We start from the raw sequence: 253738 nt of genomic DNA on the forward strand, positions 1-253738 counted from the left end.
CACATGGCTGTGTCTGCTTTAACAAATATATTTTTAAGGAATCTCTTTTTTCTCAGGATAGATCTGTTTCTACAACAGGTAGCTTGTTACTTTAGGGAAGATTTTTACTAGGGGGAAAAAAAACAAGAAAAAAAAAGTATTACCAAGGAAGTAAAATGAGATAGGGTGTGAGGATTTGGAAAGTCATTTAAGTCTAAATTTTCCTTACCTACTCTATAGCACTAATATCTTACAGAACTTTTACATTAAATCTAAGTCAAAGTTTTGGATATTTTATTGTGTACCTGTGAAAATGGAGTCTGGTGTGTGTTTCTTAACTCCCAGTTCAGGGCAGCATTTGTTAACCAACTGATTCTTGTGCATATACTGAAGTACCAGTATAGCCATTAAAGTCAATGGATGTCGATCAGGTCTAAGTGCATCGCTGATTTATCTATATAAAGGCCTATAACTGGAATAGATATTTGTAGAGGATTTAAAGAAAGATTGAAGAGTCAAGATCAAAGGCCTAATCCAACCTAGATATTCACTATGGTAGAACAGTTTTCTGCTTTTTATTTTCTCTAGCCAGCAATGTGACAGTGAGGTGGCCATGGTTTGAATCCTCAGCCCAAGCAACTAGATACTGATTTACAACTGATGAATTCCAGCACAAGTCCAGATAAAGATTGAATTTATACTCAAGACTGATAAAGAAAAGCTTGGCTTTCTGACCTCAGTAAAAGCTGGTACATCTGAAAACTTCTCGTGTTTTTCCAACTGCACCAACTGGTCTATACAAAATATTACTTTACAGCCCTGTCTCATCTATGTCAGTGTCATCATTTGTCCATTCTGTTGCTATACCCATGAAAGCTGAAAGCCAGCTCCCAACTCAAAGACCGTTCATGGTCCTTAAATAAAGTTCCTGCATAATGATTCATAAAATACAAAATTATCTGCTGTATTGTCAGGATAGTTACTTTGTCTTTCATTCCGACACTAAACTAACAGGGAAACTTTGTTTCAGCATGCAGAGTAACATTCCAATACATTCTAAAAACTGCAAAAATAGCCACCAAGAGGAAAAACAAGCCAAATCAAGATAAGTTTTTCATCTAAAGAACACTTAACAAATGACAGATATTTTACCATGTTTCATTCAGAGAAAACTGCATTAATAAACATGGAACAACAAAACTCTGACATTTGTCTGATACGCCTTGAATATGCCTGCTACTCTTAGTTTTCTGGTCAATTCTGATGAGATCACCACATTTTGCTTCTGTGAAATGGAACAATTACACTATCTCTTAGGCAAAGAGTTTTGTGATGTGCTGATGAGAAGTACTATACACTAATTAGGTATTTATAAATTTTCCACTGCTCATGCTCTCCGGAAGAGCTTTCTCTTTTTCTACCTTTTTTTATTAAAAAATGTTCTACCTTCAAGCAATGTTTAAAGGCCTTCTGGCCATTACAAGCGCAGCTATGACAAATATCACCTTACTTTCTATCCATGCTATTTTCGTCTGTGCAGATCTCTATCCTTTTTCTTTAATTTCAGTTTTGCTGCTGGTTTTCTCAGAAAACATCCTCTTCAAATTCTGGGGGAAATAAAACTCACATGACAGAAGCAGCTTCACAGCCACCAAGTAAGAATTGGCAAAAGCAGGTTGAAAAAAGCTTCTAAACTTTAAAAAGGATTCTTTTATAATTACACATACAGGATCATTTTCAGAATGAAACAGGATTTTCAGACTGACAACATGCCTTTTTCCTTACCTCAGCTTCCTGTTTGTAATGTGGTGGTTGTAAGAGTCAACTGTTTCCAAGGGATCTTGTGTGGTGTTGTTCCTGAAACATAAGAATCAACTGAAGACCTGTTTAATTCAGTTTCTGTTCCTTTCTAACAGCTACTCCTAGACATTTCAGAGAAGGGTACCTCAGTTGCAGTAAACCGTTAAATAGATTGTTCACAGATAAATTTCCTTCTTAATCTAATCCATTTACAGCTGGTGACTGGCTGTAATGTAACTCTCAATGTAATTTAATTAATAAGTCAGTGTAACTATAATGTACTGTCAATGTAACTGCAAATAACTAATGTAACTGCAAATATCCTTATTATTCGTATAACTGTCTCAACTTCTTGAATACAGCTAAGCTTTAGACTTTGGGTTATATTTCATGGACAACTATTCTCTGGCCTGGGCCAAAACAAATATCAAAAAGTATATCCTTTCAGCAAAATGAAATTTTTTCTTTTAGTTCTATTACTACCCCTTTGCTTTACTACCCTCATCAGGTGAAAAGTAGAATTATAACATTTTAAATCCATAATAGAAACCAGTACTATGTATCCTAATACTTATCTGCTTCCTAAACTAAAGAGTCCCCATCTTTGTAGTCTCCTCTCATGTGGAAGTCTAAACAGGTTTGCTCCTTTTTCCATAAGTTCCTTTTAAACCGGAGAAAGCTAGTGTCCAAGGCAGAACATACCTTCTATTCACACATTCCTATACTTGCTCATAGCATTTTTTCTATCCCAGTCTTATTGGATATTTTAGTGCTCTTTGAAATTAATTTCACATTTCCAGTGAAAACTCAACATTACACTTCTCTTAATTTGAGAAAAGATATCTGAAACCCAATAATTATTCATTCTAATCTGTATTAGCTTTATTGCTGAACACATCTCTTATCAATCATTGGGCAATTATCAATCATTTCTCCTAGATTTACTGGGAGCCTCTAACTTCTCAAAATTTTCTCCATATATAACTAAGCTAAATAACATTATATAATTTTTAAGTATTGCTACTTGATTTTTTGTCTCCTATATTGGATTTTAAAACCCTTAGGCATTTCCTTACAAGTCTTCTGGAAATTAAAAACGGCCTAATTTTTCTTACTCTTTTATTCTCATTCACTGTTGTACAGAAATACATTTGAACTGATAGCTAACATCATTGAAGTTTCTCCAAAAGGTTATTCTAAAAAACCTTCAAAAACCTTGGAAGCTTGACTTCAGTTAATATCTATGGAGTACTTTGGAACCATAATCTTTCTTGAGAATAGACAGACCTATCTTTTAATTCAATGCCACCACAGAATCATTGAGGTTGGAAGGGACCTCTTGAGATCACCTAGACCAACCCCCTTGCTAGCTAGGTTAGGTTGTCCAGGATCGTCTCGAGTTGCTCGTTGAATATCTCCACATATGGAGACCACAAACTCTCTGGGCAGCCTGTTCTAGTATTTGACCGCCTTTACAGTAGAAGAGTGTTTTCTTGACTTTCCACCAACATTTAAACAGCCTCTTCATTAAAGGCAAGTTGTGTATTGAAAATAATTTTCTAATAAAAATGCCCCCACAAAAAAGAAAAATGGAGATGTACAAGCTAAGATCAATCCCAGCATTTATCTTCATACAGAATTCAACAGTTTTTGGATTGAAAGTATTTTGGAACCTACTGGACCTAATTTTTCTGTTTTCTAAGCATCTCATCCAGTTATTCTACAAGCCTGAGCTGTCTCCTCTGGGAGACTTATTGTTGCAATGTTTCTATACAGAGCTCATTCTTTCAAGTGCTCTGCAAGTCAGACTAATTAAAGTATTCATTTTGTTTATTTCACTGCTGCTGAATCAAGGCAGACCCACATCTTGTAAGAATATAAGTACTTTACACTTATACTCTTAAAGCACATTCCACACAAAGTAGTTGATTTTCCTCGTAGGGACCAATTATAAAATATGAAGGAAAATGACACTTATTCACTGATACTGCACCTTTAAAAAGGCCAGAAGAAACAGTAGCACAGGAAAGATACTTATTACTTATTTTTGGCTCCTTGCAGAAGTTGATAATGATATACATATTAATAACGTTTTTGTTAGAACACTGATACACTTTTGAGAACTTCAGTGAGTTTTCTTTTAAGTTCATTTAAATCTGTTTGTTTTCTCTCTGCAAACTATCTGCAAACTGTGACCAGAGAGTCTTAGATCTTCTCCAGCTTGGTTTTCACTTTCATGGCTGACAACAGGAACCATAGCCTTGCTGTGCTGAACTGTTCCTGTTCCTGGCAGGCTTAGGAATAGGTGTTCCACATGCAAAGAGGTAGCAGAGATATTTGCAGGGGCTTACAAACAGGATTGCAGGAACTGCCCTTAATCACAGAATTGGAGTCACCAATGGCTATGCAAACAGTATCAAGACTCGAGAAGAAAAGCAAGCAGTTTTACTACTGACAATGGATTTTATTCTGGTTTTAGGTAATATTGTGTTATCCAGAACAGGAATAACTTGGTGTTTTCATCAATGTTTTGGGGGTGTTCCTTTTTACATTGTTGCATTAATGGTAGGAGTCTGAGGAGTGGCTGGGGAGAGACTCTACATTGAGTCATGAGGTTCAGACAGGACCCCCTTGCTTTCTAAACTCCTCCTCCGAGAGGACCCTAGGTGCGGCTAAGCCCTGTCTTAGTCTCAAACTTGCTCAACGGTTTATTTTCTAAGGGTTGTAGAAGTAACTACTCATTAGGGTATTTGTTGTTAGTAACTAATTTGGCAGATGCCCAGGCCGGTCGCGTTCAAGGAGAACGAGCACAGCTAGATTAATCTATGGTATGATTTATTAAAGCAACAGATGCACAGGTTCTTTGGATTACTGGTGGTAAGATTGCTGGTTACATAAATGCCAAAGATATGAGTACGCTGCTAGGCTACAAGTATGCTAAACAAATATGAAGCAACTCTAATATGAAGCAAAGCAACTCCAACACGTTAGGGATTTAAAGTGACTCTACAGAGGTTTCCAGTCTTACCCAAAGGCGTCCCAGTGCGGGGGAAGAGGGGCTCAGCCTGTTGACTGGTCCCAGAAGTCAGAGTGGTATCTTCCCTAACACCCTCTTTCTGTTCACACATTTTATACTACTTTTTATCTTTCAGGTGGAGCTTCAGTGACTCTAGTCATACATACCTTTATTATGATTGGTGTAGAATTTCCTCACTTTGCTTTTAAAAGCAGAGACTAGAAGAAATTCACAGCGCATGCCCAGTGAGGGGTGGTCGCACCTCAGAGGCAGGTAGCTTTTGGGATGGAGGCGTGTTTTGGTATTATAATGATATTATAATGAGCAAAGTTCACCAAAAGGACAGCATTTTGTCAGAAGTATGATGGGCTGTTGGCCCAGGGTAGCAAATATGCAGCGCACCAGCTCCATCGTACCTCAAGTTCCCCATTTATCGCAGAGCCTGGCCGCGATGCCTCCACGCTGCTGCACCCTCCCGACAACTCCTCTTAGAGTCAGAGCGCCAAGTTCTCCTGGCATTGCCGACATCTCTGGTTACTAGGGAACTTCCGTGGAAAGGATTCCTCACATAGCAGCTGCACTTCGCCCTGACAGCTTCTTCAATGCTGTACCTTTTCTAAAAACATAAGTTTAATTTCTGAGTCACCTCCAGTGATTAATCCACATACATAGAGTACTTAAATCCAGTGGTCAACTTAGTTTGGCATAGTATTACAGAGTTTATTACTGATTTTAATTAAAGCAGATTTTCATTTCAGTGTTAGCAACTCAGCACATTAAGTTACACCCAATAACATCAAAGAATAATATAACTGGTTTGCTTAAATAAATACCATCTTCACACTTAAATCTGTGATATCATAACAGTCCTGAGACTTTCTTGTACATTGGTACTCTGGAAAACCAATATGGCTGTTCACTATGAGCCAGCTAAGAGGAAAACAGACAATGAGGCAAAGGCAAACATTGGATTGAAGAAACCACTGGAACAGCCACCAGAAGCTACTGAGTAAATAAATTCCATATGAAACCTGGAACTAAGCTTTTAAAGGGCCTAGTTAACAATGTGATCTTCTTGCAAATTTAGACTTCAATATTCTTCTATTACATACCTTCAAAGATAGATACTAACCCTCCTATGTTTTGCTGTCACAAAGAAGCTTCTATCACCTAGCTGTTTTTTAAAGAATGTTACAATTTCAAGAACCACAGCCTATGACTCTGGAAGTCTTAATACTTACTGGTGGTGCAGTACCAGAGGATACAGTAATACAAAAACGGCTTTACAGTTTGATTAACCACACCTGAATTAAGTTTGCAGAATTTGAATGGTATGGATTAAATTAGGCACAAGGCCACGCACTCAGCAATAACACTGACCAGATGTTCATTAATTGAACAATTTCACTTGGTGATTCTGAATGAAATGGGAATTCTTTCTTTAAAAAAGAAAAGAAAGCAATATGTAGTCACATAGCTGAAGACTTTTACAAAATGCATAATCTCCAAGTGGCTCAGATAAAACCATGCAGCAAATTCCTTTCTGATTGCTTGGTTCTGCAACTTTAATATTCTTTTAAAACAGACTTTGTAAACATAGTTTTTCCAGGTTTTCAAAAAAATCAAGTACAGGTATAATAGCATTCAAATAGCTATGATTAGAGTTGGAATCTATCCTACAATCAATTGAGCTAACAGAATATACATATATATGTGTATATATATTTATATATATTAACAACTTCTATCCTTGTATGTGGAATTGGAGCAGAGTAATGATGTCACAAATTCCTGCTGAGTGGGGGAATACAGAATCTCAAGAGTTTTGAGATTCTGAGTTATCCCATATTTTCTGGTGCAAATTTCCAGATGCCTCCTGTAGAGTCCTCCCTACTAATTTTAGATTTGAGCCCCGTGTTACGACATGGCTTTATTCAAGTTATCATTCAAATTGTTATAGCCATAACAAATATAAAAAACTACATCTGAACAACATGACTAGAACTTCATTTAGATTGATCTCTATTGTTAAGTAGCCTGTTTGTCAATAATTCTTACTGGCTATGTACATCATAAGTTTCATGTAATAACAGGCATACATTACAATAGTATTTTGCAGCCCACCATTGTAGCATGATCACTGTACGAATAGTCAAACTTAGTAAAAGCATTTATGATTTTGATATTAATGCGCTCAGTGTGACTGGTGAGAAATGCCATTTTGCGGTGAGGAAACTGAGGCACAAACAGTACAGCAATTTGCAGAAGAGTATGCAATAACCTTTGGCAGGTATATAAACCACAGACCCTCTCACTCCTCTTACAAGACAGTAATTCTAAACACATTCATTGATCTCGGTATGTTAGACACCCTTAGGATACCTTTCTAATTCAATGGAGCAGAGGGAAAAAAAGCCTAATATTTTTGATAGATTTTTTATTTAAAAATTCATCATAAATTCCAAACCATACCTGACGACAGCTAAGTAAAAAACTGTACTATAAGAAATTTTATTTAAGCTTTAGAAAATGAAGCTTTAAAAGAAACCAGACTCTTTGAGAAGTGATTCAGAGGCAGAAACTGTGGTCAAATTAGTTTCTTGCTAACAGAGAATGATATTATTCCAAATGCTCATTTTCTAAGTAATGGAAATAATTAAAAGTCTGTGTTAATTCTAGGCTGCAAAATAAACTTTTATTATATTTTAAATTTATTTTTTTGTGGGGGTTTTGTACATTTTCCTTTGTAGTCAATTCACATTTTTAAATTTATGTTTCTTTAGGGTAAGCTATACTATGTTAAAGCATTATTACAGAGGAATTTGCTGCCTATTTTTCTCTAGTTAATGTTACAGGGAAAAAATCAGTCTATAAAGAATTTAAAAAGTTTTTATACTTCTCTTAACATTCTTTAAATCTGTTTTTTTTCTCCACCTATGCTTCTCTCATCTTTTTTGTATTCCTGGTTATTTAACCGTAACATGCCATGCACATGCCTCTTTCCTTTAATTACTTTTGGTACTTACTTGTTCACCCACACTTTTACTGCCTGTTGCTAGGCAACATGCATAATATTAGGACATATGTTCATTTATCTTTGAACACGTTCTACTTCCTATTTGTGTAATTCTTTTCCAATACTTTATTCCACTAAATGTTTCTGTTGATTTCCACATTTTTCCACACTTTGTTCAGAGTAACTTGCCTAAAAATATCTATACAATTTTAAAAATAATTCCTAAACAGCTGATATAGTTTAAATACTCAATGTTGATGTTCTTTTTTCATTTTTATCTCGGTTCAATTAAAAAAAAAATATACAGAGAATATTCTGTGTGAAGAAATGTATCTGTTAACTTGGGCAGAGGTATGAAGTCAAGAATAGAAAAGAGAGGAAGGCTACCAAAACTGGACCTGCAGGAAGGGCAAAAGACAACATGAGTTAGCATCTAAGATGGACCTTGTTTCATAAATATGGTGTGGTCCTGGAGGTAGAGAAAAGTCTACGTTTGATGTCGTTATGACACAGGAGCAAATGTAGGACTTAAAATGCAGAATCCTTTGGCTAAACCAATTACTTCAGCAATTAGGAAATGGAAGGCTTTGGTCCTATGTTTCTTGAAAGCTACACAGAATAGCAAACAGGTTAATTTTAGTAAGGTTTCTCTGAATGATTTTTAAGACTTACTATATAGACATCACAGGTGTCTACTTTTATGGGTTCAAATTAACATTAAAAATTGAAAAAGCCTGGTTTTATACTATTATAGAATATGAAAGAAAATTAACCACCTGACATCCTCCCCTAAATCTATTCATTTTTATTCTCTTACATTCTTTCACAGTTATGGAATATTTTAATAAATTCTGTTCAAAAAGCCAGACAGGGTTATGGCAGGGTAGAAAGGGGTTAATAATGTCCTAAGGAATTAGCCTTGCCAAATAACAGATGTTGTCAGCATCAATCCAATTTTCTCTTCTAGAAAAAAAAATACTTAGAGGAACAGAAACAAGATGTTTAATGAGTAGAAAAATAATGAATCTAGCCTTCTATAGATTTGCTTCACCTACCTGCCACAATAACCTGATTCCTCAGTGACTTCTCACTTACAATACCTTCAATTCTCTTCATGCTTCTCACCCTTTTCCTTTTCCTTGTTGTTTGGCTGAGTAAGAGGCAGTATATGCCACAACTGACTGAAGTTTTATGTATGTTTTAAAACTACATATATGTAAGAAATGAGTAAATACAGGCTTAACCGATAACCTGTGCCTATTTCTCAGAATGAATAAATCGGATGTTTTCTGCCTCAGCTGGAAAACATGTTGCTAAAATTTTAAGCTCTAGAAACTTAGGGTGGTTTAGAATTCTGTTTGTCTCCAGCTTGGTTCAAATTGGCCAATGTATTAAAAACAACTAAGGCAGGATAGACAGAAAGTGTGAATGTGTAAGACTTAATTCCCCAGAAAACCAGAATGGTATATAATGAAATAAAAGCAGAGGTAGTATTGATCAAAAGTCACCGCACAGAACGAAAAATCAAGGTGTCTCCTTACTCCAGAGTAGGCAGTGCGTTGTAATTCACTTCAGCTACCTGTTCTTAAGTCTTCCTTCTACGTATCAGCACATACATGAAGGGATTTCAAAAGTCCTCTAACTTTGCACTGAACTATATAATAAAGACTGACCTCTTAAATCAAAACTATTACAGCACTGACAAAAGTATTCTGTACCCTTCTGTGAATATCAAATGGCACCATCAGCAAGCAATGCACAAGATGTGTATTCCCTAATCAGCAGTTATATGATATGTCAGTCTTGAATCACGCTTTTGACACAAAGGAGAGAGCTTTATTCTTTGGCATGGAACTTTGTCGTCATCTAGTTGTCCCATTTACTCCAGAAATCTTGTTCCATTTTATACCTGTCTTGATAGCACTAAGAAACATTAAAAGGGGTGAGGAGGAAGGGAGGAGAAATCAACAGTTCCATCAATATAACAAGTTCTCCTAAGATTTTCTTTAATATGATACCATTCATATTAAATTATTTAGTCCATGTCTATGTCCATGTTCTACTGATTGTCCTCCTTTCCCCAAGCTTTCAATGAATCTATGTCAACAAACTTTAAATAAAGAATTCTATTGTCCACATCTTACGTGTTAAGCCTCTGGCACTTACTAAAAAAGCACAGATGTAGGAGGGGTTGTTTACTTATTTCTCTGCAATCTGTTTAAACAGGAATCTCTTTGTTCACACTATTTTTCATTGTTTCACTTTGGCTTTTGCCAGCTTCTCTCTTCTGCTGTATTTGAGGATGACATCTCAAACAAAAATAAATGTGTACTTTTCTTCATTGTTATTCCCTGCATATAGTGGCCAACAAACTCTTCCTAGACCATCAGAAACCATTGGCAGCACCAGCCTCAGCAAACAAGCCAACCAGATCAGAGAACCTATATCTCTCTGGTCACCAAAGGTAAATCACAGCTGTTCCTGGTTGTGCCTGGACATCTGTAACAAGCTGGATTTTCCTGAAGTTTCAGAAGGTTAAACCAATTTAAACCAAATGACCTTAAACACTATCAAGAATGCTTCATGATTCCCCATTAAACCCCCAGTAGTAGATAATAGTTCCTTTAACATCTAAAATGCCTCCTACTCTTGATGCAAGTTCCCACAAGACTAGGAGGCTGTATATGGTATCTTATTACATTGCAAGGCCATGCAGATTTTAAAATAGAATAACATTTTATACACTAAATAAGCCACAAATGTATATATGTGCCTCTGTGGGCTTCATTATACATTCAGTTCAGCAAGATAATATAATTTCAATTCATGCCAGTGAAAAAATCCTAATCATGTTTCATAAACAGATTAAAAACTTTTTATAAATTCTTACAGGATTGTCACCAGATTTCTTGATGTTTTTAACTGAGTTCTGGACTTAAATTAGCATTTGTTGCTACAAAAACTATATTAACTGAAGAACAGAAAGAAGTTATTTCCAACTTCTGTGTAGGTACTTAGGTTTTCCACCCCTAAAAGTAAAAGTACAAAACAATATAAAAGACAAAAATGTCTGAAGTATTACAAGCCATTACTATGGAGAACAGTTACATGTGAAAACAGTATTTTCCAAATGCATTAAATTCTAAATACTGACACTGCTTGGGGGAAATCAATGATATCTGAACATCAATAATATTAGTCACTGGACTTCACAAGCTATAGTCACTAAAATTCATACCCTCCTCAGTTACATTTAGGCATATATGTGAGGTATGACCATTGTTTACTTTCTTCTAAATGAAGGACATCAGAAATGCAAAAGGAAATTCACTACCAGAAGGGGGCAACTATGAAAAGCTTCCGGTCCCAGTCAAGATTTAAGAACTAGAAAAAACAGAGGAATGAGTCTGTAAAACAGAATGGCTGTGCTATATACACGTATGAAAGTAAGTATAACACACATTTACTAAAATCAATCTTGAGAAAAAAGAACAACATTAAGGTGAGGGCCAGAGAACAAATTAGTTAATTACAGTCTTGTTAATTAAATGCATCAGTGGCTCCTTACTGACCTTTTTTACTAGATGACTCCAGATGAGCCTGCATTTGAAGTGTTTATGAAGCACAGTTTGTCAGCATGAAAAAGTTAGGCTGAAGAATTTATTAACCTTCCAACATAAGAAGTCAGGAGGAAAAGAGTAAATAGTTGGCATAATTCTTTCAAATAAAACTTGACATGCCCCTTAAAATCACACAAAAATGTTTATTTTTTCCAGAATTATTATTTTTCACTGTAGAATTAATATAAGGAAAAATTTATTAGGTCCTCAAATTGGAATAACCCTCATGTTCAAAAATTCTAGTCACAGCATATTACACATATTTATGCATAAGCAGAAGACAATGCTACTATGTATTTATATTCACTAACTTAGGTAAAGAATTAACATTGCATTTGGCATTGTAGTGCATTAACCATATTAATGTTACTCCTGGGAGGAAAACCCAGCAGATAAAGACCGATAGAAGGAAGAAGAGATTTTGCTGCCAAGTTTGCAGTTTAGATGTGTACGACAAACAGCTTAGTAATTATTAGATGAAGCAAGAGACACTATCAGGTACAGTAGGCAAGATGAATCAAAACTATCTGTCGAGAAAACAAGGGTTGTTCATTTACTCATTTCCTACAATTATTTGATTCCAAACAGATTAACATTACTAGAAGTTTATAATCAGGGGACAAAGAAACACTGATAAAACACAGTGGACAGACTGACTAGGACTATACTAAAAAAAATAAATTCTTAACACAAGATAGATATAAAAGGATCGTTATTTTTGCTTTCCTAAATGCACTTACCAGTTAAATTACAGAGATCATTGATCAATTTCTCAAGAGTAAAACTGCATTCTAAGTGTAGAATTTGGCTTACTTTCAGCAAAGACTCATAACTATCTTGGAGAATGAGACTTCAAATCATGAAGGACCTGAAATAATGTTTCTACCTGTTTCTGCAGGCTATCTGGCAATATGGACTGATGGGTTACCTTGATAGGAAGATCCAAATTTTTTTCCCTATACTTTTTTAAATGTAAGAAATATGTCCTCTGCATATGTCTGAGCAACCCCAGGAATTTACTCTACTGCTTGTAAAGTGAACACATATTATGATGCCTTCTAGTTATATAGTTCTGACAACAGGCTTTCAATAGGCAGTTAGTCAAGTAATTGATTGAAACATCATAACCCAGCAAAACTTTGGTTTTGCTGAAATTGGTTTTTCAGTCTCCAAACCAATTCTTTCATAATTCCTGAAAGATTCAAATGTTTAATCAAACTCTGTAAAGAAAGCACTTCAACTCGTATAAGAGATTCCACAGTGGATAAAAACACAATCCTATCGAGCTAGGAAGTCTTGGTGAATTCTAGATTGTTAGCAGAAATTTGGAATTGGGGAAGGAAAAAAGGAGGGGAATCTCTGTTTCTGAGCTAACCAATAGCCTGGACATCAGCACTGTGCTTTAAAGCTCTAAAGCTTATCGGTACTTGATTATTAACCTGGAAGAAAACATCTTGAAAGAGAAACAGCCATGATCTGAATTGTTGAATGAATTTCTCAAACATTTAGTGCCTGTTAAACACATGTAAGGCTTGGGAGTAGATTGAGTATACCTGCGATACTCATACAGCATATGCATGGCATTTCCCATATCAAGATAGAAAAATTATGTCGTGCCAAGTAGTCTTAAATCAGAACACAGAGCATTGGTGGTACAACAGATTTTGTCAAAAGACTCTTCTGCTCACTTTCTCTTGTTAATATCTGTCTGGATCCCAATACAAAATAATAGTGAGAAGAGGTCACACCAGGTTACTGGGATGCCATATCGCGTCATGATAGAATTGGAAACTTAAACCTTCAACAGCCCTGGCTAGGCTGTGAAAATGAATAAATAAATAGAACTGATTTAGAAGATTCTATGCTCAATGCAGGGAATGCAATTACAGCAGCTGTACAGATACAGAACCTGGGCAGGGACAGCTCCTGGTTGAAATGGAACTGTGAGTTTCATATGGGAAATTAATAGTTTGAATTACTAAAAAGTTTCTAAAAAGTATGACATGATTCTTAGGAAAAAGAATGTTGTTCTACAGATATATGGGAATAACAACTGCATATCTAACAAATAGTTTCCTCCCCTTTACCTGCCACAGTGGGCATCATCAGGTCTTCCAGATAAAGAATAATTATGGAGCACTTCACCTACTAATACGTTTTTTTCCTATTCCTAGTTAATAACCGACATAGACTAAGAAAGAAAACCGGGAAAAAATAGCTCTGAGTTCATAGGGATGTGGTGGGAAGGAATGAATTAGAAATTATAGGATTTTAAGAGTCTAGAAACCAAAGAGTAATGGGGTGAGAAATTGCCATGAAAGATCTTTTTTGCAAAGGAAAAGAGAATTTAGTGTGAATCAATTACCTTTCCTACAACTGCTACAGTATTCAAACCAGATTGAAGAAATCTGAAGCCACAATTTCTGGTCACATCTGAGAGAATGAAGTCTAGAGTGGGGCATTTAAGATGTTTTCACAGAAAGCTCTTTTCAAGCAAAATAATAACACAAGAGGGTATGTTTCTCCAGAATACGTGGCAGGTAAGTATTGCAAGTGCTCAAGGATGATATTAACAAAGGATCCTAAATGGCCAGCATTTTATTTGGAATATCTAAAAATTGTTCACAATGACAGGAAATGGAATCCTCTTGACTCCACTGAATCAATTTCCATTGATTGAATAGAGCTTTCTCTGTACAAGCTCCCTGGGAATGACACTGAAGTTGTGTGTTAAAGCCACATATGCTCTTTCTTATGTTTAGAAGCACTGGATTTGTAAGAGAAAAAGCAAAGAAATGCATACAGACCACAAATCCACAGAAAGAGTTTGTTAAAACAACTGGTTATGAAGTTATAAAAATCTGTTGATTCGAATTACCAACAATTCAACACTTGGAAATTCTATCCAGAGCACATCAGTGAAGCACTCTCAATCCCTCTTTTAGCTATTCTGTTCCATCACCAAACAGTCACATTAGACAATCTTTGTTGGGAGAAAAAAAACACCATTTACTGCTGTTTTAGGCATAGGACATGTGTTGCCTAACAGCCTCAGGCTTGATTTGGACTACTAACACACATCACTATAGTAATCCAACTCTATCTAATGCAGAAAAATTTTTAGCTTTGGCATACTGACTTCTTTTTTACCATTCCAGAATGTGTTCTATGACAGGTGCATATGTTTCTGAGTCTTAAGATCATATGCCAAAAACGTCGAGGATAATCAATACCAGAAAGACAGGGGAAACCGTGGGCCCACTGCTGAATGAGGTGGGAGCCCTGGCGATGCACGATGCAGAGGAGGCAGAGTTACTGAATGCCGCCTTTGCTTCAGCCTTTACTGCTAAGGCCGGCCCTCAGGCATCTCAGCCCCCAGAGGTGAGAGAGAAAACTTGGAGAAAGGGAGACTTCCTCTTGCTTGAGGAGGTTTGAGTTAGAGATCATTTAGGCAAACTGGATCCTCACAGATCCATGGGCCCCAAAGGGATGCACCCACGAGTGCTGAGGGAGGTGGCGGATGCTGTCACTAAGTCACCCTCCATCATCTTTGGAAGGTCGTGGCGGACAGGAGAGGTGCGCAAGGACTGGAGCGTAGCCGTTGTCACTCCAGTCTTCAAAAAGGGCAAGAAGGAGGACCCGGGAAACTATAGGCCAGTCAGCCTCACCTCCATCCCTAGAAAGGTGATGGAGCAGTTCATCCTGGACGTCATGGTCATCTCCAGGCATGTAGAGGAAAAGAAGGCTATCAGAAGTAGTCACCATGGATTCACCAAAAGGAGGTCATGCTTGACCAACCTGACAGCCTTCTATGACGGCGTGACTGGCTGGGTCGATGAAGGGAGAGCAGCGGATGTTGTTTACCTCAACTGCAGCAAGGCTTTTGACACTGTCTCCCGTAAGATCCTCACAGGTAAGCTAAGGAAGTGTGGGTTAGGTGAGTGGACAGTGAGGTGGATAGAGAACTGGCTGAACAGCAGAGCTCAGAGGGTCGTGACCAACGGCTCAGAGTCTGGTTGGAGGCCTCTAAGTAGTGGTGTTCCCCAGGGGTCTGTGCTGGGTCCAGTCCTGTTCAACACATTCATCAATGACCTCGTCGAAGGGACAGAGTGTACCCTCAGCAAGTTCGCTGATGATACCAAGCTGGGAGAGGTAGCTGATACACCAGAAGGCTGGGCTGCCGTTCAGCAAGACCTGGACAGGATGGAGAGCTGGGTCGAGGGGAACCTGATGAAATTCAACAAAAGCAAGAGCAAGGTCCTGCACCTGGGGAGGAACAACCCCATGCACTTGTACAGGTTGGGGGTTGACCTGGTGGAAAGCAGCTGTGCTGAGAAGGACCTGGGAGTGCTGGTGGACAGCAAGCTGACCCAGAGCCAGCAAAGTGCCCTTGTGGCCAAGAAGGCCAATGGTATCCTGGAGTGCCTTAAAAGGAGTGTGGCCAGCAGGTCAAGAGAGGTTATCCTCCCCCTCCACTCTGCCCTAATGAGGCCACATCTGGAGTACTGTGTCTAGTTGTGGGCTCCCCAGTTCAAGAAAGACAGACAACTACTGGAGAGAGTCCAGTGGAGAGCTATGAAGATGATGAGGGGACTGGAACACCTCTTTTATGAGTAAAGGCTGAGAGACCTGGGTTTGTTTAGCCTGAAGAAGAGAAGTCTGAGGGGGGATCTTATCAATGCTTATAAATATCTAAAGTGTGGGTGGGTGTCAAGAGGATGGGGCCAGACTCTCTTCAGTGGTGGCCAACGACTGGACGAAGGCCAATGGGCACAAATTGGAGCACAGGAAGTTCCACCTGAATATGAGGAGAAGCTTCTTTCCTGTGAGGGTGCCAGAGCAGTGGAACAGGCTGCCCAGAGAGGTTGTGGAGTCTCCTTCCCTGGAGACATTCAAAACCCACCTGGACATGGTCCTGTGCACCCTGATATAGGGGTACCTGCTCAAGCAGAGGGATTGGACAAGATGACCTCCAGAGTTCCCTTCCAACCCCTACCATTATGTGATTCTGTGATATCTCTCTAAGTGAGATGTATGCCACAGGTCTTAAAACTGTGGAGGTGTTGCATTCTCAAAATGTCCTCAGCACCCACAGAAACATGGCTCATTTCTCTAAAATGAAGACAAGAACTTAGGTTCTGGAACCTACTGTCTCTCATATGTAACACTATTTGCTCATTGGCAACTCATAAGATGTTTGGGAAAGAAACCTTTTTTTGCTGAGTATTTGTATATCACCTAGCGATATACACCCTAGTCCTTAGTTAAGTCTCTCAAGTGCTACTGAATATGCTGTGATTTCTGAGGTTCTTGTGCTGTAACAAAAATCATAGAAGCATAGAGTCATACAAAATGCTGGGTTGGAGGGACCTCTGGAGATCGCCCGGTTATGTTGAAAGTAGGGCCTTAGATTAGTTTACCCGGGGCCCTGTCCAGTTGAGCATTGAATATTTCCAGGAAGGGAGATTCCACAACTTCTCTGGGTAAGCTATTCCAATGTTAATTGTCCTCAACAATTAAGATTTTTTTCCCATATTCAGACAGAATTTCCCCTGACACAACTTGTACACATTGCCTCTTGTCATGGTACATCGCTGTGGTACACTGGGCCTTTTTAATGATCATATGAATTTGCATACTGGAGACTCCTCTTCTGTAGTATCATCAAGGTACCAAAACACAAGATGCAGCACATGCTCAAGGGTATCTGTAAGCTTATTTTTTCTAGGATTCCATGATCAAAAGGGAATCTTTTCTCATCATTGAACTTATTTCAAGAGAATCTGCACAATGTACAAAAGATTTGGAGGAAAAATTCAATAGATATATTTTAAAAATTCAGAAAACAGATTATTAAATCTTTCAGGATTTATGGCATTATGCTTTTCAAACTCCTGAGGAAATATTACAACAAAAGAATACAACAGTTATAAATAGTATTAAACAATAATTCTGTGAAAAGTTAAGATAACGATGCCTGATTTCCTGTAGGTTTGCATCTTATGATTGACTGACTTTTGAGTCTATGATGAAATCTTTGAAGCTTCTCCACAGCTGGGACTTTATAAGGTCTTGCTTCAATGTAGACTCTCTGATGCCTGTTAAGATTCATTAACTCACATAACAGCTGTTTCCTCTGTTGGGGGCACTTACAGCATCTCTTTTCTCTTTGTTTATTTATTTTTATGATATTTGCAGAAATCCAATTTTTTATTTGATCTCAGCTCTTTGTGATACATCGCTGAAACCAGTCTGGAAGTTCCAACGGTATCAGTGAGAGGACACCCATTATCCTACAAGCTCTATAAAAGGTCAGTTAAAAAAACTCACAGAAATTCTTGTAAAGCTGAAACATTAACACTTTTATAAACTTTGTCTAATTCAGGGATATAAGGATTGCTAGGGCCATATACATCATTTAAATGCTATTAATAATATTTTATGCTTAATTTAAACAAAATACTAAAGATGAAGTTGAAGAACACTGTGCAGCTATGTCATAAACAGTACATGCTGTCAATTAACTTGAAAACATTTACTAAATCAAGTAATAACTTTGTCATGTTAAAAACAAGTGCTGTCATCAGGCATTTCTTTAAACTAGCTATTGATTTAAGTTTTGTTAGGATGTAACACTACACTATCTGATGCTGATTAGTTTTCTCAAAATGCAACAGAGATTGTAAGAAAAAAGAACAAAACCTAAAACCAAAGAAAACTGGCTAACAATTTGACAGAAGGCTGTTCTTTTATTATGCTGTAGACTGGCTCATTTTTATTTTTGTCAGTTTTTGTCTACTATAAATGGACCCTAGACTTTGCAAACACTTCTTTGCTACTGCAAAGAGTTATTGCTATTTATATTGTCTATTTTTCATACTTTTCATACTAAATTATTCTGCTATATTCAATGTGGGTTTTGCTTCAGTTTTTATTAGTACTGATAGACCTGCCCAGTCCCCTGTGTCAGAGGATGACGACTGTGGGAACAGTGACTTTCCATTTGTGGACACTGAAATTGTTAGGGACCAGCTGTTTCAGCTGAATGTTCACAAGTCCATGGGGCCTGATGGGATTCATCCCAGAGTACTGAAGGAGCTACCAGATGTTATGGCAGGACCCCTCTCGATTGCCTACCAATGGTCTTGGGAGTCTGGGAAGGTTCCTGCTGACTGGAATCCAGCCAATGTTATTTACAAAAAGGGTGTGAGGGAAGACCCAGGGAACTACAGACCTGTCAGTCTAACCTCAGTTCCTGGAAAAATTATGGAGAAGATCATACTGGGTACTACTGAAAAGCATTTAAAGAATAATGCAACCGTCAGGCACAGTCAACACAGATTCACAAAGGGAAAGTCCTGCTCAACTAATCTGATAACCTTCTATGATAAGCCCACCTGCCTAGCGGATAAAGGGAAGGAGGTGGATGTAGTTTATCTGGATTTTACTAAGGCTTTTGATACTGTCCCTCACAGCACCCCTCTGGACAAGTTGTCCAGCTGTGGGATGAGTGGGTTCACAGTGTGCTGGGCAAAGAACTGGCTGAAGGGCAGAGCTCAGAGGGTTGTAGTGAATGGGGCGACATCCAGCTGGCGACCGGTCACCAGCGGTGTTGCTCAGGGTTCAGCTGTAGGGCCAGTTCTGTTCAGTATATTTATCAATGATCTGGACGCAGGAGCTGAATGCACCATTAGCAAGTTTGCTGATAAAACCAAGCTGGGAGGTGCTGTTGACTACCTGAGGGACAGGAGGCCTTGCAGGGATCTAGATAGATCGGAGCATTGCGCTATGATTAATGGGATGAAATTTAACAAGTCAAAATGCCGCATTCTGCACCTGGGATGGAGTAATGCCAAGCACAAGTATAAACTGGGAGAGAAGTGGCTGGAGAGCAGCCCTGCAGAAAGGGATCTGAGGGTGCTGGCTGACAGCAGGCTCAGTATGAATCAACAGGGTGCCCAGGCAGCCAAGAGGGCAAACCGCATCCTGGGGTGCATCAAACACAGCACAACGCGCCGGTCAGAAGAGGTGATTATCCCACCGTACTCAGTGTTGGTGCGGCCTCGCCTGGAATACTGTGTGCAGTTCTGGGCCCCACAGTTTAAGAAGGATGCGAAGGTCCTTGGACGCATCCAGAGGAGGGCTTCAAAGCTGGTGAAAGAGCTAGAAGAAATGTCCCATGGGGAGCAGCTAAGGCCTTTGGCTTGTCTAGTTTTGAAAAAAGGAGGCTGGGGGGTGACCTCATTGCTCCCTACAGCTTCTGAGGAGGTGATGTGGAGAGAGAGGTGCTGAGCTCTTCTCCCAGTATCCAGTGATAGGACACGTGGGAATTGTTCAAAGCTGCACCAGGGGAGGCTTAGGAAGCATTTCTTTACTGAGAGGGTGGTCAAACACTGGCAGGGGCTTCCTAGAGAGGTGTTGGTGCCCCAAGCCTGTTACTGTTTAAGAGACATTTGGACAATGTCCTTAACAACATGCTTTAACTTTTGGTGAGCCCTGAACTGGTCAGACAGTTGGACTAGATGATCATCGTAAGGCCGTTCCAACTGTTCTATTGAAGTAAAAAAAATCCAAACCGATCTGCTTTTCAGTCTATCAGCATACATCACAGATAACACTTCAAATAAAAAATGTGGTTTATTTTGAAAAAAATCTTTTATTCTTAACACTGGAGAAAAATCTACTTTTAATAAAAAGTATGCTCTGAAAGAGCTTAAGGAACATTTTCCCCTGCAGGGTAGAGGTTCAGCTTTGGAAGAAAATGAAGAAGAATTGTTGTCATCTAATGGCTGTTTAATAGTTTATTGGAAATGAGTTTGGAGGGGTCAGTCCTTTTCCCAGTTGCTATCATCCAATGCAATTAAAAAATAATCAGCATCTGTGTAGGTAGCCTCTGTAAAAAGATCACCAAACTGAATAAATATAAGCTATTGCTAAAAGAACTGATTCACATTTGAGGGATGTTGGCAGGTGAGGAATATAAGATATCTGCACTACTATAATCCCAGATGTTATTCCTAATAATAAAAAAAATAATCTTTGATATTGTGAATTTAGTGTATTTTGTAGCTGCCACATTCTAATATTTTGAATTATATGTCACAGTTTTATCCCATCTGAAAGAAACTCTCTTTAAAAGAGAGCCCCAAGGATATGACCAGCTAAGCACCTATTGTGGCATTAGCACATTTTAGTAAGATGTATTACCATGGCGGTATTATGGTAACTGACCACATGCTCCTTGGCATGACCCTACTCCTTGGCAATGTAAAATAAAATGGATTCAGGTGAACTAAGAATGGTTTGTGTTAAAAAAATTTACTGTGCACTTCAAGGACCAATGGAAGAATGCCAGTGTGAATGGCAGGAGTGACAAATAAGAGGCATGAACGAGTGACTTAAATTTGTTAACATAATTGCAAACACATTTTTGGACATATGCTCAAAAATAGAAAAACCACAAATTTTTAATTTAAGTATGAACTTAATTTAAATTACTAACTTAAAAAAATATTTTAAGATTTATTTCATGTTGTATTTTTTCCCAAACTAGAAAACAGTATGTTGAACTATTTAAAAGAAATGAGTGTGTAAATGTGTGGCATATTGTATAACACCCACATGCTAGGATTTATTCTCAAACCTGCAAAAGTTCGTATGTGTGCTTATGTCAATTGTTTTAGCAGTCCTTTTCAGATAAAGTGATACACAAAAAAGTTCAAAAATTTAAATAAATTTTCTGTAGGATGGAAAATATATAGACCTGGGTCATATCTGCTAGAAATTTTATTTAAAATTTTTGTTAGGATAATTTGGTGTCAGATTTCTTTAAAGTGCTTTCACTAGATATGAAAGCATGCTTTCCATGCTTTCACAAGATGTGAAATAGATGTATTCTATTTCCATAGGAACAGTATGCCCGGTTCCTGCAGGATTTAGCTAGTATTTTTTTTTTTATTAGACAAGTGTTGAAATGAATGAATAAACTGAATTTACAGTAGCGTACTAGGTCTGGCTGGGATGGGGTTAATTTTCTTCACAGTAGCATGGATGGTGGTCTGTTTTGGATCTGTGACTAGAACAGCATTGATAACACACCAGTGTTTTGGTGAGCACTGCTGAGCAGTACTTGGACAGCCTCGAGGCTTTATTTTTCCCCACTCTGTTCCCCTAGTGAGCAGGCTGGAGGTGGGCAAGAACTTAGAGACACAGCTGAGACAGTTTACCCAAATTGACCAAAGGGATGTTCCATACCATATGAAATTTGTTGCTTACGCTGTAGAGAGACTTATGATATCACCTATTGCTGCAATAAAAGAAAGCTTGAGAGTTGAGGCCATTCAGCCTGGAGAAGAGAAGGCTCCAGGGAGACCTTGTTGCAGCCGTGCAATATATAAAGGGGGCTTACAAGAAAGACTGAGAGGGACTTTTCACCAAGGCCTGTAGTGACAGGGCAGGGACAATAGTTTTAAAATGAATGAGAATAGATTTAGACCAGCTATAAGGAAGACATTTTTTACAGTGAGGGTGGTGACACATTGGAACATGTTGCCCAGAGAAATTGTGGATGCCCCACCATTGGAAGTGTTCAAGGTCAGGTTGGATGGGGCTTTAAGCAGCCTGATCTAGTGAGAGATGTTAGACTAGGTGATCTTTAAAGGTCCCTTCCAACCCAAACCATCCTGTGATCCTACAGCAACATGCTCAGCAACAAAAGCTTGGGAAAAGGACAAGGAAGGAGAGGATGTTTGTGGTTAGGGTGTTTATCTTCCTAAGTAACCATTAGGCATGCTGCTTTCCAGGAAGCACCTAAACATCTGCCTGACGATAAGCAGTAGTGAATAAATTCCGTATTCTGCTTTGCTTGCATGCACAGCTTTGCTTCACTCATTAAAATGTCCTTATCTCAACCCACGAGTTTTCTTGCTCTTGCTCTTCTGATTCTCTCCCCCATCCCACTGTGGGGTCACCCAGTGAGTGACTGGGTGGGTGCTTAATTGCTGGCTGGGGTCAACCCACCAGAACTAGCAAAGTATGTTGTTAAGTAATTGGATTACAAAATTGGTAACAACATCATAGATAGGAAAAACAAACCAAAAGTCATTATTAATATTACCCAATAGATACACCTATCTTTAGGTCTTAACTTGGGATTCTTTACAAAAAGTTTTCAACCATACATGTTTTCTCGCAAAGTATCACCCCACTTAGGCAGAACCTGGGACACATAGAGCCTTAATTCTGTATTGATTCCTTGTGTAATGTATCATCAAAGAGGTACTGCCTTGAAAAAGAAGAACTTGTGTTAGGGTACAGCTTCTCAATGTAAAAATCATTCCATTTGACTCTTGTCAACACTCTGAACCCCCTTAGTACCTTTTTAGATTATTTATGAAGATGTCCTTTTTTTTTTTCTCCAGTTCCTCTCACTCCTTAACTCCCACGGGTGAAACAGAGTATTATAAGACAGCTGTTGGGATTTTGTCCACCTCACAAATGTCCGCTAAGGACAGGAATTTGTTGGATTATTTTTACTTTCTGTCTTCCTGGAGTGAGATACTGGTTACAGAAAAACATTCTTAACTCCAGTCCCTGACAGGAGATTGTAAATAAAGATGCTGAGCCAGGACCTTTAAACTTTGGTGTTTAGACTGGTTTACCATCTTCTTTTACCAGTTTTAGGGCAATGGTATATTATTTGTGGGCCCGGGACAAGCTTTTAACCCATGATTTGAAAAAAAATGTACATACACTGAATAAGCATGGGTAGACAAAAAATGGACCTTTTCTATTAGAGATGGTTCTCAAGAGATAAGGAAAAAGACTTGTATAGGTGATGAAGTGTGATAATATGGAAGGCCGCAAGACAGTTGCTTAAGAAACAAGAACAACAAAGGAAAAAACTACTGCAGGCATCACCAGAGCTGGAATGACATTGTACTGTGTACTATGTTTCCATGGCAACTAGCCATAGGAAGATGAATGTCTCATATTCACTGTGCTCTGCAGTACATGTCTATAAATCAAACTTGCATAAAAGAGCATAAGATTTCTTCCATGGGGTGGCTCTGAAAAACATGTTATTTTCTCATTACTAGATAATTACATGAAAGAAATACAAGACAATTAGGTCATTTTTTGTATGGAAAGTACCAATACATACAAAAGTACTAATATACCTCTAGTGTTTGATCCTATCAGTCTAAAGGCACAGCAGCACAAAATGCAGATCATGAACGCCTTCTTTTCTTCCTTAAGATCTGATTTATGCTTGCTAGCTTTAAAAACTGTATGAGACTTTTCTGTCCGCTTTTGGATTGTAAGACATTTTTCATTATTTATAGGTTCACTCACGTTCACACAGTGGTTTTCAGCTTACTTCTGTCACTATTTCCATTATCATGGTCTAAGGATTTAGCATAAATATAACCTGTTTTTTCTAAAGAAATGGTACAGCTAAGACAAATATTTTCTCAGCAGCAGTAATTAATAATACTGTATAATTCAGATACGACATTCACATTCACACAAAAAAGGAAAGCAGTACTTGCAATATTTTTTTAGGAATTTGAATCCCACTTCAAAAGACAACATGTTCACTTACAGACAGCCATTTATCACAAACTATTATCGCAAAGGACTTGCCACAGTTCATATCCATGTAGCTACATGCAGAACAGCAGCATTATTATATAGAAATTCTTGTGTGTGCTACCCATTACAGAGAGCCCCATCATGAAAGAACATATCATCACACCATTTACCCTAGCAGGTACTTCTGCAACTCTTGTGTCAATAATGTTGAGGTTTTATGGTACAATAGCATTTTAATCAGGTGCACATCAGGTCCACGACCAGCACTTGAGCATTTTGTTCAATATAACCGCAATATTAGCTTTGAAACAATAATTGTTATGCTACTGTTCAGGTAAGATTCTGGTCAGTTAATATAACCAAATATAAACTGAAAATTCGCCCACATTTTGCAGACTTCAGCAACAGCTAAGTGCAGCATATTATTGACATTTGTAAGAAAACAATCCCTCAGGGGAAAGAATGTCTGCGTTAAATATTATTTTATCAGTATGAGATGAAAACATATTTATGTTTGGTCCTATTCCCATGGAATTTAAAAAAAAAACAACACAAAACCAAAAACCCACCCGCTTACTATACTCAGAAGCACTGACGAATGAAGTATCTTTTTTCCTTCATAAAACAGAGGATTTCACAACAGAACTCCATGCTGGAGCTCTACCACCAATTCAAATTAATTGACTACATCTTTACATATTTATAAAAGAATATACAATGTTAAAGCAGAGATATTAACTGTACGTTTCATAGCCCTGTCTTTCATTAAATACAGTATAGCCATTGCTAGTAACAGGCCACAAACTCCATACTGAGTTTGCCAGGTCTGAGAACTGAGGCTTGTCAGACTTCGTCTGAACTTGCTTGACCTGCCTGGAGATTTTACTTGTTATCTGTAACAGCAGTTCTTCTAAGGACTAGGTGGCTATGTCTACATAGCTTTATACAGATAGTAGTAACAATAATTTCTTTCATGTAAAATGAAATATTTATGAGTTTAAGATAATGATGTAGAGAAATACAGACCTGGCATGAGAGCAGAGGTCTTCAGATATAAATACACGGCATATAGAATCACAGAATGTCCTGAGTTGGAATGGACCCACAAGGATCATTGAGTCCAACTACTGGGTAGAGGAGCACAGGGGGTGTTAAGATACAGGGCACAGGCTAACACCGGAGTACCAAGACTAAAAACAACTCACCAATGGTCAGTTAAAGAAATGCAGACACAGGAGCTGGACAAAAGTGGTTTTACAGATGACAAAGAGAGCAAAGAACAAGTATGTAACATATGTAGTATGTGCCATACGTGGTGAACTTGGCAGTGTTAGGTTAACCATTGGACTTGATCTTAAAGGTCCTTTCCAACCTAAATGATTCTATGTTAGTACATTTGGATGTAATATGGGCTTGTGGGCTAACGAAGAAAGAGGAAGGTGTAAACTATGATGGAAAACATACAAAAATGACCCAAAGTGGACACTAGAGTGAGAGGGGAGAAAACATCAATATGAATATCATGCTCTTTCTGGTGAAGAAGTCAGGATAATGGCAATTCACCCTACCATGCCTGCCTTGAACCTGTCAACTTCAGGACTACGAGGGACAGTGGAAGACTGAGAGTAACAACAGAAAAAGGAGTAGATGTTTGGAGGTGCGTAACATATTTGACTGCATTGAGACTTTTTGTAGCATAGTATTCTTGATTTTTCTCTCCTTTTTTTGCAATTATTAAATCTGAACTACTAATAATTCTTTTACTAGACTGCTAAGATTTCTGTATATAGTAAAGATAAGTATTGGCTTTATGTATCTGGTGTGTCTCCTTTTTAGCCATAAAAAAAAGTTTTGAGCATAACAGTTTACAGGTAGGTTAGAAAAATAATCTGTTACTTTTTAGCTTCTTACTACATTATATTAAATATTTTAAGACTATTTTAGTATTTGTAAAATATATGAATGATAAATACAAGAATTCCATTTTCAAGTCTCAAGCTTGTAAAAATCAGTTCAACATGTATGGATGCCTCATTACGAGCATTTTGCACACCTACGAATCAAGTTGTCTTGATCTGAAAGCTAAATTACTTCAATGGGGCCCTTCATTCTTAATGTAAATCAGTTACTGATATTCTTCCTTCCTCGTGTTCTGCATAGCTTAGATACACTGGTTTTCATTTTTATGTCTAAGACTATGTTGAGAATTACACTCTATAGCAGTAAATAATTGCCTGCTCTGTAATGTAAGCAGAGAAACTAAATGTGATGTATGTGCCTTTAACTTTTTTCCTACTTCCCTTTCTTTCCCTTTCCTTTTAGCCTTTGTGACACTAACCACAGACTTAGCTCAAATCTGTAATGTTTTACTTCATTTAAAGTATAAGAAAATAATACATGTAACCCTCCAAATTAAAGGAACCCACCAGTACCTGACATGGTTTGGAGACAGCATTTACTTAAGATTTGGAATGCTCTTTTGAGTTGAATCTCCTGGTCTTCCCCACTGCTTGTACTGTGATTAACATCACAATGATCACAGTATACAGACTACATTCCTCCAGATGAAATTAAACCAAAAGATGTGCTCCTGGCACGGATCTGAAGCATTCCAACTTCAAGTGATCATTCAGTCTGTTGACCAGACTAGAATTAGCCCAAGTAATTCCCTCTATGAACATTGTACAGATACAGGGTCCCCAGCATAAACTTCTAGCTCTACAGACCTGATCACTATGTGCTGTATTAATTGTTAATATAGACATAGTTTTAGAACTCACACTGGATCGGAGTCATCACACCTCAAGATGCTAAACTTCATACATGTATATGTATTTTACTTAACACAAAATATTTTAAAACTATGCTCAGTCTCAAAACCTAATTTTGATCTCTGTACTAAAAAGAGGGAAGAACAACAAACATATCTACAGATATGAAATTATATATGCTCTGTTTGTTTTAGCAATCCATTGTAATACAAATTTGTGGCACAAATACATTGAAGCTTCTGACAAATATCTATGTCCAAAATATTTCTTCTGGTTTTCTTTTCATACAGTTTTAATCCAATTATACAGCTCAGTTTAGGACAAAAGTCTTAGCTCTGTTTCTCTACATGAAGTTCAACATACACTCCAAGAGTTAAAAGAAATACCCAAAAAGGATGTGTACCTAAAGGATTTAGGACTCTGATTTCAAATTACAATTCTGAAGAGTTCCATGCAGATTTGGCCTGCTCAGTCCCAAAGAATTCTGTATTCTGTATTCTATTATAAAATTTCTTTCAAAAGCAGCCAAAGAAACATGCAAACAACTTCTTGCAAAATAATTTTTCTGTGTTTCTCTTCAGCTTCCATACCTTGATCATAAATATGCAATCACAAGTTTCATTTGCTGCACTGTGATATTTACAGACTAAACTAATAAGCTAGCATTAGAGCTACTGTTGATCATGACATGTCCTCTTTACTAGACATGTAGTATACCATAACATTCGGTTGAACTTTCCTTCATTTATTAAATTCATCTTGATTATAATTTAAATTTGAAATTGGGGAGTTTCATTGACAGAAAGATGGGCCAAAAGTTTTCAGAACTATTTTACAATATGAAGCTAACTCTGAATTTATTTAACAATTTTTCAGATGAGAAAGATACTGAAAAAATATATGTAAAAATGCAAAATAAAACAATATGAACAGCAACTGCATATGCTTTTCTGACCTAAAAAGGATTAATAGTCAAGAAAAACATTTTAATCACTGGACAGAAAAATTGGACATTAGGCCCTTTGTGGTATTCCTTAAAATATTTTAAAATGATAACACCTCAAGCTATTCTACTTACATTTTCTTATTCATTTTTTGACAATATACAAAAAGCAATTGTAAAATCTTAGAATCATAGAATAATTAAGGTTGGAAAAGACCTCTAGGATCATCAAGTCCAACCATCAACCCAACACCACCATGCCTCCTAAACCATGCCCTGAAGTGCCACGTCTACATGTCTTTTAAATACCTCCATGAATGGTGACTCCAGGGATGGGCAGCCTGTTCCAATGCCTTACCACTCTTTCAGTAAAGACATTTTTCTTAATACCAAATCTAAACCCCCCCGACGCAGCTTGAGGCCATTTCCTCTCATTCTATCGCTAGTAACTTGGGAGAAGAGACCAACACCCACGTCACTACAACCTCCTTTCAGGTAGTTGCAGAGAGCGATAAGGTCTCCCCTCAGACTTCTCTTCTCCAGACTAAGCAACCCCAGTTCCCTCAGCCGCTCCTCATAAGACCTGCTCTCTAGACCCTTCACCAGCTTCGTTGCCCTTCTCTGGACACGCTTCAGCACCTCGGTGTCCTTCTTGTAGTGAGGGGCCCAAAACTGAACACAGTATTCAAGGTGCGGCCTCACCAGTGCCGAGTACAGGGGCACAATCACTTCCCTACTCCTGCTGGCCACGCTATTCCCAATACAAGCCAGGGTGCTGTTGGCCGCCTTCGCCACCAGGGCACACTGCTGGCTCATATTCAGCTGCTGTTGACCAACACACCCAAGCCCTTCCCTGCCACGCAGCTTCCCAGCCACTCCTCCCCAAGCCTGCAGCGTTTCATGGGGTTGTTGTGACCCAAGTGCAGGACCCGGCACTTGGCCTTATTAAACCTCATACAATTGACCACGGCCCATCGATCCAGCCTGTCCAGATCCCTCTCCAGAGCCTTTCTACCCTGGAGTAGATCAGGACTCCCACCCAACTTGGTGTCTTCTGCAAACTTACTGAGGGTGCACTCGATCGCCTCATCCAGATCATTTGTAAAGATCTTAAACAAGACTGGCCCCAACATACCACATAACTTTTCAAACCTTTTTAAAATAATTACTCCCCCCAAAATATATTACATCTTTAGTGCAAAAACACAAAAGTATCATCTAAGACACAGTCTCTCTACACCTCTGATTTTGTTATTGCATGCCAGGGGCTTGGAAGATGTACAGACCAATTCCTGTTCTGCTCCAATGCTTTGTACCATGAGTCCAGACAACGGGGGGGGGAAAAAAAGCCAAAATCCAACCCTACCTTTTAAATATGGTGCTCAGCAAGCTATCTGATGCCAAATCTTCAAAAGTGAAGGACTTCTCCCAATGACTGAGTTACTTCCAAACAAATCATTCACATGACAAAAAGAAACTCTTACAGTTTGCAATGCAATGTTTTCCAAAATATTTTTAAAATAATGTTTACTGGCAACTGCAGAGGTAAAATCAATTTTATATGATCTACAAATTACTCTCAAATTTTTATCCTTTCACTTCTGAGCCAATCTCAGCTTGCAAGAAATCTCACCACTACTGCCTTACAATACGCACTACAGTTTAATGGAATTTTTTGAGAGCGTGCTCTTGAATGCAGATTTCCGGATTACAGGAGGAAAATATAAGAGTAAATAATTTTAGGTTTCTTAAAAAACAGTACAGGCAATAAATTACTTTATCTGATAATATTTATTATTTTAATTATACTTATTTTTATTATTTCTATTTATACAATTTATATTAATCATTATCTTATTTAAACATAATATTTATAACATTTATTATTAAAGTAACTGAAACAGTAATGTGCTGAAGCTTGTATCTTCAGTGGCGTGATAGAATCTAATTATTTCAATTAACTGAAACATATACAACAAAAAGCCTGCTATCCAGGAATAAGAATCTCTCTGTTAATCTTACCTGAAGGTTTCAACTATGATTCTTTTTGATAACTTAGGAGAAACCAAATTGAAGGCTTTCTTGAAGTCTGAAAAGGTGAAAAATCCTCTTTTAATCAAGTTTAGGCAAGAGAAAAGTAACATAAATTAGGGGTTTTTTTAAACTATTACAATCATGTTTGTTTGCATGTGAGCTAATCCACATTTCTGAAATGATTATACACTTTAAGTTACTGTATTCACAAAATATTTTAGGATGGTGCATTATATAGACAAACAGTCTGGGAAAGATTTTATACCGACAATTCCTTTTTGACACTGTGAACCCTGTTCAAAAGTACTGTGCCTAAAACATCTACAACTCTCTTATTTAACTTTTAACTTTAAAAGTAGATATTTTTAATTGAAAATTTCAGATTTGTAAAACTTTGAAAATATAGACTCTAAAGTATGCAAAATTACAGATTTAAATCTATCATTTTCATTGACAGTTACTCTGAGCATTATGTTTCAAAAATTTTCTTTCATAAAAAATTTCTCCTTCAGTTTAACCCTACTGCAGACTTAAGATCCTGAACATATTATATCTGAGTAATATCAACTGGTCAATTACTTAGGTTATGAATTCACCTCCAGATACAACTGGAAAATAAAGCATCCGAAACAGGGCTGTCGCAGAATGTGTGCAGCGGATAGCAAGATAAACAAAAGCACAATGTTTGAAACAGTTAAGTCCTTTGAAATAACTCACTAAAAATAACACTTCAAAAGCTACTTTTAGTTTATGGCAAAAGGCTGAGTCGATGCTTATCTGATCATCCAAACATCTGATCTGCCATATGTTTCACTTTCCCTCTTTTCTAGGACCATAGTCCTATTTCAGGTCTGGAAGAAAAAGGCACAGGACCATCTGAATGCCCATCAGCCCCTGATTAAGTTTTGCTTTTCTCAATTTGGTAACAGGAGATCCTCTGCTGTCTAGCAGAAGTGAAAAATCACACCTACTTCCCAACAAGACCAAGAAAAAAATCTTTGTTGATTTGGTTTCCCTCCCTTGGTCTGTCATGAGAAGGAAAAAAGATCTATAGCCATCACCAGGCACAGAAATCCATAAAATACGTGTCATAAAGTGAGTGGAGACATATGAATAACAGAGAAATAATGAGAGGTAGTAACAGCAAGTAGGTAGGGTGAATGGCCAGAGATTTCTTTTAACAGCTGGAGGAGCTCATAGCACAACAGAAAATCCAGAGGTACCATCTAGAACACCGCAGCCTACTGACCCTGACTTCATTTATAATACTATCATCATGATCTTTGTTACTCTGGTACTGTTTTACTTACCTTTGCAGTATGTTGTCTTAACTTCTTTTTACTTCCTTCAGGTGCTCTGTTTTGCTTAGTTGCTTTAGGATTAAATTAATACTCTATATATTTAGGAGAAAAAAACTTACCTTACACATCAAAAGCTGTAAATATTTGCCTTGTTTCATTACTGTATAACTGTGCAGCCTTCTTTGCACCCATGAGATTTAAAAGCTTTTCAAATAATAGACCTAGAAAAATATAAAACATAAATAAATCTCCCTGCGAAAAAGTCAGTTTTATTTTTCTCCTTAAGATATGTATTACTGTGGTCTAAAACTTACAAATAATTTTAATTGTATAAATAAACACAAAAATAAAACTGAAATAATAGTCTTCAAATTTAGATCATGATCATGCAAACTTTTCAATACTGTTTAAATTTTCCTACATGTTTCGATACTTGAGTATTATGCTTCTGTTTACTTCTACTTTTTTCTTCTTGTTACCTGCCATCTCATGTTGCTTTGCACTGGAGAGAAACATGGACTTTTCTAAGTCAATAGCACTTGCATGACATGGATAAAGATCCATGCTGCATAAACAATCTATCTGGCATCATTCCCAGCAGTGAGAGAACTGTAATAATCTATAACCTCAGATATAGATTCTTATTAAATTCATAATAAAATTGAATGCAAAACTGGATTAGTTATTCCTTGTGTATACTATAGGAAAGTCTTTACTTCTACAGTTATCTTATCCTTTTATGACTTGAAAATGAAATAAATTGAAATGCAAACCTACTTTATAAGTACTTAATTGACTGTTTCTTCTAAAATGAAAGTAAAACATAAAAATTAAGAAACAAAAATCTGCCCCTCAGAACTTCAGGCCTCCCCATGAAACATGTAAAAATCTTGATATAAAAATTCTGCAGGTACATTTCTCTCTTTTTTCAGAAAAAATCCCACTTCAGCTCAATATTTAAAGAGACAAATATTCCTTTCTCATAACATTCTAATATATGCTTTATGCTCATCTTAAACAATTTCATTTTCTTTAGAAGGCAACATGACTGTATCCTGCAGGAATTTTTCTTTATCAAATAGCATAACAAAAGCTCTGTGTTTCTCTTGCTTTTGGTTGATTCATATCCTATTCTTTCTGTAGTGGTCCAAAAGCACAACTCCTTCAGCTCCACCTGCTGTCTCAATTCAAATCTTCAACTCCAAGCTTACATATTTCCAGTGTTTCTTTCCTTATTTCTTCTTGAAAACTCATATATTAAGAACTGCTACAGTCTCAGTTTCCAGGATTACAAAGTCTTGCTGCTTTCAACTGCTAGGTTCTGTACATGCACAATTTCTTTAATAACAGAGGTTGCCTAAACATACTGAACTTGCCTGCATGAACGACTTTCCATTCAATTGGATAACTATGGAAGGGAAACCATGAAAAGCAATATAAGTTTTCCATCCACTTATTTTTTCTCTTTCAGAGTAACATACGAGCCCAAAAAATTATAGTATACACTTTTATAGAATTACTCCTATAGTAGAGTGCTGCCTATTCATTGATCCTGAGACCTGGCAATTTATGTGCTACTAGAGCAGGCTGTAAAGCTATCTCAACACACAAAAAGGCCATCTTAAAAAATTATTCAAGCCAATTAGCTATTAACAAATCCATAATCTGTCTTTATATATTAGTTCACTATTTTCCGTTCGGGCATTCATACGTGGTTGCTCTCTTGAAAAAAAATCTGAGTAAAAACTTTATTCTGTATTTGCTGCCCAAACTAAAGATTTACAAGTAAGTATGTGGTTTAATGAACACGGGTTTTGGCATCAGTGCTAGAAAAAACAGAAACAGCCTCCGCAATGCCCTTCAAATGTATTAATACAAATATTTGTGGGGCCATGTGGCTAAAGGGATGAGGGAAAATTAATAAAAGCAACCACATTTTTTTGCCACATCATATTTTATATGAATCATTTCTCCAATAAGACTAGCCACATGATGCCACAAACAGATGTATGGGCATAACTGATAAGGTCAAAGACAAGAAAAAAACACAAGCATAACTATATAAATGCGAGGGTTGTTACTGAAACAGATATTTATTGAACTGTCATGTAAGACTCCAGTATTTGCCCAAGTAAACGGGAACAGAAAACCTGACAGAACCTTTTTCATCACTTACCAACTTGAACAATAAAAGTACTAATTAATTTTCTCTATCACTAATCTATATAATGTTGCTATTAAGAAATACCACTTTGAGAAGCAAGAATAAGTTTGAGCTAAATGTAACGTACAAGCACTAAAAATATTAGGAAACTAAATGAAATCCTCTTTAATAGTCATGGTCAGCTCATTTATAAAGTCATAAAGAATCACAGAATCATTTAGGTTGAAAAAGACTTCTAGGATCATCAAGTCCAACCAATAACCTAACACTGCCAAATCCACCACTAAACCATGTCCCTATGCACCACACCTACACCTCTTTCAAATACCTCCAGAAATGGTGACTCCACCACTTCCCTGGGCAGCCTGTTCCAATAATTGACAACCTTTCCATGAAGAAATTTTTCCTAATATCCAATCTGAACGTCCCCTAGAGCAACTTGAGGCCATTTCCTCTTGTTCTATCACTTGTTACTTGGAAGAAGAGACCAACACCCATGTCACTACAACCTCCTTTCAGGTAGTTGTAGAGAGCGATAAGGTCTCCCCTCAGCCTCCTTTTCTCCAGACTCAACAACCCCAATTGCCTCAGCCCTCCTCAAAAGACTTGTACTCTAGACCCTTCACCACTTTCGTTGCTCTTCTTTGCAGCTCAACGTCCTTCTTGTAGTGAGGGGCCCAAAACTGAACACAGTATTCAAGGTGCAGCCTCACCAGTGCCGAGTACAGGGGCACAATCACTTCCCTACTCCTGCTGGCCGCGCTATTCCTGATACAAGCCAGGATGCTGTTGGCCTTCTTGGCCACCTGGGCACGCTGCTGGATCATGCTCAGCCGGCTGTAAACCAACACCCCCAGGTCCTTCTCCACCTGTAGTGTTGCATGGGGTTGTTGTGACCAAAGTGCAGGACCTAGCACTTGGTCTTGTTAAACCTCATAAAATTACAAACATTATCATTAGACTACATTGGGTTCTTCAAAACTCGAGAGTTTTGACAGATAGGTGTTTGCATATTACCTGAATTATGTGGTCTCACAGAAGGTATTACTGAACCCACCTCCACCTGGAACACAGAAGATATGCCACAGTGGTTTTCTACAGAAGTGATAAATCTGAACTCCTGTATGATTTCCATTTTATATCAATAGTATGTGATTTCACTAAATACTGATCACTTAACAATACACAACAGTATCATCTATGGCATTTAAGTAAGAATATATTTAATTCTAAGATAAAACCACCTCTTTTTCATCCAGTAAACTAAGCATATATGCAGTCCTGATAGAATCCTAATCGCTATCTAAACCTTAAACGAAGTATGCTTAAACAAACATGCTTAACTTTATACAGATTGGAGTTCAACTACACAAAAAGGAACTATAATATTCAAAATTAACTTTTGGAGCATCAGCCTCCAAACTTGTTATTTCCTTATAAAAAATGAAAAAATTTTCTGTTTCAATATTCGTATTAGACATCAACTCTTTCCTGAAACCTAGTTTTATTAAAATTCATTTGGTAAATCTGTCTAAAATAAAAAATTTAATAAAAAGGTAGCAAATAAAAAAAGATAAGGAAATTTTAAAAACCTGTTTGCATCATCTAGCTTCTACAGCTATCCTGAAACCAATCCACTGCTTTTCATTTTATGTACTATACACCTCCTTTACTGTCTCTCAATAGGATCTTCCCTCACAATTTTATGTGATAGGAACACAAGACTGACACTTATATGTTGATCACTATGTTACCAAGATTCACCAATACTCCCTTATATTATTGTGTTACCAAGATTCAATATAGCACAAAAGCAAAAAGCTAAATTACATGATGAAAAGAAAAAAAAATTTTTTTCAGAACTGAATTAGGAGCTGACCAAGAGATCACCGGAAAACATCTTTGAACAATGAAAGGAACAGAATGCAAGTGTATATCCAAGAAAGCACAGAGGTCTACTTTGGACTACATTTATACTGCCTGACTGAGCGCTCATGAGTCCAAACTCTTGCATCTATGTTATTAGATTACAAGACTGCACATAGTTGCAGTACTGAGACAACTCACATTGGAGGAGATGACACATTAGCAGCTTCTAGTGCAATTTAAGCACACTCCGTTCTGGAGAACGGACAAGCCAAACATGCTGTGGCCAGTTTACCTAAGACTATATATTCCATTTGGCCTGCAACACTTTTCACACGGACTATGTCAGGCATAAATATAGACTAGGGAGTCCTTTTTAGAAAGCTTTTATAAGATGTGCCAGAAGAGCAGCTGGAAGTTGTAAGCAACCCTGAGCTGAGATTGCGCTTCTGTACTGAGGATGTCATACTGCCCTGCTGTTGGTGACTTGTCCAGCAGCATATGCTGACTTACTGGTATCCTGATGTGAAAGTATGGAGCTGGGTCAGGAGAAACACTAGACATTTTTGGGGGCCTGGCCTCCTAGGCACAGTGTAGAGTGCTTTTAGTTAGATCTAAATGTAACAGTACCAGGAATGAAACTTCAGCTGGGGAAACAACATATTTTCATGACTACTATTCCTGCAGTACCCTTTTAATTTGAAACACTTAACACCTGAATGTGCAGTAAGCCAGCTGAATGGTTGTTGAAATATGAGAGCATTTTAGGTCAGTTCAAATAACTTTGGGGAGAAGATGATCACTGAACCAAACTTTCAGAGAAAAAAAAGAAGTCCCTCAAACATGATTCCCACAATGCTGCTAGTTCCCACAAATGCTGATTTTTATATGTGAATATATGAAATATACATACAGTATCAGTTTAACGATCAGGTTAATCTCTTTTTCATGGTTTCCTAGTTACTTGTCTCAGAAGGCTTAATTTTAAACAGTAGGAAGTTCAGAATCTGTATTAATAACCACACAAAAATAATACTTTACAAAAAATATGGAATTGTTACAACAAATTATTTTGAAAAAGCAAGTGGAGTAGGAATACGATTCAAATTCTTAGGTCCCATCTCCTTCAGTAAAGAGTTTGTTAATGACATCTAGTGGGTAAAGTTAGCATTACTTTTAATTTATAGAATAAATGAAAACATGACTAAAAAAAAGATGCAGCAACAATTTACTAAAAATGCATTTGCTTGACTGCAGTTGATGATGCTAGGTAATTGCCATTTCTACTGAAAAACTTATTGTAGTATGTAGCATAGTTGAGAAAACAATTTCACCTTAACTTAAGTAGCAGCATATGCACACCATTCCCCATTTCTTTGAAAAGCTCTTGAAGGTACTCTCCTTGCCAGGGCTGTTCTTAGTGACTTCCGAAGACAAAGGCTGTTATGATAGTCTCTGATTTGAATACATTTGACAACAAAGTAAAATGCTCAAGAACTGGATCCTGACAATCAGCTTTTAGGATTGTAACTTCTGTGCTTGTTTCCTATCTGGTCCACAGAGAAAGTTGTGTTTCTCACCACTAGATTAAGAACTAACAAAATGTTGAAAGGAACACTTACAAGGCCTAGCTAACAGCAACAGCAAAAGGTGTGACTGTACCATAAACCATAATTAATCCACATTAGCAAAAGCCACAAAGAAAAGCATCTGTCTACCCAGGGATCTTTCAGTACTTCATAATGAGCAGTCGTTGGCTAAAGAGTAGCAGTTGCTGGAATTGGGCCCACTTAAGGAGCTAGCAAAACCACTAGATGACAGAATCACTCCTGGAACAAACATTTTTAATTAAGTTTTGTGCAGCTGCACAGACAGACAAAATGGTCTACAGCCAGGTGGCCGTGGCACTGCCTAGAGACACAACAGGTGTGACTTGGCACCTTTTCAGGAAGAAATAGCTAAACCTATACCTCCTTTCTTCCCAGGAGTCCTTCACTTCTATTCTCTTTCCAAGACAGAGCCATCAGTGACTTATGCACAGAACCTGCTTTTGTTTGAATGCCTTAAGTATGTTTTGAGTACTCCTACTAGAAGAAACATTCAGGGAATTTAACAGAACAGCTATTTTTTACCAGAAGGTAAAAACAGATAGGAGAAGGTTGATAAGTGACAGCTGAGCATTTTCAGATTCATAATTCAGAAGTTAAGACTCACTTTGGAAGTCTAAATTATTTGCAGATGTGGTCGTAGCTCATTGAGAAAACATTTACCCACAGCTGAAATGTATCAAAGATGATTACTTTCACAGTTTAATAAAACATTTCTGTAGTTTTTACTTTAAATTATCATAGACAAAATTTTGTTTATGACCTTGTTAAGACTATTTTCCTAAAATACGTATTCAAGTTAAAAAAACCCAACTTGGTCACGAGTTGGGGGAAAAGATTGCTCAAAATGGAAAAGAAAGATGAATCAATTTCTATGCTAAATCTACTTTATAGTGTATCGGTCAAGCTTCTATCAACATGCCAAAAGAAAGACAAACTCAGACACCCATGTATTTATTTTGAAATCTTGCATGTGTGTTGTTCTTTTGAAATCACTTGCAGTACTACAGTAGAAACATAACTTCAAGAATGATATTAAGCCATACAATTTATGCGGTATCTTCCTGTGTGTATTCAACACATGATTTCTCTCAGTAAGCCTTTCTTTGTTAAGATTTTTGTACAGCTATAGATTTGTTAGAGAATTCAAGACTAAAAATGCCCAACTGTTACTTGAAACCAAAAATAGCTATATTTTTGAGAATACATGTTTATTATTAGGACACATGGTAGTTTCACATCTACTGAAACCACTGACTAAAGAAATGGAGTGTACCACTAATAAAAACCAATAATTGATCAATAACAAGCTAAGTCACTTATTTCATACATCTTGCAAATACAATGCATCCTTCTGTTCATCACAGTCTTCAGCAGCAAAGGTAGGGTTTTGATTATTTCCTTTTGAAGTAAACATTGCCAGAGAAAAAAATTACTTGAAGAATCTGTAGGTATTTCCGTTTACCAAACCTACAGTAATCCACTCCAGTCACTGCTGACCAGTCAGTACACAGAGTTCGCAATAATGAGACACCTATATAATCTGGATCTTCAGAACATAAGTGAATAAATGTGTACCTTTGAGGGTTTAAAACCCAACAACATTACTACTGCAACTTTAAATTCCCCTCTGCTTAAACAGCCTGTTATCTTCATCACACACTTCAAAAACCTAGAGAAAGTGTTACATGTTAAAAAAACAATAAACCTGACCTAATATTTTTTACTTTGAATAACTGTTATGGGAAAAATAAAATAAGCTTTGCTGAATAAACGACGCTATTTCAAAAAACTATTAAAGAATAGTCACACCTCTGTCAGAACTCTGTTCAGCTACTGCTACAGTATCTGAAAATGGATTAAGCCCATTTAATTTAAAATTTTTGTTAAGTTAAAATAAATTTTTTCTACTTCTACATTTTACATTTTATTCTAAAAAGGCTTTTTGCCAACTTAGAATATATGGTACAGACTTATAAAAACCAAATGATGTTAAATTTGTTTATGCAAGATCTTAAAATTTTTCTTGAAAAATGCCAGGCATCTTTAATTCTCTTGCTTACATCACTAAATAGACAGGAACTATGAGAAGAGACTGTAATGTAAGCATAGTCAGAAGCCATCAAATTTTCTGAAGTACTTTTAGAAAACAAATGCTGTTTCCAGGTAACATACATAACCATATAACTTTCCTACAAGTTTTTACCACAGAAGACCTTCAGCAAGAGTTGATAACAAACCATTTAATCTCATCGTACTGAAGAGCACATCCACAGATTGTTTCAGGAAGAAGCATTACCCACGACTCTGCAAAAAAGCACTCATAAAATTACACAAACAAGTTGAAATTTCATTAATGCTTTTCTAGGGTTAGCTCACCAATTATATTGCATGCTAATATAATACACATTATTTGTTAACTGCAGTCACAAGCTTGTAATAAATTAGAGTAATGAGAACAAATGCTAAGACAGTTCATTTTGGTAGATAGAGCAAGCTTTGATGTAGTCCATACCCTTACTTTTATTAATTTTACACCTATTTTCCTCCCACTCACTTCTTGAAGCCTTGGCACAGTTATTTCATTAGCGGGGCACTTCAGACACAGTAATTAACACTGAGCTGAATGAACGAATGCAAATACCACACCTGCCCTGAACTAATAAAAACGACAAATAAATGACTTATTAGACTACTTCAGGTCACCAAGACATGACTGTTTTCCTGGTTCAGTAGCTCTAAGAGAGACGCCGTAGCTACAAGAGGGTCCCTCAACACCCCAGAGCCCCGCCACGGAACGGGCCGCCCCCGCACCGCTGAGGAAGGAGACCGGGAAGCCCCGGGGCCCGCCAACCCCCGAAGGCGAGCGCTGCGCTGGTGCTGATTGGCTCAAAGCAGGCGCGCGCCATGGGCTCGGGAGGAGGGGCGGGGCGCGGCGCGGCCTTCTCCTCCCGATCTGAGGCTGGTGGCGCGCTGGCCCGGCGGCAGGGCCTGCAGGTCAGTCGCAGCGCTCTGGGGGCGGGCGGTGAGGCGAGTGAGAGCCCGGTGCGGGTGGCGGCCGCCCAGCTGTGGGGCAGGAGCGGCCACCGGGGTCCTAGGCGCCGTGGCCCGCCCGCGGGCTCGCGCCGCTTCCCCCGGCCGCAGGCTCCGGCGAGGGTAGGGGGGCGGCGCCCGGACTCCCGGCCGCCCTCCGCCCGGGGGGAAACGCGGCTGAGGGCCCCGTCGGGACGGGGACGGGGCGGCCGCGCTTCCGCAGAGGCAGCCGGGAAGAGCGGCCCTGGCTCGGCTCGGCTCCGCTCTGCTCCTGCGTCTCGTCCCGGACCCCTGAGTGTTAGGGTCGGCATCAGAAATACCTGTATGATGTGAATTGCTCTCTTAAAATGTTTTCCCGTGCGTGTCCCTATCCTAGCGGATTTTCCATGTGGAGATTTCCACATCAGATGCTTCTCACTTGACGGTTGCTCCCATTGTAACTGTTTCTTTGTTTCCTGGGCACAGGAACAATAAGCCTTGTGTGCTATGTAATTTTCCCGCGTCAGAAGTTGGATGGAGATTCTGCCAAATACAAAAAGAGAGGTTCCATAGTAATAACCAAATGGAAGCTAGGAAGGAAACCAGACTTGAGCATAGAAGAAATGCACAATTCTTTTTTTCGTGTTTTGTTTTTTAATCCCTAGGAACATGCTTCAGGAAAGTGCACACGGAAAATGGACAGTATCTAGCAGTGACGAAAGTACTGAGGAAAACTCTGACAGTGAAAAACCATCTACATCTTCACTATTGGATGCTGCACGTGGCAGAACAAGTGGGCCCCTATATCCGTGCTCTGAAGCTAGGAAAGCTGCTCACAAGAGAAAAGCTTCTCCCCTGAAGCTCAGTGATAAAAAAATTTCTACAGAAATGCCTCCAGCAGAAAAACAGAGAGCTAGCCAAGAAGGCTTAGGCTGGTGTCTTTCTAGTAGTGATGAAGAGCCTGAAGATCAGGAAAAGCACACATACAAAGAAACACTGAAAGAAGAAAAACGTGATGCTCCCAAAGAACACCCTCTGAATATTCGTGAAGATGATGAACTCTCAGAGAATCAGAAAGCAGAGGAGTATAATGAAACACCCAGTGAAGACCAAGATACCTGGGATCTGCTGAATGGAGGAAACCCTTTCAGGTTTTTTCTCACTAAAGTCAGAGGAATTGAACAGAGCTATAATTCTGGAGCCCTGCACATAAAAGGTGAACAAGTGGCTTTTACAGAAGTGGGCTTCTGGGAGACTTGTTTGCAAGAGAATACTTATTTTTAGTTTGAGAGTATATTTAAATGCAAATATTCCTTGGTATAGCTGAGCCTTCATATTCTAAATATGCAAGTTGTAGGAGCTGGTTCTGTTATCTTTGCCTTTCTCTTTTAGAAGTACAGTGTATAAAACAATTTGCTGATACTGATCCTGATGTACCTTGAATTATACCATGCACATCTAATGTGCATGTAGCCAAGGCAAATTACATGGTGCTTCTTATTTCTGCTTTCTGTGTGAGTTAATCTGGGGAAAACCGCTTGCCTTCATGGCTGTTAAAGGGTCCTTTTCTGTGGTGCCTCGCCACGCTCCCTGAGTAGCTGTTTGTGCTTGTCTCCATGCTGCCGAGTGGTTTGGGCCTAGCAATTCACTACTGCTTCATGCAGTACGAGGTAGTACTTCTGAAGTCCCATGGCTGGGGTTCATGGGCCCATTTCAACTCAATTAGAAGTCAAGATGGAAGTCAGTCATTGGTGTACAATATTGATGCTTCAGGAATGCTGTGTAGTTGCAGTTTAATGTAAGGGGGAACAGCTCTGTGCAGCTGTAAACATCCCCCCATTCAGAAGTGAGATCTCGTACAGCACAAGACTGAATCAGAAACAAGCATTAATAAGAGATTTATGCACAGAAATACAGTAAAATGAGGCAGAAACATTTTGTAGTTCTTTGCGGGACAACAAATGACTGAAGACCTATACAGTTAGATTGTAACTTTTACTCAACCTCATGTGCTCCCTCTGAGCGTTGATTATTGATGTCAGCCTGGTGTTAGGCTTTACTGCTTTATGTCTTTAAGGTTCACTTGCTTTACTGCTCTGTGTTCTTGTCTGCTTTGTGAATTCGTTGTGGCTTTTGGCCTGCCCTCTCTTAGGACTAGTTGCCCTGCTAGGTGATTAGTTGAGCTGGTGGAGGGACTGAGGGTTTTTATTTGTTTAACCTGCAAAACCAGATTTCTGTAGAGATAGAGCATGAAATATTTTGCTTATCCTAGAAGGTATTTGTAGGATATGTTTTCAAGTTGCTGCTGTGCTTCAGTGATTGAGGTTATAAACACTCAGTTGGATTAGTCTTCTGCGTTGCCATGAATGGACTCAAAGGATACACATATCCTACAGTCAGTCTGCAATGGATAAGTCTTTAAATGTTACCTCTGCCCAATAAGGCAGAGGTAATGCTTCTACTTTGCCACAGTTCTTCAAGCCCACTCTCTATAGAGGAGAGAGTAGTTTGATGTCCCTTTCTCCATATGATCTTGGTGTTTCCCCTAATGAGTTTTTAAAATTTGTTTTCTACTTTGAAAGGATTAATGGTTTTTATCAACATAAGACCATAAGGGTTCCACAGGGGAATCAGTGACTTGAATATTCAAAACAGTAAACTTGATTGTGAAGGTTGCTGTTACATCAAGTCTGTGAACAATCTGGTGCTTGTGGTAGTTATCAAACTATTCAAGATGTGAAATGTTTACTTGAACCTTTTTTTTACTCAGTTATGCTTTAATATTTTTAATAGATATTTTGTCTCCTCTTTTTGGGACTCTCATATCTTCTGCCCAGGTGAGTGTTCAGTTTGCCAAATTTATTGCTTATTTCACTTTATTAACCTTAAACTTGATAATCCCTGTTTGTGCCATGTAGCTGATATTAGCAGGGAACTCTTTTAAAATACAGAGGAAGCTCTAAATGCTTTCAACTGTACAACTATTTATTGAAATACAAAAGTCATCCATTGTTCTGCTTACAATTCACGCAATTATAAGACTGCTTCCTCTCCCCTGTTTTCGGGGAGTGTGCAACTGAAAAATGTGTATTTATGTGCATGTAAATGATTTCTTTGAAAGAAAAAAGCCTTGCAGTCTAGGAATGATATTTTATTGTTCTTGCATAGAAGCTTTTGCTATCATTCATATTATAAGCACATGACAAAGAGATGGTTCTTGAACCAAAGCTCTTAGATGATGTGTATGTGATTCTTTTCTTCTGCTTGTTAAATTTTATGAACATTAATACATGCTTTTGAATAACTTAAATTCATTCCCAAATTGTGAAGAGACATGAAAGAAGGCATGTAAAATTCAAAAATACGCTTGTTCTTAAAACATGCTGTGTGTGATGGAAGTGGTGTTGAGCGGTGACTTTACATAGGAGGCTTTTCTGCTGTAACTCATTGTTCTGACAAACTCTGCTTTTTCTTTTTAATGAATCTGTTTTGTTTTTCTTATGTACAAGTTTAACTACTGTATAGATGTGGGATGGCTTGTAAGACAGTATCCAGAGGAATTCAGGTATGTGTATTTTATGAAGATGAAATGTTACGGTCTCCAAGCATTCCGTTCATGCAAGTTGCTGTTATAACTGAATGATAAATGCTTGTTTGCAGTTGCAAATTACTGTTACCGATTGCATATGCAAAGACTTGTTTTTCCTTGTATGCCTATTCCACAGTTGTAGTCCTCTGTTGATTTCTTGCCTCTTTTCAAGACTGCTAAATGGTCAGAGTTCAGTATGGCTGGTTTCTGATTTTTATTAAATAACACCTATGAGATCCCATTGTGGGCCACGATGACAATGCAGTAGATGACCTATAAAGGTGGAACAAGACGCTTTTTGCAATACAGTTTACTGAGCCAAGAGCAAGGCCATGCAAGAGAAGGGAGGGACAGTAGGAGGGGCACAAGAAAACTATGCAAAACTGTTCAGGATGATACAATAGAAGAGAGTATTAACAAATGAACTGTCAGAGTAGACCTAGCCCTCTCCTTTTCCCTCTCATTCTTCCCATCTTCTCCATAAGGTAACAATGATTAAATTGTCTTAGATACACACTGTGTATATCAATACTTTTGAGCACTTTTATCTGTCTTAGCTATACAGACAAGAGTTCCATATAAGATCTTGTATTATTAGTTTCTATTTTGGTGTATGGTTTATTCCACACTTCCCGTCTTCTTTCCTTTTTTTTAATTAAAGTTTCCTAGTGTCTGTCTTTTAGAGGTTCTACTATAGTTACTGCTTTTTTGAGTTAGTTAATAAGGCGTATAGATTTTAGTGCCATGTTCCTGCTGGGCTATCAGTTTTGGGGGCCAGAAGTCATAGCTACATGAAGGAGTGGTTTAGACTGATTATTAATTCACTTGCTGTTTTAATAGTAATCTCCTTTTATTTAAGGAAGAAGCCATTGTTGATAGTTCATGGTGAAAAGAGAGAATCCAAAGCTGAACTGCTTGCCCAAGCACGCCCTTATGACAACATTAGCTTTTGTCAGGTAACTAACATTTATATTATACTTTGTTTGAAATTAAACTATCTGCACTCAAAAATCATGTTATGGTTGAGGAGAGATGCATCTTATATGGGAAGTCAAGAATTTATTGTTATGCTTTAAGGAATATACTTACCGGGACCATAGGAACATGGTAACTGTGTTCCTGGTTGTCTGTCATTATGGTAGACTGTCACCTGCAAAAGGTTTGCACAGAACAGCTGCCCACAAAAATGTCATAGGTCTCACACCTTCTCCACTAACATGCTGCGCTCGAATTCTTGTAATGGCTGAAATGGAAGCACTTTTTCTGTAAAGTGCAAAACTTAGTCCTAGTGTCACTGTCACCTTAAGTCTGTTCAAAGAATTACTATTTGTCTGACTATGTTTTACACAAGAAAATTCTGTTACAAGCAGTCTCCGTAATACTGTTTAAATTGCTGTAAGCACACTTCTGGCACATGCCATTGTCTCTCTGATGTTATGCTGACTCTTGCTGCTCCTGAGTTATAAATTTATTGGCTTCAGCCTGGGGGAAGGATGCAGTTATGACAATTGTGCCAGTGTTTCAGGATTTTCCAAGGTGGAGTGTGTTAATGATCAAGGGGATATCTTATTCTTTGTTAGGAAGAGGCTGATCTTGGAATTTTCTCAGGCAGTCTGGTAACCCTGAGCTTCCTAAAGACTGTTGTATTGATATCAAACATAGTGAGTTCTCAAGGCCAGGATTTCTGGACTGCTGTGTGCTGTACTAATCAGGTGTTTGCACTAAGTTGTGGAATAGCAACAATTTTAGATGAGGATTTCAAATATGCTAACAATAAATTCATTATTTCTGCATATAATGTTTCCTTTTCACACACAACAGGAATTGGAAGGTAATATGTCTGATACGATAAACTTGTCAGTGTAGTTAATTATAAGTAGCAGGGGAAGGAAGATGGCATTTGTGATCATTTTCTTATTTGGGTATACTGCCTCAGATTCTTCTGGTAGTGTACATGCATTCTATTATGTTGGTACCCCAAAATGGAATGTGAATATTTTAATTTTCTCCTCAACGTCCATATTAACTAGGTACAATGCTGGAGCTATCATTGGCTAAAAGTGTTTTCTTAACAACTGTAACTCATGTTTCATTCTCTCCTAGAAATTGTACTGTAAATATTCTTTAATAAGAGCAGAGCACTGATTTAAAAAAAAAAAAAACAAAACACCAAAATAATTTCTCCCTGGCTTCTGTCCTTTTCTTTGCAATGTTAGCCGTTAAGCTGCTTGTAACAGTCATTATATGCTTCAGAATCACAGAATGGTTGAGGTTGGAAGGGACCTCTGGAAGTCATCTGGTCCAGCTCTCCTGCTCTAACGGGGTTACTTAGAGCCAGTTGTCCAGGACAGTGTCCAGATAAGTTTTTAATATCATAGAATCATAGAATTGTTAAGGTTGGAAAAGACCCTTAAGATCATTGAGTCCAACTGCTAACCTATCACTGCCAAGTCCACCACTAAACCATATCCTCAAGCACCACATCTGCCCTTCTTTTAAATACCTCCAGGGATGGAGACTCTACCACCTCCCTGGGCAGCCTGTTCCAATACTTGACAACCCTTTCGGTGAAGAAGTTTTTCCTAATATCCAACCTAAGCTTCCCCTGGCACAGCTTGAGGCCATTTCCTCTTGTCCTATCACTTCTTACTAGGAGAAGAGGCCAACACCCACATCACTACAACCTCCTTTCAGGTAGTTGTAGAGAGCGATAAGGTCTCCCCATAGCCTTCTCTTCTCCAGACTAAACAACCCCAGCGCCCTCAGCTGCTCCTCATAAGACTTGTGCTCTAGACCCTTCTGCAACTTTGTTGCCCTCCTCTGGACACGCTCCAGCACCTCAGTGTCCTTCTTGTAGTGAGGGACCCAAAACTGAACACAATACTCGAGGTGCGGCCTCACCAGTGCCGAGTACAGGGGCACGATCACCTCCCTGCTCCTGCTGGCCGCGCTATTCCTGAAACAAGCCAGGATGCCATTGGCCTTCTTGGCCACCTGAGCACACTGCTGGCTCATGTTCAGCCACCTGTCAACCAACACCCCCAGGTCCTTTTCCTCCAGGCAGCTCTCCAGCCACTCCTCCCCAAGCCTGTAGCGTTTCATGGGGTTGTTGTGACCCAAGTGCAGGACCCAGCACTTGGCCTTGTTGAATCTCATACTGTTGGCTCCGACCCAATGATCCAGGCTGTCCAGGTCCCTCTGTAGGGCCTTCCTGCTCTCCAGCAGATCAACACTTCCACCCAGCTTGGTGTCATCTGCAAACTTACTGAGGGTGCACTCAACCCCCTCATCCAGATCATCAGTGAAGAGATTGAACAGGACCGGCCCCAACACTGAACCCTGGGGAACACCACTCGTGACCGGCCGCCAACTGGATTTGACTCCACTCACCACCACTCTCTGGGCTTGGCCGTCCAGCCAGTTTTTAACCCAGCGCAGAGTGCACTTGTCCAAGCTGTGAGCCGCCAGCTTCTCCAGGAGAATGCTGTGGGAGACAGCGTCAAAGGCCTTACTAAAGTCTAAGTAGACAATGTCTACAGCCTTCCCCTCACCCACTAAGCAGGTCACCTTATAGAAGGAGACCAGGTTAGTGAGGTAGGACCTCCCTTTCATAAACCCATGCTGGCCGAGCCCAATCCCCTGGTTGTCCCACACGTGCTGTGTAATGGCATTCAAGATGATCTGCTCCATGACCTTTCCCGGCACTGAGGTCAGGCTGACAGGCCTGTAGTTCCCTGGATCCTGCATCCGACCCTTCTTGTAGAGGGGTGTCACATTCGCTAGTTTCCAGAGGTCTGGGACCTCTTTAGTTAACCAGGACTTCTGATAAATGATGGACAGTGGCTTGATGAGCTCCTCTGCCAGTTCCCTCAGTACCCTCAGGTGGATCCCATCTGGCCCCATGGACTTGTGAACATCCAGGTGAAGGAGCAGGTTGGTGACTGCCTCCTCTTCAACCACTGGGACTTCATTCTGCATACTAGCTCCATCTCCCAGCCTGACAACCCCGAGGGTGACCAGTCTGACTATTAAAGACTGATGCAAAGAAAGCATTAAGTACCTCAGCCTTCTCCTCATCTTTCCTGGCAAGGTTACCTTCCACATCAACAAAGGAGGGAGATTCTCCCTGACCCTCCTTTTGTCACTGATGTATTTATAAAAACATTTTTTATCTTTAATGGTGGTGGCCAGTTTAAGTTCCAGCTGGGCCTTCGCCTTCCTAATCTTTTCCCTGCATACCCTTACAACATCCTTGTAGTCCTCCTGAGTCACCTGCCCCTTCTTCCAAAGGTGGTAAGCTCTCTTTTTTTTTTTCTCCAAGGAGGGAGACTTCACAGCTTCTCTGTGCAACCCATGCCAGTGCTCAGTCACCTTCACAGTAAAAAAGCATTTCCTGATGTTCAGAGGGAACCTGCTGTGTTTCAGCTTGTGCCCATTGCCTCTGGTCCTGTCACTGGGCACTGCTGAAAAGAGCTGGCTCCCGTTCCTTTGCACCCTCCCTTCAGGTATTTGTGCACAGTCGTCAGATCCCCTCTGAGCCTTCTCTTTTCCAGGCTGAACAGTGCCAGCTCTCTCAGCCTTTTTTAATAGGAGAGATGCTCCAGTTCCTTGATCATTTTAGTGGCCTTTCATTGGACTTTCTCCAATATGTCTGAATCTCTCCTGTATGGGCAAGCCCAGAAATGGACCCAGTACTCCAGGTGTAGCCTCACCAGTGCTGAATAGAGGGGAGGGATTGCCTCCCTCGACCTGCTGGCAACAGTGCTCCTAATACAGCCCAGAACACTGTTGGGCATCTTTGCTGCAAGGGCAGGTTGTGGCCTCTGATTCTAATTTGTGTCCAGCAGGACCCTCATGTCCTTTTCTGTAAGGCTGACTGTTTCTGAAAATATTGCTGGTAAGAGAGCAGAAATTCTGCTGTGGCAGTTCCAACATAGAGTTGCATTGATATTGAAAGTCTGACTTCTAGAAATTAGAGTACTTTTAAAGATCTTGAGAGGAAAAGTAATATGTTTTGTGATCTGTCCACTAGAGAGCAGTGAAATGAAACAAAATGAAGAAGCCTCTCCTTATTTAACATTCTTGTATATAGCAATGCACAATAGGAATTTTTAATTATCAACTCTTTGATTTTATAGGCTAAACTGGATATTGCGTTTGGAACTCACCATACGTAAGTAAAAGCTATGAAGCAGAAACCTCCATTTCTAAAGGTGACCACAGAGTTGGTACATGCAGTTACCATAATTGGACTAGTAACTAGTGTCTAGTGTCTTAAAGTATTTGTGGGATAGAAAGATTACTAGTGCTTGTGAAAACATAATTCTGAAGGCCTAATGTATATTGATGAACTTTAAAAGTAATATCCTTCATGTTCTACGTGTATCTGTCTCATTTATCTGCAAATTACTTTAAAGCCATAAAACTGGGTTTCATAGAAATTGCTGAGTCTTAAAGAAAAATTTCCTTAATTATTTTGTACTTCTAGATGATAGGATTGTTCTAGTTTAAGGAAACAAATAGACTATTGGGTAGATATGAGGCATGCAAGTCAGACAGTTGAAGTCAGTGAACTGCAGGTCCTGGCTCTTAACTTGTGCCTTAATACCAAAACTGCAATGGAGACTTGATCAGTCATTGGCAGGTCAGACAAAATGCTGATTAACTGCTCAGTTTTTGCAGTTGACATGGATGATCTGGAAATAATTACTGAAATTTGGGGTCTTTAAAAACAAACAAAACAAATCCAACTTCATGTTATAGAAGTGTCACAAAGGGGATTTTGCAGATTGCAAGCTACAAATAGAAAAAGATTTAATCTTATATCTCATAGTGAAGATCTTTAATTAAAAAAATACTGTAGTGCCTTGAAACCAATTAATCCTTTTGTATAAGTTGCTTTAAAAAAACATGACTTTATGTTAAAGCATTGATCTGAAATGCCCACTTAAGGTACATCTGTGTTTCTGGTGGAAAGCACCTCCTTGCCTGTTTGGAAAAGAATATGCAAATAAAGGAAAGAAATCAGCATTTTAAAAATGAGTCTTGGCTTCTTTCTCAGGTTTAGTGAGGGACATAGAAGGAATTGAGGTTTTTTTTTTCAAATTGATCATGTTTAAAGCTTTAGCTTATTTTCACTTAAGCAGTTGAAGCAACAGCTCTCATTCTCTGTATGCTCAACTTCAAATTTCTTTCTTCCACCACGCTGTGGGATAAATAAGTGATAGTGATGTTAAACGCTACAGTTCTTTAACCCTGTATTTCAAAGGGTTGTTCTGAGTAGTGAATCTCTGAATGTATGTTCCACTGCAGATGGAACACAACAGGTGGGTAGCAGACTAGTAAATGGGATCTTGGTGGGTAGTGAAACAATTTTATTCCAAGAGAAACTTAACAGATTTCACCCCATCAAATTTAAAGACTTAAATTCACATCATTTCTGTTGTATGATGTAAAACTTAAAATTTATATCAATGATTTTTTTTTTGAGGTAGTGGTCTTTTGGTCATTATCACTTTTATATATGTTAATCTTGCACTTCATTTTGCTGTAAAATACTTAGGTTACTGTGAACTTAATGTGAGCTTAGATCAAGGCGTAACACAGATAAAGGGAACTATTTTACAGTTGGGGGTCTTGCATATTGCATAAACCATGCAGTAAGCACAGGAAAACATGTGCAGGTACCTGAATGTTAGTTTGCTGAACTCTAACATTAAAAGCAGAAATTACTGAATAAATAATTGTCTAAATTTGAGCCTGATATGATTTGCATAGCATTGCCTCACCATGTGACAACAATGAAAACAAACATGTTTTTCCTTTGTTGTGGTGTAACCCCAGCCAGCAGCTAAGCCCCACACAGCCGCTCGCTCCCATCCCTGGTGGGATGGGGAGAGAATCAGAAGAGTAAAAGTGAGAAAACTTGTGGGTTGAGATAAAGACAGTTTAGTAGGGAAAGCAAAAGCCCACGTACAAGCAAAGTAAAACAATGCATTCATTCACTACTTCCCATGGGCAGGCAGGTGTTCAGCCGTCTCCAGGAAGGCAGGGCTCCATCATGCAAAATGGTTACTTGGAAAGACAAAGCACCATCACTCTGAACATGCCCCCTTTCCTTCTTCTTCCCCCAGCTTTATATGCCAAGCACGACATCATATGGCATGGAATATCCCTCTGGTCAGTTGGGGTCAGCTGTCCCCTCCCAGCTCCTTGTGCACCCCAAGCCCACTCGCTGGTGGGGTGAGAAGCAGAAAAGGCCTTGACTCTGTGTCAGCACTGCTCAGCAGTAACTAAAACATCCCTGCATTATCAACACTGTTTCCAACACAAGTCCAAACCACAGCCCCATACTAGCTACTGTGATGAAAATTAACTCTACCCCAGCCAAAACCAGTGCACCTTAGAGCTTTTGTTCTTGAGCATTGGTTTCTACGGAAGCCATCTCATCCTTCAGGGTCACATGGATATGATGTCTTTACACAACTGTTTAAAAGTTGTATATGAAAACTTGAGCACTTATGTTACAAAAAATACAGAAAATTTTTTAACTCAGTTGCTACTTTTAAAACTCTTTGAGCTGTAACTTGAGATTAGATTTATGGTAGATAAATAGCTTTTTTGCCATCCCAATGGTTAGTTACCTACATATCATCTTTTATTTAAAAGTTGTCACTTTAAGAGAAAAGAACTAGGTTTTAATAAATTCAACTATAAGTAAAAGGCCTTTTAGTGTTCCTTAATTTTTTTTAATTATCTGCAAAGGAATAGGTTAATCTGAAGAACATAAATATAGGAAGCATTGTGCAAATATTAATTTTTGCTTTGGGAAATCATTTGCATGAGATGTTAAGCTGTACTCTGGAATATATCATATGATGCTGCTGACAAAATATATGAGGATAGTCTAATGCCTGCCATGTGAGTTTGGCATGCACGTGGATTGAAGTCTAAGCGTTTGCACTATGCAGAACAAATCTTTTGAAAATAATGATCTTGGAGCATTTTATTGAATTGTTAATTTATCTCCTACTCTCCATGTATGTGAAACAGACGAAGTGTTATGTATCTTTTTTCTTTTAAAGGAAAATGATGTTGCTGTTATATGAAGAAGGCCTTAGAGTTGTGATACATACATCCAATCTTATTGCTGAAGATTGGCACCAGAAAACTCAGGGGTAAGCAACAAACTCTAGGAAGTGTATGTTTACTTTAATACTTTCTGTAGGTCTCTGCTACTACTGGAGACCGGATACTAGGCCAGGTGATCCAATGCTACAAGCCTTACACTGCTAAAAGTAAAGCTATCCTGCAAAAAAAAAAAATCAAACCTAGAATGGTGGTAGCTGTCTGAGCCTCAACCCTAATTGCCTTCTGCTGTAAACAAAATTGTGTTCTGAGGTGTCTGTTACCTTAAATTCAGTCTGACCGACTTACGATCATTTGTTATGTCAGGCTGTCTTTATGAAAAAACTACCTAGCTATGAAGTACTCTATAGTACTGAAGCATATATTTAAGAATTATCTTAATGCTGCAAGAATAATGTGGTTGTGCAGATGTTCTGCTTCTGCTGTGACTGTAGAACGTAACCTGATAAATGCTGGGCACTATTGGTTGCTTAATACAGTAGATAATCTGGTATCCACCCAGTATCGTATTCTTGGAAGGAATTTTCTTCCTTTTTTTTTTTTTTGGTAGAAGTTTTAAAATTTAAGGGCCGGCTTGGGACATAGTCCTATTTTTTGTGCTCTAAACAAAACTAAGTGACCTGTTAATATAAGGACTCCCCAACTTCTTGTTTTCTTGGCTATTTTTATGGGATGATTTTTTAGTTAGATCTCCACAGTAACTCAGGATATAAGACTTCTTCATCAAACTAATGGAAAACAGCTTTTCAGAAGCTACTGTGACCTTGACATCTATTTTGCTGCCATTAAATATGGTAAGATTTTGAGGCTTTTCAGTTGTCTGAGGCAAGCTTTCAGAAGGTTTTTTGAGTGGCAAAAACATAACCACTGATTTTTTGTCTTTAAATATTTTACTTAGGGATGGCTTTAGTATCTTACAGCAGTTAGCTTTTCAGAAAGCCATGAAAATGTCCATTTGGGATGCTTAACAAGTTGCCCTCCTTGTCAAACATTAAAAGTGTTTTTCTTTTAGCTTTTGCACACTACAGTAATATGTGATATCACCAATATGATGGTTCACTGGCTTCTCTGTTTTATAGGCTTCTGAATTACAAAGGATAGTATCAACACATTGTAAAGTTGATCATGCAGAGCCTTTGGTTTCCATAGCTACATAATGTGTGACTGGAAAGAAATGCTAGATATTTTCCCTGTGTAGTGTCCACTCTATTTTATTCTGATGGAAGTTCTGGAGAGGCAAGTTATCACTGTAGGCTACTATTCAAACCATGCAGAACTTTCAGGTACCCTATTTGGTGTTTTTCTATACCATTGCACAAACCAGTAGCTTAGCAGAATGTGCTGCAGTGTTCTTTTCATACAGAAAATCTTGATGAAAGGACTACTCATTGGTAAGTCTGAGCCTGGCCTGTTCAACACGGTTGAAAGCTGAAATGTGTGCATGGATAAACGTGTTGAGATTGTTGTTTTCATTTGAAAGTGTTAGTTTTATGGTATTGAGTATAAGACTTGACGATTCTGTAATTGTAAGTAAAGGAAGATGCTTTGTGGTTAGTATAACAATAAATCTGTCTAGTATTCATTTAGGATCTTCAGAAGTGCTTTAATCGCTTGCTAAAACCATGTGTTAATATGTGGTGTCCTTGTTTTTGTGGCTTTGTTTTTAGAATATGGCTAAGCCCTCTATATCCAAGGCTACCTCAGGGAACAACTGGTTCTGCTGGTGAATCTGAAACTAATTTTAAATCTGACTTAATAAGTTACTTGATGGCTTACAATTCTCCTACGCTCAAGGAATGGATAGATCTGATTCAAGAACATGATTTATCAGAGACAAGGTATATGTTATCTTGTGCTTATAGTAACTTGCATGCTTTTTTTCCAAAAAATTAAACATCTCTGTTAGGATCGATTAGACCATGGGTTTGTTTTGTAAGGTTACCTTGTTTCAGACTTAAGTGTTCAAACACAAGTCTACCTTCAAGAGTTTTTAAAATCTGTCTTATGCAGATTATGTTGAATTGACCAACTCCTAGTTTTATAAACATGCATTTTAAAGGAATGAAAGAAGGTGCATCAGCAGTAACTTGACAGAAGGTAGCTGTAGGTAATAGGGACTCTGAGTTTCATTGAAGACATTCTGGCTTAAATATTTGCTCCAATAAAATTACTGGTAGAAAAAACTGAGTTGTATTTGGTTTGTCATCTAAGAGGGATCATATAAGCAAAGGTTATTGTAATGAGGATTTTATTAAGAATAGGCTTGTGTACTTTTAAGGCAAAGTTCAATCTGTATATGTATGTATAGAATTTTGCCTGTTACATGCATGGATCGTGTCTGGTAGGCAATGTTATGTTAAGCAATAATATACTTTCTCTTGAAACAGTCTTCTCAAATATCACATTGCTGATATTACTTAAAATAATTTAGGATGCTTAATTCTAACAGATAAATCATGCATTTCCATTGAAATAAGGTATTTGAATTGCTGGTTTGGATGTAGCAATAAATTGGCTTTCCTCAAAATTACATGCCCGCTTCTGTGCCCAACAAGAGCTATTTACTTTTATTGCTGTCGTCCTCTATCTTCTGCATTTTTGTTCACAGAAATAGATGCAGTTCCCGTCTATGCTATAGAACAGCCTGGTGGTGCATAACAGCCATATAGGATACTAATAATAAATTATAAAGCTGAAAATCCACTTTTCTTTATAATGCAAATCTTAGGTGTGAAAGATTAAATGTTTTTGGTTGCACTTCTATGTTCAACCTTGCTGTTAGGTTTTACTTGAATACCTTAATACTTTGCAAACCGAAGCACTCCAGAGTTGCAAATAAGTTGGTGTTGTTTTTTCCTTTCTGTAGAGTGTATCTGCTTGGTTCTACCCCTGGACGATATCAAGGTAGTGATAAAGAAAAGTGGGGTCATCTTAGGCTCAGAAAGGTACTAAAACTGTAACCTTTTTTGTTAATACAAGAACTTTTAACTGTGAATATAATTTCGGAGAGCATTCTTCAATTCCTTTCAATTTTTCCAGCAGTAATCAGCAATCTTTTAATACATTTTTCCAGATTGTTAGCAATAATATAAGCTTGCAACTTATGACAGTGTAGACTTTGCACATAATATTCCTGGGCGTTATTACCGTGGTCAGCTTGTGGTCTGAATTGTCATGTGCTTACAGATATTGAGGAGGGACTATCACTAAGATGACTTCCTATCTGCTGTTGGTGTCTCTAGTAAGTGCGATGCTGTTAAAATCCAGTCTCTTGTGACTGGGAACCAAATTAGCCTTTTTCAAGGGCACTCATTGAGGAAAGATGTGTTGGTACAGACTTGCCTGCACATAGAGAACAGGCCTATTTTATTTACTTAAATGTTAAGTTTCTTTTTCCATAATGACCTGGCAAAGAAATGTCAAATCAAAAACCAGTTTGCACATAGCTGATGTCATCAGTTCAGTCAGGTTTTTAGTTTTGTTCTACTATGTTTCTAAGATCTTGATTCTTTTTGATATTTTTTTAATATTATGAATAATTAGGAACATGACTTTTTTTTTTTACCCCCACCTGCTTCCACATCATTTAGGTAAGCCATAATGGTAAATCTTCATACAAAATTGCATATCTCAAGTTTGTAGGACCCCTTCCTTTTTCAGTATTTATTTAGAATCAGGTAAGGTATTTCATGTCACCTGCTAAATGCCTCTCATAATCGGGGAATTTTCAACCTGCATCTCCTGCTGAAGTGACGTTATTTCAAATTCCATCATGAATTTTATGTGAAATTCTAATGCTGTCCATGGCAAACTTCAGTGACATACAAAACATCTATTTATCACGTTGCTTTTTAAAACAAGGTTACTCTTTTAGACCTCCCCTTGCTCATAAAGAGCTTGCCCTTCCTGATGTATGTTGGCTGCATGGGTTTTTTTGCCTAGCAAGAAGTTGAATGAAAACAAAATAAAACAGAAAAAGCCTTTAAAGGCCAATGATGGTCTTGTGGCAAATGTTTCTGTGATTAAAAAGGTTAATGTTTTTTAGTGACAATGCAGATAGACCTGGTGGCACTACACTGATGACTGAAGCAATTTAGTTATGTGTCCTCTCTAGAGAGGACAAAAAGGTAGCCACTAAATACAATTTAATACGTGCCTATATCCGTCTGTTTTAAATGTGACTCTAAATTCTATTCACAGCTAAAGAACTCCTCCAAAAGGATTATTTCAATTTTGTCTTCAATTGTTTGTTGTTGTTCCCCCCACCCCATTCTGGGCTTCTATTGTAGCTGGGGCTTTAGGATATGAGAGGAATTTTATGGCCAACAACCACCAAATACAAAAAGATTTAGTTGTTTAATTTATTGTGACTTGTGAAGCTAATGTTTCATGTTTTTAGGAAGAGCTGCTAGCATTCTTTTTACCCATTATTTAATGGTTGGCTTTGGTGCTTTTGGAAAAAATTTGTGATGTTTGATCTTGATGGAACAGTGGGTTTATTTGGAGGGCCTGATGAATTTTTTAATTGCAAAGTTAGATAGTATGAATGTTAATCTCTTCTGTTGTCAGAAGTGAATTCTAGACGATTTATTATATCAGAGGCAGTATCAACCCCCTGATTAAGGTTTTCTTTGCCTGTTGAAGTCTAACAATCTCTTAATTTCCTTCACTAGCTTTTGAAAGAGCATGCTTCGCCAATAGCAGCGCAGGAATCCTGGCCTGTCGTTGGACAGTTCTCAAGCATTGGTTCAATGGGAGCTGATGGGTCCAAATGGCTGTGCTCGGAATTCCAGGAGAGCCTGGTGGCTGCAGGCAGCAGTGTGACAAGTCTCCTTAAATGTGATGTTCCAATTCATTTGGTATGTCTTTTAGGTGCTAGTGACCTTTATCTAATGTTTATTCATTTGTTATTTAAATCTTAGTCATTAGTTTGCTTTTAACCTTTGGAAGACATTAATGTAGTTTTCATCCTGAAATTGTAAGGATACCGCTTAGTGACACTTACTTGTGTGTTATGCTATGAAAATGTACTATAATTACTATCTTCATACACTGGAGTATATATAATCTAATCAAAATTATATTCTCATTCTATAGCTTGTCTTCCATTGAGTTTTGTAGATACAGCTGTTTCTGCTACTGAGATGTAACTGAACCCTTAGTGATTAGTACCTAAAATTATTTTCTAACCTGGTTATTTTGGTCAGGTTATTAGCACAGTTAAGGGGAGGAGCAGAAACAAGTTTGTGGAAGGATCTTGTGAAATCAAGGGAAAAGTGTTGTCAAACTATGCCCTTACTGTGTGCTAATTGCCCCTGCATACTCGTATTTGAGAAATGAGTCTGAAAGCTCATAAAATAATATTAAGAGCTTACTTTGACCACCGTGGAAATGGTTGAAGCAGGATTGAGTCTTGCTAACTAATTTTGGTAAGCTCTGCAAGAGATGTAAAAATATCTTTGTTCCTGGCACATTACTAGTTTTAAGCTGCAGTTTAGTTTTATTCATTCTGGAAAATAAAGCTTTTAATCTTTGGGGTTTTTGTGTCTTAAGTAAGTTTTCTTTAAGGTGATTTTTGTTTGAAAATTGACAGCTTGTGTATCTAGAGCTGCATTATTAAAGTTAGTTTGTTTTTTTTCTCTCCCCCACTGAAGGTTTATCCTACTGTGAACAACGTGAGGCAAAGTCTGGAAGGCTATCCCGGTAAGCAGATGAAGGCCCGTATATTAGTTTTTTGTGGTCACAATGTCCTGCAAAATCGCTTCAGTGGTTGATGTTGAATGAGCCTGAAGTTGTCATCTTGCTGAGAACTTGGTAGAACAGGTGGCAGTAGAATTCATTTATTACTGTTACTGAAGCTCTGATGCCAGCTTTTCTATTGTGATTGAATAGAAGAACCTTTGTGGGCATTGGTAGATAATGTTTAAGTCTCTATAGTCACGTTCATATGTCACTGTATAGGAAAAAGCAGCTCTTGCCCACTGTTCGAATTCCAGTCATACTTTCATTTTGGCAGAAAACTCAGGTTTGAGTGTGCCAAGTTCTCCTTGTGTTTTCTCTGCAGTATTATCCTGCACATCAGATACAATGGAGAATAAGATGTTTCACTACTCATTAGTAATTTTTTTTAATATTGCCATATGTAATTGTTCTGTTCAGTCTTCCCATGTTAGTGTTTATGAAGTCAGTGTAATTGTCTAGAAAGCACAGTCGCAGCTAGCCTGAAAGAGGAAGAGGTGCTGTAGTATTCTGATGCAGTGAAGTTCCTGTTTCTCAAAAGCAAGCACTTATGTGGGTTACACCCATGCATGCTAAGGCAGCTCGCTGATGTCAGTGTGAGACCATTGTTGATTAGTCTTCAAAATTCAAGGCAATTGGAAGAGATTCATGAGGACTGAAAGAAAGGAATTTTTTCCTGTCTTCAGGAAGTGTGTGAAGGAGGATCTGGGGAACTAAAGGCCTGTCAGCCTCACCTTGATCCCTGGGAAGGTGATGGAATAGAGTGTCCTGGAAACCGTTTCCAAACATGATGGACAAGAAGGTCATCGGGAGTAGTCAGCATGGATTTATAAAGGAGAAATTATGCTTAATTAACCTGATGTCCTTCTGTGACGAGATGACTGGTTTGCATGAGAGGAGTGCACTGGATATTGTTTATCTTAACTTTAATAAAGCTTTTGACACTGCCTCCTAAAACATCATTACAGACAACCTGATGAAGTACAGGCTGTGTGAGTGTAAAGTGAGGCAGATTGGAAACCAGCTGAACTGCCAGGCCTCAATGGTTGTGATCAATGGCATGAAGTGGCTGGAGGCCAGCCACTAGTGGTGATGTGTGGCCCCAGTATCAATGCTTGGCACATGTTTAATATCTTCATTAATGACGTGGATGGTGGGACAGAGTACACCCTCAGTGAGTTTGCAGATGGTACAAACTCAGGAAGAGTGGTTGATATATCAGATTGTGCTGCCATTCAAAGGAAGTGTACAAGCTGGAGAAATGGGCTAACAGGAACTTCACACAGTTCAACAGAGGGCAATGCCAAGTATGGTGCTGGGGCAAGAATAACCCCAGGCACCAGGACACACTGGGGGTTGACAGGGAAAAGCAGCTTTGCAGAAAAACACCTGGGAATGCCAGTGGTCACTAAGCCGAAGACAAGCCAGCAATGCACCCTTGTGGCAAGAAGGCCAACAGCATCCTGGGCTGCATTAGGAAGCATGTTGCCAGCAGGCTGAAGAAAGGGACCTGTCCCCTCTATTTAGCACTGATGAGACCACATCTGGAGTGCTGTGTCCAGCTGTTGGCTTTCCAGTACAAGACAGACATGGACATACTGAACCAAGTCCAGCAGAAGGCCACAAAGACTAATAAGGGATTGGAGCATCTGTCCTACAAGGAGAGGCTGAGAGAGCTGGATAATTCTTCAACCTGGCAAAGAGAACTTTCCAGGGAGGTATTTCAATGTGTATAAATACCTGATAGGAGGATTCAGAGTCGAGGCAGATTCTTTGAATGGTGACCAGGGAAAAGACAAGAGGCAATGGACATAACTTGAGATACAGGAGATTCCATTGTGCCCTTACAGCAAAAGTGTTTGCTGATGTTTAAGTAGAACAGGTTGCTCATAAAGGTTGTAGAGTCCCTGTTCTTGGAGATACTCAAAACCTTACAGGACACTGTACTGAGCAACATGCTCTGTTGGAAGGGAGTTCATCTAGAGGATCTCTGGATGGTGCTTCCAGTTTCCACGATTCAGTGATTCTTTGGCATTGCTGAAACATGTGTTCCTGTTCCAAACCGGATATCTATGCTCTGATGTAGCATGAAGTAGAGTAGCTGATGAGCTCTTCTAAGAATTGGTGGAATTTGAACACAGGGCTAGCAGGAATGCTTTCAGCACTCTGTCTTTCCTCTGAATTGAGCAGTGTTTGGACATATGTAGAAACTGCAGCCAGTGAGTTTATAGGAATGTCTTGTTCTGCCAAGTAAGCTAGGGTTTTTTGAAATACATTTAGTTGTCTACAGCATCTGTTTAGCAAAATTGATACTCTTGAAAGTCAGAGATGCAATTTGCACAATGACTCCTTACTGTCATTTCTTTCATCTTGTGAAATAACTTGGTGAATTACATGACTCTGTGCAAATGAACAGCTCTTTGTGCTCCTGCAGTTAGTGCATCCCTGAGAGTAGTAAAGCTTTTGTAACAGGTCCTTATGGTGTCTTAGGACAGGTTAAATACAGTAGGTTTTGCATCATGTTTTTAATGCACAACACTAATAGTACTCAGTATGCCATGGCTGATTCTTCTTTGTTAGATTCCTTTCAAGAAATCACAACACGCTTTAGCCAAAGACCAAATCAATACAAATACCATTTCATCAGAGAAGTTTTTGCTCTTTAAAATAGTGTTCGTTTGTTTGGGTTTTTTTTGCTGAAAGCTATTTGTTGTATTTCCTCTAGCTTGTGTGGGTAATGATTCCAATCTGTTGATATCAAGTGTTATCATACAAAAAATTACCCATAAATATCTGTCCTCTAAGAGGACTTAATTCTATAGCCTGTATACTCTTTCTGTTTTTTCCTAATGTAAATCTGATACATAGTGTTTAGGAACTTGCTAAATTATAAGAATGAAAGAAAAGTGAACCTATATACCATTTTATACTACTGGAGCATTTAATAGTTTTTTGAAAATAAGTCATGAGGATAGTATGAGTAACTTATTCCCCAAGATGCTTGCTGCTTTTAGAATGTTTCTCAAAAGCCCCATGTACATGTTGGTTTTGGTTTTTTTTTCTTTAAGCTGGTGGTTCACTTCCATACAGTATACAGACAGCACAGAAACAGCTGTGGTTGCATTCCTATTTTCAGTAAGTAGAACTCAATTCTTTGGGTTTTTTTATTTTCTTCTTAGACTGCATGTTTAAACTTTCAATGTTGTAATGTTTGAGTATTAAAAGCAAATTAAGGGGAAATGATCAGAAGCATCATGTTCTTAAACTCCTTAAAATAAAAGCCTTTAGTTCTTTATCTGCTGGTCTTATCTCCAAAGCATAGTCAAAATGTGCTATTTACCTGTAAAAATTATATGGGATACTGTTGCTAATGGAGGACACTACCAGATTTTGGCTTCTGTAAAGTTTTGTTTCAGCTTTCCTTCTCTGAACTGGAATAATGTTACTCCTCTTTTTACTTTTTATTTTTCTTTTTTTGTTAGAGTTGTATTTCACTTTTCCACTTCTGCCTTGGTATTAACAGGATTTCAGCTGAGCCACAACAGGGTTAGGACAGCTTTTTTGTTTGCTTTTCTCAGTCCCTTATGGTAATATCATATTTTGTTAAAGGTGCCTGGCATTTTCCATTAAGAACTTTTGTTTTCATTTGCTATTAATATTGCCAAAATCTAACATTCTAACACATTCCATGCCAGATGTCTCCCTCTGGCTGAATCTTTGAAAACTTAAGCATGTTTTCAGAACAATGGGAAAAATTGTTTTGCGCAGATCAAAAAAAAAAAAAACCTGGTAACTTTTTACAAGACCACGGCTCCCCATTCCTTTCACCAGAAACTTTTAACTCTTCTAGGTGGAAGTTGCACTGTTAAGATATTTTACCCATATCTAAGTAAAAGTTTGTAAAGTTGTGTATGTATTCAGATGGCTGAGAATACAATTGCTAGTTGCAGAGAGCATCCTCCATTCTGGAGTGAACGTGGTAGCCGCTGTGAGCCTTGCTGGTCAATGTCCAAGGAATGGAACTGAAACAGAAAGTATGTGAGGCTTTGTCTCTCCTGCCTTTGAAGTGTGCCCTCTGAGCACATTCAGCAAATCAAGAAAGCTACGAACACCTTCAAGACTTAAAGATTGTTCAGTCATGATTCAGAAAGTGAGGAGATAATAAAACTGGGGGTGCTTATGCAGCCTTAATTCAGGTTTCTGTAAGCATATACCTTATAAGAATCTTATTGGAAGAAAAACATAATGGTTTTTTGTTAGTCTCTTAGTGCACAGAACATTATCAAGTAATGAGACCATTCATTGTTTTAGTCTTGTTTAATGAGAAAACACCCACATGCTTATCTCATTGGGCATATTATGGTCCTGCTCTGGCAGCAAAACAGCAGTTTTGAATTCATCTGTTGGATTGGTTGCTGATGACAAGTGGCCCTGCATAACTGCTCTGTAGTGACTACCCGGATGCAGATTCTTACCCTGCAGTAATACAAGACACTAGCCCTTAAGGAGAGCCCATATGTAAGCTGTTACCATAGAGCAGGTAACATATAGCAGCTTCTTATCCGTGGTAGCCTGAGACAGACAGAAATTAGTAGGTCCTGTTTCAACAGAGTTACATATAAGATGAGCTATTTTAAAGACTTGCCTTAATGCAAAGCTTTGGGCAACAGAAGGGTTAGAGGAATTTGTGTTTACCTCACTGGAAAATTATACAAAACCAGCAAGAACTTAGGGATCCTACCAGAGTTGAAAAAAGAGAAATAGCTTATACTTACGGTAAGGGAGAAATAATAGCTCCTTTTTACAAGTAGGGAGTGATTAATGGAGTTGGAAAATGGTGTCCTGTAGTCTCACCCAAAGAGGTAGAACTTCTTTGCTGGGCATACAGTTTTTGTCTGTGGACTGCTTTTCTCTCTCTTCTGCCAGTTGAGTGTATTTAACTAACCTGTAATGCAGCTCTGAATTGTAACTTCTCAAATATCTAAAAGTAATTTCTCAAAAGAATAAGGTTACTAAACTTAATATTGATTTCACTTTTCTGATCATAGCAAATGATTACTAGACTGCTTTGTTAGATTAGCTACTGTGTAAATGGTGCAATTTGCTCAGCTTTCTCTCTGGTAGGGTTGCTGTTTTTTCCTTTCAGTATTCCTTATTACCCATTGATAAGGAGGGATTTCCAATGCTTAATGATTTCTGCTAATTGCTGCTTTTGAAACAGTTGATCAGCTTTAGCAGTACATAAAACATTGTATTTTAATGCTCATTTTAATTGATTGACTCTTAATACTGCATGCCTCATGTTTGTGCAGTTACCTTGATAAATTTTTATTTTCAAAGAATGGAAGAAATTTGTTCAAAAAGAGCTTGTTTGACTTGCTGTTGACAAGTCCATAATCGTGTCTGTATTAGAGCTTTATGTATTCTTTAGGCCTATAGAGTTTCGAAGAATAATTATCTTCCTTCTCAGTTCCAAGAACTACAGTATTGTTCACCTAACATCATAAAAGATGGGAAGTATGGAGCATGTACACAGAGGACCTGCTGTTCTCTTATGGTTGAGACTACTGGTGTGACTTTTTTTAACTATGCTAAAGCCTTGTTGCCAGGATGTTGAGATGGAAAACCCATACACTATTTGAAAAAAGAACTAAATGATGAAAGAGGTGGTGATGTAGAAAACGAGTTATTCCTGGCTCTGCTTATGGGTTGAGCATGTCTGCACAGATTAATTTTCAGGATGTTAGGATTGTCTGGCTTCTCTGTCTCAGTAGCTCCACTTATAAAGGGGCCTGTGTCTGCGCCTTTACCTCATTTGTGCCAGAAATATCAGACTTTGGTGGCAGTTGATACTTACTGTATGTCTTCCAGCTAAATGCACTGTGATTGCAGAGTAGCCTCCTTTCCAAACTCAAAAATTCACTGCAGAGTAAACCAAATATTTATGAAACATTTTAAAAATAGTTCTGACATTTTGCAAGTGGGAAAGCAACAACCTGTAAGTATTCACATTTGTAGTGCAGCGTACATGAGTGCAAAGTATTTTCTATATTGCAAAAGATACCTTATTCATGGTAGAGAACATTTTTTCCCACTTCCTTTCCACAGAAAACCCTAAATGATGTAAAACTCAGAAATAGTTATTGGAAAAATGGAGGGATAGGAGGGGCAAAAGCTGTTGCATTTTAAGAGTTGGAAAGTAGATTACCTTTTTAATTTGATGCACCTAATCATCATGTTAGAGTCTGTGTAATTAAAAAGAAAAGCTGCTGACTCCACAAAAGACTGGGAGGGAGGAAGTAGCAGCAAGTTACTAGTAAAAATGTCAGGATTAGTGGTCTAAAGTCAGAGTTAAGCTGTATTAGTGATAAGGAGTTCTAGTCCTAGGAGTGTAAAAGAATAAAAAAAACCTGAAAGGTTTTTATGTTTTAATGTTCAAATTCTGATAACACCTGCTCACATAACTCCTTTTTCTCACCCCACACTTGAGCTTTTAGTTTACATGGTACCATGACCTCTAACAGCCAAAAAGATAACTACTTCAAGCTGTGGTTTTGCTCCATAAAATTTCTCAAAGCTGGCTTCATTTAACTTACCATATTTATCTCTGAGACTGAATATGCCTGAAGTTTACTGTAGCATGAGATCAGTCCTGCGTACATCCTCTGCCAGCTGCATTCTGGTGAAAAGTTTACAGCTTAAAATGTGTTAAGCCTATTTGACTAGAAGTAGCCTGAAATTGTTATATTGACATACACTCTCATCCTTGCTGTGCAAAGCAACTGGACTTGTATTTTATCTTGGGCTTTTTGCAATCTGTTTTGGCTTTTTTTACTTCTGAAATATGCCAGGAAAGTTCCATGGTGAAGCTGAAATTTAGCTGTGTTAAGAATAGATTAAATGAGATATTGTACCCATCTGAAACCACTTCTGGTTCTTTGGGTTTATTATTCTATTACGCAGTCTGGAGATAAGCTGTCTTTTAGGCTGAAGGGAAAACATTTCTTAAATATTCTTTGCTAATAATGCTTTTACTAAAAACATCTGAGTTTTTCAATGAGGTAATTATTTAAAAAAAAAAACAACAAACAAACAAAAAACACAAAACAAAAAAAAAACCACAAAAACAACTAAACCTAATTGAAGAACATAACCACTTTCTTTCCTCTTTTTCTCCTTACATATTTGTTCCGTTATATTAAAGAAAATACAGCCAAAATATATTCTGATTTTAACTTTCTGGAATACCAGTTTCAATCACTTGTAACTGAAACTAACTGCAATTAGATTACTGTAGAATGTAAATGGAGAAGTGGTAGTACTCCTGCTAAAACACTGTACTTAATTTTATCTGTCAAAGATGATAAGGAGGCAAAAAGGCAGTAGACCGAGATAGTATCTCAAAATTATTACAGTTAATAGTGGGTGGAGAAGTCTGTCCTTGAGTAAGGCAGTGAGACCTAGAGAAAAGCAGTGTTCAACTCCCAATTCTACTGTTTTTCCTGTTTATCATTTCTGCAGTGTTACTGGAGTTCCCTAACTCTTTTTGTGCCTTAAGCTTAAAGATAACGTTTGCCTAAACTGTCAGTTGTGAGATAAAAGCTATTAACAAGAATTGTTGAGTTATGGTATATAGACTTACAACCTGCCTGTATGTAAAGTGTAGGGAAACACAAGTTTAGTTAGCTGTTTCTGTATCATATATCTCAGTCTGTTCTTCAAAATCAGACTTCATTGTGGCTTGCATCAAAATATAAGGATGTCAGTTTGCTCTGAACATGCATAGAGTGTTTAAGCTCTTGCCCATTAGGAATATAGAACTAGTTCCCAGGAAGAGTTTTCTTTCCTTCATCAGAGGATAGGGTTGTTAAAGTAAGTAGGTCTTGACCCTTGAACTGCAAAGCCTCTTGACTTAACTCATGTGAAAGTTAGTCCTGAAAGTCAACTTAGGTAAATAATTCCAGCCATTCCACTTCAATCTTCTTAGGCGTTTAAATGAACACAGTTCACTTAGAGGTTTTTCAGAGCTTATTGATTCTTTTTTATTTGCCTTTTAAAAGAGAATGCTAAATTAGGGAAACAAGACTCTGGCAACCAAAATCAGAGCCTATTATATTCCGAACTGAGGAAAGAAAAGTGTCTGGGTGGAGGAAGGTGTATTTGGAAGCTTTCTTCCTGATTTTGAGTGAGGATTAACAGCTGTGAGTGCAAAGTGCTTCTAAATACCATGGTTATGTACCTTCAGTTATGTACATATATTTACTGCTTGCTTACAGTTTAGTTCTGTAACATTGGTGCTGAATTACACCAGCAATGGCTTGTTGTTTTAAACCGGTTTTTATATATATACATGCGGATGATCTCTACTCTCTTAAGCCCTCAAATTTCTCAGTGGGTTAGGGGCACAGAAAAGGGGAAAGGAAGGGTAGTGTCAACAATGTATCAGTTGCTCCCTGCCTCTACTTCATACATAATAAATTGTAATGAGCTTGGGGAATTTGGTGAGGTTTAACTTGGTGCCAAGCTCCTTTGCTTAAAGGCATAACCATTGATAGTCTTCAAAGAATAAATATTGGCTGGAAGTTTGGACTTAGTTTCTTGAGTGCTAGCTGGAATGAAGAAATGGAAAAACCTGTTAGGAGAGCCTGATGCACTGAGGAGAATATCTGTCTGGTTTGTTTGTAAAGGAAAAAAAAAATCCTGCCCTCCTGGCTTCTAGTAAGATTAGGCTTCAGGATTAAAAATTCAGTTAAGGTATTTTCAGCCTTTCTGTAGGGGGAAAAGAGTATTAAGTGTTAAAAGTATAGGGTAGTATTTCTGAAAACATGGCACTGTAGTAATGGCACGTATTTTTTAGACTTTAAAATAAAACTGTATATGAAAAGAATTCCTTTTTTTTTCCCCCTAGCAAATGGTCAGCAGAAATCTCAGGTCGAAGTCATGCTATACCTCACATTAAGACATACATGAGACCCTCTCCTGACTTCCAGAAGATTGCATGGTTCTTAGTTACAAGGTAAACAACTAACTATATACCTCTCACTTAAAAAAAAGTCAAAACTCGCCTGGATGCGTTCCTGTGCCCCCTGCTCTAGGTGTGCCTGCTCAAGCAGGGGCGTTGGACAAGATGATCTCCAGAGGTCCCTTCCAACCCCCACCATTCTGTGATTCTGTGATATATAAAGTCCTTGTCAATTGCAGGCCCAGGTGAGTTACTGCCATAATCCTCATAATACTATATGTAGTGATATGAATTTTTGCAATACTTAATATTTCTTCATTGCATTGCCCCTTTTGGGTCTGTGAGTGAAATGATTATGTCAGGCACTGTTGATTATCATACCAAAGTCTTGTCTGAGCTGTAACTCCAATTTTGGGGTTCAGCATCAACTGAAGTTGATGGTTTAAACTGAAGTTTAAACCTTGGGTTGAGTTTCTTTAACCTGTGCTGTACATGAATGTGCTGGTGTGTACGAAATAGATATGGGTTAATCCTAAGTTTATCCTTGTGCTGCCTTACTGTTACAAAACACGTAGATGCCTAATGTTTGGAATCTGATCTGTCAGATTGAGTTGGTCAGTAGTCTAGCTTTGTATTTCTATTGTTTGGTTTTTAAAGAAGCCAAATGAGGGAGCAAGAAATTTCTTGATGTGAGGGGAGAATGTCTTATTGTGAAGAAAAAATAGATATTTTTCAGTTTTTTCAAAACTGATTTTTGTCCAACCCTATTTACTGTAGCTCATGATCTTTGTATGCTTTCTTTTAGACAGTCCGTTACTTTTTAATCTTTTTTTCCTCCTTATGTTCTGGCTCTTTAAATTTCATCACTCACTGATACTGTTGCCTACAATAGTAATAGTGATTAAGGTGTTCTTTAAAAGATTTGAGTCCTTCAAATGTAATGCTGAGTCCATCTAATACAGAAATACATGGTTGCTTTTATTTTTTTCTCATGTTTCTGCAATTCCACCATTTGCTACTATGAAAAAGCATCCAGTGTGTCTGTCAGTTAAAACAGTGTTTAAGCTTCTTATTTTTTATTTTTTATAAAATATAAGATATTGTATATATTTTTATTTTTTATATCTGTGGGTTTTGACAACCAAATTGCATTTATTTTTTTCACTCCTAACTTGGTCTACTTCATAGGAGATACTGATGAAGGGTGAACTATAATGTGGTGCTCAACAACCCATTAAACACAAATGCATCTTCAATAAATACTTGTTTTCATAAATATATCCAAGAACAAAATGCCAGGAGCAAAAGATATTGTTTAACACTTCCAAAAATATTCTGTACTAAATGTATTATAATGTAACTAGTCATAATTGAACTAGCCTTTAATCTTCATAAGTTATCAAATTGAAGCTGTTTACCAATACCAAGTTCCTTTCTGAAATGTGCAGAGAAGGTTCAAAAGGCTGAGTTTGTCTTGTAGATCTGTATGGCACAAGTAGGCTTGTATAATTATCCACATGTGTTCTATGAATATCCTTCTATATATTGTCTCTGCTACTCCCACTGTGCTGTAAAAATAGCAATAAGGAATAACACCCAAATCACTTTTTATGAAAAGACTGTTCTGATTGAAGTTAAGTTCTCCTCCTAGAAGTGCATTGCTGCAGCTGTGGTACTTAAGCATTTTCTGTTGTGAAGATTATGCCTCACTGAAATGCTTTGTTTCTCTTTGCAGTGCCAATCTATCTAAAGCAGCTTGGGGAGCTCTGGAGAAAAATGGTACCCAACTGATGATCCGTTCTTACGAACTTGGAGTCCTTTTCTTGCCTTCAGCATTTGTAAGTTCATAGTTTCAAGTACTGATCCTGGGATATGCTGAGAATCTGCAAATATTGATGAATGCAAATGTGACTGAATAATCTACTTATTAGGTTCTGTGTTTCCGGGTTAGAAAGCTAATAGCAAGTGGAGTTTACACAAGGTATTCTTAAAAATAGAAACACACTGTTTTCCTACCTAGCTAGTACAGATTTGGTATTGATGCAACTTTTGTCGTGTTACTGAAAGGCAATAATAGTTTAAAATTGTAACATATGCTAAATGTTGCTGCAAAGGATGATCAAATCTCTTCTTTAGTGCTTCTTAAAACTAGTCTGTGAGTGCATATTCACTATGAAGTCATGCAAGTTGTAACTTGAAAAACAATTCCTAATGTGGCACTGATTGCTGTTCTTGCTCTTTCCCTAAAACGCATTTGCAAAGACATGTGACTGTTTCTTCTCAAACTCTGCTTTGAGAACACGTTCTCAAATACACCTTCTAAGATCTGGGATATAAATCTAGGAACATCTTCATAAAAGGCTGTTTACAAGCTGAAGGATTGTATCTTCTAAACCTAATGTGACAGCAAGTCTCGGTATGTGGAAGACAAGTTTGACCCAAACCAACTATTATTCTAGTGTGTGGAGCAGAGGACTGGCAGGCATGAAATGTTCTTGTGGTAACTAAGTCCGTCTAGCTCGTAGTCTAGTCTTAGTGCAGTTGTAGCAGATGCCATGGGGATTAGCACAATAAACAGTATGTATGGGATAAATCTTCAGTATATGTTCCCTATAATTTCCAGGCTTTCCAGGATGAGAATTGTATCCAGACCATGTTGGTTAGTAGCCACAACTTGGCTTATTCTCTTAACACATGAAATTACTTATTGAACTACTCTTGCTCGTTTTTAGCCCCCTACAGAATCCTGTGGTAGTGAGTCCTGTGACTTAACTGTGCTTTGTATTTAAGAAAAAAAAGCTTCCCTTTTTTATTTAGATAGTTTTTTTCTTATGTAGGTCTACTGCCTGACAGTGGGGAGATCTGAGTTTCTTGTTCCTGTTATTGATTCCTTCTTCTCTCCAGTGAACCTACTAATACCAAAGCGTTACCAACAGCACTTAGTGTATGATCAGAAACGATTCAAACTCCTTCCTGTGTGAAATTTCTTCTTTTCCAGAGAAGAAATTCCAAGTTTTTCTGAAAAAACATTTGTATGCTTAATGTCCTTAGAAATATTTTCTGATGAAGAATACATCTTTCCTAGATAATGTTCACAGATGCTCACGTAATGTTTCATCATTTCTGTTGATTAGTAATGTACTTCCAAATGAATATTTACTAATATTATGATATCGTAAAAAAGTTTACCTACCATAACTGTGTAATCGCAGTCTCCTAAGATCACAATATTAAGATTGATGGTTTCTGGCTGTAGCTAAAGAACTCCTTTATCTCACTCTTGACATTTATTAAGGAGTTTATGTAGTAGTGTGGTCTCTCATATTGTGAACCTTGGAGACAATCTCAGACATCATTCTCCAGCATGGTTTATGTGGAAGAATACTTTTAGAGAAAATGCGTTGATTAGAGACTGAAACAAGAAAAATCCTTCAACTTCCTATAGTAGAAAGCATTGGTTTTGGTATCAGTGCAGTTTGTTGTTTGTTTTTTTTTTAAAGGGCAAATATCACTTGCTTAAAAAAACATTAATAATAGAATAATGAAGCGTTGGCCAAACAAATTGTGCAAAAAGATTTGACTGTTAACAGCAGCTGGCCTCAAGGGATAGAATAATGTTCTAAGAAGTTGGCTACTGTTGTCTCCAGATGCCGCCAAGCAAAGGATTTATGTATGGTACTGGTATGATTGTATATAGTGGATGAAGTTTTTTGTATGAACATAACTGATTGAGCAGTCATTTTACATAATTTGAATATTCCTGTTCTCACTCTGGCTTTTCCATTCATTGCTAGTTTTGGAAAACCTATTTCAGATGGGTAGAAAATCAGGAATAATTGAGTTAGTCTTTTTGCCAAGAGTGACTATACCTGTTTCAGATCTGAGCAATCGGCAAAATTTTCATTTAAAAAAAAATAAACCACAAACAAACAAAAAACAACCTTGCAAAACCCCCTGTGAGAGCATTTGGCTTGCATTTCATCCTGAATCTTGTATTCTACACAGGATTTCTTGCATATGGAGCAGGGGCATTTTCAGAGGGCCAAAACTTGCATAAAATGATCTTGAATTTTCTTCCCAATGCCTAAAATTGTAAGTCTTAATGCCTTCAATCTCATTCTTGTAAGTTTTTCTAGCACCTCAGTTCTAGTAATTAACTCAGTTTCTTTCTAAAATCAGACTTCATTGTGATGAAGAGAATTATTTGTTTATCAGAAATATGAAAGATTCTGAAGTGCTCAAGTCTTGGAAAATTTCAGCAATCTGAAGTTAAAACTTCACCTTCTTTGCAAACAAGTTAGACATTTCTGCTATTAATGGCTTCTTCATCATTCTGGGTGTTTGTTTAGATCAAAATTATTGATGTGTTTTTTTCTGCTTGGAGTCCAGTCTTAGCAGTTGGACCAAAATCCATTTAGCCATTTAAGAGATTGAGAATTATTAAAAATGGAAGTGTGTTTTTATTCTTCTCCTGCATCAAAATAACAGAAATTTAAATGCAGTGTCTAAGCTAAGTTTTACTGATGATTAAAACCGCATTGGATACTTACTAAGCATCTGCTCCAGCCTTTAGTAGAAGCCTACAGGCCTGTTTACACAAGAAAATTTAGAGATAGATTCTGCTATAAATCCAATATGAGTACCCTACTAGTAATGACAACTGTAAAGGATGGCTCTGGTAAATACTCTAGGGTAAACAGTTCCTAATGAAGCTCAAGCCTTGTGGTCATCAGGGTGAGAGGCAAAAAAGGCATTGGTTGGGCCCACTCTCACAAGAGGAAAGGTTTCGCTGAAACACCGCAAAAATTTGACCTCTTCTCTCCCTTCTTTGCGAAACCTCTGTTTAGGGACCAGAGATAATTCTCCTTGGTGTGGGAGGGGGGCTGCATTGCTTTGAATCTTAAAGGTTTTTCAGCAAATTTTACTGCATTCTACATTCATAGGCATATTCTAAATTTGTTTATGAAATGAACCCCAGAAAACACTTGCTTTTTAAATGTGTAAGAGTCCTTGACTTCTGGCATCCTGGTTTTTCCTTTTGATCAGCTTTTTGGAAAAGGCAGTCAGGGTTTTCCTGTTCCGATCCCCACTACGTTCAGGAAAAGATCAAATTCACCTACAGATATATAGGTCTGTTATTTTGACATTAGTTGAAGCAGCAAGCAGTGTCAAAACTTCCTCAGTGCAGAAGAGTCACAAGAGTTACTGCTGAAAATTTGATCATTGAGTAAGGGCATGAAAGATGTTTATTTTGTTTTTAATGTTTGTGGTAGCAAAAAGGAGGGGGTATTAATACATTTCATACACTGGGAGCAAGAACTGTAATCTTGTCTAGTATGCCTGCAAGGTAATATCAGATTAATTAGAGAAGTAGGATTTGGCTGCTACGAATCTACTCCACTGCTCCCTACCCTCCGATTGTTGTGACTGTCCCCTAGAAAGATTTCTGGCTTTAAGACTGTAATAGTGTTGCTGTGCTCCCTTACCTAACACCTGTATAACTGTCAGCCTTAGAGCAATAATGAAGTTCTGGTTTTCATCTTGGGAGTGTCCACCGTCTCTCTTAATAAGAAAAAATTGTCATGAAAAATACAGTTTCTGTGCTCCTTAGTGATTTCTTTTTAGAGCTGAAAATAAACACAGCCTATAGCCAGTGTCAAATGCAAAAGCTAGGGGCCAGTATTTTCAAAACTGAACTTTCATTTGTACCCTAACCTGGTTCTAGAAGTGTAAGTAAGCTGCATTGTGGGGGTGAGTGGGATGGGGTGAAGTGGGGGGTTTGTTTGGGAACCCAATGGCTTTTCAGAGAGTCCAGAAATATATCGGGAAGAAGAGTCACTGCCAACAAGTGAATAAGTACTGCTGAACCCAAATTTAACTGTAGGCATTGAGGATTTGAATGGCTGATGTTTTTTTTATTGCAGCATAAATTTATGCTTATGATGCACACATAAGGCAATCTTATATGTGAAAACCAAAAATAGCTTAATGCATACAAGATGTTTCTTTCTTGAGAGTCGCCGGTTGATGTTTACAGCGCTAGAGTTTTGTACAAATTAGCAAAATTGTCCAAGAACTGGAGCTAATACACAGCCACAGTAAGTGTCATGTTATGATTACTGTGCTAGTGGTGTCCCCATTAGTTTAAGGCTTCCTCAGGCATATCTGTAAAAGCTGCTGTCATTAAAGTGACATGCCTTTCATTAGTTAAATGCATTTGTAATGTTTTAGTAGATACCAATGCTTTTGGCAAAGTTTTCCCTTTATGCAGCTCGAAGAGTCAGCATCTCAAGAAGATGGTTCCAGGTATCTTTAAATGAGATTTAATTTAGCATCCATAACTTAGATAACTTCCTCTAAGGCTGTGTTTCAGTCTAATGATATTCTGCAGTAGATTTTTCTAGTGATAGGATCTGACCCTTGGGATCTCAATCTGTCAAAAATGATTCATTTCAAAGGTGTAATTCAACTTCAAAGATAAGAATTTTATCTATTGGGCCATCCTTTGTCATCAAAGTCTATGGAAATTTTGTAACTGTATTAAGTGAAAAAGGAACCTTCAGCAGGAATTGAAGTGGTTAGTTACTCATTAGACAAAATTAATCCAATTTCTTTACATACAGTGGATCAAAACAACAAAAGTTACTCATACAAACCTGGCCAAGACCTTGATCTCACTGAGCAGTTTTAGGGCGAGTTCAGATTTGCAGAAAGGGTGCTGACAATCTTGGGATTGTGGCAGTCATTTTGGCTGTTCAGGGCCTCTCTTCCTTAAACCTACAACTGCTGCAGGCTTAGGCCTTCAGCCTAGAAAGAATATATAGTGAAGCTTTGCTGCAGCTAAAGATCACATTCTGGTTTGGTGACAAGTAGGTTGCTGTACCTGTCTGACTCAGCAGATCAGTCTATTAGAGAATTAACCACCTCATAAGGTAGGTTGAAATCTGGTTTATCTCAAACATGTCAAAGCAATAGATTGGCTTAACATGTGGAACTACATCACCAGTTGGCCCTACCATGATTGTAGCCTGTCCATGGCTGTCTCCACTCCCTTAGTTGTGCTGGCACTGGTGCTCAGTGGATTCCTTGTGCCTTAAACCAGCCCAGGCTGACCAAAACCAAGTTGCACAAGTTTTCGAGGTGTCGTTCCATGAACCAGCTCAACATGATCAGGTGAGTGCTAATGCAAGGAAGAAATAGGAAGGGCAAGTTCAAGGGGGCAGAGAGCAGGGAGGTGAGTGTAGGATCACATTGAGATGGCATTCTTCTGGGCCTGGTTTTGGAACCAGAGCCTATGGAGAAGGCTGATCAGTGAAGTTTGGGATTAAAATAGGCATAAATGGCTAGGACCTGGCTGTGGAAAATCCATTGTGCACTATGAATGGTAGAGCCAAGGCCCCAGGTCTTTCCCTTTTTGTCACACTGGGTACTCTAAAGTAGCCACTGTTGGGGGAGTAGAAGTCTTTACTTTGTTATAGCGAAGGCACATCTCAAAACTTTGTGGCCAAAAGCAGATGCTTATGGAAAAGTATAATGGGCAGGCATATATGTACTAGTTTGTCCCTGAAGATTTCCTGACTTAGAAGCTATAGTCTCTTCTGTGAACATCTCTTGTTTTCTCTTAAATGCCTATAAGCTTCTAGCATTCACAGTCTGCTCTCAGTACCACAACTTAACAATGTCACATGAAGCACAATGTTCTGAAAATTAGTTTCATTTTATTATTTTCCCTTCTTGCATTGAAAGATGCAATAACCATGTGATCCCTATTCACCTTTTCTGTACTACTCTTTCTATAGACCTTTATCTCTTTCTAGTCTGAAGAGTCCTTAGCCTGCTCAGTTGCTCCAAGAGTGTGGAGATTGTTTCACTATTCTTACTGCTTTTCTGTATTTTTTTTTTCTTCTGTATCATTTGGGTTGGGAGGGTACTGAGTAGAGGGAGAAAGGTGCACATGAGATGCAGGTATAAATATAGAGAAACAGATCCAGATATAAATCTGTGACATAGTGATGATCTCAAAGTTTTTGTCACTCACTGAGTGTGTTTGGCCTGCTGTATTTTTTTAAGAAGTGATATGTGGTAGGATAGCCTCTGATTGTTTTTCATTCAGAATTGACAGAAATGTGTACATAAGACACATAATTCTAATATATCACACTTCATGATAAAGTTTAGTTTGATTTTGTTGAATAGCGTAATTAAAATGTATGCAATGTACAGACACTTTGTGTAAGTACAGTGCTTTCTCTACAGCCCTCACAATTTGTATTTGTCTTAGGTAAATTATAGAAAGCATGCAAATATGCGCTCCTGTACAGGTGGCTGTACTAAAATCTGCCAGTGTTCATGAGATAGTCTTATGTTTGAGGTTCAAACCTCTCAGAGCACAACCTAATTGAAGCTCACCTAAAACACGCAAGAATATGTAAAATTTAATACATATTTTAGAAGATAATACTTAGATCTTTTCATCCCAGTTCCGTAAATATTGATACTTAGAGGTGAAGACTGGCAACCAGAAAAAAAGAAGTTGCCTGTCAGTAGTCATATGATATGGTGTATATGGGAGCAAAGTAGGGAGAGGGACTGCAGCTCTCTTCCCTTTCTTCACTGGAAAGTACCTGCAGAGACACCTGATAACAGGGAGGTAGTCAGAGGAACAAATATTAATACTTGCCTTATGTACCTGCGCTCATCTGATACTCAAGTTGCAATGCTTAGCTTGTGAATCTATCTTATGTATATGCCCTGCAGTTAACTCTGCATAAAAAGTGCTTCTTTGATAACTTAGTCTGTTTGTGAAGACTTTTGTTAGTTCAGTTGGTTTTAACATACTATGTGGCAGAGTAGTCTTAGGTGAAGATAATGGAGAACTAGGAATAATAGACTAACATTTTTAGAAACTGAATTTTTAAAAGTTTGCAATTAAAAATATACAGAATACGAACTAGATTAAGCGCTTTGAAACACAACTGAGCATTCCTAGGCCTCCGATGTAATGCTGTCAATTTCTGATAGTTCTGTTTCTTCAGGTTCTTTCATGCAGTTTGGTCACAAAGTTAATGACACTTATTCTGTTAGAAGAATCATTTAGGTTGGAGAAGATCAAATCCAGCTGTTAAAACATTCCTGGCAGTGGTGGGATTCGAACCCACGCCCCCGAAGAGACTGGAGCCTTAATCCAGCGCCTTAGACCGCTCGGCCACACTACCCTGGTGGACTTGCACAGCATGTACTTAATATTCCTAATCTTAAAAACTCCACGAGCTCTGTGGTTTGTGCCTCCTATTTTCTGCTGAATACAAATTTGGAAGTGGATTTTTCCTCACTTGCCATCTGTTGACTGCCAGCTTTTTGTCTGGTTTTTAAAATGCTTCCAGAACTTATGCTTTGAGGCTTGGTCTTGGCCTGGTGTGTTACTGCAGACTCTCAGAAACATGTTGAATGGTTGTTCTCAACATAGCAGCAGCTGTCATCATTTACAATTCTAGTGTTTAGGGAAAAATCAGCTGATGCTGACATTAGATCACAAGCTTCTCCTGATTAAAAAATAATGTTTATAAAAAAAGATTGTGTCCTGTGTTTGAACTGCATTTCCCTTTCTATCTCCATTTCTATTTCTCACCTCCTACATCTTTGTTCTCACTCATGTTCAGCTTGCTTTTTCAGCTGCTGGGGATTCCTTTTCAGAGGCTGAAATAAATTACATCTTTAACACGTAAAACATGTTGAGAGAACCTCATCACCTGACTGTGGAGTTCTGGGAAGCATGTTGCAGTAATTATTTTGTTTGAAAAATCCTGGAAGTGTCTAATGGAAAGCTTTCTAAATAAGTAGTTTCTCCCCACAGCTGCTGCGTCTGTTAAGATTGTAAGATAAACTGAGCTTGACCTGCAAAATGGTATAAAAGATTGTGGAATACTTAAATCTTCTAAAAAGTCTGTTGAAGAGTGTGGTACTAGCCAGTCAGCTTTTGGAAATATAAACTCAGAGAAATATAGTAGTTGCTATTAAACTGAGAACTTACACATGATTGCTTACCTAGTGCTATCAGATGCTACAATTATATCTAGATAATCAGTCACAGAAAACTTAACTAGTATTTCAGATTCTGAAATGCTGTATTTGATGGTGAATACTCACTGGTAATAAGTAAAATATTCTTTTATAGTTGCCTGTGGGGATGGGTGTATGAGATGAATTTGGATTAGAGAGCAGCTAGCCATTATGTATATATGTGTGTGTGGTCATCAGAACTGAACTGCTCAAATTTTTGCTGAGTTCAAACAACTAAACGAAGCACCCTCAGTCATAGCTCAACTTAGACCAGAACCAAAGTAAAGTAGGTTAGGCTCCAACTGTAACATTAACTTCCAAAGTAATGCAGTACCACTTTCTTCTTTGACTTCTGTAGTTTCAGATGAAGTCTCCTGTCCTGTATGAAGTAAAGTGGGGGTGGGGAAATAAATACAATGTAGGTAAATCAAGATTTTAGATGTGGCCTTTAGGATGTTAAACCTTGCTTTTAGTGTTCACAGAACTGCTACAAGAGTTTCAAACTCCAGTGGTAATGATGCTCAGGCGCACTTTCCAAGCCAAGGAACTCTGGGTTTAGATACCTGAACTTGTCACTGTGGGCTTCTTACAAAAAATTTTCCGATACAGTTGAGTAAGTCTCTGTTTTGAATAAACGTGCTTCAATGCTGAGGGAGGATTTCATTATGTATTCTCTTGGCCAGAAGAACATGGTCACTGTAAAGTTTGTGCACATCCTTAATTCTTTACTGCCCAAATTAGTGAGTTTTTAAATAGCTTTGCCAAAGAGCAGGCTTTTTTCTGTTTACTGGCATGGGAAAAGATAGTCCCATAATCATCCAGTGGAATAGTCAGCTGTCTCCTGTAGGGATTACTTCAGTAGTATCAAAATACTGTAGTGATATCAGTGTTAATTCCCACTCAAGTACCATAGCAATTTTTACCTCTATCTTGTGTGATTTCTTTTTTTTTTTTTTTTTTTTAAATAGTCTGCACTCTGCCCTGTGTTTGGTGCAAAAAAAAGGCTGGAAAGTAGCATTTTAAAAGCTGTTCTACTTCCTTTTTCCATTCTTTCTTCCAATGCCTACTTTTACAATGTATGATCCTAAGGCACTAATAGAACCTGCAACAGCATCTGAAGTTTCATAAGTACAAAAGAAAAAAAAAAAAGCTTTTCCAACTGAGAAATGCCTTTTAACACTTCAAAATGTATTGCTGTGAGCAGCAGTCAAAGAACAAAATATAGCAGCAGAGGGAAAAATTCTGAAAGAATAGAATATGGCGGAGAAAAATTTACAAGGCAGGCAGAATTTTTTTAAGCAAGATCCTGCTGGTTTGTTTTTTGGAAACAGCAATGAGAGCTGTCAACATCCAGGAAATGCTCAAAACAGACAAAATGTGTGACTTATTTCAATTTCTGTGTGATCTTCTGTGTGAAGATAGACACGAGAGTTATTTTTAAAAGCTTGTGAATCTCCTCAGAGAGCCTTGTTAAAGAATGTATTCTGTAACCTAGACTCTTACTCCAGGATGTTTTCAGGAACACAAAGTATCTTTTCTTAGGTTATAATTTCCTGAATGGAAGATCTCTACAGGTTAAATTCTGAGAGACAAATAAAACAATTTGGGGATCAACTGATGGAGTCCAGTGGGATTGGAGGACAGCATCAGAGAAGAAAAAAGACACTTAGAGGAAAATAGAATTGTTGGCTACTGAGGAAGGACAAGGGAGAAGAAAGCAAAGGTATAGAACAAGAGGAGAAAGTAAAATGCCTGAAAAGAAACACACCACACTAATAACAGGGCACAGACGTTAGAAGAAATGAAGCAGAAACAAAAATGTTACTGGGTTGAAAAAAACATGGGTAACAGGAAAGAAAATGAGAATAAAAATGCCCTACAAGGGTGATTTTTTCTTTCATGTTGTGTGAAAAGCACCCACTGCTCTGAGCTTCAGAGTGCAATACATGTAGAGGCCTAAGTAGGTGTTGTTCTACACTATGTGCTTTGATAGCAACCGTTATACAAATTTCAAACTCAGATGGTGCCAGGCAATAGCTGTGTAACTTTGGTGCTCTTGATCAGGCATGCATATGAAAGTTCATTGTGGAATAAGAACCAGCTCATGGTAGAGCAGCAGAGGAGCCTTCTCTGTTATTCCACATTTCTCTCATAGCTGCGTGTAGACAACAAGAGAAAAGCTCATAGGCACTCAGGGCAATCAAACCTCATAGAGGCCATTTTAGTTTACAATTTAAATGTCACCTTCTGAGTAGTATCTAGGACTGCACGCCACCCAGACCCTCTGCCAGCTGAAACCTGATTACTATAAGTTACAAAGAAAGCTCTTAACCACCACTTGCACAGTTCCTGTTCTTTGTGAGCTATAGCATCCCTGGCCTATTTTGTGTTCTTTCCACTACAGACATAAGTATGGTTATTTACATTTTTACATGACATTTCTAACATTCCCTGAGTCATTCAGGTTCATTGGAAGTAAAGCTGTACAACTTGCTTGTTACCTTTTTTTCTAAGTACTTTTGAATTTTGTATTTTTCTAATCAGTCAGTTGCAAACCCTTAGATATTTATGAGCCTTTAAAAATAATCTTACATCTTTGCATTGGTTTGTTTAGAACATATTGCTTGCTACTTAAAGGCTAAGCTCTACAAAAATCTGTAGCTTGGTTTTAATGAAGTTTTATCAAAATTCCACAGACTTTAATGGTATAAGAAAGGGAAGTTTAAAATGGATTTTCATTCACACAGTCCTTTAATGTGGACCTTGTTTGTTTGCTTCCCCTGTTCTTTCATTTAAAAGGCGATAGCTTCTACCTAGTCCTTGAAATAATACAGTGTTTCTGACATCATAACTAGTAGTTACCTGTTACTTTGGGTCATGGGACAAAAGAAGCATCTATATGCTAAAGGAGTTTCTTGAATTGACTTGCTAGAAGTGCTGTAATACAGCTTGACACTGTCTTTGGCAGCTTTTCCTGTTGTCTGTTACTATACTTCTTGAATATGAAAGAAAAAGGCGTAAGGCTGCTTTGTATCCCATGCTTTGTGTGGTCATAGGAATGTTGCTTCCTCCAGCTTACTATGCTAAGAACTGGTGAAGTAAAACTTCAGTGAAGAACTTACAGTATTGTAAAAGTACCGTATATAGATGGGACTGTCAGTTCAGCCAGCATGTATGTTGAATCAAATGGGATTATTCAGTGGTAATTAAGAAGCTTGCTTGTACTATCACAAAACAGTAATCCAGTAAAACTTGGAATGATGCATCCTACAGCTTGGATAAACTAAGTTAATATTCAGATGTGAGCCAGCAATGTGTGCTCGCAGCCCAGAAGGCCAACCATATCCTGGGCTTCATTAAAAGAAGCGTGGCCAGCATGTTGAGGGAGGTGATTCTCTGCTCCAGTCTGGTGAGACCCAACCCGGAGTTCTGCATCCAGCTCTGGAGTCCTCAGTACAGGAAAGGAATGGTCCTGTTGGAGCGGGTCTGGAGAACAGCCAGAAAAACGATCAGAGGGATGAAATACTTCTCCTGTGGAGAAAGGCTGAGACAGTTGGGGTTGTTCAGCCTGGAGAAGGCTCTGGGGAGACCTTCTTGTGGCCTTTCAATGTTTAAAGGGAGCTTACAAGATAGACAAACTTTGTAGCAGGTCCTGTTGCGATAGGACATGGGGTAACGATTATAAACTAGAAGAGGGTAGATTCAGACTAGATATAAGGAAGAAAGTTTTTTATGATGAGGGTGGTGGAGCACTGGCACAGGTTGCCCGGAGAGGTGGTAGATGCCCCATTTCTGGCAGCATTCAAGGTCAGGTTGGACGGGGCTCTGAGCAACCTGATCTAGCTGAAGCTGTCCCTGCTTGTTGCAGGGTGGGTTTGGACTGGATGATCTTTAAAGGTCCCTTCCAACCCAAACTATTCTATGATTTTAGAAAGAAAAATAGGTGTTTGGTAATATCTTAGAAATAAAAAATAAAAACTTGATAGCCTCTAAACTTTTAGTCTATTCTAATCAAATTGTACTTGATTGACAATAGGCTGTTGGAAACCTCAGTATTCGAGATTTGCTTTTGTATAGCTCATTAAAGAAGATGAATGGGATCCAATTTCTCTGGAGAAGTGGCCAAGAATATCATCTGCCAAAGTTACTTGAATAATTTTAAACCTATCTGCCCTTGTATTGTATTGCATTATAGCTTTTTTTTTTAATTAGTCCTTAACCTTGTTTTAAATCCTCTGTCATTCTGAGTGTAGTCTTTGAAACTTTTATGAAAGCAGTTACAAATCTTCATTAAATTTTTTCAGCATACATGGATGGTGTTACCCAAGATATCTGAAAAGCATAGGTTTGGAGACTTGTTTCTGTATCACAAGTTAAACTTTAATTCAGTTCATGAAACACATTGAACTTCTAACTAATATGGTCAGGATTGAACTAAACAGCAAAGAGAAATTTTTAAAGCTTTTCCCTTTAGTTAAATATTAAACACCAAAGGTGTTAATATTTTGTTTAATTATTAAAATTTTATTCCAATGTATATAAGCATTTATGCAAACATCTTGTATTTAGGTATGCTGCCCATATGGTACTAGCAAAGACCTGAGGCAGTTTGGAGAGAATTGCTCATACAAGTAAAGCCACAAGCATGTTCACTTAGTGAACACGGAAATAGATTGGTATATCTGTAAGGGACTGAGAAGGTAGAGTATATCCAATGTGGACCCACCTGTGGGCTAAGCCAATGAACGTAAAAGAAAGAGCCTAAAATAATAGTAATAAGAGAAGCTGAGTTCTTAGCATGGGAAGGTGCTTGAGGAAGTATTTAATCTCAGTAGTGGAGGCAAATATCTTTTTCACTAAGATAGCTCTTATTGAGAGATAATTTATTATGGATTAGGTTTGTCTTTTTCCCCCAAAACTAATAAATCTTGCTTCTGTATGTTTCCCTTCCTTCACAGGGATTGGAGAAAGGTTACTTTCATGTGAGAGGGAAAATGCTTTCAGAAAGTAATGATTCAGCAACATATTTTCCTGTACCTTATGACCTGCCACCAGAACAGTATGGAAGCAAAGGTAAGGTGTAACTTCAGAAGAAAAGTAGGTGTATTATATATGGAGCAAACTAATGTAACTCTGACTTATTTGAACACTGCTGTGTTCCAAAGCTATATTTTAACATTTTTGTGGCATGACTGTATTTGAGATTATATCAGTCCCATATTCTGCTTGTGCCTTCAAAGCAAACAACTATAGAGTCTTTTGGTTCTAATTTTCAATTTATTATTGTTTAAGTTTTGTATCAGCAACCTAAATATTATATTTTCATTTCTCTCTGGGATTCTTGTATGCATTAGGAAAATAGATATTCTTTATGGAATCAAAATGTTTTTCTGCAGAACTTATGGGGAAAGGAGTGTTGAAAGAGGAATGTTTGGAAGAGAGCAGGTATGAGGGGAAAAACAATCCTCTGGAAGTGGGGTGTAAAAGAATTTGCTGCAAATCAGAAAAAAGAGGAGTTGCTTTTGGTCCATTCTATATTTCACAGTTTCAGACTTCATTTTCTTGAAGGTCTGTGTTGGTATCCTCCTTGGAAGGGTGGAGGGGATATATTTCATAACACTTCAAGAGATTTACAGAATCTCAACCTTCTCAGCTTCTGAGACTCTCTCTAAAACATGCAAATCAGGAAAGTGATAAGTAAGTGCTGCTATGGGGTGATGTTAGCTCAAAAGCCTAAAAATACATTGAGGACAATGATGTTGATGTGCTACCTGCAGTATTTAAGAAGAGTAAATTTTTATCTTTGTGTTCTTAAAACTAATGTGAAAAGATTGTAACTTCTTTTTTTGAGAAGCCACGATCTAAAAAAGACATCTACAGCAGAGCTTGAAATAATACTGAGTAACAAGGAGTTCAGGAAAGATAATATTTATAGTAACTCAAGTTTTTCTGCTTATTTTTTAACTAACAAATGATGTGGGGAGAAAGAATGCTTAAAAGCTAAGAAGTAAATAGACTTATAGAGTCTTACATGGTAAATAAAAGTAAAGACACATCATTTCAGGCTCAATAAGGTCCTCCAGCAGGATCAGATCCTGCGAGCATGATGCTTCTTGTAGCTGAAGTAAGAATGCTTTGGCAGCATCCTCTTGATCAGGTGACCTGTAGTAAACACCAACTGTGAGGTTTCCTTTGTTGGCTTGACCTATTGAATTTTCACCCATAAGCTCTCAACCTGTTCATTGCTGTTTTTCAAACACAGTGTTTTACACAGAGGGCATGCACACACACACACACCCCCCAGCCTTCTTCCTTGCCTGTCCCTTCTGAACAGTTCATAGCCATCACTTGTAGTGTTCCAGTCATGTGATTCATCCCACAAAGTTTCAGTGATATCCATTAGATCACAGCTTTCTAGCTGCACAGTGGCTTCCAACTCCTGTTTGTTATCCATGCTGTGTGCACTGGTATGGAGGCACTTCAGCTGGGCTGTTGACTATGTCACCTTCTTAGAGGAACAAGCCCTAATTCCTTTGCAGCATTTCACAGGTGTTCCCTGTTAGTTCCTAATGCATGAGCTGCCCCCAGCTCGTCTGTGATGCTCAAAACTCCAACCCCTTCATGACTGACTCTAGATTAAAGCCCTTTGTGTAAGTCTGGCCAGCTTGTTGGCAAAGAGGCTTTTGCCCCACTTGGTCAGGTGAATCCCATCAGCTCCCAACAAACCGGGCTTCTCACAGGTAGATCTGTGATCATAGAAGGCAAAACCTTGAGTATGGCACCAGCTACACAGCCAGGCATTCATCTGTTCAGTATGATGCATGTTACTTTTGTAACTTGCAGCGATGATTTTTCTGTTTTATGAGCTTACTACTTACCTAAAAGAATTCTTAAATGGTATTTCACTTCTCCCAGAGAAAAAATACTGGCTCAATGGAGAAACATGATAATACATTCTATTATACTGTTTTATTTAGTGTAAAACATGCTGTCCATTTAAGTACTGTTAATGTTATTTTGGGGAGCAGTGGCGGGGTTGTGCCTGGGTACTAGCAAACTAAAGGGGAAGAATATACTACAACTAACTGTTGTGCTCTGGGACACATATGCTCTGTCTGCTTGGTAACTAGTGCTCAAACTGATGTTTTTTGGAAGGTTTTTCTCAAAGGTCTTACTTAAATTTTTGGAAATTTCAAAACAAAGATTAAAAATTAGAATACCTGTGTATTCTGAAGTCTTTCTTATGCAAAAATGTAGCTGTATAGTGAATATTCTTCTTGGTTTAATCCCTGCATTTCACCTACTGTGTCAGTGAGTTTTATGCATATTTAACTAAATGTAAAGATTTTTTTCCAAATAACTATTTTTCACTTTCTGCATGGAAAGCTTATTTCTGTACACAACCCATTTGTCTGTAGTTCAGCTTTTGGGCCTCAGCTTTCTCCCGTGATGTGAACAGATGTCAGAATTCAAGTTGTCTAGGTTTTGGCAATGGAAGCAAAGTCAGCTGCCTGTGCCTTTTCACATCTCTCTCCTAAATACTCTGTTTCAGTTCCTCAGTCTCCTGGTGGAAAAGATGTTTAAAGAATTCCCATGGTATGGGATGGACTCATAAAATAATCTGTCCCTAACAATACAGTTAACAACTCCCAAAGTCTCTGAGAGTGATATGATTAGATCTATTTTAATGAAGTCTTGAGAAGCAGAAATGCAAGTAATTATCCTTTCCCTACAGAAACCATATTGACTGATCCCTGTAATTGAAGGGAGAAAAAGGCTCGGGGGGAATTTCTGTGAACTCAGATTCTCTAAGCATGGGAAAACAAAGTACACATCACTTCCGTACAATCAGAAAAATCCTATCAGGAGCAGGAGGGAGGAGAAGCAGGGCAAATAATGAACAGATGGTCAGGAGCAGGGCCATACGTTTGCCATGTAAAGTTCTAAGTAGAAGATAGGTATAACAAAATACATTGTTTTTTCCTGTCCTTGCACCAATTCAAATCTTGAATCAGACATACTTAAATGTTACAGAATTATATTATTAAATAATTTTTTAAAGTGACAGGAAAAACAGTTCCTTAGTTTGGAAATAATTTAATTGCAGAGATTCTTTGTCATTCTGTCACAATGGCTTTTTGTCATATTAATTGGTGTTTATCAGATGGGACTGGACTTCCACTGTGAAAACTGTTACAGTGAAGTAGATGCATTTTGAAAAGCAATAAAATACATCTCAGGACATACAATGATAAACTCAGTACATGATGTAAATAATATGTCTGGTTTCAGCCATAACAATACATAAGGTTGATCCACAGTCTTAAAGTCCATTAAGTTCAGTAATAATAGAAAAACTTGGTCCCTGTCCTACTTTCCTCTCACCCCATATAACAGGGAGGAAAAAAATACAGAAGACTTGTCCACCTTTGCCTGGTTTGCCTCATTAGTCAGTAGGTTTCATTCTAAAACTCAAGTTTAGGTGAAACAGAAAAACAGGATCTCCTGGAGAAAAAATCATGAAGATTTTCTTCCAAAGATTTCTAAAGAGCATAAGTTGAGATCGCTGTGAGAGAAAGAACTTCTTGGTTTCACACTGTTTTTCTCTCCCAGAGAGATGGATTATCCTTCACTGAAACATAATCATAGGCTAAGATGTAGTCACTGAAGGATGTATTGATGTGCTTTAAGATGTCACTGGTAGGGTAATTATGATATATCACCTCTGTGACACATATTTTAAATTTTCCCATTGCTTTCATTCAGTTTTCAGCTGTATTTCAGACTTGCACAGAGCCACATTTTACAATACATGGACAGGTAAGCTCCATCTGCTTGTGCTAACCAGAGTCCTTTGATCTTCCTGAAGGGAACAAAGAATAAACTTTAACTGGGTCTCAAACCATAGCTGGTAGCACCATAGTCACTTCAAGTTGAGATAAGGAGTTCGTAAAATTTCTTCTGGGAGAGAAATGATACCAGAAATATTTTCATGTCAGGTAGATAATTTTAACTATATGGGATAATGTAAAAAAAAAACCCAAACAAAAAACCAAGACAAACAAGCAAGCCAGCCACCAACAAAGCACGCCATAATACTTGGAAAAAAATATTTTTTGACCTAAAAGTTGTCAGAAAGTAATGATTATGTGATTAATTAGCTCAATGAATCAGCAAATCTATGGTTTACATGTATTATAAACCATTTTGTTGTATTATAGTAAGCTTCAGTATTTTGGGCTACTTCATCTGCTTTTTTTCCTAGTGAGTTGTACTTAACTTTCTACTTACACTGAAGTGTGATTAGATTTCTGCTTAATTGGCTCTGTTGTCTGCTTTTTTAGGGAGACCATAGCAGTTGAAACATTTCTGAAACATTTCTCTGCATTGTTATTCTATGAGATTTCAGATTTACTTATCTCATGCACTTGTTACAGAACTCTCTTACAGTGCTACTGAAAAGGGGATGAGCTAAAAATATCTTTATCAGCAGCTCTTTGAGTTGTGACTAGGTTACAAGGCAGGAATTTATATAAGCTTTTCCTGAGCTCTTAGTTCAGAATGCTCTGGAACTCCTTAAACCCTGTTCCCAAGAACCCCATAAAGCAGCAGGATAAGTAATTTCTGCTAAACAAGTTATTTCTTATTCAGTTTTCTCTTCAGTGTATGTATTTAAATAAAGGAAAGAAACTGGCTGTTTAGTTGACTAATAGCATACAGAAAATATAAGTATATACAAAAAAATAAGATGGGTTCCAGCTCAGTTCAGATTGATCTAAAGTTAGAGTGAAACTACATATTACTCTCTATATATGCCAGTTATATGAATTACATTACTTTTTGGTTTCTTCGCTCTTTGTTGAAGATTTCTTTCCTGAACCATCCTCACAATTTGTAAAAATGTATTTCATTATTTTCCATTGGGAAAAATCTATTTTACCCTTGGTAACTGGGGGCTAAAGCTGTCAAATCTCATGGTATGAGAGGCTGGAAGAATGGTGGGCAAATGAGATGGACATTTGCATTAATGCAAGCTGAAGCATTGTGAAGAAATTAACAGTCCACTTAACAATTCATTAGTTCTCTAGCTGAAATTTTCAACCTCTGACAGCTGTGATTTCGTTTTCTTAAGGATGCACAAAAGGATCTGTAACATGTCTCACAGAACAGCTCTCTCCCTTGTGAAGAGCCCTGCTCACTATTCAATATTCCATTGCCACACTTGCGTGTAAGAGCAGATTGACCTTTTCCTTGTAACTTCAGATATTCAGTGCTTGATATTTTGTCTAGTTTTAAATGAACGGAAATTGGGAGTATGGTAGAATTACATTTGATAAATGTCTGTCGTGATTTCAGGAAACAAGTAACACTCCATCTTGTTTATTACCCATAAACTGATGTTGTGTTGGATAAAACCAAGAAAAACTTCATGGCATATTTGCCTCTGGTAGGTTTAGATGTTTGTGTTTATCCTATTATTTAAACAGTGGGGATAATATTCATTTATCCAGCCTTGTGCTCATGACAGAGTGCCTAAAAGAAGACATCAGTGTTCTGTCCAGCTAAGCTAGAGGAATCCTTTATTACTCTGAGCTCCCTTAAAGAGACCTGCTGTATCCTCAGGAGGTCAAATAAGTTCTGGGAGAATGTCCCTAAACGTGGTCTCTACTTTTCTCCCACCTTTGCTTTTTGTGCAACATTCTAAAATTCTCCCTTTTCTCTGTTAAGTAATTAAAATATTGTTGAAGAAATTAAGAAAGAAGACTTCCAGGGAAGTCATTCACATTTTTCAATAGCCTCCTTTTTTCTAATTAATATTGCATAGCTACATGGAACCTGTGTACTTTCTAGAGTTTGAAAGAACTTGACTGGCAGCATTCTGTATGAATTTTTAGAGAACTTCAAGTCTTCTCAGCATGCTTAATATGGTACAAGCTCCAAGCGAATACCCTTTCTTCTGAGAAGATGACAACTAGAAGCCAGTCCTGTTTCTTGTGATACTAATATATTGGACAGAAAACATTTCACTTAACACTCAGAGCAATGGTAAATGTAAATCTGAGTATGTTTAGAAGTTCAGTGTTAAGTTTTTTTAAGCAGTAAGTGTATATTGTCATTGTAGTTCGTATACCGGGTGGTGGAGAGCAGGGTTTGGAACCAATCTGTTTGTGTTGGCATCCATTTCCTTGTTGGTGGAACCAAAAGCATTATTATTGACTAGTAAACCTGCAATTTGAGATTGAAGCTCTTTTAAGACAGCTTGACATCAGATGCTTCCTCACATGGCCTCCCAGAGTCCAAGCGTAGCATTTGAGTGCACAGCGAAACCTGTTTTTCTTCCAGCTTTTTATAATGACCATGAAGAAATAAACACTTTGTGTGAGAGGAAACTTGAGTTACAGAGACACCACTTAGCTTGACCACTTCTATGTGTTGTTTTGAAAGGATTACAGACTTGAAGACCAGAAGGATCTACTAGACTGTCTAATCTGATTTGCCTCATGTTACTAGTCAATTTCTTTGAGCTCAAAGCTTGTGTTTGTCTAAGAGGGATCTTCCAAAATATGCTCCAGATAATTAATTTAGAGCATCATCATGAGATGACAAATTCACCAGATGATCAATATTTTGCTTCAATAGTTGGTAAACCCAGGGCTTTAAAAAGGCACTTTATCTGGGTTATTCTTTTTCAGGGTAGATGTACGATGCCCAGTCTAGTTGTTGAACTTTAATGTGATTTGATCCATCTTGTGCAGAGTGCAAGACTTGTAGTTGCAGTCTGAGGAAATGAAACAATATGTCATCCAAACAGACCAGAGTTAAGGCTGCATAGAGAACTTCTACCTGGTCATTTTCCTTTTAGGCTATTTCTTCCCAGCTGCTTTAAATTACCAGCACAAAACGGTGTTATTATGCATGCTATACATAGCTTGCATCTTTTTCTTGCTGCAGGGAACAGCATGCATGTTTTACATCTGGCAGTTTTAAAATAAAGATTAAGATCATTCCTATTCTGAAGTGACAAAGGACCTCATTAATTTTTAGTGGATAACATTTGTTGTGTGCAACATGTACGTTATCAACTGTTTGCAAATTGCTGTTTTGGGCAATTGCAGTTTTTCACCTCCAATAGCTGAACAGCAGAAGGCCATTTGTGGGCAGCAGATGCATCTTCAGGGCAAAGCATTTAAAGTATTAAAAAAAATAAAACTATCTGGTAGCTGATAGTGCTACTTAATATCTTGACAGATAAACTATGTAGATACAACAGTCTCCTGAACTCCTCTGTTGTTAACCAACAGATTCAGGCTGTCATAACAAAGAAGACCATGACAAAGCTGAAGGTATTGATGATACCAAGATAAAAGAAACCTATAGACCAGCAATATAATTTGAGAGTTCCTTGGAAGGAAAACAGAAAATGATCCAGTCTGGTATTTGGGAAGCATGCACACAACAGCCAATCTTACTTAGCAAGATATCTTTATAAATAAATTTTCTTTGTGCCTTGATTATATTCAGATTTTTATTTCCCACTAGAATCTTTCAGATGAGTACTGCTACTTTGTTGTATAAAATTATCATCTCATTGAGCTCCATTGTCACATCTCAGTTGCGTTATCACTATTACCTCTTTTACCAATGCAAGTTGACCTGATCCTCTCATGAAAGCACAGCATTTCATTTAGAGTGCTTGAGGACTGATCCCCGCTATCACTTGTGTTTCACTCTATTGAGAAGTTTCTTACAACAGACTTACGTTACACAAAGGGGTACAGCCCTGGGGTTGGTTTTTTTTGTACCTTTGCATGGGAAAGTGTACAGGCTGCTTGCTGTAGTCAGGGAATATCACTTAATTTGTGATTTAGATATTACACAGTTTACTGACTGAGGAAATAATTTCCTGTATGGGAGGAACTTGAAACTTTAAGTATATCAAGGGGTTTTTTAGAACAGCTTGGGAAAGACCTCAGAAAAGTGCAAAGGACTTTTTTTTCCCCCTCATCGCATCAACACTTTGAGAAACAAAGCAAATCCCGCTTTTAAACTGCAGTACTGGGTTTTGTTTTCTTTTTCTCCCAGATGGGTGGTCTTTGTCCTGACCTTCAGGAATTATTACCTTGTTTGTGAATATTTTCATAGATCCCACATCTGTACCCCATCTGCCTTCCCCCCTTCTTGAGACCTTTCAGGTTTGATTTTTGAATTGAGAGGAACAAGGCGAGTTCCTTTTTAACTGCTGTGCTCATCCAGAGGAAGGGGAGAAAAGAGAAAAGTAAGTGTAGTGCGCACCTTCTGCAAATGCTGAAAGGGAGAACTTTCCAGCCTCACGCAGCAGGGAGTAAGTTTGCCACGTTAGAACATATACGTGGCATGACTTGAAGAGCTTGGTTGTTTGTGAGCAACCTTTCTACGTATGTGAACACTTACTTCTTCAAAGCTATGTTTTTGAATCGGAAGACTCATGAAATATTGTGAAAGATGATATCAGAATCCAGTCTCTGCATTTAGAAGTCAACCAGGAATAGCTCTCATCCAGATCTCCACTCACAGTGCAAAAGACACTTGTATTTTAAACTGTAGGAAGAGGATTACAAAGATGCTTTAATTGTATGTTATACTTTACTATTCAATTGTATGTTCCTGTAATTCACAGACTTTTCTGGTTTTGGCTGTACATACTGTACTGCAATCTGTCATACTTACAAGAACATGAAGTTTTGAGATGGCTTGCTGGCATGTTTTTGACCTACACAATATACTGCATTTGTAAAATGCTATTGTGAAAATTTGCAAAACAACCTTGCTGTACCATTGTCAGCTCATGATTCTGTAACATGGTCTCAAAATATGGGGGATTCTTTGAGCAATTAATTAGATGTACTTGAAGAAACTTTTCTGGTTCTCCAGGGCCTCTCTATCTTTAAATGAAATGTGATAGTCTGTTTAGTTGTGAGAATCTTCAAAAGTCTGCCTGAGCATAACTGACATCATGCTTTGTCTGAGACCTCAGATAATCTTAAAGTAGCAGTGAGGTAGGAATGGCCCCATTCATTTTACTGTGTGCTAACTCCAGTGCTCGAGTTCTACTTATAAGTGAGGCAAGAAGGAAGGAGTGGTACTGGGTCACTAGGTAACGCCAATTCCAACAAGGTGCAGTTGAGACACAATTAGGGTATCAGAAATTAAGAACTGGATGTGAAAGGTGTAGAAAGTAGGTACATTGAGCATGCTTTAAAAATATATATAGTGGGGCTATAAATAGGGAACAGTTAAGCTTTTTTTTTTACAGAAGATCAAAGTATTGAACTTTCAAAAGTTTGGCAATCATTTTAGCAAGCAACAATAAGCAGCTGCAGTCATACAGTATTTGTACACAGTCATTGTCTTTCTGTTGCTGCTATAGCTCCTTTTAAAAGTAATAAATAATTTTAAATTGGGTCTGACATTTCAAAAATACCTGAATTGTAATTTGTTTCAGTAATAGTTTTATACATGGCTTATTTTAGTATCAGGTGTTTTATAAAACCAACAGTATCCCATTAATAGAGCAAAGTTCCAAGTACCTTAATAGCTACTTTAAGAAAATTTTATTAAGATAGCCACAATAAAAAAGGACTAAATTATGTATTGAAGCACCTCAGAGTGCTTTAAGGGGTGAGTAAAGTTATTTCTGTACATCTAAGTCTTCCTCTGCCCCTATTTTTTGCTGAATTAAACAGAGTAACTGCAGATGGTAGCGAAGATGGATAGGTCCAAGCCGCATAATGTGTGCCAAGCGACAGATTACAGTGCTTGAGTGGGACTGGATAGATTCAGATGTCATAGATAGAGGTCAATGATCAGCTCTGAATGTATGCTTGAAATCCTCAATGCTTTTTCCAACATATGCTTTATTCTGTACCCATTCTTATAACTATTAATGTTTACTATGTGGTAAGGTATTCATCTAAAATACAGAAGATACACATGGCTCTCAAGCAGGAGAATGATAAAAGAAGCTTAGGGAAATAGTGGTGCTACTTTTTTTTTTCTTAAGAGATCACTCAAAGTCTGGATATCCTGCAGTTGACCCAGAAACCTAGAGACATTTTTTGGCAGTGCACTGAGTTGAGTTAAGTGCCGTGGTTTCTTTTGGTTTCTTTTGGTTTCTAATGCCTCTTTTTTTTTGTGCTTGGAAATCACCTATCCACTGTAACCACAAGCTAGCCAACTACTTTTTCCACCTAGAAGCTATATCATGATTTTAAATCGGGGAAGACATGGTTGTTTGCTTTTATTGCCCTCTTATAATAACATTACATGAAAGGGGCATTTGTTGCACAGGCGGTTCTTTCTCTAGTGATCACATTCCTGTGACTGGTAACATCCCTATCAGTCTTCATAAACTCTGAACATAAAGTCTTTTTTCAAGTTAAGCAGATTGAATTTTGTTGTAGTTTAAAGCATTTTCCTGTTACTCTCTTATTACTGTAAACATACACTTTTGTAAAACATTTGCATAGCTGGGATATGTTTCCCTGCAACACACACAGAACTACACTACTAGAATTAAACGCACTGTAGTAGCAAGTAATAATGACTACTTGGTAGGAATGCTCCTCCTGTCCCATGTTTAAACGATATGGTACTTGTCACAGGGTACTGTTGTGTAATTTATACATCCCTTCATTACTGCTTCTGTCACTGACTTACCTTGCTACAGTAATTCTGACTTCATACATTGTGAAAGCTGTCTTTGGATCCTGTAGACTTAAAATTGGACAACAGTAATCATAATCAATAGCTTGTCAAAAATTTCAATTGACAAGCATGTAGCAAATCTTATTTAGCAAGTATACATAGTATGTCATATAGATGAGCAGCTTGTTTTTAATAAACGAACTACTCCCTTCATCCTAGGTATAATTCAGTTTAATCTGTGCCTTGTACAGGTTAACGTCACTGACTTCTTTCAGGGCTCATTTTGTAGATGGAGAAGAGAAACAGGTTAGATTTATATAAACTTATTTGAGAAAAATCACTGAAAGGATTGAAGGAGTTTTCTTTGTATTTCAGTAGGAGTAGCCTGAGAGAAGTGGAATAATAGCTTGGCTTCATAGACCAGCTGCTTTTCTGCAACATGTATGTGGTAGGAGGAAGAGCGTAGAGCAGGTTGCAGAGCTAGCAGTTGGCTCCTGCTGCATTGCTTCCACTCCTTCCCAAGAGTGGGAATAGCTACTGTATTCTGAGAAGTGGAGGGAGGCAACTGTCTGCTGCAGACCTGATGCTCATCTAAAGATGTAATGTTTGAAGATGTGAGGTGTGAACTTGAACATTTCAGAGTTCAGGCAGCATCATTCTTAGATACTGAATTCTTACTGTCTGTGTGAAGAATACTAATATGTTACAGCACTTATTTATAATTCCATTGGGTTAAGAGATACACAGCACGAAACTTGCTGCCTATGGGCCAAACCAAATTTGGCTGCATGACTGTTCTTGTATACTGTCTGAAGCACAAATCTTTTACAGCTGGTGGGGGGAGTATGTTTGGTTGTGATAATTATATTTAAAATATTATTTGGGGGGAAAGCAAAGTGTTTTGAAAACTCTAAATCTTAGTCTCTTAAAAAATAGCTGAATAAAAATTTCCAGTAAACTGAAATTGCACATGGGGTTATGTGAAAATAGTTGGGAATTTTGACCACCTTCTTCCTCCAAAGGGAGCGGAGGAAGAGGATCAAAATTTTACATTCAATAACTGAATTTGTCACGAGTGTGTTTTTGTTTTGGTTTACAGATCAACCGTGGATTTGGAATATTCCTTACACTAACGCCCCTGATACACATGGAAATATGTGGGTTCCTTCGTGAGCGTTTCCAGTATTCTGTGACATTTCACTCTCTGATGCTGAGCCTGCCATGCTACTTGCAAGACTCCTTATTTCTGGTTTTAAGCTATAATGTCTGCTGTAATGACTAATTTGTACTTGAAAGAAACATTAAAACATTGATAATGGTGAGATTCTTGGGGAATCGATAACCATATTATTAAAAATGAACCTGCATTTTTTAATACCTTTTTATATGGTTTTTCCTTACTGTGGTTCGTAATATGCTTTTGAAGATTAAAACAAATGTAGGCAGTTCTCGGAGATTCTCTCTGCATTTTTAGCTGTAATTAATTTAAAATTTACTGTTCTGTAAGACTGTCTGTTGGTCCCAGTAGCTGGAATAAAAGTTATTGTATGTAAAATTTAAACAAAAATAAAGTCCATCTTGTTTAAATATCCTTTGTTCCGTCTTCTTCTAAGTATGTGCTTTCAAATTGGCTTGAAACTTAGCTGTGCAATTATCACTTCTAATGCAAGTTCTATACTTGGTGATTTGGCTTCTTGTCAGTCATTTCCTGATCCTCTTTTTTTCTTGCCCCCTTGCAGACACCTAAGTCCTGTCCAAAACACTGAACTGCAGTGGATGGGCTTGGGTGCTGAAGAGTAGTCTTAAATAGTGCTGTGAACAACTGGCCCTGCAGCCTGGAAATCTTGTAGTACAGAGTGGTACTTCGTTCAGAATTCCCTCTGGATCCCAAATAATCTGACTGGGCAGCTGTTCCAGCGCCACCTCATTCATTTTGCAGCGTCATTCCCCAAGATGGGAGTGCGCTACTTCCGAATGCTTATCTGATGTCTGTCTCTGTTTCATTCCAAAATTGCCATAGAAAAGGTGCATGTTTAGGAAATTGTTAGGGCATCAGGCTAGCAAGGAGTAGTTTTCTTTCATTTTCCTACACTGTCACAGACTAATCCATAGAGAAACTCTATGAAGTACTGCTGCTGTTCCATCTTTCATACCCTTTTCCCGTTGTTCTACCCTCTCTAGTTACATTCACGTTCTCTGGTGCAGGTATCAGATGCTCTTTCAAATCAAAAAGGTTATGGCTTTGAGGTATTGTTGGGGAAATTATTGTACAGTCTCTTATTCCAAGGGGAAATGCAGCTAGGCAGTGGAATACCCTTGCCTGTAACACAGAGGAATTTTACATTTGCCCAGTAATCATTATTATTGCTTTATCTGGTTTTGAGAGTGTTGCAGATAATGTGAGCTGAGTACGGATCAGAGTGCTGCTGGGATGTTCATGGAACAGATAGCAAGATCGCCTTCTGCTTTCACCTCACTTCGATTCCCTATGCAGAATCTGTACTGTTTATGCTACATGCGGAAACTGATTCTGTCCCTGATGAACCTGAAAAGACAGGGGTCAGGGAAAGTAATGTAAAAATGGAGCAGTGTGCTCTAAAAACTGATATAACAACTTCATAGCCATTGTTATACTTTCTTTTTATAAGAAACTAAAACTTCAGGGTGGCAACACTCTTTTGCTGTCAGTCCTATGCAACCCAAACGCAGCTGGGCTTCGTGACATACTGGAGCTGGACAGAAGGCTCTTGACAAAACCTTTGGCTAGAAAATATTGTCTAATAACAGTTTTCTAGATATGCAGCCTCTCCGGTGCCAGGACAGACCTACAAACACTTCTTAACTGTCCGAATAAAATTTTTGAATTTTTCTTGTGCAGAATATTTTGAATCATTTTTTGTTTCATGTCAGGGCCCTGACATAGTTCCATAAAGTGGAAATACGAACAAAGAGAAGGAGAAAACAGACAAATTGATCCAACCCGCAGCAGAATGTCTGACATACATAACTGGAATTGACTCTGGGATCTTTGGTTACCCATGTGCTTCTCTTTTAATTTTAAAAAGTAGTTCGAATTTAAAAGAAAAAAAAAGGCAATATCATTGTCTGTAGAAGTAATTATTACTCAGCACAACATGTTTTTAATCTTAGTAAATTGCTGCTTAATTTCTCTTGCTACTGGTGAGAATGAATCTGATTTGGTGCCACTTCAAAATTAAGCAAAAATTGTAATTTCCAATACAACAGCAGCGTAGGAATTTATTGTTAATGCATATCAATACATGCTGGTACAAACAATGTGTGTACATTTCTGCAGTGCTGCTAATTAGGTTGTAAAGAAGGAGGTAGTGCATTTTTCTGTGCTTAAATGGCTAAAACAATTTGACCAAGCCCTAGCCAATTTTAGCGGCTAATGCAATTGGTTATGTTTTGTAAAAGCTCAACGGACTCCTAACCCCCAGCTGTACCAGGTCCCATACTGGTGTTATAAACCACCCACCATCAGAGAGGTCACAGCGTAGGAGGGAAGCAGGCTCTGTAGAGCTGCAGTACACCCTGCAGAAGGAGAGATCAAGGTGGACAGCTGGAAATTCGGCTTCACAGTGGCACTTCAGCGTTGGACTGCATTACTGTAGCCATTAACATAATGGGATAATACCAGTTTACTCCCTCCTGGGACAAGGAAGGAACTTAGCGGTTACTTGTGATTCTGAAAAGGTTCTGTCAAGGGCAGCGTAACATTGTGCAGTTTCATGTTGGAGTCACATAGTAAAGCAATGATGTGATTTTGGTTTGTTAAGACTGTGGTACGGGGATCTATCTAGAGCCTTTTCACCACACTTGAGATTTAATCCAGCATCACAGAAGCTAAAAAGGCATAAAAGGTACCATGTGTTTCGTTCCACGCTTGGTGTGCAAACATCCAACAGTACCATAGCTGTCTCATTTGGTGGCTTTCCTGAATGCATCAATGAGCTTTTTTCAGCAATTAGTGACACGTTAACTCCTTATGCTTTCTTCTGCTAAGGCTTTCTAAGGTTTTGATATTTCAGCTTTGTCTTCCAGTAAACAAATATGAATACAGCAACAGAAATAACTGCACAAAAAATTCCAAGTAAATGAAAATTAATAGAGATGCGATACTGAGAACTGACTACTGAAATTGTCACTGAAATCGGGAACAAACCTTGTAACACCAAGGTAGTGTTAAAAGGCAGGCATTCTTTATTCACGGCGCCGGATGCACGGGGGATCGCCCCACCTAACGTGCGGTATCTTACACACCTGTCCCGTGTGATTTATATAGACTAAAAATATACATATTCATTTTAGCCATACATATTCAATATTATTCTTTTTTGTGATTGGCACAAACTTGCTCGCATCACATGTAAATTCTTGCGCAGGCTCAGTTGTCCTTTCCCATTGGTCTCTTTTGAGTAGGTGGTATTACTTGGGTCGGTGGTCGGTGAGTCGGTCGTCGCGATCTCCCCCTGCCGGAATTACCTTTTACCTACTTGGTTCTTAATCTTGGCAGTCCTGGCCAGTTTTCTCAGTCCACTACACAAAACCACATTTTGTCATCCTCTTCTGACAGAAATACATTGTCTATTGTTTTGTTTGCATTAATAATTTCCTAGAGGCTAAAATACAGATCAAAGAATACACTGCTTGGTATACTCCATGTCCCCAGACTTAATGTCCAGTTGGATAGGGCTGTACAAGGAGTATAGCAACATCCATGGTTGGTTAATTCCATCACCCTGGTTACATTTCCCCCCTTTGGAAGTTTTGAAATAATCATTTTTTCAATACTTCCATCTTAGATCAATAATATTCCATTATATCAATTTAGTGTTTGGTTCATCCTCTCGATTTTCCCACTTGATCGTGGTATCCAAGGGGCATGTAAGTCCCATTTTGTACCCAAAATGGTAGTAATCTGTTGAAATACATCTGCCAAAAATGTGGTCCTCTATCAGAGGACATTCCCATTGGCACCCCAAATCTTGGTATTACTTCCTTCAGTAATATTTTAACTACTTCTCTAGCTTTATTGGTGCAGCAAGGGAAAGCTTCTGGCCATCCAGAAAATGTATCAGCCAGCACTAACAAATACCTATATCCATTTTTTCTGGGTAACTCAGAAAAATCAATTTGCCAATAATCTCCAGGACAGTTTCCTTGTTTTGTTACTCCTAAAGGTGGCTTCTTTTGGTTTGGGGTGTTATTTTTAAGACAGATTGGACAATTCGCTACTATGGATTTAACTATTCCTGTCATCCCTACACACACTAATGAGGTCTTCAAACTCGAAACCATGGCATCTACACCCCAATGTGTTTGCTCATCCTTTTCTTTTGCAAGTTCTGTCATAACTTGCGGGGTTATTATTACCTGTTTTTCTGGCATTACCCACCATCCTTCTGTATTTTATGATGCTTCCAATTGTCCTGCTAATTGCTCGTCCAATTTATTGTACCTCGGTTTCAAGTTTGGAATTTTTATCTATTTTACTGGTACTAGTGCAAGGATACCTTGTTCTGCAGCCTCCTTTGCAGCTTTGTCTGCCAATCGATTACGTATGTTTACAGCCGTCTGACTGAATTGATGAGATTTGCAATGCCTCACCGCCACAACTTTTGGTTTCTGCACATCTTCCAGGAGTTGGAGAATTTCTTCTTTATGCTTTATTGATGATCCTTGGGCTGACAGCAGTCCTCTTTCCTTCCAAGTAGCTCCATAAGCATGGATCACACCAAGTACGTACCTGGAATCGGTCCAGATATTTACCCTCTGTCCTTCTGCCAGTCGCAGAGCCTGCTTCAGTGCCACCCATTCGGCTTTCTGTGCTGAGGTATTAGCAGGCAGTGTCCCTGACTCCAATACCTTGGTGGTGGCAACAACAGCATGTCCGGCCGTTCGCTTCCCTTCTTGCACAAAGCTGCTTCCATCTGTAAACAATTCCAGATCAGGATTTTCCAGAGGTTCATCTTTCAGGTCTGGTCTGCTGGAATAGACTTGTTCAATAGTTAGCAGGTAATCATGTTCTAAATTCCCTGTCGGATTTTCTGCTGACAAGACCATTGCTGGATTAACAGTTGCTGTGGTTTTTAATTCTTCATCATCGTGTTCCAATAAGACAACCTGATATTTCAGCATTCTGCTGGGGGATAACCAATGACCCCCGGTTTGCTCTAAGACAGTTATTTCCATGTGGGGTACATATACCACCATCTTTTGACCCATGGTCAATTTTCGAGCTTCTTGGATAAGCAATACTGTTGCTGCCACAGCACACAAATATCCCAGCCATTCTTTACTCACATTATCAAGTTGTTTGGAAAAGTATCCCACCGGCCGCCTCCAGGATCCCAACCGTTGTGCCAGCACTCCAAGGGCTGGATGTTGTCTTTCATGTACAAACAACTCAAAAGATTTGATCAGATCAAGTAAACCCAATGCAGGGTCCATCATTAGTGCCTTTATAAGTTCTTTGAATGATTTCTGACATTCAGGTGTCCAAGTCAAATACCGATCTTTAGATTCTCTTAAAGTTTAATATAGTGGCTTCACATACAGTCCGTATTTCAGAATCCAGAGTCGACGCCATCCAATCATTCCCAGAAAAGCTGTCAGTTCCTTTGGGCTGCTAGGTTCGGGAATTTGACAAATGGCTTCTTTCCTTTCATTTCCTATTTGTCCTTGAGATATCTCAAATCCCAAATAAATCACTGCTTCTTTTCCTATTTGGGCTTTGTTTCTGGAAACTCTGTATCCTCCTTGGCCCAGAAAATGTAATAAACTGATATTAATTTCAAAACATTTTTCTTTACTTTCTGCCTCTATCAGAATGTCATCCACGTACTGTAACAATATGCCTCTCCCTTGATTCTGTTTTTTCCATATCTCTAATTTTTTTCCCAGCTGAGTCCCAAATATCGTAGGGCTATTTTTAAATCCTTGTGGAAGTACAGCGCATGTTAGCTGCATCTTCCATCCTGTGGAGGGTCTTTCCCATTCAAAAGCAAATATGCTTTGGCTTTTTATGTCCGGAGACATGCAAAAGAAGGCATCCTTCAAATCTAGTACAGTAAATCATTTAGGTTCTTCTTTTAAAGAGGTCGGTAAAGTGTATGGATTAGCCACTACTGAGTGTATATCTTGGACTATCTTATTTATAGCCCTTAAACCCTGAACTATTTGATATTCCTTGCCAGATTTCCTTACTGGCAATATAGGAGTATTATATTCTGATTCACATTCCACCAAAAGCCCATATTCTAAAATTTTGTATTAACTCCTCTAATCCATCTCGAGCCTCCCACTTAATAGGATATTGTTTTGTCTTACCGGCTTGGCTCCAGGTTTTAAAGTTACTTTTACCGGCTCTGCCAATTTAGATCGTCCCGGAACTCCACTCTTCCAAACCAAAGGAATTACTGCATTTTCCACTTCGTCAGGAATCTGTTCCTCCCAGGAGAAATCCTGTAACATGAACTCTCTTGCCTCTATGGCTTTTGATTCTGGTATTAGTAATTTAATCTCTCCATCTTTAAAAGTTATTTGTGCATCTAATTTACTTAATAGATCTCATCATAAAAGACATAATGGGCATTCAGGCATATACAGAAACTGGTGAGTTACCCATTGTTTCCCTAATTTAAGCTTTAATGGCTCTAAGAAAGGCCAATTTTCTTTTTGCCCTGTCGCACCAACAACATCTACTGATTTATGACTAAATTTCCCTTTACATGTATTCAATACCAAATAAGTGGCCGCTGTACCTACCAAAAGTTCTATTTCTTCATTCCCTAGCTTCAGTGTAACCACGGGTTCAGCTAGGGTTGATTCCTCTGGTCTCCTTCATGCCAAGCTACTTCAAGCATTTTACCCAAATCTCTAGGTTCAGGTCCTTCCAATTTCTGAAGTTTCTTTCTAATGTCTGGGGCCGATTGACCCATGAATATAGAGGCCAATTCTGGTTTTTCTCAGTCCACGTTAGAATATTTTCCGGCAGTCACCTTCAGTCTTTCCACAAAGGCTGAAGGGGACTCATTTAATTCCTGCCTCACTTCAAAAATTTTTGACCCATTTATTGCTTTTGGCATTGCATGTCTTACACCAAATAAAATCCACCTCTGATATCTAGTCAACATTCCCCTGGGTACCACTTGGGATTTGTAGATGGAAAATTCTGATCCACTGTCCCCTGCAAATCCCCATTAGCATGTGCTCCCTGCACCTGCCTTCTGGCTGTATTCAATACCATTTTCTTGTCAGTTTCATCAAGCGAAGTATCCAATATCACAAGGAGAACAACACTTTTTCAAGTTCTCGCCACATTTTCCTCCTTTCAAAACCATAGCCGTAGAATTTTGTGGACATATCCCACACTGTTTCTGCCACTCTGGATGGTTCCACAATGTAAAGAACAAATCAACATATGCCACTTTCTCCCACTTACCTTCCCTTTTACAAAACAACAATAATGGCCAGAAAATGAGACATTGTAATACAATGCCATCTTGCAATTTCTCCTCACCTTCCAACTGATACATTGGCCACCAATGATTGCAATATTCACTTGTTTCCGGGTCAGAGGGTCACCTCCCAGATCTTTCCAATGTCTTAAGGTACATCCCAAAGGTGTCTTTTGTGGGATGGGTTTCTTGCTCAGAAAAGTTCCCATCTTCCCAAGAGACTAGTGGTTGTGATCATGCACTATCACAGGCACTAGTCAGAGGGACCCCAACCCCTGTTTGAGCTCCCTCTGGTATTCGAGCCTTGGGATCCTAGCCCCTTACTGCAAATACCCCCCTAACTGCCCGGGACCCTAGCGCAACCCTGCCAGGCTTTCGCCACGTCTTATAGGCAGGCGTTACTTGTGGGGCCTCCTACCCTGTAGAGGTACCTCTCAGCCCAACTCTGCACAGCTTTCACCACATCTTATAAGCAGGCTGGTGGGCCTTGCCCAAGTTACTCCCTTAAAAGAATGCCTTATTACCTTTTCAGGGGACTTGCTCAGAATTCTTCAGTCCAGGGATCAGAGGTTCTCCCTGAGAATCCCTCGGTGCTGGCTGGAGGACCCATGATACCACGGATCCGTTGAGATTCACAGTTGGGGTCCCATCTGGGTCACCAAAATCGGGAATAAACTTCGTAACACCAATGTAGTGTTAAAATCAATAAATTAATGTAATCTATAGGTACCCTCTGTGACATACTCTGGCTACCCAGAGTGTGTATTTGAAAAAGCTAGAATGGATATGTAATGTTCTTTATAATGCTAGATGCTACCTAATCCCACAGATATTTCCACTGACATCAATAAAGTCGCTGATGTTTTACAGCTGTGGAATTAATCACTGTGACCCAGGATGTCAGAATTTTAGCCGAACACTGACAGTACTCATACCACTCCCTCTCTTACCTCTGAACTTCTTTTAATCTGAGCAACTGTAACTGGCACCCTGAAGGGCAAGAGAAGAAACACAGCAAAAAGTAGGGGAGGCTGAAAGGAGCTGTGCAAGTTCAGAGAAATAAGTTCCTATGTTAATCTACAGTCTTTATATCCTTGGCTTTCTTTTTGTAATAGACTAGCTTTTCTGCTTCTCTCTTTATCAACATTTCATCTCTACTCAAACTAATTCCAAGTTACTGCTTTCTAAACGTTGCTGCAGTGCTTTCAAGGTATTGTGACCACGTTGTAAAAAGAGTAAAAAGTTGAAAGTATTTTCCACGGCTTAGGATGGAGGAACGCGAGGGGACTCCTGGATTCTTTTACTAACATTTTCTGACTCCATTCTGACTTTACACGAGTTGATTCGTGTGTCTCCATTTCTCCTTTAGCGTGCAAATCACTACGGTACACAGTTCTAGTACCAATAAGGATGAACAAACAGAAAACTTTGCTCCAAATTGCGGTTGTTTGTTATGCAGTTTAGAAACTAAGCTATCATCATCCCCGCTGTGCTTTTCTCACCTGTTGCGAGGCTGGAAGATAAACAGCATGCAAATGCAAAGTTGCTTCCGAAAGCAGTTGTTCTTGAGGACAGCTCTTGAGGAGCCCATTGTAGTGACTTCTAAGCCCTGTCTATCTCTGCCTCATTTCCCAGTTGTAAAATTTAATTTGCAAATATCTTCAAATAAAAATATCCCTATAGGGTATTCTCTAAGTATAAATGAAATATAGTCTTCCCCAAGAAGACTGGAATATGATTATCAGCCACACTTTAGTAACTGATGTGAAAGAGATGGAAAAAGTTTTCACATTTCTCATTCCTGAAAATATCATTTATACAGTCAGATTCAGTCATCTTTACTGCTATGTGCCTTCTATTTTGTGAGGGACAAGTACACTAGATAAAGGCAAAAAGGAACATTCTGGCTGAACATGAGCCAGCAGTGTGCTCAGGTGGCCAAGAAGGCCAACAGCATCCTGGCTTGTTTCAGGAATACTGTGGCCAGCAGGGGCAGGGAGGTGATCGTGCCCCTGTACTCGGCACTGGTGAGGCCGCACCTCAAATACTGTGTTCTGTTTTGGGCCCCTCACTACAAGAAGGACATTGAGGTGCTGGAGCATGTCCAGAGAAGGGCAACAAAGCTGGTGAAGGGTCTGGAGAACAAGTCTTATGAGGAGCAGCTGAGGGAGCTGGGTTTGTTTAGTCTGGAGAAGAGGAGGCTGAGGGGAGCCTTATTGCTCTCTACAACTACCTGAAAGGAGGTTGTAGTGAGGTGGGGTCGGCCTCTTCTTCCAAGTAATGAGTGATAGGAAAGAGGACATGGCCTCAAGTTGCACCAGTGGAGGTTTAGATTGGATATTAGGAAAAACTTCTTCACCGAAAGGGTTGTCAAGCATTGGAAGAGGCTGCCCAGAGAGGCGATGGAGTCACCATCCCTGGAGGAATTTAAAAGACATGTAGATGTGGTATGTAGGGACACGATTCAGTGGTGGACAGTGTTAGGTTAATGGTTGGACTTGGTGATCTTAAAGGTCTTTTCCAACCTAAATGATTGTATGATTCCTTATTTCACGTTCACTGGAACTCCCCCAAAGATGCATTCTCTTTCAAATTCCTAGCAAAGCAACAGGGATGTTGAAAAGTTTATCTTACTCCAGATGCCCCAAGTGTCACGTGTTCATGAAGGTTTCAGATTTTTTTTTTTTTCAAATTAGCTTGTTAACATCAAGGTTATTAAGTTCCAGAAGTTTTGTTCAGCATCAAAGGTAACAGAAGGCTGGTTTCTTTGCTCTAGCAAGATGTTTCATCATGTATAAAATTTGCTCAGGAGTAGATTGCAGCTCTCCCTTAGCTTCTCCAAAGATAAGCAGCACATTTTAGTTATGTGTACCACTTATCACTTCCAAAGGAGATGTTTAATTAAAAAGTACTGACACTGTCAATGAGAGAGAGTAACTAAATTTCTGCATGAATCTTCCAAATAATTGGCTGATGCATTAATGATAGCTCTGTTCTGAACAGACATTTGTTGGTATTTGTTACTAGGGTACTCAGTGACTGTAGCTTTCTTAATTACAGGGTTGTCATTTAACATTATCAACAGCACTAGTAAATACATTGAATTTTTTCTATTATTTACAATCGTGCTAAGCCTCACCACCACCAATCTTTTTGTCACTAAATACCTGCACACATAGACAATAGGGAGCTGTGTGCTTGTGGTACTGAGGGGGAGGGCCAGCATAGCAGGTTTCCGGACACTGATGCCCCAAGTGACTGTACAGAGGTTAATGGCAATGCATTCGGTATTTGGGCTCACAAGATGTTAACTTCGATTTGGGCTTAATTTAAATGTCAGCAACATGTTTAACCATTTTTTTAACCTAAAACTAAAGGATAACTTTTTTTTTGCTTATGCCAGTGAACACACTGTATTTCTTTATTCAGCCTTGCCTAAATGCTCTGAATGGGTGACTGCATCATTACACTGTCCATGCTCTCCACACACTCAAGTTTTTCTAGCTATCTACCCAAGCACAATGGGAATAGTGACCTTTTTTACAAGAACATATTCTTTAGAATAAGTACGTTAATTAAAACAGGGGAAGTAAAGGAAGAAAAGGAGCTCAAAACAATAAAAGGTGCCACACCAGTGATATTTGTCAGCCATCTTCTCATTTGCTACTTCAGGATTCCAGTCAACATCAACTCACACTTGCTTTGTCCCTTAATAGGGAGCATGTCCTTAAAAAGCTGCTTTCTGAAGAAACTAAATCACTGCACGTCCTTTATAGTGTTTTACTTTGGTGAAGATCAGATTTGACAAATTAAGGGAACTTGCAATTTTTGATGCCCAGTGACAGCAGTACACTTCATTATTGTCTTTCAAAACCGTGCCAGATGTTCTTACCTGCATTAATGTAGTGCTCCCTCTATGCCCAAGACCACCACAAAAATAACTGTTCCTCATAAACAGAATAATATGTAAATAATAGGAGGAACTCAATATCCTTAAATAATTTTCCTTGGATAATTCTTTGGATAATGTGATTGCTCTTCATGTTCCTTTGGGCAATCACATTGATGTCATGGTTGCAAGCAGTTAAAGGCTCCTGTTCCCACTGTGTTGACCCAAGCCACCCAAGAACAACTTCGATGGATGGAGGCTTCAGTGCGGACTGAGGGCGCTCACTCAGTTCTGCAGCCTCTGCTGCCTGGGAGAGCACCCATTGAGATCCATCTGCTCTCCGACTGGCAAAGACTGGCAAAGCAAGGAAATATAGGATGAGGTTTTTTCCCCTCTAATACGAACTAACAAAAATTTTAAAGAAACACCAGCATTTTTTATGGAAGCATGTGGTTACCTTTAGCACTTGGCACAGTCTGGTTAGTTTGACTGGCATCTCGCCTTCCTCTTTTTTTGGTTGTTTAATGTCTTCCAGCATTGCTGCTAATTTTAATTGCCATATGTCAGTCTATGCTGAAGACTAATGAAGAAGGACTAAAATCCTGCACCATGATGCGTTATGTATCACCTATGAATAACAACAAATAGGAAAAAACAAAGATGAAGCATGAGTCCCATTCATCCTTGGCTGTTGCTTTCCTGTGCAACGTGGGAAAAGGACTTGGCTTCTCTCCATGCCGTGCAGATTCATTGTCACGCAGTTCGTGATCCTTTCTTGAGCACTGGCACAGAATTGCCCACAGCCCGCCCCCAGAAGTCTGACCAATATCCAAGATGCAAATACACCTCAGGCTGTGAGACCATCAATGGCCTTTACAGCAGGTATACAATTATCTATTGCTAAGGGAGATTTGTAATTATTAAGATCTTACCATTAGTTCCCATTGCATTTTAACTGCAACACGATTAATAGAAAATGGGGGGTGGGGGTGGGGGGAAGGCAAGTAACTGTTGTAGTAATACCTCAGCAACCTGCATTCTAATAAAATATATGTAAGTTGCCTTTCACTGGAAAAAAGGAGCGTTTCTATACTAATATGTTTTACAGAGCTGAAGTTTAGCCCCCAATCATTTTAAAGTGGAATTCTGCCCTTTAGTAATTGCCAGATATTGCTGAGTTTAGCCTTTTCTTTTTATAGTAACAATGGTTTTTCCAGAAGGTTGGGATCGAGAGCTCTTTGACCCTGGAAATACCGCATTTTTGAGCCACACTGCAGCTGGAGAGCTGCCTCTGTCTCCCACACACGATTTCCCTGCCACTGCCCAGGGTTGGAGGATGGAGAGGTGACAACTTGCCGAGAAGGCAATCGGTCGCCAGACCTGTAGAGAAAGAGGTGTCCTCTTTTGGCAAAAGGGAGTGATTTTTCTTGCTTTGCTGGTAGAGGCACACCATCAGCTGCAGATCTCTAACCCCGGGCGCTGCAGGAGGGCCCGTGACCCCGGGCGGCACAGCGACCCGCAGCCCCCGGCCCGGGCCCCGGAGGGGGCGGCCGGCAGCCCCTGGCGGGCGGGGTGTGCGGGGCAGCCCCCCGCCCCTCCGAGGGGTGGAGGCTGCGGGGCAGCCGCCCGCCGCCGGCCCGCCCCGCCAGGTGCCGGCCTGCCCCACCCGGAGCACCGGGGGGACCCCCGGGGGCGGCGGCAGCTGGGCCGAGGGGAGCTTCCCTCAGGGGCTCCGCGGCCCGGCCGGCGGCCCCCTGGGCCATGGCGGGGGCGGCCCGGGGCGGAGGTGCCCCGTGGCGGCGGGGGAGGGCGGCGGGGCGAGCGGCCGCCGGTCCCGCCTCGCCCCCCCGGCAGGCAGGAGGCGCCTGGCGGTGCCGGTCCCCGCGCCCCGCTCCGACGTGCTCGGGGCGGGGGAAGGACGGGGATATGAAACCGGCGGAGGCGGGAGCCGGGCGCGGGGCGCGGCGGGGCTGAGGGGCTCAGCGTTTCGGGCCGGGCCGGGGCGGGCGGGGGCGGGCGGTTCCCTCGCCCGCAGGATGCGCCGCAGCCCGAAGCCCGTCCGCCGCGGGGCCGCGCCGGGGCAGCGCCCTGCCCCCGGGGCGGAGGTGGCGGCCGGCGCCCGGGAGCGCCGCTCGCCGCCGCCGGGCTCCGCGGTACCCTGAGCTCTGCGGCCCGGCCCGGCGCACGCCTTGCGGGCGGCGCCGCGATGCCCAGCGGCGGTGGCGGCGGCGGCGGCGGCGGCGGCGGCGGCGGCGGCGGCGGCGGCGGCGGCGGGAGGGCCCCGACGTAGCGTGGCGGCGCGGCGGCAGCCCGGTCCCGCGGGGCGGAGGATGGCGTGTCGTGGCGGCTGCTGCTGCTCCAGCGCGGGTCGCCTGAACGCGGACAACGCGCGGTTCCTCCTGCTGGCGGTGCTGATCGTGCTGTACATGCTGTGCGGCGCCGCCGTCTTCTCGGCCATCGAGCTGCCCACGGAGCGGGAGGCCAAGGAGCGCTGGGAGGCGCGGCTGGAGAACTTCACCCGCCGCCACAACCTCAGCCGCGCCGAGCTCCGGCGCTTCCTCCGGGAGTACGAGGAAGCCAGCGTGGCCGGCATCCGCGTCGATGACATCCGGCCCCGATGGGACTTCACCGGCGCTTTCTACTTCGTGGGCACCGTCGTTTCCACGATCGGTGAGCGGCGGCAGCCGTCGGCGGCCGCGGGGGGACGGGAGGGGACCGGGGCGGCGGCGGGGCGAGGCGGGGGCGGCTGGGGACGCGCAGTCCCCGCTCTGCTCCCCAGCTCTCCGGGCTCACGGCGGGCTTCGCGCCGGTGCCGGGCACCCTCCTGTCTCCCCGCTGCTCCTTTTCCGCGACCCCCCCCGCTGTCACAGAGGCGCTGCGGCGGAGCGCGCCCCGCCGCGCAGCGCCCGGCGGCGCTGGGGCCCGGGGCCGGCCCGAGGGTCGCCCCCGGCGCTGGGCTCGGGGCGGGCGGCGGCGGCTGCCGGGCGCTTCCCCGGGAGCTTGGCTTGCCCGGGCGGGGGAACCTGGCCTCAGCATGCGGCGGCGAACTTTGTGAGGGGACAGTCGCACCCCCAGCCGAAAGCTTTAAACAAACGCTGTTGTGTCTTTAAATTCTGGGAAATCCTCTTACAGCGAATCTCAGGTTCGGAGGTAGGTGGCTTCGTAGGCTGTGAGCTCGGAAGGGACCTTTCTGAGGATCTAGGCTGGTCTTAACAGGAACCATAAAACAGAGTTTGTCGTGTCCAGCTGCCAAGTGTACAACTTGGAAAGGCTGCGTTTCAAACCCTCGGCTTTTTGCTCTTCTGGTATCTGAAGCAAATCAACAAGTCGGTGGGCACTGCTTATTTCGTTTGTGAATAAACCCAAGTTTATGCAGGTTGAAGGAGCCTTCGGGGGAAGGTGATATTGAATAGAAATTCCGAGGGGGCTGAGGAGACTACTTTAAGATGAACAGGGACAGCAGCAGGAGCTGACATAGCACCCCGGGGAGCCCATGGGTGTCAACAGAAAGGCTTCGTTCAGGCGGCTGGGGACAGCTAAAAGCCCCGGAGAAACGGAGCTTGCTTTAGTTAAAGACAGGTAATCTTATGTGCATTTACCGCTGTGAAATATACAGTCACTAAATCTTAGAAATGGCATCTCCAATTCACATCAGCCTCCCTCCATGTCTGAAACGCACACTGAGGCGTGATTGTTTCATTACCAACAGCAATTCTTTGGGAGATCTCCATTAACACTTGTTCCCTGAAGAGGCGTTTTGAGATGTCTGGCTTTATGTGGGACGGGTGGGAGTTTGTGCTGTCCTTCAGTTTGTGGAATACCTGACGCTTTCCAGCGGTTCTGCTCAACCTCTCCCTAATACTGAGTTTCTTAGGTCTGGAGTTAACTTTGTCGTGAAAGATGTCATCGCGCTGGTTTTATATTTCCTCAGGGCATCAAGATTTGGGTGTTTTGTATCCTCAGACCTTAAATCTGTAAGACCCAAGAACTATGCTTTAATATTCTGCTGAACTGGTAATTTAAAGTAATTTATAACATTGTTAAGCCCATTTTGGCAAACTGCTGTAGTTTGTTTGCCATTCTAACATCTCCCTTAAGGGTGCTTCTTGTATGATCAAAATGCAGTGTTGATGCTAACCTTTGCTGCAGCCATGAAATTGCAGTGAAGACCAGTGGGACCAGGTGTCCAAAGACCTGCTCCACCTTGGTTCCTAGAGGTCAATTACATGCAATTTTTTTTTTTTTCCTGATAGTTGTTTGTCCAAGCTGCCATTTCGAAACTGCACTGTTGGAGGCCCCACAACTTCCACAAGGAATCCAGCCTTGCACATTGTTATCCTCACCAGAAGAAAAAGGGTTTTCCTGATGTCTACCTTACTGCAGTTCAATGACTTGCATTATTTTTGTCTTGCCATCTTTCGTACCCAGAGAATGGCCTCTTAGGTACTCAAAGACCATTGTCATGTGTCCCTTCAGTCTTCTTTTGATTCAGAAAGCCACGATGTTGTAAGCCCTCCTTTGCACTGATACAGTTACTTCTCAAATGTATTAACGGATGCCAGTAGTTCTTAACATTAATATTTATCTTATATAAATGAGATTGTTAAGGAGAGAAGGGTATATGTGGTCATATTAACTGTAGCTGCTTGCAAACACAGGCATCCACTTTCCCACTCACACTTTCTGGTAATTTCTCTGGCTTGCCAGTTTCCGTTGCCCACAATTTAGAGCTCCGTCAACGTTTCTGCAGAAAATGCCCTTGAGAACCCTTTTTCCTTCAGATTGTGTATGGTCTGTAGACTTTGGCGATGTATGTCCTGCCCCTTCTTTTGACCTGGCATTGCTCTTTCTCAGTCTTATCAACGGCATAACTTTCTCAGTGTATTTTATCAATTGCCTCATTCTTTCTTAATCCCGTCAGTGGCATTGCACTCCTTCAATCTTATCAATGTCACCGCTCTTTCTTAATCTTCTCAGTAGCATTGCTCTTCGTGAGGCTGATCGTGCATTTCAGCTCTATCTTAGCTTGTGATGCGGGGTGGGCTCTCCAGACCTTCACAAAACTGTTGTGCTTCGTCCAGATCCCCTCAGCTGTGCCAGGCAGGAGTGTTCTCCGGCAGGCTCTGCAACCACACACTCATTTTTGTCAAGTGTATTGGGGATTTTGTTTTACACGTCTCAAATCAATATATTTGCTCTCTTCTCAGCCCTTTCCAAATGGTCCATATCTTCTTTCATGCCCCAGTACGGTGCCCCAAAATTAATGTATGACTCCAGCTGCAACCTTGCTAGTTCCAAGGAAGGTGGAAGGATTATTTCATGTGTTTTTCAGTCTATACTTCTGGTGGCTATATATATTTTACAGCTAAATAAAATTTGGTGCCTTCAGTTAACAGCACTTTTTCAGGAATAGTTGCTTTACGGCGTATTCCTAATATCAGCTAACCTTCTACGCTCAGTACTATGTGCTGATATAGAAGCTTTTGATTTAGCAAGTTAATTGTTGGAAAAGCAGTCATCTTTTATTTCTTTTGTAGAAGTTTTTTTTTTTTTCTCTTTTGCATAGTGGAAATTATTTTGCTACACCGCCAGAGTAAATTTATTTCTTCTGTGGTAAATAAAGCAAACCTAGCTGCTTTGATATACTGCTAAAGCTTCACTCAAACATTACCTGTAGCATCAGCTGCTTCCTGTATCTAGCTAGAAAGAAATAACATCATGTATTTTTGGCTTTCAGAAGAAAGAAGAGAGTTTTGCAGTATCTAGGGGAATAATACTGTCTTTTTAATTAAGGTTCACATAAAATGTTTGTCACACAGATATTGGAGCATGATACCAGTTGGTCGAGTCAAGAGGTCTAAACTAAATCTAACCAGCCTATTTCCATTTGTCAAGAAAATACAAAGCTAAACAGAGCTGAACTAATAAAAATTAAATAATTTGTCTTTTCTTAGTTTAGTAATTTAGAGTTTGTTCCATAAAAGGTTTATTGCTATCAGTGCTCAGCCTGAGCACTCCTAATCTTGATGTGTCTCTTGCTTAGCACTAAGTTACCTATCCAGTAAGTGGAAACATTAGGCAGGTGCCTAACTCTAACCTGCAGGGAGAAGCCCACACGTGTGTAGTGGGCTCCTCTATAAGCCCACTTTGGTTTCTAATCAGCCCTTTGTCACATAATGTAGTGTCACTTTTGCCTAGGAATCAGGTGGTAGTACTACTGTCTCAGGATGCGAGAGATCAAAGAAACTCCTTTCTCAACAAGGACCTGAAGCAACATCCCCGTGTCTCAGCAGAGTGCCCTGACCACTGCTCTGGGGAATAATTTTAAGCCAGGGCTCCCAGTGTTTTCTGTTGAAACTTTTCTCCTTTGCATAGACTAATAAAATATTCTGCAGAACAAGAAAGTAAAACAAGGTAATTCACTCCAGTGAATGTTGTGGTTTATACAAGGGGGCAGCCTTTGGTAGGCTATGGGTGTTCAGCAGCATTATTAGACTGTAAGGTCGCAGTCATCAGCAGGCACTCTGTTATCTAAGGACCTCTGTGGTACCGTGAGGCAGTAGTGCCTCCAAGAGGTAGAGAGCTGCTGCCCAGGTGCTTGAAGATCTGCACGATAGATCACTGCCTAGCTTTCGTGACAGACACCTGGGCACTCTCAATTCCACTCGAAATAGGTGGACACTACTACCCTTGAGCAATACGGCGGGCTAGCATACTGGGAAATTCGCATCATCTAGATGCTCCTCTGCTCTTTGAAACCATTGGAAAGAACTGTTATTGACTTCAGTTGCATCAAATGAAGAATTTATCAATGCATCACAACACCCTTATCTCATGTACAGCTGTTTTTCTTTGAATAAAAATTGAAAGGACTGTTTTATCTTTTTCTTTAAAAAAAACCCCAAACACCTATGCCCACCCCAGCCCCTATTTTAATCTTGATGAAAAACTGTTTATTTTAACTGTAAATGGAATAAAGTGTATCTTAAAGGCATTGCGTGAAGCAACTCAAACTGGCCGTATGATGTGGCTGCCCTTTTCACAGGCTGGTGGAGGCTGGAGGGGATCTCTGGACATGGTCTAGTCCAAACCCCTGTTGTGTTAATGGTAGGAGTCTGAGGAGCGGCTGGGGAGAGCCCCTACCATTGAGTCACGAGGTTCAGACAGGACCCCCTTGCTTTCTAAACTCCTCCTCCGAGAGGACCCTAGGTGCGGCTAAGCCCAGTCTTAGTCTCAAACTTGCTCAACGGTTTATTTACTAAGGGTTGTAGAAGTAACTACTCATTAGGGTATTTGTTGTTAGTAACTAGTTTGGCAGATGCCCAGGCTGGTCACATTCAATGAGAACGAGCACGGCTAGGTTAATGTATGGTGCGATTTGTTAAAGCAACAGACACACGGGTTCCTTGGATTACCGGTGGTAAGATTGCTGGTTACAAGACACACATAAATGCCAAAGATGAGTACGCTGCTAGGCTACAAGTATGCTAAACAAATATGAAGCAACTCTAATATGAAGCAAAGCAACTCTAATATGTTAGGGATTTAAAGTGACTCTACAGAGGTTTCCAGTCTTACCCAAAGGCGTCCCAGTGCGGGGGAAGAGGGGCTCAGCCTGTTGACTGGTCCCAGAAGTCAGAGTGGTATCTTCCCTAACACCCTCTTCACACATTTTATATTATTTTTTATCTTTCAGGTGGAGCTTCAGTGACTCTAGTCATACATACCTTTATTATGATTGGTGTAGAATTTCCTCACTTTGCTTTTAAAAGCAGAGACTAGAAGAAATTCACAGCGCATGCCCAGTGAGGGGTGGTCGCACCTCAGAGGCAGGTAGCTTTTGGGATGGAGGCGTGTTTTGGTATTATAATGATATTATAATGAGCAAAGTTCACCAAAAGGACAGCATTTTGTCAGAAGTATGATGGGCTGTTGGCCCAGGGTAGCAAATATGCAGCGCACCAGCTCCATCGTACCTCAAGTTCCCCATTTATCGCAGAGCCTGGCCGCGATGCCTCCACGCTGCTGCACCCTCCCGACAACTCCTCTTAGAGTCAGAGCGCCAAGTTCTCCTGGCATTGCCGACATCTCTGGTTACTAGGGAACTTCCGTGGAAAGGATTCCTCACATAGCAGCTGCACTTCGCCCTGACAGCTTCTTCAGTGCTGTACCTTTTCTAAAAACATAAGTTTAATTTCTAAGTCACCTCCAGTGATTATTCCACAACCCCGTACTCTGCTCAGGGCTGCATACTGCTGGGGTTTGGATATGTCCATGGATGGAGACTCCATAAGCTCTCAGGCAACCGGTGCCAGTGTTTGACCACTGTCGTGGTTTAGCCCCATTCAGCACCTCTATCCCAGCTGAAACCAGGACAACCACCCTCACAGTAAAAGGGGGTTTTATTTTCTCCTGTGGAATTCCAGTATTTGGAATGGAATTCCCTGTATTTCAGTTTGTGCCTGTGTCTTTTCTGAACTGTTTACAAGCACTGAGGCAAAGGAGGAAATTGTATCATCTTCATAAAATGAGGTACCTTTTCTGGAGAAATTATCAAAATTTGCATCCTATCTCTCTGCAAGAAGCTGCAGCATGTTGGGCTGGAGGTGTAAAACCTTGGTACAAGGTGAGAAAACATATTTGTCTGCCCAAAAGGTAAAATTTCCTGGAGTGAAGGGTGAGATTTTTACAGTAGAGAGTGACAAGCAACCACGCAGCATTACAGAGGGGTAGAAGGAGTCACAGGGTCTTTTTAAAGCAGCCTTGAGGGTGTTGCTGAGGGGAATGTAATTTACTAATGGGGAAATCTGCACAAGGAGAGACAGCCACACTGTCCACCTTACAGCAGTCTGTTGTGGAATGAAGGAGGGAGTGCTGATCAGTCTCAGAGAAAGTGCTGGTTTCCTAATTTTCACCTGTGTAAATGCAGTACCTGCTACTGAGTGGTTACAGCTGTGTAAAAAAAAAGTGTGTGTGTGGGACAATGCCCAGCAAACCACCAAGGTCATTATAACTGGAGAGCTGGGCTACTGCTTGTAGCCTTCAGATCACCCTGTCTTTACCATATGCAAAGTGAACAAAGCGTCGCAACTGCATCAAATGCTGCACCTGGGGTCAAGGGCCAAGCTTACTGCTGGTGTCAGAGACCACAGGATGCGCCATTACCTAACCATACCGTGCCTGAACTATTTGAACTTGTTCAACACAAGGTGTGTTGCTCTCCTAGCTAACATTTTTCTTCTATTCTAGTTTTTTTTCTGTTCTATGCTATTATTATTCTAATATGCTATTCTTCTTATTTTCTTCTATTCTATTAGAGCTGCTTGCAGCCCTAGTAATTCAGAATGACCTGCTTTAGCCACTGAGCCATAACCAGGGCTCTGTAATCCTAGGTGGGACAATGAGATAAGCTCACAGGAGCTAGCGTTTTTTTTTTTTTCATAGATTCATTCAGTTTCTGGATTTTTCTAATCATAGATTCTTCCTCTTGGTGAGACAACACTTCAAGGAAGTTGTGCATATGCAGTGTGCCCTACCATTTAGAGGAAAGTGATACAAGTCAGTGCTTTTAGTGATGCTCCTAGCTGTGCCCCTCATTCATTAATGCATCATTTTTTCCAGCCCAACAGTGAGAATAAAGCTCTTCTTTGAATCAGAGGGGCAAAGCTCATTTTTAAGCCCATAAGGTGTATTTTTGTTCTTGCCTCGTCGTGAAACTGAGAAGACACCAGCAGACCCTGAATCTTGTCCTGAATGTGACCCCCTATACATTTTCTTTTAAAGAGATCCTCTTTTCCTTAAAACGGTGGCATGCAGCTCTTGAATAAAAGCATAGTGATTAAAGTTCTGATACAAGCAAGGGAGTTTGAGTTTCGTTTCCCTGCTTTGACCACAGCTCACACATTCTGGCTGTTCTTGATGAAGGCTGTTTAGTGGAAGGCAATGTGTACATAATTTTCAGTTTTGTGGGTCCTTTACTGATTCCAAGATGCTTTTCACCAAGGCTGCTCTCAGTGATGGAGACATTCCTAGGAAGAACTCTTTGTTCGGCATGGGGGCTGCTTCAGATACCCTTCTGAGGTGCCTACCTTCTTCCTGGTATCATGTGCAGAATGAGAGCATGCAAGGACTAGGCTACATTCCTGGAGCCACTAAACCGCTGAGTCCTTTCCTGGTTATAAAGTATTTTTTGCCATCTTGCCATACTTATCAGCAGAAGCGTAAAGATTGCGCCAGGCTGTTCAGATTGTCTTTCAGATAAACAATGAGAAATAAAACATTTAGTTCCAACAAGCTCTGTTGAAGGTAATGTATTGATGGTTTCCCTGCTTTCTTCTACTGTAGAGCTTCCAGAAGGACAGGAATACCCTAGATATCAATGCAGGTTATGACTGCTTGAGTTACTGTGACACCCACTCTCTCTTTCCCTTTGAATTTACCATATCCTGCAGTGTCTGACTTGACAAGCATATTCCACCTGTAGCCTGAAAAGGTGGAATACAGGTTACTGGATGTCATGTCTGCTGTCCTTTTGGCATACCTTAAAAATGATAATTAGTTTCCATGATGACAAAATATTCAAAGATCTCATAGTTTCAGTGCAGAAAACTAGGAATTCTGTTGAGCAGAAATAATATACAAGGAACAGCTTCATAAAAATGTCATTGCAGTAATTAAGGTATCAACAACTGTATGGTGATAATTTAAAAGTGAAAAGTGCATCTGGATGAGTAACACTGAGCAAGGAGATGAAATTTAGAAGGGAACATTTTGCTCTGAAATATTTCACTGATATACAACAAACAAAATAAAAAAAAAAAATGCTACACCGATTGCTTTGGAGGCTGTTTTTTCAAAAGGTACTGAAACACTCCTGTTGGCCTTCATTGTGTAAGTAGAACAGAACAGGGTTTATTTTTTTCCAAATAATGTGGCATTTGCATTAAGAGGGCTGCAAAGAGGATTTGAATTAAAGTTTTTAAAAAAATCTTGCACAATAGATGTCTTAAAAGTGGAGCTACAAAAGAAAGAGGAACAACAAGGCTTGCCCCATGCCAACAAGAGGAAACAGCAGCCAGAAATTATGAAGTCAGATGCAGAGAAGAACAAGAAGGTTTGTTTGACATGCAGGGAGCTGACGGGGTGGGGGGGTGGGGTGAAGAAAAATTTTTCCTCTCTCATTTTAGTACTTTGAGAAGAAAGTTTGTCTAGCCTATGTAATAAAGTATTTAATTAATTATAGGTCATCTTTAAAATGCATTGTAATACTCCTGCACTGATAGCCCTGAGAGCCTGAAAGATGTGTGTGGTCTGAGAGTGAGGATGGGACTGATTCCTTTCCCGTGGGCTCCGGAGGATGCTTCAGGAAAGGCATCTCTAGAGCTAAAGGCTCTTCACTTTCCGTTCTCCCGTCCTTCATCTCCCCCCCGCCCCCGCCCCCAGCTGCTCCACCCCTATTTGGTTCTGTGTTTGCCAATAAGGGGTGCTTAGGCTGATGCTTTAGGGAAGTTGAAGGTAAACTGAGGCCATTTGCATGCTTTACAGAGACTACCAAGTAGTTGTCAACTCACTTAACTTTTAATTGCTACCAGCCTAGGACTGCATCTGTTAATAAAAGCAAAACATTCTCCACCTTTGAAAGACTTACCTACTCAAGTGAACAGTTCACTATAACTTCTACTGAAAGCTTTCTGTAATATATGACAGACCTGTACAAAGCAAAGATGTGGGAAAAAGTGTGAAAAGGAGAATGGTGGCTATAATGACAGAATGGCCACCAGTCTCTGCTATATGCAGAACGAAGTAGAAATCTTCAAACAAAGGAAACCATGTGATAGAATGGAACTATGAAATTAAACCAACCTGGAAATCCTTTTATGAGCAAGATCTAAAAAAGGTACGGGAGTGATAGCCTAGCATGTTCTCTCTTGGACAGGTTAAACCATATGATTGTAACCCACAAGTTTAGGGGAAAGGCCAGATCAGTTCTCCTGTGTAAATTTTGTTACTTCTGTTAGTGCCAGAGTCTTCAAGTGATCTTCAAGTCAGCTGGTTTTACAGAAGATATCTAAAATAGGTCAGATGAATTAATATGTCCTAATGTGTCTGTTCCTCTTCCCTGGCTGGAAAAAACAGCTGAGGTGCCAAACGCAAAGGTAGATATTAATAATATGGGTGTTGAAATTTAGGTGAAATAAATCCCAACCTAGCAATCTAAAGATGGGCACCCAGGCAGTAGCAGAACCGAAGAAGCACACCACTGTTGGCAACGCTGACTATAACTTCTGTGCCACGGGTACTCTCTCTCTTAAACGAGATCAGTAATTAGTTAAAAGCACTCTGAAGTCTGCAGAGGAAATAATTTTATCAGTTACATCTTCTCAAAATTGGGATTAGGTTTTTCGTGAGGAGCTAGAAAGATTCTCCAGGGCATGACTTGATCATAATTGGGGATTTATCTCTTTAGTGGTTTATGTGCTGGGAGATGAACACAAGTTCTCTAGCAAATTTTTGGAACATATAAACAACCTTTCTGTATTTGACTCTCTCCTATCTTCAAGGGTAGAAGGCAGCTTCTGTGACTACGGAGTGGCAGAGTTAATTATTCTTTAGAGGAGGAGGAGGAAGAACAGAAAACCAAGGAATTTCAAGAGCAAAACTTTTAATGAACTCAGAGATCTGCAGTGTGCAATCTCAGAGGAACCAAAACTAAAGAAAAAATGAATTAAGGAAGGCTAGTGGTTTCTCGGAAAAAAGATACAAAAGGTGCTGGCTCACATGATCCAAATGTAGGAGGACAGGAACTGTAGTAAGAGACCAACATGTCTGAATTTTTAGTTATTGATTTCAGTCACAAGAAGGAAGCATATAGAAAATGGATGGAAAATTAAATCAGTGAAGACGAATAAAAGGAATAATACGCAAATACAGGAACAGAATAAAAAGTCCAGACTCTCTAAACATGATGCTATTAGCAAAGGGCATCAAGGGTGATGTGAACTCATTCATCAACACTATACTGATGAGAAAGACTAAGAAAAATATTGGTCTGCTGTACTGAAAAGTGGGAGAGCCCTCAACAAATCAGTCCAAGAAGGCTGAAATGTTCTTAATGCTTTTTCTGCACCCATCTCCTGAAAATGTCAACTCTGAACCTCTGTGTGGTAACAGTTAACACTTGTGATAAAGGGGAAAGTAAAAGAACAGGTTAGAATCCCAAAATCTGTCAGATCTTTTCATATCATTTAAGCCAATTCAACCTTATTCTAGAATATTCAAATGAATGACTAAAGCAATAAGGAGCCCTTTGGCAACTCAGGGAGGGGGCTGAAATTCCAGGCAACTTATAATGGCAACCATTTTGCCAGTCCTTAAAAAAGGCATGATGACAGGAAGGAGTTAAAAAAGAAAATTATAGCCCAAACAACTTAACCTTAATTCACTGAAAATTGCTTGAATGGGTAATCAGATCAACTATTTGCAAACATCAAAATGGAAACAAGGAGTGAAATAACGATCAACATGAACTTACCTAAAGTAGATCTTGTCAAATTTAGTCTATTTTGTTGTATGACAAGGTAACTAGCCCTGTGGATAAGAAATAAACAACTGATATCAGATCTCTTGACTTTAGCATGACTTTGGACCTTGCCTCACAAGCTGGGGAAGTGTGGTTGTGATGAATCTGCAATGGACCAGCTGGAAATTGTATTCAGTGAATAGTTTTCACTGGATCATTGTCAAGTTAGGAGGATGTATCAAATGGGGTTCTGCAGGGGCCGGCTGCCTTTGATCCAGAACTGTTGCTATGCCTTTGTAAAAAAACTTTAAAAAAAAATCATATTGAAATGTATGAGGAAGATTGCAGTGTAATGTTTCTACTATATGCTGTACTGAGAAGCATGGTCTGGAATATAGTTTTCAGATTTCAGGAAATCTGAAAAATTCAAATTTCAGCTTCACTTCCAGAAACAGGGTTTAGAAGGAAATGATTGAAATGATTGGTATGATCAGACATCTTGAAAACAGAGCTTATACAAAAATTGGAAGAAATTAAGGAACTTGCACAGCTGAAAGAAGGGAATTAGTAAGGGAGAACACAATACATGAAAATCTGATGCAGGAAGGATTGAGTACTCTATTCTCTAAGTGGATGCAGCTAGGACATAGGTTAATGGGCTTAAATTGCAACAAAGAAGATTCAGGTTATGCATAAAGTTCCCTAACAGTAGTAAAGTGAAGCAGTCGTGCAGGCTCCCTAGGAATGCTGTACAGGCTCCATCACCAGAGTCCTTTACAGGCAGGTTAACCAGACATCCCACAAGAATGATGCTGGAATGTTTAATTCCATCACTGGGCCGTGAATGGACCAGATGACCTTTTTATGCCTCTGCCAGAACCTTTCCCCAGGTTCTATGATATCTATTCATTATCCCTGTCATCCTCAAAAAAAAAAAAAAAAAAGCAAAAAAGCAAGGTGCTTGGCACACTTAATATAGAAACTTGTTCTTTGGCAGTTTTTCACTTGTGTTTTTAGAATGCAGATAAAAAAGAGTTTTGTGGCAAATTAACATGGAACTTCATAGATTTATTTTTTTAAAACCTTCAAGAAATCAAAGCAACATTTTAATATTAGGATGAAGCAGGCTTTGACATGTGCAATTATGTTGCCCTGCTTAGTATACATCTCAAATTAAATAAACTTTAAAACAGCCTAAACCAGAACTGATCATGGACTGAGAAGCACTTGATTAATTAAAGCAGTGAAATCAGATATAACAATATCTTTACTGCACTGGAATGAAAAAAAAAAAAAACAAAACCAAACCCTGAATGGAAAAAAGATTAATCAAAATCCAGCTAAAAATAAACAGATTTTTACTTTGAAGAACTTGGTCCTGTAAGGAGCTAGTTATTCTGCTGGAAGTCTCTATTTTGCCAGCTGTAAATAATTGTAGTTCCTTCTCCTAGTGTTACATATACTGGTATGATTCAGCGACAAAGAGCATGAGGAAAGTACTGTTATCTGTATTCAACAGATGAAGAATTAAGGCAATGAAATTCCTTTTAAACCAAGCAGCGGATATCCTCCACTGTGCCTTCCATTGCTCCCTTCATCTCCCTCTTGTTGAAAAGAGAGACCTAGTAAAATAAACCATTGCTCACTTTGGGGCTCTACACTAGCATTGTTTTCCTGCAGAAACCAGGGGTTGGGGGAAAATATAGGGAGGAAGGATGGCTGGGCATGCCCAGACCTTGCCTTCATGTACGGGTGGGGGGGCATGGCTGAGGCCACTGTTGTGGGATCCCACTTTTCAAACACAGACATATAATAAATCTTAGATATCTGAAATTGTTGGAAGGCCTAAATGATTTGGCTGGCCCAATCCTATATTCAGGAGTGATTTAACACAATTAAACTTTCTAGAAGTCCATATACTCCCAAGCCAGGGCATTTTTTGCACAAAACACTGCTGAAAATGGAACATAATCCTTCAGGTGACATGCAGCAGGGACCTTTGTAGGAGGACCGTGTGTCCAAAGGAAATGTCAGTTTGCTAGGTGAAGGAGTGTCGCAGGCAGCCTCCATCCCTAAGCTATCTACATTGCAGCCCTTTGCAGAAAGGTGAGTAGGTCAGGAAACATGCCATGCTCATGGCTGCTTTTGCAGCTCCCTGGCAAAGAGTGAATGTACAAATACCAGGGCAAGGAAGGCTCTGGCAGATGTTGGCTTTCTCCAGATGGGCCAGCTGGGGAGTGGATCCATTCTCCAGATGGGCCACTCTCCATCCTACTCACCTTGCGAAAGGATCTCCCTGCTATAATTCTTCTACTTCTGCTTAATACTTACTTCTAAGGCATCTATAATTTTCCAAGCCAGAAGTTTCCTGAGAAGCATGCTGCAGGCTGAGCTGGAGATTAATTCTATGTATTGGAGAACACAGCAAATGAGGGTTTTCTGACTGGAGTAGTGACACATGCAGTACTAAGTTTTCCTATCTCCTGGAGGGAAAATGACTTTTTAAATTGAAAGCAAAAGCCTAATCAGGGTAGAGAACATTAGACATGCCATGAAGTGGGATAAGTTGGATGGAGAAAAGAAAACACTGATTTAAACAAATTACTTGCTGGTTATGGGAGCAGTCTTAATTTGTCCAGTGGATGAATTCTAGGAATAAAGAGGGTCTAGTTACACTGAATAGTAAGATTGTCCAAAAAACAAAAGAGAGAGACTATATTGACTTAAGTGATTAAAAACTACTCAGTTCATATAACGCTTTATATTATAGTTGTTAATATAAAATAATTATTTTGACTTAGATTAGCTCACATATAAAAAGAATGGGAAAGTTGTGCTAATTAAATGATAAAAGCTGGGGAGAAGAGTTGCAAACTTAAATCCCAATAGTAGCTGACTGTCTTAACTGAATTTTAGAATGGTTTAGTCAGGATATAAAATACTGAAAATTAAGGCTTTTGTTACTGTTTATGTTTACTTGTATGGATAGTACTGTTTATTCAGTGGAATTATTTCATCTGTTAAAGCAAAGCATTTGTTCAAGTGATTGGTGCACCAATAGTTAATATATCAAAGCTTTTTCAGCACAGCAAAAAATATTTCAACCCAGAATTTTTTCAATATTAAAAATGAAAAAATTACTTTTATATATTAGTAGTATTCTTTGAAATATTATTATGTAATTCAGATTGTCAGGAAAAAATATTTAGGATTATAACACTGGGGTTTTTATAGCATTTGTGTGGCTTAAGTGTTCCATTGATTTCACGCTGCCATCACTGAAGGAAGAATATAGCTTGTGGAAGTGTTTCAGTCTTCTTGATGTGTGAAAATTCAATATATCAGAAGGTGCTGTTGATCACAAATATAGCCCAGGCTTTTTGCAACCTCAAACCGATTTTGAGTTTGAGGTGGTCTTGTTCTCACAGTAGGAACGCTAGTAAGACCCTAAATGTGATTTTATTCACACAAAAGAAAGGATGACTATTTTAAATAAAGCGTGACGCTTTTTAAATAGAAAGCAATTCTGCTGAAAATCTGAGAGTCTTCAGTTATTAAAAAACTAAAGTGGAAAGTATATATTGCTTCAGTGTAAGACCAACATTGTAAAAAAGCAAAACAAGTAGCAAAGCACTGAATTTAAATGTACTGAGGATGGAGACTAAAAAAAGTTTTCTATTTTAAGCATGTATTTCCATCCATTTTGTACTTTCCTGCAACACTCTTTTGCAGCAATTAGTCAGAACTTCACAGCAACAGCTGTCCAGACTTCTTGCTAAGATAGACTCTTCCTTGTGTACATCTGTACTTGTGATTCTCTTATTCATGCCAGCGATGTAGATGTACCCTGTGCAGACAGCTGAACTTTGCTGATTCTGTCTGGTAGAGGATAATGCTTACCAAGCAGGCATGATACTGAATTCTGTGTTCTTATGCACACACATAAAGTTACTTATGTAGTCAGGCTCAAAAATCTTAAAGCTAGTTGGAGCAAAACCACCATGTTCTATGAATTACTTTGAAAATAAGTAAATGTTGTAGTCCAGTTAGAAGCAGAAACTGATTTTTTTCTGAAGTTATTTCTATAAAAACATAATTAGGATAGTGCTGTTAGGGTAGAACCTTCTCTTTAAATGCAACTTTTCCTTTATATTGCAGAAGAATTCATTTTTTTGTATTCCTTCCTTTTGTGTTCTCCCTACATCACAGCTCTTCCATTCCCTCTATGCTGTGCACTGGCACTGTGGTGCTGTTTGTTGTAAGAAAAATTATATTTTGTAATAGCCAGTTTCTCTCTTTTTCTAAGTAGGAGTTAATTTTGTTATACAGGCTGCCCTTCCGCCTTTCATCTTTTATGTATAATGCCTTAAATAGGAATTTTCGTCTGCCCAAAGATCTAGAGTTGCATCGTCCATCTCAGGCTGCAATGTTCCTAGTTCGTTGAGTAAGCAAGTGCAAGCTTGGTTTGTGGCTTAATGAGAAAGTTCTTAAGACTGTCCCATGTGCTCCAGGGAGCAGTACTGGCCATTCATTCCTCTGAAGTGCTACTTCACCACAAATTCAAACATCCTTGTGCTGAAAGAGACACTGCCTTTGAGATGAGCTGTAAACCAAGGCCTTGTATCGTTAGACCTGTCCTGGCACCCTCTGTAAGAGTAAGACTTTAGTCTTGACCATATTTTAATTTGGATGCTCCTGGTACAGGTACATAAAAGGAATTTTCCCCACATTTCCAGCTGGATGCTGTCTCTGTTCCCTTTCAGCTGGATGTTTTCACGGGTTTTTGTTTGCTATTACATTACAGCCTTGTTTCATGGCAAGACTGCTGTAGTTCAGTGCCGGTGGCAAGATGCTCCTATATAATCTTAAATCATTATGGAAGGAAATGCGTTTCAGAAGTTATTAGTATTGAAGTATTGCAAAGAAATAAAACATTTACTCTTGAGCACCCTCATTTACTCTTGAGGGCCAGTAGTGACAATTTCAAGGTTCCTGCATTTGTTCCTTCCAATTTCTTTGGAATCCAAAAGAGCAGAGGAATAGGAGTTAGCATGTAACAAGTTTGTCATAACTAGATACTAAATATTTCGTAATTTATGCAGCAAGAGCTGGGTTGCTACTTTGCAAATTGTCCTTTTATAAGGAGAAATGCTCCTGTTAGCAATGTTTTTTCTTTGTCGCTCCCGTCGCTCCCCCAGAATGAATTATCTCCTGCTTCAAGAGCTGATTCAGGACAGTACTGGAAAAAAGACATTAACTGGATGAAGTTTTATTGCAGAAGCTTTGGAACTGTTTTCCTGATGTGTTTAAGCATCAAGTAAGCATGTAAGTAAATAGGAGGGTGAATTTGCAAACAGTTTAAAAGCCATCTTTTGCAGTGCACTTCTATATAGATTGTAAAGTGTTCTGCTACTCAAGTCAAGGACAAAATACTGTTTTTTGAAATAACATTTTATTTAGCTTACAAGTCTGTGTCATACCTTGGAGAGGCTGTTGCACTGAAGGGCAGATAATTTTAAGATTCTTTTTTTCTTACCAGCATTCAGGGGGCTAAATTAAATGTTTTATACAACCTGCCTGCAGACCCTTCTCACTCTAAAGGAAACATTAGCATGACTCAAAATACACACAGAACATATCTGCTTTGTTTGCTAGGTGATTTTACAGTCAAGTTTCAGAGCCGACTTGCACTTTAAAAATCAAATTTTGCCCCATTGAACAAAAACCATCAAATATCATCCATTAGTACTAGTTGACGTATTTGCTCTTCCTAAAGTACTTACCCATTACCCCTGAGGCTCATTACCCTAAATACCCCATCAGAAAAGAAGACGTAAATCCTATTTCTAATCTCCTGTCCATGCTCAAAGGCAGAGCTGCAGTCAGCTGAGTATCACCACTCTTTTAAAAGCAGGTGCCTGGGCAGTGAGCAGGCAGAAATGAGGAGGAGGTGGCCAGTAGAAGTGACCAAGGCAACTGCAGAGAAAAAGGAATTCCCTGTAAGGGGCCAGTGGGCAGGCAAGTGTTTAGGATGAGGATCACAGGCTTAGAGTCACCTGCTGGGCTTCAGCAGCAGCACAGGTACTCGCTACCCCTTGCTCAAACTGAAGTGATCCAGCTGTCTTTTAGTACCACTGAATATTATCCAGGCTAAATGCCTTTGTCCCTCATTCGCAGGTATTCCAGATGTTTTGAAGACATAGGTCTGGCTAAAGAATGTGCTGAATATAGACACTTGCCTTTCAACAATGAAGCTATGCTCTGAATTCTTTTGGCTTGCATGTTCCCAGACTGCTTGTTTTAATGACTCCTAAGGCAGGCTTTGTCCCTTACACATGACAATTACAGCTTCACACAGGTGCTTGTTCCTACAACATTTCATTTCTTTTTTAAGGACTCAGAGCTTGAGGCTTTGTTGCTAACTGGAGTATCTGTAGTTCCCTGAAGGGGAAAGACCTTTAACATAATTAAAGGATCCATTCATTAATGGTCTCTGTCCATTTATTTCACACAGGGAATGCCTGTTTTAGTTCTCACCACTTCACTGGGAAGCATGTTATTCCCTTAGAACATTTGTAGAAAATGTAGTTGCTTGGAGTGGGTACTGTTGGTGTTTTCTTTTACCTGCGGCAAAGGCTTAAAATTTGCCTCATCTCATCCTAATCAAGAGCACAGAAGTTAAAACTTCAGCTACATGCATGGAGAGGCATGGGACCCATCCTATGACAGTTGTAGGAATTTCGTGAACAAGGACCTCATGTGAAGCAGGAACTCCATTAAAGTGAAAATGATCTCTCTCTATATATCGCTTCCCTCTGTCTCAGCTTCAGCCTGGCAGTCCTGCTCAGAACCTTCTCCTGTGCTGTCCCAGCATGCTGGGAACCTTCCCAAGGATTTAAAAAATTATGCAGATTTCTGCACAGTCGTTGCTGCAGAGGTCTAGATTACACCACTATAGCTGTGCCATGAGTGCCACTGACAGGACCTACCTTGGTGGCCAAAAGTTCACCTGCAGGTTAAGGAGTCATGATGATCTGAGACAGTCAGGTTGGTGTTTAAGCAGTCACCGAAACTGACGAGGAAAGGGCACAACAAGTGTGTTAACTGTCACTGATTCTGCATACTTTTGGGGAATCCTTTCTCAGAGTCTCTTGTGTGCTCTCTAGATGGAATTCAAAACTGCCATGATTCAGTGGGGTCCCTGGGGTGACCCTGCTGCCATTCCCCCGCCATCCTACCCACCCCCCCAGTTGCTCAGGAGAAAATTCCCTTGCAGTAGAACAATCTCTCCGACTATGTGGGGTGTAACTCTGTCCATACTAGGGTAAATCAAGTGCTGGCTAGAATAAATGACTTAAAGTAGTGTTTCTTCACCTATGTTTTTGATTTTTTTTTTTACTTAGAGCAATGCATTGTATCAGTAGCACTTTCAGTTGCAAACAGATCATTTTTTCCATAGCAGAACATGTTGCACAAGAAGGAAGTAATAGGGAGTAGCCCAAATCTAGCATGAAAATGAGCAGCTCAGAAGCATACAAAAATATCAGCTCAGTTTCTGATCTGTTTATTTGCTGCTAGGGCTGTGAGATACAACTGTCTCATACCTAGAATTGCCTCCCCAACAGATTAAAGGGGGATCATTGGCAAGTGTTTGCAATCCTGACAAAATCATGTCAGCTCCTGACATAATGAGTAATAAAAAAACCCATGAAACACATTTAAGTATTAGTTTGAGATATCTTAGAGTTGACAGAGAATCAGCACCTGCTCAGTGTAGAGAAAAATCAAAGCAAGAAATATGGCTAAGAAGAAGAGCTGCTCTGACTTCTGTAAGCACTTCCCAGCACTTGCTCCCAATGCAGGCCGGCAGTCCGAGGTACCAGTGTCTGCAGGGAGGAGGCTACGGGGAGCAGAAGCCCACTTTTGCCTTGCTGTGATATTGGAAAGGTCAGGTGACTAAGCTGTATGTTAAAGTAGCTGTGGAAGAAAGGAATAAATGTAAAGAGCTCTGAATTTACAGAAAAACAAGTATCCACAGCAGCGGAGACATGTCTGATTCAGCTGAGACATTAAGATCACATAATTTATTTACCTTTCATCTTAAATAGCATCTTGGTTGCAAATGCAGTCTCCTCTCCCCCCATGCTGTTTTGATTGTTATCCTACTTATTAACTGGAGCCGTGCCTAAGTTATATAACTGGAAAAACTGAATCCTCATGCCTTGATTGATGCCTGCTATTTTCAAGAAGGAAGATGCCTTCAGCAGAGCAGTATGTAGAAGCCCTTTTCTAATACTGGCTGCTGTAAGAGTCTCCTCTAACCAGCCATGTGGGATCTGTCTTACTGGCCCACAGTATCCAGCCCACTATTCCCTAGCTGCCAGGGGATTATGCCTCTTGTTCTGAGGAAGGACTGGCTTTCTGCAAAAATATTTTCTTTCTCATTCTTCTGTTCTGTTCTGCAAGACTTATTTTCCATGCAATGCCTAGTGGGCTCTGTCCCTCTATCCTGCTGTAAAGCTGAAATCATGGAGTGCAGATAACCAGCTATGAAAAGGTGGATTTTAAGGTTCCTCCTGACTCCAGCTGAATTTCATCTTCTGACCTGGAATAAATAGTATTCCTCTTTATCCAAGCTCTTGTAAATCTCCACATTTTGTCATTTTATCTACCCTTTAATGGTAAATTAGGCTGCAGGATATCTGTGACTTCATTTCTGTAGCGCTACTGCATAATTCAGATCTACAGCCCATGTTATAAAATGAAAATGTGTTTTAAGAAACGGAACAGCAGAACAGATGCTCAACTTTATGAAGAAAGGAGCTAGCTAGTAGTTGGTAATTGGCCCACTAAACCCTTGAACTCTGGAGTTGTCCCAGGACGCAGCGTTAGTGCTCAGTTAGAGTGCTCAAGGACAGCTTGCAATAGCAGCATGTTCAAAGGGATTAGGGGTAGCAGGTGACCCGGTGGAGCTGGTTCAAGCTCAAGATACCATTTGCACAGAGACTCCAAAAGTTTCTACAGGTCATACACAAAAAGTTGTCTGCAGGAATAATTTTTTTCCTCATTTCCCAAAGCAACATGGAGCAGCCAGATATGTCAGTGATTCTGCACACTGCAAAGTGCACTGAGGACTCCACTTGCTGAATCTAAAAAGGAGAGTTTTTCTGCAAATTTCTGGCATTGGGGCAGTTGGAGACCTTTTCCTGGAATAAGGGTAGTTTCTCCCCATGCCGAAGGGACACAGCTGGGCTGTTGTGAACCTCTGGCTCCGCAACAGGTTGTTTTGGGGTTGTGAGTTACTTGTCACCAGATGACCCACAGAGCAGGGCTGTCTCTCAGCCACACACAAGAAAACCAGGACTCTCGAAGCAGACCACTAAGGAAGATGGCTTCCCAGCTGTCAGAATCCTGTTTCTGTTTTGGGAAAAATATGTCAAAACCAAAATATTTCTGTGAAATGCTTGGGTTTGATGCTTTGTTATTTCCCCATGAAAAATGTTTTGTTAGAAAATTCCTAGTTAATTCCACCACACAGAAACAATTACAGTATAAGTAATTTTCTTTCTTTGTTCCCTTATTGTTTTTAATTTTTTAAAAGATATTCTATTTTTAAAATTAGAAATAAATCAAGCATCTGGCAACATGGGCTTTTCTTCACATCACGTAATTATTATGCGACTTGGTAAGAAGTCAGTTTGTTCTGCTCGATGAAGTCCATGTATGGTGGCCAACAGAATTTTACTTGAATCCAGAGAAAACAAACAAACTTTTTTTGTTCCATAAAGGATGTCAGAAGCCTCTGCCTTAACCACAGAGCCAAATTCAAATTCTCCTTGGCAAAAAAACCGACAGTGCTGGTAGATGTGAACATAAAGTGAAGTGGGCCTTCCTCACCATGTCTGAGGGTTGTGCTCTTGCAGGGCTCTGACTTAGAGAACAGATAACTAAATCAGTGATAAAACATGGATCTAGCCCTGCAGAGAGGTGTGTGGCTCCCTTTCATGGCTTTAATGAGGCTTTGTCCATAGCAAAACAACAGAATCCTGATGCATTTTAAGTCTTTTCTAGACTTCACTTGGAAAAAGCATCCTGAGAGACGTGAGTTACACAGACATTTCATATTTAATTGCCACTTAATTAAAATGTTAAAATGGACTAACTTTACTGATTAATGCTCCAGCAGCAGTAAGGCAGAAAGGCAGCAAATGTTAAGTTTACAATGCTGTGTGCAAAAAGGAAGGTTAAGTGGGTACAACAAACTTTAACAATATGCTTTTTGTTAGATGTAAATATAATTGGTTGTCATTACTTCATTGATTAGGAGCTGATTAAAAACTCTATAGACAGAGACCTATAACAAGAAGGAAAAGCCTCAATTACATCATATACAACTTTCAGTACTTATAACAACTCCCATTTCAAAAGAATGGGCAAGTACTTTTGAATCATATGACTACTGATTTTCTAGCAATACAGTGTCTTTAGCACTTGCCCTTTCAGAGGACATCCAAAAATCTAAATTTATGCAAGATCCCACAAAACTAAGCAATGTAAGAGAAAAAGATACTCAGCAGAATAGATGCATAATTAAACACTGCACAATTAGTGCTGTAAGATGGGTCAGACCCTGAAATACTGTGAACTGGTTAGGTTTTGTTTTCTAAAAGTATGAATTCAGTTTTGGTCGAATAGAAGCAGTAGTAGTAGGGTTTTCAATTTCAGAAGTTTATTTCTAAAACGGAGAATGTAGTGTTTACAACTAGTCTATACAGAGAAGTACATCCTTCTCAGAGACTCCCTGGGTCTTGTTTTTTGTTTCAGGATTCAGTAAAGCTGTGGGGTCTGATGACAGCACGAGTCTAACAGACACTGCTATGAACGGTTTCATCCAGATGCTTTTTCCACTCTATATGAAATTGCTTTCAACAACCACAGAACTTGCACCTGATCTTTCTTTTTCTTATCCCGCTCTTTTCCTTATTGTGTACTTGTTCATTTGTTCCTGACCATTACCTTGTCCCTGATGACAACACAGATGTGACGGAGGCTTTCTGGCTGTGTTGGACTGGATCTTGTCTTTTCTGAAGAGTGCAATTCTAGGACAGAGCTCTGGAGAAGCCCCTGAGGGCCCTTCCCTGAGCCAGTGTCCATGCTCCATTTCTCCTCCTGTTATAGTTGGCACCGTGGGCCAGGTTCCCTAAGAAGGGACATAAAAGGCTCCGTCCCATCCTTGCGTTCAGCCTGGTGGTTTAGACACTGCTCTGGGGAAAGAGCACAATGCTTAAAACCTCCCTGTGGCCAAGAAGGACTTAGAGTTGAAGCTTCTGACTTCCCAGATGATGGGTTACTTCAGTCATTACCCGCTATATGCAATAAAATCAGGCACCACGACTACTGATTTTGAACAGAATTTATAATTGCCAGTGCCTAGTAAAGTCAACAAATGCAAGTCAAGAGATGCAAAGAATGCTTAGATATCTCTTTGCATGACTCCTGGAATGCAAGGTTTGCATAGTCAAGCTGAGTTGCTGTATTCATGGCAACTCATATTTAGATGCTTCGGGTACTTTGTGGAGGATCAATGAGGCTCTAGGAATTTTGTAAGTCAGGTAACTGCAAAGGGGAGAGAGTCTGAATAGCACTCCTGAATTTCTGTGTTGAAAATGTGCCTAAAATAGATGGTGCTGTAGACAGTGTCTTACATCCAATCCAGATTTATGCAGATGCTTAACCTTACACATCCTCAGTAATCACCCTGAAGTAATGGAACTACTTACTTCCTTATTCTGGGCAAGTAATATGTATAAACAGGTCTCTGCAGAAATTAGTTTTAAATTTTCCTTCTGCAATTACACATGAAACGTATAATCAGTGTAGTTGAAATTTCCTCATTTCTTCACAGAAACTACCTACAGGTGTAGGTACTTCACAGGACAGTGAAGTATAGGTAGTTTTCTTCATACTGGCATTTCTTACAGCAAGGTGAAACAGAAGAGCAAGTGAAATCTTTTTTAAAACCACGAACAATCTCAGAAGGACAAAACCGATTTTTTAGATTGATTAGATGTCAAGTTTTTAGTATCCATATAATTTTACATTTAAAATTTTCTTTTAAAGTATTATGAAAAAAATATTTAGGCTTGAAGCTCTGATGTGTGAGGTAGAAGAATAAACCCAATACCTGCTGTTGAATAAATCCTCCTGCTGTTGATCTGAGGACTACAGAATCTGCCAAAACTTCTCACAGCAGCACCATGGGAACCTCCAGAAACATCAAAGGGTTCGGTGATTACTGTCAAAACATGCACAAATTAGCAACAAAAAAACAACAATCCTGCTGCATTTTAGAGATGATATCTCCTTTGAATTGTTCTGGATTGTAATTGATACCAATTTAGTTTCACTAAATTAAAAGCATTTTATTGGAAAACCAGTCATTGTCCCCTTTGACATAACATAATGAACCATGGCAATAACAGCTTCATGGTGATTAGCCAACTGTATGCATGAAGTGTGAAGCCTAAACTGTGTGACTTTCTGCCCTTAAATCACAAGGTCTCGGCACAAGATGCCGCACTGCCAAGGACTGCCGTGTTGTGCTGCCAGGAGCCTGACTGCCAGGGCCATTGTGCCTACAAACTGTGCTAATCTGCATGTGCAGGGTGGCGATATTTGCTTAGACTTGGGTAGAAATTACTTTTTTTGGTGCATTAGCACTTAGAAGATTTATAATCTTACAGAATGCTTCCTTGCAGAAGTTACAGAGAAGGGCTGCCCAGGCTATTGGGACACCTCTATGTGAATGTATATTTGACACACATGTGGCCATGCCACAGAAGGCCTGCATTCATTTACACACCTACACACAAACAAGTGGAGTAATAAATAGAAATGAACCAAACCCACAAAGCTTTCCTCAAATTTATCAGTGTTTGATATGGGATTTTCCTGTTTGCAGAAAGCATGTTTTCATGTAGAAACCATATATATCATTTAGCTGACTTCTGTGTCTGGTAGGCAATTGAAATGCAGGAGTAATACTCCTGTATTGAACACCAAAATGTATGTATTTGATCAAAGTCATAGGGATACCGGTGATTACTATGAATTCCACACAGAGGAGCTGAGTTTAGGGATGGTTTTGGAGATGGTTCTAGCTGTACCTGGCGCATTCACACACCTGGTGATAACTTCAGGAAACAAAGCTGAGATGTTATAACTTAGTGAACTTCAACTTCGAGTGAACTGTGAGTCTGTAACATCCCAACTGGCCTAGATGTTTGTCAGGAAGTATTGAAACTTAATTAAGATTGTATCAATTCTATCTATTTTTTTTAATTTTAATTTTTTAACTTGAACTCAATTTCCTTTAATTTGTTCCTTTTATTCCCTCAGCCAACCCACTCCACAGTAACCATTAAGTGCCTTCTGATCCCCTTAATTTCACAAAAGTCAGCACATGCTATGTCTTATCAAGAACTACATTGTTAAATGCTGTCAATGTGAATATGCTAACCACTGTCAAACAAAATATATAGAAGTTTTTTAGACCACTCTTGTTTTAGAATAACATAAATTAGTGTCCCTGTCTGTTACCCAAACTTTTATTGTCAGAAAACCTGTAGGATCATAATTATCTTGGAAACTTCTAGCCCTGTTTCAGATTTGGCAGAGACTGATCAACAGCTCCAAAAATTACTCAAACAGAATAGGACTGACAGGTAATCAGAGAGATGGGCAGGTGGGCATACAAGCTCCATTTTATTGCAGACCCCAACTAAAACTATATATATGCTTATTGTTTCAGTTGCTTTCCCTACTGGACTTTCCTATGCCAAGCTTTTCTTTAGATTTCTGAAAGCTTTGAGCTTCACAATGTATCTGTGGGTGTAATTGCTTTGTTGTTAATTGCTGGCTAGGCATGGTAAGAATGTTCTTGTATTTGCAGGTTTTATGTGTACATACATAGGTTCAACAGAGGTATAGAAGGCTTCTCATAGCAGAATTAGGCAGGGAACCCATGAGTTCTAGATCTTTACAAAGTAACATAATCTTTGCATAAAGATGTTTTTGCTTTGTAAATGATCTGTAAATAAACTAGGATGTAAAGGATGAGCAGGAAGGATATCGACTGGACGTTCACACACACATTTGGATTACAACTTTAGCAACTTCTGAGCAGCAAATGAAAATGAGTAAGACAAAACTGAAATCCTTTATGAAAATGAGTAGGACAAGACTTTACTTTCATCTTTCAGCTGCTATCATCTGACATCATTATCTCTACCATTTTTTCTGCTGAAAAATTCTATTTCTCCTCATTGCCATGGGACTATGAAAAAACTTTCAGGGTAAAAATGGAACAGTCATGTTTTTCTCCCCATAAAATCCAGTGAATCATCTTTGACTCTTGCACATTGCTCATGATTTAATGAAAATCAAGAGCATGATGGATCTTCCTCAGCAGCTGTAAGAAAAGAGTTACTGGAGAAAGCAGCTTTTGAGTCAGTTGAGGAAAATTCTGTGGGGGAGGTTTTCACTCTTCTATCCCCCAGCGTAATCCTGCATCTTGCAAATTGTCAGAGCTCTGAGTACCCCGTAGGGAAAATCCAGGACAAATAATCACCCTTGAAATGTAAAGAATGGAAACCATTCACTGGTTCACCCAGGTATTTATAACTTTAAAAAAATGGAACCATCATTTAGAACCAACATATAGTGCCAGCTAGAAAGAATAGTATTGCAGGCATAGGCAAGAAAGCCTGCTGTCCTGATAATGTTTGTTAGTTGCTAGGAAAATATCACTGCTAATGCAGTCCTGTACCCATGGCAATATGAGTTTATGAAGCTGAGTTTGCAGCTCTCAGGTTCTTCTGGTTTCAATATTGAAATGCAAATAATCCTAAGACTTCTGTCCTCACTTCAGGAGCCTTATAGCAATGAAATTAGTAGCTCTGCCGTTAGGACAAAACTGGTGATTGCACATTTTACAAAGCTAATATTCTTGCTTAGCACACTGGGATATGAAACTCACTGTTAATAGTGATTTTAATTCCTCACAGACGGAGGCAGTGCCACTGATTATTGCTGGGAACCGAGTGTGCTTTGAGCAACAGGTCTACTGTCTTAGGTTAGAGCCTGATGGTAATTATCTAAGTTCAAAAAGAAAGTCCTGAATTTGGAAACTGAGCAACACCTTTATTTCTTGGTAGTCAATTCATGATAGGGAAGGAAGGAAGAAAAAGGAAACGATATCACAGTTTTTCACCTACAAAAGTTTGTATTATGTATTTTTTCTTTATTTTAAGCTCTGTATTACTGGATATATTCCTTGGGAAGTGGTGCTTTGTTCTTAAATATAAATGTGTGATCTGGAAGGAAAGGAATGCCTTTAAGGAATGGGAAATTTAATGCTTTCATGATGAGGCATCCAGCTGTGTTGCATTTAATCCTGGAATATGATAATATTGCCTCAGTCCTCAGTGCTTTGGAATGGGAAATGTGCCAAAAAATCAGTAAGCTACACTTGCCAGGTAGTGCTAAAAGGTATGACTTGACTGAGGTCTTTACAATACTGCAAACAGTGTCATCTTGTAAAGGTGCCTCCCTTGACAAGATATTTTAAGTAGAAAATTAGAATAAAATTGTCCTTTTGGACTATATGGACTTGGTTATCTCAGTACAAGAGACTAGACCCTGAAATTAGTTTTCATATTTGGACAGATGTGGCAGCCAAGGTGTTGCTGTCAATTTGTTACAGATGATCTTGAACTTTAAAATTGAAGTGGACTGTGCTGTGCTCAGAGTTACAGGTACCTCAGAGTTCCCATTTATATGAAGTCAGGGATGATTTTCAAGGTACTGAAAACTGGTGTTTAGTTAGCTCTGAAGTAATGCTTTCCTGCAGATCTTTTTGTCTTTCCAAATTTGATTTCATACTACAGCGATATTCGGGGCTTCCCCTTCTCAGAGTGAAGGGATGTGTGCCTCAGCAGGTGGGAAAATGGGAAGATGGGAATATGATGAGGGCTGCAGGACTTCCCCACACTTTTTAAATGCTGTGAGATCTTTACATCCCACCTCCACAGCAACCATGCATGAATAAAAGAAACATTGGCTTAATGTCTCAGTGTGAGGGAAGGATTTGTTGCCTTTTGGCCTTACATAAGCACTGCTCATCTTTCCTTGCAGGAATAATTCAAAATAAACAAAAATAGAGGCAGCCTGACTTCAGTGGAAGAACGTCTTGTTTGTCTGAAAATGTCTGCAAAGAACTGAGGCCCATGTATACCTGCATGAAATAGGAAAGTTGGGCTAGTGCCACTCAAACCCAAGATTTTCTGACATCTTTTTCTTCCTATATGTCAGCTGAACAGCACAGTTAAATCCTGCAACAGAAACTTGTACTCACTGTCAGATCCCACACTACACCATACTTTGCATTGCTACCTCATTTAAAGCTTGCCCGATTATGTCCTTGTTAATACGAGTATACGTATTTGGTGTTATTGCAACAGGAAGTTGTTACCTGTATTGCATAAAAAGGAGAGCCTGTCATATGGCTCCAGCTCAGAAATTGCTGTCTTTGTCTTGCATACTGCACTATACAATCTGTCCCTACCTACGTGAGCAGGAAAAGGAAAGAAAATTGAGTTTGTTCCATGCAATAATATAATTGAAAAGAAAAAGGCTAAGTTTAGCTTGTATTTTGTGGGCTGACATGCAGCTAAATAAATCTGAGTTTATTAACAAAACAATCCTTTGATTACAAATTATGACAGTATTCAGTAATTATATCCTATTAATACCACCAAAACAAAATTTTCAATTCAAAATTTAGCTAGCAGGGGATCTCAAAGGGTTAAATAAACTAAGGAGAAGAAAGTACAAAGTCCACTGTCAGTGGGAGGCAAAGATGACTATGCAAAAGGAGATGCCATGGAAATTTAAGCAGAGATAACAGGGTGTTTTGCTAGAAGTAAAAAACAGGAACAATTCTCAGATTTGTTTTTTTCTCCCTGTATCTCTGCTAAAAATGAAGCGAGTAGTTGTCTTTATGGTCTTGATATGACCCACCATCACCACAGTGCCGTAGTGGCTGTCTGAACCGGGGGAGTTGTGTTAGTCTCCCAGCGGAGACAGGACAGCTGTGGCTGACCTGCACACCGGGCAGTGATTCCCGCTCGTGGGCCCAGGTCTGGATCTGCACTGGGGCAAGACCTGAGCATACCTGAGATGATACTCCAAATGGCTAGAGATTGTCAGAGAACATATTTTATGAATCAGCCACGTACCTAATGCAATACAAAGAAAAAATCCTTACATGCTTTTAAGGTATAATATATGTGTATATATTTTATATATATTACAAGAGATGTATAAGACATGTATACATATCCCATTCCATCCCTAGGAACATTCAAGGTCAGGTTGGATGAGGCTTTGAGCTACCTGATCTAGTTAAAGATGTCCCTGCTCACTGCAGGAGGTTGGACTAGATGACCTCTAAAGGTCCCTTCCAAGCCAAACCATTCTATGATTCTATTTATGTGTATATATATAGTGTTTATGAAGTATTTGTGAGGGTGAACACATTGGTGTTATACACACATTCTTCATGTTCTTTTGGAACATGCATAAATGCTCTTGATTTGAGCCTCTTGGCCTTTAATGCAATAGGAATAATGATCTGCTAGTGTTATCTTTCCCTGCTTCCCTAAGAAGCTCTCTAACCAAAAAGAAATAATTTGTGATATTCTGCCAGGGTAAAAAGCAATCAGGATTAAAATGCTCATCTTCATGAGGTCGTCATCACACATCTTCCCATGCAGTGATGAAGCATTTTGCTTCACAGTATACCCTTAAACAACAGGTAAGCAAACAAAATAGAGCATTTGGAGGTTTGTGACTTACCAATATTTACTACCTCTTGTGACAGCTTTGCTGCTTGCTTTGTGTGAAATAACCACTCATTCACTTGAAACCTAAAGATGATATGCAGACAATAAAAAAGTGTGAAGTTACCCACTGAAAATGAGCAGTTAGAAGCTTAGAAGAACACCAGGAAACTATGGGAAGAATATTTGCAATTGCTTACCTGGAAGAGGAAGGGTGGAGTTTGACTTTACAAATTGGCAGGGAACAGCTGGGCGGAGTTTGCTGAAGGACTCATTAGCTAGTGAAGAGACACACAATAAGCAGCTTAGGTAAATATACAGTGGGAGTTATAAAGAAAGAAAATACCAAAATATTAGTAACAGCTTTAAAAACAGATTTGAAGTGGACCAGTGACTGCTGTAGTGACAGACAGACAGCTGGAGAATTACTGTTATCTGAGCATTGAAATACAGCAAGCAGTTACAGATCAGACAGTAACTTCACTAAAAAAGGAAGATGTCAGAAACAATTATGTGATATCTTAACAAATTAAGCTGTGACAAATATAAGTGGACTTCAATTGATCGACTTCTGTTTATGAAAATAAAATAGTCTTAATTAAATTAGGAAAATTTTAGAATATAAATCAGTAAGACCCAGTTCAGCCATGCTATGCTATATACTCTTTCATAGTACATAACCTGTATATGACTGTATACTCTAACATATTTGATAATTTTGCCAAATATGGGTTATTTAATTTGGAAAAAAAACCTTAAATTTTTATTGTCCCTTTGGAATAAAGAGAAAAAAATTAAGTAAAAAGTACACTTTCCAGGTAACAATCAAAATACAGAAAAATTGAGCCATTTAAGTAAGAAAATCCAAATTTTCAGGAACATTTGTATATGGGTTGAAAAGATATCTGGAATAAATTGGAGCATGTTCATTGATTCAAATGGTTTGGTTACAGCTGTTGAAAAGTTACAGCTGTTCATTACTGATATTAGATTTTTTTTGAGGAAAATGTTCCATTGAAATAATTAGAAAATCTCCCTTTTAAAAATAAGTTTCTTCTGTAGAAAAAAATTGCTAGATTTTTTTTAAGGAACAATGAATCTCAGGTAGGAAGAAGAAAAAACAGGTCTGAGAATCAGACAGGTGAGGTGGCCATGCTGGGTGACAGCTCATCTACTTAACCATTTTTGGTCTTTTCGTTTGCTTTCTGTGAATAATTCTATTTTGCTTCTCTGAACTATTTTTTCCCACTGGAGGTTCCTGCCTGGTCACACTTCAGTATTTTTAGACCATTTCAAGAAAAAACATTTTGCTGAGGTGTATTGCCAGCTGCAAGTCCACTGTAATTGTGAAGTCAGAGGAAAGGCAGCCTGAAGTTTGGATCCCTGCATCTGCAGGGACTACAGCTTCAGCCAGAATTTTTCCTCTGTGAACTGGACGTTTTCTTTCTTCCTCTCTTTTTATAATATGGAATACAGAACAGCAGAAATACATAAAAGGCTAAATATATATATATATATGCTGATATACTGATAGTAAATGGAAAAGAAAGAAAATAATTTCCTTTCCTATAAGCTGAGAAAAATTGTGTAGGAAGGAAATAAGGGGCAAAAACATGAGAGCTGGTGTATGAGGGATGGCCTGTGTGAATTAATTTCTTTCCATGACAAGGTAATGGGCTCTTTCAGTGGGAAAACAGAAAGGTCATCTTTTTAGCATAAATTTTGATACTGTCTCACATGGCTGTTCATGCACATCCTGTACAAACATGGTCTAGGTTAAATTACTGTCAAGTGGGCATAAAATGGTTGCAAAGCTCTGTTCAGACAGAAGTCATCACTGTGAGTGTGTACGTATATCAGGTGGTGCTCCTAAGGCTCAGTAACCTGGACCCAGGGCAATTATTCAGTACTATTGCTGGAAGTCTTTCTATGAAAAATAAGACAATTTACTTATTGAACTCACAGCTGTCATAACGGTGGGAGCGGTGTAAGCATTTCGAATGGCAGGATGAGAACTCAGACTGGAGGAAAGATTTGCAAGAATGGGGTGAAATCTAATACATGGGAATGCAAAAAGTGTGCACCAGCAGGAAACTGGACAACAGCTCACATAGAAATTCTTCAATAACAACACCTGGGCATTGTAGAGGATCATGAACTGAACATGAGAAGACAGTAAGTATCATGCTGGGAAATAAAAGAAGGTCTCCCTCTGTGGCGTATGAGCAAGAATATTGCTTGTAAGGTGTGCAAAGCAACCATTGCCATCTGTTCAGACCCTGTTTGCAATTACTGGTGTACTCCTCAGTTCTGGGCACTGCACTTCAAGCAAGAAGTGGAACTAAGCTGGAGAGAGTCCAGAGGAGATGGCTGAGAATGATCAGAACCTTAAAACATTGTCTGTTAGCAAAACGTGAAGATTTAGGGTTGAACTGAAGAAAGAAAGAGGAAGGAAAATGGGATAAGAGTCTTCTACTACATGAAAGGAACCTGCAAAGACTGAGGGAGCAGTCTGCTCTCTGTCCGGTGAGCAGGGCGAGATGTGTTAGGGGGACTGACAAAGATGCAGACTAGATGTTAGCAGAAATGTATTTCAGTGCCTTTTGGATCTTACTAAGCAATTAGGCAACCTTGATCTGGGTGGAGTAATAGATGAGATGACCTTTTGGATCCTTCCAGTCCTATCTCCTCTTCTTCGATGGGTCTGTAATTTTGCTTGTCCCTCAAAGTGTTCAGATCTGTATATTCTTTACATTTTTTTACCAACAAGAGGATTATTTTTTTCAGATACTTGCTAACCTCATGTTACCATAAAGCAGTGAGTCCTCCAGCAGTGTGACTGTTATTTATTTTAATGATATAGTTCTGTGATATATCATTGCTATTATTGCTGATTTGAATTATTCATATTTAAATTGCAGTAGTGTCTAGAGTTCTTATACCCACTTCTGGGTTGCTTTGTGCAAGTGTGTGGTAAAGTGCAACCACCAGCTCCAGCGATTTATATAATGTGAAAATATTTTATCTTCTTCATCAGTATTTGTATTTAAACAAAACCCCTCCTGTTCTTGGGTTAAAAAACATAAGCAAGAATATTTCACTTTTTTTAAACCACTAAATATCTTTATTTTTGTCATAGTATTCCTTCCCTTCATAGTCAGCAGGCAGAGCCTTTTCAATCTCTCTTAATTCAGCAGTTTTCCTGTGCTTTTCATCGTTATTGTTATTACCCCAAATCCTCTTTCTCCTACACTCAGAGAAGTCCACAGCTGATGATAATAACTACAATGAGATCACACCAGTAATGTGGTCTAGGGTTTTGCAGAGCTGCACACTCTGACCACCCCCAGCAATTTGCATAAGTTTTTAGCTTTAATTTTATATATAATACCCTAGCCTGTACCGTATTTTAGATTAATCTTATCTCCTGTTCTTTATGTTGTAGCATTTGTTAGCTATCTTGATTTTTACTCAGCTCTATATCTTTTTAATGATGAAATAGTTCGGTGGGGCAAATCAGCATCTCTTTTTATTGTGGAAGGCTTTTTCCCCTCTCGCCATTCCTTCCAGAGGCATGTATTTGACTAATTTAGTTCATTAACCATTCTTTTCTTATTTTACTTTATGCCTGTTCTTCCATATGTATTTTCCTTTTTTCCCCCACTTTGCTGTTTCTTTGAGGGAGATTATTTACTGAAGTACTCCCTTGGCAAAATTCAAGGCCCAGTTGTGATCTCCTTGGGCGAGGATGAAATCAGGAGGAGAGCCGGTACATGCACATCATTTCAGACAAGATTAGATCGAGATGCTGTGTTGAAGCTGTCATGAAAGCCTCAGAGCTGTGACCAACATGTGAGGGCGTGGGCTAGCAATGTTTTTCCACAAGGGAAAAGCCAGAGGTGGATGTAGAAGTGATTTGTATATGAAAACGGTATTTAAGTATTCCTGGGATTGTTTGTTCTTACAGAATTGGGAGGATAACAGCATGAGGACTTAAAGCACTGCAAAATCCTGCCTTAAATAACAGCAATGCTTTCACACTTGTCATAGTAACAGCAAATTTGCTAGTGGTAAAATAAGTTAGCCTCTGTATATTTTGTATTATTGCCATTTTAGCACTTATTATGCCTTTTAACTTTGCCCATGGCCAGGACATATAATGAAATCAGAAAGGCTCCGGTCTATTAAAGTAGCCCTTGATAGCGATTGTAGTGCATGCATGTGAATGGTGGTTTAAATCGATGCTTGGAAATGAATTCTTAATTCAGAGCCTGTCTACATCAGAGAAAAACTGAAAAGATGTCATTTAATCTAAAACACAGGCCATCTAGAGGGATAAATTTACTGCTAACTGTGCCTTTTATCATGGAGGCTGTGTTTGGATTTTGTAGAGTCACCGCAAGCTTTGACAGGGACCTACACGCAGACTTTTCTCCTAAGTGCTTGTTAGAGCTGCCCTGAGTTAACGCTGCTAGTAGATCATTGTTCAGAACATGAATATCAGTGGAAACTGAGTTTTAGAGCAAATTATGGTATTAGGTGGAAGACAGCATGAGTTGCCTAATAAGTATGTTCATGCAGTTGTTGTAGGTATGAATATATCACACATTTCAGTAATTTTGAAAGAACTGTGAGGAACCTAAGTGACTTTTACAGACTTTTAAAAATAAACCCTCCCTTTTCTAAGGAAGTATTCCAGCAAGTATGTTCTTTAAAAAACAAACCAGCAGTTCAGTTCCCTTCCCTTTCTGAGTCATGAACACTAAAAGCAGTAATAGCATGTCCCCATGATAAATGCTTTAGTGGCAAGGAAAAGACAATTGTTTTTTGCAAGTCAGGTTGTGTATTTCCATTGTACTTCTAGAAACGAGAAAACTCAGTTATTGCTTAGTCAATTCATTGAGTTTCTGAAGGTGGCGAGGAACTAGAGGAAAGATGTCCTTTTCCTTGCTCTGCAGATGCCTGGAGTCAGGAGCAGTTCCTAGAGCACCTTTTACCCTCTGTTATTTCAGTAGCAAGGTAGCACCAGCTCTTGTACTGCCTCTCTAGCACTGAGCCTCTCTAGAAAACCCTCAAGTTGATGCCTCTTGAAGCCTCTAGAAACCTGCACAGGGTTCGGCAACAGAGCAAACGAGTTGTCTGTCCCCGTCCTTGTCCACGGCCAGGCAGAGAGGCAAACGGTGCCAGAGGGTGGGCACCAAGCTGGGGCAGCTCCTCACCCGAACCAGTCCCTCCGTGCCTGGCCCAAGTGGAGGAGGCTTTTGGGTCCCTGAAATGCTTACTCACAACTTCATCTGGGCAAACACACATAGCTTTTTGGACCTTCTTGATTAATATTATTTTTTCTATTTTGAGCAAAATTTTTACAGAATAAAGGGAATCTAGGGGAGAGCTACACAGTTCCAGCAGGTCAAGGTGCAGATAGAGGTGAGAGGATTAAAAAGGCAAATATTAATCACATGATAAAAGGCAGTTAAGTAAGCGCCCGTAAATACAGGATAAACTGGTGATAATCTATAAATATTTGAAAATGTAAAGGTATGGGAGGAGTGGATTTACTTAGCATGAAAAAGAGTACGATTAATAGTAAAATTAAGCAAGAAAAAGTTTAAGATTAATATTGGGGAAAAAATTGAAAATTTTGTTAACCATTAGCTGTCAGATTGTGGTTTTGAATTAGCAGTGGTCTAGAAGATGCTTGCTGTTAAGTGTTCTAGCTACTTTGATCTGTTAAGTTGTGTTCAAGGCAATTAAGTCTTGCAAATCTTTTCATATTATTTCCTTCGAGTTTGCAATTGTGCCAAGCTGGGCATGGGGATGGGCTGCGATTGCAAATGCTGAGGGAACTGACATGCTCAGTCACAAGCAGAAGAGGCATCTATGAAACATCTCTTCTAGTAAGATGTGGTTCTTGCACAGGAAAAGAATTTTGAATATGTTATGAGTCAATGATGAATATTTTGTTAGAAGTTATGCAGAGCTTACTACATGATATATTTTATCCAACTTCAGTGGGTTAGAAGTCTTAATTTAATAAGGATCCCACTTTAAATTCTGGAACACCATGTAACTTTATTTTAATGGAAAAGCTATGCCCAACAGGTAGCTTTCAGAATACTAAATCTTTTCAGATTTTTTCTATGTAATATAAAAGAAATATAGCTGAAATATTATGTAGCTTATTACTCAACTAGGCTATTAAAATTATTTGGGATTTTTGATGGGGTTTTGCCCCCAATTTTTGTCATCCCTATCAGATAATATTTATGTTTGCTACACACTGAGTCATTTGTGCAAAGCTTTACATCTGTTGTTTACAGCACATTTATATGTCACTGAATTTGCTCTCTTGGTGTCTGACTCATCATTGTGTTTCCCCAGTGTGAACACGTTTTTTATAATGGAGTTACAAAGGCATAAGAAAGGAATAACATAGCATTAGACCAAACTTTTCGGCTGGTGTACAATTTTCCTATGTGCATGGCTAATGAGAATATACACAAATAGAGACAATTTTTCTGAGGTGTTTTTAATAAGCTGTGTAAATAGTCATGCTTTTGTGTCTGAACTGCTCTCTAACTGACATAGGCAAAAGGAAACTTTCTGTGACCAATTTGTCTTAAAATCAATCAGCAGCAGCCCTTCCTTTTCTGAAGACTAGTTATCTGGTTATTTTCAGAGGTAGGGTATACTGTGTTGGGCACGCAGACACCGTAATGCCATATCTATATTCCTTGGGAAGCCAAACAGTAGCACAAGAGTAGGGAAGTGAATGCAGTTTTTAAAAGATACTCTTGATTTTATTTAATGCCATTTACAGACTCTTCCAGTTTGTGACCCAGGGCAGGGCTCCCATGCTAAGTATATTGCCTTGTACTGTACAACAGGCAGAATATTTGAACATCAGTGCCTGGGTCTCTTTTAAAATTGCAGATGTAATTAGGTGATGCTGGCATGGGGAAGAGCACACAAGGGTGAGAGCAGCCACTGAAACTGGCCTCCAAACCTGAACAGGCAGAAATCTTAACTGTGCTACAGGGTTAATGTGCTGCCTTGTCAGGGAGGCCGGAAATGTGGGAATATCGCAGTGTATGGACTGGAAAGATGTGAGGCTGTTGCTGTTCATGGCCTTTTGGAGTTCATCCTTTCTGCCACAGCAACAGTGTACTGCCATGGCTTTAGCAATGGAAGTGGTACGTGGAGTCAAGTGTAGAATAACTTGTCCATGGAAAGTCAGTTAGAGGTCAGCTGTGCACTTATGTGCACCACAGGATGCCTTATGCCATTGTGGTTGCTCTGTTAGATGATATGAGTTGCAGAGTCTTTTTTACATTTAGTATTTAATATGTGATCTTGATAAGCATTTATTTTATACTCATGGGACAGCTGATTAGTCAAGGAATTAGTGCTGTAAGTTGTTTAAACAAATGGTAGTAAAAAACTTTTAGCACTTATTTGAGGTTCTGCCATTAGCTGATAGGCAGGCTTTGGCTCTCCTGTGCCTCAGTTTGAACATCTGCCAAATTAGGCAAAAATGCTTAATTATCTAATACAACTGCAGCAAGATTCGGTTTAATCAGATATGTAATGGAATGTAATATTTAAGTTTTTGAGTTATGAAAAGTACAAATAAACACCAGTTTTAAAGCTTTGATAATCATCATTTTCATTAGCTGCTTCAGTTTTCAAGGTGATGCTTTACCGTTGACAAGCCAAGATTTTACTGCAAGTGCAAGGGGTTTTCGTACATTTAACGCAATGGAACAGTTTGTTTGGCGTACCCCATTGAGCTTTACAGTTACAGAGAAGCATTTTCCTATGGCCTCAACCTGGTTTGAGAGCAAATAATGTCAGGGTACTGACAGCCTTTTGTTATGACAGACTCTGTTTAATATCCTGCTTCACTGCTTGGGGTTTTCACTTTTATTTTTTTAAATAGGACACCTGAGATGTATTAATAACACTTCCAGGTTTCTGTCTCTTGGTCAAGTTTATGCTTTGTCTTTCTTGCTTCAAACTACATACAAAGAATAGGGAAACTGCAAGAGGAGAGCAAGCTCCTCCTTTGGTGGAGGAGATATGCATGTTCCTAAAGGGAGGTGGAAACCTGTGTGACTGGTTTAGTTCCCGAGTATCTGACGGTTTTATTGGGTAACAAGCACCAGCAGGCAGCATGCTTTTCAAACGAGGCAAATGTGATATGCCGTGCATTTTGCAACTAACATTGCAGGTAGTATTTGCAGGATGGAAATTCTCCTCAGCTGTTCTGGGGGGTTAGCATAGCCAGCAACTTGGCGCGCAGCCTGCATGGGCTTCTGCAGCTAGAAGAGCCAGGGCTTTTATTACCTGTTTCAGCAAGGAGATATTGAGAAGTGGGGAGGTTACAGCTCCACTGCAACTACATAGTGTTGAGTGCCAGTGAACCTTGCTCTCGAAGGGAGAAGATAAAGTTTTGGGAAAGAGTCATGGGAACAGTACAGTAACATGAAACTTGTTTTCTAAGGAAAACCTTGAGTTCATTCTGATTTTTTAAAAAGGAGTGTGTATGATGCTTTTCTGACTGCATGAAGAACAGAAAACTGATTTTAAAGATAGCCAGTCTTACAGTAGGGTTTGTATGGTTTGGCCAGCTCAAGCTTTCAATGGTTTTTCCTTGTTTTAGTTGCCATGGTTTCTGAATTTCATGTGATACATGCGAAAAAAAGTGACTCCTCCCATATTTCTGTCCATGCTAGGCATTGAAATACATGAGAAGATGCTCTGTGGAAGGTATCTGTCTCCAGAGACAGTCTAAATCTTAGAAAGAAAGCTAATGTAATGTTTTCTTCTAGCCTTTAATTACCATTCCGTATGCTTATGAACACTTTATTGTGAGAGGCATGGTGATTATTTAATGGAAATATTTTTAAACAATCATTTTGCTGTAGTGTTTGCAGCCAAAATGTTACGGCATTGTATATTGGTGCCTGAGAATCTGCCCAGATATAAAAGCAGGACTCATACCTGTTTTCAATAACTGCAAAATAACTGAAAAACCCTTCAGAAAGGCCACAGATAGCAATTACTGAAATGTTTTGTTGTTGATGTTGTTTTTCTTACTTTCAATAGTCTATGACCGTGTTATTAACATTGAAGAAGAAAAATAAATACTTGGTCTTGATTTGAATTATAGAGACAAAATTCACCTCTGGGAGAATCAACGGTAATGTCATGAGGATCAACTTAACCCATTTAAAAAAAAAAAACCACAGAGCATCAGATTTCTGTAAAACTGAAAGAAAATTTCAGACCCATCCATTGTAACTGAGAGTGTGCTAAAAAATCACTAGTGGGATTGAATAGCCATCCATTGGTTTATTCATCCGTCTTTCAAAGATACACCCATGCACCTCAATTTGTCATGGCTTCCAGCCAGTAATTTCCCACCGTAGGATAAACTAAGCAAATGTGTAAGTTTTTGAAAGCAGTGACAATATTTTCAGTCATTCACCTTTTGGTGAGAAACTCAAGGGGAAGTCTGTGTGTTGGAGACTCAGCCTCACTGCACACATTGCGCACTCACATCTGAATGTACCATCAACAACTGTTTTTCTTTTTAAAAGAGTTGAAGTTCCTGTTTCCCATCACCACTTCACTTTTTTCAAGGCATAAGCCCCACACCATCTGTGCACATTTCATTGCAAGGCTCCAATTTCTATCTGTCAAGCTAAAAGGAAGCATCTTTTCATAGCAGTTCAATATTGCTCATTGACATTCAGTGGGATTTATCCTGGAAGGCAGGAAAAAGCTTTGTCAGAAAAAGATAAGTTTTGTGGTGTGGGAATAAGGCTCAAAAGTGTCCATCGCTCATGGTGATATGCTTAACTTTCCATGGGGAGCAAATATGGCAGTTTCCTGCATTTTGTTACTTTAAATTGGCAAGACCCAGCCTATATTAATGTGTGTATTAATGTTCACTTGTTCTACAGTGGGAAATGTTAGAAATTACTTCTTCATTATTGGTGTGAACAATTGCATCCTATCCGGTGTGCTAAAACACAGTGCTTCATCTGTGGCTGTGCATGTGCTGTACATCTGCTTTAAAGTTATATATTGTCTGTTCTGTATTTCCTATATAAAGCTATAATTCTCCTTCGCACTGTTCCAGTTAGTTTATGTGCATATAAATATCAGGGGAGAGATGTTTAAAATCTTAAGAAAGGGAGATTGTTGGTTTCTGACAAAATATGCATATATCAAATGTAAGAAGAGAAAAAACGGGTCGGAAAGCTGGATGTCGTCTTCAGGTAGAATCACACCTAATTAGATGATGTCTCAGGTTTTTCCATGAGGTGCTAGCAGACTTCTTACTGTACCTGTCTAATGATTCTAGAAAATAATTGGAGACCTGAAGATGTGACAGTTCCTGATATAATTTAGTTCAATTTAATAAAGTTGGGCTTGGATAAAATCATCCTCCATTGAAAAAAATGGCAATGAAATACAAACTGGCAATGACTATTTCTCTATCACTTCTTCATAGACCTTGCTTATATCCTCTGGGAAATAGAAGACTAAAATAAATGACTCAAAATTAAAAAGCTGCTTGCAAATTTCAGGGTAAGTTCTTGTATATCTTTGCAATTGATTTCTTGTCTTAGAAACAAATGTCATAATGCATGAAACTCAAAGATGTGCATGAATAACATTTGGCTGAATGAGATCCCAGGAGACTTTAGTCTCATTTGGGTTTGTGTTAAAAAGTGAGTAATTGGCCATATTTAAAAAAAAAGGTTGATTTAGCCAAACTGCCTTTGTACAAATCAGAGGTGGATGGAGTCTTGGAGTCTGCTCCAGAAAAGTGTGTCCCAAAGAAGCCTAGCTGTGTAATGTCCTGGTTCAGCCCCCTCCTCATGAGCTGGCTGGACCTCCATCAGTGAAGTGCCTAAGGAAAAGTAAAACAGTCAAACAAGGTAATACTTTATCTTGGATGTGAAAGAGAAAGGCAACAGCAACAGGGTGGGATACTAAATTAAGAAAAATCAATGACTTGATTGTGCAGGTGGCCTTTGAGATGGAAGCAGCAGTATTGCACTCCTGGCTCCCCTGCACAAGTATGCGAGGGTGAGAGCAGGGCAGCAGGGGAAGGTGAACTGAAGGATACAGAGGGAAAACAATTCTTTCATGGGCTTCCAGCAGTAGCATTGACATACCTGGTATGTGGCTTTCACAGTGCTTTCTGGCTCAGTGCTGTAGAGTCATGGAAGGTTACCAAAACTGAGGCATAGTGGTATGCATGGAGTTAGACTCTTAAAAGCAATTGCAAAGCAACTGGAGGTGAAAGTCAGCTTTTAAACTGAGGTGCATAATAGCTGTTTCTGCTACCTTCTGTATTAATGGAAAGAACAAATGTTTTTCTTCAATGGAGGGATGCACAGAAGCAACCCTACTCTTTTCTTGGACAGCTAAACTGCTCAGATTAAACTGTCTTGTATAAGTGCCTGTCAGACACTCTGCAAGTCCTTTAAGAGAAACCAAACACGAATTTCCTTGGTGGTTCAAAATTAAAAAAAAAATAAATTAATTGTGCCAAGCTAGGTGTGAGGAAGGTAGTAAATTAATAATGATGGACAACTCTCCCTGAGCAGATGTCAGCTCCTCTTTCATGAGAGGAGGGAAGACAGCAGAGGAAGGTGCAAAGCTGACTGCTTTGCTGAGTCTCTGCATCTCTCCTTCTGCTCCCTGTCCGCAGAGGAACAGGCACCTCCACGTCCACATTTTAGGAAGCCTGAAAACTCACATCTGCTGCCAGAAGTGATAACTTTTAGCCCATTGGTGTATTGGCTGTGATTTTTTTGCAATTGCTGGCAGACTGCTTGAATTGCCATTATATCAGCACTTGTACCCGCCTTAAGAGCTGTCCCTGCTGGGCTGTTGCTTCTACTTCATCCCCCTGGCTTTCTCTGACTCTAGCCTACGTTCTCCTATATACAGTTGCCCATAGCAACACCCATTTGAAAAGGCCACCAGTGGCGTCTCTCCGGTCCTCCAGAGGGGAGCTCTGCCAGCACCAGCAGCAGCACTGGAAGAGCTCAGCTCTCTCAGCCTCCCCTGGTGAGCAGGGACCGAAGGAAACACACCCTTAGAAAACAAGTTTCCAGGAATAAGAGGACAGCATATCCAAAACCAAAAGCATTTGATGAATCACTTACTAGGAGCCAGTCTGGTGGAAGTACCACATCCCTGATTCTGTGCATTTTCCCTCAGAGGCAGTGCTGCACCCCGTAGGCCCGAATCCCTTCCACATCCAATACCAGGCACCACCTCCTGTCTCCCACCTACCTGCTTCTTGTGGGGCTGTGCAACTAACTGGATCAAGGAACTAATCTAGTTAAAAATACTCTGACAAAAGGGTTATTTTTAACCTCTCCTCTGGATCAATATTTGGCCACAGAGAATTGCACTGGCACAACAGGAAAGCCAGCGCCTGGGTTAAGTAGGCAAGAGCTGCTTCTGCTGCCATTGCCACTGAGATAAGTGCTTGTCAAATTTCAGTATAAATTGAGAAAGCTACATTCTTTTTTTTTTTTGTCAGTATAGCTGACAACTTCTGCCTTTATGCTGGCAATGCTGGTGTAACTACAGCAACAGGGCTTAGAACTTGGTAGGTGAGACTCACCTACCCTGAGTCCTGCACTCACATTTGCAGTCACCTGAAGGTATAAGGTATTTGGTAAAAGATGCCCAATGCTGATATAGATCCAGCACCTGTCAAGTCTGTGTTCCTGGAGATCCAAGTCTTTTTCAGCCTTAACGCTGGGATGTTTGGACTCAGATCTAAGCTCTCTACACCAGGTCATTTGAGTCCACACCAAGCTCCTTCTGCATCTGCTTTCTTCTCTGCTTTCCCAACATATGCCACCACCTGCCAGTTATGTGAAACCATGGATCTGTACCTTTTAACCCATCCGATTACACAAATTCTGTTTACTTAAATAGCAAAACTCCAACAGCATTTAGCAAGGCTCAATACAGTGAGATCACTGAGCAAGAACTGCTGAAGTCAGTATGTGGTAATTCAGAATAGTGGTGCAGCTCAAAACAGGGCATTGAAGCTTCAAGATCTTCAAGCCTGTGTCTCCCCCGTGCTAATAATGGCTTTATTTTCTTATTTGGTGTGCATTACACTGGATTTCTCTTAATAGGTGATGATTTCCTGAAGGAGTTTGTTATTTCTGTTCTCACAGCTATGGCTGTTCTCATGTCCAAATACAAATTAGAAAAGTGTATGTGTCAAGCCTCTAATAAACATGGTGAAATAGAAGTATATTATACCTTTTCAAATGGAAATTGAATTTCTATTTTTTATGTAAAGCATGTGTTTTAGAGACACTTGGAAAATATATAGTAGGTGTGTAAATCCTGGAGGAGAAGCTTATGGAAAGAGTAGCGGGAACCTAGAGTTTCCTTAGCCAGTGTGGTGGGTAGAAAAGCTCAAATATTCACAGATACCTTCCTACTCAAAGCAGTCAACCCATCTTTAAGTTTTTAAACTAGTTCAGCCTGCAAAATTGTTTGTACGCCTGATCCAGCTCTCAGGGGATCAGTGCAGGCAGCGCTGTACACTTTGCCTCGTTCCAAAGAAAGCATTGCTGCAATAAAGGGTTGTGTAAAATGGGGAATTCGGAAGTTTTTTAATTATGTACTAGCATCTTACAAGTCAAAGCAATAAAGGATGTTTCATTTTAAAGACATCTGTACTCTACCAGTTGGTATTGTTACATTGTAGAAGACCTGATCCTCGAGCAGGCTACTTTAGCATGTGCCTACTTGTACAGCACTGGAATAAATCTGTCATTCCCTCACACCTGCTCATACCATTAAGTTGTGATTATGCTGAATTACTGCCCTCACACTGCTGAGTTTAAAACCAGTCAATTCAACCTATTTAAATAGAATTAATTAGAGGATGCCATAATAAAGACTCACAATTTACTAACCTCAGTAGAAAAAGTAAAGCAATATTTATTTATATATAAGAATATAAGAAACATAATTGCACAGTCTCCTTAAAAGGATGAACTCAGATTTTTATAATTTGCTTTTTATGGGGATATATAAAAGGTTGCAGGGTTTTTTTAATTTGCATTTTGTCATGTACCAAAGTAAAAGAACACCATAGGCATTGATGATGGGCACTTTCAATAAACCTGCAGCGAGCAAAGTCCCTGAAAAAAGCAGTTACTGTTCCTCATGCTGAATGGACTGCAAATCAAATGGTGCCTTTGCCTGAATCATCAGAGATCGCCTCAAACTCAATTGTTCCAAGGTAAAAATAGCAAAGTCTTTAACTGAAATTGTGAATGTTCTGTGGAAAGACAAGAATGTAAGAACTGCACATCCTCTTCCTCACAAGCTCCAAGGCCTCGGCTGTGGCAAGAGATGTAGGAGGTCATCTGCACAGCACTGTGCATTTTCGTAATTGAGTTGTGAACAAAAATTGAAGTGCGTGTAGTTGTGATTATTTGTGCTGAGGGGAAATATGTACCTGAATGATGTATGGAGACACTACAGTGATTTGCAATTCAAATATATATATTTAGCTATAAAATCTCATACTCAAATTTAAATTGATGAGGAGTAAAATAATCCTGATTTGCTAATATCCCTTAATCATTTTATGAAAACAGATTAGTTCTCACATCAAAACTTGTTGGAGGAAGTACCCAAATCACGTGTGTGATGTCAGTCAGCCCAGCATCCCTCATCTCTTGTTGTTTTTCATTGTGTCAGTAAGTACATTGTGTTTGATCTCTATGAAATGCTGGAAGCTGATTAAGTAGATGTTTCCAAGATGTTTTCATGGCAGTTATTTTCTAAGATATACACTTCATTAAGTAATGAACTAAGGTAAAAAGGATTTTCTAGGATGCATTAATGCTTTTGCCAAGGAACACAGTAGGAATGTGACATCTAACCTATAACTAAAGGAAAGGTGGGAGGAGGATAGAAGGAGCCTTCCTACCAAATTATCAGCAGAGTTGGAGTCACAAGCCCACCCTGACTGGGCAAGAAAGAAAGCAAGACTCTTCTAAAAACATGAGAAATTCCCAACAAGGCCCAGATCAATGCTCCGTTTAGTCCAGTGTTGTGTTCCAACAGGAGGTTCCAGCAGGAGGTGGTGCCATTTGGGGATGTGAGCCTGGTCAAAGTCCCAGGTCCTTGTACTCCCTCAGCAATCACAATCATTGGGTATGTGTGTTAGAAGGTATGTACTGACCCATTCTGATTCCTCTCTGCTCACGGACCCTTTGTCTATTAGTTTCTCCTATTCTTTTTTGAGTTTGCTCATACTGTCTGCCTCTAAGGTCTCCTTTGGAGGCAAATTCTAAACATTCAAAACCCTTTCAGTATGAAAGAACTTTAAGTCTTAAAGCAGTTTCTTACTTGTTTCATTGAATGATGTGCTAGTTCTGGTATTTCAGAATCTGGTCAATACCATACCCCAATCCAACTTTTCTACTGTGTGGATTTTGCAACCCTTAATCATATCCATTCTCAGCACATTCCTCTCTAAATAGAGAAGTTCTCTCTCCGCATATGAAAGCTACTATATTCCCTTAATCACTTTAGTTATCCTTCTTTGTACCATCTCTAACTCCAGTATCTCCCTCCTGAGAAGCAGAGACCAGAACTGAATGCAGTTCAACGTGTCTACACCAAGAGTCTTGCACAGCAGCCAGACAATGCCCTTGTTTCTATTTTTCTAGCTTACAGGTTTTTTGTTCTTTTTTTTGAGTGCTGCTGCACATTGAGTTCGTTGTATAGGCATGGTTTAGGTTATTTTTCCCATGCTGTGTTTCTCTACATTTCTACACTGAAGTTTATCTGCTACCTTTCTGCAAACTCTGTTTTGTGAAATCCTTCCTTGATCTCAGTGTAGCATTTGATTACACCAACAATCTTAGTGTTATTTGCAAACCTGGGGATCTCACAGTGCACTCCCTTTCCCAGTCATTGATGAAGATGCTAAGTAAAACTGGTTCCAGTACTGATTCTTGCGGAATTGGCACATTCAGAAGATCTCCTGTCTATATCAATGTACAGAATCTCTCTTGTACATTTTTTGCTGGCAGTGACATGGTGATAAAAAAAATAAAGAACTAATCCAGCTTCACTTTGAATCTGCAGATGGACTCACTGATATCTAGTAAAGGAAGAATATAGGAAGAAAGGAAAGTTTGGATGTGAAGTATCTGTTAGAGTGGAATGTTTGTGAGGCTGTGTTCATAGTTCTGACACCTAAAGTGAAAACCTGAGTTAGAGTCTGAACAGAGATATTTTCAAGTGGATATTTGATGGGTTTTTTCTGTAATATTGTTTCCAGTCCTCTAATCAGGTGTGCAACCTTATACTTTGTTAAAAAAATTGTGATTTATTCCTTTCCCTATTCTTGGCTTGCTCTAAAGTCCATGGAGACACCTGGCATGCTGCTCTTCATGAAAGCTATCTAGTTGCTGTGCAGGTATATCTGATGGCACCTTATATTCAAGACATGTTCAGGGGATGTCAAGAGCTTGACACATTTCTCATCCCAGCTAGACTGGGGTGCTGTGCTTCCAAACACCAGCTTTGCTCTTCCCAGCATGGAGGGGAATCCCTTATTGTGCTTTACACAAGGTCCACGTATGCTGCTTCCTCCCCAATGCTCTGCATAAGGGAGCTACGTCAAGAGAACTGAATCCAAATCTCAAACTTCCCATAACAGGCAGACAGTGCCAGCTGGGTTAAGGGGAAGCAGCAATAGCTGTTGTCTTTTCTGCTAAATGCAGTCCTGCTGCTGCGCATTAGCCATGTTTAGAGTACAGCCAGTCATTCAAGCGCTGTGGGGAGCTTGGCAGAGAACTGCCTTGCCTGTGTATTCCAGAAACGCTCAGGCCAACAGTGGAGGTAACAGCATCTATAGGCGCTCAGGCAAAGCTAAACATCTAGAGAAGTGTCAGGGGAGAACATAATTACCTGCAGATTTTTCAATATCTAAGGAAAAGCTGGGGTTTTGTGCATCTCTTTCTTAGACTTTGTCACCTAAATTTTTCATGAAACACACTTCAGGTGCTGAGGTACCATTTTTGCTTTGGTTCTTGGTAGATATTTAAAGATTTACTTTACAGTCAATATATCCTCTTGTCTTCATCCAATAATTCTTTAATATACATCCAACTGCTAGGTGCTCTTGACAGCACAGGAATTTTTATTTCAGCAGGTAAGTTCCCAGCTGTGTTTATTTCCAGAAAATGTTAATGAAAAGATTATGTGCTTTTCTTTCTTTCTTTTTTTCTTTTTTAATGAAGAAAAATAATCTACCTGTGCAGTCCCTCTTTAAATGACCTTCTTTGCATTCTCACCAAATTTCTGTGCTTGCACCCAACTTCCTGGACAGCATGTTTTATCTTCCTGAGTTTGAGCTTGAAACCTTTTTGTTCTCTCCAGCATGTTTCTAGGAAAAGACTGGGTTTTTTTCATTTCATGGCTCTTACTCTTTGGCTGTCATGGTTTTCCAGGACTGATACTGATCCCATAAGACCCATCCTTCCCAGAGCTTCAGCCCCAGGGAGCCCTGATGTGTGGTTTACCTCTCCAGGACCACATGTTGAAGCACATCCCACACAAACTCTTCAAAATTTAAAATCAACCATGGCTTTCTCTGAAAAGCAGAATGATTATTCAAACATTCTAACTGTTTGCTAAGATGGACTGGACCACTATCCAGTATCCTCCATTTTTTAATTTAGTCTTCTTTCTTCATAGCTATCACAGCTTGTCCTCTAGAGAAACATGGTTCCTTCTGCTCCCCAGAAAGTCCTGTTCTTTGAGGACTTGAAGACCTTTCTTCTGCTGACAGCCTTTGGCTCCCTTTTTCTTTTTAAATCAGTTCTGTTTCTTCCTTTGCAGGACCTACCATCACGCATTGTTCCTTCCCTGAGAAGGAAGGGAATTAAACTGATTATTTTCTGGCTTCAGACCCTTCTTGGCACCTTCATCAGTTACCCAGAATTTGGTTACTGAGGTCAAGTTCTTCTTTGTTTTATTCTGTTTCTTTATTTACTCCAGAGAGGAGGTTGGTATGTGTCAGCCCTAAGCTGAGTTGCTACATATCAGGACAGACAATTTCATACAATTGCAAACTTTCCTTTGAACTTATTTCACTTTACAAAGTGTCCTCAAATCATCATCAGATGTCATGTAGCTTTTTCATTCATTCCTCAGAATCAGCTGCCAGGTTTTAAGAAGCTGAATGATCTTGGCCAAGGTTACACAAACATAGAGAGAGACAAGAGTAGCACACAACATCAGTATATATGATTATTGGTCTATATTATTCCTTTGCTTTCCATAGTTTGCTTCTGCAGTATATCTACTCTCATCACAAATATTAATGGCAAAACTTCCTAAGACATGAATAGCAATTTCCAGGAATTTCACATCAATAGCAGCAGTCAAACCCCCAATTTCTAGACAAGATAAAACACCAGCAAAAGTAACCATTCTATTTTTAGCATTTATGCTTCTATCTACTGAGATATTTTCTTTATAAATAGGTAGCTCCCAATGAACCCCAGGGCTATGGATCAAATTTTACCTCACTTATTGCTGCAAAACCAATATAATTCCATTTATCTTAATAGATTTATGTCTAATTTGTAAAATATTGTTTGTATCAAGGCCAAAATCTGATTGCCTGGTGAATTTCTCTGATACGCCATCATGTACAAAGGGTACAGAAATCTGGCTAAAACTACTGTGTAATTGCTGCTTGGGCAACTGGATTTTCCTGCCTACTGGAAATAAAAGTAACAAGCAACTAAATTCAAACATTTAAAGTGATTTTAAGAAACATATTTTCAGCCTCAACTGATTAGAAACAATTTGATTAACTCCCTCTGACTTTTATCCTACTGAAATGGGTGTTTCTTGCAAGGACGGGAAGGAGATGGCAAGGACAATTTACATGTAAATGCTTCAATAAGGAAGGGGCTGCAAATGTGAAAGGAACTACTAATAATTCAGAATTCTCCTTGGTGTTCAGATTAACACAGAGCAAATATTTGCTAATGCCAAAGCTTCTTGTTGAATTGAAAGATTCAGCTAGCTTCTTCTCTTACTTACAGCCAATAAGTTTTTTGGGAAGGGTTTGCACATGCGTATAGTCGTACTGACCCATGCCCTGCCTTCCTATTTAATTCACTTATCTTTCCCATGACATTGACATTTCTATTAAATTAAACCTGGAATCATGTACCTATTACATTGTGTTCTTCATCTAGAATATAAGAACTCTTTAGGTGTGAGACCCTATGTGCACTGATAAGAAATGAGGTAGGAATGCAAAGTGTGTTTTTCTGTCTTTATACATTCTTTTAGGTAGGAATAAGGATTAGGTCTGGTTTAAAAGAGATGAGGAAATGCATTTTTATTAGTTGTGAAAAACAACATAAACATTTTGCAGTTGGCAAACTTACCTTGCCTTGTGTGGTCACTTGAAGAAAAGGCAGCAGTGGGTAGCTCAGGCTGGGGCTACTCAAAAGCAGCAGTTTTCAAACAGGACAAATTTTCTTCCCCAGGAGGTAGAATGCAATGTGGAAATGTGGATGTCTAGAAAGCAGCTCCTAAAAACTATTAATCACTTTACCTCCATCAGTTAGTGATGGCTATCCAGACAGCAAGGGGAAAGACCACTCCTGTTCTGAACTCTTGTTGGAGAAATATTTCAGTGAATCCATATAATGGTTTGAACCAAGAAACAAATTTGCACAGGCAAATAGATAGCGAACAGCAAAAGAAGCTAAAAGCGAAAGGCAGGGTGCAGTCAGGAGAGCAATTGCTCAAGTACATGAAAAGCAGAAGCTGTGATTTATTATTGTTTCTTCTCTTCATTCTCAATAGCTGGATGATGACTTTTAAAGCCTTTCAGAAACCACACATTTGCAGCCCTGCACAAGTCAATATATTGCCCTTGTGGCCAAGAAGGCCAACAGTATCCTGGGTTGCATATAAAGGAGTGTGGCCAGCAGGTTGAGAGAGGTTATCCTCCCCCTCTACTCTGCCCTAGTGAGACCACATTTGGAGTACTGTGTCCAGTTGTGGGCCCCCCAGGTTAAGAAGGAAAGGGAACTGCTTGAGCAAGTCCAGCGGAGAGCTACCAAGATGATCAGGGGACTGCAGCATCTCTCTTATGAGGAAAGGCTGAGAGACCTGGGTTTATTTAGCCTGGAGAAGAGAAGACTGAGGGGGGGATTTCTTCAACACCTATAAATATCTAAAGGGTGGGTGTCAGGACAATGGGACTGGACTCTTTTCAGTCATGCCCAACGACAGGACAAGGGGCAATGGGCACAAGTTGGAACACAGGAAGTTCCACCTGAGTATGAGGAAAAACTTCTTTCCTGTGAGGGTGACAGAGCAGTGGCACAGGCTGCCCAGAGAGGCTGTGGAGTCTCCTTCCCTGGAGACATTCAAAACCTGCCTGGAAGTGGTCCTGTGCCCCCTGCTGTAGGTGTCCCTGCTCAATTAGGGGCGTTGGATGAGATGATATCCAGAGGTCCCTTCCAACCCCTACCACTCTATGTTTCTGTGATATTGTTCACCCTCCATCACTGGTCATGCCTGATGGGGGTGTTCAAAAGGACACTCAGAGTATTAAAAAATTATGATATGAAAATCATCTCAAACACCGTATGTTGTGGTTTAGCCCCAGTCAGCAACCTCGCACCACGCAGCCGCTCGCTCACTGCCCCCTGGTGGGACGGGGGAGAGTAAAAGTGAGAAAACTCATGGGTTGAGAGGAAGACAGTTTAATAGGTAAAGCAAAAGCTGCACATGGAAGCAAAGCAAAACAAGGAATTTATTCACTCCTTCCCATGGGCAGGCAGGTGTTCAGCTATCTCCCGGAAAGCAGGGCTCCATCACGGGTAACAGTTACTTGGGAAGACAAACACCATCACTCCAAACATCCCCCCCTTCCTTCTTCTTCCCCAGCTTTATATACTGAGCATGATGTCATATGGTCTGGAATATCCCATAGGTCAGTTGGGGTCAGCTGTCCCGGCTGTGTCCCCTCCCGGCTTCTTGTGCCCCGGCAGAGCTCGGGGAGCTGAAAGTCCTTGGCCAGTGTAAGTGCTACTTAGCAACAACTAAAACAATCTCCACATTATCACCACTATTTCCAGCACAAATCCAAAACATAGCCCGTACTAGCTACTACGAAGAAATTTAACTCTGTCCCAGCTGAAACCAGGACACTGTATTACCATAGTTTGGAAGGGGGTTGTTTTTTTCAAACAGCTGTAAAACATTATATATTATCACCTCATTAAATAATTTTTGTTTGTATTATTTAATATTTTTATCATCTATGTAACCAATATGTCTCCACTAGTTTATAATATTTCACATTTATACAGAAAGCATTTTTAGAGATAATGTATCATTCCTCAGATGAAGTGGGAATTTTGAAATAGTGAATGCTGTTTTTTACAAGCAGTCAAAAAGCACTTACTAAAACAGTAGGCAGATAACAATGTGATTTCCAAGCCAGAAGGCTTCCACTGTAACCACCAGTACAAACACACTTAAAAACTGTTTCAGGCAAGGTGGTTCAGTGATAGGCAGCTATGGTGGCAGGTCACCAAACACAGTTTGAAATTTTGAGTGAAATTTTAGATATTTTCTCTAAGTAACTCAGTCCTTAGGTCTGAAAGACAATAGAGTTGCTGAAGAACCCGAGTTCTTCAAAGCCTTTTAAGAAGAAGACACATATACCAAAAATTTTAAACAGAGAGGAGACATTTCTAATAACTTATGAAGCAATTTGTTAAAAGCTTTTGCTTCATCACTCGCAGAAGCAAAACAAAGCTTAACCTCTAGGGCATAGAAGCATTTTCTGATCCACAGCAGCGTTCACTAAGAAGCATTTTGTTGGAGTTTGAAGATTTTTAACACAAAATTTGTCAAATGCCTGTCACATATGTACTGACATTTCCCCACAGATTTTCTAAGAGCATAGAAAGGGTTGCTGAGGGCAGTTTGCCCTGTCTAACCTATTTTCAAAGGCAGTTCATTCGAGGCTTCTTCCTTTAATCAAAGGCATCTATTGAAAAGGTTGTGAGCAGATGTTTACTGCTGAACTGTTTGTTCATCGTGCATGATACCTTAAGCAAGAGACTGAGACCTGAGTACAGGTATAATGATTATGAAAACAGTTCTTGTTTCTGACTGAAGAATTATTTAGCCCCAAAAAAGACAGGGATTAAAATGTTCCAGCTGAGAAGAAAAGGCCATTTAAAAGTGCTTCTTAATTAATTACTTTGGATGATCCAATAGCTACCACAGTTGTGGGGAAGCCTTTCAACCCTGCATTATTACATATATGAAAGAAACCACAGAGATCATAAGGTTAGACTTGAATCCTGTGATCCTTCTTACACAGTGGATTGTTAGCTAATAGGTTAGTATTATCTGTTGATTTTATTCATTGGGATTATCCAATGTCTTCAGTAAAAATGAATACAGATTTAAACTGGTTGTTTCTGTACATAATCAAGTAACAACCACTTATAGAGGATTTTTTTATATCCTACTGCATTGCCTTCCCATCTAAAGAATAAACAAGAAATACGTTACCAGACTGCATTCAAACTCTTATGGCAAACTGCATTGCATCTGTAAATAAATACGACCCTGACATGATCATAATTCAGAAAAGGGCAGAGCAGACACACCTCCATTTGCTTTAGCAAAGTTGCTGCAGTGCATTAGGATTTTAAAACCCAAAGACTCCAGATCCTCCACCTCCACACCGTGCTGCCTGGAACCAGTGTGTTTGTTAGGAATATTCAGTGCCTTCTTTCAAGGCCAGTCTTTTGAGAGTGGCAACTGTGTAAAAACCAGCGTCTCCAAAATAGCCAAGGATATAGTGCATCACTTTGCCCAATCCTTTTTGATCAACGTGAAGGATCTGGGCTGAGAGGATGCTGACACGCTGTTTCTTCTGAATTCTTTAAGCTGTCATACCTATCATTAAGGAAAGTCTAAGAGGATGCCTGGGAAGAAAAGGGAACTTCCTGGATTAAAGAAAGCCCTTTAGCATCCATGTGGATTTGCCCTGTGACTCTAAAGGGTGTACTAGTTCCAAACTGGTTGTGCTCCAGTTTGTTGTCTGGCAGACCAGTATCAAGTACAAGTAGATAATTTCCCTCCTAGCACTACAGAGGCTGATCAGGAATCCTGTTTGACATTTTTATTCCTGGGAATTGCATAAATTAGATGGTTTCAAATGGAATACTGCCGTTCCTTTTCTGAAATTTTCTGTAGCCTCTACTGCTCATGCAAAGACTGATGCTTAACTTCAGCATCAGTACTTCACCTAACAATTTTCTGTTTGTTTATTTTATAAATATATCCAGTGACAAAAAAACGCAGAAGTAGACAATAGGGAACAGGATTTAAGAAGTAAGTAAAACTCATTGCCAGAGTGAAAAAAAATAGTTTCTGAGTTAACTGAGCAACAAGGAGGCCTTTTCAAGACAAGTTTACTAAATGACATGGAAGTAGAAATTAATATGACTTTCAATAAGCTCATCTGCTCAGTTAGTGAAGATCTAACCAAACATGGTAAACTCCAGGCTGCACCCACACCAGAATCTGGGAAGGAGGTGAAGGTATTGCTAGGCCTTCCTCACTGAGAAACACTGCACGGTTTATATGGTAATGACACACAGATGTTTAAGCAGCTGGAGCAGTTACTGGCAGTACAATTCCTGAGGTAGTTCTTTAAGCTAAAAGTCACATTTTTTGAAAGTTATGTCTTTAGTAGAAAGTCTGCTAAAACATCTTCAGCTTTAAACATTGTGCTGTTCGTTATGAGGCTAACCCAAAACCACAATATGAGGTCAGAAGATACAAGGAAGAGAACATGAATCAGCTATAACATGCCTATGAAACAGCTGCTATTGCTAGCCAATGGTTATCTGAATGTCTTCAGGTCTTCTGTCTGATAACACCTTACCATGGCTGTTACATGGGCAATTAACAGATCTTACACAAAAGAAAATTTATTTAGGGTGACAGGGTGTCTTAATGTCCTTGGACTCATCCATCAATGCACATTCATGGTGATGGATGGGGTTTAGTTTGCTGTTCACTTCTCAGGACATCTTCATGCCTCTTTCCCTGAACCATATATGCTGTTCCACAATAGTCGTTACATGTTCAAGAGTGGATTTTATGTTATATTTTGACTGGATACTTCCTCGTGGACAGTATTGGATGCTTTTTCTCTTACCTCAACTGGAAGATTTTATCATTGTTTTTAAAGTTTGTTACTCCAGTGCTTCTGTTAGAGGATTTCTAGTGGTGCATTTTGTAAAAGGTAAATCATAAAGTCATAAACATGTCAAAATTAGCTAAAAACATTTTTTAGCAAGCCCAGCCATGTATCTGGTAATGAACATCATTGTCATGTTTCTAAGTAAACCATTGCTCTTGGGACTGCAAGACAGCTGGTGGCTGGTTTTACTTTTTTGTAAGTTTTGCTTTAACTGCTTCTAAGAAAACATTCATTAAAACTTATTTTAAAGAAAATTTTATTCAAAGTCAATCTTTAAAATCATGTCTTTAAAAATATTTTTAAAAATTTTATACAGAGCAAAAAGTATTTTAGCCAACTTTCACTTTCTAGAAGGGACAGTGGTGGGTTTTCTTTGGTCAAATCCAGTGTGTGTGATACAGATTTTCAGGTGTTCACAGAGATCCTGGAAGGCAACAACACTCAGCACATAGCAAAATGTGGCATCACTAGTTCAGCCATAGTTTTCATTAAAGTACCAGCACCCCAGGAGCTCTAATAGCCTTGATGAAGCTGATTACTAACCAGTTTTTGGTCTACAGCTCCCTTTTGTTTTGTCACAAAAGGTGTTTGTACTGGACCAGCTAACTTGGTCGTTCAGCATTTTAATGTTAGTACATATTCAAATCATGCTATACTCTTAAAAACAGCTTGTGTTTGGCGGGGTTTTTTCCTTATTTTGCACTTTCGGGAGTTTGGCAGTTATGATCTCCCTGTTCTGTTGAAATGGGGTTAATTTTTCTCTGTCTATATCATTCTGCATCATAGTTGTTGAGAATTTTTTTAAAACACAACAACATAAAAGCTTAATCTTTTCCCATTCTTTTAAAACTGTCCTTTGGAGAATGTCACTTATTTCTCTACCTGTTAAGAAGGTTACTGTGACTTTGAAACCATTAATTTCTTCAGCTCTTGGCTGGGTGGAAAAAAAAAATCATTTTTTTTCTACATAGTTCCCAAACCTTTTTTTCAGAAGAAAATGGGCCTTTAGTGGAAGTCTGATAAACTCCCCCTCTTCAACTACTTCACTGACAGGCTTTTTATTTTAAAAGAGATTCCTTGGTGACACTGGCTTTTGCACCTATTTTCAGCATGTGCATTATATGCTGTATCAAAGCACTATTTCCTTTTCATGTATGGCAAACTGCTTTGGACATGGCTTCCAGGAAGCCATTATAGAGAGACAAAAGGCTGCACAGAGTCCTTTTAGTGCAAAGGTCTTGATAAATGGCCTCAAATCTTCCAGATTTGTTTTCACACAGTTAGCCACAGCACTGGTCACTTACAGTCCTGAGAAATCCTGTTATTTAATTCTGTGCTTCTTTTCCAAAGTAAAATGTGCTGTTCAGCTGGGGAAGTAGCACTGTGAATAATGAGGTTAGAAGCATTTAAATGTATTACCAGTACAGGTGACATCTTCAGAACTTCTGGAAAGATCCAAGACTTTACTTTGATGTTTTTTCAAGGGTTTTAAAATGAACCAAGTATATTGTAGACTTACACATTTATTCTTTCCCTGGCAGAATACATTATGAACTAAATAGGTGATACTTCAATACCTGGGATAAACATATGTAGTAAAGACTTTCTCAGCTTCACCATTTTCATAAGCAGAATGTGAAAAATAATTTAAACATAGTTATTTAACTGATCAGCATTAACAGTATCGAGTAAACACATGTGAAAAAGCTATTTACAAAGCAAGGTGGTGTACCCAGGCTGCCAACAGCCGAACCTCTCCGCTTCCAGGCTTAACAGTTCCTGAAAGTCTGGGAAAAGCTATCTTCCAGAATAATCTGAAATCAGTAGGATGATTCTTGTGATAAACTTATCTTTCTGCTTTTTAAAATGTCTTTCCTTCATTTAACACCAGTGTTTGAAATGATGGCCTTTCCTAAGTGACTGTTTCTTAGCACAAAGGGCAGGACATAGCCCTAGGTTAGATCTTTCAGACTTTCTGAAAGTGAGTTCGTGTGTTGCACTCTGAAGTCCACATAATCTCTTTAAAGTTCAGACAGGCATTTCCCACCACAGTTTTTACTCTTATATTTTTCAGCCTTATGATTTCAACTGATTGTCTTCAAGTAATCACTCAGAGAAGAGCTCACTTATCCTGGAGGCTGACAAATATTGAGCTCTTGTAGGCATGTCCTTTGCTGGGCCAGGTAGCTGCAGATACCTGTGGACAGAGGTGAAAGCCCCTCTGAAATGGCTTACGTTTCCAACAGCAGTGCAGTGTTTGCTCACATACAAAAGCTGTTAATTCAGTTAACAAACTTGCAGAGAGAAACCTCATAAAGCAGAGAGAAACAAAGAGTTTCTCTGGGTCTCTCAAAGGCTACTATTGGATGTTTAACCTTTGATCAAAAGTATTTCAGATGCAGTTTTGCAATTTTGCTTCTGAAAGGATTCACTTCGATTTTATCTTTGCATAAATGAATGTCTCTTTTTCCAGACATCATTAAAGTATGATTTTTTTTTCCACAAATCTATAAATATCTGACTGGAAAGCCTGGCATCCCTTTTATCCTCTAGATGACTTCACATCTGGCTGGTCACCTACTTTGTGTGGGAGGCTCTGCTCTGAGCAGGGGGGCTGGACTGGCCAGTCTCCAGAGGCCCCTTCCAACCTTAGCTATCCTTGGATTTTGGCATGTCCTATGGTACACCACTTGTCCAGTTATATCATAAAACACCCAGCTGTGTAGCTTTTGACCGCTTTTTATTATCTTGTTATAATCTCATTCAATTCTACCCTCCTCTGCATGCTTGTCTTGCTCTTTTTTAAATGTTTGCGTGGGCAAGGCAGCTGATACTGAGATTTTTGAGTATGCCTGATGCACAGAGAGCAGGATTGGTCATCATCCAGGTAGGTAAGAAGAGAATCAGTCCTTGCAGTAGGTATTGTGTTGGGTTCTTTTTAACATTTGCCAAGGCACAATACTTTGACAGCAAGACAAGGTTGCTGTGGAGGACGTGGAGTAAGTGCAGTGTGAACCTCCCTGTCCTATTTTACATATAGGTCCTTTTTTACATGAGTGTTTGGACCTGTAAAATCCTATGAGTAGGCTGGATCATTGGTCTGCTTCAGTTTGTCTTACAGACATATGCCATGAGACCTGTCACTAAAAGAGCATCTCTGGCTTTACAGGAAGAGACACGTGCATTACATTTAGGCCATCCATAAGCCAGGGACTTAGCAAGTCCTTGCCTTTTGAAAAAGCCACACATTTTGAAAACAAGACTATATGCCTTGTCGTTGTGCAGAGAGAAGCCAGCACACTGTTTTGGCAATGACTTACTCTTTTCTCCAAGCCAGAATTCACTGTGCTCTATGTTGCTGTTTCTTAGACTTTTTTTTCCTGTATGATGTCCTAAGTTTGTCTTGACATTTTAGCACCTGGTGGCAATAACTCTCCTTTTGTAGGTGATGTATTCTTTGGAGTGGCCTGACATTTTTCAGGTTGAGCAACCCGATCTGGTGAAAGATGTCCCTGCCCATGGCAAGGAGAGTGTACAAGGTGATCTTTAAAGGTCCCTTTATACCCAAACCATTCTGTGATTCTATGATTACTTCACAAATTCATGTTTTATTCCCAAGTGTCCATCTAGCAGCCCCCTCAGCATAAGTTTTCCATTTCAAAATGTCAAAAAGGGCAAGAAATAGCCTTTTCCCCTTCATAACTCCTAGCTTTTGAGACACAGATTCATGGATAAGAAATTCAAAGTTGATAAAACGCGTTCAAATTTGTCATCATGTGCTCTTCGCAAGCACTCACAGAATCGTCAGTTCTCTGTCACCAGTTCACCAGTGATAAATATTAACTGAAATCTCTGATAACATTTGCTGTCAGCATTATCTACTAGTTTTTATAATTTTAATCACAGTATTAATATCTGCTTCCTCTTTTTTACAGAATATTTTAAAAACCCTCCTACATAACCATACCAACAGCCTTTTCTATATGGTGTGAGCTCATGATCCTTGCTTTGCCTTTGCAGTCCCTGCAGCACCTGCTTGGGTACTGTCAACTTTTTGTCTTTACTCTTAGCTTTTTGGGGCTGTCTGTCAGTCTCTGAGGAACTACAGGAGTGTTTGTGCTGTCTTTTATGCTGTGCTGCTTTGGTGTGTCCTTCAGTGTGATGTATCCAAGCATCAGGTCAACCTAATTTTCTAGATGAGGTTTTTCTGTTCCTTGAGGGTAGCAATGCTGAGGCCCTTGGCATGTGGTGATTCTGGTAGCGATGGCTCCCAACCTTCCTCTCTTCCACCAAGATAAGGCTTGAAATTGGTTAGGAAAATGTAATTGCATACATGTACGTATATCATTTCTTCACTTACCAAAAATTAGCTTTCCTTACCTGTGTCCAGCTTCCTTCCAGCCTATAATGCTGGAGATGATTGTTGTTCTTCACTTTTTTTGAGCTTAACACCCACAACCAAAGTCTTGCTGCTTTAGTTGAACTGCAAGTGACACTGCTGCATAAAATTGCTCTGATAGTGTTCCTATTTAAAGTCAGGGAAGAGCTTAAATTTTACAAAATCCCCTTCACTAAAATGCCACTAACAGTGTTTCCCCAGGCTTTTGTTACCACGAGTATACAAACAGACACCACAGTTCCTGACCTGTTTTTTTCCACTGGGTGAAACCAAAAAACCTGCCTTACTTCCCACAGTTTTACCCCAAAATGAGAAGAAAGACTAAAGCTTTACTCCAGCGGAAAGCTGTATTAATACGTCTTGGACTGAAAAAGCAAATCACAGAAGCTACAGACATATATACCTTTCCTACAGTATTATGTGAAAAATGCCCTCCAGGAGACACAGAAACCCTTTTTTTGCTCCAGGGAATGTAAGGTATCTTATATATCCATGACAAGAATAAAATTCACAATAAGCAAATTTAAACTAACCTTTGAAAACGCTTAAAATACAGGCAGATTTGTAATATTTAAAAGGAAAATTTTAGTGTAGATGAACCTATAGCTAAATTAGTACACAGCATTATGTTCCCATTTCTTAATAGATGAACTTATTATGTTTACACAAATTGACTGACTGAAAACAAACTCCTGAAACAGTGTTAATTACATTCATGATTCAGATAAAGTATTACCCTGCCAAGATGAATTTTGGCTTGAAGTTGCTGCTTATTGTTAGTAAGGTAGACTATTCAACAGAAAAAAAAGCTTTATATACATATATATGTATTCCTTATATATGCACATGATTATCTCTCTCACACACACACATATATTTATAAAAAAGATAATTATATGTTTTTCAGTCTTGCATATATATGAATCCATTCATTAAGTTCCTTCTGCTGTAAGGAACTGAGAAAAAGAAATATTATTTAATCCCTCTTTCAGTCACACTTCAAGATCTTTAGGTCTGGTTTTGATTCTTAAATGCATCACAGACACATCATATATACAGTGTACACAGTATATTCCTGTCTTCTGAAAAACCTCTTCTGGGATCGGTAAGAGAAGAGCAATGCTTTAAAGCATCTTTTCCCATAAATATGTCTTTATAGGGACTGCTTTTGGTGCTAAATGTTAACCAAACGTACACCACAAATCAGACTGTTACTGCATTTCTCAGTGACCTTAAATCCAAAAGCATATACTTTTGGCTTTCAAATTGAATATATTTCTTTTGTGATTAAAATTCTGATTTATTTGTATTTTTATGGTGGTTTTTAATTGGAATGGAACTGCTGAGACTGCTATTTTTTACTGTATTATATATACTGCCGCCTCAGCCATGGCATTTTTTAACTATGGAAAGGATCAATTCATTCTACCATATTTCCTTATAGCTCCTTCGATAAATTTCTATATAGCTTGGAGTTTATGATACTGCAGCTATCATAATTTTATGGAAAATTATATTTTTAAAAAATGGGTTAGTGGCAGGGTCAGATGAGTCCCCTGGTTTTGGTGCAGTCGGGATGGACAAACAGGGGCACCCTCCCCTTGAGGTACAGGCTGGGCACCCCTCCAGCACAAAGCAGTCCACGTGTTTTTTATTTACTTACTTTGCACAAGAGAAACACTACTGCTTTAGCATAATTATTTATCAAGTCATCAAATAGAGCTTTCATTTCTCCAAAAAGAAGTAGCAAAAAAAGCTGGTTCCCAGTACACTCAGACAGCAGCCGTAGGGCTGCAGCCTCTGCCAGAGGCCTGAGGCGGGCAGACAGGAGCACTAACAGCTTCCCTCGCTGAATTGCAGTTGATGCTACTTGTCCACAAAACTAACACTCATCATTATTACGGTATCCACACCAAGGTATCACCTGCTAAGCACATTTCGGTGCAGGGTTTCAGGTTGTCTGTTGGGGCCATGCACGTTCAGGTTTGCACCTAAAGAGGACTCTGAGCCATGCCAAAGCTGGGCTTGGTGTCACCATCGGGGCGGACATTTCTATGGAGGAGGGAGGTAGAAGCTGGTGTCTGCAGCACTTCTGCAAACAGCTGCAGGGTCTGAACCCTTACTGCCTTCCCAGAGGCCGGGAGGTATTAGTACAGGTATAATCGAGCACTTGAATACTTCTGCAGCCCCAGCAGAGTTACTGGTATTATTCTGCCTTTTAGAGCCTGCCAAACTATTGATGGCTGGCTTTGATGGGTGTTCAGGCTGGACCAGATGTGGTGTTGCACCCATATATAGGGCTCAAGTACCTTTTCATACAACAAATTAAAATTAATATTTAATTAAATAGTAAATACATATCTGTTAATAAATTGTAGATTATTTAATTAGATAAATGTTTTTATATTTTAAGACTAAATAAAAACTACAAACCTTTAAATGACTGTTCATTAAATCCCCAAAATTCTGAAAATAATAAGGTAGTTTCAAAACCGAACCCTGTTCTATCCCTATAGAAACACAAAAGGTGTACAGACTTACAAATCTATCTAGGGATGATGGAAAGGCATTGGGAATAGCACCTCAGGCTTCAAAAACTACATAAAAATTATAAAGGGAAGCCAGAAGGTAGGCGTAAAATATTTATACAGGGGATTTATTGTAGCACAGGAGCTGTAACAAGGCAGCGTACCATTCTTACACAAGACCTGGAATGAACCTTAAATAAAATATAACTTTAATTCTATAAAGCAGAATGGCAAGGTTTCCGTAAATTATCTTATATAAAAAACTTACAATAATGAAAATTACAGAGGCTCTCTCTCTGAGTCGTGCTTTAAGCGTTACACAGACATTATAATAGAGTTATTAACAGATCCATAAAGATACTGTCTATTAAAATTTAATTTTTATTACATTTTTCATCCGATGTTGTACTTTCAGATTTCTTAACTTTGGAAGCTTTTCTTAAGTTAGGTTTCTGTTCAAGGCAGAACATGCAGTTTATATATGTGAAATGAGAGTAACAGGTATCCACCTCTTTAGACTGGTTTTAACAATGACTCACTGTGAGCTGAACTTCACTGTATTAAATACAGACTTTGCTTCACATACAGTAAAACAAAAAAACAGCTTTTCTTATGCGCTTCAAAAACAAATCTGCAAAAGCCCCAAGATTTTGCGATTTCTACCTTCAAAGCCCCATTCACACACTCACATGACACTAACCTATATCTGTGTAACAAGAGTGGGTTCTCAGAAGGCTTTTCTCAGCAGGAAAAAAATGTTATGCACAATCTTTCACACAAGTCTTTTATATCCCCACAGTGGCACAGACTGAGCACGGGACTTGTGCAGTCCTCGGAGCAGCATCTCCCTCCTGTCCGTCAGCCTCAGTGAAATAGTGGCAAGAGTGATCTGTGCCAAGTTTGAGAACTCTCAAAAAAAGTTAGAGAGGCAAAAAAAATCTCAATATGTAGGAGAAAGTGTAGATTGTATTTGGGTAACTATATTTATTGTTTCATCAAAACGTCTTAGATCATTGGTTTCAACATCAATATTGCCCTTTAGGAATGGACTTAACCCTGCTATGAGCTCTGCAGGAGCTTACATCTCTCTCAGCCTGCCTGAGCATGATATTGCAGGTGCGGAGCAGCGCAGAAGGAAGCAGCAGCAATGGTACTTAAGGCAGGGTCCCAGGCCACCAAGCAGCCAGTCACTCAGCATGGCAGTGTATCTGTGGATATGACTCATCTCTAATAGCTCTGGAGACATTTTCAGGTTTTACAGCTCCACAGAGTGCTTGGGATGCCCAGGCAGGAGGCGCAGAGCTCACTCAGACAGGCAGGTCTGGAAACAGAAGAGCATATAGCACAAGGGAGAGCTGTTATAGCCATACATCCCCTGCCTTCTTGGGCAGGCTGAGCCCTTCTCCACCATGTAGCCATCTACACGAGAAAATAGTGAAATAAATGTGCCAGTGAAATAAATGCTACCACACACCAGGCTGTCCCTGATAAATATTACTTTGTCAAATAATTGTTGCAGTAATGGAGAGTTTCAGTAATGTGGCTAACTCATTCTCCCCTCATAGTCAGAGAGAGGGTCAACATGTTGAAATGAATGGTTCTGACAACATGTAGGAACATATGTCTTACCAGACAGCCACACAGGTCAGACGCTGACCTTCCACTGATGGGAAATCAATGTGGGGGGACCGAGGGGACAGGGTGGTGTGCATGTGCATGTGTGTGTGATTTTGCTCATACATTTAGAAAAATGAACCACACTAGACTTTTTTTTCATATCAGATATTGGACGCAAGTCCAAGTTTACTTCTGCCAGGTAGCTGTGACAGCATTGTGCCTGCTTCTACGGATGTCTCCTCTCACACAGTGAAAGTCTTGACAGAAATGTGTCTTTTTCTTCTCTTCCTGGGAAGGACTTAATGTCCTTGTTCCTTTCCGGAACAGGACTATGCTACAAGTTTGCTGATGTAGAAGTGTCATAAGTGGAGTGATGTGACATGATTTGAGAGTGCTTTAGCTTTTCCTACAAGAGTTCCTATGGGTGACAATTACTCCAGCAGAACTAGAGTTTTCCTAGGACTACTTATTCTGCTCCAATAGCACCAGAATAGGTGATCGTGGCAGAAGTGAACTTTGCCAAAATATTAGTGTCTGCACACTGTAGGAACAGTGCACGGTACAGGACATTTTCTCAAGAAAGTCTTTGAAGTACAGCTTCTCTTAGAGTTTTTTATTCTGCCTCTCTTTTAGAAGCAGAAAAGGTCCTTACATAGATAGTTCAGTGCAGAATGTATCTGGGGGAAGTAGGGTCAGCAGTTTTGCAGCTATCTAAGACTTTCTATATTTCTCTTTCCTAATTACTATCTTCCTGATGATCTTGTCACTGCGGTTGAAAGTCTTGGTTCTATTTAGCTTAGTTGATACCTGTCACAATCCTCAATCATTTTTCAGTGACGGTTCCACTGTTCCACTGGTGTAATTCACCATTTCCCCCATGAGTCATGACCAAAGTAGAACTGATAGAGAAAAACAAGGAAAAGAGTTAATCAAATAAATAGAAAATGTATTAGGAATACAGGCACAACACCACAGACAAAGAGCTCTGATCACAGGCTAAACTGGAAAACTGTTTCATTAGGATATTTATATTTCTAGCATCACAATGATTCATTATTGTTGCTGTAGTGTTACCCCCCTCTTTCTACCCACTTCCTCTTTGTGGGAAAGGCAGGAGCAGCAAACTGCACACATTCAAAAAGGAAATGAAACCTCTCAGAAAAGAGAGATATTTTGCAGAAAAATAGGAAGACTCAATCTCATGATTCAAAATTAACTCTAAAATCTATATGTCTGGTCCTAGTCTTCCTACACACACATTATATTCAGCACGCCAGGCTTCATTCATGAGGGGTTAGGACTTATGAACTGTTTCTCACAGTCTTTCATGGCATCAAGCATACCAGGAAATAAAAACTGAAGGTTTAATTAATGTAACCTGTGAATGCCAGGACATCCAGAGTTAAAACACATGCCAAACCATGTGCCACCAGGCAGAGGAAGACAAGTGTGGGTAATGATCCAGGAGAAACACTTACAGCAATAGCACTGGAGTAGTTTACAACAGAAAAGATGAAATAACCTGATATTGGCATGGAGTAGGCAGCTGGATTCCCCGAGGCTGTGTGTTGTGCCCTTTGGCCTCCTAAGGACATGCCAGGACATGGGTGGCACAAGTACCCCAGGCTGTACCCCCTTGTCTGTGTCTGCGGAATGGGATGTGATGGGACAGCGGGACAGCTGGGTGCGATTGCTGCACAGCCTTGTCTCAGGGGTCTGGCTTTTGCAGGCTGGTGCTTGTTTTAATTTGGCTTTTCTAGAATTTCAGAGGCTGATAAATCGGAGTATTGAGAACAGAAAATAGAGAAACTAGATTTTTTTGGAGAGTTGATTAATTGTAGAAAGTTGATGCCTGTTTCCTCTTGTGAGATTTCAATATAAACATGTTACTGTTAGATTTAGATCAATATTTGCTTAATGTTAGTCAATATTTACCTCCTGTCAGAGGATTCTACATTAGGAGAACTTCCTGTTGGACCTCAGTCCTTCTTATCAAACTGACTATTGATAAGAATTTCAGCTGCTTGCTTTTCTTTGGTTATACTCAGTACTTCCTTTAGGAAATCATGAAGCATGATTATACTATACTATCAATGTGTTTACACTTTTTAATTGTTCTTCTGTATAAATCACAGAATCACAGTATCACAGAATCTCAGGTTGGAAGGGACCTCAGGGATAATCTAGTCCAACCTTTCTAGGAAGAGCACAGTCTAGACAAGATGGCCCAGCACCCTGTCCAGGTGACTCTTGAAGGTGTCCAACGTGGCCGAGTCAACCACTTCCCTGGGGAGATTATTCCAATGGTGACTGTCCTCACTGTGAAAAATTTCCCTTTCGTGTCCAATCGGAATCTCCCCAAGAGCAATTTCTGTCCATTCCCCCTTGTCCTCTCCATGTGACTCCATGTAAAAAGGGAGTCTCCATCTTCTTTGTAGCTGCCCCTTAAGTACTGGTACATGGTGATGAGATCCCCTCTGAGCCTCCTTTTCTCAAGGCTGAACAAACCCAGCTCTCCCAGCCTATCCTCGTATGGCAGCTTCCCAGTCCTTGGATCATCTTGGTGGCCCTTCTCTGGACCCCTTCCAGCCTGTCCACATCCTTTTCGTATAGCGGGGACCAGAACTGTACACAGCCCTCCAGGTGTGGCCTGACAAGCGCTGAGTAGAGCGGGATGATGACTTCTTTATCTCTGCTGGTGATGCCCTTTTTGATGCAACCCAGCATCCTGTTGGCCTTCTTGGCCACAGCAGCCCACTGTTCGCTCATGTTGAGCTTCCTGTCCACCAGCACCCCCAGGTCCCTTTCCACAGAGCTGCTCTCCAGCCAGGTGGATCCCAGTCTGTGCTGCACTCCCGGATTATGTTTTCCCAGGTGCAAGATCTTACACTTCTCCTTGTGGAACTTCATAAGGTTCTTGCTGGCCCACTCTTCCAGCCCATCCAGATCTCCCTGCAGAGCAGCTCTCCCTTCTGGAGTGTCTACTTCCCCACTCAACTTGGTGTCATCAGCAAACTTCATCAGGCTACACTTGATGCCCTTATCCAGATCGCTTATAAAGATGTTGAATAACATTGGGCCCAATATCGATCCCTGGGGGACTCCACTAGTGACAGGCTGCCAGTTTGAGAAAGAGCTATTTAACACCACCCTTTGTGTGCGGCCTGTCAGCCAGTTCCCCACCCACTGCACAGACCCCTTGTCTAGGCCATATCGCATCCATTTCTCCAGGAGGAGACTATGGGGGACCATATCAAAGGCCTTGGAGAAGTCCAGGTAGACAATATCCACTGCCCGCCCCATGTCAACCAGGCAAGTCACTTTGTCATAGAAGGCCACCTATAACCTTTTGGAATATCACAGAATAAAAGACCAGTAGAGGTTGGAAGAGACTTCTGGAGATCATCTTGTCCAACTCCCCTGCTTGAGCAGGTACGTCTAGAGCAGGAGGCATAGGGCCATATTCAGGCAGGTTTTGAATGTCTCCAGGGAAGGAGACTCCACAGCTTCTCTGGGCAGCCTGTTCCACTGCTCTGTCACCCTCACAGGAAAGAAGTTTTTCCTCATACTCAGGTGGAACTTCCTGTGTTCCAACTTGTGCCCATTGCCCCTTGTCCTGTCGTTGGGCATGACTGAAAAGAGTCCAGTCCCATCGTCCTGACACCCACACACCTTTCAGATCTTTATAAGCATTGATAAGATCCCCCCTCAGTCTTCTCTTCTGCAGGCTAAATAAACCCAGGTCTCTCAGCCTTTCCTCATAAGAGAGATGCTGCAGTCCCCTGATCATCTTGGTAGCTCTCCGCTGGACTTGCTCAAGCAGTTCCCTTTCCTTCTTAACCTGGGGGGCACACAATTGGACACAGTACTCCAAATGTGGTCTCACTAGGGCAAAGCAGAGGAGAGGACAACCTCTCTCAACCTGCTGGCCACATTCCTTTTAATGCACTCCAGGATACCATTGGCCTTCTTGGCCACAAGGGCACAATGGCTGGCTCCGGGTCAGCTTGCTGTCCACCAGCAATCCCAGGTCCTTCTCAGCAGAGCTGCTTTCCACCAGGTCAACCCCCAACCTGTACAAGTGCATGGGGTTGTTCCTCCCCAGGGGCCGGACCTTGTACTTGCTTTTATTGAATTTCATCAGGCTCCCCTTGGCCCAGCAGCTCTCCAGGTCTTGCTAAATGGCAGCCCAGCCTTCTGGTGTATCAGCCACTCCTCCCAGCTTGGCATCGTCAGCGAACTTGCTGAGGGTACACTCTGTCCCTTTGACGAGGTCATTGATGAATGTGTTGAACAGGACTGGACCCAGCACAGACCCCTGGGGAACACCACTACTTAGAGGCCTCCAACCAGACTCTGAGCCATTGGTCACGACCCTCTGAGCTCTGCTGTTCAGCCAGTTCTCTATCCACCTCACTGTCCACTCACCTAACCCACACTTCCTTAGCTTGCCTGTGAGGATCTTACGGGAGAGTGTCAAAGGCCTTGCTGAAGTTGAGGTAAACAACATCTGCTCCTCTCCCTTCATCTACCCAGCCAGCCATGCCATCACAGAATGCTGTCCGGTTGGTCATACAATATAACATGAACACACAGGTGGATTTTACAGCACTTTGCAATAACAATCTGCAAGATAGAAACTTTGATGTCAAGGCAAAATTGCTTTGCATAGGAGGTGTGCAGTGCTTTAGAAAACTTTTATGGACTATATTTGGAGTTTAAATTCCTTCCAACTTCTGAAAACGTAGCTCTGTTACAGAGAAATTCTGAGTTAGTATGAATATTCAGGAAACAAATCTGAATCCTTGCTTAAGCAGCACATGGAAAAAGCTGCATAATACATGAAGGAAATTTTAAACTTGGTTAGATTCAACTAACTTCAACTGCAGTTGCTCAGTTCAGCTGAATACTGGGAAAAATAATACCAGGTCGTAGTCATCAAAATATTGTGGGACACAGGCAAATCAGTATCACACTGATTTTAGAATAGAAATCTGAAATTTTTACTGAGCAGGCCTTCTTCATTGCTAGGCTGCTAAAGTTAAGGTTTGTCATGCATATCTGTCAATGGTGATAATATAGTACCATATCGCAGACATATCTCACAAATAAACATATAAACACACATAAACACTTTTCAGTACCTTAAAAACATTCAGTTTTCCAAACTCAGAACACTCTGATTCCCACTTGATTAACTATAACCTTGATTTCTACTTGAAATAGTTCTTTTTCAAGAAATGTCATGCAACTTGCAAAATAAAGTTCACTAAATTTCATCAGCATTCTCTCATACCATAAAAAAATCATCACTACCATTTTTTCCTGCAGTCGTTTCCTGTTTTTCTTTGTCACAAGAAACAATCTTGTATTTTCAATTAATCCCTAAGTGTCAGCCACTTCTTTTATTTCCTCTTTAATGTGATTTCATAATTTCATTCTGTATTTGCTTCCCAGTCTGCCATTTTAACTTCTTGCCCTTTCACTCTTATGCTGCGTGGATCAGACTGCTGCTCTAATTCCTTATTGTTTCCCTTCTATGCATTTGAATGTTGGTTTCTCCTCTACTTATCCTATTTGAGTAATCTCTTTCAAACCGCTAGGACTGAAGTTTTTCATGCAGGAATTACAAACTCAAACATGAAAGTGCTGTTTAACTACTGTGGTTTATAGCCTAAAATCAGTTTTGGTGCACAGAGAGGAAATGATAGCAAATGTAAGAACAATTTGTAGAAAAGGCAGCAAAAATATTTCTGGAAACCATGGGCCAGTAAGTCTGTCTTCCATAGAGGCTCATTAGGAAGATGGAAACAGGAATGTAAATAGTCAGGACATTCAAAAAGGTGATACAGCTTTTGCAGAGGGACGTTACGTTGCACAAAAGTAATGGTGTACGTGGACATTCAAAAGCCTTTTTGCAAAAATCCTCATCAAAGCATCTAAAGAAACAAAACTCTGCTGGGATGAAAAGTGGAGTCCTATCATTGATAAATAACTGTTAAAAAAAATAGAAGAAAATCTAGGTATCAATATTCAGTTTTCGAAATGGGAGCACATTAACAACAGGGTCTCTGAGGCTCTTTGCTGACACCTGCACATTTCAACAGTCATAAACAATGTAAGAAAATAGGTAAATAAATAGATAACAACATCTGCTTAGGAGAGAGAAGTATTCAGGATAGTCAACTATAAACCTGACTGAAATGAACTGTAGAAGAATGTCATGTTACTGAATAACTAAGTAGAAAAATAGATTAAATTCAGTGGTGACAAATGCAAAGTAAAGCACATGGAAAAAGATTTAATTACAGGCAGACAATGAAGAGCTCCAAGACAGACATCACTTGTTGAGCAAGGGAGCTAAGGCCCAGTGTTGATAGGTTGCTGAAAATACCAGTTTAGTGATCCACAGCAATCAAAAAGGCAAACAGGAATTCCTGTGAAAAAGAGAGCAAAGCACAACACATTGGTATGCCCTGCATCAATTCAAAGTTCTTCTGCATTGCAAATACTGTATATAGTTTTGGTCCTGCCCCTTTATCTTTGAAAGACTCCATTGAGGTTGAAAACAAACAAGAAAGGTAATAGGGCTGGTTAGAAGTATGTCTTAGCAGGCTGAAAACTAGAGACTAAATATTATTGACCTCCTCAGACTGGGAAGAAATGAGAAGGAAGGAAATAACAGAAGTCTATAAAATCAGAAGGGGGGCGGTGAAGGGAGAATGTGTGTGGAGAATGATGATCGCTACAGCTAACTGCAAAAAGTGGGAAGCCTGAAATGAATTGTCAGGCAGCAGGTTAGACAAAGTCTTCCTATCCACAAAGCTTAATTACATTGGGGAACTTACTCGCTCAGGTTTAATGGAGACCAACAGTATAAATGATCTGAGAAACTATTTGATGAGATTGATGATCAAACGTGATGTCCTCAAAGCCTCTAAACTGCTGATTTCTGCGAGCTGGGAGGATGTCCCAGGGAAAGATCACTCTGTTCCTATTTTTCTTCGCTATTCACACTTTCTTATATCTTTTCACTTTCAAAGACAGCGGCCTGACCCAGTATAGCGATTCTGGGTCCTTGAGCTTGGTCCTGCTCATCTGAAGTCTCTAATCCCCAGACAGCTGACATGTAGTACGTGGATGACCACCTCCTGGAAAGCAAAAACATGGCAATTGCTTCTAAACCCATCATTTTTGCTGTAAGAAAAGCCAAGCAACTAGGAAGGCTTAGTTACACAACTGTAGCAGGTATTTGGATGGTTGATTTGACAATGACAATACCAAGAGCTACATTTCCTGATAAACATGACTTGCAGCTGTGAAAGCTATGTAGCTCCAGTTTGTGAATAAACCTGATCTTGTAGTTACAGTGGAGAAATACTTGCACGTGACACTCTTAGTTATCTCAAGAAGACAGTTAAAATGAACTCGTAGGTCTATATGCACAGTCTTTTCTCTAGCGTTTGTAGGAATCATTGAAGTTATAAGGAATCTGCCTTTGCTTAACATTTTAAGGGACTGGAAATGAAAAGTCTGCTGTTTGTAAGGCTGTACCCTCTTTTATGCAAAGAGGGCAGATCAGGAGCAGTTCTGCCTGTACAGGTCACAGGCATGCAAGTGGGGGCTGCTGGCCAGTGCTGGGGTGCCCCAACAGGAAACAGGGGAAGTGTGATTCTCCTGGGAGGGTGCAGGGACTGGAGAAAGACACCAGGCAGAGCAACAGGTGTCCCACCATTGTGCCAAGACTTTAAACGGACATATTTCAGCTGGAAAATTAAATATTTTGGTTTAAAAGTACTGCCTCAATCAAGCATGTGAATAGCAATTCAGATACCTCATGGCCTGTTCCTGTCTGGTTCAGTTTGTCAGGTAGGCAGCATCTCATGTGGCGTGTCAGAGAAACCCTCAGCTTCTTTGAAGAGAGCTGCCAGGCGTTTTTTCACATTATTTTTTTGAAAAGAAAAAAAAATTAAATGCTGCAATATTTCAGTTTTTAAATGCTGTAGTGGCACCTCAGGGTCCATTCTCCTTTTCTATAATGGAGGGGGAAAAAAGGCATTTTACAAGCAAAGCAGGGAATCCACATTTTTTAATCCCTTGCCATGTAGAGTATCTGAAACAGAAGAGAGGGGATAAATACTGCTTTTGCTAGTATCTCATCAGTCTTCTGGAAAATATATGGTGAGGCATTAATGCTGTGTCTTTGTGGGGATACACAGGTGCACTTTGCAGCTATGAGGCCTGGGTGCATGTTCCAGATTCATGTGGAGATGTCATGCGCTCTGCACCAGCCTTCACTCATGTCTTTCCACGCAAAAGAGCCACTGCAAGCCCTGACCAGGTCCAGGATGCAGAGGGGACGTATGGAGATACATCCATACCTCCAGGACTTATGGAGATACCTGGCCCCAGGACAGACATTGCTATGCTAAGCGTTGCCTTTGCTTTCAGAGAGAACAGCTCGTGCGTCCTCTGATGCTCAGGTAATATGTATGATCCCAGTGCACAGACATCAGGCTTATTTCGGTGTCCTTAGGTTAGAGGGGAGAGTTTTGGCATGAGAGCTTTCACTAACCTCCCGAAAGAACTGACCAATCTATAGGTCCTCTGTGTTTGCACAGCACAAGATCATCGATAATTTTACTAAAACGGGAGCAAATCCTGTTGCCATACCTTTTTGTCCATGAATGAGTCACATTTTTCCTTACAGCAATTTTGGGGAAAAAAGAGGCAGATCCCACAAAGGATAAAAATTTACTTCCAGCTAGCATTTGCAGGGTTGTTGTATGAAAAGGGTTTTTGAAAGAATTAACTTTTTGTAGAAATTAATAAGCAGTGCATTTCTTATTTGATGGCCAGCAGGAAAAATAGGAAAAAACCTTAACCTGAAGCTGTATAGGAACAGCTTTTTTTTTTTTAGGTCTTTCAGAAGGATAAAATATAATGAAATTTTTGATAGGCTTGATTTGATCATTAGTGAAATGTGTTCCATTTTAAGATTATGAAACTTTTAAAAATCTGAAAGGATTTTCAAAGTATTTTTTCAATTTTTTTACTTCCAACTGATTTTTTTTTTACCAAAAGGTGATTGACATTTTGAAACAAAAACTTATACCACAAAAATGCCAAAAGGAGAACATTTTATTTCATTTAAACTGTTTCAGCCTTGTACAATTTTGCCATCCTTCATTTCTTGGCTGAAACAATTCACCAAATTTACTTGGATTTATGAATGTTTGAAACACTCCAAGAATCCCTTTGAAGAAAAATGTACTTACTGTCAAAAAAGTCCTACTCTATAATACAGCATTCCAAATTAATCCTGAGTGTAATACTGCGATGGTCAAGGTTAACCAGGCATAGTGTGGCCCAGTACATGGAAATGCAAGGCATTCCAAGAACTGAAATTAATTCTGGAACTAAAAGCCTATATCTCATTTTTGATAAATGATCTTTGAAGGAAAAAAACTTGTTAATATATTTATAGTCTTTTAGGTTTTTCATTTTAGTGCTTCTTTGGAAACGTTAGTATTAATTGCTACATATTGAGATTTGCAAACAAAAAAAGAAACAAAAATTTACATTTAGTCCAGGATGTCAAAACAGTGCCCCTGCTGAAGAGGAGGAGCTGACAAGGGGCAGAGTCACAGTCAGAGCCTCACTGCTTCTCCGGATCAACGTTCTGCATCTTTTGGTATTTAAGGTTCACCATGTGTTTCCTGTCATGCCTGTTTGGGTGCCTTTGTAAAGCCTTTGCTTGTGGGTTTTTACCCGCACAGATCTGAGCTCTGAGATAAAATCCAGCCAAGTAAACAAAGTAACCTGAGGAGCTCAGGCTCTAGCCACAATGCCACTGACAGGAGCCCGAGAGGGGCCTGTGGGAAGGAGCCCGAAGGAGTAATGCCACACTGGAGGGGTGAGCCTGAACTACATTTCTCTTCCCAGGGCATTTGCTTTATGCTGTGAGAGGTGCATGCTGCTCCCTCCTGCCCTTCACCCTGTGCCAGAGGCTCCCCACCTTTCCACCTCTGCCCAATCTGCAGCCTCTTCTCTTCCTCAAAGAGCAGGGTGGGCCAGGGACACAGCAGCACCCCACCTCCCGACCCGCCAGCTGCTTTGGGCAGATCCCACCAGCTGCAGGGAGGTTCCCCTCGTCCATCAGTCTTTACTTGTCTGTCCACAGGGTGGAGGTCATGACTTGCATATAAGCCAGACTGCACAGAAAATAAGCATCAAAACTAGAATTATAAGAGGATCAGGTTATGGAGCAGAAGGGGAAGGTAGAAAGTGAGTGGAAATATTTGTGTGCCAAGGGGAACAATGGCAAAAAGTTCTTGTAATGAAGAATGTTTTGACTATGTAGTTTGTCTCATGGTGCTGTTCCCTAAGGCTCAGAACTACAGTCCAGCTCTCTCTAGCACACAAATTTGAGGAGGAGGCTTGTGCCAGATCTGTAGGTCCTCTGGTTGCTGTGGTTTGGCTGTGGATGCAGGTGAAGATGCAGTGACTCTTGAGAGCCCACACTTGGGGCTGTCATTCAGAGGGGGTTGTGCCAGAGGGGTGAAGGCAAGGGCTGTCGCTTAACTGTGTGAGACAGGAGTGGTGTTAGAGAGGAATCTGTGCTGGTAGAAGGTTTCCAGTGAAGGGAAGATGGGCATAATTCAGTGCTGTTGGAAACATGGTCCCTTCACACAGCAGTTGTGTCTTCCAAGCACAAGCGTATCACACCAAATATGATTTCCTTTATTTCCCAGAGCCTAATGTCTTTATTTCATAATTAGCATCTCATAATCACAAAGAGAAGGAAACAAATAAAAGCATCCCTTGTCTAACACAATTTTTCTCCCAGCAAGATTGTTTTGGCTTAATTGATCAGTTATGTAATCCCTTATTAATCCTAATAAAAAAGCAGCAAAGTTATTTATTATGAGTATTACTTGAATTTGCTCAATGATGTTCTGGACATGTTTTTTATTCTTCAGTAATATCTTACTAAAGCAAGATTGTCTTATCAATATTTGTAACTGAAACAAAAAAAAATTACTATTTGTAGGCTTTACAAAGGGAGAGATTTGAGAGAAGGCTGAAGCACCTCTGACCTAAGAAATCCCATGACAGGGGATGAGACCAGAGGAGACTCTCCTTAAGACTCACATACAGATTCGAGCTGTGGAGTGGGACACAGAGAAATAGGAAAACTTCAGCAATGCTGATTTAAAAGAGGGCTGATAATGGGCGACCAACACCAGGGTGATATGCAGGGCAGCTCTAATGCCTGCTGGGGATCCCTATGAGGGTCTGCTGCCCCTGTCAGGGGCTGTTCCTCTGGTGTGTGCTCCCAGCCTGGGCTCCCCTGGCTGGGTTGCAGTGGGTGCTTGGTGCTGGCTGATGTGGCACCCACGCTTACAGCAGGAGCTAAGTAGGGCTTAGAAATGTTTCACCTTGGGTTAAAAACATTTGGTGGGGATGGACCCCTATGAGGTAAGAGCCAGCCCTGGATCAGACCTATGGTGTGGAGCACCGTAAGAGAGAAGGAAGTGGGTGCAATAACCACAGATTCTGGAAGTAATCCAAGGCACAAAGTAGGATGGAGCGAGTCTAGCAACCAGACCAAAATTCAGACTTTCACTAAACTCTCTTTTCTTTTCAGTGTGTTTTCTTCTGCTTTTTGTTTCATTCTGATTGTGGAGGAAACTCTGTCATGAGTTTTCTTCCCCTTACTGCTGGGACAAGGTCAAGCACAAGTAGAAAATAGTCTGGGAGGGTCCTCACTTTTTTCCAGAGCTGATGTGTGCTATGAGGGTTTGTTGCCAGTTCTTTCTGTGACAAAACTCCTGACATGGTAACTACAGGTTGATTTTTTTTCAGCTGTTCTGTTTTGTCTTTCAGGGTTTGGCATGACCACCCCAGCCACTGTTGGAGGCAAAATCTTTCTGATATTTTATGGCCTTATAGGATGTGCAGGGACCATTTTGTTCTTCAACCTGTTCCTGGAGCGTTTGATCACTGTCATAGCCTACGTCATGAAGTCCTGCCACGAAAGACAGCTGAGGAGGAAAGGTGTCCTTCCTCACAACGGCCGGCGGGGTTCAGGGACCTCCGAGGTGGACAGCCTGGCAGGCTGGAAGCCCTCCGTGTACTACGTCATGCTGATTTTATGTGTAGCATCACTCATCATTTCCTGCTGTGCCTCTGCAATGTACACACCAATTGAAGGGTGGAGTTACTTTGACTCACTTTACTTCTGCTTCGTGGCCTTCAGCACCATTGGTTTCGGTGATCTGGTCAGTAGCCAGAACATGAAGTATGAGAGCCAAGGCCTTTACCGCTTTGGCAATTTCGTCTTCATACTCATGGGGGTATGCTGCATCTATTCCTTATTTAATGTGATCTCTATTGTCATCAAACAATCCATAAACTGGATATTAAAGAAGCTGGACTGCAGGTGCTGCCACAGATGCCAAAGAAAATTATTTCGTTCACGGAGGAATGTGGTAATGCCGGGAAATGTGCGCAGCCGGAGAAACATCTCCATCGAGACTGATGTTGTCAATGAGAATGACACAGATGGACGCCGGCTGTCAGGCGAGATGATCTCCATGAAAGACTTCCTGGCCTCCAATAAAGTCTCACTGGCCATCATGCAGAAACAGCTGTCGGAAACTGCTAATGGCTATCCAAGGCAAATGAGCAGTAATTCAAGGCAAAATGGATTCTCTGGTGGGGTTGGAGCCCTAGCAATTATGAATAACAGACTGGCAGAGACAAGTGTGGATAGGTAAAATAATAGCAGTGATAACAGTGAAACAGTAGGAACCATTTCAACAAGTATAGACAAAACATGAATCAAGTGGAAATAGCTAGGGAAAGAGTGTCGCCAGAGGTTAGGATGGATGTGAACAGCATACCTCCTGTTGGAAGACCTCTGACACTTTTGGGGGGCTGTCACTTAACGTCTTTGCTCTTTGAGCTGCACCAGTCTCAGCCTTCCCTATTCCCATGCCTCAAAGAGGTCACTGCAGGAGAAATTTAATTTAGCCTTCAGATCAATTTTCTGAACATGTCCTGTTCTCCTCCATTTATGTGAAATACAGATTTCAGGATAAGAAATCTGTGGTATGGGAAGAAACCAAGTGTGTCTACTGAACATATTCTTAATTCAAAGATTGTTCTGAACTTTCTGTCTTGCTCTCGTCATACCTGATTTCTGAAAGTAGCTTATCTGATACCAAAGGAGGAATCAGCCTTTCTATGTGATATTGCAGATCTAATTTAATGGAATAAAATCCCCAAAGTATTTTCTTTTATATATCACCTCTTAAAATGTATTCCTGTTATGGAACAGCTAGCCTTGAAATCCAGCTTCTGCTGCCATTAATATTTGTGTAAATCTGGACTAACTCTATGAAAATTGGTAGGACTACCCTGGAACAATTGTGATGTGAATGAGAAAAGAATTTGGCCTTCAGTATTTAATGTAGTCTTCCCTTTAAAAGGATACTGTCAAATGTGATAGAATAAAAATTTATCTTACTTCTGTTTTCTTCTCTCCATTTGCAAAACGTTATTTTTTTTCTAGGCTACTTTTTCTAAAATTGAATCACTGTGGCTTTCTGTTTCGAAAATATCAAATCAAATTGAAAACTGCCATGCTGACAAGTTGTATGAATTATTCCACCATAACAATCAGAGACTTTTCAAAATTTCTATTCATATTATGTTCAATTGTGACTGATGCAATTGAGCATCAGCATTATGTAATGCAACTAGTAACTGAATTTACACAACAGGCTTTACTATGCAATTAGATTGCCATGCCAACATTTGGTGTATTATTATAAGCAACTGTGATCACAAAATCACTTTGGCAGTGTGCTTTTTACCTTTCATGTAATTCTGTCATTCTTCACCTGTTTTTGGGCTTTCATTGATGATAATGGCAGGGTCTTGATTAGGGAAATAGAAAATGTTTAACTACTCATTTTTCTCAATGAAATGTTCCAAGTGTTCATTATGACTAGAAAGGAGACTTCAATGAGAGGAATAATAACAGTGAGAAGAATATAAAAATAGGAAACAAGGTGATCTTTAATGACAGTGAAATCATGCTTTGTATTAAATAACTGGAGAAATAAGGGATTAAATTAACATAAAGTCTAGCACGAATTTGAGGAAGAGTGGGCTGGATTCCTGATTCTCCTTTAACCATGCAACGCATTAAAGATAAACAGTATATGAGAGTGTAAATCAGCAGAATTGGTCACAAAGGACCTGATCTAATTCCCCCTGAAGAGAACAGTACATACATTAGGATTAAATGCTTTCTCACAGCTAGAAAACCTTGCAGAATACTACGATTTTAGGGAATTTAAAGCACCAGTATGCAGTTCTTATTCAGAACAATGCAGATAACCTCTTTAATTTGTATTAGGGATTAATATCATATCCTTTTTCTTCAGTCTGGCCAAAAGTTCTTATACTTAGGTTCCTAATACAATACTGTAGGACAACATTTTAATACTCATTTTAAACAATATTAGAATCTGAAAACCTCTTGGTTTCAAATAGTTAAATATTCCATACCTCTTGGAAACCTTTCATATCAGAAAGTTAACCCAGATATTAAACAACTGTACTTAACTAGTGAAAAGTCTAGCAAGCTCTTTGTGACATATTACTGCTAAAATATACTGCTTAAAAGTCAAATCCTGCTGTCCTTATTTACAAGGGGAGCTTCAAGCTGAAGCCATTAGTCGAAATTCTGATATCAACTCATCTGTGCAGCAGTGGAATATCCCTAATAGCTGCATCCATGTAAAATCCAAATCAGCTCCCAAACCCTAACTATGGTGAGAAAAGCAATCTGACTTGTTTCTGGGGCAGTTATGCATTAGCAAAAATTGCCACTGAACTGTTTTAGATTATATTATAGTACCCAAGATGCATTACATTGTTACACTTTTTTTTTCTCCCAAGACCTTCTTTGTCTCAACCTCACTGAATAAAAATGCTTAGATATTAAAAGAGAAAAGTACTGCTCTGAAGCCATCTTTCCAAATTCATTCAGCAATGCCTCTGTTCACTGCCGGTAACCGTGAGATCTCATTGTTACAGAAGCGTTCCTCTTGCTGCCAGCTAGCAGAACTAGTTTAAGACTTGACTCATTGCTTAAGCAGGGCTTTCATTATGATCAGAACAGCCATAGGCTTGAAAACTGCAGCTTTCTTCTCCCATTATGACAGTAACTCTTAGTTGCAGATGTCCGATTTTGCTGGGCACTGAACACAGAAGTTACTCAACACTACTCCGTTTTCCAGATGATTGAGGTAACATGCATTATCATCTCAGGCAAACAACCAAAACATGCAAGTTTCTTTAGTTCATTTATTATATAGTTCCATGTCATCATTAATGAAGGACCTGGCTTCCACATAGGACTTTTACTCAAATCCTTCTATATCAAATTATCTTTCAAAATTTCTTTCTGGAAGTCTAAACACAGGGCAATATTCACAGAAAAGAGGTGAGAAAGCAAATTGAAGGAAAGAGAAATGTACACACTGATGGAAATCGATAAAACATTTCAATCTGTATAGTCAATTCAACAGAAACTATTTATCTTTTAGAATATGACACAGCCCAGTAGCAGATCATTAAGATGGTCTTCAGATGGTTTCAGCTGCTCCCGAGATATGAGGTAGTTATGTTGCTCTTTTCCATTCTTTGTCATACCAAGCCTCGGTTACTCATCACCACAGAGGAATCTTTATCAGCTATTTTCAATAGATCTAAAAACATCTATGGTTATGAAAGCAAGGGACTAATATGTAGTGTTGATCAAACAGATTGGGCAAGGTTGTATGAGATCTTTGGTGTATGCTAGCTCTGCCTTTGTTGGGCAGTCCTGACCTCCTGCTCTCTCAAGCCCTGGCTTCCTCATGACCTGAGCCTGCCAGTTGCAAGGCTCTCTGCAGCGCTTTTGTGGTCTGATTTCATGTCCACTGAAGATAAAGAGGGAATAAGTGCACTAATTTTGTCTAATCATTTCTGTTCAGATGTGAATTGCCATTTCAGAGATGAAGGACCAGTACATTCTGTGACTGTGCCATTTTGTATCATGATGTCATCCTGTCCCCAAATGACTTCCAACTTTGTCATTGAGTTCGCCCTCTAGAAGCCATACTGAATGCTGAATGAAGTAGCTTTACCTACGAGACCAGTAGAATTCTTAGAGGATATCTGGGGATAATTAAGAAGACTTTTTAAATTGGGAAGGGAAGTTTTTTACACTGGTCCAATGGTACAAAACAGTTGTTTTTTCTAAAGGCATTGGACAGAGAAATCCCCAAAAGCTCCATTCATAATGTAGCATCAGGTTATTAAAGTCATAAAACATGTGGAGATATAAACATACACATGTCAAAAAAAGCAGAATTTACTATAGGAATGACAAATGCCCATCCTGTGTGAAAGATAAGATACAATAAAAATACAGATAACATCTCATTTCTTGCATTACTTTTCAAAGTAATTCCCCAAAGATGGGGAATTAAAGGAAATAGTGTCAAATAACCCGGGATCTATTTTCAAAGCTGTGCAATCTAAATTTTAATGCCGTATTGCTTAGCAACCTTAGTCAACAAGACAGAAACTTGCTTTCAAAAGTGCTGACTTTCCCCATTGCCTGCTGTGAATTTTTATGATAGCTAATGAGAGATAGGTGTGGTTTTTTTAATGCAAAAATGTTTTGCAGAAAACCTTGGATGTACTGAGGCTCTGAATCTGCACTCAGCAGGTCAGGAGTACCACTAAAATCAGTGGGTTAAACTGCAAGTTGCAGCCTCACATTCTGAAAGTGAAAGTCGTTAACACACTGATTTCCTGGGCTTATAGTTATGCCACCCCTTAATAATGTCATTGTGCAATACAATTATTAAATATTGCAAGCAAATATTTAGTGCTATTCAAAATACAATCAAATAAGTAAAGGTAGCCCTTAGGGTTTTTTTGGCTAGTCTCAGGTTTTGTAAAATTTGTGCATCAGATGCTTTGCTGCATATGTAGGTGTCAAAGGAGTTATATTAACTTATCTCCATGAAGGACATGGTCCTTTGTTTACAAGGACATGAATAGGCTTTTCAAAGGCATCTAATTCCTGCTGAAAGTCAATTCACTACCCACCGTGCACTGACTTTCAGTAGAAGTCAGGTGCCTAATTCCCTTAGGCAATTTCAAAATCCCAGCCATGTTTTAGATTTTGAATCTAAGCTGACCTGACAGTGTCCCTGAGAAGTTCAAACACTTGGAGCAAGGTTTCAGTGCTGCAGCACAGTAATAGCTGAATTGATTTATTTAAAAGCCTTTTATAGTGAAAGCTTTGCATCAACCAAAAAGTACAAGCAATGTTTACAGTTTGTTAGATTTAATCTTGGCTTCTGCCAGTTTTAATTATATTTGACACATTTATAAATTGAATAACAAAGAGGAGGTTGGGTTGGGCATGAAAAACAAACCAGCTCCATTTCTCAGACTGAATTAATCAAGAGAAAGAAGTCAAGTTGGAGAAAGAGCTTTCTGATTAACATTTATATTTGAATAAAGCTCATCTGGAGGTGGAGGGTATTAAGCTGTTTGGATGACTCCTCTGCAGTGGCTGTGGGAGTGGTGCTGTTTGCTATGACCTGCCAATGTCCCTGCTCTGGGAACAGCAGCTCAGTGAGCCTTAGCTGAGAGAAGGGTCAGCATGTCAATCAATACAGTTTGCATGTCTGTTGTTTTGAGTTAGGTTACTAACATTTGGCTAATACTGTAATTCCTTGGACTCTTCAAGAAATAGTGAAGTTCTTTTGTACAATTTCATGTACAAGCTGTAGAGAATCACCAAGAGTTGTCTTTCCCCTGTGCTGAAAATGCTACCAAATATACCAGTACAATCTGTCTATTTGAGAACTTTCACAGTAGTGTTTTGATTAATCCAGGAAATAAGAACACAATCCCTTCCCTCTTCCCTATTTTCCAAACATACGTCAACAACGCCCATACAAGAGTCTGTGCTTACTGCTTAAAATATCACATTTTACTAGGAAAATTAAAGCCATTGCTCATCTAAGTGGTCCAACACAGTCCTATTCTTTATTAGATTCAAGAGAAACACAGTGCGAACAAAAAGAATTACACTTAAGGTCCAAATAATCAGAAGCTTTTTGATACGGCCCATGTTTATAGAGCTGCTTCACATTAAACCAGAGAAAAACCCTGTCACTGCAGACTTTTAAAAGCATTAGTAAATGTAAGAACAAACTTGTGGAATAGATACACTAATTTATATTTTGGTTTTCTACAGTTCCACTCTAATATTTGTTTACACTTTTCATTATTTTAAATAATTTGCAATAATAGAATAAAGAATATAAATTTGCAAAGATTTTGAGAGGCATACTAGTGGGATTAGTTTAAAATGAAATATCCTTTTCCTCAGGCTGCCTAGCTTTTTATAAAGAGAAAATTTGATTAAAATTAGAATTAGTGCTCTCTCTTTCCAAGCAAGTGTGCCTGTTTCTGGATTCCAAATGGATTTCCTACTAGGTGTCCATGCAGAAGCTCCCAGAGAGAGGCAAGATGGCCTAGTTTTCAAACTTTATCTTTCAAAGCATTCCCCTTTTCAAAGAAATAGAACCCTCCCAGTGATTTCTGTTTGTGGTCTTGTCTGAGAAAACTTAACCATGCTTTTTGTTATCTTTAGAACAAGAAATATGCAAATGAAGAAAAAAGAAAATAACTGTACATAACCTTTACACATACTGCTTGGAGCTGCTAAAGTCCTCCTCATTTTGCTAACTCAAAGTTTACGTTGGAGTTTAATTTCTCCAGCTCACTGAAGAGGTTTGGTCTTATCAGTGAATGGACACAGTTCAAATCAAAGAACTTCAAAGTTGTATTTGTTCATCTGTTCTAAATGCAGGCAACGAGCTGATCGTCTGAATGGTGGACGCTGTGCTAAGTCTGTTACAGTTAAAAAGACTGGTATGACCATTGCTCACACCTCTGCAATGGTCAGGGAGACACTCTGTGACCAGTAGAATCTGCAGTAGCAGAACTGCTGGATATTAACCTCTGGGTGTCATATTGTCTGCATCTAGTGTCCAGGGCCAGAAGTAGACAAAGTAGACAGAGATAATGCTGTCCAGAACCACCAGAAATTCACAGAAAAATTTACTCTGGAAGAGGCTTCTGGATGCCATCTGGTCTCCAAACCCTTTTTCAAAGCAGGTCCAGCTAGTTCCTGCCCATCTCAGTGCAAATATCTGTAATTTGCTGGGTGATGATGCTTCTGCATGTAGCACTCAGTTCACTGTGCTGAAAGTGCCCTTCTCATGAAATATTGACCACCACCCCGTACCAAGAGGAAGTCATAACCCTTCCTATGCAGCTATTGCATTTGGGCAAATACCTAGCTCTAAGTTACATTTCTTTGTAAATAGCACCTAGGCAGCTGCTTTTCTCAGCCTAATACATAGCAGATGGGCATTTTGATCCCTAGGTGTCATTATTGTTGGCAGTCTTATTAGAAATGACAAGGACTGAAAAGGTCAATCAGTGTATCAGCCCTAGGCTCCTAGGCAGGGGTACTACCCCTCTGGCAAGCAACCATGGCATCTTGTCTTGGCTCTGCACATTGGGTTTGGCTGTGTTCTCGGCTCAGGAACCGATCCTGCTCCGCTGAAATCAATGAAGACTTTGCTACAGGGCTCTTTGTCTGTCATTTTTCACAAGAATTAATTTCACTTTACAAAATAATCCAGGAAATGTTGAGTAGCCTTTTTCTTTGCTTTTACCACCAGCTGTGCAAATGATAATTCTACTTATGCAGTACTGTGTTCTGCACCAGCTTATTACCAGGAACCGTTATTTGGTCTACAAAATAATAATCTACTTATAAGGAAGACTTACTTAAAATTGAAACTATCCAGATTATTATCTCCATGAATTGTTGGTAGTCACTCATTTCCTCAGCTGGAAAACTCAGGACAATTATCACATTTTCCCTGAAACTTCCTGCAGTTCTGCAAGGGCAGGTTTTGCTCTGTGCTGGATGAGTGTGTCAGCTTGTTGTTTCCCTCAACTTTCTTCCCTCAGTCCATACCTGCAAGATCCTCTTCCCTCCTTTTTTTCTTTCCATTCATCTTTGTCTCTGTTTATCGAATCCTTCTCCTAGCCAAATATACCATGGGGTTTGCCTCTGTTGAATACTGCGCTTGAAAGTGGACTCACTGTCAAAAAAGGATTCTTGTAAAACAATTCAATATGGATTCAGAGCCATATATCACCCATTAAATGTAATTATAAAGATGTGTTTTTATTATTTTTCATTCCTACTTCCACTGAAAGGAGCAAGACAGTTTTTAGGGAGTTGGAATTGTAGTATCACAGGTACTTGGATGGCGAGTAGCAGAAGTGTCTTTGACTCCTTGGCAGCTGAAAGGAATTCTGCCTCTTTTTGTACATCCTATTGGCCTACAATCTGAATGGACACTTATGTTCTCTACAGATGCCTTCAGTAAAGGCTGATGAGTTGATTCAGCTTCATGGTATCAATATTTGTTGCTTTTGGCTTACTATATTTTTAAGAAATGAAGGGGTCTACATTGCTCTGTGAGCACAGTAACAATCAGTAACACTCCAGACTTGCTCATTTATTAGGCAAACAATAGTCTTGACTTCAGTTTTCTTCCTTTGATAAAGTCTAATCTTCATAGCTGATATAAAACACAACCCTGGCATAGATGTTAAAGATGTTTATCTCATCAGCTTCTCAGCATTTGGCATTTGAGTAGAATTTCTCCCACCAGTACTGGGGAAAATAATAAGATGTTCTTAAAGCATTTTTGTCTGATGCCTTATGGAAACGAAGTCCAGGGGATCAGATTGTACATATGGGTCCATGTGCCTCTGCTCTGTTTTAAACATTGGCCAGTTTCAAACAAAAATGCCGAAGGGGAAGAGGTCTCACACAGAATCAACTTCCTACACCTTTAGATAAATGTTAGCACCCTGCCTCGGAAAAAGTCTGAGAGGCAGCCTCGCAACAAGTTAGATCTAAGAAAAGCCACACAAAGCAGGTCAGGAGGAAAAGAAAATGAGGCACAAAGAGAGAATGATGTTCCAAATGTCCTGTCAGCCAAGAAGGTGTCAAACAGAGCTTACACTTCCCCAGACTCACAGCACAGATCCAAAGGGAAAACAGCTTCATGTGGTCCAGCGCACAGACCTATGCTTTTGTCTCATAATGTAGCTAGCTTATAGTAAAAGTAGTTGTCTTTGACTGAGAAATTTTTTCATATCAGCAGTAAGATTTTCTGATCTCCTTTCTATAAATTCCTGAAATGCCAGATCCTGAAAAGCATCAAAAAGAATGTTGTGATATTTTAGCATCACTAAAAAAAGATACCTTTAATCTGCCAGAATTTTAACTTTTTAAATTTATAGATCAGTCAGCTTCTTTGATAGTTGCCCTGAGCTCCGTTACCTTCTTTGGATGGCCAAGGTTTAAAGTCGCTGTGCTTGAACAACTGAAACTACAGAAACGTGTCATGATATTTGCAAAAGCTTAGGTCCTTGTTTGACACCATGTAATAGGTCTGTGCAATAGCAAGAATTAGCATCTGCAGACCGCACTCTATGACAATAAGAAAATGGAGGACTTTGTTGTGCTCTTAATGAGTTTTCACTGTTAGATATTCCACAGTTGTCCCAGGCAGCCTATTACATAGCTTCATCAATTTTACTTTTAAACATTTTCCCAAATGCTTGATTTCACTCTCCCTTGCTAGAGCTGAGGCACATTGTTTGCATTCTAGCCATGGGGAATACGGAGAGCAGAATATTCCCTTCCTTTTCCAAAGAAAGGTATTTTTTACAGTATCTTATCTCAGCCTTTACTGCCCCAGACTAATAAAATCCACTTCCATATGTGACATTTTCCGTAGTTTCCCTGTTGTGCTCCAGACTGCCTGGTTGATCCAGGTTTGTTCTTTTCTTTTTTTTAAGTGCTCAAATACTGTTCAGTTTTGAGCCCCTCACTACAAGAAAGACATTGAGGTGCTGGAGTGCATCCAAAGAAGAGCAACGAAGGTGGTGAAGGGTCTGGAGAAGTCCAGAGGAGGAGCAGCTGAGGGAACCGGGGTTGTTTAGTCAGGAGAAGAGGAGGCTGAGGGGAGACCTTATCGCTCTCTACAACTACCTGAAAGGAGGTTGTAGCGAGGTGGGTGTCGGTCTCTTCTCCCCGGTAACAAGTGATAAGACAAGCGGAAACGGCCTCAAGTTGTGCCATGGGAGCTTTAGATTGGATATTAGGAAAAATTTCTTCACCCACAGCTTGGAACAGACTGCCCAGGGAAGTGACTGAGTCCCCATCCCTGGAGGTATTTAAAAGAAGTGTAGATGTGGTGCACAGGGACATGGTTTAGTGGAGAACTTGAGAGTGTTAGGTTAACAGTTGGACTTTATGATCTTAAAGGTCTTTTTCAACCTAAATGATTCTATGATTCTATACAACTTCCTTTTCATTTAGCTTCTAGGCTGGTGATTGCCATTTCATAACACTGTTGATTCATGTTCAGTTTGTCATGTGCTGTTAATGCCCAAAGCTTTTTTGCAAAACTGTTATCTAAACTGTGGTGTCTCCAGTCTATGCAGGTGATTATTCCTATGTTCCATTTTACATGTATTGTTGAATTGTTTCTATTTTTTCAGATCCCTTTCCCTTATCTACTTTGTTTTGAATCCTAGTCCTTCAGCATATTTGCCACCCCTGACTACCATCTTCAGACTTAAAAACTGTGCTATCTATTCCATCATCCAAGTTATTAATAAAAATATTGACCCAGGACAAGTCTTGCAGAGCCCAGTAGATAACTTCTTCCAGTCTGAAACTAAACTATCGTTCTGTACATACTGTTGTCTGAACATGTTTTCCTAATCAATTTTGCACTCATCTTTTGTTAGTTTCCTCAAGTGTAAATGACAGCAAGCTGCAACTGCAACTTTTTTTTTTCCAGGTCATGAGATATGAGCCAGAAAAGATTTAGCTTTCAGATCTGAGTGAATTTGCACAACTGCTTATTAGGGTAAAAAGTAGTTAAAATTTAAAATCAAACAAAAGGAAATCTTGATCTACCAAGCCTCCAACACAAAACTCTACTCCATTCTTTTACAGTTATAAAATAATTGTGCTCCCAGAGCTACAAAAGTACATTAAATTACTTGAAAGATTACCTGGAAGAATTCAATCTGAAAAATACAAAAGTACTTCAGCAACACACGGTAGGATTTGGGTTGGGTTTTTTCCTCCACGTTATGTATTTCTGTTCTTCTGATTAAAAAACATTAAAAAGAAGTCAAACAACAGCATGGAATATTTTTCTATAAATATGAGTTCAATTTTAAGTTTGTACATCAACTCCTATTTTAGATTAGATTTTGCTAGACATGTTTAACCTGATTGGATAAAAGTACTGAAACACAGAACAACTTTTTGTGTGTGTGTGTGACGAAAGGTTTTTCAAGAACAATTTTCCATTGATGTGTCAGGCTGTTGATTATCTTTTTGAAGCATTGATCTCCATGAGGACAGCAGGAATAGAGCTGTGTGACCAGCAGATCATAGAAGCTTCCTTGCTTCAATTCCCAAAGAAACCTTGTGGGTTTGTAATGAATATGCCAAATGTGAGTTTATTATTTATTCCTCTAAGGCATCTTGGCTCTTGGTCCACTACCAAATGTTTGTCTAACAGAAAAAAAAAAGTGTACAATGTACTTTGCCTTCCTATCAGATACCCATCATAGGTAAATTTTCCTCGCAGGGAAGCTGGCCTGAGATAAGGCTTACTGGAGGGAAATTGTGCTGCTCCCTCTCATAACCCTGGAGAGTTACACATTAAATATATAAAATCCACTTTGTAGGAAGCAGGTCAATACAGTGAAGCCATCACTCTCTTGATTTTGATAAACTTTGAATGGGCTGATGAGAGGAGCTGTATCACAGCTGTTTGGCAACAGTAATAACTACAATAACCAGTTTCCAGCACAGAACAACACAGACCTAAATGGGTCCTCTGGAAGCAAATATAAGTTAATAATAATAGCAAAGAAGAAACAATGTAGAACAGATAGGAAAGTGATAAGAACTCACTAAACATACTCATCTTCTTACTACTGTTAGGAACTGACACTGGGTGTCTACCAGGACTACCTTTACAAGTGGGCTGGGACTTTTAGAAGGGAAGCACAGGTCTCCTTTCAGATGTATGGTAAAGCAAGAAATTTTTAGGGCTGCTTTTTCAAAGAGTTGCCCCTGAGTGTGTAAGTGAAAGATCCTACTGCATGCGGCATCCTGGTAATCCTATTGCCATTGTGAGCTGCAGGAGGGAAATATGTGAAAATCAAAGCATGTTTGCATTATTATTACAGGAATGGAGTATTCTTACAAAGGGACTTACAGCGGGACTTAAGTGTCTTAAACAAACCAAGTTGCTCCCAAATAATAGAATTTCCCAAAGACTTAGATGACTTAGGTGACTGACCCTCAAATGAGAGTTATTTTCAGTCAGGTTCCACAGGTCATTTTAAAACAGCATCTGTGTTTCCAACGCCGACTTGCAATGTGGTCATGTCACCCCAAATGCCTCCTTTGACACGGACATGGCCACCACATGCTTCCTGCTCCACATACTGAGCTGGGGCCCCTCCGTGCCTGGCAGGTTCGAAGGCGTGCATGGTCCCATCCCACAAGGGTTGCTGTGTTTGCAGTAGCAAGGTACTTCCCTGTTCTTGTGGTTTGTTTTCATGGTTATCCAGCTCTGATTTTCTGAGGGAGCAGGCTGACCAGCCAGGCAGCCACACATGCTGGGTCCCCCCAGGCACCATGTCCCAGGGCACCCACCTAGAGCCCTGTGTTCAGGCACCACAGCAGCAGAAAAGGCTGCACTTCAGGCTGTCTGCCCACCATCTGATGGAGGTTTCGCTGCCCAGCCAGCGGTTTGGGTGCCCAGAGCCCCTGCATGTTCCTGGGTCAGATGCTTGCAGGGATGGGCAGTTTGGGGATGAAATTGTAAGATGTTCCTTTACTTACAAAGCTAGCAGAAACTGCCATAAGCAAGTTTTCCTGTGAGCAGCAGAACTAACAATGCCTGTTTACATACATCTCTGATGTCCCTTATACTTGTTCACTGCAATGACTGTAACATCCACATATTCCCTATACGACCAGCAAAGCAATCCAGTACCTTTCTTTCTATTGCCAATGACACCCTAATCCAATACATCCAATACCCCTGTTGGATATCCAATATCCAATATTCAGATAGTCTCAGCTCTCTCCTGTAGCCATAGCATGCCCACTATGATAGCCTAATTATTTTCCACATTTTTAATACCCCCGTCTCCTGCATTGCTCCCTACCCCCAGCCAGTACATCCTAAGCCAGTGGTATCCAGGCAGGCTGCTAACAGTCCAGGTGACAGCTCACCCTGTCCTTCCCTCAGGCACACTTCTCTCCCAGGCACTTATCTTCACAATATTTGTAGAAATTTAATATCTTTTATATTTCTACCCCTGCATCAAATGCGGTTGAAAATAACCAAGAGGTTCAAATACTTTGAAAGAGTCCAAACAATTGTGTTCCCAGCTCATTACCAACAAAAAGTGTGAGCAGGAGTCTGTAACCATGACACACCTCTAATACTGAGCAGATATTGTGATGAAGGGAAAGGAATCTGTATCTGATCCAGTCCAGCTGCCAGCACAAATACTCTAATAATTAATCAGAATCAGAGTATTTCAGGAACTAATATCAGAATATTTCAGAGTCAGTGAAAAACCTGAACAAAGAAGAATATTTCACATCCATACAGCTATAGATAAATCTGAGGCACTCCAGAAACGGTGTTATTATCAGATGCAATGCCATAAACCATTTATCTATTTTAAATGGAAAACATTAAATACCATAAATACCATAAACCACTTACCTATTTTAAACAGAAAACATTAAACCACATGACTGGTTCTGAATGATATTTATAGAGACAAGTAAAAATGCTATTGCCTGTGTCACCAAAGGCAGCTGAATGATGACATCTGCTCAAGGTGCAAAACAAGTGAAAAAGAAGTAGCATGTTAAACTGTATGAAGACAATGTGTTATTGTGCTATATAGATAAGATATATGTTCTCATCCTGGTTATTATTGTAATAGCTTGACTAAATGATGATTGCAAAAGTAAAAAAATAAAGCCCAAGGAGAAGCAACTAAAAATATTCAAATCAGAGGTCCCTAAATACTTCTTTCCAAGGCATGCACATATAGGCAAGCAGAAAGTCAGGACTATTTGCAGATCTGAGTCATGAAATAAATGTGAGTCTTGCTTATACTGTGACCGGAAAGAAGACGAGAAGCAAGGGGCATAGGGCATGACTGAGCAAAGCCAGTCCTTCATCACGAGCTCTGCTGGGTGCTCAGGAGGGCAGCTATTCCCTCCTACGCAGGTACCACAGAAGCAAGGCTCCTATGTCTCACTCGAGTCCCAGGGTGCCCAGCAGAGTTACTACCTGCAGAATAAAAGGAACAGAATAAATATTGGGACCCATCTAGTTATTTCTATTGAAATAATTAAAAAGGAATTAATTGGAATAAAATGCCCCAAAAAAGGCAAATAAAAGGAAAAAAATAGCACTTTTAAGATTGTGTTTAGTTAATGCAGAACAATAATCATGTAAAGAATGCAGCAGAATTTTAAAAAATGGATGCTTACATAAATAATAATTGTGCTATCTGAATGCTTCTGAACCATCATCCTTCCAGGCAGAAAATGTTAAGAAAAAATTGCCCTCTCCTGCAAAACCTAAAGTTTTACAAGAAGTGCATATGAAGTTTTTAAACTTTTCTCATTAGCAGGTGGCATTATGGACTTGTAACAAGACCAATAAGCCTCTGCAGTTCTCCTAAACACTGTTTCCCATGCTACTAAACTGCTCAGGAAGTACATGAACAAAGCAAATTTACTTTATAAATATATCTGTGCTAAAAGCAATATAGACCCCATAACAGAATATCTATTGAAAAAGCAAAATGTATGTTTATATACTGCAACCATATCATACATTTAAAGATTTTCTTCTCCACTGACCAATGCTTAGAAAAGCAACAGGTTTGTTACAAATGGGTGCAAAGTACCAAGTTCCTTTTCAGCTTTGGTAAATGCTATGAAATGCCTACGGGAAAAGCACTTTCACAAACAGATTTTTCAGGTGGGGTTAAACTGACATTTACACCAGGGAAGAATTTGGCTTTTGGCACTCTGAGGCCCAAATATTAGGCTAGCTCGTTCCAATTAATGTACTGGTCTCTCGAAAACCTTCTGGAGTGCTCACATTTCTGATCCTTGCAGCAGTTAGATATTAGAAAAACAGTAGGGGTACAGTGTAGAAGTACATTTATGTTAAAGACCTATAAGGAATACTAATGTGCTAATATATGTAGCTGTATGAATCTTTTAGACTGCGTTTTAAGTGTTGTATTCCATCATTTTATTCTATTCAGTTTTTGCTTTTTGCAGAGGTTGGGAATTGGTACATAAGGTTAGCATCAGGGAATAGGCTAATGTTCCATGAAGATTGGCATCTGTGATAATATATCATTCAATACTCACATTTTATTAGATTCAAGTCTTTCAAAGTGATTTTCCCCCTATTTCTTGAACTACATATTCATTTGATGATACTTTCTCATTGAGATATTCAGTTATTGACGAGCTATTAGAAAGATTAGTGCAGCATGCTGAAAGCAATAAGGAAATATAAAATCTGACCCTATAAAAGCACTGTCATCACTGAGTTTGGCTCCCGCAAACAAGAAGCTATGAGAGTGTTGATAGCATACAATCCATTTATTTTCATGCCCAGAAGTGGTTTGTAAGTTACTTAAAGATTCAGATACTGATATTTTTCTATTCAATAAAAGATAGCAATGTTATCATACATGCGTGGATTAATTTTTTTCAGGTAACACTGAACAAAATGACTACTTGCTTAACACTACAAACAGCAGACATTAGGAAACATGTTGGTTTTTTTGCAAACACCTTTTCAGAGTGTGTAAGGGCAGGATAAGCAGCACTGCTACAAAGCACAGAAACTTATGGCTGGTGATTTGGGGTAGAAGTGGAATTTGGCACTTTGGAACACAATACAAAAGTTATTGCACAAGTCAAAGCCTGCTGTATGAGCAGACAATTCAGTCCTTTAAAAAGAGAGGGCTTTTTGTTGCTCCTGCAGTATGGCAGGGACGCAGCCTGGCCCTCATAGCAGCCCCCAACATGGGGGGATGCTCGCAGCCCCCAACATGGGGGGATGCTCTCAGCCCCACAGGCAGGCCCTCTTCCCCCTTCACAGCTGCCAGGTGTTTTGGGGAGGCACCAGCTGGTCCCCTGACACTCAGGATGAAAGCCAGTGGTGAGCCAGTCCCTTGGGGGAACAGAATGCCTTGGCCTGTGCCCCACAAGGTCGCACTCTGAGGGGGGGCTGGGGAGAAAACCAAGCTTGTGAGGCATCATGACAGACCCCTGCCCAAGACCTGCTGAGGGTGAGGTGTGTTTTGATGAGACCCTGCTGAGGGGAACCAGGGTCAGATATGGCCCTGGGATGGCAGGGCAGGGCCGCAGGGCTGGGGCTGGGCCAAGGCTGGGCCAGGACGTAAGCCTGTGGTTGGGCAGGGCAGGGCTTTGGGGAGCTGGAGACTGGCACTGCTGGGGTGTCACTGTGGCAGGGACTGACAGGCCCTGGGCTGACATGGGGTCCTGGGCCCTGGGCAGGGTGGGGGAGGCCATCAGGGCCAGTGAGGCTCTCAGTGCCCTGACTCATGTGGGGTTTGCCCAGGTGAGGGTGAGAGCTCAGCTCAGACAGGGCCCCCAGGCACAGGTCTGTCAGCTGGTGGAGCTAAGGAACAGCCATTTTAGGCAGGAACTTCTCAAGAAGCAACGAGAGCATGACAAAGTTCGTGGTTTGCTTCAGCTAATTTTCTGTCCCCTGGCAGACCCCCACCAGTGATGCTCCCAGACTCCACCAGCCGTTTGCTTCGCATGGCGCGGCACAACATGGCTGCTTCCTTGCAGCACTGCGAGGCCCCGCCATGTCCTGTGACAGGAGAGACAGTCAGCACTCACTGCCAAAACAAGAGCCTGTCAATTAAATGCTCTCTAATTTAATTTGCCTGTCACAGACTCCGGCCATTTTGTGTGAGAATGCCTCTAATCCCATCTATTAGTATGTTAGCACAGCTTGTCAAAATGCTCTCGTGTTCTCAGCAAACAGCTAAATGAGACACTTCTCTCTTCTTATGCAATGTATCAAATCCATGCATACAGCTCCTGTGCATGCTGTTTGCTGAAAGGCAGGTGTTTCTGTTCACTGAAACTCACTTGGTATAATTAAGATTACTTTTATGTCTTTAGTTCTATTTTTTTCAGAAGTTATTCTTGTGGTTGAGTTTGTGCTCCTGACAAAAATGGTCTTAGTGATGAATAGAGGGAGAACGTTGTTCCCACATGGGAAGTAAATGATTTACATTGTTCTCAGAGCATAACCCAGGTTTCTGTTTTACAGATTTCTGAAGCCCTCTACTCCTGCCTTGCTTGGTATAAGATAACAAATGCTGCAGGAAAATGCATTGGCTTCATGTAAACAGAGGACAAATATTCAGATTGAAACCCCTGTTGAAAACAAATGATCAGACCTGATTTTTTTCTTCTAAAGTGCAGACTTCTATATCCCAGGTTAGTGTCTTAGTCACAGGGTCATGGACTGCTTTCTTTGGGTTATATCTGTTTTAGAAAAATGTTACTACGGGCCTGGAAAGTTATCTAATTAGTAAATGACAAAAAAGCCAAATTATTTCATAGGGGAATTAGGCAAACTGGTGTGGAAAAGGTCTGTTATGGGTCCTTCCAGGTATTTATTTGAAAACTAACCTCTGCTGTACTGCTGTGATCACTGTCAACCCTGAGTCTACATAGTGGGACAAGAGCTCTCCCTAGTATGTTCCACAGTTCAGGTTACCCTTTCCTCCACACCCAGCTTTGCTGGAGGCTTGCTGGAGAGCAACATAGATCACCCCCTTCACTTGTGCCACCACTTCCTTTTGAAGGAAACCTGGAGGTAAGTGTAGGTCTCAAGCCCAGCCTCTGGATGTGCCACTGATGCATAGCCAGGGAAAGCTGGGGGACCAGAGCTGCAGCATAGGTCCCCCAGCTTTTCTACTCTTCATTTGTTTGCATTCTAACTTGGCTTCCTTTAGTGAGTAACCTCTGTTCTTGGGTTTCTTTCTGGGTTGGTTTTCTTTTTTTTGGTCTTTGAGTTCTAAGAATCTCAGTTTTCAGATTAAATAACCACAAGTTCTGCCATTTTTTTCCAGTTAAAAGTGTTACTTCTGACATTTATTGGGTGACCAATTTCTCTTAGTGCTTATTAGTATAGTCCTAATGAAGTAGTGAGGCAGATTTTGGATGGGTTTTTTTCAGTTTGTGTATTTTCTACTTTGTCTGGTTACTCTAATCATGTTTTAAAGCCTTGTTCTTACTCTAAGGTGTAGCCAAGTAGCTTAAACTAACTTTTGAAAATGGATTTGTTTTTACCAAAAACAAACTGAGAGCAGCTGGGGGGACAACTGTCCTTCATGTCAAGTTTCACAGACCTTCCTGCTAAATTTGTCCTCTTTTTTACTTTTAAGACTACCGCAATTTACTGATTACTTCCTTTTACTTCCTGATTGACTCAGAGGTTTTCATAGCATGCCAGTGCCACTGTGATAATTTAAACCCACTTGTTGCTGATGAAAATAAATGCAAGTGGTCTCATTTACCTCTTAACCATTATTTTTGTTCTGAATGTCAGAAGCTGTGCTCAGAGGAAGTCTGCATATGCAAATTGATAGAAATCTGTGGACACTAATGGAATTTTGTTCCTTAGCACACTGGCAGCTTCCTCTGCATTTATGGCACTCCCTCTTCCCCCCTGCATATAACAGATGTAGCATCCTTACGAATTAATTATCTGATATACAGAAGCAGAATGAGTTACCGTATCATCCTGTACTGCAGTCTTCTGCTTCTAAATGAAAAAGTTTGATTGCAATGGAGATGATTGAAGGTTCCATTTCTCTGATTGTTACACCAGGGTTCTTATAGCCTGTTTAAATGGAATTTGCGATGGGACAGATGACCTCAAAAAGAGCAAGGAAGCATTTGTCTCCTTTCCATTCTTCATTTGCAGAAACTAGAGAATACTTCATTCTATCTTCTCTAGGAACAGCTACAGGAAAAAACTATATTAGGTCATATGATTTTACCTCAAGTCTGCCAATTTTACAGGTGAGGATGTCTGTGCAGTCTTGGAGCAAGTCTATAGGCGCACAGTTCAGAGCCATAGATACTTTTTTTGCCCTCCAAGAGGAAGCACAGGTAAAAGTAACAACACAGGAGATCTAGAGTATGTTCAGATAAGAAGTTTCAGGCTTGACTGCAGTAGGAAAAAAGCAGCAGAGTAAAGATCTGGCAGTCTGGGTTTTATTGTCAGCCAGGAAACAGAGCTCAAGGTGCCTAGGGATTCTACCCATGCAGTTGCCATATGTACAGGCAACTTGCTAACGTACTTAAGGGTTGTGTTTTCATTGCCATTGTTGTCCAGATAGCTAATTTAAAAACTGGCAGTGGATTTATTTATGCATACTACCGTCATACCTAGAGTGAAAAATCAGCTTCTTCCTAGATATTAAGTTTCTTTAATTTATGCAAGTGGATTTTCTAAGATACCTGCAGAAAAGAATTGTTTCATTTATTTGAATTAACTCCTCCAAGGCTTCTCTGTTATTTTGCAAATGTTTCCCTGACCTATGTGCTTTTCCTGGGATGGTAGCCAAATGTTAAGAGAATGATAATGCTAAATAGATTAAATGGCAGCACTACGTAAGGCAATGCTTTTTTTCATACTGCATCTGTAGCAGTCTAGGAAATGAGGCTGAACTGAAATCCCCAGTATAAGCTCATAGCCCAGCCTGTGCAAGAGGAATGATTGAGATATATCCCAGAGACATATTCAGCTAAACTTCCTTAGAAAACTACATTTCTCTCTTGTGTGTATGCCATGCCTTATATTAGCTCTAAACAAATCTTAGTATGTTCATCTTGCATAATCATTTTTCATGCATCCGCTGTTTTTACTGCTGTGTAGCTCTTCTCCCAACTTTCAGAATTACTTGCCTCTTAATGACTTGGTAGCAGGCAAGTTTTATGGTAAAAATATTAAAAATTACTTACTCTACCATTTCATGTCCTGGAGACAGAAGTAACAGAATTATCTGTGTTAGGAAAGGGATGAAAACTTCACTTAATTGTAAGCCTTTTAAGAAACCCATGCCCACCTAGCACTTTGTGGTTATCACCATGCAACAGGCATTTGAAATTTCTCTGTGAGAGTGGACAAAAATCTGATCATCCTACTTCAAAAGCACTTACCTTTTGTTCAAGCAATAGGAATTAACTTTGCTACAGCTTTAGCAATAGACCACAAAGTTGAGCAATTCCATTTGCAACAAAAATGTAAGAGCAAGACAAATACACTTTCCAATATGAAAAGAATACCTGTACCTGGCCATTAAGTATATAATCAGACGCTTATTGTACTTGCACAATTATCCCCAAAGCAGCACTACTTTAAGCACACATTTTGTTAAAATAGCTTTGGTCTAAAATAGCTCTAATATTCTGAGAATATGTCACAAATCTGCAAGGTAATTTGTAGATATTCTGTTTCTTGACAAGTTGGTTTAGACATCTTACTAGCACTTGCTTTAATAAAGGACCACAGTGCAGGTGGTTCCCTGATGTATTTAAGACATTTTTCTTTTGTTGTCAGTAGCGATTATCTTGATGAATCTCTTCTGAGAACATTGGCTGTCAGTCCACTTTACTTCATTCTTCTCAGGGAGAAGAATTAATTTTAAACATGCGCAGTAATGGGTTATATCCATACTTGGATACAGTGTATTAAGTGTTTTGCATTTGCATCACATTTATTGGTGTTTCTCTGGTGTGGCCTGTTCTCATATTTGGTAAGGAATCATTCAAGCCAACAAACTGATCCATCTGAAAGAAGTAGAAATTAGATCAAACTCCAGTTCTAGCAGACATTCTGAACGTGGGCTATGGGTAGGGACACTGGGCAAGGTTCTGGGTTTTGGGTTGTGGGGAGGGAAGAAGAAAATCCTTCTAAGACTTTCTAAGACATTGGAAGTAAAGGTCTTATCTGCAACAATCAAAACTCAAAACTGCCAAGCGGCTTTGTGCTAATCATTACTCTAGTGCAAATGTTGTGGTAAAGACAGGGCCTGGTTAAACATCCTTAGGCCTTGCCAGGCCATCTGTTCTGAATGTAAAACAAGTGGAGTTCAAAACTGTATTTATTAATGAAGCATTTTGAGGCCAATGAGCTATTTTTTTCCCCAGCAACCTGCACTGTCTTTGCTTATCAAAGTTAGACACTGCAATTTCTGTTCACTAAGTATAGCAGCTACATCTTTTCCTGACAAGATTCAGAAATATCATCAATCCCAAGTGGCTCAATGGAATATTTTCTTGGCAAAAATTATCTGAGTCTAGAGAAAAGGACACAATGGAACTTAGAGCCTTCAGAGAGCAGCCTGGCTCTGGCAATTACAAAATGGGATCCATAAGGGGAGGGAGGTAATTCCATCTCTCACTAAATCACTCATTTGTGTTCTCTGCTCCTCAGATAAACACTTCAGAAATAAACTGTTGATTCCCACTTCATCTAGCTTATAGATATCCCATTAACTAACTGGACTTTTCAAATATGCATTCATATAGAGGCAGCTGGAGTATGGTGGTGAGTGCTACACTGCCTATGGGTAACACAGGCTAGTTGGAACTGTGAGTTTGAAAATCTGTTTTACTGAACACAATATTTCTTCTCTAATGTCACTTGGAGACACTTTTTTCTGCTAACTGTGATGAAACAGCAGCAGCTGTCTGCTTCAGTTCCAATTTGCTCCAATGGAACTATCTCCTCCTATCCTTCAAGTGCTCTACACTTGCGCCAACATTTCATAATAGATGTGGAAATGCCTCTGAAATGTTTGGGCTTAGTGAGATATTTTTGAGCTATGGATTATGGAGAACTAAACAAACCTTCCCTGGCCTTACCAACTACAGACTAGATCTGCAAAAGCCCTTTAGTCCAGTTCTGTTCTCACCATATAACTTCCAATCCCTTCTCTATCCCTCCCTGTATGGACTAGGAAGTTGCTATACCAGACTTAAATGTCATGTTTCTAGCTGTAAGGTGTGTTACACTGCCCTCATTTGTCATATGTAGCCTTTAGCCCCACCAGCTTCATTGCCCTTTTGGGTACTTCTGCAGCTGTGTTTGTGCTCTCCCCGCACAGCTCCATCTGGGTGGCAACGCTCTTCCTGAGCCTGCCTCTGCTCAGAGCCAGCTCCTGGTATCATGGTGATCTATTGCTTGGTATTTCACTTTTTTCATTAATTATCTTCTCAGGTAATGGAAGTTTAATAGAACAGTACACTGTCAAGAAAAAAACACCCATTTTACTTGTCTCAGTCAAAATTCAGGTGTTGGCCAAATGGTCACAACCGAGCAATAAAAAAAGGTCTTTTATTGCTAGCCTTGATAGTGATCTTATAGCACCTGTGGCTGCAGTATATGCTCAGGTTGCAAAAGAGCTAGCTTCAAGTTGTACCTGTACCCAAGTGTTCAAGATGGTTTCTTCCTTCTCCTAAGGAGTATCCTGCTGACAGTCCAGTTTTCATATACAGACACTTATTTCCACAGGAACAGAGTCTGAAAACATGGTATTTCACTTGCTAGGTTACCTAAAAGGCCGATTTATTGCACTGTGACTGTTTAAACATTCTATACAAATATTAATATGTAATACAGCTGCAATAAAAGAGAGTGAGAAAAAGACCTGCCCCAGAGAAACCTGTCATCTGGTAATTAGATTACACTCCAACAGGTAGGATATCTCAGGCCTCTGATTCTTCAGAACCATTGTATCTTTCTGAATTATTCCTCAGCTAGTTATTGAAAGGTGAAAAAAAGTTAATTTACATTTTGTCTGTGCTTTGTCTTTTCTTTTCATTCACTGCTGGACATGATGGGATCATGCTTAAAGGGCTGCACTTCACTGATTCTGAGGTCTGCTACCAATTCTATCATTGCAGTCACTGCAGTGACCGCCTGCCCCCTCAGTCCAGTGAGTTTGAATAACAAACTCTGTATAAACATTGTGGCATGCCCTAGATACAAAAGTTAATATTGAAGTTTTCTGGCAGGCCTGTGCAAGTTAGTGCATGTGCCTGTAATAGCTTGGCTTCTGTTGTTACTCAATTAAGCTGTATAAAGACATCCTGGACATGATGAACCCATCCAGCTCCAACACACGTGTGTCTGGCTCCAAAATCTGTTGTCATGTTGGTCTCTCTTTTAAAATAATGCCTTTCAGAATCAGTATTTTAAAGAGTGTCAAGACCTGCACAGGGAAAATATTATCACAATGTAATAATTTTCTTTTATTTTGCTGTACGAAAATTCCAAATTCCAGTGCCTTTAAGGGTGGGATACTTTGGATTTGGTAGTAATTTTATTTTTTCCCCTGAAGTGCAGTTAAACTATTTCTATTTGAAATGTAATGCATTTGAATTTAAGAGGTGGTAGGGAGCATCCTGAGGCAAAAACTTCAAAGCCATAAATCCTCCAGCTCCTTGTCTCATTCCACACCCCCACCCCCCAAAAAAATCCCAGAATAAACATGTAGGACTTTCATTTATCCTTATGGAGAGAGAATAATATAACACTGGATCAGTTGAATGGTGTATTCACATCTGTGTCTGGCAGCAACCAGTGCAAGATACCTTAGAGAAGACTGCCTGAATTCTATTAATGGATATCTATGAAATAATCTGTTTATCTGCAACATTTCTCTTTAAAGTCTTTCACTTAGAATGTAGCTTATGTCCAGAAACAGTACAGTTTATACTGCTTAGAAAGTTGTCATGTCTAATATTGAATGGTCCTGTTCAGATGGATCTTACGGTCTTACTGTGTTCTGTGTAAAAGAAATCAGGCACTGGAGTTTCTGGGTTGAGTGTATCATTTTAAACATCTACACAAAATGCATAAGAGAAAAGCAGTGGAGAATAAGGCCAGTGCTACTAAAACTGAGCTGTTTCTGTGGAAATGGCTCCTGATCAAAACTCTCCAAGACCTTAAGCACTGAACCATCTTCACAATCTTCACTCTCACCATACAACATTCTACTGGGCCCGGAAAAGTCTCACTGATTTGCCAGTTTCCCCATCCTTCCAAATTTACAGGGAAAACTCATTTTTTATTTCTAATAACTTATTTTCTATTACATCTATGTAAACATTTGTATCCCTTTCAGCTACACACTTCGCAAAGTTGGTGGAAAAGTACTCATTTTTCTTAGAAGGCAAGGTGACATATGATACTACTTCAGTAAGATAACTGCAGTAGTGAAAAAAAAAGATATTTTGTTGTCTTCTGATAAAGCATCCTTCACATGAAAAAATACCTAAGGTTTACAAACTAAATTATTAATAAGTTAATTTTAAGGTGTCTGGCTGTCCTGTGGATTACAGTTATTGCTTTCTGATTTCTCATGGTATAATAGATGTACATCCTTCATCCAAAGGATAGTCTTATTGTTTGACACTGTCATTTCTGCATGTTCCCGTTCTGCCCCAGCTCAGCTCACTTAGAGGTGCTAGCAGGCCTAAGATTATTATGGCGGGCATGAAACCATGAGGTTCAGGTGTAAGGAGAAGCAGCACTATACTGGTTTATGTAATCTTGAGGGTGGCTAGGGAAAGCTGGAACTTGCTTTTGATGTTTATACACTTCTCCCTGGTTTTATTTCTTGGTGACCATTGCCACCACAGCATTTGAGAGGGGAATGAAGCATCCTCCTCCTCTATGGCCGTGAAGAGGGCCTTCAGTGCACTGATGAGCTGCCCAGGGTCACATGCAATCTGAGGCTACTGGGACTTGAACCTGCAAAATGTTCAGCTTAAAAACTGCTCTTTGCATTACAAAGCTGTGTTGCAAAGCCATACATTGAGTAGGAGTAGGACATTGTTCCACACACAGAGGAAGTGCACAGGTGGCCCATTCAGAGGGGTGTGAAGGTGTTTATTGCTGCTGGAGGAACCCATATGTAACCTGCTACTCAAAGTAAGCCACGGTCTTTTTGTCCTCCCCAGTGTTACCCTGCAGTAGCAAAAAACCAAATAGGTAGTTTCTGAGCACTGTCAAGCAGCACAGAAATGTGCATATGCATGCATGCTGTATGGGTCATTTAGGGGCTGAAAGGCTGAGACTGTAGTGTGAGACACTCTAAGGCAGCACAGATTGCTTTGGAAATTGTGCCTGGACAGACACTGGCCATGTTGGTGTGCCTCAGTCAGTCTGCCATCAGTACTTGATTTCAAGCAAGTTTTCTCAGCTTTGGCTCTTGTTCTAAAAAGTTCTTGGTAAAAATACTTGCAGTTCAACACAGTTCTGTAATATAAATCTCCTTATATTACTGCCCTAACTACACACACAATTCCAAGTTTTGCTCATAATGTAATTTGCTGGTGTCTAATGTTAGGTCAAACAAGGTGAATGTAACCTCATGTGACAGTCCCTGAGAAAGACATGCTGTTACATATTTCCCCTGAGAAATATCTAGATACTTCAGCTTTCCAGTTTTAACATGAGAGAAGGGGGAGTTTCGGGCACTTGTTCATTAAAATATAATCCCATATTTGGAGTATGTCATAGTTTACTGTAGGCAAAATGATGAGTGAGAAGTGTTAATGAGCATCATTAGTATTAGAGGCTGTTACTCTGAGCTTTAGCTCCTTAATTTTACACCAGGGGTTCCCAAATCATCTTTGCTATGTACCGTCACAAACAGGAGCTCTGTGGTGTAAGGCAAGCTATGTACCACTGTGAAGTGTTCTGCACACTATTAATATTACATGCACAGCTCCTTCTGCAGTATAAACTTGGCACTCTGAAACTATACTAGGATACTGTTAAATAATCTCATCTAATTTAAAGATATTTGGCTAGCTTCCAAACCCCTAAGTTTAAGGAATTTAATTACATAAAATATTAGCTATGTTTTTGAAGCTGGATGGAGGGAAAATAGGTTGAAAATTTATTCTATTTAACCAGTAAGCTGCTATGAGGCTTTGCAATCATTGATCTGACCTAATCATTCGTGAAATTACCATAATCGCTCCTGATACCTGATGCACACATTTTCTTGTATTCAAATAAAAGCATAAAATAATGGTCTTAAAATTTTTTCTGCAATGCAGGTCTGTCTTATTTGAGCAACAGCTACCTCTGCTCTCAATAAGACAGAAAGCCTCATGATGCTATTTGCAGAGAATTTGGGGTGAGGGAGCCACAGTTCTGACCCTTCTCAATGTCTCTGCCCTCAGCTTTTGGCTGCTTCTACCATGTACTATTCAGAAGCATCCCATGACATCTGTAGCTCTCATCCCAGAAAAGGGAGTGTTAACTCTGACCTGTTCACTGGTGAAAATGTGGAATTATATCAAGTGCCTTTTCCTGCATGTGTCTCTGACAGTTTTTGGTCAGTTCTGATTCACCTTAAAGCAGGGTTGCACCAATCTTGGGCTTGGAGGAAGTGGTACTTCACATCCAGATATTTACTAGTGAGGTAGCTTACTACACAGCTTAGAAAGACTGTCTTAAAGTGAATATCATTAAGATTAGCTGGAAATTAGTTAAATCTCTGTGCTCTGTGTGTTTATGAGAAACTCTTTAGATTTTCTGGGGCTCCATTTCAGGGCCAGTGCTTTTTAATGTTTTTGTAAATGTTCTGGACACAGGAATCAAATGTACATTAAGTAAGTTTGCCAATGATACTAAACCAGAAGGAGCTGTGGAGTTCCTCGAGGGTAGAGGGGTCTTACAGAGAGATCTGGATAAACTAGAGAGCTGGGCAATCACCAAATGTATGAAATTTAACATGAGCAAGTGCCAAATTCTGCACCTGAGATGGCATAATCCTGCTTATACATACAAACTGGGGGACAAGAGGCTGGACAGCAGCCCTACAGAAAGAGATTTGGGGGTCTGGGTCAATGGCAAGTTGAACATGAGGCAACAGTGTGCCCTGGCAGCTAAAAGGGACAGCTGTGTCCTGGGGTGCACACAGCACAGCATAGCTAGCTAGTCAAGGGAGGTGACTGTCCCACTCTGCACTGGACTGGTGCAACCCCACCTCAAGTACTGTGTGCAGTTTTTGGTGCTTCAATACAAGGACATCAAACCCTTAGCATGTGTCCAGAGGAGGGCGACCAAGATGGTGAAAGGCCACAAAAGCAAGAGTTACCAGGAGCAGCTGAGGTCACTTTGTTTGCCCAGCTTGGAGAAGAGAAGGCTGAGGGGAGACCTCATGGCAGTCTACAACTTCAAGGAGTGCAGCAGATGGGGGAGGTGCTGATCTCTCTCTGGGGACCAGCTATAGGACATGAGAAAATGGCATGAAGCTGCATCAGGGGAAGTTCAGATTGGACATTAGGAAAAAGTTCTTCACTAAGAGGGTGGTCAGTCACTGGAACAGGCTTCCCAGGGAAATAGTCACAACACCAAGCCTGTCAGAGGTCAAGGAGTGTCTAGATGATGCTCTTAGTCATATGGTTTATTTTTTGGTAGTCCTCCAAGTAGCAAGGAGTTGGACTCAATGATCCTTATGGGTCCTTTCCAACTTGAGATATTCTATGATTCTACAACTTTCCTTGTATGTAAAGGGACCTGGCTCCTGCTCCAGAGCAAGGGCCTCTCCTCTCCTGACTCTGGCAGGCAGGTATCCCTCCTCCTCACTTTACTATATCTTCCTTATGACTTGTACTTTAGGTTTGGAAAGAGAAAAGAGTTTTGGAAGAAAACAGTAAAGGAGAACCACAGTGCAGAGAACAGTGTTACACTGAGTGCTGCCCATCTCTCTCCTATAGGCTGAGAAGTTCAGAATTGTTCAGACAAACATCTCAGCCTTTAAGATACTGAAAGCTGCCCCCACTATCACTTCCTAAGCTAGCATTTGGTTTGTGAACACCGCCAAGAGGTGGAAAGGCCTCCCCCAGCTCTGATAGGTAAGGCAAACCTGTTCTTCTGCTCCACGGTTCCAGGAAGGATCCTTTCTCACTCTGCTGCTTCCAGCCCCTGCTGCACTGTCATGGTTTAGCGGCAGCTCAGCCCCACACAGCCACTCGCTCACTCCCCCACCGGTAGATGGGGGAGAGAATCAGAAGGGTAACACTCCTGAGCTGGAATAAGAACAGTTTAATAATTAAAATTAAAAGAAACAACAACAGAAATGCAATGTAAAGAACAACAAGAGGCACAAAACCCCAGGGGAAGGGAACAAACCACACACCAACCTCCCACCACACCACCCCCGAGCCACAAACTCCCCCTCCCCCCCCCCCCCCCCCCCCTTAATATACTGGTCATGGTGTCACATGGTATGGAATGAGCATCCCATTGGCCAGTCGGGGTCAGCCGCCCCCACCATGGCCCCGCCCCTCCCAGCCCTCCGCCACCTGGCAGAGGGAAGCTGGAAAGGTAGCTGAGCGCACACGGTGAGGAGAATTAACCCCTTCTCAGCCAAAACCAGCACATGCACAAACACTCTGTCCCAGCAGCAAACCCATGGAGAAGGCAGGGCAAGAAGTATCTTGGCCAGGGCCAAGCAACAGGCAAATTGCATCAAGCAGCACCTGGCTCTCCTGGCTCATAGACTATGGCCCTGTCTGCTTTGACACTACAAGAAACATTCTGGCTGTCTTGGGCACTTTGTGACTCAGAAAGACATAGATGGGACTTTCAGAGAGCCCTGGGGCAACCTTTGTCCCGCTGCAGATGATGCTTACAATGATTTACTTTTGAGCCTGCTAAGTGAACTATTCACCCTGCTAGGTGTGAATAAACAGGACGGGTGGTTTTTACACTAGGAAGTATTCTGATTTGAGTTGAGAAGCTGTTAATTTAAGGAAGGCAAGTAGGCAGGTCCAGAGGCAGAAAATCACTTTAGATGTTTGTTGGATAGTTATCCAATAAAATTATTTTTCCCTGTGGTAACTTTAATATCCTTGAGTTGGACTTTAAAAAAAATTATACTGCTGCCCTAGGTATAACTAATGAAAGAACCAAATTTAAGAAAGAGCACACCCTTCCCCTGCAGCCCAATTATGCCAGCCCTTCCTGGGAGGGGGCCAGAAAACAGATTTTCACCTTTTGCTAGCAATAGTCAGGCTTCTATGGGGGCTGCGGGCCTGCATGTAGCTGTGATTGAATTTTTGCATGAAACATCATAAAAGCTTGTAGAACAGAAAAATTTGGGCTTTTCTTCCCTAACTGAACGTGTTAGGAAATGAATTTATCCAAAACCAGGGTTACTTTCTGCTCTATTTCATCATCCTGAAAAAAATTAATGTTAATTATGCTTCAGGTAGTAATGTAAATATTTTAAAGCATCTTTTTCCTACGTATTTCAAATATAATGATGAAATTTAAAAACTGTGCAGGAAGGAAGTCAGAGTGTATGACAAGCAAGCCTTTTGGTCCTAAGCAAGCAATAGGGGGCCCAATCCTGCAAAACATTTATGCAGGGATTTATACAATTCAGCTGCTGTTTACTTCAGTACTCACTTGTGCTATAAAATTTATGTGACTCTTAGGACCCAGATCCTGCTATGCAGGCATCCTCTTGATTTTTTGTCTTCTGTGACATTGACTCTCGAGGCTGAAATGGTGTGTGCTGCCCTATGAGCAGTGGGCAGCCTCATGCCTGGATTCTCAAAGGTATTTGGGCAGGCACAGATGTGAATAGGAGCTTGCAAATTCTCCTCGGCACGCACAGCCCTAACGCCTATTTGTCAACCCTGTCTTAAAACTAAGATTTGGTGGGGTTGGGAAGTTGCGCAGGAGCATCCCCAGGTTCAGATCATGGCCCCATGTGGGGCTGACTCTCCAGTGTAGCCATTGCAGCAGTTAGTGAGGAGAACAGGAATCACCAGAAACAGCAGGCAATGTCTCAGGAGTGTTTAGTAGTTTCAGTGCTAATGTTCCTCTATGCTTTATAGCTTGTGCTAAGTACGCTTTCATTGGATCTAGCGAATCATCATGGAGACTGCCCTAAGCATTGCCCAAAACGGATGGCACTACCTTTTCCCAAACGTGTGGTGTTTCGACATTGAAATGCCCTTAGCTTGTTGGATGAAGGTTGTGCAAGCAGTGTGGGTCAGAGAGCGCTCAGTGTACCACCAGTTCGTAGGCTTGAAGAGGCTGGATGCCACTCAGACCTTCGTCATTGTCCACATGCCCGTAGGCTGTGTGTTTACTGGATCTGTTTTATAAGCCCTCAAGGACTGGGTAGTAACAGAACATTCGTTTTGAGAATCTAAACTTTTTATATAGTTGTCTAAAACTAACATTAACTATGCTTTGTGAATTTACTCTGAAGTCCCTAATTTGATTTTCCAGTTCTTTTTAATGGATCTGAGGCTTTCTAAAGACAACTTGAAAAAATACCCTAATTTTGGAAGATCTCAGTTATTTGTTGTATCTGCCAATGTTTGTAACTACAAAAACAACTTCATTGCTCACAGATGATGTGTCATAAATCTTGTCTGCTGTTTATGCATTTTGTAGCCTAGTGAAATGATTCTGCCTCTCAACAACACTCTTTGGAGAGTAGACTGCCATCAGGATCATTAGAAATCAATCCCATGATCCCCCACAACCTACTCACTAATTCCAGGTCTCTGAGGCTGTAAGGAAAGCACCATGCATGCTCCTCCTTGCGGTTCCCAGCCATGCTGCTTCATTACAAGATGCCTCACACTCAGTCTTGATTCATAATCTTGATACCACAGATGAAGAAAATGACACACAGACACCACTGCCTCTGCTCCGTTCTCACTGGCATCAAGGGCTATCAGTGCCATTACAGAGAGTACATAGCCTTTGTGATATTACCAATAAACACAGGCAAGCCCTTTTGCATTAGGGATCAGCTAGTTTAGACATTATCCCTTTGTATCTCATAAAATGGCTAAGACTGGCTGAGACATTTGTGCTGTCAATACAGAGGACTAAACCTCCCGATACCAGCAGCTGGAAGTTGTCAACTGAAAGATGAATTACCCTCTGTAAAATCTGGCCCAGCCTCTCAGGATTTGGGGCTCGTCAGATTTTTAAACCAGTGATGAGGTGTTCAGATGCCTTAGCAATGAGCAACCTGCCATAGAGGCAACTGAAGCAGGTAAATAAATGGTGACTCAAAGATTCTCAATGAAAATGAAACATAATGGCTTAAATCAAATTTAACATCCAAATACTTCCTGCAAACTGGGGCAATTGAAGCATGACATAGAAACAGGAATGACTTTGTCGGATATGGGATATATCAGGTTCTGAAACAACACAGGCTGGACGGTAGGAAGCTAATTAGGCAATGCAGGTGAAAGCTACGTGTTCTTGGCAAGATGCAAGTCTTCCTTTTCTGAGTAAAGCCTCCAAAACCTCTTGTTTTGTGCAGGCAATTTGTTCTATGGCAACATGAAAAAGGGCAAGTTTTGTCGTCTGATAAATACACCAAAATGCCCTACACTGGTGACAGCAGTGACCCCATTCCCTGCCGTGAGGTGCTTTGACCAGTAACTCTAACAGCTGCAGGTCCCTTAGTTTGCCGTATGTGCCCCTGCGCTTGCCTGCTCAGGACCTCCCCTGCAGCAGCCCTTCTGCTTCTCTGGTGGCACTCTGCAGGGCACAGCTTCCTCAGCGGGAGACAGCAAAGGCTGGGTTTCCTTTGCCTTTTACTCTCTTTCCTTCCCATCTGGAGAGATGAAAGAGTGACAGTAGCAGCATCATGGTGGCCTCTTCTGCTGTGGTCTTTGTGTTGAGACATGAGCAGGGTGACCCGCACTGAAAGGCACAGCGCAGAGAAGGAAAAATTCATCACTGTTACAGGTTCTTCCTGGCACAGCCAGTTCCTTGGAGCAGCCTATATGTGCCATAGGCTCTGCATCATGAGCAAGAGCCACAGTCCCTTTTGGTTCTTAGCTGTGGAAGACCTCTCCTAAAAAGTACCATGAGAACAAAAACGAGGCTGATGGTCCAAATAGTACAGGAATTACTGTGTTGTGTGAGATGGCGAACAGAGACAGCCTGGGACATGGGGGTATATTTCGTACATTGAAGAAATGTGCAGGGAGGGAGGCAGCAGGAGCAGGAGCTGAACTACACAGGTCAGATGGTATAGCACTGGTGAAGGGTGTGAGAGCAGCAGCTCCTCACGTGGGTTCAGGCGAGAGGCCATGGCACAGGAGATGTGTTCTGTTTGAGCAGAAAGCTTACTTGATGCAAAGAGCAAGCATACTTGGGCTTGTGAGAAATGAGACAACAAGGCTTGCCAGCAGCATGTATGGTAGGAGAAGGGAGAGTTTTAGAGAGCTTATTATATGCAGGTAGCTGTGATCAGGATGATGGGGTTTGGGGGACAAGACTCTAGTCACTGTTTAAATATAGAACAATTACAGAATGTACCCAGTGGTATAATGGCTGTTGCATTGATCCAAACCACTGGGCCTGTCTGGGCAATTATTTCCTACAAAGCCAATAATACTGGATGTTCTTTAAACAGAAGTGTTCGATTTTTTTCTAACAAATACAGAAATGAGTCACCTGTTAGGTCCCATTTTATAAGCCTTAGAATCCTCAGAGTCCATATTTGGGCATATTTGTGACTAAGTCAAGATTTTTTTGTGACTGACAGAGTTAATCTTCAATTGTAAAAACAAGTGTTGCCCAACAAGATGCCTCTAATCAAGCTAATATTCTTGGAACTGACATCTTACTTGTGTAGCCAAAACATTTATATAATTAACTCCTTCTGTACCTCCATCTTCCACATGTACCACAGCAGGAAGCAGAGAGGTGCATGACCAGCAGCAGTGGCTGTCTCACCGTAAGCACACATTCCAGCTCATGTAGAGAGTGGTTGGTTGGTTGGTTGCCTGTGCAGGAAAGGAAAGCAACCATACTTGCTTTCCAATCGCTGTTGCCCTTTGCAACGGTTTGCTGTAACTGGGGGATTCTTGACCCTCCATCATCAGAGCAACATTCAGAAGCAAAAATTCCTGCCATCTGTTCAAGAGTGAGCTGTATGAGTAAACAAATTCAAACAAACACAGAAATTATAACACTAAATACCTGAATATATCACAGCATTTCAATATCTTAAGATCAGAGATAATATTTGCCTTCAGCAATGTAAAGCTGCCATGGCTTGTTTGAAAAACAAGAATAATATAATAATTTATTTCACAGTTAGTCACCAGAGAATCTGATCATGATTAATTATAGCTTTGCCTTTACACCTCCCTTGAAGTTCACTGTCTCTTTTTGAGTCTAGAGCTTGCTATGAGCTGTCAATAGACGTCTAATGAGGCTTGTTGTGCTTGAGGTATAAAGGGAGATGAACGTTTATCTTCCCACCATATAATGAATGAATCAGCGTCCATGTTTTGGTATATAGCTTTTTCATGGTTCTCTTCTGCGAGGTATTTGAGTTCTGTCCTCAGCAAGGGTCCAACAGTGTGTTACATTTTTTGTGATTATCTGAGTTCAGATAACCACAGGAGGTAAACTCTCCTAGTTTAACAGATTAGCTGTTGAATATCCTTCCTTACTGAGCAGCTGGAAGAGACTGAAGAAAGTATTCTTGTGATCATACCCACTGTCATGGTCTGTGATTGTCAACAGCAGATCCATATACCACACAATAATACTTGAGCCCTGGAGTAACCAACAAATACATGCAACTGCATTTTTATTAAATTACCCAGAGCACAGAATAAGGAGTTTACATGACTTTGTGGAGATGAAAATCCAACCTTGGCAAGCCTGCCAGCACAAATATTTTGAAGGAACTTCAGCTACCTGAGTGAATTTTTACCAGATCTTCATGGTATGAGATTTGCTTCAAGCTTGATTCTGCATTATGAGAGAACAGATCCAGCTCTAGAGACCCTCAAACCATAGTCAGTCGAAGTGCAAGCTGTCTCAGGACACAGCTTGACAAGACCACTCACACCAGAACAGCTTGCTACCAGAGGAAGGGAGGGCTTTTGTCCACGCTCCAAGCATTGGGGAAGAGAAAGGTCTATTCACTAGAGCGCAGAAATATCAGCTGGCACTCACCAGAAGGTCCTGTGGGGGCCAGATCCTTGGTGAAGGAAGGAGGAGCTGGGAAGGTGCAAACCCACACCCTTAGATGTATCTTCTGATCCCAGCTCACTTTCAGTTCAGATGAATCTTGAGTCCTATGGGTGCTTTAGATGATCATTTCTAGATGTGCAGACCCAAATCAGTGCTCAGACTTCCTGTTTCATTTTCCCTTGGACCTTGGAAAAACTGTAGCTGGCCACTCAAGCTGCACTGCATTTTGCATTTAGTGGCCTTCAGTTGGGAAATTCTAGCACATCTACCCATACAAATACACAAATGCACTCAAGGCTTGGGAAATGTGTAGGCTGGGCTCGAAACTGAGGTGTGAAATTTGTGGCTTGGAGCACAACTCTACTGCTTTTCTACATGTGATTAGTACTTCATGCACTATGGTGCATCAGATGTGGAATTATAGAGCTTGGCCTTTGTCTGGATGATGTTGGTTCAGAGCAGTGATTTGGAAAAGTAACTTAAGCTCTCTGTAATTCAGTTTCCCCACCCGTACAATGGTTTGCAGTAGCTTACATCTGTAGGATGCACTGAGACCTACAGAAGAAAAGCACTGGTAACAAACAGCATTTATGCACTGCACTTATGCATTAAGTGCTTTTGATTTATCTTTATGGACCTGAAAGTAATTACAAATTTTCTTCCCAAATTAGTATAATTATTGAGACAGTATATTAACTTCTACTCCATTCCAGTGTGTTCTTGCACTTCTGTCTGATGATTTGAAGACATGGAGACTCTGAAGACTAATAAATACAAAACCTGAAGAGAGTAGGAAATGCAGTCTCATCCGGGAGAAACCCTGGTAACACAGACTGCATGATGCAACAGCAGAGTGCATTTCACTCAGGAATCAATGATGTACTTATTTATTGAAGCATTGGAGGCACAAACTCTTCTCATAGTAGCTGTTACTTTAATGTTGTTAGCTTCGAAAGTCCCTGGGCAAACCAAAAAGCCCTCCAGAAGGGGATGTTCAGAACTGCAGGAGCAGCATGCTTACCTGTTGACTATAACCAAACAGAAGTCCAAGCACTTTGCTCCCAACCGGTTATTCCCAAATACATCTCACTGCTTTGGCAGCCCTGTGCCAGGACTCCTCTCTTTATGAAGTGGATGCTCTGATTCATCAAATGAGGGCAGTTGAGTCAGACCAATAAAGGCAAGACCTGCAAAAGGTTCATGGTGGAGTCCAAATGACAAAACCTTTTCTTCCTGAATTTGCAGCTGTTGCATCATTCCATTGAGAGATTATAAAAATTAGATTCTCAGCAAGCTGTGGGAGCACATGGTGTCCTTGCAGGATCTGGCTCAGGATACAGTATGTTAAAGGAGTATTTTCTGCGTCTGACTGTAATCTTCAAAGCGCAAGTACACCGCATGGGGGTAACAAGCTCCCAGACAAAGCACACTGTGATCTTTGGGGCTGACAGAATTTCACAAGAAAGGCCAAGCTGAGATCCATAGGGATGAAATCACTGACTGGCCCATGGCTTCATACAGATTAGATGTTTAAATAGGTCTTAATGCCAGTAGGTCGTCTGCTTTTACACCCATGGTAAGTCACACCACGAATAAATAAGTGAAGGGAAAAAATTATTGTTTCCTTTTTTGATAGAACATTTACCTATGGTCAGAAGAACTAGAGACACCTTATCAAGCTGATTTCATAATGCTATACTGATACAGTACCTCTTGGCAAGGTTGAGTGAGGAGTTCCCTGAGGAAAAAAAAGGTTAGAACTTTGTGTTACTGACAGAAAAAAAACCCTATAAACAAAGTAAAAACTGTTTTTGTTATCCTCTCAGAAGAAAACTTTTTATGACTGTCCTCTGATCCAAAGAAGAGAGTCACAGGGCTGGGTAGGAGATCTGGTAGTCCATTCCCATGTTTGCTCCCAAGACATGAGCATCAAAATTGTTCCTTCACAGCTCAGCCAGCGCAGAGCAGGCAGATTACCAGGGAGTATGCTGGGTTACGAACATGCAGCCACATGGCTCTCCGTGCCAGCCACCCAGCCTGCAGGGACTGCAAGGTTTTTCAACACCTGCCATTGAGAAACCAGCTCCCCAACGCTTCCACATTGTAAACTCACATGGTATCTTGCTTTGCAAGTAACTTGTCCATACTGTAGAAAAGGAATTTTTCGATTTTAATTTGATTATAGCATTTTAGTCTACCGAATGCAAGGTACCAAAGAAGTTCCAAGGATTATAGTTGTTAATACAAGTGAGTTAATTTGGGTGACATCCTTTGAGTCTTTTACAGGTTGCCATGGTCAGGTGTACGTTTTGAATGGCATTTGGTACCTTTTGGCAAAGATGAGTTTTCACATGCTTTGCCAGTCCTTGGCAGATCTCCCACACCCTGAGATCTGCATCAGTGGTTGCCATGGTACACCTCGCTTGGATAAAATGGTGTTGCGGAGGATACACGCAAAGCATCTTCTAATGGCTCTCTCTTCTTCCTCTGAACAGAAGGTAGCAAAGAAACAAATATATTTCTGAAAAAAGTGTGTTAAGATTGTCACCCTTAGAGTAGGAGTGAGCAACTACAGCACTACAGGGCTCCAGTAGCTCTCACTGAAGTGTACAGGAGAACAAACACACAGCCGTGCGGGGCTGCCATGGGAGGCAGCAATATCAGCTAGCATGTACCTTCAGGTTGGCATGGATTTCAGCCCAATTATCTGCAGTGGGATTTAAGCATGCATCCTTGCCATACTGATCTGGGCCCAAGACCCTCAGAAACATGAATCAGATTAAAATGCTGCTGCTGACCCTACCAGCATCCCCTAACTCCTGCAGAGAGCGTCTGTGTAATACTTGTAAGATAAGCAGCTTTGCTGGAGGTGCATGGCATGTGTGAGGGGCAGATTGCCGTTTTCACACAGTTAAGTTCTTTCAGGTCCTTCCCTGACACAACAATGCATCATTCATTTGCTGAAAACCATGCTGAGTCCTGGTGACCTCCTAGTCCATAAGCATGGGCTTAAACGTTCTATTGAATTGGGACCAAAATGATGTCATTTAAATACAAAACGCTTTCTTTTCCTGCTGGTTATTGAAATGATTGAGCTTCAATTGATAGATACAACACAGTGATGTAGAGCTGATCTATAATAATCAGACCTTATGGGAATTCTGTACCGTAAAACTGATCAAGTGGTTTGCCACCTTGATAAATGGCAAAATTGATTTGTAATCCAGAAAATAATGGGATTAATTAAATAGTCATGACAAAACAAAGATTCCTTGAGTAATAAGGCACTGAACAGAGACCCATAATTATAACAGAAGAGAAGGGAAAAAGCTGACTGGCAGTCACATTACCATCTATTTTTCTAAAATTTACTTGAATGGTACGCTGAAAAAATGCACTGAGGAAAGACTGCAGTGAGCCATGCTACAAAGCCAGATGGTAGCTATGTCATTTCCTCCAAAAATGGTCTGAATCATGTGGTTTGATTCCAGCTGCCCAACTCTGGAAGACGACCAGAGGCTAATGTCTATTTTGCATTTAGTTTGGGATGTTTCCTGCCCTGTACCAATATCACTACTGATCTGGCCTATGTACATGGCACTAAAAGCACAGATAATTGGGCTATGAATGTGACTTTGATCTAGGGGAGTAGTAGCATATCCATAATCTGCAGACCATAAATACCAGGATTTGGGGTAACTTTGATGAGAGGCTGTTTTTAGCTGTTCTTACCCCACCATCTCCTCTGTGAGTATAGATTTGTTTATGCCTTTGGGCGTAGGCAGAAAAAGAGCATGCCTGTTTGACATCCAAGGCAAACCAGTGTTAACAGCATATGTGCAAGGTGCTACAGATACTGCCACATTTGGAGGAAGGGTAGCTGGGAGGTCCCATTGTTCCCAGGTCCACTTTGTCCCAAGTTCAATTAGGTATGCTCCAAAAACACCTGCAGACAAAACAGCTGGGGCAGCACCTTAATGCCCCATAGCATAAGCCAGCTGCTCAGCCAAAATGCAGCTGTTTACAGACTCACTTTTAGGATATTACTGCAGAAATGACTCCACGTACCTCCAGGGCTGGGCAGCAACTGTGTTTAGAGTTTAGCATCTCAGACATTCTCTATGGTCATGCTATGGCCATTTGTTTGAATTTGGGCACATGAATCCTTTGTGGATCTAAGTGCTCACTGTGCTAGCAAGTCTTGCCCTGTGGAGAAGGGCTGAGAGAAAAATTGGGACCAGAGGGTCAGTGTTATCTAGATACACTTCAGTGGGGAAAAGAAGGAGTCAAACCTTACTCTACTGCAAGATCCAGTCTGGGGCCAGAGAGTGAGACCCTGACCATGTGTTAAGGGGGATGAAGAACATTTTTCTCTGTCTCCAATTTTCCACTGTGCATTAGTCCAATGTAGACCGTGTATGGGAATGGAAATGGAAAATTCATACCTACCTCTCTGACCAGAGAATCCAAACAACAATTTATTAACTTATTCATTCCAAGTGGGCCAAGGCGCACTTGGAATTAAATCTGGCAAGAGATGTCAAAGATAACAAGAAGGGCTTCTTTAAATACATCAGCAGTAAAAGGAAGACTGGGGATACAGTGAGCCCACTGCTGAACAAGGAACCACTGCTCTGGTGACGCAGGATGCAGAGGAGGCAGAGTTACTGAATGCCTTCTTTGCTTCAGCCTTTACTGCTAAGGCTGGCCCTCAGGCATCTCCCAGAAAAGAGAGGACAAGTCTGGAGAAAGGAAGACATACCATTGATTGAGAAGGATTGGGTCAGAGATCATTTAGGCAAACTGGATCCTCACAAATCCATGGGCCCTGATGGGATGCACCCACGAGTGCTGAGGGAGCTGGCAGATGTTCTTGCTGAGCCACTCTCTATCATCTTTGAAAGGTCGTGGAGGACAGGAGAGGTGCCCGAGGACTGCAGGAAAGATATGTGACTCCAGTCTTCAAAAACGGCAAGAAGGAGTACCCGGGAGACTATAGGCCAGTCAGCCTCACCTACATCCCTGGAAAGGAGATGGAACAGTTCATCCTGGAGGTCATGGTCATCTCCAGGCATGTAGAGGAAAAGAAGGTTATCGGAAACGGTCCACATGGATTCACCAAGAGGAGGTCATGCTTTACCAACCTGACAGCCTTCTATGATGGTGTGGCTGGCTGGGTAGATGAAGGGAGAGGAGCAGATGTTGTTTGTCTTGATTTCAGTAAGGCATTCAACACTGTCTCCCATAGCATCCTCACAGGCAAGCTAAGGAAGTGTGGGTTAGGTGAGTGGACAGTGAGGTGGATAGAGAACTGGCTGAACAGCAGAGCTCAGAGGATCGTGACCAATGGCTCAGAGTCTGGTTGGAGGCCTCTAAGTAGTGGTGTTCCCCAGGGGTCTGTGCTGGGTCCAGTCCTGTTTAACACATTCATCAATGACCTGGACAAAGGGACAGTGTACCCTCAGCAAGTTCGCTGACGATGCCAAGCTGGGAGGAGTGGCCGATACACCAGAAGGCTGGGCTGCCATTTAGCAAGACCTGGAGAGCTGCTGGGCCAAGGGGAGCCTGATGAAATTCAACAAAAGCAAGTACAAGGTCCTGCCCCTGGGGAGGAACAACCCCGTGCACTTGTACAGGTTGGGGGTTGACCTGGTGGAAAGCAGCTCTGCTGAGGAGGACCTGGGATTGCTGGTGGACAGCAAGCTGACCCAGAGCCAGCAAAGTGCCCTTGTTGCCAAGAAGGCCAATGGTATCCTGGAGTGCATTAAAAGGAGTGTGGCCAGCAGGACGAGAGAGGTTATCCTCCCCCTCCACTCTGCCCTAGTGAGACCACATTTGGAGTACTGTGTCCAGTTTTGGGCCCCCCAGGTTAAGAAGGAAAGGGAACTCCTTGAGCAAGTCCAGCAGAGAGCTACCAAGATGATCAGGGGTCTGGAGCATCTCTCTTATGAGGAAAAGCTGAGAGACCTGGGTTTGTTTAGCCTGGAGAAGAGAAGACTGAGGAGGGATTTCATCAATACCTATAAATATCTGAAGAGTGGGTGTCAGGACAATGGGACTGGGCTCTTTTCAGTCATGCCCAATGACAAGACAAGGGGCAATGGGCACAAGTTGGAACACAGGAAGTTCCACCTGAGTATGAGGAAAAACTTCTTTCCTGTGAGGGTGACAGAGCAGTGGCACAGGCTGCCCAGAGAGGCTGTGGAGTCTCCTTCCCTGGAGACATTCAAAACCTGCCTGAATATGGCCCTATGCCCCCTGCTCTGGGTGTCCCTGCTCAAGCAGAGAGGTTGGACAAGATGATCTCCAGACGTCCCTTCCAACCCTCACCATTCTGTGATTCTGTGATTTTAAAAATTCTGAAATTTTAGGAGATAAGCTGTTTTGCTGGGTAGGTTAATTTTACCAAGTCCCCACAGTAAATGGTTCTGTAATGGCATGATGTTGGAAGCAAAGAGAAATCACAAAGGATAGAAGAGGGAGCCAGAGATACATGTGCCTGTTGGGTCATGCTAGTGGGGAAGCCAGTCAGTCTGCCTATGCTCAGTTCTCCCAGGGGATTTATGTAAATATCAACCCCATGTTGACTTTTGCCATGCACAAAACAACCACAATTCTGTGATTAGGCTTGCAGCATCTATTGCCTTGTCATCCTTCTCATGAGGCTGCTACAATGTAAAATGTGTCTGTCTCTCTCTCTCTCTCCTCCCACTGTTGTAAGACCATTTTATTTCAGCAGAAGCCACACATTCAGCTCCATTAAACATAATGGCATCAGACTGACATGAATGCTCTTTTTAGTTGTCTCAGTGAGTGCTTTTGCCTTTCAGCAGGGAAATCCTCTCTCTAAAAGCCTCCATTCTCTACACTGTGCCAATGGATGGCACCATTAGCTTCCAACTGCAGTGTAGCTATGCTTTGGGGGGGTGGTTGTGCCCTGCTGATCCCTTTCTGTCATTCTTGTCTGTACCCCAGCTCCAGAGCTCTGTCTGCATCAGTATGTAAAATTTCCTCCAGTGTTTAGGAAGGAGACATACAAACTTGGTAAAATTATACAAACAGAACTGTCTTTCTAGCATCAGTCACCTATTCTTCAAGCTGTTTATTCCTGTATAAACAAAGCAATAGAAAGCAACACCATAGCACGGTGTGAGAATTAACAGATGTTGCAGAGCAGCTGGGGAGCTGGGGTGCAGGATGTTCACAGTTTTGTGAGGCAGTTCAGTCCTTCCTAGATGTTTCAAATCCAAATGGTCTCCCCAGCTGGCATCATGAGCAGTAGTGGGACATATGCCCGCTAGAAGGCACTTGTACTAATGTCTCAGAGTGATTTCTAGAGGAATGAAATAGACATAAGGTGGTTCACTGCTGTTAACCCCAAAGCACTCTCACATCTCCCACAGACAGGCAGATGCACCGACATCTTGTACTGCAAAATCCTGGGAGCTGCTTTCCTGTGGCATGCTCCTTCCTTCGTGCCTCACCCCACACTGAAGGCTTGGAGGTTGCTGCTATGGGAATGAGTTATTTCTTCAGCTTGCACCTTGGTGCTAGGACAGTAGCAGCAGCTGCTGCAAAGTCAGGGGTCAACAAAATATAAAAGCCCTTGTATTACCGCAGTTGTGCTTTCCATCCTAATGAGAAGACACCCAGCTGCTGCAGGGAAAGAGGTGGCTGCCCTGACCCCAGCTGTGGGGAAAAGTGTGTTCTCTGGGAAGCTCAGGCTGATCTCTGTGGGGCTAATGTATAAAGCAGAAAGGCAACTGAAAAGTTGTGATTGTTGGCACTGCCTTTGTTGTGCTTCATCATTGTCTTGTAGTTTCCTCTGAGTGGGCATTTGTATAGACACTTCTGCTTGTGACAGGCTCTCTGCCCTCCACACATGTGCCTTCTAGCACAGCCCCTGCCAAAAGACCAGCGTTAGCTGCCTGGGCAATGGGTGCCCCTGCAGTTTGGTTGCAGTGCTGGGGAATGTGGGGGCTGAGGCTCATCTGCCCATCATCTTTGTCTTTCCACAGATCAGTTCCCTCCTGACAGATTTTAGATTCACTCAGTGACGTGGCTTAGACATGCTTCATGCAGTGTAGATGAATCAATAGGAATAATATATTAAGTGTGACAAAAGGCCTCAGAGAACCTTTGACATTCACTTTAATTTTAATTTTCCTTTTTTTCAAGAAGAACCACTGTAGTTTTCGTTTGATCTCTTGGGCAAATTTAGATCAGAGTGTAACATGTGGCCATTTGTGCCAGGAGCTTAGGCTTGATGAAATAGGGCACTAATTAGCAACACAGCCCTGTTCTCTCATTTGTGGACGTGGTTTCTGGCTGTAGCTTTGTGTGAGAAACCAAATCAGACAGAAGTCAACAATCTGGAATTTGTAATCAGAAGTGCTTGGGTAGGAAGCTGTTTGACAGGCACAGTAACAAAACCATCCATGCAATTTACAGGAAGAAAACAGTCACTGAAATTCTTTGTCCCCAAGTAACAAAGAAGAATCTGTAGATTAAAACCCAAACTGAAGAGTAAATGAGCTGCCATCAGTTTTTAGATCAGATTGGCATGTTCACCCCATAAAGCACCACTGCTGCAGGGACCTCAGGCTGCGGTGGCTCTCTCCGTATCTCCTGTGCCTTTTTGTCATGGCATATTACAGTCTTGTGGACTTTCAGTAGTGTGTACAAAAAAGGTTACACTTATCACAGGATATGGGGAAATATTTCCAGGCCAGAGCTATGGCATGGAGGGGATGCTCTGGACAATGCAGTGGTTTATGTGCCTATTGGGTGGCTGCCTGGGATCACAGAGACTGGGTTTCATGACCCAAACTGCCCCTTCCAGCTTTCTGAACTTGTTGGAATATTTTATGCGCTTGGTAGCTCTTTGATTCTGATGCACAAGGTAAAGTTTTGCTTTACCCTGGAATTAATTCCTGAGGACAGAGGCAGCCAAGCTCTGGCCATGCCTGACTCAGGACAGATGGGTTTTGTGGCTGCCAGCCCGGGAGACAGGATGCAGCTCTGCTCTGAGCAGTCTCTGGTGACTTAAGGGGGCACATGCTTTGCTTGCCGGTGCCAGCAGGGGAAAGGATTAGATAACTTTAGTCCATTCTCCTACCCCTCATAAGCCTGCATGGTATGGGCAGGTGTTGTTTTCCCTCATTTCTCCCGTGTTAGTATAAGCTTTTTGTAGGAAACCAAGCCATTAAGCACATTCTGTGAATGCACTTCCTAGTCTCCTGTCCCACCAGTTGCCTTCTGCACCTCAGAAACACCACACAAACTGGAGATTTCTTGAGGCAGGGTTTGGTCATTCCTGGGCATCCCTTCACTAAAGAGGTGCTACCCAAACATGGATCCCTCACAGCCTTCCTGAAACAAAGCTGTTAATGGAATAGAAAGGCTACTTCATTGCACAGTAGTATGCTTTCTGTGGCTAGGAATGAGCTTTTATTCCTCATGGAGCACGAAAGAATAGATGTGCCTTGTGGGAGCAGTACATGCTCATTTCAACATTTTCCTGTATACAAACCAGACTCTGTATTATGATGCATTAAAAACTGAGAAAAACCCACTCATGGAAGATGCCTTAATGAAGTTCTGCCAGGTCAGGTCAGGTCAAAGGTCTAGTTGTGCTTCCAACAGCAGTCAGTAGCAGAAGTCCAGGGGACTTCATGCAACAGTGTCTCCACACAGCTTTTCACCCTCCAGGGATTTTTCTACTTAAGGATTTCCCACACAGAACAGAAATCACAGATAAACACTCCGCGTGCCTATAATTAAGAAAGGAGCCCAGCAGTGTAACTTAGACAGAGAATGAGCAGTGGAGAGTGTCAAATGATATCCGCTGGCCTGCAGATCAACATCAGTCCTGCTAATCCTCCCATAGTTCCCAAACATTGTGTCATCCTGCAGTCAGAAGAAACACCAGTATTGATACTAAGTAAATAGAGTTTCCACGATAACTTGGTATTTTCCTTCTCTGAAGTGACTGCTGCTGAAGGTACTCACTGTGCTGGTGCTTGTCAGGCAGCGCCAGGCTGGCTGCAGCAACAGCAGGGCTGTGTGTCTGAAAGAAGTACCTAGCACCTTGTAAGATGAGGTCACCAGTGTTAGTGTGCACCTTGACTCCCAGCTGCAGAGGAGTGTGTAGGCAATCCAGGCAAGTCAATTAATGAGCTTTGCTTAACAAACTGCCCCAAGTGAATTCCTGAAGCAATTTACATGTTAGGAATATAGCAGTAACGATGTAAAAATTCAGACTAGCTCTTTATCAGGGATAAAATAACAGGGGATTTGTAATGAAGAGGAAATATGACTTGGTAATTAGATAGGAAATGAATAACTGAGCTAAAGGCAGAGTTCAGACAATGAACTGAAATATGCTTTCAGGAGGATTTTTCTATTAAGGCTAATTGCAACAATAGCTGTTCAATATCATAATCCTCAAATAGTATGAAATGCTTCTGGTCGCAGGCACCTAAGCTTAACTAAAAGAATTCACAGGCTTGTAACAGACTTCCACTTTTTTAGTGAGAAAACTTCCAATATTTGCATTAGTGCTGCTTCTGGACTTTCATCTGAGCTCTTAGCCCTGGTCACTGCTTACTCCAGGCAGACTCTTACAGTCAGCCCTGGTGTAAGCTTACTTTCAGCAAGCTGAATTAGCCTAATGACCCAAACCAGTCCTGGTCCTGAGCGTTGCATTCATGCTCAGACAGTAGTGGTTTATTTTCAATTAGCTGTATAGACAAAGGGCTTAAGAACTTCTCCACCGTACCAGGGATAACACAGAGGTGGCCAAAAAGGCAACAAACAACTCACATGTTTCAAACAGGTATTTAAATACAAAAAAGATGTTAATCAGCCACTTTCCATGGTCTCAGTGAGTTGCTACAACAATCAGTTGCAACAAGCCACATGGGAGGAAAGTCTCATCTCTTTCTCAACAGTGCACCCACTGAAAAGTAAATCAATGAGCTAGTCCCTTGGTGTGGCTCAACTGCATATAAGTCTATTATTGAACAGCATGTGCAGGGAGTTTCCTGACACACCGTAGGGGATACTATGCATGTTTCCATTCCTCCTTATTGCTTGCCTGTTCTGGAGGACTGGGAGCACAAGGGTGGCAGTCAGTGATTTTCCCTCCGGGCTGGTCACTACATATTTACAGGTGACTGCTGGGTCTGGATGCTTTCAGTAGCTGATTGTTTCTCAGCAGCTGTTCTGGGAAGTGAGTTGTCTATGCCCAGTTCCTCTGGGGCTGATGCTCCTGCCTCAGGGTATTTTGCAGCTGGGATGCCTGGCCACCACATGAGCTGAGGGGAAAGGATGGAGAGAGATAGGGTCATGAAAACTGAACTGTTCTGTCTGTTCAAGTGTAGCCCTCCCCCCAGGTCACTCAAGTAGGGATGAAATCCAGGCTGTCTTTGGCATGTATAGAAACCCTCAGTCACCAGGTTGTCAGTATGTTCAGTCATGATGCATGGAGAATGGAAAGGAGAAGGAAAAAATAAGCCCTCCTGGTCCTTCTGACCACTTGGCCATTCACATTTCTGTGTGATACTGTCTTTAAGTTGCCAGCAGCGAGTACAGGAGCCCTCCAGTAGCCCCACATCCCTAGGAAGACTGGCTAGGCTGTTGTCAGGACGTCTCACCCCAGAACTGAAACTCATGAGATTGTTTTCCTCCCTTGCATCTCTTTTACCATGGGGGGAATAGAATTGTTTACAAACCTAGGACATTAAAGCAAGTAAAAGATTAAGGGTTCCCCCAGCAATTTTTGCCTCCTCCAAGGAGTCTTACAGAACAGACAGAGATGTCATATTCCTGCTGGTTTTAACTGAGGACATGTCAGACCTCTGCCTGCACAACACTCCTTTTTTATTTGGGGTGCATGTAAACAGTGACTTTCCAATGTTCCTGCCACAAGCTAATGATGAAAAAGAAATGATGATCCCATTTTTTTCTATTCACTGTTACACATCTCCTCCAGATTCTCACTTTCCTCTTCTGGAAATACCTTCTCTGGCTATAGGTGACAGGAGTCAGCTGAAATCCCTCTGTACTTCAGCTAGCAGCCAGGCAGCACCCCCCTATAAAGCTCTGCTCCCCTGCCTCTCCTTTCTTCACTTCAGCTATTTTTGCCCTCTGCCTAGCCAACCTGTTCTTACTGTTTTATCATTGCATTGCAAGGCCTCCACTTTGCTGCTGAAGCAATCAGCAATAATAATGGTTTTTGTCAGCCCCGCTGATTTTATTGGTGTATTGAGAATATTGAACACTTTCCTTGGAACTCCCAGCCCCTGCATTACTGTCATCCAGGAGCATCTTGCATTTCTTTTATAAAAGAAAGTACTCTTTCATGGTCACAAAGAAAAGCTTGAACACAAGGTTCTGGTGCACTCTGTAATGTTATAGAGCTGAGGGACCATTAGAATGTGTTTCTAAAAATCATGGAAAAGATTGTGATTCTCATCTCAGTGTTTACAGCGTGGCTTTGGGATTGGGGGTTGGCAGCGCTGTGAATGTTACACAAAAGCGCTGCAGCCAGCAGCTGTTAGCATGAGGTTGGACTGTCAGCAGCCTCCACAGAAAAATCATCAGGAGGAGACAGCAGAAAACTCTGAGAAGAGCCTCTCACAATGGATTTAGCATCGAGGGGGACAGTGTTCGGGCTCTGCGAACTGGCAGAAACAGAAGGTATCCAGTGCTATGAACATGCAGACCCCAAGTGAATGGCTGCCTCCCCAGGAGCTGCACTGCCTTCAGCCAAAACCTTTGCCTGCTTGGCACAGACATTGGTGACTTCTGACACTGCAATTCAAACCTGGCTGCTACCCCAAATAGCCCACACACCAGCCTCCCACTGCTTGTCCAGAAGCCATGTGAGTTGCCCTGCTCCAGATTCAGATGAGATACCTCACCTAGCAGTGATCCAGCTCTGCCACCTCCCCAGCCATGCCTGGATTGCTCATCAAACCTGGCTCCCATTCCACACTGCATGAGTAGTCTATAGAACTAACTGATGGGAACATCAGACACTGACCTATTCAGAGGAGGAAAAATAGAAGAAATTATAGTTTTCTTGGAACTGCTATTTCAGGATGTCTTGTGGCCTTTTCGCTCGACAAGCTTAATAAAGAATGCTTATGTCGTACAGGAAATCTGGTTAGTCTCCATGAGAAGACTTCTCAATTGTTAATCTCATTTCTGCCAGAGACTAAAATCTGGCTACCATGATTATCATCAGCCTGTTGATCTAATATTTGTAATCATATCCGTAATTACATAGGCAATCACTTTTCAACTGGCAATAGGATCTCTGAAAAATACATCTGGTTGGGGTAGTAAATCCACCAGCTCTAGAGATCCCTGCTTCTAGTTTGCCTTGCGTATGATATTGAACAATTTGCAGACTTTCAATGAAGTCCACACAAACCATAATTGTCAGTGCTGCCATTCACTGTACAAATGGATCACTTGTGTACCATTTATTTTGATACCATTTATTCTGTTGTGATATAACCAATAACCCAGTCATGAGGCAAAAGACAGATCAGCTGCTCCAAATTCCCTGGGGAGACACAGATTGCAGTTAGTAAATAAAAAGACAGACAGTCTCCTTACGAGGCAATAAGTCATATTAGATTCTTGTTAAATTCCCTTATATTTTAAAGTCAGCATATTAATAGTTTGGGATCTAGCATAAGTGAAAAAGACCATGGCTATACAGGCTACAGGTTTTTCTGGCTAAAGAACCGATATTTAATATTAAGAGTTTTACCAAGGTATCACAATTACTTACAGTAACATGCCTGCTTCTCCTCTGCCTGAGTACGGTTCATACTAGTACAGAGCAGTTTGCAATTACTATAAAGGCCATAAATCTAGACCCTCAAATGGGTAAATGCCAATTTGGGCTTCAGATACCCACCAAAATCCTCTGGAATCACATGACTCTGAATTCTTTCTCATCATCTCATGGAAGTCATGACCTTGACTTGGGTGCGTGGGCTTCCCTGGGAAATGCATAGAAAAAGTCAGGACCTCCAGAATGAGATTCACAGGCATTGTGCTGTGTTTAAGACATGCTGTGTACTGCCTGCTATAGAAGAAACGTGGCATCTTTAAAGAACAGACCAGGATAAAAATGGAGAAGTTTTCGCTCCCTGTGATCACAGCTGATTCCTGAGACTTACTGGCTTTCTGGGAATACACTGCTGCTCTCTAGGTTTCAGAGGAGAGCCCTGCTTCTCTGTTGTGAAATCAGTTTGTAGATAACATGGTTTGCATTCACCCAAGCCCTGGCATGGGGATTTCACCTTTGTTGGGATGCTCACTTCCAAGGACTCAGGTGTTGCTCCAGAGGAATGATGTTTATGTTTGGAAAAAAGGCAAATAGTGTCTTATTATCAAGTAGGTGTAATGAAGAGACAGATGAATGTTATTTGTTACCCATATTGTAGAGAAGAAAACAATTTCATCGCCATACAAAGTCCCATGTTCAGAGCAGAGCAGAGGTGGAGTAACAGCGGAAATCAAAAACAATGGGAGAGGGCTCTTGTCTAGCTTCTAGGGAAACAGTGACAGTTCCCATTTAATTGCTATAGCACCAACTTGGAAGTGCTTCTAACTTACAAAGTAGTAACTATGCTCCAGTCTGAAAAGCCAAAAGCTTGGATTTATTAGGAAAATGCCCTGATACTAATATTCTGAAACTTCAAAACTTAAATTGTACAGAAGAATGAAGTATGAAACAAGTTGACAGTGCTGCTAAGGAAGAAATAGCAAATTTGGTTCATTCCCCTTGACTGTTTTCTGTAACCTTTTCTGTAACCCTGCCCCACAGAAGCCAGCAAGGCTCTTCCCTCTGCATAGTCGCCGCATGGCCAGGGCCAGCTCCAACAAGCTGGGCAGGGACTCTTCAGTCTGGCCACAGCCCCAAACCTGCAGGCCCTGCAGGCCAGCTGCAAGACAGGAGGATGGAGGGAGCATGCCTTGAGGGGTATTCAGGAGTTTTGTGTAAAGAAAATAACACCACCCCTTGAAAGCTCCATTTTTGACAGTTCTTTCTTTGTGCACTTTTGTATCACATGGGAACCTGAAGTGATGGGTGGAGAGTTGGAGCTGAGGGACCACACAGGCAACCTGAGGAGAGATTTGCATATTCAGAGAGCACTTACTGAGAAAACTCCAGAGTCATTACGTAGATAGCTGTACTCAGGTTCGTTAATAATTGTTTTCAGGGAGTTTACAGAGCCATAGGCAATCAATTGCCCAGAATAACTATAATATAGTACCAGCCAATGGTTTCCAACAACAACCTAAATGCAGAAAAGAGGGGGAGAACTCTGGGATGGTGTAACATAAACTGTGCAGTGTTCCCAGCTGTTGGAGGCTGAACTGAATTTATTTTATGGCAATAATGCTGTATTCAGTCTCAATTAAATGTGCTCAAGAGATCCATTTTCAAATGTTATTCATGCTTTATGACCAATTCTTCAATTACAAAAGGAGCATCCTGAGCTAAAAAGACCACAAAGTGAGTAATTCCTGTTGATGGGGAAGTCCCAAGAAAGCAGGATTTGGCAGAAGGAAATGATGTGCCACATACTGCTGGGAAGCAGAATGTACCCAGAGCCACTCATGGCCAGGGTGAGACATTGCCAGTGGTGTGTGCCCAAACATTTGGCTCATTGTCCCTTTAAATGTCTTTCGGATCTAGATTTTCAACGCTCTGTTTAGAAGAATACTCCACAGGCTCATCTCTAGGCAGCTTATTTTCTGCAGTTAAGATTATGTTCTGCTTCTTTCTGATTTACATACTATCTCTCCCTTCTTAGCAGTTATATTCTTCAGGTGCTTACAAACTTATTTTGCTCTTCTCAGATGTTGCCATGTGTATACCCAGACATACGTTTAGATACTGCTTAGTCAGTTTGATTTTTTTTCTATTTATTATTGGTTTTGCAATGCTACATATTTCCTTCTTGGTGATTTTTATTACCACATTGCATTCTGTCATTGTTTAGTCTCTCACTTTATCATGTATCTAGGATAGAGCTAAACTGGACTGTGTTTTATAAGTGTCTTGCTTATTTTTCTCTGCAGCTGTGACCTTTCTGTGTAGGGAGGCAGTTTACTTAGATTGTATGACCACTGTGAACATGTGCACTGTCAGTAGGAGCAACAGCAAACAATAAATGAGTTACAATGGGGAAAAAATTTATAACCTCCAGCAAAAAGGGCATCTTTTCATGAAGACAAAAGCACAGATATACATGAAGATCTCTGCTGGCAAACTCTATCTGAGAATCACTGAAATGAGAATGACAGTCCAGAAACGTTTAAGTGTTTAATGAATTTTACTTCTAACCAGACCTCCAGGAAATTCATTAGAAACAACTTAAATCTGACACGCAACACCAGGCAGTTTTTGAAATTGCAAATGCTTTTCTACTCTGAATCCTGGCAATATATGGTAAACAACATGTTATCTCTAAAGCTGATCAGAAGGAAGCACAGGTGGATGGAGCATATACACTCACAAAGACAGATATTGACAATAAAAGTACAAACAGTCAGGGGAAGACATTATTGTTTTCTAAATTAAATTATACTCTTAGATGCAAAGATAGATACAGTCCTGTGTAATTATTGCCAGTGGTGCACTGTGTTTAACATACCATTTTAGCTGGAATTCTTTTAGTTTTGCAAAGGACCATTGTTTCTCTGAGTGGCCATCTGCCTTTTTCATTCTCAGGCTGGGGAGGTTTGGTCCACCATGAGCTAAAGAGTTCTCCTTTCAAAAGCTGACAGCAGAACATGCTGACATTGTTGTAACTACTATTTCTCTCTCATATTTAATTGACCAGAACACTTCCATGAGGTTCCTGAAGCCACAGTTGTGCCATGATGCAGTCACATTTCATGTATAAATATGTATGGGCTGGATCATTATTTGGATGTGAGGCCTGCCAGCAATACGCTGCTGCTGCAGAAAGTTGTCTTTAGGTGTTAAGAGTGATGAAAGCAGTATAATAGACTAGAGAATTTTGCATCTTGCTGTTGATTCACATGTAGCCTGTGTCAGATATGTCACTTCAGCCTCAGCTTGGGGTACTCTCATAGGTTATATCAATTTTTTCTGCAGATTGAGAAACATATTCTGCAAAAGGTAATGTCTCTTCTACCTCTAACTTGCATAAATCTACATATCTTTGGTTGAAGCCTTTCTCTTGCGTTAGGGGGATACAGACAAATCCTACCAAATGATCACAGCAGACAGTTGCAGTCCTCACACTGATGCAGTGTAATACTTTTGACATGAAGAACTGTGCACATCAGCCCGTCGCCAGAGCATTACAACCTCTTCATGTTGCCATTCGAGAAATCACTAATACGACAGGTGATTTTATGTGTTTCAAATTCAGTTTAGAGTGAATAGCATAGCTTCTAGATCAGAAGATTATGGAAGAAAAGCTGACACCCAAAATGTCATAGTATGACCCCAGTGCAGTTTGATGTTATTGAAAAATTGAATAATCCTACAAATCAAATTCATATGGTCTCTAAACATTTTTTACTAGAAAATGAAGTATATTATCCTGGTAGGCATATCATTTGAGTAATACAGTATGAAGAAAACTGAAGTAGAGAGCTATTTTTACAGCAGGGAACATGGCCCATTTCACTAACTATAAACCTATATCTGAAAACTTTTGCCAAGGCTGACTTTATATGGGACTAGGGGGAAAGAATCTGTGTCAGGGAGTGACACAGTTTTTTCCAACAGACTTCTTTGAAGAGGATAAAATAGGGCTTCAGTGCCACAACACCTGTTGGGCTCCTGTGCCTTTCCAGGGGCGACTGGCATCTCCAAATACTCCTGAATTTATCACCCTGCCCATTATTAGAAAAGCCCATATGAAGCAACATGCAACACAAACAGGAATTAATGCATTTCTCATTTCTCACTTTGCATGCCAGTACCACACTCATTCCACTGAATTCAGAGCCTTCTCCAGCTGTTTTGGATGGACAAGGTTTCTGCGCAGCCTCTGTAGTTAAGTGCTCACGCTTCCACATTGGGGCTTTGGTTCTTATGTTCAAAGTTATCTTTCAATAAGAGTAACTTTTGTGTGAATGAGCAAAGTAGAACTAGAAAAAACAGTCCCTTGGCAGCTGAAGAAATCATCTGTGGAAACTGCTGCTTGCCAGTGAGGATGACTGATTTCACTAACCCAACAGATTCAATTTGCATTATTAACAGTAAACATAATTACATAGGTATATCAACCATACCTCCAGATAGTGCTGCAATTACAGGCCGATTGAACAGACTATGCATCATGAAACTGAAGCCACAATTATTCAATAGAGGATGTGAACATGGTGAGATGCTTGTGCAGTATTAGATTACAGTGCTGCAGGAAATGACAGAGGAGTGATTACATTATAGCCAACAGGTTAATGCAGAACCAGTACTTCAGTGAGGAGCAATTAAAACTGACATATCTTCATCTCAGCTCCAGTGGCAAGGTGGTGAGTTAGGGACTCCAGCGTTAAGAGGGACATTAAGATTTTTCCACCTGATTTTCTGTTGTCTCGGACAATGATTCCCCATTCTTCTACGCTGATGGTAGCCCTCTCCCTTCTCTCTACTTCCTGCATTCGTTTAACACTCCGGTGCATTCGGTCCACTTACGCTATTCATTGTTGGATTCAGCCTTTCTTTCCGTCTGCCTCAGTGGGCTTCAGGACTGTCCCTAAGTGCTTCCTGACTTCAAATCTTTCCTCAAAACCACTGTCTTTAATGAACCCTTCGCTGACGTATCTGCACTGATGTGCTCCTGTGCTTCACTGTGAGGAGAATGCCCATGGAGCAAGCACAATGCCTTTCTTGAGTTCTGCAAAGTATGAGCACTTGCAGCATTAGATAAGTAATTGTAACAACTCTGCCCTTTCATGAGGAAAAACATACAAATCATTAGCAGTCACTAATTCAATGAAGCACAAGGACTTGGCAAACATCTCTTACTGTCTAAGGATTTCAGACTCAGTAGTAGCTCACAGCCTAAGTAGTAGTCAGTATAAATCTAAAAAGCACTCATATGTGTCTTTAGAAATACTACTTTCTGTAAAATGAGGGGAAAAGCCTATTTAATATTTTCCTCTTTCTGTGAAAAATTATTTCAGCATCTCTTCATCAATTGACTGAGTCCTGCGAAGTGGCTCTGGAACAAACTCAATTTATGTGATTGTTGATGTGATTAATGATGAAATATTCAGTTTGTTAAAACCAGCCTAGACTATTAATATGTCAATGGGTTGACTCTGAAGAGTGCTGGGCAATGGCATCTTTTCAACATCAGCAACTATTAATTGGCCAGGTGAAGAACTCTGTATTCCACTTAAATGGTATCTCCGTATTTCATCACTTCTCTTTTTCTCTTACCCAATTTTAGTAATTTTCTCATCAGGCAGTCTTTTGTATCAGCTTTCATAAAGGTACAAAAAGCCCTACAAAATCTAGACTGGCTAATATGCTAGACCTTATGGACAAATCAGCTATTACGCTTGCCTGCCACACAACAAAAAGTCACCATAGCAACATTGTTCTTCGGCCACTGCTGAAGTACTACGGATCTTTTCTTACAGAAATACGAGAAGTAATAAGACACACTACCTAGTACTTTGCCAACCAATGTTTCAAAAACAGGGAGAAATGTGTTTTCTTCTCACACTCACTTTCAGTTGGGTTTGGGATGCCACTTTGCTCCTGTGCTGCTTTCACTCACTGGAACCCTCGGGGCCAAACTTTGGCATTACTGATGGGAATGTATTTGCCATCAGGTGAATGAGGTGAATCTGATACTGGTTATGCTAAGGGAGAAGTAATTTCACTTTGGCTATTGGATGATAAGACTGAGTCAGCCTCCTTCACCTGCCTGCCTGCCTACAAGACTATGGGATTTAACTAAAGGGACCTGTGTGTTGCTTTGAGACTTCCAAATGAGACCATATAAAAACACAGTGTATTACAAACATAACTTTTAATACAATGACTTGTGTTGCAGTATTCTGAAAACATATTTGAGTCAGTATTCAAGGTGTCAGACTTTGCTACAGCACTGAAAGATTCCCAAGAATTTTATTATAAAAAAATTTGAAAGTGTCCATTCGCTTTGGTGGTTTTGAATTCTGCTTGTCCCCTCTCAATTCCACATCCAAGAATTCTGCTTTCCCATGTTTCTCAGACTTCACAACACCAACATGCATCAGTGGGAGCTGTTGTGCAGAAGAGTAAGTACTTGAAGATAAAGTGATGCAGATGAGCTGGAAACTCAGGTGAGCTATCCAAAGGAAGAGATACGGCAGGAGAGGAGGTTTGAGCATACTTCTTGTGGCACCAATCAACCCGCAACACAGCCAGTGGGGCAATGGAGTGGGACGGATATTTTACATCATGCCAGCACATTTCAACTCCTAGAACAGAAAGGGGAATTAAAAATCATGGCATCCTGTTTACACTGTAGTTAAGCGCAGTGCAATTAATCCAGCACCTGAGAGTGAATATTTGCTTTACTGCCCAGCTGTCCCCTTAATAATTATTAAGATCACCAAGAAACATATATTTCCTTACGATTCTTGCTATGCAGCAGTTGATAATTTTTCATTATTTCCAGATGTCCCTCTCTCAGATACACACACTGAAGTGGAATACCCTCCTCCAACCAACTGTAATGATATGTTGGAATGAACTGTGCCCTTTGCAGGTAGAAATTGTTTCCTCTACTCCATTCAACGGGCATCATTTGCCCTTCAAGTAAATATCTGATATATTAAATTTGGTCTTTCTGGTTACAGGACCAAAACCAGCTTTCCTCAGCTTTATTGAAAGCTGTTGTTGATCTGGAAAATGAACAACCTAGTCACTTCCTCCCAAAGCTAATTAGGAATATCTGGTTAGACATTTCCCTGTGGAAAGTGTTTGGGTTTGGGTTTTTTTTTTTCAAAAGTAAGACTATAGAAAGGGTTTGTTACAATTAATTTCTTTGCTCAAGAAAAGCTTGGGGGAAAGCTTCCACATTGTCAATGCATTTGGTTTTTAAATAAAAAGGGTTTTGTTAATGCCTTTCTGTTTATAAATTTTAGCTAAATTATATATTTAAAAGTAAAAAAATAATGTGTAAAAATGAAATAAATGCTTAAGAATTTTTTTATATCTTCATTTTACTTTTCTAATTTATTCTTTATCATCACTTATTGGAAACAAGAAACAATCTGAAACATCTCATATTTCAAAAACATAAGTAACTTGGAAAGTTAAATTGTTAACTAGGTCCTTAGACTTCATGTCATGTAATAGATTTCCTCTGACTGATAAAAAGTGGTTTTTTTGAAAGTGATTTAAAAATTCTTAATGAAGAGGAATTTTTTATTAGCTAGTAACCTCTTAATCTAAAAGAATGGGACAGATTAAAGCCACTATCAGACACAAAGAAATTTTTAAAATTATAAATGCAAATGCTGGCAAATGGAGTTTTGTGGAGAGTGGAAATAATTTTCATGGGTTAGAAACCCTCACCCAGTAAGTGTTTTCGCAGGCAAGCCTGCCCTGCCAGCTCTGGTTAGGAGGGAGGGGAGCCCAGCCTGGCAGTTACTGCGGCACAGCATGCCGTGAGCAGCAGCGGTTCAGGACCACCACCGGTGGGAACAGGCATGAATGTTTCAGAGGGATCAGCCCGTAGCTGCAGCCCTAACCCTCCGTCTGCTGTGGCCGCTTGGTGCTAATGCACTAACGCAAAGCTGGGGATCCACCTCGGGGCTCTTCACTGAAACGAGGATCCGGCGAGTTGCCTTCTCTTGCTGTTTACTCTTTTCTTTTGAGCAGTAGCGCAGTGATTACGTGCTGGGAAAGAAAGGCAGGGCAAGAGTTCTTTGTGCCCTGGGGGTACGGATCCGGGGAGGCTGAAAGCTGCTCTCACCCCCGCTGGGAGCAAGGCAGGTACAGAATATCCCGGGGACCAGGAAGGCAGGAGGACCACCACCGCTCACAACTTAGAAACACAACACTGTGTCAAGGAAGGTTACAGAGGTTATGACTAATGATTCGAGCTGTGAAACATCAGGTGAATCTTTTCTGAGGGTATGCTGTCTTTGTACGTACCCCATGATCCAATTCAAACAGGTTTCAGCTCAGAGCCATTGATGTAGTTAGGGCTGGAGCCAACAGGCTTCCACTTCTTTTTGAAAATGAAGTGGTACAAATATATGATATAGACTTCAGGAAAAGAACGGAGGTGAAGGTGACATTCCTATTTTTAAAATCATCATATTTGAGTCTTGGTGAAGGAGGAAGTGATCATGCTGCCTGACGTAAGGCACTTATGTGAGCAGCTTATTTAGAAAAAGCCAAGTCCCCAGTTCCCTGGATGGGTATTGTAAAGCAAAGGACCCTTCCAGAAGGTGAGATGTGGGGGAGAAACTTCTCTTAGTTGATTCTGTGGGCAGCCTGCTAATAACTACCCTTCACATAGTTACATGCCAGTTCATAGGTGGTGGGAATACCTTCCGTTGCTAAAATGTTTGAAGAACTTGTAAGCAGCACAGAAACTTAATGGTTAATTAGGTATTTAGATACATAGACAGTTAAAAAAAAAATCTTTTTCAAATTGTCCTTAATAACCAGCAGTTTTATTAATTTATTGAAGGGGATGTAAGTTCACAACCCACTTAAGGAAAGAGGGAGTCCAAATGGCAGCTTTTGAGAATGTAACCCAGTCTATGTAGCTGCAATAGCAAGATTAATATTTTTCTTATCTGTAGGTTTGTTTATTTAAATTTATGGAAACATAGAAAGCTCTAGGCACCTAGACATATATTAAGAAAGACAAATTAACACCAACAACACAAGCAATCCTAGTAATTTCCTCTATGTGCAAAGGGAAGATAAACCTCTTTGCTATGTACTAATCCCAACCCCGACATTCCCCCAGCCCTCAGCTGCCCTCTTCCTCCTCAAACGCCTGGGAACAGAGACAGGGCTTTACAATACGTCTAAAAGATCAGCGGTAAGCTTACTTGGGAATAAAGAAGAGGGAGTAGAAAACGCTAAGAAAAACAAAGCTCAAAAAACCCCACCCTCCCTGAACAACTCTTTAATATTTTTTGATATGTGCAAAAGCTTTTTGATGCCCCCGAGGCTATGTTCATCTTTAGCAAACAGGGATTGCATGTTCCTTCCTGTTACCCCTGCTTGCTCGCTCGCTCTTTTTGGTTTTTTTTTAAGTGAGGGTGACACAAAAAATCAGAGGCACTTGGGTCATTAAACATATTTACTGTTTAAACTTCCTAGTTTGATGTTATCCATACTCTGCAACCAAAGCAAAAAAAAAAAGGAAAGTTAAGGCAAGCAGCCAGGTTGGAGAATGGCATTTCTGGGGCGCTGACAGTGAGCCAGCGTTACTAACCCCAGGGAACTGAAGGCCATTAACCAGATCGCCCCAAATCAGAAAGCTGGTTCAAAACCCACAGCATTTCCCTTCTGCGATTCCTGTGTCTTCTGCCACAGCTGTTCCACAGCACACATTTAAGCAAATGAGCTGGGAGACAATCTTGACAACGTCCTTTTACTGTTGCTCCTATGTCATTTTCTATGATTTACAAAGGCTACAAAACCAGATATGCTGCCACAGATGTGTCTTGTGAGCTCACAGGTATAAAGTTGGGCTTTTAGGTTCACCCTACACCCCTACCATCTTTGGTCGGCTTATGAAATAATTCATCCACTTCAAATGACTGCAAAGCTACAAGCCACTAAAATCAGGGTTTTATTAAAAAAAAGTGACAGCTAATCCATCGAAGAATAAAAGTAATAGAAAAATCAGATTAAAGCCACAGTGCAAAACAGTAACTTTTGTGAACAAATGGAACCAAAGTAAATTATCAAAATCTCACACATTTCTACACAGCCCAGTCAGTTACATTAGTATTTAATTAATAAAGTTCCCTACTTAAACAGGAATTCTAGAGAAAGTGTGAAAGAAAAAACATCAAAGCGAAGTGTATCCCCACCCCACCGACTGCTCTAAAGTGAAGGCCCTTTTCATGCACACTCTGATCTTCAGACTGAAAAAACAGCAACAGATGTAAATACAACCTATATGCTGGTTAACAGGGTGAAAACAGAATATAAGTATTTGTAGACGATACCCTCATGTGGATTACAGCCTTTCTGCTGATAGCGATGCTCACTGAAAAGCAGCCGAAAGACCCTGCCTTTCCATACCGACTGCCCACACAACACCACAACATCTCATCACAGATTTTCAGCCCAGAGACAAGGAAGCATCTGAAGATCCCCAGAGTTCACTAGTGGACAGCGCCCCCGCAGAGAAGGCAGGCACTTGGGTTCTGCAGCGGGCAGACGGGGAGCAGCTGCTGTGGACCCCAAACAGGGAGGGGGCCTCTGGTGCAAGGGGGCAGTGTAGGACAGGCTTGGCCCAGGCCAGGCATTTGGTTCTGGGTTGGGCACATGCTTCTGTTCAGTCTGCGCTTTGCCTTGGGGAACCTCAAAAGCAGGCACTGAAAGTTTCTGCTGCATTTCCCCAGGAGTATTACAGATTGATAGGGCTCATTGTAGGTACAAATATTAGGTTTATCTGGAGGGAGGGAATTCCTGAAAACTTTACCCGTGATCTTACAGTGCTACTCATAAGAAAAGCAATTCTTACACACAAACAACTGTGCTTTTATATTGACTAGCTGATGCAAGAGATGGAAGGAAGCATCAGGTCTAGTTAAAAAAAACCCTGTAACTTTAAAAACAGATCACAGAATATTTGCTGCTCTTCCTCCTCTGCCTCTACACTCCCACACGGGTCAGCTCACAGCAAGAAGTCCTAACAGAAAGGTCACAGCGTCTCTTCTTTCTTGGCAGTTAAAACTCCTGAAGCTTAGATTTCATTCCTAGACATAGAAAAAAACTGCCACTTTGTTTTATATTTCCATCTTTTAATTACTGAGAAGCTTTTCTTGTTACTCTCTCTGCAAATAACTTTACAACAAGGTTGGATGCCTATTTTGAAAATACAGATGGAAAAATGTAACAGGAAAACAAACTTTGGGAAGAAGAGTAATTGGCATTTTATACACAGAACACATGCCTGTTGATATTGTTGGAACAGTTGAAACACGGCAGCTCACGCTACAGGTGGAGAACAAGCAGCACCAGCAGCACTCTGGAACCCTGGGCTGCAAGGAGTGCTCCCTGTGCTTGTCCAGACATGGTCTCAATAGAAGAGCCTGCTATCAGTGTTGTAAAGCATTAGCTCTGGTTTTGTTCCTTTCCACACTTTGGGCTACTCTCCTCAGCTTTAAAGCTGCCATCTTCCACAGTGGTCTCATACCTTCTTCCACTGTACCAGGCCACGCACTGGAAGGAGAGTTTGCAGTATGTACGAGGCCGAGCTGTGATGGATTAATCCTTCATGACAACGTATTTTATAGAGCCTCCCATGACCTCTGACAGGAGCAGGGCTGCCCCAAGCAGGCACACAACGCAGGCAAGAGCTGCAAGCTCTTTAACATTTCCACGTGTGGCACAACACAACCAGAGCGTTTTGTTCTTTCTGGGAAGACCCTTTCCTTAGCGGCAGAGTAGCGCTTCGGGGAGGTAACTTGAGCTACCAGGATTGAGGCATACTTTCCCAGCATACTTAGAGGCTTTAGTATCATTTTTGATTATTAACATTGTGGCAGCTGGTTATTATAAGCTTTAATACATATCCTGAGCTTCTGGTTTTGATGTGAACTAAACTGTGGGAGCAACTGAGAAATATGGGGAGAGAACTCTGCTTTCCTCTAGGTTTCTGTGAGGAGAAAGTTTTTCACACTTTTGAAGCAAAAGCGACTGTTAGCAGACTGTTGAAAACACCTTCTCCACTGAGCCATTACAACGTGTTTCTCCTGTTAAGTGAAAAGTGTTGCTAATCTGAAATTGTATTCAAAAGCTAATGCAACTTAAGTGGTAATTTAAAAGTGACCACAAAGTGTCCGCCGTCGGGGCAGAAATCACTTGTTCTCCAGTAAACCGATCGTCGCTCTCAAGCGGACAAATTTAGAGTTCATTTGATCCCTCTGCAGGCAGCAGTAACAGCAAGCCGAACGGCTTTCAGAGGGAACGATCACCGAGACCCCAGAGCCCTGGTCAAGGGCGTTTCGAAGCGAACACCAACCCCGCGGCCGGGGCGCACGCCGTGGCGGCCGCGGCTCTCGGTGGTGCCCGGCGCCAGCCGCAGCGGCCCGGAGCCCCCTGCTGCTCGGCGTTGGCCTGACACCCCGGGGCAGGGCGCCGGCCTGACTCCCCGCACGGCCGCCTCAAGGCCTCGGCGCCACCCGGGCGGCAAAGGGGCAGGGCCCCCGCCCGGCCCGGCCCGGCAGGCGAGGAGGCAGCGGCGGCCCCGGCGACCCGGAGCGTCGGCAGGGCGGCGGGCGGAGCGGGTGGCCACGGGGCCACCTGCGGGGACGAGCGACAGCCGACGGACGCCGCGCGCAGCGGGGCCACGTGACCCGCTGCTTCGCTCCGCCGAGCAGGGCGGCCGTGCGCCTCCGCCCCGCCCAGGCCAGGCCGCCCCTCGCGTTTGGCCCTCGCCGCGCCCCGTAGTGACGCCGCCGCCGCGTCCCTCGCCGGCCGCCGTCGAGGCGGCACTTCCGGTGCGGCGGACGCTGAGGCAGGATGGTGAGGCGGGGGCTGCTCCCGGGGCGCCGCGGCGCGGCCCTGCGGCGGGACGGGACGGGCCTCCTCTCCCTGGGCATCGCCGCCTCTTCCCTCCTTTCCCCTCCGCTGCCCGGGTGTCCTGGCGCCGGCGCCCGCGGTTCTGCGCAGTCACGGCTGGCGCCGGGCCGGCCCCGGCGGGGCAGGAGCGGGGGCAGCGCGGCCGGGCGGGCGGGGCCGGGCGGCCCCGCCCTCTCCGCGGTTGTGGGAGGGGCAGGGGTCGGTCTGTAGCCGGGGGTCTGCGGGGCCCCGCGGGGCGGGAAGGCGAGCCGCTACCCCGGGGAAGCCACGGCCCGCCGGCCGCAGCGCCGGTTTGTTTCGCCTGCCTGAGGAAAGGCGGGCGGGCCGGCCAGCCGGTAGGAGAGCGCAGGAGAGCTCTTCGTGGTACGCCTTGCTCAGTGGCCCTCGACTGATTTACACTAGCGAGGAATGAGCTAAAACTGTAGCAAGGCAGTGCGATGCAGTACGAGTCAGAACCACCCCAAAAAACGTGGCCTTCCCAGCCTCATAAGTACCATCTTCTCTTTATTCACTGGGTTTTGACGATTAATTGTAATATATTAGTACTTTGTTGAGATAGGAGAGATCTAATTATGGCATTTGTTTACATGGAACTGCCTGTGGGTTTCAAGATTCATGGTAACATACTTACATTTGGCTGTTGTTTTGGGTTTTTTTAATTTTTACTTAGGGTCAAAGTCAGAGTGGTGGACATGGTCCTGGTGGTGGCAAGAAGGATGACAAGGTAACTAAAACCAAATGCTGTTACTTAGAGGATGAACTATGGGTGTGGCACTACAGGGTCTGGCTGCAGTAGGTTTTATTTTACAGGTTGTTTTTTGTTGTTGTTATTGTATGTGTAACTGCACAAAATTGTGCTCTTGCTAGTTTTGATGAAATGTCCTTATCTCTTCTGGGTATGCATTGGTAAAAACAGGTTGCTGTTCAAAAACAGAAAAGGGGGCTTAACTGGAAAGGAAAACTGAAACTATTTGGCAGTAGTGATTTATTTTTTTAGAAAATAGAACTATAAATCTCTCTGGGTTAGGAAAGACTAGTTGCCTTTAAGCTGTCTCTTCAGTAACTGGGTTTGGTTTGAAAATGACTGTCATCTGCACGAGGTCAGTACTTCATGTTGTGGACCCTTAGAGGCCTTCCCAGCTCCCTTCTGGAGATGGAAGTGTGATGTTCTTGGCAGCTGTGTCTGAGCTGGCAAACTGAATGCATGATACCTATTGATTAAAATGCACCATAAATGATCAGATTCAATATTTTCCTCATCCTTTCATGTATGAGTTTTGTTTGTGATTTACTAAAGGCTTAAGCTGTCTGTGTTCTGTATTCACTGGAAATTGGCAGAAATCTAAATTTAAAGAAGGGATGTGAAATAAGCAGGAGGAGAAATTTTTTAACTTTCTTAAAAAATAATATTCCTTTTGGGCTTCTCACTATATATCATAAAAGAGACAATTTTATTATGTAGCCGTTCAGCTCAAGTCGAGCTCTCCCTCAGTCTGTGCGCTTGACATCTGTGGGGTTTTTTTGTTGTTAATGTCCTGATTTTTTTCCCCATGCAATTCTTTTTATGAATAAGGATAAGAAGAAGAAATATGAACCTCCAGTTCCAACCAGAGTGGGGAAAAAGAAGAAGAAAACAAAGGGACCAGATGCTGCCAGCAAACTCCCCCTGGGTAAGCATTCTGCCTGTCCTGGCAGTCCTGTGGACTGTCCGCTATTCAAGAAGTGCAGAGCCCTCGTCTCCCCTAGATCTGGCTTTGTGTAGGCTGCAAACGATTCAACAGAAGGCCAAATGTAATTTTATTTCTAATTAATGTAAAAACACCGAATAAGACTGTTGTTATGCGAGATGCAGCCTATGAACTCCCAGGTAAGAGAGACGGAGAAATTGAAATGAGGAGAAATGCAGGGGAAATGTTATCTTTTAAAATATTTTTTACCTGGAATTACAGTGGGACAAGTAAAATAGTGACCATTGCTCATGTGGAAGTTCTTGGCAGAAAATAAAGCAGAATTTCTGGTAATGAATTAGTAAATAGTTGGTACTGTGTCAAACTTGGTCTAAAATATTGTGATTCTACTTACAGTGACTCCTCACACACAGTGCAGACTCAAATTGTTGAAATTGGAGAGAATTAAAGATTACCTTTTAATGGAGGAAGAATTTATCAGAAATCAAGAACAGATGAAACCTTTAGAAGAAAAACAAGAGGTGAGGTTTGAGTGAACTGTTACTTCTAATATTATAATAAGCACTCCCATGTAAACTACTTCATACAAAAGCAATGGAAACAAAGCACCATGAATGTGTAAGGCAATACAAGCGTATTATGTACATTACAATTCTTTGTTAAATCTCAATTCCTGTCCAGAAAACAGAGGATTATTTTTTCCTGGTGGTTTAATGGTTTTAGCCCAAGCATGGGTTACTAGAGATGAGGACACAGTCGTTTTTTGTTTCTCAGTGATCTGACGAAGTGCAGCACCCAAATATCCATCAGTAGAGAAAGAATGCTTTAGCTATGTCCATCCATATAGTAGTGTCCTTAGGATAGGACTAAAATAATGGTGAATTCTGTTACCAGCCTATGCTTTTATGCCTTTTGGGGCAGCAAAACAATAGTAGCAAGGCCTGGTTCTGTTACACTCGGTGTGAACTGTTGAGCCAGTGTTGTACAAGAATGGTTTTGCCCATTTTTTTTGAGTTGTTTCTTGGATTCTTCTTGACAACAGGAAGAAAGATCAAAAGTGGATGATCTGAGGGGAACACCGATGTCCGTGGGCACCTTGGAGGAGATCATTGATGACAACCATGCTATCGTGTCCACGTCAGTAGGATCAGAACACTACGTCAGTATTCTGTCTTTCGTGGACAAGGACCTGCTAGAGCCAGGCTGCTCTGTTTTGCTAAATCATAAGGTGAGTTGTTTTTATAAAATGAGGCACAAGTTCTTGTACTGTTTTTAACAGACCTTTTTTTTTCTGAGAATCACAGGATTGCAGGGTCTGAGAGCTAATGCTGTTTATTTCACACACCTAAATAGATGGGCATTGGGTTTAGGCTTGAGCTTGTATTAAAAATCCTGCTTGATTTCTTTGACAACTCCTAATGCTTGAATTAGGTTCATGCTGTAATAGGAGTCCTGATGGATGACACGGACCCCTTAGTTACTGTGATGAAAGTGGAGAAAGCTCCTCAAGAAACATATGCTGACATCGGTGGCCTTGACAACCAGATTCAAGAAATCAAGGTATTCAGTTGTACTAATTTCCACTGTTAAGTAAGCTAGTAATGTAGCTGTTGTGCTGGGAGCTTGAAGGTGCAGCAGCAGGACCAACTGCTGGGCATGTCATGTTCTTTTGTATCTTGCTAGTGCATTCCTTCATTTGATTTTGCTAGGCAGGCTGAAATCTCTTAAGTGAGTAGCGTACCCATTCACAAACCGTACGCGCAGAAACCTTTCACAGCTGCTGTGGAATGTGTGGAATCTGCAGAGCTCTGAGCAAATAAAATATGTGCAATAACTTACTGTTTTACAACATGTAACGTTATTGGTTGTTGCAAGATGAGAAATTGTAAAAAGTGCAGAGGTGGGTTTGAGTGGCTGATGCTGTGCAGTCTAAGGATTTGGTGGGTACAGTCTTTTGGCTTGTTTTGGTTTTGCATTTGTGTGTTGCTTCATTGGGTTGTTTTGTGTTTGGATTTTTCGTTTGGATTTTTTTTCCCCCCTACCAGCAGAGCTCTATCCAAACCCTAGTAAAACTCAACCTTACTGCTTTGGGTAGGTGTCCAAAATCACAAGTGCTCTTAAAATATTGATCTGTAGTGTCTGGTAAGTCACTGTGGAAGGCATCCTTTCACAAGGGTCCCCCCCAACAAAAGGACCTCCATGAGTATTTGGGCGTCAGGAAGTCCTGGGTTCTGAACTCAGCATGATGCATTTAGGCTGGGAGATGGGGAACACTCACTGCTGCTCTTCCGCGTGTCAAGTGGAAGCAATAGGAAGACCTGTTTAGATAGAGTGGCTGTCTGCCTTAGAAGTGGAGGCAGCAGAGACACTTGTTTGTCAAGGTCTTTCTTGAAATTAGTTAAAGTCTTTTTGCTTTTGTTGCTTTTATTAATGCTGTTCTTGAGATCCCCACGGAACTTCTGTGGAGAGCGCTCACTCTTTATAAAAACTCAGGTTTGCTTTTCTTGTGCTGCAGGAGTCTGTGGAGCTTCCTCTCACCCATCCGGAATATTATGAAGAGATGGGTATAAAGCCACCCAAAGGAGTCATTCTGTATGGCCCACCTGGCACAGGTATCTCACAGTACAGTAACAACTGCGCTGAGCTAACGCAAATAAAATAAATAATGCTTGCATAGTATTAAAGCATTGCCAAATCTGTCACAAATTTCACACGACTGTTTTGTTAAAGCACTTTTTTTTTTTTTTCCACTCCCCTGCAAACTAATTACAGTATTTTTTTCCAACTGAAAACAGGTAAAACTTTGCTAGCCAAAGCAGTGGCAAACCAAACTTCAGCAACCTTCCTGAGAGTGGTTGGTTCAGAACTGATACAGAAATACCTGGGCGATGGTCCGAAGCTCGTGCGCGAGCTGTTCCGTGTGGCTGAAGAGCACGCTCCCTCAATCGTCTTCATTGATGAAATTGATGCCATCGGGACAAAGAGGTACGGCATTCCAGCTCCTGCTTCACACACACGTTATTGACAGGGACAGTAAAAGGTCTACTAGAAGCACTTCTTTTGCAACCATGTTGATACTCAGTTTCTTAGCTCTGTTATCATTTTCATAATGCTCTTTTTGATGTAAGCTTTTTTAACAAGTAAAACTTCAAAGAACTTCTTTTAAACTAAAATACATCATGACCTTTTCATATTAAATAGATATGACTCGAGACTTAACCTCTCTTCTCTTGCTACCTGGTAACACCTCTATTACAGAGTGTCTTAAATAGAAAGAGGCACTGTGTGCAAGTTCTTATGCTATTCTTGACGTGCAAATCTGCAGTAATTGGCTTCAGTGATTCAACAGTAAAGTGTACTTAATACTGAATATATCCATTTGTCGTTTGCCTCTCCAGGTAGGTCGCTAAATACCTCTGTTCTTGGAATATTATGTGCTAAGTTAGAGTGTAATTTCATGGAGAAGCATTGCTTGTGCTGCACTAAACTATGGTTTGGCTTGTATCCAAATTGTATTCCTTCGAAAATTCCATAGGCTGGTTGGAACTGTCCAATACAAATAGTCTTTAAAGTAGTCAAATGTATTTTTTAAATAACTAAAAAGGTGCTTACACATGTTACTACGCAGCTACAAGCCTGAAGCGCCAGTATAAGGCAGCTTCTGCCTCGTGTATGTCAGTACATCTGGAAGGGGTTGGACTGATGGTGAAGTGCATAACACGCACAATTCTTCATAAATATGTTGCTTCAACCTGTTCCTAAACACGGGTGAGCAGTTCACATGTAGATTATCTAGTTGGACACTAGCAGAGTGAAACAGCTGAGCTACAAAGCACAGAAATAGGGCCACTGGTACCTGTGTCTCAGGAAGACCAGAGTTAAACCAGGATCCGCGGTGGTAAGGCTAAAGGGCGTACAGCCGAAACTGCGTGTGTAGGGAAAACCTCTGAACTGAAAAACGAGTGACAAGCTGTATTTGCTACGAAGCGGATGCATGTGCTTTTAAGAATTAGGGTTTCTTCCTTTTTATGTTAATTTGTTCATTTTGTTAGCAGAAAAAAGATTTCCAAATACATAACAAACAAGGAAAAAGGACAGATTTCCTTCATGTGATTGCTGTTACTTTCTGCAGCTACAGGAATAGTTCAGTGTCTACTTCCCTAGATGTCACGATATGATCCTGAAATCCCACTTTTTGTTTTCTATGGGTGAACATTAAATTAAATTAAAAAAAATTGGGTATGGGTGTTTAAAAAACCAAACCCGACCACACACTATTTTGCTTATATGTTTGTGGCAGTTATGTGAAGTATGTTCTTAAATTTGCACAGTGCTTTTCCTGACTACATTGTTTTCTTAAAGGTATGACTCAAATTCAGGTGGTGAGAGAGAGATCCAGCGTACAATGCTGGAGCTGCTGAACCAGCTGGATGGCTTTGACTCTCGGGGGGATGTCAAGGTTATCATGGCTACAAACAGAATAGAAACACTGGACCCAGCCTTAATTAGGCCAGGTAAGAGACTTCCCGCTGTGCATGCTTAAGTCGCCTTTCTTGCGAAAGGACTTGTCATTACTTGTCAAAACATGGGCTGGTGAAGAGAATGCAAGTTACTGGGTTGTCTTTATTCACCATCTCATCTGTGCGGGTGTATCTGTTAAAACCGGACCCATTCACAAGTTTCCAAACGGGAGAGAAACCTGCGGAAGAGAAGAAATGTGTTAATTCCCCTTACATATACACAAATGATTTGAGTGTTCTTCCTTTGTATGAAGAGGGCACAGGTATTTTCAGTAAAGTTAAGGCAAGTGGTAGCGCGATGGCAGCGTTTCGTTCACACCTTCCGCAGCTGGGGAAGGTAGGGCAGTTCCGCTTGTGCCTCAGAGGTGAGAACTTGAGCCTTGACAATGAGAGCCTGGATTTTGGTGCAAGGGAACTGCTTTGCTCCTTACCGGCCTGGCGTCTGGGGGGTGAGCTGGGGAGAATTTGATGTACATATTACACGTTGAGCCAAGAACTTGAACAGGCACAAGTAGTGTTTTTTAAATGGCCACTAAAAATGCAATGAAACGTAAGTCTGTAGGGTCTGTTACATCAGAAGGTAGAAAGCAACACGGAGATCAAAGGAATAAGCTAAGCCTCCTGTTAGTGTCGTCCAGTAAATCTGAAGTATTGAAGAGGTGGTAAAGATCTTCCTCATAAAGTAACAGAGGTAGGACAGAGAGCAAAGATAATTTGAGATAAAATTGTCAAAGAATGACTCTGAGCAGTCGCTAGACCGCGTGGACCCAAGGGGTTTAGAGAGAGAACTCCACAGCACAAAGTTGCTGAGGTGTTTCTTCAAAAAAGTCTGGTTTTGTCACCATCTTAGCCTTACCCCCTCCGAATCAAGAACAGCTGCTGTTAGAGTACAGATGAGAGAGTACTATACAGGTATTAAAAGACAAGCTAAGATGATCTGAAATTTGTTGGAAGGAAACTTCCTACACCTATTGGGTATTTAAATTATAACCATTGTGTGAGCAACCAGGGCCCTTCTAGCAGCTCGGTAGGCTGATTTACCTTTGTGTACAACAGTCTGGAATATCTTCTCTGGTTCCACCAACCCTTTTTAGAAAAGATACTGTAAAACTAAAAACAAGTGATCTGTAGATGGAAAATATCTTTAAAAAGAAAGCTCATTAAAGTTGGAACAATGAGTGCCAGAACATCCAACGTCCCTACTGACATAAAGCAACATCTGGTAGGGACTTGCAACACAATTATTTAGGCAAAACCTTCCTCCTTCAGTTAGGTCTTTTGTTTGGGTTGTTGGGGGTTTTTTAGGAGGCTTGTTGTAGGGAGGAAGAGTTCTTCAAGTTGCCACAGTGATTTACTTTGTGTGTCTGTGTGTGTATGTGGCAGAAAACTAAACTTCAGAGCTAAATGTAAGCTCACAGCAGAATAAAATTTATTACAAGAACATAAGTATTTGATTAACACTTTCCTGCATGATGACACACGGGGCTTGTTCTTAGATTTACATGTGACTCAGGGAAGGTTTTTCATGTTCCGTAGGTGAGGTGTCTCTTACCTGCAGCAACTCAGACTTTTTCAGCAGCAGCAGGGTATCTGTCAGCTCCGGTAGCTTCCTCTTCATGGCAAATACCCTGGTCTCACTTTCTGTTCTAAGACAGGAGTGACTGTGGTGTGAAGAAGAAGTCACTGTCAGTCTAACCTTGAAATGTTCTTCCTGCTCTGTTTCCAATAGCTGCATACAGAAAAAACCTGACCAAACTTTTCTTTTGGACAGGACGTATCGACAGGAAAATAGAGTTCCCTCTGCCTGATGAAAAGACCAAGAAACGAATCTTTCAGATTCACACAAGCAGGATGACGTTGGCAGATGATGTGACTTTGGATGAGCTCATTATGGCAAAAGACGATCTCAGTGGTGCAGATATTAAGGTCAGCGTATGTCACCATTGCTACACTCGAAAACACAGATCAAATCTCATTTTTGCTGCATCCAGAAATATTGTCTGTTGAAACTGTTGTCTAATTCCCTGTGGTTACACCACTGAGGGACAGTTGGATGGCTTTAAAATACCTTTTATGAGTGCTACGTACTCAGCTTTACAAATGGGATATTTATCCAGATCATAATTATGGGGTAGTTTGTATTGGTAAGAGTTAAGTACCTGCCTTCTCTGAATATCAAGTTTTAAAAGTAGCGAAGGGGAAGCTAGAAAGAGGATGGGGGATCTTGCACAAATGTGCAAGGTAAACAGTACTTGAGATAGTGCAGGGTAAGAAGCATTTTTAGAGGCTATGCTGCAAGCAGATAAAAATGCAGCTGCAGGTTAGGAAGGTTCAGACACACATAGTTTGCTTTTTTCAATTAGTTAGAACCCTTGCTGGTGTTACCACGTGAATGAGCTTAACCAAACGCGACAGCAGGTTCCTCGCTCGCCTCATTGCAGAAGGCTAGCACAGCCCTCTGCTTGTAACAGAGCTGGATGCATCTGTTCCTCGCAGGAGGGAAGTACTCTTGTGAAGCTGCTTTTCTGTCTTGGAAGCGTTACTCTGACTACAGGAGCACTCACCTAGCTTTATCCAGATTGTTTACATGCTTCAGCGCTACTGAGCTGTATCAGACTTAGCAAAAATTACATTCTTAATACTCTCCATGTCTGCTACAGAGCCAGGTGCTGCTGGCTTCTGAGGTGGGGCCTGAAGGGTCAGACAGTAACTTATTCTTGCTTTCTGTTTCAGGCAATTTGTACAGAAGCTGGATTGATGGCTTTGAGGGAACGGCGAATGAAAGTAACGAATGAAGACTTCAAGAAGTCTAAAGAGAATGTTCTCTATAAGAAGCAGGAGGGAACCCCTGAGGGACTGTATCTTTAAGTCACCTGGCTCTTGGGGGGCCTATCAGGAGCTCTTTCTGTGTTGATGACAGCCTTGTGTAAAACCACACAGTCTAGCTAATTTTCATTCTTGAAGGTTAATTCCTGCTAGGTTGTGGCTTTTCAGTCAGTGTAACACCTGATTTCCCAATAAAACAACCATTTGAACTGAACTGTCCTGGTGGCAGAGGTCTGCTCTGTACGTTGGACTGGCTGTTGCGTTCAAGAAAAGGCGCTACTGCTTGTCTCGGGGCTCCAAAGCACTCTGCGGCCGTACCACAGGGCGCAGCGAGGGGCGTGTAAGCAGGTGCCCCCCTGTCAGTCCTTAGGCATGGCAGTCGTTTACAACTACTGTATAATTGCTGCTGTTATTAACGTAATTACTTTTCTATATCTTTTTTGGGGCTAAGTAACCAGGATGAAAGTCACTTGTAACATCAGTGTCCTAAAAAGTAATGAAAAAACATGCAACCTTAAGTAACATCAGTACACGTCAGAGGCACCCACCTCTATCGAGCACCTGTGCTTACAAGGCAGCAGTGTGGCTGCTCATTGATGTTGTTAAAGCTCTGAATGTGGTGAGGTACTTGTAACATTAGTTTACGAATTTGTTTTTCCCAAGAGGGTTACAGTTCATTCTATAAACAAGCGGTCTTTACTATGAGTTAGAGAACAGCTTTAAAAGGATGCAGCACTGTAGGGGGTTCTCCAGCCCTGCGCTGCCCCAGGCAAGATGTACGTCCAGTCACGGCACTGGCGCCGGCCAGCCCAGGTGCTAGCGGTAGTGAGAGGAATGCCAACGGCAAGTCACGTGCTTGGTGTTCTGCAGCGTACGCTTAAAATGAATTCTTCCCCTCTAAACAAAGCCACTGCCTGCAGCTCCATCCCCGTAGGCGGTACATTTCTAGTTCACTAAGTTGTAGTGATGTGTACGCTGCTCATCAGGTACTCGGTGTAGCATACGCTGAGCTTGTTAAGGTCTAAGTAATTAATGTCCAAATGTACATGTGCTTTTTAAAGGTTATATAAAGTCGCGTATACAGACCACAGTTAAGTAATGTGCGGTCTTTGTTCTGGGAGCTTTCTGTGGGAGCAAATACGGGCCAGTTGCACACAGAGCAATCCCTTTGGTAACCGCCAGCGCTGTAACAACAATGGCAGCAGCAAGGCCAAGAGATGCAGTTTTTCTATGTAAAAATTACGTGGTTTGTTTTTTTAACCACAAACCCTACAGCTGAATGGAGTCTTTCATGACAGGAACCCTGAAATAGTTTTGTTTTTTCATCTGGAGATAGAAAAACAACAAGCAAAGTTTTATTACCCATTCTTATAAACCTTATGAGGTCTGTCTCCTTGGAACGCTCACAAAAAGCCAGTGATTTTTTAGCACTTCCTAGTTACAGCAGCTGAGCTCATCCTTGCTTGAGGGGCTGAAGGTTTACACCACGTGGCAAGCAAAGCTTTTGTTGTTTGGGACATGGCTGTTAACGCTGGCCAGAAGCACCAACCACAGAGATGGGTCGTTCAACCAGCTGAAGGAAAGCTGCAATGTATTAAGCTAAACCAAGAACCCTGTTCTGGTACGCTGTCTGCCACAATAGCAGCCGAAAAAGAAACATATTTGTAAATTCAATTCTTACCTTTTGCAGCAGAATTTAACTTCTGTCACTTTCTCCAACATTTCCGAACTTGAGTCACAAAGCTCAAGACAAAAGTAATAAAGATCATGAGAAAGTGAACAGCCAGGATATTCCCCACCAGGGCAGAAAAAGCTACCGGGGTCTGAATTAACAGGCAGGACTCGCTCCAGGAGCTCCAGTAAGCGAGTGGCCTCCGACCACCCCCAGCAAAGGAAGCAGCAGGAGTGCAGCAAAGGGCAGAGCTGTGCAAAGGAAAGGGCCCGGGGGAGGGGACGCGTAGAAAAGTGACTGAAGAGTCACCGCTGCCACCGTGGGTTTTCAAGATGTGACTGGACAGGCTGCTAGATAATCTCACCTAGGCTCCCTGTCCCACAAAAAGTTGGGCCAGACGATCTTCCGAGGTCCCTCCCAACCTGGGCAGCCCTGTGATCCTAGACTCTGAGGAGAAACACAAGCAGGGGCACAACCGCGCTTCCCCGCTCTCCACGGCCCGTCCAGGCCTCTAGAGGAAATGGCATTTTGCTTTGACAGGAGTGCAAAACCACACACACGCAAGTTGTGATGTTACTGTTCAGTGCACAGAGCAACTCCCACCTCCAGTTCAGGAGCTCTGTCACTTCTGAAAGCAGCATGGATTTTAAAAATACAATATGTATTCATACAAAGACAGATCAATTACTTCATAGCACAACCAGCACCACTTGCAACCACAGCAATAAGGCTCTTAAGAAGAACTGTAATGCTGTTTAATGTTCTGCATATTCCCAGTAATATTTAAAATAATTTAGAAAGGAATAAATGAAGTGTAGCCTAAACTGAAGTGTATTATATCTTGTAGTGTGGTGCTAGAGGCAAAACCGAGCCATAGGTTGCATGGCTTTGTCCAGCCAGAGTTCTCCATGTAATCAGCTCTCCCCAGCTGGATGATCCCAGTTGTGTTACTGCTGTTAGTGACGGTTTTCTCCCGAAAAGCCTCTGAAGCAGTTTTGAGGATTCAGCAGCTGCAGGTACCCTCTCTTCAGATGAAGATCCCATTTCTGAGTACTTGGGTCTCAAGAGCAGGGATGCTGAACACTCCTTTACGTATTTCAGCATATTCTCTCTTACATAACACTACTCTCTCTTTAAATTGTTACATACTTCTTCTCTAGGAGCTTGCCTAAAGACTCTTGGAGTAGAAGCTACTAATTAAACAATCATGT

At 40.5% G+C, this 253738-nt stretch overlaps 3 protein-coding genes and 1 non-coding gene across 4 annotated transcripts; 3 read left to right on the top strand and 1 right to left on the bottom strand.

Annotated features, from left to right (window-relative positions):
* The first annotated feature begins 39618 nt into the window (after positions 1 to 39618).
* On the top strand, positions 39619 to 93500 carry TDP1 (tyrosyl-DNA phosphodiesterase 1). The gene is made up of 16 exons (XM_075103697.1): positions 39619 to 39708; positions 40389 to 40939; positions 42517 to 42560; positions 43233 to 43288; positions 44172 to 44268; positions 48451 to 48485; positions 51397 to 51489; positions 53128 to 53298; positions 54327 to 54405; positions 56134 to 56319; positions 57115 to 57163; positions 60268 to 60334; positions 66108 to 66215; positions 67897 to 67999; positions 81179 to 81293; positions 93004 to 93500. The coding sequence occupies exons 2-16, from the start codon at positions 40393 to 40395 to the stop codon at positions 93075 to 93077; spliced, it is 1824 nt and encodes a 607-aa protein (XP_074959798.1). The 5' UTR covers positions 39619 to 39708; positions 40389 to 40392; the 3' UTR covers positions 93078 to 93500.
* Positions 75295 to 75376, bottom strand: TRNAL-AAG (transfer RNA leucine (anticodon AAG)). Its single transcript has one exon. It is a non-coding gene; the product is annotated as a tRNA-Leu (tRNA).
* A 13106-nt stretch (positions 93501 to 106606) lies between the features above and the next one.
* KCNK13 (potassium two pore domain channel subfamily K member 13) lies at positions 106607 to 183617 on the top strand. Its single transcript, XM_075103698.1, has 2 exons — positions 106607 to 106946; positions 180493 to 183617. Exons 1-2 carry the CDS (start codon positions 106607 to 106609, stop codon positions 181383 to 181385), a joined length of 1233 nt encoding a protein of 410 aa, XP_074959799.1. The 3' UTR covers positions 181386 to 183617.
* Positions 183618 to 241679: 58062 nt separating this feature from the next.
* Positions 241680 to 251069, top strand: PSMC1 (proteasome 26S subunit, ATPase 1). The gene is made up of 11 exons (XM_075103701.1): positions 241680 to 241764; positions 242492 to 242545; positions 243395 to 243491; positions 243906 to 244030; positions 244552 to 244737; positions 244941 to 245069; positions 246025 to 246121; positions 246305 to 246494; positions 247872 to 248023; positions 249801 to 249955; positions 250763 to 251069. The coding sequence occupies exons 1-11, from the start codon at positions 241762 to 241764 to the stop codon at positions 250895 to 250897; spliced, it is 1323 nt and encodes a 440-aa protein (XP_074959802.1). The 5' UTR covers positions 241680 to 241761; the 3' UTR covers positions 250898 to 251069.
* Positions 251070 to 253738: the final 2669 nt, after the last annotated feature.

The sequence above is a fragment of the Phalacrocorax aristotelis genome, chromosome 9, assembly GCF_949628215.1.
Source record: "Phalacrocorax aristotelis chromosome 9, bGulAri2.1, whole genome shotgun sequence".
Classification (NCBI taxonomy): Eukaryota; Metazoa; Chordata; class Aves; order Suliformes; family Phalacrocoracidae; genus Phalacrocorax; species Phalacrocorax aristotelis.

What these genes read in the sequence shown, in the direction of transcription:
- PSMC1 (XM_075103701.1), top strand. An exon ending in TGCCAGCAAACTCCCCCTGG is followed by an intron (nt 243,492 to 243,905) that starts GTAAGCATTCTG and finishes TTCTACTTACAG; the next exon opens with TGACTCCTCACACACAGTGC. An exon ending in ACCAGATTCAAGAAATCAAG is followed by an intron (nt 245,070 to 246,024) that starts GTATTCAGTTGT and finishes CTTGTGCTGCAG; the next exon opens with GAGTCTGTGGAGCTTCCTCT.
- TDP1 (XM_075103697.1), top strand. Translation starts at nt 40,393, where the DNA reads ATGCTTCAGGAAAGTGCACACGGAAAATGGACAGTATCTAGCAGTGAC. An exon ending in CATGATTTATCAGAGACAAG is followed by an intron (nt 53,299 to 54,326) that starts GTATATGTTATC and finishes TCCTTTCTGTAG; the next exon opens with AGTGTATCTGCTTGGTTCTA. An exon ending in AGAACAGTATGGAAGCAAAG is followed by an intron (nt 81,294 to 93,003) that starts GTAAGGTGTAAC and finishes TTTGGTTTACAG; the next exon opens with ATCAACCGTGGATTTGGAAT.
- KCNK13 (XM_075103698.1), top strand. Translation starts at nt 106,607, where the DNA reads ATGGCGTGTCGTGGCGGCTGCTGCTGCTCCAGCGCGGGTCGCCTGAAC. An exon ending in CACCGTCGTTTCCACGATCG is followed by an intron (nt 106,947 to 180,492) that starts GTGAGCGGCGGC and finishes TTTGTCTTTCAG; the next exon opens with GGTTTGGCATGACCACCCCA.